This window comes from Amblyomma mixtum, chromosome 1 (assembly GCF_055824585.1).
Source record: "Amblyomma mixtum isolate Tamu chromosome 1, ASM5582458v1, whole genome shotgun sequence".
Lineage (NCBI taxonomy): Eukaryota > Metazoa > Arthropoda > Arachnida > Ixodida > Ixodidae > Amblyomma > Amblyomma mixtum.
In genome coordinates this window covers 249,712,841-249,970,757 of record NC_143012.1, presented here as the reverse complement: position 1 = coordinate 249,970,757, position 257,917 = coordinate 249,712,841, and the positions used below count along the sequence as shown (strand labels likewise).

The window sequence follows — 257,917 nt, the reverse complement described above, 5'->3', positions numbered from 1 at the left end:
CTCGTGTATACAGTGGGCACATCTATACAATGGGCACCGGGAGCAGACTGCCCGTTCTTTAATGTACAGTCTTTGTCAAAAGTCTTCGGTCCCTACGGTCTGCTTTTGAGTCGCATAGTGGGTCACTCGCGGCACCCTTAAAGAAAGATCAAAGGGCCTTGAAAGGCTAAGGCAAGGGTTCTTCTCTTCTCGCATAAATTTAAGGCTTGACAGGTGTCGTGAATACTTCATTAACGGCCTGAACAGCAAACCTTGTGGTCTGACGACTTTTGATGGGGGTGTATATATCTGATTAGAAGCAGCTCTTATGAAAATGATCTATAGACTTTTTATAGACTTCTCGTAGACTCTACTCCCTTCCGACAAATATTTACCTTTGTATATTCATTGTCTACAGACAAAAGTCTACTAAAAGTGCTTGCCCATAGATGTATAGATTGTGTGTAGGATTTGTATTGTATATAGACCAGTCTGTAGGATTTCTGTGCAGTAAATCTACAGACTTCATTCACAAAAGTTTATGAAGAGTCTAATGACTGTTTAAAGAAATTGTTGTAAGGTAACTGAAAGCCGACGAAGAGTGTAAAACGGCGCCGGCTGACATTCTCGAGGTACCAGAGAAGGGCGGTGTGAGCGACGCATTTATTTGCACGATCTACTCCCGGCTTGTGAAAAATAGAGACGTGAGAGCCCTTCTAGACTGTTAATAAAACCGGCACTGAAGAAAAGAAATTCTCAGTATCTTGGATAGTTCAGCGCAACAAAGGGACGAGTACAAAGGAGGAAGCCACAGCGCTCGTCTATGACTCCTTCCTTTGTACTCGTCCCTTTGTTCCGCTGAACTTCCCAAGCTGTGTCCTCTTCAACTCGCCCAGCCCAGCGTAAGCATGAAATTCTCAGTAACTGCCTGACCCCTCAGCTTCGCCATGGAGGAAGGGTTGAAGGAGTGAGTAAAAGAAGGAAGGGAGAAAGAGGCGGAGGGCTCCAGATTAATTTCGACCACCTGACATTTAACGCGCGCTCGCATCTCGCAGCGCGCGCGCTAGTTTCGCACGTGGGAGATGTGCCGTACGAAATGATAACCGATGGCGGAGATGAGGGCATAAAACCTGATATTCTTTTGACAGCGGCTGAAAAGACACAGCGACAGTAAGATGAATAGAGATGAAGGCGTTAATTCGATGACGCGAAAAATCGTATGAATACAATGGACATTCTATGCATGTCTCCGCCAAGCGCATCACTTTAAAAACCACTAAAACACGTGCAAAACCGAGTTGGGGTATAATTTTAAAGCTTGTTTGGAAATGCAAATTTGTTTGTGCTCGTGTGCGCGCGTGAGTGAATAGTAAACGTATATGCGGCCTAAGGCCAAAAATTATGGGCAAACGCTTTTTTTAGCACTGAGTTGTTTATGCACGCAGGTTTTTTCACATATCGTAAAATTTCATCATAACATTCAATATATCCGCAGATATCTCCTCGGTACGGTTGTAATTTTCTGCTATTTATTGTCAAAACCGCCCCCATTGATTTACTATGGCAGTCTTAACTACTCAGTGCGAGCGCAGTACAAACTTCGAAAGCGAGATTTTGCAACGCATCGGAAGATTAGACCATTCCCATCATATGTTCAAAACAGTACTTTACAATATTCCACAGTTGCCACGCAGTTAAAAGTGGTGTTCAGGAAAGGTGGACTTGATTTTACCGCTGCCGAGCGGGCGAGGTTTGAACTCGATCTTTGAAAAAGAAACGCAAAGCGAGCTACATGAATACGTGTTCGGCGTTTGCGAAGACACATATGGCAACCATTGCACTGTTATCGCGGAAATGCACTGCCGTAAAAACTACTGTGCTAAATGGTGAAACATTTCATGTAGAGAGCACGTTGAAGATCGTTCCAGTGGTAAAGAACACTAGGACAGGGGCAATATCGTTACCTGCCGATGACGATGATGAAAACTTTATTGGCTAGTAAAGCAAAATTTGGAGTCCCTAGTTCGGGATTTTATAGTCTGAGGCTGTTGTGCCGGCCTCGGAGACTAGCCATAGTTGGCAGTCCGAGTCGGGCTTGAGTAGGGCGGCCAGTGCGTGGGTTGTGGGTTTGGGATTGGATTGAGGGTGGGAGTGTGTTGGCATGTCCATATCTTGTGGCAGAGTGTAGCCCACTTGCCACAATGAGGGAAGTCTGGGGAGTAAAGTGAGAAGTACCATACATGAACTCTGTGAGGGGAAGGAAAAGTAAAGGTTTGTAGTCGTCTGTACACATGTTCTGCTCTGCTAAGGTGGTCTGAGGGAGGTGGTTAAGTACATCTGGTCAGCGTGTAGTCATCCGGGATGTCCGAGTAAGAAAGGAGTGTAGCAGCGCAGGTGTGATCTGAGGAAGGGGGTGATCGGAAGAGAAGGTCGCGAGCGTGTCGGTGCGTGGCTCCCGTGCCGACTGGTGCCCCGTGGCCCAGATCACAACATCCTTATCCATGGGAGTTGTGCACGGGATGGGGAGGCCGACTGGGCCTATTTTACCGCGCATGAGGTTCCGACATGCTGCTTGAGAGCCTGTCAAGGTGATGGCTGTTGTGCGGTGGCCCCTGCCAAAGCTATCGCGGCTTCTTCGGCCAGGGAGATCTCTGAGGTGCGTATGGAGGTAACGCCGACTAAGGAGCCATTCGACTTCGAGACTGTGGTGGCCATTTTGGGGTATATGTGTCCTGTTGCGTCCAACAAAGTGCGGCAGGGTTGGTTTTCTGTGTGCACGAGAGATGCTGTGTTGGGGCCTGTCGTCTGGAGTCGGCGAACTGAGGGTGCATACGGCCAAGGAGTGTGTTGTGTTGTCTTGTGCTGGATTTTATGGCGAAGGAGTGGTCGAATGATTGGCCCTTTGTGAAGATTCATCGGGAGGTCTGCTCTGTGGTTCATGGGGTGGGGTACAGGGGAGAGAGCTTAAGTGTTCGTAAGACATCGCGTCAGGTTGGTGCCAGGGTAAGGGGAGTAAGCTGAACAAGGCGATGGGCTTCCAGCAGCTCATCCAGAGTATTTTTAATGCTCAGACTGAGAAAGCATTTTGTAGAAGTGCTCATAGGTAGGCAAAGTGTCGTATTATATGCCTTACGCACCAGCGTATTCATTCTGTTTCGCTCCTGTTCCCAGAGGGAAAGGCAGCGCTTATGTGATATGAGGTAGCACAAAGGCCGGGAAAATTTCGAGCGCATCATCGTTCTTTGATGCCATGGTGTTTAATTTTGACTCGTTGAACCATGCGGAGTATTTGGTTCAATAGTTGAGGTGTCAGCGCGGCCATTGGATATGATGAGACCCAGGATCTTGATTTCTGGTCTGACAGGAATGTCTTGGGCATTCAAATTTCTTAAGGTGATGGCATTCGGGGGTGGTCGGGACGTGATTGACTACGGTCAATAAACAGGAGTTCAGATTTCTTTTGGACGCTGGCAAGGCCACAGGATGCAGCATGTGCTTGTACGGTGTCCGCCGTGGCCTGGAGGCGGCCCTGTATTTCGTCCTCGCCGCTAGAGTTCGACTTGACCGAAATGTCATCTGCATAGAGCGAACGACAAACGCCCTCGATGCGGTCCAGCTGTGCGGGGAGGTCTTTCATCGTGAGGTTAAACAGTAGTAGGGAGAGGACTGCCTGTGTGTCCGAGAAGAATAGGCAAGAATTTGATGCTATTGGCATTCAAAACAGATTTCCTGATTATCAGAAAACATGAATGTAGTTGTATGTGTGGTTTCCAGAGTTGGTAGTAGCTCACCGCCGGCGTCACATGCTCTTGACGCTTTTTGATTCTGTACGGATCCTGTGTTCGATATTTTCAAACTTCCAGGCGCTGCTTAATCTAATTGCACTTCCCTCACGCAGTTGAAAAAGGTTCTATTGCTTTACTTATAATGGGCAGAAATAGTTCCAAAAGGTAGCGACGAAACGGGACAAGCTTATATAGGGCTGGGAGGGGAGGGGAGGGGGGGGGGGGGGGGGAGGGGTGGCAGCGTTCTCTTGGGCACAGTGCTTCCTACTTTGGTTTTTAGCAACTCCCGCTACGTGTGCTACAGCAAGCTACTTTCTTTGCTTGAGTCGATAGGCCACGTGGCATGGCTCTGCTGTCAATATGCAAAGCTTTGGCGAGAGATAAATCCCGGGAGATAAATCCCGGGAGATAAATCCCGGGATCCTGGGAGATAGATCTCAAAGCGGAGAGAGACAGTTGTCAGCATCAACAAATGCGTTCCTCGCGACAGCACGAGTCGCAATATGCGTCGTGCTACCGCGCCTCCTGCTGCTTTCCACAAAGAACACACCAGCAGAACTTCAGCCATTTGGTAGAATGACCGAATCAGCTGCCAGCATATTGGAGTACCGGGACGTACTATGAACGCCACCACACAACTTCTCGGGGCTGTCAGGCTGTGGGCCCATAGCGAGGACATGAGGACAGCAGCGAAACGAAGGCGGTGTGTGGCGGCTAGCGCTGCGGGAGTCCGGATCGCACCACAATGGTCGCTCGCGGTGGGAGAACCTCTCTCGAGTGCCGGGCATAAAAGCCTATTGTTGCGCGCTTGGGCGACTCCGGACTGTTTTTCATCGGACGGACAAACAATGAACACCGCCTGGCCAGCGGTCCTGGCCTTGCGTCCACCTGCTCTGATGAGGAGGAAGCGCAGGACTCGGGGAGGAAAGGAGTGAGGGCTGCGACCTTCCTTTGAGGCGACGTCGGGTGTTCGGTTTGCTTGGTGCCAGACAGCGCTGGATGCATACTCGATCGCCGAACGAGCGAGCAAAACAAACGCAGGGGAGTAGATCGAAGGGTTGGGCTGGAAGCTAGCGCGCTGGGTGGGCCGATAAGCGTCTATGCGGAGAGGCGAAGAGACGAAGCATTTGGCTGTGACGGCTCTCGACATGCGCGGACTCCGAGCTGCGATGAGAAGGAAAAGGAAATTGCGCTCATTCGCGTCCATCGTGCCCGTCTAGGACGACGGACAATCTTTTTGTCAACACGCGCGAGGGCGTCGGCAAAATGTCACTCGGGATAACTGAGGTGAATTGACCCGAACCGCACGTCGAGACGCTGTTTTATCCGAGTAATGGTTATTCTGCTTAGCGTGTTCCGGTGAATAGCAGGTATTTTATATTCCAATACTAAAACTTTGCGAAAGAAAAAGTTTGGTCTTGAGTGTCCATTTGGGCTGTCTGGTACAGCATTCTTTTGAGTAAGCGAACAGAGGACGAACGCGACAAAATGACTATATGCACCTTGGTACTTGCTCCAATGTGCTATCGAAATGCGCTAACTCAAGAACTTGGAAACTAGTTGTATTGTTTATGTTAGAAGGATAGTTGAACTTTTTTGTTTTTTTTTCCAATCAGAAAGTCGTAAGAGAAAATACTTACTAAACATGTGTTTATTACCTCCGTCGCTCTCTTTAATGCACTTTTAGACTGTCGAATAACAGATGACCATGCAAGCTTTGCTGAATGGCAGCACGTTAAAAACTACCTTTTGTTGATAGAGAAGAATAAAGCCAAAAAGCCAGCAGTCTTGGCAGATGCTCACTCGTCAAGGAGGAACGAAGTCCAGAAAAAGAAAAGCCAAGCGCCTCCTTTTATTGGCGTCACCACTGAGCCAATTGCACCACTTACTGTTTTCTATACCAGCCAAATGTTGATCACTGCGTGTGCATTTTGTTTTGTTTGTACAACTTTCCTTGTTCCTATGCTTGTTACCGAAAGAAGGGTTTATCAGAACCAGGGACGAGGCTCAAGTACCTGAGACACCGCACCTACGCGGGAGTTTCTGAGGCCCTGAAGGCCTACGCCTAAAGCTCTTTGCATGCACAGTGGCGCCCAAATCGTAACCTATGAAAGTAGTCCTGATCAGCCTTCTGCGACTGGCTGTAGGGAACACGTCTCGGAGGCCATCTTTTTGTTCTATCCCTCGTATGCGCCTACGCAGCCTCCGAAGCCAGCCCGACTGGTGCACACGCGGCGGCGAGCGGCCAGCCGGCGGCCATTGCTGAGCCAGATGCCATGCCCCGGACAGCCGGCTGCGCCGAACGACGGGGCCGCCACGTGAAGGCCCCTCCGCGACCCGAGCGCCGCCCCGTGGTCGGGCCTAGCTGTGGACGCCGTCGCCCTCCGGGACACGGCCCCGGGCCGCAAGGCCGGCGGCTGCGCGAGCCACTGCACAAGCGCGGCAACAGGCTGGGCGTCAACTCTTCCGTAGACAATAAGGTGGGCCACGGGCAGAGTGCGGGAAGGCCCCAGAGCTCAGAACGACAGCTTTGTCGCCTGAGAATTCGCTTTGGCTCTCAACGTTTCTAGTTTGGAAGTCAGATGGAACTGAAGAAAAAAAGCATGAAGGGTAGCCGAAAGGCCCTCTCTACGCGGAACAATGACTAGTCATCATGATATGATCACGCTATTTTTTTACCAATTCAGAGACATATCTTCTGTACGACGAAGAGTGTTATGTATATGTATATGTATGTTAGGTTAATCACCCTTGCGAATGGTATTCTGGCACCATAGCCATTAAGCTCGATATTATGGCAGCATTTCTACTATCTTGGTAGAAGGGACAGCTTGCGGTATGTACTATCGCGCTCAATATGAGTTGCAACGCGCGGTCATCGACCGGGGCTCGTTCCGTGGTCTGCCTCCTCCAAACAGTCGCTCGGAATTCTGGGAGAAACTTTTTCCTGAGCGGGGGTGCTGTTGTTTCCTCGAACAGCAGTTTCTCCCAGAATTCCGAGCGACTGTTTCGAGGAGGCACACCACGGAACGAGCCCCGGTCGATGACCGCGCGTTGCAACTCATATTGAGCGCGATAGTACATAATGGAGCAAAAGCATATGATAGTTTAGGATGACTGAGGCCTTCCACTGACCCGACCGTTCTTATTTAAGAACAGCGCCCACTGCTTGCAGTAAGCTGAGTCCAATGGTACTTTGGTGGGAAGACAGCGCAAAAAACGACAACCACAGGGGAGGATAAGTCTTCCCACCAAGTATGAATTACCAACTCGCCCAGCACCATGTTTTACTGAAGTCCAATGGTGTCATTGTTTGGCCTACGCTGACCAATACTTTTCGGCGTTTGTGCCATACCCAGAAATTCTGTACAGAAGCATTTTTCAATCGGAAATAGTTTGTGAACTGAATTTTATCGTATATGGAAATATATAACTATAACAATCAATATATCCGCAGATCTTCCGACGGAAGGCTTGCATTTTTTGCTATTAACCTTTTTGCTTTCCTCAAAAGCGTACCCCGTTGGTTCTCTATGGCAGCTTTAAATACTCAATGCGAGTGATGGAAAAAAATTAAAAGAAAGATTTTGCTACGCATGGGAAGAATGGGCCCTTACTTTCAATATTTTCATAACAGTGCCTTACAATACTCCAATATTCAAGATATTTGTCCACGAAAGCTGGACACGTGTCACCTATACAGTACTGAGCATAATTCACAAGCCCGCGACCAGACGTCGCTGCCTTAAGATGGCGTACATAAGCATTAAATTCACCAGCGCTAAGATACCCAAGCTGGCAAAAGATTCAATGGCAAAGTAATGGCAAAGTAAGTAATGGCAATGGCAAAGTAAATCGCGAATGAAGCCGCTTTGAATGACATGAAATTCGGCTCAAACGACGTCGTGTACTTATTCTTTGCGGTCACAGCCGTGTAATGGCGACCCGAAATTTTTTTGCCAGCCTTTGTCTTTGCAGGTTTGGTACAAAGCGTACGCGACTGGGCTGACTGGTCTTTCCCATCCGCGTGAGGAAAACTTGTCCCCTAGTCCCAACGTCCGGTCTTGTCCGGAAGAATCATACTTGGACTACCTGATTTGTCCAGTTTACGTTCCCGTTCTATCACAAAATGAAAAAAAAAAGCGCTTAGTGTTTATACTCAGAACGGCGTTCCTTCTTCCGGACGCACCCTGGCCACTACACTCTAAACAGAAAAAGGAGTAAAAAGGAAGTAAACTGTCCTCTAGCGCACACCCTTTAAAGAAGAAAGTGCGCTTGAGGTTTACATACTCCCTTTTTACACCCATACAGGTGCATTAGTGTTTACAGTATACACTCTCCCTCCACTGCTCCTCGATCCCTTTGCCGAACCGATTAGCCGAGCATGGTAACGTCTGTTTACAGCCTTCCCACGCATTATAGTGGGCGAATGGGGCACTACGGCGCGCACCGATGCTATTTACGAGCGCCCCGGGGCCACTGCAGTACTCGATTGTGAACCTTTTAAGGCGAAAGCCTTTAATAGCTCATAATGTCGTCCGTTACCAGAGAGTGTCACACCTTTGGCAGCGTTTAACTCCTGTTAACTCGGGAACTAAAAAAGATAGGAGAAAACGAATGATTGATTCAGATAGAGGAGGAAAAAATGAACATAGAAGCTACGTTTGATGACTGTAGAATAATTGATTAATTAATTACAGTCAAAAATGTCAAAATTGCGTCGAAATAGCGCAGACGTCGATGTAGCCACGGGAACGGTGTGACGTCACATCCACCGGATGTCGTCCCGTCGTAGTGAAAATTGTCACAGAATGGTCGGAAAAACTCCAGATTTGTGTCAAATTTGATGGAAAAATGTATAATTAAGCGTAATTAAAGATGTATAATTTGGGTATCAATATAGCCACTGGGACGGTGCGACGTCACATCCACCGGAAGTCGTCACGGCATAGTGTCCTCGGCTTTCGCCTCTCAACACTTCAGTTGCCAAAGTGTCTACGCAATTTTTGAATGAATTCTTGCTTAGTGAATAGGCAGGACCAAGTTAATATTGTTTTACTTTGGTGTTGGAAGAAGTGAATTCCTCTACATGGTTGCCAGTACCCTGATGTTCTCATTCATGCGTGCTGGATTTGCTGCAATGAAAAAATCGTATTGATGTATGTCCTCAAGTGGTTCCCCGCAAAATCGGCGGTTTTGCACATCAGACCGCGCCCCTTGACGTCCCGTTGTTTACAACAGAGGGTGATCTACTCACGGCGCTGGCAGCAGCAAAGAATGCGGAGTGGAGCTGGTGGTTGTTTTGTACCATTTCGTCAGTGTGCAGTAGAATGCGTTTCGAGAAACGCGAAGGCGCTAGCCATATCAAGTGTGTACTTCACTGCCCATCTTGTAATTATTTTTCTAAAATATCGCTTCACTGCATTCACGTCGCAATAGATTCACATAATTAGTATGCACAGTTCCCGTAAGCTTCGTCGCAGGACACAATGCCAGTGGGCCATCAGCCTCATCAGGCGTGACAAAACTTTTTGAAACGTGGTAGGAAATCCGGCCTGCAGATATATTTACTTGCGAGAGCTTGATATTCATTCGATGCAAAGCAAGATCGCCGAGATAACCGATGTTAATGCGTTACTCTCGACATTGATCCCAAAATATGTAAGCGATTATGTATAGGTGGTGGTGAAAACTTTTTAATAAACAACAGGAGAGTTTGCAGGCCAAAAATGGCCCTTTACATAGGTGGAGTCCTTAGTCCGGGACCCCGCTGGACGAGGCCGCTACTCGCGCCCGTTGGACTAGAGCCCTTTGAGACTCCAGCCCCGAGCAGTTGAGCAGGGCTGCCTCCCATGCCTCTCGGGAAGGGGAAGGATTGGGGGGAAGGGAAGGATTCTTTTGACAGGCCCAAACCATGTGGAAGGTATCGGAAACTTCCCCACAGTGAGGGCAGCGCCCATCAATTTTGGGGTCGAAATGTTTCACTATTGCAGGACACAACAGAGTGTTGGTCTGCAAGCGCCTCAGAGTTCGCTCATCAGCTTTACTCAGGCCCTTAGCAGGGACCGGGAAAAGACGATGGCGTTCGCAATAGTCGTCCAGAATTTCTCTGAACCGCAGAAGCGGTTGCACAATCTCCGAGCCGGAAGAGCCTGGGTGAGGTGCCCGGTAGGTAAGCGCTCGGGCAGCCGCGTCCGCAGCCTCATTACCTCTAACGCCCTGATGGCCTGGAGTCCAAACTATGCGTTTGGGCGAAGGGTCCGATTCCCTCACTGCGCGCTTTAATATACTCCAGGCTAAAGGTGAAATCTCGCCAGCCAGGTAGTGTTGACAGGCTCGACGCGAATCTGTCACGATTACCTTCGAATTCAAGTCCGAGGCGGCAAGCGCAATGGCTACTTCCTCAGCCTGTGCTGAATTTCGAGCTCGAAAGGAGAGCCCGTTAACGCATTGATCCTGGTGAACTACTGCGGCCGTGTAGAATCCATTGGGCGACGGCCCTGCCACGTCAACGTAGTATACACCCTGTTTGGATCCGTGTTGGTGTTCGAGGGCCCGAGCGCGCGCCTCTCGTCTGCCTTCGTGTGTATGTATGTCCATGTTGCGCGGGAGTGGAGGGACCCAGAGCTTGTGACGCCATAGCTCCGGAATCCGACACGTCTCCTCTGGAGTGCACTCGTGTTGGATGTGCAAGCGGTCTAGCAGGCGGCGCCCGGATGCCGTCTGCGAGAGTCGCGTATATTGGTTCACGAGGTGGGCCTCTCGTAACTCCTGGTAGGAGTTGATCACCCCCAACGCCGACAACTTAGCATTGGAGGTGGCCACTGGGAGGCCCAGTGCTCGCTTTGTAGCCTTTCTAACGATGGTGTCGATGCTTATTTCTTGTTGTTTCGTAGTGCGAAGGTAGGGAGCGGAGTAGAGGATCCTGCTGGTCACGAAGGCATGGGCGAGCCGAAGCGCGTCCCTGCCTCGCAACCCGCCGCGCTTGTTAGAAACGCGATGGATCATGCGTCCGACCTGTTCGCCTACGCGCTTGAGTTTGGCAATAGTGGAATCCGGGCTGAGCCTGTTATGGATGAACAGACCTAGTATGCGGAGCTCCCCGACCTCTTTGATGGGGCCTCCCGTCAGAGAGATTTGCAAACTCGTGTTGTCCTTAGGATCGGATCTGATGTGCAGAAGTTCCAATTTTGCGGGAGCACATTGGAGACCACAGCCGATAGCGTAGCTATCGGTTATGGTGGCGGCCCGCTGAAGGCGGTCCTCCATTTCCCCAAGGCTCCCTTCGGTAGTCCAAATTGTTATGTCGTCCGCGTATAGTGCGTGATGAATGCCTTCCACCCGGGCCAATTGGTGGGGAAGCTGCATCATGGCAATGTTGAAAAGAAGTGGCGACAAGACCGCCCCTTGGGGTGTACCCCGTGTACCCATCGTGTATGGTCCGTATTCGTCATCCTCAATCTTGAGGAAGGCCTGACGCTTGGAGAGAAAGTCTCTTACATATATGAATGCCTTGCGCCCACAATCAGTGGTACTCAAGTTAGCCAAGATGCTGCTATGACGAACGTTGTCAAAGGCCCCCTTAAGATCAAGGGCAAGGATGGCCTTGTCGTTGTGGCGCATGGCAGTGGGTCGTATTATGTAGCGGTGTAACTGGAGGAGGACGTCCTGCGCAGACATATGCGGTCGGAACCCGAACATAGTGTCTGCAAAGAGGCCCTTGGTCTCTATGTGTGGAGAGAGGCGATCCCTAACCATCGTCTCCATAAGCTTGCCCACACAAGAGGTTAGTGAGATGGGCCTCAGGTTGTCGGTATTCACTGGCTTGCCTGGCTTAGGGATGAAAGTGACCAAGGAGGTCTTCCATTCGGGAGGGAGTGGACGCCCGTCCCAAATCTGGTTAATGTACCCTAGCAGGTGGAGGTAGGCCGAATCTGGGAGGTTGGCCAACAGATTGACTGTTATGCGATCCCGACCCGGAGCCGTACCTCGCCGCATTTTAGCTAAAGCCGCCTTAAGGTCGTGTAACTCAAAAGGGGCATCAATGTCGGGATTCGGCTTTCCCGCGTACTCGTACTCGGGCCCAACTGGGTCCTCTATGCGGCAGAGATATCTGTCGCACAGGGTGTCCGCGAGTTGAGCCGCCGTACCTTGGTACCCGTGCAAAGCCCGCCGGAGCTGTCTTTGCGTCTCCCCTCTCGTTTGAGTGGGGTCGATGAGACTGCGAAAGAAGCGCCATGTTCCTCTCGAGCTCATCTGACGCGCTGCCGAATTACACTTCTCTATCCAGTTTGAATCGGTGAGCTGGGCAGCATACGCCGCAGCCTGCTCCGTGAGGTCGACAATGCGAGCTTTAAGTTTGCGATTCAGCTTTTGCTTCTTCCACCGTTTGGTAAGACTCCGGCGAGCCTCCCACAAGTGCAGGAGGTGATTGTCCACTGCAGGGATCTCTTCAGTGGTCTGAAGTGTCGTGACGTGTTGTCTTTGTATTGTGTCTAATTGCTTTGCCCACTCCGCATATCCGCCGGATAAGAGCACGGGAGGTATCTCTTTTGTTCGAAACTTATGCCAATCGGTCAATTTAGTGTGGCCCCACTTTTTGCGAGCCGCCTTCGCCAGAAGAGTGACCCGGAGAAGGCAGTGATCGCTACCAAGAGTCTCTCCCAGGTTCTCCCAGGTAGCGTCTCTGGTGTTCGTAACGAGAGTCAGGTCAGGGCATGTGTCTCGCGTAACCGAGTTGCCCACACGTGTGGGACAACACGGATCCGTGAGGAGTGTAAGACGAAGTGTGGAGATGAGCTCCGCCAGCTTGCGTCCTCTGGCCTTCTCAAAGTGGTAGCCCCAATGTAGGCTTGGAGCATTGAAGTCCCCAACGATCACTAGAGGTTCCTTGTCAGCCGATTTGAGCGCGCGGTAGAAGATTTCGTTGAAGGTCACGCGCGGCTTATGCGGGGGGCAGTAAATGTTAAGGACATGTATTGATGGGTCGCGGCGCTTGAGCGGCAGGACCTTGACCATACTGTATTCCTGTTCAGTCTCCAGTTCGAGGTCTACTGGGACTGCGGTGTACGCTTTGTTCACCAGGATGCACGTTGTAGGACCGCCTTGAAACGAGCTATACCCTGTGAATTTAGCATCTGCGCCGGGTTCCTGAAGAGCTAGGAGCGCCGGTGCGGTACCGAGAGACTGCAGGTAGAGCTGGAGGTGTGACCGTTTTTTCCAGCTCCGTAGACCCCTGCAGTTCCACTGTATGATCTCGAATTGCTCCGAATTGTTGTTGGCTTTCCGCTGGGGTCGGCTAGCCATCGTGAACGTGATTATTTAATTTTGGGGGCCAGGTCCCACCCCCGAAGGTGATGGGGCCTCAGGCAGAGGCACCAGCACGTCCGGAGAGAGAGCGGCCGGAATGTCCCACCGGCTTCAGTTACTTAGGGCGTAAGGGCGCTGCCGTTAACCGGCACACGTGCCCTCGTTACGGCAGCCTTTTCTTGAGTTGTGAGCATGAGCGAGCTCTCCAGCGGAACGCTCCCGAAGGCTGAGTTTAGAGATATTTGGTAGCAGGCAGTCTGGCATTACCGTCGGGCCTGGTCGAAACGAGGTGCATTACCCTACGGGGTGACATTCCCACACGATTCTTTCTTCAGCTGATCCCAAGCCTTAGACTATGGTCTTGTTGACCGGGTAGGCTTTTCCTTACAGTAAAAAAAAAAAAAAACTTTCTGCTAAATAGGTTTCTGCAGAAGAAATTCCTCGCTCCAAAAAGGTGGTTGCCCCGCTCCGGCTTCCATTAAATGTGCCACTTATATACATATGCTCCGACTCCGAGTTAATAACTAACCTCTCACAATTATTTCAAAACAGTTATGCAAGTTGAAAAAGCAGGAAAACATACTTCACTTTCCAGACTTAATGATTCTGGTGATCCACACGGCAGGTTATAAAGCGGGAAAGTGCTAGAAAGCATGCAAAAGTGCTTGCAAGCAAAAACTATAAAAAGTATACATTTTTTATTGCCCAGAAAAATTGAAATAAAATTTCGTGTTCTTGGAGCTGCGCATGCGAGGAGTGATCTAAATAGATGAAAATCTGCGCATAATCTGAGTGCTTAACACAGTGGTGAAGTGTGATCTACCAATCATCATTTTTTACTGGGATGCCATTACGTTAGATTATTCAAAGAAGCAGGGTTAGGTTAAAGAAGAAATATCACTGAGTCTGTTTTCCGTTATTGACATTCTGCAGTCGGAACACTTCAGTCACAAGTCCGACATTTCGAGGGTTCGAGTCGAGGCTTGGGCGGGGGGGGGGGGGGGGGGGGGGGATCTAACCAAACCTCCTTGTTTTGGAGTTTCTGCAAAGTCACAAATTGCTGTGAGACATTGTGCGTATTTACACGCGTTGTGCTTTGCTTCTGTTTATAACAGCAGCAGCTAATAGAGCGGGTTGGTTTACGGTATCCGTTATGGCAAACTGCGCAAAAAAAGGCACAAAAAACAACTAACACATAAGGTAAGCACAGACCATCATTTAAAATTTCATTACGCACAGAGAGCAATATACAAGGCAATTTTTCTAATGTTTACAGATTTTTATTAAAAAAAAAAATGTGAGATAAATATGTCGGTGTGGTCTGTGCGGGTGGATTGTAAAGCAAGGCGGACAATACACCCGCGGTAGCGCTCAATATTATAGAACAGGTATAGTAAAAGATAAAGCATCTGCGCAGAATAGGCCAAGGTGGCTGTGGCCACCAACCTGTTTCTGTGTCTTTAGGCTGTTTTAGACCACACATGTGCCAACTAGCTCAATTCCGTCACATTATAATGTACACAGATCAGTGTACTAAGAGGTCATGAGCATGAGCACACTGCGCCACATTGTTTTAACAAGGGTGCCAGTAAGATCACCTCACCACCTTCCGCTTGCCTTTTTGTTGCACTTGTACATTGAAAAGAGTTAACAGATATCATTTCACATAGGCGAAAAGTATTTCTTTGACAAGCTTACGTAACGTTGGGCACCGTTAAAGAATTTTAATGCGCGCAGTAAGCAAGTAAACGCTTGATGCTTTCTTCGACTGATCACCGGTGTCGCTCGGATATTCTCTTTGCAGGTTTGTAGGCTGCCAGTTTCCGCTAATTCATTAGGACAGCCCGTGCCATGGACTCTCGAGCGCTCTATTCGAGCGAGGCTAACGCGAAGAGGACACTATGGACATTAAGGTACTGCTATTTCTTATTTTTTTAAAGAATTCCACGACACATAAAAATTATAGCATCGTCCTTAGTAATGGGACCGCATATAAATAATTCACCTATCTACTTTATTTTTGGACACTTTAGTCCTTGTGCAGGATTTTATCTGTGCATCCGTTTTAGTAAGGTTTAGGAAACGAATACAGTAAACTCAATATTACAAAATGCACGAAAGAAGACATGAAAATGTACAAAAAAATAAAGGTGCCGAGAAAAAATCTGCACATTCTGAAAACATTTCACTCGTGTTTGCATCAAATTACACTAGATAACGGTGCACCATTACAGTGCCAGTTAGCACGTTCCGCTGGCCTGCTCTTAAAAAAAGAAAACCTAATGCAGTTATTTCGCTTGATAAGTTTTTTTTTTGTGTGAGGTGGAGAATAAAATATCATTTAGCCTACGGTTTCCAATTAAAGGCCTGCTGTTTACTCGAGTGTTTTAATTTGTTACTTCATAACTCATTCATTGGCGTTTAAAGTGAACGTCACAGATTTTTTCTCGTGACTTGGGGATACATGCTGATTGTGGAGGGCATCTGTTGATATTTGGAGACTCCATGCGAAGTGAAATCGTATGGCGACGGAACACAGCGTGGAGCTCAAAACGACTCACGGTTCAAGGCTTAAATATTGACAACAAAAAAAAAAGAATTATCTTTTTGTCAGTGAGAAGCTAGATTTGCATAGATTTGCATAGGGTTGCTGTTGCGTGCAGTAGATGCAAATACTCGAGAGACATTGTTTTTTCTCATCATGGATGTTACACTAATTCCTAGGTCGCTGATATATTTGAAAACAAACTTGAAAGACCGTAGGCTCCTTCAAGTTTGTTTTCAAGTACGCGAGCTGTCATGCGAGAATAACCATTGATAATCGATGAGAAGAAGCGGTCTGCTTACCCACTTGGAATATGGGCTCTTAAAGAAAGGTAATTTTTGCGCGAAAACATTAGCAAGCATGATGTCACGTATTTTTTCCGTGACATGATGTCATTGTAAGTTTAAACTTGTTTCCACCGGAAGTGTGGTTCGAGGGCAGCGTTTGCCGCGCTTGCACAGAATCTGCTGTCTCTCGCGAGTGCACTCTGTTTCCCTAAGCGAACACTGCCATGCACGTGAAGCTATAACCTGGCCTTCACTCTTTCCACTTTAGCGAAATGGGGGACGGCGAGGAGGAGGATGCAGGCGCCGCCAGGTCGGAGGCCGAAGATGCCAAGAAGTAAGCCTCGGCTCCTTTCATTTACACCCGTGCTCGCCTATAGATTGTCCCGTTTTGTAAGCGTGGCGTTGCTGATTACAAGGTAGTTTACAAACGATGCCGATACCGACAAAGTCACTAAAATAAGTGGCTTTTCACTGAACGCGAAGGCTCTGCTTTCGTGGTGTCCTCATTTCTGTTGATAACTTTTGAATAGTTATAGTGTAGGGCTGTTACGTCGTTTAGAGCAGGAAGATATGAGCAGGGTGAGGCTACGACCATTTGTTAAGGGCTGCACAAACGGCAACTCGGCTATGATTGCTCATTATCGGCTCCTTACTTATACTCCATCTCGCAAGCAATGCGCAACACTGTGGATGCTGCGGGTATCTGAGCCAACAAGAACGGTGCGAGCTGCGTAAATGTGTTCCTCCAATCCGTCATTCCGAGGCCTGTGGGTCCATCATTGGGAAGGAAAGAACACCTGCGTCCAGCTACTGCACACAGGAGGCTCAGAGGGCTCGGTCGACGCCATGTTTGCAAATGATAGCGCACCGCTTCGCAGCAGTCCTCCGTAGTGCTGTGTTTGTGCGGACTTTCTTTGATAATTTAACCAGTGCATGAAACACTCGCTCTGCTTTAAAAAAGCATTTCTAAAATACCTCTTCAGATTAATTGTTTGAAATAGTGATCTACACTGTTGAAGCAGCTGAGGGACTATTTGTTGTTTTCGTTTCTCCTGACCAGATGAAAGAGCTCTTTTCAACAATGCTGTTAACTATTTGTGAGATAGAATATTGCTAGTCCAGAAGCATGTATTGTTGTCTAGTTCATTCTGTAGGTTATGTGCTCTGAATGAGCAGTTTTCCCTGCCTTGAACTGCTTCTGACAGCGAGACTAAATTTGCCCTAAGTACTTCTCTTTGCACACTGGCCGGCACGATCTAGACGGTCCGGATGACAGTGACCTGGGGGAGTTAGCGGATGGCAGGGAGAACGAAACTGTCATCTTAGTAGCTTATAAGTGGGAGTTTGTAGAATGTAACATGCAACGTGAGCGTGCAGTTAGGTAATTGATAATAAAGTTGGTTGCTGCTATTGTGCTACTCGTATTTCTACAAGCCAAAGAGGCTACTGGCTCTTAAGGATTTATTTAATGATGGCAGAGTATCCGACCATTGAGGCTCTGTCTCACCGACCGTGCCTGGACTTGCAGGCAAAATCACAGCGAGATCGAGAAGCGGCGCCGGGACAAGATGAACATGTACATCACCGAGATGTCGTCACTGGTGCCCATGTGCAAAGCCATGTCCCGGAAGCTGGACAAGCTGACCGTGCTGCGAATGGCGGTGCAGCACATCAAGACCATACGGGGTGCGTGGAAGCTTAATCCACTGTGTTGCTGTGCCCCTGGATCTTTGTCTGCAGCTTATGCTCACGCTGAGCGTGTTGTCTCAATGGCGCAGGCTCTATCAATTCCTACACGGAAGGACATTACAAGCCGCCCTGGATATCGGACGAGGACGTCAAGAACGTTGTTCTGCAAGTAAGTCTGAACCAATAATGTAAGAAAACAAAGTTGAAGCGGCCTGTTTTCAGGGTTTTGTCTAATGTCGTTGCCACTTTACGCGGAGAGGACATTTCATGCAGGCTTATAATACCACTAGAAACACGTGGTTGGCTGGAAGACGCAAGAACTAACGTTTCCAGACGCAGGCTGTGGTCTTTTGCTGCACACTGCCTTTTGTTACAGTGATAAGTCATATATTGTGGAATGAAAACTCTAACTTGCTTCTTTCGTTGTATGTTGCTAGAGGAAAACAATGTGGCCTGTCAAGTCGGTGTTATGACAACTTGAATGAGTGTTTTCAAATGCAGAAGTGTGCATAGATTAGGAAGCCAAAAACACGCAGATGTATAGAGGTCTGCTGTCAGTAACTAAATGAATACCTTTACGATTTTGACAAAACGAAATGGTTATACTAGCAGCTCTTACAGGAAGTATATGCACTCGAATTAAGAAAGAACAAAAAATAGCAAAACATGTTAAAAAGATATTGTCGGTGCCTTAAGGTTATCTTTTATGCATGCTTATTTTTTTTGAAAGTTTGAAAGTTTTGTTTATTTAACATAAAACATGACATACGAACACACAACTTTAGGGACCTGACAAAAATTGTTTGACGGTCATCGACAGTTCAGGGAAAATGAGACATATATTTCAGTTAAAAGTGAAAATGGTAGTAATTATCCCGCAGCATGATTCAGAACTCAACGTTTCGCCTGATATCGGGAACTTTTGTCTGACTTCTGTTTCATTGTCTTCTTGCAGGGTGCTGATGGTTTTCTGTTTGTAGTAAGCTGCGATCGTGGCCGAATCCTTTTTATGTCGGAGTCTGTGCAGCAAACGCTGAATTATACTCAGGTAAGCGCACCGCTTCTGTGTTCAGCTACGTTGGTCGTTCAGATTACCTTCATCAGACTGCAAGGGTAGCCATTGGTGATCGAAATTCTTAATATGCTAGGACGATCCAAAACCTACTTTTAAAAAGCACCCAGTGTCAGACTTGTGCGCCAGGAGAAAGAGATGGGCGTTTAGCAACAGTAAACCAAACGTTGAAGGCAGGCTTGCTCGAAGCGCTACCTGAACATACCTTTCTGCGCTCGTTTGGCTCACGAATAGCTTTCTTACGTGCGTGAATCGCCTGTCCTTATCATGAACTTCTATTGAAGCCTAACATTGGTTCTCTATTGTGCCGTGTAAATTTCAAGTACCACAAGGTGCCACCACTTCATCTAGGCTCACCTTCCTATGTGTAGCGCAGTTACGAATGAGTATACTTATTTTGAAAATTCGCTCGCGGTAGTGTACATGCTGTAAGAAAACTTTTTGCTATAAAGGTGATGATGTTTGTGCTTGGTCAATATATCTACACCTTCCAACGTGCTTCATAAAGCGATAATATGGCCTGTTCTCTTCGGGCATTTTTCGTTAATCCTTCTGGCGCAAAATAAATTGAGCAGTAATGGATCTTTTGCAACTTACAGAAAGTTGATATGTGGAAACTATATCCATGCGTGAAAACTGGTTGCGCGCGCTTCTTTTAAAGCAGAATTCGTAAGGAGTGCCAGTGCTCATGGTCCTCCATTTAATTTTCTATTGTTTTCAGGGTGACCTCCTGGGACAAAGCTGGTTTGACATTCTTCATCCGAAGGACATCGCCAAGGTCAAAGAGCAGCTCTCGTCTCCAGACTTGTCCCCCAAAGAAAGGCTAATCGATGCAAAAAGTGCGTCATCATGTCAATTCTTCTTATACATTGTGTGATAGAGCCGAGCGTAATCGAGCATTGTGTACTCTATAAAAACAAAACAGTACAATGTGGAGCCAAAACGAAGTGATGCGCTGAGAGGACGTCCAAGGCATGGTAGGGGCACGCTATAGCTACCAGATCTGCGGCTGTCGCTTTGCAAGTCAGCCATGATATAACAGAACGACGCAAACGGGATATTGACTAGCCGTAAGATCACTAAGTATTTTTGCAATATTGGCTGTCCGGCTTAATTTTGACCACCAGAACAAGCTTTGATTTGGACGAAAAATCTGATTTAGGGATATGTGCACAGGATCGTGCCATATGATTCAATCAGACATCTATCTGATTACCCGTTTTGAGCATTGTGCTCAAACCGTGCAGATTTCGAGCACTTCGACCAGGCTTAATGTTAAGCACCGAACATCGTCACAGGTAAACTCTATCTTCACGTAAAAGAAAGACATGGAAGATTTAAATCTTCTATATTGGAATAGAGAATGACTGTTTTGATCTTTTTCCTTGAACAGCTTCTATATTCACGAGCTCTCGTGTTGTGTATCGTTCTTTTCCACTCGTTCGCGCTGATATTGTTTCTATTAACGAACCAATTGAATCAGCGTCTCGCTCTGTTAGCAACACTTCTCTTGCTCCCACTCCATGACGAAGCCTGGTGCGCACGGGTGCACAATGCACCATGCTGTAGATAACGTGGAACAAACGTCGTCGTCTATTAACCACTGCCAAATGAGGGGAGCTCGTTAACTTCCCGGAAGTGACCGCATCACAATGCCAGCCCTCGCCTCCGTGTTTATTTCTCTGAGACGATTTTGAAATGCGTGCCTTCTTCGCCTACCGACTCTCACTGCCTCCGGTTTCAGCGATGCTGCCACTGAAGGGCGACTTTCCTCAGCGGCAGAGCCGGCTGTGTCCCGGCGCGCGGCGCTCCTTCTTTTGCCGCATGAAGTGCAAGACGCAGGCCACCGTCAAGGAGGAGGCGGATACCACGACGGGTGGACAGCGGCGCCGCAAATCGCACAGCTTCGACCGGCGCTACTCGGTCATCCACTGCACCGGCTACCTCAAGTCATGGGCGCCCACAAAGCTCAGCCTGCCCGACGACGCCGCTGCACCGGACGACAGCGAAGGGTGAGCGCCTTGGGCATCTAGGGCTGAAGTCAAGCCTTACATTATTATGATTCTGCTCAACGGCAAAAAGTCAAAGGAAAGAATGAGAACTCGAGTGCTTTGATTGCTTATTGAGATGTAACCAATAAAAAGAACCATGGCGAACGGCTGATGAAGTTACCAGGTAAGAACGGTATAGATTCGAAATGCACGTGGCTAAATAGCATCTGATGATTTAAAAAAAATAGAAACCCAGAGATAATGTTTTGTTTAGAGAGAGTTGCTTCCACGCTGCCTAAGAAATAGATGTTGACATATAACGATTGACATGTGCACGTGACAAATTTGACGGCTTCGATTCCAACTTATTCTAGCTTGCCAAACATCCGCTTTTCTGGCGCACATTGAAGCAGCCAGGTTCAGTTTTGAGAACCTGCGTTAGTACACCACGTAGCCGACGTACTTTAAACAGGTTGTTAGTAGGCAGCATACATACATTTTTTTTTTTCAACTTTGTGTGAGTAACAAACAACGGAAATGCGGCATCCTGTCAGCTTTGCAGTTGGACATTCAGCACAACGCGCGTGTTAAACGGAATCCCTTTTGGCCGTTGCTCGCAGCTGCAACCTGAGCTGCCTGGTGGCGGTGGGCAGGGTGCATGGGGACCTCGCCAGCAGCCCCACGACGAGGAACGCCCTGGACGCGGAGCCCATCCAGTTCGTCTCCAGGCACGCGGTCGACGGGAAGTTCCTCTTCGTCGACAAAAAGTAAGCACTTGCGGGATCGTCCAGGACCAAAGCGTCGCATCTGCGACAACAGCAGGAGCAAGCGTGCCTTTGCGTTCCTGAGGGTTTTTGAGACTCTGACATTGGCGGAGTAGTCAATAACGTCTGTGGCCTGTAAACCTGCCGTGGAGAAGAATACACAGACATGTTAAGATCTAGCGCAGCGCTGGGTTGCTGGGCTTTCTTGCGACTCTGATTTGTTTCTTTTTCCTTTTTCGTGCAGTATGTTGTGCCACCTTGACATATTTAAGCATTCATCGTTCCGGCTCGCAAGGTCGCCCAGCATTAAATGATTACCAGGAAGAAAAACGCTATTTCGCTCAGAAAATTTAAGATATCTAAACAAGACACTGAAGTATTCTTGTCTCTGAAGGCACTTCATAGGCGAATAATTGTACTACTTATGTGCATGAAGAAATACTGAGGCTTAATGATACCTAAGAGAACACTGAGCTGATTCGGCAGTCGGCAAAAAAATCGATAACACGCATTTCTTGACTGTTTCATGATAAATTAGAGCTGTGGATTTTTTTTACACACTGTTATTACATGTCCGCTAGAAATAAGAACATAAAGTTTATCGGCAAAACACGTTTTGAAAACGGCTGAGAAAGGTGCTTTGTGTTCGACCGCAAGCGTTGTAACGCATGCTAAATTTTTTTAAAAAGGTTGGTTGTTGATTGGGGTGATAGCAGAGACGGTTGTTGAGAGAAGTGTACTTACGACATGAGCGAAGTTACCGCTCTACTTCAAGCCTATTATTCAGGAGCGAGGAATTGACGCTTCACAGAACATTCAAAGAAGGGTGTCCCTGCTGAAGGAATTCCCATTCCTCCTTCGAGTGATATACGTACTTTGCATAAGAGAACATGTTCTTGGGCAGACTGGCGCATTCTTGTAGTTCGCTGCAGATACACGTAAGGCACAGACATCGTAAAAGAAAAGACACCATAAAGACCACTGTGGGGCGATTTCCTAAGTCCGCGTCCTGTCTGCACTGCAGGCTATATTAGCGCGATAGCACATTCGGCGGCAACCCCTGTGGTGTGGAAACAAAATTTCCATTGGCTAATGACGATGTGACGTCACAACTACATGACGCAGCGTGGGTAATTAAAACGCCTCACAACGATCACGAAATGCATCAGTGATGACGTCAGTATACAATTGCTCATGGGTCTATGGGGTCGTTACTTCATTCCACCACTATTACGTAGTGTCTCTGAAGAAAGAAAAGCAACTGTGCTGAAAAGAAAAACGACTGAGCCGGAACTCAAGCTGAGCGCCTCGCACCGCAGATTACGCTACAGAGTGGGCAACAACATCTAAGTAAGATGACCAATTATCATCGGCAATTCTTGTCGCCAATTAACAAGGCTTATGCGTACGAGCAACCGAAATCCACTTGACGTGTCGTAGTGGTGCTCCATGCGGAAGCCATCTCAACTACGAGCTCGACGGGGTACTTCGCAGAGCCAAGAGATGGAGCGCGAGATCCCCGCATATAAATAGTCTGGGATGCCTACGTCGTGTCCGCTTGATAGTAAAGAAACAGCGATATGCATCATCATAATAATCTTCATGACCATCAACTAGAGAGACTTTACAGCATGCTATCGCATTCAGTTCTAGCTGGGGTTACCAATGCGTTTTCAAAATTTTCATCGCTCTAAGTCGTTGTCACCATTACAGCCTAAGCTGTAGATTTATAGCACAGCTTTCTCAGAGTCGCAACTCCTTGTATATATAGCCTGGTGTATCAGGTAAAAAACGCGTTATTTCCTTTCTCGAAGTGCTGGGCCTTTACAGCTTGCTGCCAGAAGTAAACTGAGCGCGTTTTTTCCTCTTTTCTCTTGCCGTCAATTCCCTAGGGCAACGCTGATCCTTGGCTACCTACCGCAAGAGCTGCTCGGCACGGCGTGTTACGAGTACTACTGCCAGGACGACGTCTTGCGGCTGTCCGAATGCCACAAGAAAGGTAACTGAGCTCATAACCGCCACAAAATAACGCAAGATGTACTATAAACATTGGGAAATGCTCCGGCGAATAAGCAATGATGCCAAGCGAATCACTGACTTCAAAGCAGGACAGACGCGTAAAAACGAACTTTTGCTATTCATTTGTAAAGAAATTTCATTTGAAGAAAAAAAAAAAAATAACGGGTGTCAAGGTTACTAAGAACTTGAGAAACGCTTAAGCTTCGTCTTTAAGAGTAGAACGCGATAGCGTCATCGGGTCCCGTTCACATTGCTTACTCAGTTACCTAATTCGTAATTAGCATACTCTTATTACTCATGCTCGCATCAATAAATGCCAAAAACCGCAACGCATTCACTAGGTCAGCCTTTATTCAGCTTGAACCAACGAGCCTTCTTGGCTACTCCGACGCCGGCTTTTCTGCCACCCGGGGCCCATAACGCTATCTCTTTGTATGAAACAGATTTTATGGTATGTTTTATTTTCGAGTTCACCTGAGCTGAGATTATTTATTTATAAACGATAGTGGTACACGTCACTTCTCCTGATTTAAATATGGTTTAGAAAATTTAAAGCCTCACATCATACCCAACAATTGGAGAAAAAAGCATTTTTGAGCGGGAAACCCTTTGTGAACGTAATTATTTATATAATGGAGGATTTCATTCTAACAATCAATATACCTGCGGGTCACCCGATGGCAGTCGCACTTTTTTTCTATTAACGTTTTTTCTATCGTCAGAATCATTCCCCATTGGTTTTCTATCGATGTCTTAACTGTTCGATGCGATCGATGGAAACACCTTAAAAGAAACATGTTGCAACATTTCAGAAGAATGGTCCATTACGTTCAATGTTTCCATAACAGTATCTTACAATTTTCTAATTTTCAAAATTTTGGTCCGAGAATGTTAGCCATGAAGGGCATGACAATTTAACAAAGAGAGTAACACGCTCTGATTATGTGAGAAACCAAGAAGGATGACTTCTTTGAGACAAGTGCGCACGTATAAATGAAGATTCAGTCTTTGTCAGGCTAACAGGTCCCATTGTTGAGGTGGATCGCGTGGGCTTCAGCACCAAAACTCTGAAGAATCTCCGCTTACTTTTTTTTATACATCTAGTTCTTCAGACCTCCATGTTTCGTCGCTCTCTTCTTTGGTTAGTACGATACTGACAATAATACCTGATTTCAGCGTCACATATCTAGTGTTTACAGCGTACCAGATGAAAACAATAGTTGCAGCTAAGAGATTACTAACAAACACTCCTGCCTCCTTTGCCTGCGCAGTTCTGCAGACGAACGAGGCAGTGTGCACCCAGCCGTACAAGTTCCGCGTCAAGGAGGGTTCTTTCGTCTGCCTCCAGACCACGTGGAAGGCATTCAGGAATCCCTGGACCAAGGAGGTCGAGTGCCTAGTTGCCATCAACACGCTCATCAGGTAAACGCCTGTGCTTTGAAACATACGTGGCCTAGAGTAACGAGCTGTATCACAACAAAGCATTCCTTTTTAGTTACATGTCCGAAGAAACGGCCTGAGCTGCAGCGGACGCCGTGACATAATGCGCTTTTTGCTCTGAGCTCTTTTGGGGCAAAGGTTGTTAGACGAACCACAAAAATCTCAAATTCTCAATATGCAGGCGAGTGTCAACTGTGCACCCGTCGAAACATGGTCAGAAATGTACGCTTGGCATCCTGCGCTCACTTGCGTAACGTCTCTGCCGCCGGGCCGCGGCCAGAACTATTAAAAAAAAAACGAATTGTGACACTGGAGAATATACAGTGCCCTAGTGCCTGTGTCACATGTATCAGGCGGGCGCTAATGAGCGCAAGTGGTTAATGGCTGAGGATGCGAGGAGAACCAGAAAACAATGAACAAGAGAGAATCACGCGGGATATTATTTCCTACAGGCAACAACAGCGAACGATCTTAATAGACCTCTCCTCGGGTACGTCACGCGAGGCGAGTGACGTCACGGCGATGACGTTTCCGGCTCACGCCGGGAACCCGATGGGCAAAACAGTCCTCCGTTTGCGTGCGATCCCGTATAGTTTTGCTGGGCGAGCAAGGAAGCTATCGCAGTGCGGGCGCCGGAACCCGTGCCTCGACCCTGTCTCGTGATGCCTGCGAGCTGCTGTGCCGTGGGATGCACTGACCGTGCCAAGAAAGGCACCGGCATCCGCTTTTTTCGTTTTCCGCGGGACGAGAATCTCCTGAAGGTGTGGGTGCACGCAATGCATCGAGATAAATGGAAGCCAAGACCGGCAGATAGGATATGCGGAGCGCACTTCATCTCTGGTGGGAAGCATTCGTTTCTTTCACTTGCTGATTTTGAAGAGCTAGCGAGGTGAATGGCACGGTGAACTTTTTTTCTCGTCTTATCCGCCAACGCAGGCGCCCCGTCCTCGTTACCGGACCGGGTGCCCAGTGTTTTCTCATTCAAGAAGAGAAATCGCAGCGCAGATATGAAGAAGTGTGGTCGTTTTGAGCGGACAATGAAGCGAAAACGCCGTTCAAGTACAAACGTCCTTCATTATGAAGGCTCTCCGTCGTTGCTTGTGCACGCGTGTTTATAATACAGGCGCTAGTTAGATGCGTTTACGCGTGCGCTTGTGGCCCGTGCAGAGCGCCGTGTTGTATTTATGGTAATTTTGTTCACATAAAGTAAGCAAATGACATTTGATGGACCAGTATGCGCTGCGTCCTTAATAACAGAAGTGGATTTATTTGTCACTCACGGAGGATGCGTTGCGGTGTGGCTGGCGGTCATGCTCGCACCACGGATGCAATAAGCTTTGTGCCAAAAAATGAAGGGCCAGTATTATTTTCCCTATAAATTTCCCTATAAAGTCGGCTGCCAAAACTTGGCGCACGTGCCTTTCCGCTGCAAGAACGTACGCCTTCAGCGAACGGTAGCACTTCATGCTCTCATAGTGTAAGGGCCGGGCGTCTGAACGAGATAAACGTATATGTCGCCAAAACGCACGTTTGGCCACAATTTCGGGTTGTTTCTCCAGTCCTTCAAAACGAAGGGGTCAGGGTACTGTTTCCCGTCGACTTTCAACTTTTCAACATATCACTGCCGGGCGATTTCAGGCAGTGATTTCGCGTACTCTGACAGCTCCATCGCTTCCGAGGCACATACGAGAGCGTTGGATGCCAGCCGAAGAGGGAGCGTTTTGCCCATCGCCGCTAGGAAGGAGAGCGCTGCAGTCGCTGCACGTGCGTTCCGTGACGTCACGTTGTTTACTCGAGGGAGAGGTCTATTGAGGAAGAGGAACAAACTTTTATTTGCCACATGACAAAGAGGGCAGAAGTAAGGGTTACGGATAAGGTTTAGACAGGCTCGTGGGCCCTCTCGACGGCGCTAGGTAGCTTGAAATTCATGCTGAATGGCGACCTCCGGGGCCCAGTCCACGGTTAGCGAATCCTCGGGCACATTTATGGCTTCCACGCTCCCTCGGTACGAGGTATCTACTGTCGTCCATATGAGCTAGAACTGTTCAATGGATGATTGAGCTCTTGTTGAAGATGTGCACACCGATGAAAGATGAAGTGGTACAAGAAAAAAATACAGTAAAATTACTGGTAGCGTGCGCTTTATCAGGTAGTTATTTGTATTCTTGTTTTATAAGCAGCTTCCACCACATTTTTAATCCGGTTTTCCTTTCCCATAATCCATGGTAAACAACTGGAACGCTCATCTGCTTAACTTCCCTGCAATTCCTTTTCATTTTTCTTTGTCCCTATGAGCCTTTGATTAGTTGTTCGATGACGTAGGGTTGAACAAAATCAATCCAGGCTCACAAATCTTTAAAAGAAAGTGGTACTTGCAAGCAAAATTAAAAGCGAAACTTTACAGTTAAAATGACTACGGAGACAGTTTCAGGCTAAACAGAAGTTCCTCGCATGTTGCTTTTAATCGCAAAGCAACAGGACAGTGGCTAAATGACAGGGCAATAGAGGAAGTATTACACGGTTTTCCGTAGTGACCGAACTGTCTATGGCGGCGACTACAGGAATCTTGTATTCACGACTACCCTAACCCAGTGATGACCTGACATCTTGAAACTGAGCACTACTACAGGAAGTACCATCTCTATACCACAAAACTGTCGTTGAAACCGATTTATGTTTCTAACTGCTACTTCTCTGCTGCTACCAAACCACGATTATTACTTTCCTAATCCTACTTCTACTGTCACCGCCATCAACTACTTCGGTTAGAACTTCTATGCTGCTGCCAACTATTTCGTTGTAAATACAACAGAATTGCTGTAGTGACGTTAGCATTTTAAGGCTTACTTTGTGCCCCTACTGACCATGGCAACAGTAAGAGGAGAGGCGAGAGCACTTGCAAAACATTTTATAGGGAGAACAGAATAAAACAGAAGGTATTCGCAGATAATGAAACAGACGGAGCCAACATGCTAGATGTTTCTAATGTACAGTCTTTGTCAAAAGTAACCAGGCTGCACGTTTTTCTTATTAGACGTATATTCAAGCTATTATGCCAGCTCTCAAGCTATAAATCTCTGTATGGTAAGAAGAACCCCTCTTCTCACCTTGAAAGAACTTTCTGATCTTTAGGGAAGCCGTGAGGGCTCTGTTATACGAATGAGATGCAAACCATGGAGCCTGGTTACTTTTGACAAAGACTGTACATATGTGCATACGTATCATCACGGTACATGTAAAAAGTCATTCATGTAACAACCTCTTCCGCTATAGCTGTACGCCGACTATAAAACATCAAAACGTCCTCAAGGTGGACGTCTTTTCCGGTCGGTCTGGCATGCCAACGACGTGGTGTCAGGAATCCTTGAGAAACTACGGGCCACGTCCGCCCAGTAGCCTCTGTGCCTCCCGCGCCAACTCCTCTTCGGAAGGTGGAGGCTTATAAAAGCGCGGCCTCTCGTGTTCCTGATCTCGGCCTTCCCTTGTCGCAGCTCGACTCGTTCCCCGGCCATTACTGCGCCACGTCTTCACTGCTGAATCTCAATACATCTTGTTCCTCCTCCTTCTGCCGACCCAGCACGTCATGGGCAGCTCTCCTTAACTGCCGCTATTTCACTTTGTGCCATCTTCAGGGACATCAATCACACCCTCATTTATCTTGGAGTGGGTTTACTGTTCAAAATCACCTGAAGCATGTAACACTAGAGTCTCTTAAAAGACTAAGCAGTGATCTTCGGGTATACCTTTCTGCGCAGGTCACAGGAAGTGGTGATCGTCGATAGCTCGAACGGCCATCTGGACGAAATGCTGTGCGCGGGCTCCGCCGTCGGTGGCCAAAGCATGGACGTGGTGATGCACGGCACCATGTCTGCGGAACACGGGAGGCCGCTGGCTCCCGCCAGGGCGACACTGGTCGCGCATCACACAGGCGCCCGCGTCGGGGCCGGAAAGATAGGCCGCAACATCGCCATGCACGCCCTCGGCAACCAGGCCAAGTGAGCGCACCAACCCTTTTCCGGGACTACGGGTGGCGCGCAGGAGGCCTATTCTCATGAATTCTTGCCTATGTTTTGAATTTTAATCATCGCTATCGTTATATTGTGATGGGACATATATGTTAAGGATAATCCCCAAATATTGAGTACACTTCAAGGCAGGAAAAAAATCGATAATAGCGAATAGGGTGGAGGACGATGTGGAGTGCACAAAGGACAGCATTACTTCTTAACTACCAGCAATTTTATTCGATCAGGCAAAGCACACATACACGCAGCAATAACATTATTACGCGACAGCATTTCAGTAAGTTCGAAAACCCAAAAACTCATCTTGATTCAAGATAAAATTCCAACACTCATAGTAATTTCTGTAATTCATCATCATCATCATCATCATCATCATCATCATCATCATTATCAGCCTGACTACGCCCACTGCAGGGCAAAGGCATCTCCCATGTCTCTCCAATTAACCCTGTCCTTCGCCGGCCGCGGCCACCATATTCCCGCAAATTTCGGAATCTCATCCGCCTACCTAAAAAAAGAAATGAGAAGCACATGGACAGTATTCCTGAGATCTGCACTTCATTATTAGTTTCTGAGTTGGTTTTTGCGAAGGGCGAACATTTCACTTCATCTAGGACAGGATTGCTCGAGCACCCATATTCGTTCACAAAAGAAAGCTCCGAACGCCATTTCACTACCCCAAAGTATTGGTGTGAAAGGCTCCTGCAGGTCTACCAATGGTGCCTTCTGTCCCGCAGAAAATATGCACTTATCGTACAGCACCAGCTTTGAGCAGCGGCCGGAAGTGGCTATCTGCACTAATTAGCACAGTGCCAAAACCACATGGTCGTAATGCACGTCAAACGTTCTATGCAGTTACATGCCTACACTGTGTTGCAGCGCACTACCTATGCAGCCTTCGTTAATGTAGTCAGTAAATGTCCTTGCTGCTGGTCTTGGCTTAGGCCCAATTGAGTGCTGCATTGGCACAAACGTGACCACCATGCGTCACGGCCGCATGCTTAGCACTGCATGCAAATGGTGGTTGCGGACCGGGAGGAGCAGAGGGCTCCTGAGAATGAATCAGTGGATGGAACAACGGATGACGCTCGTAACATACACGCACCATTATTGCGTGAAGACGCCTTGCAGACATGTGTTCTGCCTTGCAGATAAACTCCGTTTTCAATGCGGCGACCACGTTGTGTTAACGGGGCCGAAGATGCCTCTCTAATGCACATCTGTAAGCGGCCTGTTGCAGGCTTGGATAGCCAGCATAAATAGCAAGCATGATGATGCGCACTGAAGCGACCGCTAGGATCCTTGCCGCCTTGGTTTATTTAGGAAGATGCCCGCGAAATGAACTGCGCAATCTGACGAATACAGCGCTTTGTTTGTCTCATGTTAGCCCTATTGTGTGCGTCTCAAATTGCTCTGTTCACTTCATGATGCTTCATAACCAACTATCGCGCCAAAACATCTTGCCGCATTGTCGTGTGTCGTGCTAGTGCCTCATCTAGGCTTAAAGGAGACGATGGTCGGGCCCACCAACGCTCGCTGAAACGTTTTGTTTGACACTGAGATGCGCACAGAAAGCGCAGAAATCTGTTCGTGCACTCGAGCAAATGGCGTCTCCAAATATGGTCTCAACAAGCAGCTTAAGCCGCAAGCGCAGCTAGGTGGCAGTACAGCCTTTGTGAGAGCTTTAGACTCCGTGGGGTTTGCTTCTAAGCCGTGTAGGGCTCATGTAGCATTATTGGATGTCCCACCCGCTGGAAAGGGTAGGATCAAAAATCTTTTGACCTTCAGGAGACTTTCATCGCTAAGCATACATTGCAAGCCACACAGTGTGCCTCAGAAGCAAACCCCCGTGCTCTGAACTCTTGGCAAAGGGGTACATTATGGAGATATAAGACGCGCTGTACTGTTGCACAAAAGCGAACGCTGGGAGTGACATAAAAAGACGTGTAAAAGATAATGTTACTGCACTGCGCGCACAACACTGCCTGTCTTTCCCGTGTCGTTCCCAGTATTAGCTTTATTTTGCACAGCTGTACAGTGCGCCTGACACCTCCATACAGCTATTTCCCAAAGCGCAGGGAAACAGCGTAGGCTCTCGACCTTGTTCCAGAGGTCTCAAGTTCACTGAATAGATTGTTAATCATCATAACGATCATCATCATCGTCACCGTCATCACTTCTTATTTTTCGTGACACATGATGTGTCCAATGTAGGAGAGGGCGTTGCCCGTTATAAGCTCTGTCATGCGCCAGCCACCCAGCCACTCTGTCAGAAGTTTCCTACACTTATCTCCTGAACTGACTCTCTATACTTCCCCCTCTGGCGCTTCAAATCTTTTAGAATCCAGTCTGTTACCATAACAGACAGGCGGTTACCAGGTCTACGCATTTAAATTGGAATTGCACCCATGAGAGCTGTATGGTGTTCAAGTAGCCGACATAACGTGTAAATAACGCCTATAATTTTGCGAAACGTTGTTTTTGAGCTGTCTCACGGCGCCCAGACGTATATCCATACTGTTATTTCTGCTGGCAGTCTTTGCGACCGCTCGTGGGGATAGCTTATGAAAGTGGTTATGTAAATTTGAAGCGTGACAGTTTTGTGCTTGTTTGCAGGTCAAAAGAAGCCTGCCAGAGTTCCAGCCCAACAATTTTGGATGCAAGCTGCCTTAGTGGGGCACCAAACCAACCATCCACATCGGAGGTAAGCGGCGACAAGAGATGATCTAATCAGAGGCTAGATTCCGCTGAGTAGGCCTGAATTGTGGTGCAGTTATTTTAGTGTCAAGATCAATCGTGCAGAAAGAAGAGCAGCTATGAAAATCGCACGGTTAATGTACCCGAGAATACTTCTCTCAGAAGCAGTCCTCTTAGTGGTTATCAACTGCGGAAGTGCTCTGAGAGCATAGATGTAAAACTCTTTCGTTCTCTTCTCGGCCCGAGGTAGACTTTTCACGCCTGGTGTTTTAAACCCTCACACCCTTATATCTGATGGCCAAAATTTCACGGAAACCTTTATAATTCCTGTATCCGCGGCTTGCTGTTTGTGGGCTATTTTTAAAATGTTTCTCTTTACTTGAGCTGTCAAAAAACCTAAAAACCAAAACTGAGGTCACGGAAGGTACAGCGGCTTGTCGCGTCTATGGCTAATGTTGCTGTGACTGCTTGTGAAAATTGCGCTTAAACAATACACCACGCACTATGTAAGGGATCATATCAAAGTTTTATAGCGTCTGCTCTACATCTTAACCTGCATATAAGCCCTGTGCAGCGGATGGATAACTGGGACTGTCTCGCACAAAGAGCGGTAACCTAGGGTCACCAGTCATCTTGGGCATCTGCTCAACTTCAGGACTAGAAAGATAAAGCCTTTATCAGTGATGCTTACGTCACTGTCTCTTTTCATGTTATTTTGTTTTCATCCGCAGTCTCGTCGCAGCTTCGAAACAGGTGTGACCATCTCTCACATCAGTTCATGTTGTAAAGGTTTTAAAACAACCCGTTGTCGAGCTCTTCCCTTCCCAGTGCCTTTGAGGAGCTGGCTTCAGTCTTTGTCACTACGCCCATGGACCTATTAGTTCAGTGTCGGGGCACATATTAAGACAGAGAGCGCAAATTTTATCACGATAGATGGCGACGAAATGGTGGTGTTATTTGCACGAGCCTTTAGAAACGCCAGCGTGTGATTCCTGGATGCAGGAAGCGAGGAAAGCCTTCGGTAGCCCATCGCCCAGCTCGGGTTTGGCGGCAGCGGCTGACGTGAATGGTGAAATGCAGACCGACTCGCCTGAACAGCCCCAGATGAGTCACGGCGCCGCGTTCAGGTCCGCGTCGCCAGCGAATCCGACCATGGCGGAGTCCGGTGAGTGTGTACGCGTCAGACAAGCGAGGGCACCGTAGTCGGTGTTGCGCTTGTGTGATTTCTGGGAAGAAAGTATTGCTCGTTTAAGCCAAACTTCATTCTAACGAATTAATTGTATACCTTATGGAGCGTAACAGACACTTGTTCGCAGGATGAAAATTGTGTGCGTAACAAAGAAAACTTGCATTTCTATTACAGGAGTCTGTGCAGCGTTTTATCTGCTAAGTGGTAGTGCTGGAACTGAAAGATAACAATAAAACATTGAGCCACCCCGGTGGCTCCCTGGTTATGGCACTCGGCTGCTGACCTGAAAGACGCGGGTTCGATCCCGGCCACAGCAGTCGAATTGCAATAGAGGCGAGATTCTAGAGGCCCATGTACTGTGCGATGTCAGCGCACGTTAAAGAATCCCAGGTAGTCAAAATTTGCGGAGCCCTTCACTGCGGCGCCCCTCATAGCCTGAGTCGCTTTGGGACGTTAAACACCCATAAACCATTAACTAACAAGAAAACCCCAGCTTCATGCACGCCACTTGGGAAAGCATACTGACCATATTCGCCGCTAATAAACATGCGAGCAGTGTGCTTTTTGCGCTGCCAAAATGCACCTCTGCGCCCACTGATGCCGGCTTAGTAACACTCTGTTCTACAGCTGCACAGCCATCGAGTTCGAAAATAGTACTTGTGATGATTCTCGCATAAACATTCGGTAAGTGTCCTGAATTTACGAAAAGGGATGACACCGAACCGAATGCGTGTAGAAATAGGAATGAATGCTTGCTTCGCTGGAGGTCTCTTCTGCTAGGCAGCTTGGGTGATGTTAAGCAACTGAATACTCCTCGCTCTCATTCCATCTTGCGAGACTAAGACTGCTGCTTATCATAGATTTTAGACTCATCATGCAATGCGTTTTGTGCTTTCTTTAACTGTACCGTGACCTTGAATAAATAATATGGCAAGCTATTAGTGTAGGTTCCTTAGAGGCAGATCACCCATGCACGAGTTCATGGTATGGAGCGTATTTTATGCCATATTTTTTTTTACGGATTTTCTATGTTAAGTAGTTGTGAATCAATTAGCTTTTGCTTGTATTGCGAATATATCTTGTTTGTTGTCTGGAAGTTGTGAATACTCGCACACCCTGGATATTGACTTGTACGGCTGTCGCTACACACCGAATTAAATTTTGTGAACGCATATGGGAATTAGAAGTCCAATTTTATTGTAGCAGGAATGAACTTCCAGTCATGCATATTTTCTGTCGTCAGCTGTGCAATCAGAGCCCTTCATGTTTCACGTATCTGGAGTAGAGAGTGATGCTCGTGGGCGGCAAGTTAATTTCCCGAAAATACCTTGAGCAGATAGAATTAAAAACCTACGTCTGTGCACAAGTTACAAATGCACGCCCTTGTCTCCAGCGCCCCGCTTTCATTACGTAATAGGTATTCTGGAAAAGTTATTGACGCATTTGTTTTCAGCCACTGACGTCTACGCGATATTGCAAAGAACGGGAGAACTTCTGTTGTGAGGCACTCGCGTACATGAGCTGACAGAAGAAAGCGCTCGTGGTTCTACCGTTCTAGCCTCATTTATGCCTCTGCAAGCAAAACCTGAGTCGTTGTGTGCTCATATGAACACTATATACTGTCGCGCATGTGCACGCAGTGCTTCTTAATTTCCGTTGTGCAACTCGTTGCTAATGTTGGAGAGTGGAAGCGTGCTGCGTCTGCTTCTGCTGGCGCCTGTACACACAGAGCGCATAGGATAAGAAACAGATGTCGCTATTTACTGATACTGTTTTAAATAATGAACTCTCGAGAAAGCCTAACAGGGTCGCCGTTGGGCATTACGAGTTGCAGGACGTTCCCTTAGAAGCCTAGACCATCCCGCAGCTCAGGATGACTTGCAATATTTAATACAGTAGTACACAGGAGAGAGGGATTTCTTTTATGACAGTCTTGGTCATGAGTGCATAAACTTTAAAAGGCGATATTTCTGCCCGCTCATAGCACGCGAGTCCCTGCTGACCCTAAAGACGCAGGTTCAATCCCGGCCGCGGCTGTCGAATTTCGATGGATTCTAGAGGCCCGTGTAGTGTGCGATGTCAGTGCACGTTGAAGAACCCCAAGTGGTCGAAATTTCCGGAGCCCTTCACTACGGCGTCCCTCATAGCCTGAGTAGCTTTGGGGCGTTAACCCCCCTAAACCAAACCATAGCACGTGAGCCCAGCTTTCACCTCGACAGGTGTAGTCTTCAGCCAGCGGCTAATCACAGATCTATCAGCTTCGGTTCCCGATGACGCGTCCTGGAGACTTTTGTCCCCGACAGTACATATAAAGGAAACCAACTGCAAATGATGCATAGGAGAATGTTTTCTTCTTTTTTTTTTAGTTTGTGGTGTTCATGAATTGGAAATTAATAGTGTAATTATTTCATTGATTAGAAAGTAGAAGAAAAGAACACATGTCGCTGGTGGGATCCGAATACACGACCTAATTAATGTCTGTGTGTGCATTTCTATTTTGCAGAGCTGGATCTGGTGAACAGCTTCGTGAGTCGGGACATTCTCAGCGCTGGGAGCCAGGGCAACAGCGAAGGAAACGACGAGGCGGCCATGGCAGTCATCATGAGCCTCTTGGAAGCCGACGCCGGCCTCGGTGGACCGGTGGACTTCAGCGGCATGCCTTGGCCCCTGCCGTGAACCCTGTTCGCGGGACCGTGCGAGTGGCTAATTGCGCTGGACCGGAGGACAAGCCACGCGTTGAGTGCACCAGAAGAGGCCAGTCAGTATTCACGTCCAAGTGTGCCATCCACGCCCAGGCACACAAGGAGGACCTTTCGAACTCGTGTCGGCAGAACCGTGTGGACAGCGGTGGGACAGCTTCGCTGAACTGAAGCCAGCTTTGCCGCTGAGTGTCTGAGGCAGGACGCAAGCCTTGTCGCTTTGAGTGATCCGCTGTTTCAGGCCGGGTGTGCTCATCAGCAAGTTTCGCATCGCCACCAGTGCCGGTTGTGCCCCCTCGTGGTGTCTTAAGGCTACGTTATAGTCGACGTCAACGTATCCGCAGCCATTTTCCCTACTGCATTCGCCCATTGCACGGATGGTCGAAAAAAAAAAAGAGGGCAGCAAAAAATAGTGAACTCTGCAACGGTGTGCTTTATTAACCCTAACACAACACTCTATACAGAAAGGAGTAATAAGGGAGTGAAGTTGTCCTCTAGCGTGCTCTTTTATAAAAGAGAGTGCTAGAGGACAACTTATTCCCTTTTTACTCCAACACAGGCGCATTCCTGCTTATAGCGAAGGCTTCCTGCGTTTTCAAGCGACCATGTCGGCTGTTTATGGTGTACAGTGCAAATCATACAGCTGTGCATGTACTGTTTAGCTGATGTCGTTATTGTTAGTTTTTCTATTTGCAGAACATTAGCGAACGGCACCGGTCGGGCAACCGACTATGTTACTGGGTTGTCTCACGAGCTCTGGTGGATGCCGCCGTGTCAAGCAGAGATTCGAGTTCATGTTCTTTAGGTTGTATGTCTCATATGCACAGCAAAGGTTATTGCTAGCTGGTCACTGTCACGTTCTCAGTTGCGAAGTAAATTTTGTGACATATGCGAGATAAGAGCTCTGCTTCGTTGTTGCGATAAGACCAGCCCTTAATGAGTTGTATTCAGGATTGCGAGCCACGATAAGCTTGCTTGTGGCTTTAAAGTGTCAAGAAAATTAAAAAAAAAAACATAAGGCTACACAAGATTTGATGGCGCAATGAAATGCTCCTTTGATCTGAAATCCTCGCAGCGAACTTAAATATAGTTATTTGGATCCATATTCTGCTAACAGTTAAAAGCATATTAACTATATTGTTAACGACCATGGCGTAGCTTATCTTTATTCAATTAGGTAGCTTTAAATTAGACGACGAAGAAAGTTGTTTATACGATTACATTTGAAAAAGCAAACCAAACGAATGTAACAAAAATGCCTAGTTACGTCAACAAAAAGACGGCTCTCGCAATCGAATGTAGAGCTGCAGAGTGAGGTGAAAAGTTGTTTGTGAGCTATATTAAAACCTATTTGCTGTTCAAACGGCGCACCTCCGTGTGCTTTTCATGTCGCATCGGCAGTGTTAAACAATGCAGGCGCGTCTGTTGGATTGTCCATGTTGTCAGCACTGTTCGTCGTGCACTCGTGCCCATTCCTCGCGCACTGACTTTTCTTGAGTACCACAACGAAGTCTGGCTTGAGTTGCCTCAGTGATACAATGCGCCACCGCAGCTTTCAAAGATAATATACAAAAATGTTTTAGTGTCGCGTTGTTCCTTCGATATGTTGTGAGGAGCATCTTATACTAGTACGATGGCATGAGGTAATCTAATCGTGTTATCATTTGTTTTGCATTACCGATGTCTTGCTTTTAATGAAACGCTGGACTGTCGGCCCAGCACTCGGGCTTAATTTGACATGGCAAAAGCCCTGGCACTGTCCTTATGTCTTGCTGCTCTGTGCACACCGAGTTCCCAACACTTCTGATATTCGCGCTAGCTCAGACATAAGCTACGCTAACGCATTCGCCAGGAATCCCAGGGATGTCGTTCTGTTGTGACTGTTCAAGAAGCATCAAAGTCGTCACGCACTGCGGCGTTGGATTCCCGTTAGTACAGTCGTCCATAGACCTGTCTAGAGCACCCGAACTCCGTGCCGTCTGCGCTCCGCAGCGCGCAGAGCGACGTCTAACGGCAGCGCCTGGTTCGAGATTGTGCATCTTTGAGTATCGTCTGAGCATCAGACATGCGCTGTCTCGAACCAGGCGCTGCCGCTGGACGTCGCTCTGCGCGCTGCGGAGCGCAGACGGCACGGAGTTTGGGCGCTCTAGACAGGTCTCTGGACGACTGTACACAGTCCCTCCCAGCTGCGAACTGCCTCTACTTTGGCGCGGCAAGCTTTTCGTACTGTCTGAGGTAGTGCTTGCAGCATAGGGTGGACGTTTCTTCCAGCAGGAAGAAGTGAGGAAACACGGCTGCAGGAAATAAAGCAACCACTGTTTTGAAACGTGGTGTTCTGTGTCAGCTATCTTCACGTCTTTTCCTTGTCTTTCCAAGCTATTAAAGCACGTGCGTTTTTGACAATGTTGCACTACGTACGTTCCAGGCGTGCCGATTATACCCTTGAATCTACAGCACTGAACCACATACTGCTGCAACATGTTCTGCAAACATGTTCTGCTAGCCATTTTGCGCAATGTTCAGACGTTGGGGATTGTGTCTTTTGCTCATCATCCTTCTTCTTAGAATCCCGCAGCAAAAAACGTTGACAAGGAACTAAGAGGGCGCTAGTGTCGAAACATCTCGTACAACTTTCACAGGTAGGCTATCAACACGGTGTTTTTATGGCACAAAACTTAATTTTACTTCGCGCGTCTGTAGGCTTTAAATTTCCAGCAAACAATGAATGGAAGAGAAACGCAGAAAATAAAAGCCTACTAAATGAGTGTTTGCAACATGTCCTTAAACAAACAGGTTTTATGCGTGAGCACATTAGGAGTAAAGGCGCCAGCAATGCTTGAAAGACGTCATACTTAATCCCGGTATTAGATGGAAATAGGTCGATGATCAGTGCACGGTTATGCCTTGGTAGCTTAAACACGACGCCACTAAGGGAAAGTGTACCAAGGAATGTAAATAATTCGATCATTAGGGATAATTAAAATTTCTGTAATAAGAGCGACAGTGCTGTAACTGCAGCATGTTTAACTGGTATACGCAAAGAGCAAACCTTCCAGTAGTTACGAAACTAAGACGCTATATTACTGGGGCGCACGTTAAAGATCCCCAGGTGGTCGAAATTATTCCGGAGCCCTCCACTACAGCACCTCTTTCTATTTCTTATTTCACTCCCACCTTCCTTCCTTCCTTCCTTCCTTCCTTCCTTCCTTCCTTCCTTCCTTCCTTCCTTCCTTCCTTCCTTCCTTCCTTCCTTCCTTCCTTCCTTCCTTCCTTCCTTCCCTTACGGCGCGGTTGGGTTGTCTGTCGATATGTAAGGCAATTACTGTGCCACTTCCTTTCATCAAAAACCAGTTCTTCTTCTATATATGCCCAGTCATTCCCGACCATGACTTAATAGCGACCGTACCCTACTTTTTTTTCTTTATTAAGAGCTTGGCAACAACAAACGCCAAAAGCGATGAGTCACATGGTGTTAATATGGCCACCGGACATTTTACCGTTCTTGCTCCTCCTTATCTTACCGCTGCCGATTAAGTCAGCTGCTTTGCGCATAGCAGTTCGTGGCTGATTTGCACGAAAGTTACCTTCGCAACAGCGGACGCACGCTGAGGTTGGTTCGGAATTTGTTCTTCCCGAATTCATGTTAACTGTTTCCAGAATAGCTTCATGGATCTTGATTAAGGTCACATCTTTGACTTTCTTGTTTTTGGCGACGTCAATTTTTTTAGTGCAGCGTGATTGGCGCAGCTATTTTCTGCTGTCCGGAGCGGGAGAAGACGGAATCGCATTGCGTAATGCTGCAGCCACAGCTGCACCCTCCTCTCGTATCCATCGCTGTCTACTCGAAGAGCTCGACCAAAATTCTACCTTTAGACAAAACTCGGCGGCAGTCCGGAGATAGGTAAGCGGACACGAAACGGAACACCCTCCCCGGATGCGTTGATCAAGTCGCGCGCGGGTTCCTCGAAAACCCATCGAATCGAGCGGGCTCCGCACAGCCGACGAGGACGCCGCCTAGCGCCAGTAACCCGTAGCAACCGGACGTATCGATTTCCAAGATGTCAGCCGCCCGGCCCGAAGCGGCGTGAACAGGATGGCGCCGATACGTGAGTATCTCTTTGTAACCGGCGGCTAATGTTGCGATGGGCGGCGACAGCACTGACGCGAGAAAACGCGGCAGTTGTTTCGCGGACACTTAAAGATAACAGGGGCTTTCCCGAGAGAGGGCGCTGCGACGACTGGCGTCGCTGCTCTAAGGATTGTTGCGGTATGCAGGTTCGAGAGAGCTCTGCGCGAAGCACGTCATCCGCAGTCCGCGGTCGTGCCGATGGGCACGAAGCAAGGAGAGATGTTACGTAAAGGCTGTGTCAACACTCATGAACAGAAAGGTGCTTCCGATGCTCTTATGCAAGCGACCGGCGCAGCCTAAGAGAAAGACAGCAATGCGCAAATTTTCACTCCGGCAGCATTGCGTCGCCGCACTTTCAGACAAAGCGCTGCTAGGGGCGTGCACTGCAGGGTTATTGACAAATGCTTTGTGTTGGGCTGCTGCTTACGAGCTAAAACACTCTCTTCCCCCTTTCCGTGTTTAGTGGGTTGAGAAACACACCCACGGAGGTTTTTATTTTTCTGTATGTGACGGACGGAATTAGCAGCCGCTTAATTCTACTTAGAATAACTGCGAGGCACGAGTTACTGTAACTAGCGTGTTAATCGTACTGCGACCGGTTGACAATGCGACCGGAGAGGGATTGAGGTTTTTATTAACAAATAAAATTAAAAAAATGTCAGACCAAGAATGGAAGTGATGACTAGGGCGTCAGTGACTGTCTTTAGCTTAGCGATGAAGTGCTTGCGTGCGGTGTCAGCGTTGCGTGCCACGTGGAACTTAACGACGGCTGCAGTGCGTAGCCTCACAAAAAGCCATGTGCTTCAACGACCGACATGGCATAATATTTAGCTTCTTCCTGGTACAAGTGCAGCCAACAATAGCGTGGGTGTGCTTGTAATATATGTGTCGTGCCGAAAGGCATAGGTAAGGGAAAGGGAGTTTTACTGAGCGATTAACTGTCAAGACAGGTGCAGTACCGTGCAAGAATCGATGTTCGTGTGAACAGGACACTAGTGGATATGGAAAGTCACGCATAATGCACTGTGCTTGGTGTCTTTAACACGCATGCTCCCCCTGTGTCATTACTTATTTTCTCACTCGAGCTATGAAGGCGCGTTTCAGGAGAGCTGCCGCGGGGTTGGCGTGCATGGCAGTTATTTCTCCTGCTACCCTGACTAGCCTGCACTTTACCGTTGTTGACGCCTTAATCACACAGGTGCATTGCAGAAGACGATAAATAAAATCATCATCATAACTTATTTACTTTTAAAGTCCCACGTGAGACATTGCAAAATGGGAACAGTCATGCAGTTGTTCAGCAGTCATGAACATAACACAAGAATGCAAATGATTCACATAAGATAGGGTAGAATAAACAAGACTATGAAACGGTGTCATAAATGGAGACAATTAAGTAGAAACAGAATATGGCGATGGTAAGTGGCAATACAGACTAAATAGGAATTAGTGTAATTATACAGGATAATCGGATTGCACTGCAAGGTAATCGAGGAAGGCGTGCGATTAAAAATTGCTGTTGATAGTTTAAGGGATCAGTTAGTAACTCTGCATGTGGAAGGATTAGTTTCGCACACAAAGTGTGCGGCAAAATTGTTCCATATTCTGTATCTAGAAAAGAAGCGTCTACTGAAATAAAACTAACCGCTGTACCATTACGCCTTAGGGCTGCAGTGGACTGGTGTACAAGGACGCATTTCGAAGACAGACACGCCGGATATAGACATTTCTGCAACTGAAACGCAGTCATTTGTTGTTCCGAGCACGCGGTACACGGTACAGTCGTCTCCAAAAGTGGCGATGCGTTATGCACATGATCGCAACCGTTACTAGGATGTGTGTTCTTTTTTTTATAGTATTTGTAGTGCTCAGTCCCTTTAATGAGTTTGACATCCTGTCCTTCTGAATCTGTACTGCTTCGGATGGCCGAAGGGACACAGCCATGCCTGCCCAACCAGCGGCATCACACTGGTCACGCGAAACGTGGGCTATGCACTTTTGACAAAGACTTCATGTGGGACGTAAGCAAAAAGACTGCTGCCATGTGTCTGAAGGTCTCTGTCTCTTGAAACCCTGTTAGTCCGGATAAGCATTGTCTTTCCGTGCTCGTCAAGCCTAGCAGGGACTTTGAAATGTTCAGTTACAATAGAAAAAGATGGACATTCTCTAGAACCTGCGGTGTGATGTGCCACCGTAAGGATTCGCAGTATGCATATTGCTGCTGACACAGGTCACAACAAAATACGCAAAAAAAAGAACATATATAGCGTTCGGCTACGGTTCTCTTTCGTAGCATAGCAAGTCAAAGGCAGGCATGCGAGTGTGTACCACTATAAGGCGTGTCCGGAAAGTAGAGATTAAGAGGCCAGTCATCGCTGTCACTATAACCACATTATCTCTAGTCGTTAACAAAGGTTTCTACGACACGTCTCCACCTGACTGTCTTGTGCCACCCGCTGTCAGCATATCCAAGCCGACTTCTCTGTCCCATCTGCCCACTTGGCTTATATGCCTCAAACGAAGCTTTCCTTCACTGGGATTTCACCCTTTTATCCTGACAGGCCATCGGTTGTTATTTTTCATGTTATATATCCACCGAACTCCCTATTCTTCCTCTGATTTCTTCAAGATTAGGATTCGCATTCGTTCCCTCATCCATGCTCCTCTGTTTCTTTCTTTATATTGTCCATATTACTTATCTTTCCTTATCTCTTTTCGCCGCCCTTAATCGAATTTCGAGCTTTTCAGTTACCCGCCGCTTTTCGAGACCGCAGTCAGAGTTTGGAGTATAGAAGCCAGCATGCCCTGTAATTTTTTGTTATTGGCCATATTTGAACGCGATATCTTTAGGGCTCCCGTTGTGGAGAAAATCCGTCGTCGTCGTCGTCCTCGTTGTGGGCAAAAAATAGGGTGACCCAGGTGGCCACTCCTCGGAGAAGCAAGCAACGTAGGTGGGCCACCTTGGTCACGTGACCTTGTGGCGTCATCACAACCTTCCCACCGGACTGTGAGCACACTGACCATCGCAGGGCAGATGCGCATCGCTTAACCGCTGCAGCATTGCACAATGAGTGGTATGAGGACTCCCAGGGACCTATATGAATGTAAAGTTGAGAATGACCAATTCCACACATATGGGCATCAACTCGTTAACACTATCGCGTTAACGAGTTGTCGCGTTAACGACACTTAAGCTTTGCCTTAAGGCAAAGCTTAAGTGTCTCCTCCAATTTTTAAAACTGATATGACGCGTTGAAGATGAGAGTCCTATGACATAATTAAGAGCCAGTCTTAACTATGCAAATAATAGTCAAGACTGGCTCCCGAGTTAATGGTGCCTCTGTCATGAAAGTCTACCGCCTGCCGTTTGAACCATTCCAAGGCTTCTGCCATTTCCTCGTCGCAGATGAACTGTTGCCAAGCTAGATGTTTATTTCGGATAAGAAATAAGCCTAAGCCATTGGGCACCAGATACGGGCTTACGGGGGAGGCCCAGAACCTCCCGCTTGAGCCTTGAAGAAGCGAGATGCGAGGTCGTCGCATGGTGGTATGAACTCAGGAGCTGTCGTGAAGCCGGCATGGGCCATCTGTCAACATTACTCTTTTTATTTTTTTGAACACACCGTCAAAGCCATTCGTAAGTTTTGCAGTATGCAGCATAATTAAATTTTGTGTCAGGTGTCAGAGCACAATGGCATTTCGGTTCCAAAAAGATCGTAGCACGGAGTCACTTTTTATTTGAAACGGAGGTCTAGAATTGGTGTTATTTCGTGAAATGCTTATTCAGTGATTGCACCGATGAATTCAGACATGTAGTGGAAAACCCTCGTTTCAGCCTAGCCACAACTAAGTCCACAAATGCATTTCTTTACTGTGCGCGATACACAAAAAAACTTCAGCGCGCAATCCTCAAAATAAATTTTTATTTTGTGCTCGTCGCTCAGCATATTGGACACCCATCATGCCAGCAATTTCGTGCACCCCAACTCTTCACTCATGGCTCCGCTAATTACAATTTTCGACACTTCGCGGATAAGTTTAATGACCGTACCGTGTATCACGGGATTCTGCTTCGCCGCAGCGATTCCTAACACACGTTGCTCGACCATACATCAGCGTAGCAAAGAGACCCAAAGGAATAGTGAGGCATTAGGTACAAGATCTATGACAGTATAATACAATATCAAATACCAGTATTCCTTAGTAGCTGGCATGCGATATGTGTTCTTACTCTCTGTGCACGCCTCGTAGGAACGAAGGCGAAACCATTAAGTCCGGACGCCTTGAGACTCTGGTGGTCCTGAAAGGAAAGCGAGGCACTCAGGTTCAAATCCATTCAATATCCTTTAACGAATCCTCTACGATCACCTCAGCGTCTCTTCTTGGCATGACGCCAGTAACCCACCGACTAAGTGTCATCGCTTGTATGAGCTGAACTTGCGCGGCAAAAGGTCGTCAATCAAAACACGATATCGAAAGATGCACCACAGTCTGCTCTTGCTTCTACCATTAGGTTATTAGGCAGTCGATATCATTTAGTGACGAGTGGCAGTGTAAGCGTGCATGATAACGAACCCGACAGCGGCCAAGCGAAATGAAGTGTTTAAACGGCAACCGCTTGAACCGCGTAATTAATTTATGCGGATGCACTACTACACGAAAAGCAAAGCAGAGGCAGAAAGGGAGTCGAAATGTAGCAGAGAACGCCCGTCTGTGGAATAAAGCATTAAAGAAATAAAATTGCCTTAAAAGCATGTGCATAGCGCGTGAGAAGAAACGGGGAATCAGTTGGGCGGTCTCAAGACGTTGAAACCGTTTCGAGTCTTCCGCAAACGCACTTCGGTGGCCCGAAAGCACGCAGGCGCTGAAGTTAACAGCCAAAACAGATTGACAGGAGGGCTCGGCTCCATATATAGACACCCCTAGCTACGTCCTCACCTTTGTGAGGTTTTTTTTTTCTTACCTCCCGTTGAAAGGAAGGACGGATCGAATTAGGACACGGTTGGCAAACTCTTCACACGAAGTGCGCCGTCGGCGAAGAAACGCGCAAAGCGAGGTGGGACGCTTGCTTACCTTGCGTCGAACGGCAGTCCAATTGTGACCCCGGCAATGGGCTATATTTGTCTTTTCATTCCGGCGCCCCTAAATGAAACGGGTTCGCCTGAAGAATAAATGCAGCCTCCTTTGGAATCGCAGTGATTTCGCGCTCTGTGGGGGACGCTCGGCGAGCCCTTCCTGTGGTCGATGTTTCGCTTTCTATCGCTCTGTATTTAAGGATGGCAGTTATGTGAACAGTGGTCCAGCTTGTTTCTTTTCACAAGCGTATTCTCCGGCAAAAGAAAAAAATATCGTGCCCACTGACTATATGCAGTGCGCACAAAACGTTTTTTTTTTTTTTAAAACAAGGTAAGATGTTCGCAATTGCTTTCTGTGTTTTTGTAAAATAAATCATGCGCAGTCACGAAGACTGTTTTTGCAAGCAGGTTATGAGATCAGGTGGACATAAAGTAGGAGGATAATTAGCGTCGTCAACGTCTTATTTAGCTACACATTAATAAAACTTTTTGGCACTGGGGCTACCCTAAGAAAGAAGTCGATCCCTATTTCGAGAGCAGACGCAGCTTGTAGGCTTCGGTCACTTGCAAAGGAAGTAACGTTTCAAATCCTTGGACCCTGACCTCAATCTCCGGCTTCTACCCGCCCTACCACGACGTGAAGCAACGCTGCTCTGTTGCCTGTGGCTTGATGTAGTTTTCATCAACCATTACTCATTTTGAAATCGGTATGACCGATAACCCTGCATGTGCCATCTGCGGGTGCGACGAAACTATAGCCCACATTATTTTTGAATGCCCTGCATAGAGTGCCAAAAGCCAGTCTCTCTTCCGTGCGCTGGAACGTCGCGATCCACGCCCGCTGATGAAAATAAAGATTCTCGGCCGCTGACAGAGGCGATCGTCGGCGGTTAAGGCCTCCGAGACACTGCTCCGCAGTCGACTTTCGATGGAGGCGAAATTCTAGAATTCCGTGCACTGTGCGATGTCAGTGCACGTTGAAGAACCCCAGGTGGTTGAAATTTTCGGAGCCCTTCACTGTGGCGTCTCTCATAGCCTGAGTCGCTTCGGTACGTTAAACCCCTATAAACTAAACTAAACTAAGCTTCTTGAGAACTCCTGGACTGCATGATAGGCTGTGACTTTGCATACTGATCTCATTTTCCTGTTACTCCCTTTTCTCCTTCATCTTTACATCCCCTCATCCCTTCCCCAATGCAGGGTAGCACACCCCTTTATTCTTCTGGTTAGCCTCCCTGCCTTTCCTCCTCCTCATCCTCCTCTTTTTCCTCCTTCTCGGGGTGGTCGCATTCCTACGACTACTTCGTTAGGTAGAATTCTCTTCCGAGGAATTCGCATCCAAAACTTCAGCTCAGCCTTTGTAATTACCCATTCAAGGCGGTGCAAATCGACGTGGAACTAAGGTTTTGTGATGAAGCCGAAAGTTAAAGGGAAAGTTATCAGCTTCGTCCTCCGCTTTACACGCCGTTTGCTGACGAAGTGCGATACGAACAGCTGCGTCATGGCGGGTGGAGTTTTGCGCCGACGGTCAACGCGTTGCATGCGCAAATATGCGTATTGAACTCATTATTTGGAAGCGAATATCTAGAAACACACTCCTGCTAGGAAAATCTTACCCAATGGAGTAACCTAGGAATGTGACCGCCTCAAATTTTCTGACGTAAACACGCACTGCAGTGGCAAAAACGATACTGAATTCATTTTAGTTCTGTATGACGTTGACGATAAACATTATCCTTTCACTTGGTCGCTTGGTCGCCTACCGTGCGTACGACAACAGTTTTCGCTTCCTTCTATTTTTTTTAACATCTGGGAAGTTAAATTTTAACGCCCCGTATAATTTAAGCATGAGCGGTGGGAGAAAGGGAGGTGCATGAGAAGACGAGGATAATCACAAATTCAGAATTGGCTTTTATTTAAGAAGTCGTTTATTGGGCAGAAAAAATTTGGTTCCCTTAATTTATCCGATTTACTTAAAATCAAAATTAGGTTTGCTGGCAGGGGGTCACGAAGTAATAAATACACGCTCTCGACTTAACAAAATTTTTATATGAAGCTTTGAACCTGGCCATTAGGCTATAACCCTTTTAGTGGATGCGAGATTGCTTAGTGGAGGTCCCAGTGTGGCCTGTGGGACCTCCACTAAGCAGGTCCCAGTGTAGCCTATGGGACCTCCATCCATGTAATTTTTGTCATCAATGAAGCAAATAAATTAGCGATTGCTTGCCCTATGCGGCGAAACAATTTATGAAATTGAATGCACATCATTTTATTCTAAATGGCATTCTCAACGAGTAAACTTCCATAAACGAAAAGTAGAAAAGAAGGAGAAAAAAAATCTTTTTTCGCCGAAACTTCTTGGCCGAAACAAATAAAAAATAAAGCAAGGTGGGATGCCTGCCCTTCAGACGCCCTTAACGCCTCTCCATACGGTGCCGAAAACGCGCCCCACAGACGCCGCTATGTCACTCTCTAAAACACGCCCAGCGGGCATCAGAAATGCGCGCGGTGGCCGAGAGGTCTAAATATGGCAACCGCGGGAACTGGGCCCCGGGACCCGCGGAATATGGAAACAGCTGCGCGCTCTTTGGCGCGAATCGAACCTTGACACGCGGTAGTGCACGCGCGGTCGCCCGACGGTGGCGCCCCCTTCAGCGGCAGCTCTGAGCTGTCAATGTGAGCTAAACGAGCTGGATGCGAGAGTAAGAGACGAAGCGCGCACAAACAAAACTTTGACGAAAGGGAAGCCACTTACCTTAATTATAATAAGACGAAGACAAGTCCCCTTGTCGAAACGTTGGCTCAAGCAACCTGAGGTTTTCCCCTCCCTTGTTCATTTTGTGATCGCCAAGGACCATCTACCACACCCTCTCTCTTATAATAAGGGAGTAATTACTCATTGACTTTTCTTCCGTCCACCAAGACTGACCAACGCTGCGGTTTTGAGGTCATCTCTCACAGAAACCGCGGGGATCTGTGGGCGGAACAGATGGCTTCAGATAATCAGGGGCAGAATTCGCAATGCTGCTTTAACGTATACACTTTAAGATTGGTCTGCATATTTTATATTGGGTTCTTTGGCAGGTCGGCGTATGGTAGCCAGCCAGTCAAAGAAGGAGTAAATTTCAACGTCATCGTGGTCATTATCGTGGCAGTTGAGTTCACTGCAAGACAAACCTGAGTGATGGTAATGACGATGACAATAGTGAGAAGGTGCTCTGCGATGCCTGTCCTCAGGTGTAGTATCTCCCGCAGTCGGGAAGGCTGAACGAGCGAAAAAAGCGCTCTTCAGTAGCTATCTAAAAAGCAGTTTGACGAGCACCAATATGTGATGTATGAAAAATAAAAATGATTTTAAATACTTTGTTTAGGGTGTTTTTGGCACAGAAAGTTACCAGGCTACCACAATAAGTTTTTCTCGTATTCACGAACGCAAGATGCTCTTTTCCAATGCGGAAGAATAACGGCTACTCGCATGTCGTGCATGAAGTTAGCCGGTATTCATGCCAAGATTTTTATGAAAGGGTACGCGCTAATTGCCACAATTGTTTCACCCCTTTATTTCACGTTTTTACGCTTCTTAAACTGCTAACTCTATTCATTTTCATTTTTCCAAGAGAGCAAGCATCCATGTACAGGTGCCGTCAAAAGTAAATGGAAGGCAATATTCACGAAAAATTTAATCATTGGCCCCCCAATTCATGCATCCTTGAATACATATGTGCAGCCTAATTGTGATTTTGCGAAGTGCACTGTGCACCAACAAGAATGGACCAGTATGCTGTAGATTTAAAGAAATTAAATTTTTTTGACAAATTCGCCTTCCATTTACTTTTGACGGCGAGTGTACATTTCAGTTTCATCCCTATCTAAACCGTGGTATCTGCACCTTCTAGACGGCTGTCACGGATCCGACTAGGCACAACTTCACCCTGGAGCAGGAAACCTATAATGTCAATTCCTAATCGAATGCCGTTTCTGTAATTAATCTACGTGGTGAATTTTCACTTAATGTTCTGCCAGCAGTGGAGATTATTTCAAATCAGCAGCTGATAGTACCGCGTGAGAGTTCACTTGTCATGACCGTTAGACGCAGCAACGAAGTGGAACGCCATTTCAGCCTTATTTCCTCAATCAGAATAAATGAACAGGGGCGGTAAAAACAGTAAACCGAGACGAAAATACACTTTCAAATCAAACGACAAGTAGAAAAAATGACATGGTACACCTTGAGTGGAAACACAAAGCAAGGGCCGGGAGGCGCGCACAAGATGTTGACTGATGCGAGAAAAATGAAAGCCTGTGGTATAGGTGCCATTCAAAGAAGAAAAAAAAAGTTAAGGTAAAGCGCTATCACATACAAAGAAAATGAGAGGACAGGTTATTTTGTAAAAACACAATGTCACCTCAAACCACGCGAAAGAAGAAATAACCAAGAAAAGGAAGGAGTAGGAAGACAAGCGTTGAGGAAAGGTCAAAGGGGAACAGAGTCGAAAGAGATAGGCAGTGAGGCATTGTGCTTCACGGAGAAGCGGGCGTCACGTCCTCCGCCTTGGGTCTGTGGGCCCTCCAGCATAGGAAATATAGGCGCGTAGAAAGGTGGAGAAGGAAACAAATCGGTATAGAAAAAAGAGAAAGAGAAAATATGTGCCCTTTGGATGAGGCGACTGTGCGGCCACGGTCAGGCAATGCGCTACTCCCAATAGCGACGAGTTGTTTAATCAGAGAGCACGCCCGTGAATTACTGAGAAGGAGCTGCAGTTCGTTTGCGCCAGAATACGCGCACAGGATGCAATGCAATATATGCAGTATATGTGAAGTTGAAGCACAGTGACCAAGATAATGAGAAACAGAATCACAAGCACGTCCACGAGGACACTTATTCTCTGGTCAGAGCCCAAAACGATGAAAATAAAAAGGAAAACGAACGCGGTCTGTTATGAAATGAAATATTGGTTTCGAAGGAGGGACGGAAGATGGAACGTGATTGACGTCAGGAACCCAACGGTAAAGTTCAGCGCCACTGTGAGATGAATGCCACTGTGTAGATCATTGCCAATAGACAGCGGCTGCGAAGGCAGTCCGTACACAGCGGCAAGAAAACAAAAAAAAAAGCGGGAAAGTTCGAGATGTGCAGCCGAGACCGCCGCAATGTCCGCAAGATCATTACCAACAACACCCCGTGACCCGGGACGCGAAAGAGGCGAACCGTACACAGCGCTGTAATTTGGAGTAAAAGATATTTGCTTTCGGTAATGATGGTTACCGATGTCTGGATACGGGAAATAGAAACGAGCAAGGACAAACAGTCGGAGTGTAGAAAAACGGGAAAAGATGGACGAAGATGCAGGATGTGCTGGAGTGCTTGTGCGTGGGCCAAACACTCAGCCCCGTAAGCGCTTTTTACAGGACTGAGAGAAAACTTGCCAACTTCGGTGATACGGCCTTATAAAACGACGACCACAAATACCACTTCCATTGTGAACGTGCTGCCTGGACCATGTGTAAAAATGTGGAAGAAACTCTGACTGGCGGGATAAGCGTCCGCTGCAGGAGTAAGGCACTTATGTGAAAATCTTGAAACAGTACAGGGATGAAGAAAATACTTGTAGTATGGCATTTCGACAACATCAGGATGAAAAGATTGGAAAGGGCACTTGAGCTCCGCCTTTAGGGTACGACGCGATAGCGATAACGGCTTAAATCCCATATATGCGGAATTGGTCATTCTCGACCTGACATTCATAGATCCCTGGGAGTCCTCATACCACTCCTGGCGCTGTGGTGGAGCATGCGGGTGCTGCCACCGGTGGGGCTTGTGCGACACAGGTTACTCTACCTGAGCAACCTCTCGCAACCAATAATTAATTTAACTGCAGCTCTCACGGTGGGCAGTTTGTCACTGTCCTGTGGCAGATGGCCCACCTGCAACCTGAGTTGATTCTCTGGAGATTTTTTCGGGAACTTCTCGCTCACGACCAATGACACCGACGCTGACGCCAACCCTGTCTGTGACACCAGCTTTTCTGCGACACACGCTCCTTAATGCTACCGCGTGAAAAAAAAAAAAACAAAACAAAAAGCGACAGGTTGCTAAAACCTGTCACTTCTGAGCTTTGAGACTGGCAAATTCTATTTCAAGGGAAGAAGCTGCAGCCAGAACTTGTAACGTGGCCGGCAGTGTGATGAAATAAGCGCTGGTAAGAGCCAGCCCAACTGAGGCCATGCGTACGATTCCTTACACACAGCGCTGCTCAAGGCGTGCGTTTCTGGAGTTCCCGTGTCCGCCATGTTTGGGAACCTAGCAGACATGAACAAGGACAATATAACGTCTCGTTCACACAGCCACCACAGCAGGGCATGCATGTGGAGAAAAGTTTCACTAGTTTAAGGGCTGGCACAAAACTGCCTAAGGTAAGCAAGCCTAGAGCACACGGGCTCAAGATTGCCCGAAAGACCGGGCCCGGGCCTGCTAGCGGGCCGTGCCGGGCGAGAAGATGCACTGTTTTGCCAAGCCTGGGTCGAGCCCGGGCTGGAATTTGCCGGCTTGGGCCGGATACGGGCCCGTACGTGTGTCGGGTCTATGCCATGCTTTTGATTCATTATTGCAGAGTGAAGTACACTTGGGCCACTCTAACAAAGACACGGAGGAAACAGGCCATGGTGCGGGCTGAGAAAAGAAAGAATTACTCAACGCATATTTCCTTATTTTATGCGAAGCATATTACTAGAGCTACACTACAGCCCGTCCAGCGCGGCGGTGGAGCTACCATGACCACTTGACACCACGTGACATGACGTCACAGCAGAGGAGAGATGGGATGCCGGCTCGCGCGGTCGGCCGCGGCGGTGGAGGCTCCACATCAGAGGCGCGGCGGCTGACCACGTGACAACATGACGACCGCGTGACACAACGTGACAACATGACGTCACAGCAGAGGAGAGATGGGCTGCCGGCTCGCGCGGTCGGCCGCGGCGGTGGAGGCTCCACATCAGAGGCGCTGCAGCTGACCACGTGACGCTACAGCAGCGGTATAAAGCTGAGCTTGCCTCGCTCTCCGGGCACTTACGAGGCGGCCAGGTGTTGGGATGCCGCCTAGAAGCACGGCTGATTTGAGCGACGACCAAGCCTAGCCATCAAAATGCTTCGCATCTGACTAGGCTTAACCTTAGCTAAGCCTCAGCCATTTTTTTAGAGTTGCTATAGTTATAGCTGCATTATTCTCAACATAGGAGAATTACAAAGTATAATTTTTCTTTCTCTTTTTGCCTGCTACCCCGGCCGTCACAGAACTGGAAGAATCCGGCGTAAAAATCTTATCACGAAGTTCTTAGTTGATCTGGAATGAGCGAAAGTTGTTATCTAATACTGATTTTAAGCAAGGAGTCTGCATTTTTCTGTCTTGTAATACGTGTCTGAGAACGACTGATTTTACTGTTATCGCCACTATCTGCCTCAGGAACGCCACCCTATCCATATAGAATGCGTAGTCGGCTTATTTCTCTCGTTTTCTTGAACGCCAGTTGCTCCTTTTTCCGTCCTTCTCACGCCCCTTGTGTTCCATCTAAGTACTGCGATAGAGCACACTGGCACAGGCCTACCACTCAGGCCAAAGCCAAACTCATTTGGGCTAATATGTATACGCGAATAAACTGACTTTGCAGCGCAAGGACAGGCATGGAAAACTGAAGTAATGTAGCTGCATGGGACTAGCACTGAACTTCCAGCCAACTTGCGCTATGCGCCGCGTGTCAGCCTCCTTCTGTAGATATTCACACGTCCGTTTTAACGAGAAGTGTATAAAAACAAATGCATAAGAACAACACAAAGGAAACAAAAAGCTAGTTTCACGTCCGGACTCGCAGAGATGACGACACTAGTGCTGGAAACAAGATAAACATTTCTTGGTAAATAAAAAAAGAAAGAAAGGCGAGATCGCATTTTTTTCTTACGCTGGAAATGGCATGCACGATGCCTGAATTTAAAATTCCTGCGCTCGAAGTGACCGTAAAACAGACAGATTACTGTACCTCTCTGTTACTTTGTCTGCACGCGTCTGTTCATGCACTAACAGATTCTCCATTACCCTTCCTGTTAATGAGTTCCCTCTAACCGCCAGCGTAGCTGCAAGATGTCATTCAAGTTCTTTGTTCCTCATTAGTGCTTAGCTTCCTGGTTTACAAGAAACAAAATGGTCACGGACAAAAGGTGCCCTGAGCACCTTACGAGATCCAGGATCCTGTTGAAGGAAAAAAAGGAAAAGATCAACAGGGATGGCACTGCAAGAACTATCTGGCTTCGGGCACGGAATCCTGCCGAAAAATTAACGCTCATTGCCAAGGTTTCCGCAAAAGTGGTGCACAAAACCTGAGTTTCGACTACATTACATCGCAGCGCCAAGTTTGTGGCGTTTTCGATAAGCAGGGCCACGAAGGGTCGAAACTAGAAAATTAGGGTGCTTGCGTATGACAGCGGTCTGCGGTTCGTATGTCTCGACACCAGGCGTGGCCGTGACGGGAACGGTAGGGCGCGGTCTAGCCGAAGGTCGGACGACGTACACTCCTTTTGCTGCCGACATTATCCTCTCTTTTAATCAGACGATGAAAAGCGCATAAAGCCCTCTTAAAAATTTAGTACATTTACTGGTAATCCGGACAATACTCAGACCAGAAATAGCGTCTCCGTGTCTTACTGAGACTACTGTTCCGCGAGCTGACCGCGTATATCTTCGCTTCCCGTATAAAGTGAGCTGGTCTCGAACCGGTGCAGACAGGGAGTGAAAGGCACGCACGCGTCAATCAACGGGACCCGGAGGCACGCGGAGACAGGAGTGCGTTTCGCCGTCAGCCAGCCGTGCCCTCTTCTTCGCCGCTTCTCGAAGCGGTACACGGTTCCTCTACGACGAGTGCGTGCACGCACACACGCACGCACTGACTGACTGCACCGCTCGCTGGGGCGGTGCGCGTCACGGCCGAGTTGTCCCGTTGCCAGGCTGGATTCCTGAAGAGCGGTATAGGCACACGCTCCGTGGCGGCGGTCGCAGTTCCTGCAAGTAATAAGGAATAAACGAGGAATACGTCCGCGGAGCAGTTCTGTTCAGCGCAGGAAAACGCGGCCCGAATTGGCTCTCGCTCACGGTCGGCCCCGAGAAAGGGTTGCGTCGCCTTGTGGCCTGGCTTCAGTTGAAGGAGATGCTTGGGAGAGGGTCATGACCTCCTCACCAATTCTCGCGGAGGTGTCCGGTCTACCATACACGGGCTCAATCTCAACTCCTGACTTTGTTAATAAGATAGTCTTTTTCCTAATACGTTTCATAGCTGAAGCCATTTAAAGTAAACACAAGTAGTAGTAGTGGTTATTTTATGAGAACTATGAGGTAAAGAAACAACCACCGGCACCGTAACTGCCGCGCGGCTAAAACAGTAGATGAACAAATATCTTTAAAGTGGTATGATAGCATATATTAAGTGAATGATAGATCACGTAAAGGACTAATGAAGCTAATAGTAGATTAGGAGGAACAAAGAGGTAGTAGGGGCAGAAAAAGAGCTCCAGGCCGTCATACAGAGCGCATGCTAGCGAAAGGTATCGCTGCTCCAAAGATAAGAAGGGTGCACAGCGCGGAATTTTAGCCAAGGCTAACAAAAAGCACTCGTACTGAGCTGTATACCACTCACAACTTTATGCATGAAATATTCCCCCTGTCGTGACCAGTTGCGCAAGGGAGACTTTAAGCCCACATCTTGTCTATTACGGTTCTTCAGCGGTTGTGGGCAGCATACATGTTTAGCATCTGAGCTTTAACTGAGCTTAAGTGAGAAACCCGTATTTCATTGTAGCAACACGCTGGAGTACGTCAAGTAATTTCGGGTGACTGCATTAATCTTTTCTCGTTTTATACTTCGGCGTCCATCACAACCTGCTTTCGTCCGCATTACTGCAACGCATTGAAGCCTTCGCACCATGCTTCTTATGCGGTACAAGCTTGTGTGTCAATTGTGCTTGTCGGCTATTCATTTCGACACAAGTATCACGGTACAAATAGAACTGCAAGGAGACCATACACCCAGCGCTATACTAAGAGTGCGTGAATTGTTGCTCTCCTGTTGTGCCGTTTGTATGTGCTTCCTAGCTGAAGTAGGTGCCAGAAACTACGCATATATTTGAATAGGCATCTGTCAGGTCTCAACGGCGAGGCAGACGTTACCGGAACAGTGTCTTTCGAAACTTCTCGCGGCAGTTCGCATCTCCCCGGAAGAACCGCTCCTGGCTCTTGAAAAGTCAGAGGGACATGTCTGCGACAGTTCTGCGACAGTTCCTCGCCTGTGGCTGTTCCGGTCGCGACTGAGGTGGTCCAGGAACTTCCTAATACACCTGTCTGTTCCCCCTAAGGCCGAGGAGTGACCAACCGAGATGGTATCGCGGCCGATGAAAGCATCGTTGCGAAGGCGCATCCTCTCGCTTACGTTCGGGCCTTCGTGCATTCCATGGCCAGTGCACGCTACTGATAAGGTCGATGCGGCGCACTGCCTGCGTCCGCAGGGTGCCCGTTTTCGGCAGTGGGAGAGTGGAGAGAGAGGAGTCCCCCGTCTCAATGCAGCTGCCCTCTCCGTGCCGCCCAAGAGCTGATGCATCGGCCCTCCCCCTCTCCCGCAGGACCATCTGGGTCACCAGGAAGCCGGCCTGGAGCGTACGGCGACGCCGGGAGAGGAAGGCTGCGGCGGCGGCCGGAGGTGGTTCCGCACTCCTCCTCTCCCGACAAGAGTGAAAGTCTGCCCGAGCGGTGCTAGTCGGACGCGCGGCCGCTCTTCCTACCGACTCCGGCCGAAGACGGCGGCCGCCGCGCAGCACCGCATCCTCCGGCGACGTCGCACAGGTGGGAGACACGCGCCTTCTCTTTCTTGGTCGCGCACGTGGGCTGCGCGCTGGTCTTCGCCAGTTCGTGGCGGATTGATCCTTAAAGGTCGACTGTCTATGATCAACCGGAACTCGAAACTATGCTCTGGAGATCGGTAAATGCCGAAAGGCACATTGAAGCTAAGCTACTTGCGGACTTTTTAAGAGGACATTAGCCTTTTGGACCAGTGGCAGGAGCCGCGATTATTCTCTGACCTACGCGGTACAGGCATATCGGTTTCCGACATGGTTATAGCGGGGCAAGTGTCATCTGCATGTTGGCATTATCAACGCCATTATTACAAGATGCTACATTTATACTAAAGCGTCTTATCCAGAGATTCCGAGTCCGATTTTGTGCACTTTAATTTACGTCGGGAGGGCGAAGTGAATGGACTTAATATTATACAGTCGAACCTCCTTATAATGAAACGGTTTATAACGAAATAATGGATATAACGAAGGAATTACCATTTCCCTTGGAAGCTCCATCGACACGGGCTATAACGAAGCTATGGCTATAGAGAAGTAATTGCCGGGCTCCTTCAACATCGTTATAACGTGGTTCTACTCTAGTTCTAACCCCAACGGAGTGAACTCTTGGTTTGTTCGCGCAAGTCCAGGCCGTCGTGCCACTTTGCAGTTTTTTGCGGCCTTCCGCACGCATGACAGCTTATTCAAATCGGGCCAGGCTACTGTGGTTAAGACAAACTCTCGCGATCGCGCCGTGTACCTATTCGCGGGAAACTTACAACACCGCGAGGAGGTCGGAGCGTGCGAAACATGGGGCCCCGGCTTTACTTGAAGCAGATATGTTATGCAGGTCTTTAATGGCAAATATTCTTCAAGGACGCGGGCGTCACATCCAGTAGTGTAACAACCGCCGAACGAGCAGTACGATGGAGAAAAATAAAGAGCTGACAAAGACTTACGTTAACAGAAAAGTTTCGAGACCGTTGTCGTTATGCTTACGCGCGACGCAGTCTGTACCCTGCCAGACTGTATGGTCACACTTCCCATGCGAGACAACCCTACCTGGCGTTGTGTTAGCTGCAGAACCACATGCTCAAGTGTTCACACTGTGGCTGATCGATACTTACTGCTGTCGATAAACACACTTTCCGTGTGTACATCTAAAGGCAAAACAACACTTCAGAGAGAGGGAGAAAAGAATTTTAATGAGAGGAAAAGGAAACTTCAGGTTATGACACATGCCGTAGTGGAAAGGTTTCAGATTAGTTTATGCTGCCGAGGATTCGGGTAACATGGACCGGAATCTTAGCACACAGATGTGGCTGTACTTAGCCTCCATGGATATGCCGTCGCTGCGTCCGGGATCGTACCTCAGTACCAGGACTAAGCAGTTACCGCAACTACTGAGTCGTCGCGGCCGGCGAGACCCTTGTGTTATGAAGGACGCTGATTTCGGTGTACCGGACCGGCTTCAACACTTCCGACTTGCTACCGTAACCAAGAATACCTGCAGAGCAGTGATTCGCACTTTGACTCACAGGTTTGCGCACCCGGAGACCAAAGGCTGCACGTGCGACCCCACCTTAACTGCAGTGTCTGCTACGCTTTATATCGTTTTCTTTCGCGTTTCTTTTAAATCTGTTGATGCACTTTAGCTGTAGGGCCACTGCGGACGCTAATAACCTGTTTAACGAGGCTCACATACACAGCCATTCTGGACAAGAGGATTTTTCAACGGGAAAGTGTGTATGAACGCAATTTTTTCATATAATGTACGGTTTCAATATAACAATCAATATATCCGCAAATCTCCCGTCGGAAGGCATGCATTTTTATTGCTATTAATGTTTTTGCTCGACAAAAACGTTCCGCATTGATTTTTTATGGCTGTCTTAACTGCTCGATACAAGCGAAGGAAGAACTTTAAAAGAAAAATTTTGCTACGCATAGGAAGAATGGACCATTATCTTTGTTATTTCCATAACAGTACCCTACAATATTTAAATGTTCGAAATTTTTGTCCAAGACTGCTGCATTTGGATATCTTCCCATGTCGGTGGAAAGTCGTCACAACTCGAAGAAAGGTCACTAGATAGCAGGGACAATAATTACTGCGTTATTCTGATGTGTCAAACCCGAGGGAGCGGCCAAGAGTAACGCTGTAGATCCGGATTGTTGAGCAACACTTCAATAAAAAATAGGACCAAAACCGAAGCCGTGACTTCGTAATAAGTAGCAGGAAGTCATAACCACCAAGCCGTGGCAGTAGGAAAATTGGATGGTCCGATATGAAAGGCAGCGAGATGATATAGTTTGGGCCATGATAACTTTTACATGATTGTCTTGCGCAGAACTTAGGACAGACTTGCACTGTTCGCATCTTTTTAAGATGTGATGAATCACAAAGTGTCATTTACGATACAGATAGCGCTGTAGTCATATTCAGCCCAGAATCGAAGCAGCAAATGCTCCTCAGAGGGAGCCCTCCAGCTCATGGCGTCGATCATGTGTTGAGCCGTTGCAGTTAATTTCCTTGCACTTGCCAGCCACCTGGGATATCACGCTAGCTGGAGTAAAGGGATTAACCACGACCTCATGACAGTCGGTCGACGCCTTTGGCTGGAGGATTTTCTTTAAAAGGCATTTACCGCTTCGGTCTAGAGTTGTGTCCGATTATAGTAATTTATTCTTTTTGCTTGCTTTTATGTTATTAAAAACAAAACAAAACAAACATGTTCAACAACCTCCTACGACGGGTTAAAATATAATACAATTTTCATTTGTGACCATAACTCTCAAAGTTTAGTCGCCATTGCCACCTGCCCCGGTTACAGAAGGTATAATAAAAGATGGCTCATCGGAAAAGATAAGCATTGAGACGTAGCAGCCTAAAATTTCATCAGGGATATAAGCAATCAACAGATGCCTTAATGATTAAAGTATTTTACAATATTGGTGTGTCACTTTTACTACAGTATGCATGCGCAGTTTTTCTGATTATAGACAATCAAATTTTCTTTCAACTTGTTTACTCACTTACAATTACCCCGTTATGCAATTTCTACGTCTTTGTTATGAAGAAGCCACACACAGCCAAAAGCTAGAAGTTCTGATTGCTCATACAGTGCGCATGATGTTGACATTAAGAGGCTAGGGGATGTGTAGCAGGCACCTTGCTCTTTTCCTCATTTCCGGGCTGTGTTTCTCATTTTTCGGGCCAGGAAAACGTACCACGAACTAACGGCAAAATCGCAGCTGTTGAGCAGCAGCTCTACACAATTGCAAATTGGTGGCAGGATCACATTTGCTTTTTTACTTTCCGACGAGCGATGTACTGAGTTTGTACTGTTTTAGTATGTCATGCACGTTTCAACTTAGCTGCAGCAGATCTTTCTGACTGGGTATTCACGTGGTATTACAAAAAATAAAATAAGAAACCATAGGCTTGTCTTGGTTGGCCACCAGAAACAGCCCCCAGGCGCAGGAGGTTAAGAAGAAAATACTTCTCAGTGATGTCAAATATATATCCTTTTGCAGTAAAAAAAAAAAAAAAAAATGTTTGAAAGATAAAATAGTGCAAACTCTAAAGGCTTGCCGCGGCCCATATACACATTCCCGTGCAGAGGTTGGCAAAAACTTTGCAACGAGTAGCCTGGTTAGCTGCGTCTCGTGAATGTAAAAAAACAAAAACAAACCTATAGCACTAATATTAATAACAAGCGATATACTTCGTGAATTGGAACAGTTCCGCTATAATGATAGATGAACAGTTCAGCGGAAGCACTAAAAGCATGAATAACTACGAAAAAAAAAAAAAACGTCAGTGGAGGTCACTGGCAGCTGAACCAATGATGGCAGTCACTTCAGTCGCTTCTCACTTCACCTCAGTTTCTCGACAAAAAAAAAAAAAAAACTGCATTCCATGTTGAATACAAGAGAAAGAGTTGCGAGGGTCCCGGTTATTAAAATGCAGTGATCGTGAACAAAATGTTCAGCTGTTGAGTGCAAAATCCTTTTAGGAAGCTGGCTTTCTCAAAAGCTGTTCATTCCCTCTTCAGCCTGCATGTTAGCCACATACCCAGCAATCTTGAACATCTCTCCACTTCCACCATCAGCTTAGTGGCGTAACTCAGTAAGACTCCGTCTATGACGATGCGTTACACAGTAGCATAGCATATGTATTTTTAAATCATTCCGTTAATTTGTAGTCTCCGCTCTCTCTGTACAACACGTGTGAGAGTCCATCACTCGTCCCAACAGGTTCCACAAGTGTTGTTTTGTAGCTGCATTCCTTTCAAGTTCATTTCTTTTGTTTCCCAGTTACATTTCAGTATTTTTAAAAAGTGACGATTTTTTTTTCTTGCCGGAGCTACATATGGATTACTACGCAAGGCTTAGTGGTGGGCTCGGATTAACTTCCGCCGGCTGGGGTTCTTCAGCATGTTCCAGGATCTCAGTATACACGAATGTTTTAGCGTGCAGCCGCTGTCGGGTTCGGCCGCCGTGACATGGACCGACGCTTCTAACTTCTAAAAAGCAGGATGCCGTAGGCGCTCAGCCACCGACGACGTACAGTGATATTTAAAAAATAATAATAAAAGTTTAGCTTTGTATTAACAGGCGCAATTACTTGCATAGCTGCTGTTTTCAGGCAGTTAAACTCCCGTCATATGCGTTGCGTTCCAAGCTATAAGCTTGCAGCGTATTATTCAGGGATGTAGGGTGAAGGAAGACAGACTACTCATACATGCACGCAAATTATGAAGATTAGAAACATGCCTTCACGCTCATCCAAACCAAATAGTTTCGAATATTAAATCTGCAACGCATGTTGGGTAATTTATATCGCTATCTGTTGATCGCCGACAAGATGCGAGCTTCGGATGAAGCTCGGAGCATGTGTACAGTCAACTTCCGTTACGTCGGCATGGCTTAATTCGACATTTCCGATAACCCTCTGTATTTCTTGAATTTGATCGGCGCAAGAAATACAGAGGACAGAAACAATTCCGGACGAATATCGCAACACACTAAAAGTAACGCCAATACCCCGGAACATGGATCCCAACCTACACAAAGCACGCAGAGAGGCAAGGGCTGAATACCTACAAAAGACATTAGCACCCCAAGAAACGACGGTATACGTGGACGCAGCCACAAACACCAGAACAGCGGGGCAGCACAACAGCAATGCGGTAACAACGGTGATTGACTCAACCCTACGCGAGATCACCAGCGCATCACTACAAGACTGTACGATAGTCGAGGCTGAGGAAGCGGCCGTCGCTCTAGCGGCAGCGGAGGGCTATCGGTCTAAACGGTCTCTAAAAATCCTTACAGAGTCACAAACAGCATGCCGCAACTACCTACGCGGCAGAATAGGGCACAGAGCGCTCCGCATACTCCGCTCTGGGGGCCACATAACACAACGACAAACAAACGAAGAACCAATCAGGCATACGATAGTATGGACGCCGGGACATACGGGAGTAACAGGGAACCAAGAGGCGGACAGGATAGCTCGAGGGTACCGAGCATCCAACGTAGGCGACCTCGAGGGGAACGAACCTGTACCCCAAGATTATTCGGCGATTCTAAATTATTACAAGGGCTGCAGAAAGCGGTATCCACCACCGGACAACTCCCTTAGCAGAGAGGACTCTGTCGCGTGGAGACAGCTACAGACGGGCTCCTACCCGAACCTACACGTACTCAACAAAATATATCTAACACAATACAATGACAAATGCCCTTGGTGCCAAGAACCCCCCACGCTGTACCACATAACGTGGGCATGCCAGAGGATAAGCGTGGTACCAGTGATAACAAACCCGAGTGCGGAGCAATGGGAGGGAGTGCTCTCCAGCGATCGTCGGGTCGACCAAGAAGGTCTGATTCGGCGAGCAAAACTGGCAGCAGCATCCAGCGGAGCCCTGGACTAAGGGCAACCGACCTTTGAGCAAGATGGACGAAGCCATCTCAAAACCGCCGAACACAATCCGAATCTAGAGCTAATAAAGTTTTCACTCACTCACTCACTCCGATAACCCTACTATGTTCAAAAGTTGTAGCAGGTTCTCTTGCTTTTCTGTCCAAAAGAAAAACCTGGCACATTGAAAGTATTGATATTTTGAAGTTATGATCATTATAGTTGGAGGTAATCGATGACGGTAGCTTTTTGCGCACTTCCGCTCACGTTGAAGGCATTAGCAAAAAAAAAGGAAAGAAACCGGAACAGTTTCTTTCGAACCGAGCACAGCACTTGTGAACTATTGCGAACTAGGAAGCAACGTGCCATTGGGAGGAAAGAAAGGGCGCATTGCCGGGAAGGAAAAAAACTGCTCACGCACTTCCAACTCGATACCGCGTACAGCTTTGCGGGAGCCACTACACGTCGTGTCAACTTATCGGCGTGTGCATTAGCAAAGCTGTTTGCGCATGAGGACAGTTGCGATTGACCGCTTTTTTTGAGCCTTCTTTAGCCCGTCGAGACTAGCACACATGTATCCAACACAATACAACGCTACTTGCAAACAATGCGGCGAGATAGCCGGATATGACCACATTTTATGGAGCTGCAAAAAGGCGCCGCCACCGGCGGACCTACTACCAGTCCCTTCTCTAGAGCGGTGGGAGGCTATACTGGCCAGCTCAGACCCGTTGACGCAAGTCCGGGCCACTGAGTGGGCTCACAAGGTCGCCAAGAGCCATGGGCTCGAAGCCACCTAGTATAATGCCCACTAGGGCTCAGTGCTGACAATAAACGTTTTCCAATCCAAATCCGATTGACCGCTGCCTTGGCTAATATCGCGTCGATGATTACCAGGAGCATTGACCAATCACGAGCCGTCCGTATGCGCTTGCAACTTTGAAGTACCCGACGCATGGCTGGCGAACACAAGCTCTAAGCATTGTCATCTATCCTGCTGGCAATGAAGGAGAAGCTGCGACCTTGTGACGTCAGTAAATCAGGGGTCAGATGCTGATGCTCTTCGCACGTTAGAATAACGCATGCTTAGCAGGCGCTGTTGCTTTTGTAAGTCGGTGCCGTCACTACTGTTGAAGTGATGAGCGTGAGCTAGTGAACAACCGGTATCGCATGAAAGACGCTTTGTTCTTTCGGGCTGTGATCATTAGACTTTAATGACCTAGAGAAAAAATGAAAAGTGCAGTACACATAATTCATTATTGTAAATGGGCTATGCGGCCAGGCGGACACAGGCAGTGAGAAAAATTGTCACCTTAACGTAAGAAATTAACTAAAATTCATTATTTTACTTTCTATTTACTGCAGTTAGCGTGCATGCTTATATTAAGAACTCAGGGGCAGTGGCAAAGAATATCCATCTTAGGTGCGCATATCCTGAGTTATGCGCGCCAAAAATGTCGACTAAAACCGTGTAATTACGCATGCGAGACCGCGGCACTCGGCATTAGGCTCTTCCCTGGTGAGAAGCAGCTGTTGATTATGGCGCTCCACCTCACAAGAATGTGGAGTTGCAGGTGGCGGCAATAACTTTTAGTCCCTGGCCAGCGAAACCGAAGAATCACTGTGCCGGTGGCCTGGGCCGAGCGATGTTTCTTTAAGCGATTGCTTCTTGAGTTAGGGATAAGACGCGATGCCGCTCTGGACTTCGCATGCGGTCAAGCGCAGCGATACCGCACTGTTGGCCAAGAGAGCATTTATAACTGTCGCCCCGTAACTGCACATCTTGTCAGGCGAAGCGCCATACGCAACAGCTAGCTACGTCACATCAGGGAAGAGCTTAATGCCGAGTGCCGCTATCTCGCATGAGTAATTAGACGGATAGAGCTTAAAATTTAGACGTGCCTCAGGATACAGGGGCATTACTAAAATTGTAGATAATAGAATAGACTTTTAATGCCATTGAGTTTAAGTTTGCGTTATAAACATGCACGCTAACTGCAGTAAATAAAAAGTTAATGAATTTCAATTAATTACTCAGGTTACGTTGACAATTGCTCTCACATGTGTCCGCGAAACGAATTTACAACTTTTGCGTTCTGTTCTTGGTATGTGTACAGAAAATCATTAGAGCCTAATTTTGAACACCATGTATATATTCCAATTTACCGCAAGCCAATAGGCGACAGATGCGCATAACATAGGCGCAGAGCGATACTCAAATATGGACGTTTTAAATGTGTCAGCGTATACGGGTGAACCTTGCCCATTTTTGGTGTCCGTTTGGGTTGACAGCCACAGTTTATGGAGAGAGAAACACTCAGTGGTAGGGGGGGGGGGGGGGGGGGAGGTCGCATGGAGACACTTAATTCCATTACGTGTGTGAGTGCGATAGCATGAGGCTTCGTTGTCGTGCACATCCAAGCATTTCAGCGTTCAGAGTTTGTCCTGCGTGTGTCTGTTCCTGCATCCTATCGAATTATGCGCTGAAAATATGCATTCGAATCACCAGGACCAACTAGCCCGTCCGCGGGCCTGCACCGGCGACGTGTCCGTGACGTCACACTCAGTGCCAATCAATCAGCGACGCCCAGACGCAGATGACAGCCGCCGCCACACTCGCCTGCACACCGGCTGCATGTGACGTGGCCTCGTGACGTCACACTTCGCGCTGACCAATCAGCGACGCTACAGCGGACGCCGGGCATTGAATTTTCGCTCTGATGAGGCTGCTATGCTACCGCATAATGAAGATTGTACCAGCGACAGAGTGGACGTCGGGGTGGAGGTGGCAGAGAAGGAGGGGGGGGGGGGGGGGAGGGATTACTCAGAGGAGTGCATATCCCTGGCAGTGCGCTTGAAGGTGATACGTGCAGGTGTGCTTTAGTGTCCAGAGGTTGTCAGACAGCTCCCACATTGCTGTGGTGTTCAAGCCAAACGCAGCGTTGACTGTGAAGACGACGATAACCAGGACCATGTTGCGTGTTCTATTGCCTTTACAGCTATGACAGGCTTTTGGTGACTTTTCTTAATGATTTTTAACTACATCATGGCTCTTTCAAAGAAAAACCACGTTACCACTGAACCTTCTTCGAAAATTATGTAAACTTTTTCGTCAGATTCTTATTTGCAATTTCTTCTATCACAGTCTCAAATTGCATTCAGAAAGCATTCCGTGACTTTCTTTGGAACTCGGCACCATACCCTGGCCAATTTGCCATTGTGGATGCGTGAAATTTAAACAGAACACAGTAACAAAAATACAAAAAACTACCTCAGCTCAGGACCCTAGTGCAGGCGTCACAAAAGACGGTGCACAGCCAATACCGGTACTGGTAGAGTACATGTACAGTGGGGGACTAAAATCTCTGGACCGCGTGCTCCGTAAACGAAGCCGATACGTATATTTATGGCCGCCAGCTGGAGGCGATTCTTGCGAAGGTGGAAGACCACGATTCTGACTTTCGCCTCCACAAGTGGGGTCTCCAGCCGGTGGATCATAACAGAGCTATCGGCGTTGTTTACGGCGCAAGAGGTCCAAAAACATTCCGACTGTGCAATGAATCCCTTCTTAACGAAGATCCTTATTTCGATTATATCTTCGCAGATGATTTTGCATAGTCCCAACCGTAAAACGACGATTTTTAACGAGAGAGCTTGAAAAGCGTCGGCGTTTCGTTTGGTATGTTAGAATGAGGCAAGAAGAATACACGAAAGCCCGTGAGCCGTGCATAGAGACGCACGAATGACTCGGCACTGAATTTCCCTCTTTCCATCAAGGGATACAAGTGACCTATGGAGCACGAAAGGGCGAAAACCTTACCGAGAATGAAGGAAACGTAAGTTTGAATTCATAAATTGCTAATTGAAAGGCTGTATATCTTTGCTCGTAATGTCGCGTTCTTCGAATGCAGTTAATTCGCATAACTTTGGAGGCTTCTCCGCCGTAGACTAAGCTTTGGTACACCTGGATCGATGGCCGAGCCATCTCCAAGTGGCCCGATGCGCACGTGTGTGTGTCTTGCCCGCTGATTGTCGCTGATGGCAACGCAACGTCCGCGAGTTCAGGCAGGACTTCACTCTGGTACTAAACGTGCAGGAAACGTACCCAATTAGGACCAATATACTTTCCTAATGCCCAACAAAACTACTTGCATGCATACGGGCTTGTTCCCCGCCTTGTAAATAAGATCGTCGACATATATTGCAGGGAGACAAAAGTGAGAAGAAGACTTCGTGAAGTGCGGAACACCAGGGAGAGCTGGCGACGGTGAAGACACAAAGCATATCCCGAATTACTCGACATCTAAGTGTAGCGAACCGGAGATGGGCATTAAATTAAGCGATTTACGAAGCGATCGTCGGCAAAGCCCTCAAAGGTGCATCCTAAAGAGCTGTCAGTGAACTAACATCTAATACAGAGCTTGTTTTTTTTTTATTCCACACGTCAGTAACATGGCTGTGAGGCTCCTCAACACGAGTTCATACTGGTTTGAACACTCTTTTCGGAGCTTCTAAAATTAGCTACCTGTAGCGTCCAACGGTACTCCCGAGTTTATCGTATTATCATGACATTTTTTTTTCAGTTGCTTGATTTAACTGAATCATGTTGTATTGAAACGCATAATATACCAACAAAGAAGTTCTACTAGTCCCTGCTAGATGGAAAGAAAAACCTACATGCTGAATCGGATGAGCGCAGCAGGTTCACTTGGAACGATGTAACACGTTTTATGCTCTTAACGGGCTGTCGCAGTAATATTATGTCGGCTGGAAGCCTAAAAAAAAAGTGTGTATCCGGCGGTAAGCGATTCATAATATACAGCACAACTTCCCGGAACGCAACTCACGAGATCCACCTGAGAGGGGGGCGTGTGTGTTCCTAATTTTAGCTCAAGTACTAGAGAAATCTGAACAGCTCTGGAGGCACCCCTGGGTTGACAGGGCTGCTTTCTATACACGGGAGAAAAGAACGCCGTACAATGCGCGCGCTAAGCAGGGTCGATGCCGACATATATCTTCCGCCATCGCGTTCCGAATCCACTGAAAAAAAGTTGTGGGAGAAAGCAGCGCGCTTCCTCGTTGGCAGTAAGACGGAGCGGTGTCCGTATAGCGAAGAAACAAGGCTGTCTTCAGGAAGCTGGTGACATCTGCGTAGGAACACTATGTAGGAGGTGACGTGCATGTTTGTTACGTATCCCTGGTGCGTAGGTAGTGGCACGTTACGTGGGTATTTGTGAGAGTACACCTTCACACACATTGCAACTTGTACGGACAGTTTCGTAATTATGACAAGACGGTCCTTATGCCGAAAGCTTATTACGAATAGCCGAAAGGTTATTTGTACAGTGAGCTTGTGATAGCGAACACAGTAGAAAAGGGTGCTTGCTAGGTGATGAAACAATTAATAGGATGAAATTACCCGTCATGATGTGGTAAAAACAAAACAAAAAATTCTCGTCGTAAACATGTAATAGGGAGAGCTAATTAAATTTTATTCATTGGCCTATTTAGTTCTATTCATTTCAATAGTGATATGCGATTCCACATTTCTAACTGCCTCCCCACACTTCCTTTTGTTGTCTATGTCAGTGAACGTTAAAGAGCCGCAGGTGGTCGAAATTTCCGGAGCCCTCCACTACGGCGTCCCTCATAGCCTGAGTTGCTTTGGGACGTTAAAGCCTAATAAACCAAACCATACAATGCTGTCCTCCAACGAACAACCGGCTACTCTCCATCTTTATTAGTGCACAGTCGCCCCCTGCATTTATTTTGGAGGTGTGCATTCTTTCTGCACTCGCAGTCTTAGCACCATCCTCCCTGAGCGAACAATTTGCATCCCGTTTTGCCTTCTTCCCTGAGTTCACGCGACGGAGATAGTGCACGTGTTCGGCTTCAAGCCCTTTCTTTGCTCGTCGACCTTTGGCACTCTAAATTGGGACCCGGGTGTTCGCTTTCATCCGCGGTTGAAATTAGCATAACCGCTGCGCGAGAAGTTCATCCTCGTGAGTGACTATATTTGTAGCCATCATAATCTATCGGCCTCATCTTCGTCGAGAAAAAGCCATTAGTCCGAGTGACATTGAAACCAGCTCCGGAGGATCACCGTTTTACAATGTTAGCAGTTATACCAAGTTTTTTTTCATCACAAGTTCGGGTACTAAGCATCATGCGAGAGCTCACAAAAACGGTCACATGAAATTGCAAACACAATACCGAGCAAGCTTTTTCAGTCGTGGTGAAGTTTGAAAAAGTTAATCGCGATAAGTGTGCTATGTATCGCCTAAAATATAAATTATGTTTCATCATCATTTTCATCACCTTTGTTATTAGGCAGGTTAAGCCCACTACGATACATCACAAAGCTAGCCATTTTACCAAGGTGTTAAAATGGGCTCGTTGGAACATACAAGAGGCGAGTCGCCAAAGGAACATACAAGAAGGAAGAAAACACGTAAGATGATACTAACGCCTTTGTCACAGATGACACAGGCGCGTGTCATCTTACGTGTTTCCTTCCTTCTTTTCTGTTGTTTTGGCGTCTAGCCTCTTAAAGAGAGCTAGGCAAGTTAACCGCGACAAACTATAAAGCTTAAGTATGCAAACGCGTTATCTTGCTTTGTCACTGTCGGCGTAGAATGGGATATTGCAATCATTAAAAAATCTGAATGGTAGCGAGCACGGCACGAACTGATTTAGTGTATTAAGAAAGAAATGACCACTTTAAAAAAAGAAGACTGAAGCTTCCAAATGCTTCCACCATATGGAAGAAACGAGAAAAATTGCACAGCAGTTTGTTTTAGAAAGGCAAAAGGGAATGAAAGCGACGTTGGCACCTTCGTTACTATGAACACTAAAACATCTCTAGGACTACTTCATTACACTAAATATTCGAGAAACCACTACTCACTACAAAAAACGGGAATAACAAGCAATAGGCAGTCCATTGCATTAAAGCAAGATGGAACAGCTTACAGATTTACTTTGTAGCCGTATACGGCTGAGCTCAGGTTGATGTTGATGAGTAATTATTCCCTAATTGAAATCTAGTGTACCTTCAGGGATTTTCCTAAAAACGTCGGACTAACAACGGCTTAGTGCTGAAAAAGCACCCGTGAAACACACAAAGACAAGAGTTCTCCAAAATGGCAAGCAATGCAAGCCCGGTAGCAAAGTAAGCCTAATGTGAAACAGATCAAATTTGGATAACAACGAATAAGCTTCTCTGTACTAAATATTGACTGCCAAGAGAGAGCAAAGTAGGTACCTTGCAAGAACAATGACGTTGCGTAATATTCGTGAAAACTTTAGATTTCTCACTCTCAAAGTGTGTGATGGTGTCCTTGCTGATTGTAACAAAAGCAGGCGAAAAAATTCCAGTGATCCCTTTTACGAAATAATTGATAAAACCACAGTGTGTGAATATAGACAGACGAAGCAGACTGCCGAAAAAGCAGCCGTGAAAATATCACAAACTCACCATGACCATTAAACATTTGATGCCAGTTTTCTACTACGCTGCAAAGCCTGCGGTAAATGCAGACGGCAATACTGAAGCTGTCGTTTTCCCTAGAACACATTTCAGTAAAATGGGTCTTCAGCTGAAGGACATCTGCCTAAGATAACTTCCCACTGGACCGGTTGCCGTTTTTGATGTTTAAATTGTATCTCTTTGCTTCTCTTTTACTTGTGTTAGTTGTGCATAGTTGTGTTTTCTGTTATGATAGTACAGCTCACGCCATTGGCTGGCTCCATTCTATACAGCCTGTGTATACAGGGTGTTTCACCTAAGACTTTCTGCAATTTTTAAAAATAAGCTATTTGAATTAGATGCGCGCTTTTTCTGGCATAGCATTGTCAGTGGTGTAGTACATCATAATGCAGCTAAGACGTGCTAACTATCAGGCTTGTTAAGCAATATTTAATAGTTAAGTTTTAAACTATTACCGTTGGGCTCCTTAATTATTGAGAGGCATGTAGCCCACCGTAAGTGATGTCCATATCCGTTTTTAGAATTTCGAAAACGCGATTATCCTCGGCCCTGTGGCCCAACAAATTTCGCCTACATCGCGCCAAAATACATGCGGTTTGAGAAGCTTGCAGGCAAAGCAACCTCTCCAGTGCACGTAACTCGTCGAAATAGCCAAAATTTGTTGGGCCACAGCGCCGAGGATAATCGCGTTCTCGAAATTCTAAAAACGGATATGGACATCACTTACGGTGGGCTACATGCCTCTCAATAATTAAGGAGCCCAACGGTAATAGATTAAAAGTTAACTATTAAATATTGGTTAACAAGCCTGCTAGTTAGCACGTCTTAGCTGCATTATGATGTACTACACCTCTGACAATGCTATGCCAGAAAAAGCGCACATCTAATTCAAATAGCTTATTTTTAAAAATTACAGAAAGTCTTAGGTGAAACACCCTATATAGCCGACCTTGTTTTTACGCGTATGCTGTAGCGCATTTAATAGATAAAATGTGAGAAATAAAAACAATCACTGCTCAGTTAGCAGGGCTCTGGTTTTGGAATCGGCAGATCGGAAGACAGATGCCTGGCCAGCCTATAGTCCCGAGCTTTCTTTAGTGTACATGCTAGATATCGATGACAGAAAGTTTCTTGGCACGAAACATCATCCAGGAGGTTGGGGGCTCAGCAAGATTCTGCTTGCAACATTGCCGATAGTGCCTATACGCGTTTCACGCTTTAAAAAAATGGTCCGCAGAAAGTGTAAAACTGCCAGCGGTAATTTAATTCACCGAATACATGAGAGACGAGTGGAGATACGTTGGCATCGTCTGGAAGTGTTTAAGTTACCTTGTACAACCAAATGGTGCAACCAACTGTATATGTTTGTCAATATACACCGTAATAAAAGCATTGTGGGGAGCAGTCAGCGGAGCTCCGATGGTTCAGCGCCACGAAAGTGACATGAAAAGGTTTCACCTCCATTTCTCCCGAGAGGCAGGACTGAAATACCTTTACACTTCCATTCTGCAATTCGGTGACATATCTGCCGAAATGATCAGCACATAACCATGGACATGTCGACAACTCGTCGACTGTGGGGGAAAATCTCATGCCGCCAGTGACTAGTGAGCGGAAAGGCAAGAAAAGAGAAAAATAATAAAAACATGCGTTGGCAAGTATTCATGTCTGAATCATAAGATCTCTAGTGCTTTTAAAAATTCCTTGTAATTCGCCTTGATGGGAGATGCGACCATGACTAAATGGATAAAGGAAGTTACAGATCGCACAGTATGTGTCATCACTTGCTGTTTGGCGTGCACAAAAATAACCGTCTTCACGAACAGCATCAGTCAGTGTGATTTGTGCCCAGAACGGGCACTTATGAAAGGGGGACCCGAGGTGGCCGGTTCCCCCGCTCATGTATCACGCTTACTTCCTCCCACCACAACCTTCTTGGAAGTGCTCATGTTGGGCATTAACCAGCTACCCCCCCCCCCCCCCCCCCCCCGCTCCCCCTCGGGACAAATAAGTGGTAGGGACAGCTGCACCACTGTTACCCACCCTTCTCGTCTTTTTCATTGGTTCCATTTCTAAGCGCAAGCGGCTCGGACATTCCTGGAACACATGGCCACAGACGGCACATTGTCACTGGTCAGTTGGTGAGCGAGGCAATTCTCTCTGGTCAAAAGCTTATCACGTGATCTCGGAGTAGCGACATAACGGAGTTTCCCGTTACAACACTATCACTGCTAATATGACGACGCGGGGCATCCCCCAATCCATCGATATACTTGATTAAGATATTACCAGCAAAGCTATGCAGGACCTAAATCTAGTAAGTCAACGGCGCAAGTGTACTCAGACATGTCGCGCAGGCTTTCAAGACTACTGTGCCGGGCTCTGTATGCATATCAAAACACGAGAAAGGCAAGTGAAGTAGTACCACATTCAGTAGCTTCCACAGCCTTGCTCGACGCCTCGCGTTTCTTGTCCAGACTGCCCCTGGGTGTTACGGTTTACTTTCAGCGCTGAGGCGACTAGGCGACTATAAAAAAATACGCCAGAGGATTTCTGTACCCTGCAGGCAAGGTCATAACAAGCCGAGCGAAATTTGCTCACGTCGTAAGCTCTTGCACACAGAAAAATGTGGACAGCTCTGCACTTCTCAAGGAAGGACGCTATTTGCAGTGCTTTCATCCCGCCATTTCCGCGGTGTCCTGTCTTCTCTAAGCAAGGACTGCCTACAACTGTACTCTGCGAAAGCGCACAGAGTGTGTCCAGCTGTTCACCCGCATCCGTGAAGTGCTCTAAGACGACACAGTTGTCAGCTAGCAAAGAAGTGAGCGAAGAAAGCGTGGCGCCCTTATGAAGAAACCGCCTTCAAGTTCCTATAAGCCCCAGGTGTACGTACGCACCTAAATCTGCATAAAACATCAGGAAGAATAAGAGAAGAAAGAAAACTCAAAGCAAACACACGTCTAGTTTCCATCGCCAGGCGTCTACTTCACCTTGATAAGGAAACTCCAAGCCCTGCAACGTCGACTCAAATACGCCCGCGTGGGCAGCGTTACAGCCGCTTTAAAGAGATGCCGGACATACGTCCGCCGCCGACATCGTCAACAAACACCAAGCCCACCCTTCGGTTCTCCTTCGGTGCTCGCAACGACCGGTGTGTGTGACCAGAGCGGGCGCCGTCATCAGTGTCACGCGTCATCCCTGGCTGAAGCCCAGCAGGGCTTGCGGAACTCTTGTCGAGGGGGCGCGGAAGCGCGCGCCCTTGACCATGCGGTTGCTTTCAAGAGCGTCGGCCGCCATCGCCGGCGGAGGAGGCGCTTGGAGAGGGGAAGGAAGAGTGGCGGGGAAAGGGAAAGGATCAGTTGCTCGAATGTGGGTCACCACTTTCGCCGCCGTCTCGGCTCGTCCCTATTTTTGGGGCCTCGCCGGCAGGAATCGAGGTCACGCCGACAGGAGGTGGTCGACCCGCCGCGGGCCGTGACGACCAGGAACCGCAAACGGCCGTGCGGATATGCCGTGCCGAGGAGAAGGTTCTCTCGATCGCCGCTGCCGCCGGTCCTTGCTTATGTCTGCCAGGAAGACGCCTCCTCTTTGAAAACGGGGGAAAGCCCGCGTTGAGAGAGAGAGATAGAGAGAGAGGGCGTGCGTATGTGCATGTGTGTGTGAACGGGCATCGAGTAGCCAGTTCCTTCCTGCACTCAGCAGTGCGGAATTTCCACGGCCTTATCTGGGCGTGTGCGCTTGCAGCAAACGGCGAAGCCTCGCTCCGTATCTTCCGTTGCTGGTCGCTGTGAGCGAAGACTTGTTTCGGAAGGAAACGCCGGGAAAATGTAGCTGCTCGAGACGCTGCCGGAGCTAGGAAGGAAATGGAAGGAGGGTGAGGAAAACGACGATCGCAAAATGAAAGCAGCTAGAGCCGTACTTTACTGCGGAATATTCGCTTAAGCGACTGCCTGATTGCTCCTTGCAGTAGCATGTGTCCGAAGAATAGGCATGCAGCCGTCACGAGTCTAGATTCCAGGACGTTTTCGCTTTTTTTTTTGTGAGAGATAGGGAAAAAAAAAGAGCGCGGCAATTACGTGAATAAGGAGGAAACCGCAGTTTACCTGTTTCGTGACGAGAGAAGAATGTGCCTCAACAGAGAAATAAAAAAAAAAAACGAGTGGCATCCCAAGCGGGAACTTCGTGACACAACAACAACGGTTGTTGACAAAAACAAAAACAGCAATACTTGTCACTGCGGCTTAGACCGAGGAGCTTCATAGCTCAGTTCCCGTTCTAACGCGGCGCTGAGCGGGCAAGTCGTGAGGCAAATCCGGTGATCCTCAGGTACAATCAGCGAATCACGCGGAACGCATGTTCGCATATCCACAGATAAACTTGCTGCGCGCTCTCACATGTCCTGAAGCAAATGTGTCGCGTGCGTCGCCAATAAGATGGTAACAACCGGGACATGCGTTCGATAGCGGTTAGCATCAACCCATTCACTCATTTCCCTGCAGGTGCAGGCAAGCGCAGTAGGTTCAAAAAAACATCAGTCCTCGTCAGCGCGAACCTCCCAATTGCAAGAACAAAGGGAAAGTTTCGGCCAGAAATGCACTTGAACTCGTTATAACGAAGTTGGATGGGCCCGCGGCGATTACTTCGTTATAGCAGTAGCTTCGTTATAGCCCGTCTTGAGCGAGCTTCCAAGGGGAATCATCATTCCTTCGTTATAGCCGTAGCTTCGCTATAGCCCGTGTTGACCAAGCTTCCAAGGGGAGTCGTCATTCCTTCGTTATATTCATTATTTCGTCATAAACGGTTTCGTTATAACGAGTTTCGACTATTCCAACGCACGTAATACTCAGTCATGCAAAAGGCTTTTTTGCGTTGTTCTGTCCGTGAGAAAAAGAGGCCGCCACGTATTAGTGCGGCTTGTCAATTTCGAAACTGGACATATGCTGTAGAGTGATCCGTATAAAACACTGTTCCAGATCGGCGGTACCCGTGATCCAGAGTTTTCGTGAGCATTATAATCCTATCAACCATGTCACGCTCATCGATATACTTAAGTCTGTTCCAAAGATCTTTAATTAGCCCCGTACCCCATCACCTGAGTTGGCCACCATATATCCCAGCCGATTTCCTCATCTCATCTGTTCCCTCGACTCCGTGCTTTCGCTGGCTGCGTTGTACTTGCCCTAACCTATATAATGCATAAACAGTTAACTCCGGCTGCTGCGTCGTCGTCTGGGTAGCCTCTGACGTATAAGAACATGATTTATGTCGTTCCGATGATGTTGGCTTGAATACGCTGGCTTAACCAGCGGCCCATGGAGTTATGAAAGCAAACGTGACCTAGCCGACCCGTGCCGACGCCTGTTAATACAACGACTATAGCTCCCGAAAGTCTCCCGCTACAGTTCCTGGCGATATATAATAACGTCGCTGATGACATCGCAAGCTGAGTAGAGCGCAGAAAATTGAAATGACGTCAGTTAAGGAGTTTTTGTGTTCTCAAACAGAAAGACTCTGTGAATCGAGGCGGGGAAGTGCGTCTCCAGCTGTTCCAGTGCAGAGGTTTGCGGAACGACCGCGTAAAGAAATGAATATAGCTTTCGATCTAATATGGTCCTGAAACAAACATTAACTGCCTGCCCGTCCAATGGCAATACTGCTGGTGTTGCAGACATTCGAGAGTTATATTATGCGAACGGAAGCTCAATGAGCAAGACGAATAGCGAAGGCAGCAGAGATATGCGCTGAACTAACCGTTTTTGTTGTGAGGGTGCAAGGACGTATACATAAGTTGTTCGTAAATAAAGTTGTTGTAAGTTGTTCATAAATAACAAAAAAGTGCAAGGAAGGGGCGTTTCCACGCAGAAAACTGGACATTCGCGAAGAAAGACAAGTGATTTCCTTCGCAAAAGGGCAGAGTGAAGGCGCTGCGATGCATCCAGCGCCTCGTATTAATATTTTTATGCCATATGTCTATTCATTTATGCTTTGTAAATTTCACGCCCTGTTTTGTCGGAGTACCTCCTGATAATATGGCACTTCTCAAGCTTGTAAGCGCACCCACATATGAAGCAATGAATTCCCTGTCTGCTGTCTGGCTTCAATTTTAACGAATGAACACCTCAAGCAGACTATTTTTGATACATTAACTTGTTTGTGCTGTACTCAAAATCAGTCGCACAACAGGCATTCTAAGTACTGAATTTTTTTGCCGCTTTGAATTTCTGACTTATTCCGGACAACGAGCGATTATGTCTTGTCCACCGGGTGGAAGCCATGTTATGTGTCATGGGGGCTTCGTGCAATTCCTGAAATGCAAGACAACTATGACTCGAGCGTACAGGAAATGCATTTTGCAAATTGTTCCGCCTCCATTAACCGCTTTACACACCTGTGGCTGCTCAGCATAGAGCAGAATGGTCGACCACCGCCATTACTGGTGCACTAGCGGAACGCAGCTGCGTGCGCCCAACGCTATTTACTCCACGCGGAACAAACTCATCGCGATCTATAGCGCTAGGCGTGCCCTCTTACGACTTGCAGCTGAGTGCGGAACTTTTCAGCAGTGCCGAGCTCTCATATTGCGTCGTAAAATGAGCTCGTCTCACATCATGCATGTTGCAAGTAATACTGAACGCAAATGTAAATAAAAAAAATTCCGTCAAAAGCGAGTTGCAGGGCGCTTTTTCCGTTCAAAGAATGACCGTTAACTGGTTGCTTGAGACCACTTTGGCAGAGGTGAAAGTAGGATTCGCATGTTGTTTTGTGCGGAGTGAAATGGCAAGATCGTTGGCGATCATGTAAATTATGCGCATAGATACCTTTTTGCGTGTCCTGGTGACTTTTGTCGGCGACAGTACGGAAGTGTTTGCCTGCTCTCTGTCGTCCGATTACACATATCTCTATATTCGCGAAGCCCGTTCTGTTTTCATGCCCTACATGTAAAGGACCAGCCGCAATGCGAGCGTCGATGACAGCATTCAGGCGCAGCGTTCAAACATACCTAAACAGCTCGGGTAAAGCACGGGAACCAAATGCAAACATAATGTAAAATAATGTAGACAGCGTATAAACTTAAAAAAAAAAATATGCTTGTATAATACCTCATGTATTGTACGTGAACAAAACGTGTTCATTCTTTGTCACTCGTTCGCTATTTGGAACCCTGGAATGTCGCCAAATGCCGGACTAACTACGGGAAACAGATGTTGAAATACTCATTGCCGACTCGAAACACAGCACACTTTCGCGGACACTATGTTCGGTTTTCGCCCTCACAAGTCAGCACAGGATATACTTCTGCAACTTCACCACGACATCTTAGATCCTGTCGAATGTCCCCACAACGACAAGGTGGTCCTGGCCTTGGATCTTAAAGGCGCATTCGACAACGTCAAACACGAAGTAATCCTGGACCACCTCAGTAACACCAACTGTGGCCACAAAACATTCAACTACATAAAACAATTTCTTACAGACCGTCAAGCCTACATACGCATACAAGATGCGGAACACGGGCCATACACCATCGGCTCGAGGGGAACACCTCAAGGCGCGGTACTGTCTCCCCTCCTCTTCAATTTGGCAATGCTTCATCTTCCCTCCAAATTGTCTTCTCTGCCCGGGATACATCACGCTCTTTATGCGGATGACATTACAATCTGGGCCACGCAAGGTAACCTGGGCCACATGGAGTCCTGTCTGCAAGCAGCGGCGACCCTATACTCCGTTTCATACATAGCAGTCAACGCAGCGAAGGCTGCGGCGCCTGTTCGCGCTCCTCGTCCGCATCGTAATGTAGTGCGTCGAAAGTGAAAAGAGTAATGAACGTGAAATATAAGTAAATGTTGGTCGATATTGTAGTATAATAATAAAAGTGTTTTATTTTGTAAAAAGGTTGCTTTTTCTTTTATGTTCTTCAAAACAGAGTGCCTTAGTTTCCTCGTTATTTTCCGGCTCCTCCTGTATCAGGTTTTCGCAGCTAGGCCGGCCGTTGATGTCGTCTGCTTTCGTCTTTCGGTTTCTGAGTCTGCGAAAATGGCACCGCTATCTTCTACTCGCTTGTTTTCTTCGCCCACTGCGGCTTCAAAAACATCTCCTGCTCGCCTATTCTCCAAGCTGAAGTCTCAGAAAATTTCGAAAGACTGCAAGCAGGTGATTGTCAACGTTTACTCTAGCGTAAGGAAGCGCTTCCGGGAGAAAACTGTGCGTGAAGTTCTCGAAACTGTGGGCGAGATGACCGGGCTGAGCCGTCGGACATTTGCGAGGTTCAAGAAATAAGGTCTCTCTAGTGGAATAAGATCACCGCAAAACGACATAGCAAGGTGACAATATCCAGCTCTCGCAGTGTTAAATATGACAGCTTTGCACTCAACGCCATCCGACTCAAGTTACATCGTATGTATGCCTGCCTTTTCCCTTCGAAACAAGTAAACAGCGCTGTGTTTTTCAAAGTAGGTATTAGAGTTTGACAGTTTCGGGTTTCTAGCTAATGAATCTTTTAAGAAAAATAAATAAAAAATAAATAAAAAAAAAACCAGCCAAGCCGGGAGTCAAACCTTGGCCCCTTATTAAATGAACGGACAGGCGCGCGCTTCGTACCACTCAGCCACGACGCGAGGCGGACGGATACATTTCACTTGTTTTTGCAGCGGATTACTTTCGTACCTTTGGCAGCGTTGACTGCTATGTATGAAACGGAGTATAGTCGACGACTACGCGGCCTACTGCGGACTCCAGTGCGCCCCAGCTGAATCAGAATTTGTGCACTTACGTCCCTCCCCTCGGGACACAACACCGCTTCGCATCAGTCTCCCCTCGGGACCGATCCGGGAGGCCAAGGAGATCCGCGTCCTTGGCCTCTTCATACACCACCAACGCAGAGTCGACACCACCCTAGCCAAACTTCGCACGGTGGGAGACCAGGTGGGCCGAATGGTCCGCCGGGTCTCCAACAAGCGGGGCGGATTACGAAGCAAGGATGCACTGCGGCTTGCCCATGCTTTCGTAACGAGTAGAATCCTCTACTCAACTCCCTACTTGCACCTGCGCAAACACGATGATGACCAACTGGAGGTCATCCTGCGGAAAGTCATCAAGCGGGCTCTCGATCTCCCGGTCACCACGTCCAACCAGAGACTTCTGGCCTTGGGCGTTGTGAACACATTCCGGGAGCTTCGAGAAGCCCACTTAGTCAACCAATACACGCGTCTTGCACAGACCACGTCCGGTCGCCGCCTCTTGGACCGGCTACACATCAAACACGACTACCACATTGAGGAAAGGGAGAGAGTGCCAGAACCCTGAAGACGCGCCCTCCGGGTCCGACCCCTTCCCCGCAACATGTCCAGAGAAGACCATAGCGGTCGTCGCCAGGCGCGCGCGGAAGCGTTGGCGCGATACTATGGTGACCAAGAACATGTGTATTACGTAGACGTTGCCGGCCCACACCACGGGGGGTGGTACACGGCCGCAGTCGTACACAACACAAACACAGTAAACGGGCTCTCTTTCAAAGCCTACAGCGCAACATACGCGGAGGAGATTGCCATTGCTCTGGCTCTCACGAATCCCAAGTCAAAACACATCATCACCGACTCGCGAGGGGCCTGTCGGAACTACGAGTTGGGCTGGGCTCCCCCGCTTGCCTGGCGCATACTGGAATATAGCTGTCGATCTGAAGATCCAACTCCACGCAACCTGATTTGGGCCCCCGGTCACCAGGGACTCCAGGGAAACGAACAGGCCGATCAGGCCGCCCGCGCACTCTCTCCCCGGGCTATCTCCCTGTCCTTGGAAGGGCACTCCCAATCAGACAATCTGGCCATTACATTCAAAGAAATCACCGATTACTACAAGGAGGAGCACCGGCGCTACCCGGCCCCTTGTAAGGGTCTGGATCGCGCTGACGAGCGCCTCCTTATCAAAATGCTCACTAACACTGTACTGTGCCCGGCGGTGCTTAAACATTTCAATACATCCTTTGATGGCACGTGCCAGTTCTGTGGGGAGGTGTCTGACACCTTCCACATGGTTTGGGCGTGTCAATCTAACCCATCTATCCCCCCCAACCCCAACCCCACCAGAGAGGACTGGGAGGCGGCCCTGCTCGGCTGTCAAGACCTAAAGAGCCAAAAGGCCTTGGTTCAACGGACACGGGCGGCGTTGCTTGCCAATGGGGCCCCGGAATAGGGGCTCCACCTAGTACTGTGAGGGGAAAGGGCCAATAGGGTCCTACCCCAATCACCTTTCTGTAAAAAATTTAATTGCCCATAAATGTTTTTCACCACCACTCATTGCCGACGGTTTTAAATAATCTTTTTATTTAAACAAATAATGACATTTCCGCGATTTCCTCACAGAAATTGCGTACCTTGTTTGTATAACCTGTTAATTTTTTTTTCTTTCCTCTCTTTGATGTTGACGTGCACGCCTTCGCCGCACGCTGCTGCGCTACTGTGTATGCTGGGAGGTCAGGACTCCTCAAGCTGTTTTTTCAGCTTTTTACCTGCCCTCCTCGCAACATTACTTTTCTGTTGCGGAATAAAATTTCAATTTCAATTTCAATTTCAAAACAATTAATGTCTTTATCTGGACAGCGAGGATGCTTCAGTCAGCTTTTTTTGCGGTGTACTGTCCATGCGGTATATCTCAACGTGGCCGCGCATACGTGAGGCGCATGTCCACCAGGTGTAGGCATCGCCTTTATTGAGAAACTGCACTACAATAAAGCTAACTACTCGTAGTTACATTTAGGAATGATGGGCGACCTGCTGGAGACGTCATCAACAGAACTATTCCAAACCTTCAGCTGTCACTTTGGCGCAGGGGCCGCTGCCAGCTGACCGGACTCACCATGGATCTATCACAACAGGCAGCGAATCTGATGCTGTGGCCCTTCACCAGCTTCTACCAGACGTACATCTGGTGCACATCTTTCGCAGGTGAGCCTCAGAGAGACCACTGTTGCGGAGCCGACGTTGGAGGCCCTATACGATGATACATTCTGGCCTTGGTTTCACAGTCGTGTCATGCAGGAGCTAACAGGCGCACGCATTAGTTGGTAACGGTAGCCCCTTTGCCGAAATTTCTTTACACTGCCCATAGACTTTTGTATATAAAGTCTACCGACTATTCATATAGACAAATCCTTTAAACTAGTCTACAGGAAATACAAATATTTTTGGCAGTCTACAGACAATCTATATATTTGTGGCCATAGACCTTTAGTAGACTTTTTCTATCTACACTCTATAGACTATGAATAGACAAAAGGAAATACCTGTAGAAATGCAATAGAGTCTATAAGAAGTTTATAGAAAGTCTATTGACCATTTTTATCAGGGACATGAGAAAGTCTTCAACATCGGTGAGATATCTGTCAATCAAAATCACCTTCTAAAGCACAGCTGTTAGGACACCATTCCAGGCTTGGGTAGCGCCCTGCGTTCCCTGTAAGAGGGTGAGGAGGAAACAGCAAGAAGGAGAGTAATTGAGAGGAACGTAGGAGGAAGGGAAAGTGGTTGTAATCGGGGGCACCCAATTGGGGGGTGGGGGGGGGGGGGGGTGAAGGGGGTCGCTTGCTCCCCTCCTGCCCCCTTCAACCCGGTCAGGGTCGCCAGCACGGATGCTTTTTGATTAGTGTTTGGCCTGAACTATAATCTACAGGTGTGTTCAGATAAGGACGGTAAACGAGGTCCCATGATCATTTTTGTTTTCACTGAAATTTTTTATATACAAAGGTGTCGACAAAAAGAAATGGACCTTAGTTCTTGTAAGAAACGCTGCAGTTTTTATGGAAAAAAAAATCACATAGCAAAAAAGGTGGAAAACATCACTTTCGCAAGTTTTAATCACCGTAGAATAGGAAATAAAATTTTCAGGAACCTCAATCTTTTTTCGCTAGTGTACGAAAATGTTTCTGTTGGAAGCAGCGCTAAAAGCTTTTTTGGCTTTTCGAATTTCGCAGCAAAAAAAATTGCGAAAATTGTCCAAAAGGTTCACGGAAAAGTTCACGGGAACACGGGAAGCTGTTCCCGTGTTCCCATGTCCAATATTATATTGGGACTGGAAAAAGAAACCAGAAAAATGTGTCCCAGTGATTTTTGCACTGTCATTGGCGAAAGTTGCCTTGGCATATAGATGGTCACGTTGTGATGGCGACGTGGCTCAATTTCGACGGGGCCAGGCGCACACGCGAGACTCGTGTGAGATGTGCCGTCCGAAATCTCCGGGGTCGAGTTGTCGGACGTGGCAACGTGCGTGAAAAACGACAATTTATTTGTTTTCTTTTGCAGCTGTACATTTTTACTGCATTTGGAATCCCACCTGTTGAACACTCGACAAAGCGAAAATGTAAAACAATGTTTCCTTCTCATAGCTCTACGTTTATATCTGCATAGATCCTGCTGACGTAGATCTTATGCGATTGTGGGGAGCAATTCCGTGGCCTCCCTTCGAAGTTATTTTAATAAATGATAAATATCTAAGCTCTGTTTAACCGTCTTGATCGACACCTAAGCTGCCGCTAGGTTTTCGTGCTCATACCTAATTGCATTTTTTTTTTTTGCTGCGAAAATTACATCCCTTCGGCAACGCTTGCACTTACCGACGATCCGGGAGGCTGTATAGCTTGCCAACATATGCAGAGAATATTCGTATTTAGGGCATTCGGTGACATTCTTGGCGAATTTTGGAATTACAGAAGCACCAAACACGACTATACAGTTTCGCATACTCTTGATCCAACTTTCATTACAGGGACTATGCTTGATCTAAAGGCTGCGAAAATTTGTTTAAATGTTTTATAAACCTGACCATAAGCCAAATTTTCTTGAAATACCCTAGAAGTACGACAAAATTGTGATAGGTATTAGCAAGATCGAAGGAAGCCAAGAGAAAAAGCAAACTGATTTATATTTTTCCTTGTTAACAAAGCTAACAAGCGAGATATTTTGTGCAATTCAGCCCCTGCGCTGCCTAAAATGAGACAACATGAATTCCGTTCGCAGTCCGATTCGTGACCGTTACACTTTTTTAACGTACACTATCCAGTAATGGAAGCTGAACGAAATATAGTCTACGTTAAGCATTTAATTTTATAGTGGAAAATAATATAATGGGACAATTTATTGTTGCTCAAGGATTACCAGACACTGAAAGTCATTCAAATAAACTTTACAGAAAATAAGCCATTACAGTTGTTCTTTAATCCGGTTCAAAGTTGACCCCGTTTTTAAGAAGGATCAATGAATCCTGAGGAAACATTTCAGCCCCAAGTCTTTACTCGTTCATGTTCCGTTATCGTCCTGAAAACTTCTCTTTTCGGAATGCACTACTTCTTGAACAACGGTTGCGATTTTATTAAATGTAAATTCCAAAACAAAATAAGCTTTTTGCGCTGCTTTCAACTGAAAACCATGCATACAGCTACCGAAAAAAAAAGAAACAATCACAATTATGAAATTTTTCTTTTTCGTCCTGCGGGGACCGAAACTTACGATTTTGGAAATCACGAACGCGGAATTATCCAACTCTTGCAACATACGATTTTTCCCTCACGAAAACTACAGAGTTATGACACAACTAAGGTCTCCTCTTTTGTGCTGAAAAATTTGCTCATCACATAAAAAAAATTAATGACAAAAAATAATCATAGGACTTCATTTACCGTCCGCACCTGAACACAGCAATATAGTGTGTGTGTGTGTGTGTGTAACAAGCTTGTTAGCGATAGCCTAATGGAACTAAATTTGCGCTGAATGTCGCACAACCGAGTATCGTAATTATCGTGTGGGTTTTTTGCTGTATACGATATACCACGCACTTGAACACTAAAGAAAAAGCGCACTGAACGAGGACAGCCAGAGTGTAAGGTACACAACCGCCTCGTTTTGTCCACATTCGATGTATGAGTCGTTTCTTCGATCGTAACGACTCGTTTGCACGAACTACACCCAACATGAGCACGTAATTGACTACGGGTACACGCTTATAACTAAAATTAGCGACTCCACACACTTACACAAAACTACCTAAAATATGCACAGGGCTTAATTATTCGACCACTGAGTGCGTGGCCACCACCATTAGTCCCCAAAGAAGGAATAATTACCTTTAGCTTCTTTTCAGAAGCCATTTGGCGAACATGAAGAAAAACGTGACACAAATTTACACATCATCGCCATTATTTTTCTTCATAGATATAAAAAAAACCAAATACTGCCGAATTATTTCCTACACTGCGCGCATCACGATCGCCAAATATGAAAAGTGCAGCTGAACAGAAAGGCGGTAAAATTTAAAATTTACAATGTCGCATTTTGCCCTACACATAGGGAAAAATGAGCCGCCCATGGAGCAAGATAAGTTCAGCAGAGGCGTCTGCTATCCTAGGTGCACACCGAAAAATGTGCCGCGAATCCACGTGTTTTCGCAACGACTACAGGGAGTCTTTGGCCGGCGGCAGCAGATAGTAACGTTAGATCCAGCGGCGTCGTCTGCTGCACTGTCTGCTGCGCATTCGCAAGCACGCCGAGACGGCGGCTGTGCAGTTGTAGGGCAGACCATGGTAAGAATATGCCGAACAAATAGCTGTTCATGTCCGCCGGACAGAGTGCAACGCTGTTGTTGTTGCGACTGAAGGAAGGATGAAAAGGAAAGTGCACGGGCCTGCCCACTGACTCGAGCTAAGCCACAATCGCTGCCACGTGCAAGGGAAAGTTGGAATATGTGCGAGGAAAGTTTGAAAGCCGCGCGTCACAACAACCGCGTTCGCCGAGGCGACGACGCTGGCGGTAACTGGTACCCCTCCTGACCCTTCCGGTGCAACGCTGAGGCTCGCGTGACCTTTTATAGATTCTGCTTCTCACTGTAAAACTGAAAATTGGTTTTTGAGGAAAGGAAATGGCGCAGTGTCTGTCCAGCTGGCATTGGTCTGTCTCACATATCTCGGTGGACACCTGAACCACGCCGTAAGGGAAGGGAGGAAGGTGGGAGTGAAAGAAGAAAGAGAGAAAGAGGTGCCGTAGTGGAGGTCTCCGGAATAATTTCGACCACCTGGGGATCTTTAACGTGCACGGACATCGCACAGCACACGGGCGCCTTTTGCCTACCGCCTCCATCGAAACGCGACCGCCGCGGTAGGGTTTGCAATTCACTCAATTTCTTTACTGTTCGGCGGTAGGCGCCTTTGGGAACAACAGAAATTTTTATGGTGCACCGGCGTTGCTTGCGTCTCTCCAAAGCTTTCTTCATGTCTACTGCGCGCTAGTTGGCATTCGTTGTTTTCCTTTTGTACGTTCGGAACCTTCTATAGAGAGAGGGAAAGCACGGGTAGAGCTTTAGAGGAAGGGATGAAGCCACTACATTTAGTTCAGTCCCACCGGAACATTACAACGTCATGTTTTTCCCGAAGTGTATCCTGCTGCTAAAATATTTCTATCTCAGTTACCCGAGGCGCAAAAATTCTAAACTTGTTAAGACCACTAATCAATACGTCAGAACTAAACACTTGCTTTAATCTAGGGCGCCACATTCACTTAGCTGCATAGTTCTGAAAAATCTGTCGTGCTGAAATTCGCGCCTTTTCGAGCGCTTTCTCGTTCACCAAGGCTCGCTTCACGATTTCTTTTTCCTCTGCTTAGAAAGGACCAATCTCGTCAAACTTGAAACTAAAATGTTCAAACATGTGGCGCGTTATAGAACATGAATATCAAGTCAGCATGTTAGCTCATTTGTAAGTTAGGAGGCGCTAATCAACAAAATGTCGCGTTTTGCCCCATGCTGCATTTTGCGCCAGAGGCTAAATCAAAAGCTACCACTCACTTTCCCCAAGCACTAAATTTTCGACGTGAAGTATGGGCGCTGCAGTTAGGCCAATTTTATCCAAACTTGGCTTAGACTGCCGCAGTGGCATTAGACTTGTCGTTGTAACTCCATGTAGCCAGACAATGCCACTCGACCACATTCGCATGAACTCTCTGTAAGGACAAGGAAAGACACTTGCTCTTCGTGACATGTTTCCGGAATCTGATTTCTCTCCCTATGCTCCGATCTCTTGCACCGCGGCCCTGTCTGTCATGACATTCGAAGCTGTGAAAGTGATCAGCATACTTGAAACACATTTTGTGCACAGCTTATATGCGCAAGGGCACATGCAGAGACAGGCTTCTCATTCAAAATGCATTGCAGCGATGAGAGATTTCGCCGTTTACGTAAGCAACTTGCGCTATTAAGAAGCAGAATTTGGGAACGGAGAGGAAGGATAACTTCGCACTGTTTCTTTCGCGCTTGTAGTCATTGATATCTCATTAAACATTTCTGGAAGTACATTCTGCGTTTTGCGCATTGTGACATTTTGACCGTGTGCTTTAAGATATTATTCTCCTCTCTATAACTTTCTGGCGCACTTGGTAGGGGTGCCTAGCGCACATTACTGTCGTGGAACAAGGACACGAAACTTGGGAGAGAAGAACGCTGAACAACTTGACAGCTCTCTTCAGGACCGTATCAAAGTTCGAAGTTGTCGCACACATACTTAACCTGTGCATTAAAAAGAAAGCCTAATCGATTAGTACACGTTGCACCGCAGCGGTGGTCAAGTGGTTAAGCCTCCGCCTCGCATGCGGGAGGTGCGGGGTTCGATCCCCAGTGCCGCCGGGCACCCACCGGTGATACAGTGGGTACAAGCTTTCCCCTGGCCTGGTGCTCGTGTTAATCAGGGTGAAATGCTTGGGAAATGGGTCCTTGACCCCACCGTGAGTATTCGAAAACCACCTTGTGTCATGGCGCTGTTTGGCCACAGATGTCCTTGCGCCATAGAAATTCATAATCACCAGATGTTGCATCTAATGACTTTTAAACTGTCGAGTCGAGCGCTTATGGTGGTGGTATCACTGAGGTGGTATCGACTGAGGTTGTATAGACTGACGGGGAGATTTTGAAATCAAATTTTCTCCGCAATACATGCGTGTTTTGCTGCCGGAAAAGCATCAGCACAAAGACAGAAAGAGTGATATAATCAATTTTTCTTCAGAACAACAATTGGATGCAGTTGTCTCCAGAGCGTATTCAAGCTGTGTGGCACACCCGTGTGCAGCATTACTCTCGAACCCAGAATCTGTCTCGCGATTCCGCCTGTTTAGTCAGCTTAGCGAATAATCCGCCGTTTCAATCGATATTCAGTAAAACGAAAAAGATCGCACAGAGGTACGCCACAAAATCGGATAATTTCTTAGCGGGGCACCGTTTCGTGGTTGTCTTAGACCTTTGGGCGATGCGCTGTCAATGCGTACATCAGCACCCCGTCCGTGCATTGTCGTACTACAGGTGTGAGGCCCAGTGAAGCTTAAAGGGACTCGGAAGATAACTTCAGCCAACTGCTGTTCTCGATAAAAATGTATTCTCTGGCTTTTTCTTCGTATGTTAACGTTTGTCCGGCAACAAAAACGTAATTATGGCTGAGATAACTTAATTTGACCATATTATCCACCACTCAATTCAAAATCGTGACGTCTATAGGTCTCTAACGAGAAGATTTGGTTACCGACGTTTCAAAGTGAATGGCATCTAGCATAGCCTCAGGGATCCGCACACTAAAATTTAGATGTCGACGCACGCATTTTAGTTTCAGAATCGGCCGGTGATGGCGACACCTGTATATTTCGTTTTCTAGTCTTTTCCAGCTTAGAAAAACAGTTTTTGTGAGAGTGGTGCCTCTGTGATTCCAACGCGGTGCACTGTCGATACACGGCAAACTTCGATTTGTAATGAGGCCAAAGCTGTTAGCCGTTAATTCGGAGCCCTTTGGCGCCGCGCAAATGCCTGCTGTGTACAAATGTTGCGCACCGACGCAGACCGGCGCACGGAAGAATGGTGGCTGGTGAAATCGCCCATCCCGATGCTGCTGATCATCGGGGCCTACCTGTGCGTGGTGCGGTACGGGCCCCGCATCATGGCCACCCGGCCGCCCTTCCAGCTGAAGCCCCTTCTGGTCATCTACAACTTCTCGGTCGCTGCACTCAACCTGTACATCGCCATCGAGGTATACGCAGGGGGCCTCCTCCGATGACTGCTGCGCGGTGCGACGTCGGAGACGGCACTTTGAGGATGGGCGTCGTTTACTGGCTTGAATACCGTTTGTTTTTCTCATCGCGTTTCTTCTACGATTCCTTTACCCGACACTAGTAAAGCACAGGCCACAAATTTATTTAGTTTCGGTCGATGGGTGCAAACGCCTAACCACGTCCAGAAAACGTGTATCTGGCTCGATCGGCTGCTACGTTCTCATAGGGAACCAGAACCGTGGTGCAGAAGTTTATGATTCAAGTGTTCTCCTTTAGTATATAGCCGTGCCTCGTTAATATGGACGACTCGAATTATGGACAATCTTTATGGGGACCAATCGTTTCCAATGCATTTATGCCTGGTTAATATGGAAACTCACTGTCCGGACAATGGACAGAGGGAATATGCACAGAGCCCATTGGGGCCCATGTATTTTTGCCCCGTTAATACGGACAGCGACGAGAAAAAAAGCTCTACTACCTCAAATGGATGTCTCAGTTTCTACATTCTGAGTGCAGAACACCAGAGCAATGCAGTAGAAATTTTCTAATTCACTGTTTGAGGTCCTTTCCTTTCCAGGTTTTATGCTTTACAGTGCAATGTTGCCGAGTGCCGTACTATATGAATGGGTACGAAAAAAACTCCAAGCAGTTTGTGCTAGAAAGCCTGTTCATCAGCTTCTAGCCGATTAAGTCTTGGGGCCGTGGGAAGTGAACAGTTGCATTAGGCTTTAGGTCATCTGGCCATGGTATGCCATAAAGCGTGTCACACAAAGATCACTAGGTGCATTAAACTGCACCACATTATTTGACGCATAATGGCCTTGGGGCTCCCAAAACTGTCTAATTTCAACTTCACTGACCACCACTGTGCTCAGAAGCAGACCCTAATCGTAGCTTTTTTTTTTCTAAATATTTTTTCATCGTGATTCGTTATTACGGACGCCTTATGTGCACTTTTTCTTGGGAACCAAAGTGTCCATATTAACGAGGCACGACCGTATAGCCATGTATAGCGAAAAGCTCTTGGAAGCTAAATGAACAGAATAACAAAGCACACGCCACAATGGCGGCTTATGACTTGATATCAGTGCCACCGGGTGACGCAACAGTCCAGAAGTCTTCCAGCTAGCAGCAATTATTGTGTTCGCTTCTTCTTTTTATTATCTGTTGGAAAACTGGGACCAGTCGTCGGGGGCGTTTTGTGGCTGTTAAGATCGATAATTGCTTTGCATGACAAGCTTATTCTGTTATAAACGACCGGTCGAAGGCTCCTAGGCCTTAAAAGCAATAATAGACGCGAAGGGAGCAGATGGCTGAAGAATTACTGACGGATGACGTCAGCCGGCCTGTCGGGTGCATGCGTAATTTGCTCGAATAACCAGAAATTGATGTTGAACAAGTGTAGCCCTGTTTGATTTTAACGCTTGATACGGTCCTAAACTTAATAATAAGCCCGCCACTGCTACCATTATCAATGCTGCAGCATTTAAGTGCCACATCTGTCAAGCACTTGAAAACGTGCACAATTAATAGCCACTGTTTGATTTTCCACCGCTAAGCTTAAATAATCTAGAAAAAAAAAGACGTCGTACGTTTTTAAGCTTACTCGCGATACGGCCTCCGAATAAGACGAAAAGCTCTTGTTTGAATGCGGCTGGAACGCGCTGTTTTTGTACATAATGTCGCTCGACTGGTACAATAAATGGTCAGGACAGGGCAGTGCACTAATCACTATTTTCCTTCTCACGTTCTACTGAAACAAGAACATATCAGCAAAATAAAACAAACAGAGAAAAAAAAAACGTTTCAAACAATCCTCATTTTGTGCTTAAAGTTGGCGTGCAAGCCACGCCAAAAACAAATGATTATCCACAGAAATAGTTCTTTGATTGCTCGCTCGACATTTACGTTTGGCTAACAGGAATAATTCTCGTAAAGCACATGTCAAGTCCCGAAAATGCAGTCACGTGAAGGCAGGTGCAACCACTTACGCAATTTGAACTGCACGCAGTGTAAACTCTGGTAATTTATCGAAATTAATTCGTTGCTAATGACATGCCCTCTGCTTCCCAGATATTGTATTGCATAACCAAGCGGAGATACAGCTGGTTGTGCCAACTGGTTGACTACAGCGACAATCCGTACGAGGTTAGGGTAAGTACTGGAGCATCCATTTCGAGATATTAGCGCGAATATGCACAAATGCCCCCCCCCCCCAATAAAATTTCCCATTTTTTACGAGTCCTTTTTAATTACAGACCTTTTAATTACAGACATTTAATTACGGAAAGAAAATTTTTCTATCCGCAAGAACGAAATAAATCTACCACAGACTTCGTACTGCGAAATGGCTTCATCGAGCGTTACGCTAGAGGCACAGAAAAATGAAATTTATGTTCTGAGGCATGCTTAACGCATTACAACGCGAATGCTTGCGACCTATGATATGAAAAAAAAAATAAGTAGACTGGAATGTGTTTGGACACACTGCAATCAACAAGGCCAAGTACTTACGCTTCAAGTGAAATATACTACTCCTCATCGAAACAATCCTACGGTCGCAAAAGTCTATTGCTGCAAAAGCTACGTTAAACATAGCCGAGAAAAAAAAACTATTGACAGTGCATTCAACCGTCGCCGCTTACGCCCTAAGTGAAAGAAAGAGGGCTTCTCCACATATACAGTCATTATGAGGTGAAGCTAACATTACAACAGCCAAACTTTTGAACGGTGCACGAGTTCTTGTTTGGCGCAAGTTCAGGAAAAAGAGAAAAAAATGTCTGCAAGTTTAAAGACGGTGCTATAGATTACGTGAATACTGCTATTAAATCCACGGGTGAAGAAATGGGGTGGTTCGCACCAGGCGGCCGGCTCTCTCTTTAATGGGCTCTGCGTTGCCCGTTATGGGAACTACTTGCCTGAAACTACGGAAGCTTGTATATGTATACACCTTCGGCGTCCAGCCTCACGCACATTACCACAACTTGAAGATCCATTATTTTCCTATTTACATCTGCGTTTTCTGCTCGCTGGAGCCAGGTCGCGCAAATTTTCTCAACACTGAGCGCCCCATAATGTACTCAAGTGTACAACTATGCAGGCAATATCTACAAATAAAAGGTACAGAAAGCCAAAACTCGCATGGCGAACAGCTTTGGAGCGGAGCGGGTTGTCTCGTACTCTACTTCGGCAGAAAAAAAAAGAATTACAATTCATGTTACGGCGTCAACTTCACGTCCTGCGCAGATTTTTGACATGGCCTGCATTACTGACATTTACTGTGGAGTCTTCGTGCACTCTTGGGTAACTGCCCTGCACTGTAGTATTTTATAGTTATAATAAGCAGTGGCAAATACTTAATAGAAAGTATTCGCTGCAGTCTGCAGAGCGCAGAGCCCAATGCTCGCAGAACGCTCTAGTTCTGCAACGATAGAGGCATTTCTGTGCACATTTTGGACAAAAAAACCAGCACTGTATCTTGCATCTGCGTCTCTATTACAATGCCGTTCTCGTAGATTCGGCTACGATGTTCCTGGAAAATAGTGAATCCCGCAGTCTGTTCGCGTGAAGTTGTGCGTGAAGCTGTGTTCGAGTGAAGTTGCGCGCGCAAAGTAAGCGATTATTCGCGCCGAAATATCGGATACATCCCCGGACTCGTAACCCCAGAGCCAACATAAAAGACTGCAGTCGGAGATGGGCCGCAGGCAAGGGGTTGCACATCATCGCGTATACTTGCGTGCAGATCGCGCGGGCCCTCTGGTGGTACTACATGAGCAAGCTGATCGAGCTCATGGACACGGTGTTCTTCGTGCTGCGCAAGAAGGACAACCAGCTCACCTACCTGCACGTCTACCACCACTCGACCATGTTCTTCTTCTGGTGGATCGGCATCCGATGGGTCGCCGGCGGATCAGGTTTGTCGCAATCGTTTCTTTGGTGTGCGAACGCTTACTGGTTGTAATCTCAGCCGGAACGATAAAAATCAAGAAGGCAGACTGGGAACGTGTAACTGAACTTAGTCTTTCATGCAGCTTTGGTTTCGGTTTCAGCAGTCGAAAGGCAGTTGCTACATCACAAGCACAGTGGTGAGCACATAATCCAGTTTGGCTCAAGAGTTGGCGTGAATTAATTAAAAATTTGGACAAAGCAGCAATTACTTTGCAGTTTTTGTACATCTCGTGTCACCTCATATACTGGCTTGTGGCGTCGCAACCATCGCCTGGCAACCGAAAATGAAAGTGTCAAGAACAAGGGCGTCCGCAGAATTTTTTGCAGGGGGGGGCCCCATTGGTTGTTGGCGCCGGAGGGGGGGGGGGCATGTTCGTAGCAAAAAGGCACTATTTGCGGTATGAATTTATTTATTTATATATAAATAAAAAATAAGTGAAATACACACATGAAATAAAAATTACAAACAGCAAATTAAAGTGTGGCTAGGAGAGATACATTGCAGTTTATCAACGAAGAAACAATTAAAATTAATAAAAAATCCAAAAATATACTGTCACTTCGTGGAGAAGAGTGCTCAGTATTGCTGCATACGGGTTCTCGACTCACCCGGATTGATGACCAGCACACAGCACAATATGGTCACAAACACGCAACTACAGTCACTCAGTCAGCCTTCCTTGAACAGCAACTGTAGACTCCACGGATTTTTCTGGGCGAATTGCGTGATTACACGGGTGATAAATTCATTTCTGTGCTTCATTACACGCTCTCGGTGCACACTCGTCACACACATTGATTGGAAAAACGATTGAACGCGTACGTTGAAAACAAAAGATGTCTACACATACAACGAAAACTTATTTACAAGATAAATGCACGCTCGCAGCTTCATACACCTCGCTCCATCTTGCTCGCGCATCCGCACAGTCGAGCAACCGCACGCACACTGCTCGCCGCTCGTAGTTTTCTCGTCCACTGTCTTGGTTGTTCTCAGCTTCGTTGACAAACGGCCACTAAAAACACCGAAGCACAAATACAGAGGCGCGCACACGTGCAAGGGCTTACTTCCGTGCGACTTCCAAGGGGAAGGGACACTCGCCACTCCGGTAGGAATATTTGTTTTGTGTGTTTTTATGGGGTTCAGAGCCCCAAAACGACTCAGGTTATGAGGAACGGAGTAGTACAGAGCTCCGGATAATGTCGAACACCTGGGTCTCTTTACCGGGCACTGACCTCGCACAGTACACGGGCGCTGTTGTCATTTGAGGCCCAGCCAGAGGTGACAGGCGAGCCAGGCAGGCGCCATCGGGCTGCGTTGACCAAAGGCGCTGGTTTTCGGAGAAGACGCAAGGGACGCTGGTGTGGGGGCGCCTCTGGAGACTGCGTCGCCGTGAACAAAAGATGCTAATCTCCTTTGCCGAAGATTCTGATAGCGGCGCTTCTACCGCACTGCGCTCTCCCGTGGATCGGAGGCACAGCGAGCGGCGGCGGCGCCAACTGATCGCCCGCTTGCCCATGAGCAGCCCGACAAAGCGGGGGTGGACACGGCTGATTTGTCTTTCCCTCCTGAAGAATTCATCGGTGGCCGGCATAACGAAGGCGAAAACAAGATGCACTGTGCACTGTCTGCCTCCGTGTCGCTATCTGTCTAGAGATCAAAGAAACAGGCACCCATTTCAAGACGGCTTGAAACACATGCTCGCCGGTGCCGCTGTATGTCTGCAACAGGTCGGCCTTCAACAGAGCTAACGATGGCGTGGTTTGAAAACGGCATAAAGACGCGTGCCCGGACGCGGCATTTCGCAAATGTGACCCAAAGCGTGGAAGCGGGGCTGCTTTTACCCTTTTGGCTGAGCCCACCACGGCCCCTGGCGTGCGGCCATCACTCACGGTTCGAGGGAGTGATTTTCCAGGGGGGTGCAGCCGCCCCCCCTTGCCCCCCCCTCCGGACGCCCATGGTCAAGAAAAAAATTCAATCACTAAGTAATTATTGAGCGCTGACTAATTGCACGTGGTGATCGATATTTACTAATGTACAGGTGCCGTCAAAAGTAAATGGAAGGCAATATTAACGAAAAAATTTAATCATTGCCCGCTCAATTCATGCATCCTTGAATACATATATGTGCAGGCTAATTGTGATTGTGTGAATTGCACTGTGCACCAACAAACATGGACCATTATGCTCTAGATTTGAAGAAATTAAATATTTTTGAGAAAGTCGCCTTCCATTTACCTTTGACGGCGACTGTACACATCATTCCAGAGCAAACACACACACTGAAAAATTTGGCGTTGATATCAATGGTAAACGTTGTCGGCCAGATGCGTTACTAGCCGTTCCGTCCGACATGCAAAAAAGCGCAGGGAATTTTTCACTCTATTACTTCGTGCTGGCTCCCCCCCCCCCCCCCCCCCCCCTATTTTCTTTTGCTAAACGCATGATATCAGAAAAAAAAAGGATGAAAACATGCGTTTGTTCCTAACCCGGTGTTCACTTCTAGGGGACTCCATCTACAGTAAAAGTTGCGGACACTTCCAATGTAGAGCGCATGAGAGAGAGATAGAGAGCCATTACATAAGCAAGGTCCAGCCGTCAGGTGAAGTTGGCCTTGTACGAAATCACACGCAACACGTTTTTCAAGTGCTAAATTATTGTCCGTAGAATAATAGGAGTTGCAGCAGGAGGTAGAACCAGTGAGTGATTCCACGTGTTGGCTCCACTAAGCAGAAGAGCAAACAGAAACATGTCGCTCAGTGGGGTGCAACTCTAAGCGACAACAGCGAACAGTGCCAGAGGGCTGAGACATAAAATTATGAAAACTCAGGACGGGAATTAAAATGCCTCGGCCCTATTGCGCCACCCTCTGCAGTGGTTTAGTAGCTGTGAAATTAAGGTGCCGTGCATGAAACCGTAAAACTGACATGCTCTGTGCTGAGAGATGTCAGTGCATGTCTAAGAACCCCAGGTGGTCGAAAGTAATTGTGAGCCCTCTACTATGGCACCTCTCTCCCTCCTTTCACTCTCTCCTTCATTCCTTTTCTCACGGTATGGTTAAGGTGTTCACGAAGTGTGCGACAGTAAGTGCACCCCTTTATTTTGCTCATAATCCGATCCTACCACCATTACATAATTAACGTGCCAGCAGTAGACGCGACAGTCGCACTGTGGCAGTCATACTATATTCCTTCCGTGGATTATTCCGCATGTTGGCGCAGAAAGTACTCGTTTCTGGCACCTTTAGGAGAGACGTTCAAAAGCTGCTCAAAAATGTTTGAGCACACACTGAGCTTTGGGTAAAATCGCATTTAATTAAACACCATGCCTGCAAGTTGTACTTTGGATTTCGTTTATTTTTACAGCACTAGCTGTCAAAGGCGAGAGTTCCGGGGCAAAGCGTGCTTGTCGTCATCATCGCCAAAAAGCAATCGTGCAGACAAGCGTGATGTGGGAAACAAACAGAGCAAAGGTTCACAGGAAAGGCATGCTCGTGTTGGTGTCGTCAGATAAAACTCAAGAACGAAGCAGAAATGCCTCTCATAGGAGGCACTCCAGCCAATGCCGTCAACCGAGTTTTAATGACGTCGCGGTTAATCCCATATCTCTCATGCTAGCCTGACAACGGATTAACTGCACAGCCCATGTGGAATCACATGCACAAGCTGCGCCTTTCTGTGGCAATATAAATATTTATCATGTGCCAGCTAGCTAGCGTGACTTTCTGCGCTACCAGCTTTGTAATTGCCGTTCAATTTTTTTTGCAACAAAGCTATACTGAGGTAATTCCGACTCACATTCCCGGTCAGTTTAGGCACAAACTAAACTATAACTGCATGCGATCTTAAGCATGTGGCCGAGATAGCCCAGCTCTGGAATGGATGGGAAAGGTTCTCATTTTAATTGTTTTCGGAGAATTACAGGCCCGTTTTAAGATAAGCGACACAAATGAAGCGAAACAACAATGTGCTCAATTCTTGAATTTTTCATTTGAAAAGCCCACAGAATTTGCAGGCAGAGCAGTGATAAATGTTCACCACTACTTTGCGACATCCACATAAAAAGCATCTTTCAGGTCCTGCATGGCAGTGCGTGGTTATGTAGAGATTCCCTGTGGATGTAACCAGAATACCAGACTGTTCAGCTTTTAACTGAAGATTACTCATGTCGAACTCACCTTAGGTAACCTTAACTTATCTTAGGCAAAAACGAGCTCAAGAAAAGGAGAACGTAAGGTGAGAATTTTGCTTACAAAAACCTCCACGGTAAACCTCAGTTGTCAGTAGTGCTACTTAAACTGAATGAATGTGTGCTCTCAGCCTAGGTGCATCTTTGGGACATAACTGTTCATTAAGACTGAAGACAGACACCAACCACCACATTTGTTTCCTGTGGCCAGTGTAGTACATACAATCTCTCTATTTATGGTTCAACTTCTTTGGGCTAAGGTTGTGCCCCAGAAAATAACTCATTCAGATAATTCAAGCGTGGACAACTGAGACACAGGGTTACAAAGTGTCACGCACACTTGTAACACTCAATTCACCATGTGACATCTGCGCATGCAGCTGCTCCTGGCCCCAGCATCAACTGCCTGGTGCATGTGCTGATGTACTCGTACTACGGTCTGACCGCCCTGGGACCTGCCGTACAGAAATACCTGTGGTGGAAAAAGCACCTCACGCTCATACAGCTTGTAAGTGCCACATGTGTTGTCCATTGCAGCTGCGCTAAGAAGCATAACCTCAAAGGAACCATTAATCAGTGATAGGAATGGCTTTAATGAAGTCTTATAGATGTGTACACGCTTTTGTCCATGTGTTTGTGAGTCCCATGCATGTTTGTCTCTTTGTTGCACTCCTGGGCTCAGCATATTTTGGTTTACTGGCATGCTTGCACAATCACTTAAGTCAATGTCCATGTTTTGCCTGGACACCACAAAAGTGGAAAAACTGCTTTATATAATGATACCTAGCAGAAAATTACAAATTTAAATGTAAATATGTGTGTAAACTACATTATTCACCTAACCTGGTCCCTTCGGACCTGAATAATGCCCCGAGCTACCCTATCCTAGGGCAATGGAATGGATTCCAAGGAAAGCAAGCATAGCAGGGCATGAAAGGGAGTCAGATGGGTTAGGAAGTCTGTGCGGACAGGGTGGCTGCAAATGGTGAAGGGTAGGGTTCGTCCTGCAGTTGATGCAATTGAGCTGATGATAGATGATGAATTCCCTATATGCAGAGTTCAGTGATTGCTGTGGTTATTGCATTCAGCACATGTGTACCTCCGATGCCAGCACATGTGTATTCGTTATAATGAATACACATGTGCTGGCATCTGAGGAACACATGTGCTAAAAGTGCTTGCATTCTCTGCCTTGCAGGTGCAGTTTAGCGTTGGCCTTGGATTTGGCCTCAATGCCATCTTCAGTGGCTGCAAGTTCACACGGTGGATGCAGTACGCCTTCATTGTGTACGCCTTCTCGTTCCTCATACTCTTCGGCAACTTCTACGTTCACGCTTACAGGAGCAGGGTAAGAGAAACCGCATCCTCTGAGCCGACCGACTGCAAATATCCATGCATGGACGCAGTTCACGGACATATCACAACACGACTTTACGTACTCAACCTGTTACCCTAACGAGAAACCTCGAGCACAGGGGTCTAAAGACTCAATGAGTGCTCAGTATTGTCAATTTATTATTTAATTCTACTGTGGAGCAGCGTGAAAGAAAGTAGAGTACAAGCATAACTAAATGTGACCAAGTCGTCCTTAGAGCAGAATCTGTAAACTACACGGCGCGATACACTGTCTTTCTTTAATTATTTTGAAGAATTTGCTCCTGCTCACTTTAGTCAGAAAGAATTGAGCCACAAAGACTAAGGATGTCTCAGTGCTGTCATTACTTTTTTTGGCAAAAAGAGAAAGGCTCCTTTTCAAAGTAATAGTAACAGAAAGCAGTAGCCTTTGACATTGCAAGCAAGCTACCTTTACCACTGGGTGACAATAGTAACAATGAGGATGACAATAATGGTGGCAACAGAAATCAATGCAGTGGTAATGTCAGCTCAACCATCGTTAATACTGAGTTGCTTAGAACATGAAACTATGCAGGAGGCATGAATGAAAAGCAGGAAGTTGCTAAGCAGATCCACGTGAGATGCGGTTAGCTACACAGTAGGCTCAACTGGGTCATGAACATAAATATAATAGTGATATGCTACAGTGATATGATAGAGCTCCAATATGATGTATGTGGCAAGTGCTACGGCTTGTGCAAATCGTTTTTTTTTTTGCACTGGCATTGCTATTGTGAGAATTGAAACCATGACTATTGTCCTGTGTACTGAAAAACAGTGTATGCCCAGCCATTACAGCTTAATAAGAGGGGATGGAGGTGTAAATCTACCAAAAAATCGAATTTTGATTTCATTACTAAAAAACAATACACAGTGTGAGGAGCAAACATGTGTAGCAACGCGGAAGAGCGCTGCTAGCCATTTAAAAATGGCGCCAAGTGCCGCACTTCCTGGTGTTAAATAATTGCAGACATAAGAATTTGTTGGCGTGTTTTTTTCTTCTTTTTTTCATATAAGCCAATGTGTGTAAAATATATTTAGTTCATGAGATTTTTATCTATTGTACCTGCGGATTTTCTTAGTAGGGACCTTTCTGTGAAGCACTGAAGCATGGTTTCATTTTAGCAGTGCATCGTCACTTTTGAAAGTTATTCCTCTGAGTTATTGCGCTTCATCTTGGGCACGAATGGTTGCCAAGTAGACAATGAAGAAGAAATTCCCCTGGCAAACTATTTGTGAAGGCAGAAAACAAACGAGGAGCGAAACCATGGACTGTACCTATAGAAGTGTCATCATGGTGTGGATACAGCTGTAACCTAATGAGGGCAATCCATCATCATTGGCCTGATTATGCCCACTGCAGGGCAAAGGCCTCTCCTAAGGCATACCCCACAAAAACAGCAATCCAACTCCTGCTCTAAAAGCAATTAAGCAAGCGCTTCAGGGTTTGACTTCATGCCTTTTGAAGAAGTGCCTCCATGGCAGGACACAGAACATCAATCAATCATGGAGCCAGTTGATCTGGTGTCACTTCCCTACAGCATTTGTTGGGACCAACACTGATAATTACCACTTGTTGGGCCGCGGCTTGCTACAGCGATTGGAAAGAAGCATGAAATGCTGTCCTGAAACATATGTCCTGAAATTGTTCTCAGCTGGCTAGATAAGAAGCATGCTGAGAAGGCAGAGAGAGGTCCTCAGACCTTCTGATAGTAAGGGAAGACGCAGAAAGAAGAGAAACCTTAAGAATGGGAATGAGGAGGATGCCACGAGAGCAAGAAAATGTATTTATTCTTCTGGTGCCTCTTGAAAAATCGCAGTAAATGTGAAAACATAAAGCTCCAATTTTCTCAAGAACGCGGTTTCGATCCTGGCCACGGCGGCCGAATTTCAATGAAGGCGAAATTCTAGAGGCCCGTGTACTGTGCGATGTCAGTGCATGTTAAAGAACCCCAGTTGGTCTAAATTTCCGGAGCCCTTCACTACGGCGTCCCTCATAGTCTAAGCTGCTTTGAGACGTTAAACCTCAACAAACCAAACCAAACATTTTTGAAATTTTTGCGAACTTTCATGTACCCTTTCTTAGAAACTACCAATCTGACCACTCTGAAATTTGCTCAGATTATATTGAAATCTGTTGTTGATAGTCTGAACCTAAAATTTTAGAAAAATGTTTGTTAAAAATGTGAAATAAATTAGTAAGTCTCAAGTTCTCTCTTACAATTCGTGGCATGTGAGAGAATTTTTTTTTTCTGGCACGATGCAAGCACAAAACAGTTTCTTTTTTAGGTTTAGTTTAAGGCCAGTAACATTAAGAACCCGTGTGCAAATTTATATGGGCATGCTATTTTTGTTATTGAGAGAAAGTACATTTAATTTTATAATCGCCTAAATTTTTTCATTTGGGTACCAAAAAAGATTGGTTGTATGGGATTTAATGTCCGAAAGTGATTCCGAAGGTTATTTGGAATGCCATAGTGAAGGGCTCCAGATAATTTCGACCACCCAAGGTTCCTTAATATGCACTGACACCGCACAGTACATGGGCCTCTAGCACTTTGCTTCTATCAAAACATGACCGCCACAATTAAACCTGTGTCTTTTGGGTCAGTAGCCAAACACCATAACTACTGATCTACCACGGCGGCACATGGAATACCAAAAGGGAGAAAAACAGAGCAGCAAACAAACTGTATGGCTTTGAGGCCCAAATCACTACTAACAAACACATAAAATTTCATGCAATTTGCAGTACTTTTTCAGATACAAAGCTCAAAAACAACATTACCCATTCACCCTACCCTCCCCCTTTAGCAACTGTCCACTATGCTAGCTTTAATGTACTACAGAAGATTCATTGTGGCTAGGTTGAAATCATAACTGTATTTTAAAAAGGCATGCATTTAGTACATCTTTCTCCAAGGTTTGCAACATAGCATGAATGTTGAAGTGAAACTGCTGTGAACTTATTTTATCTAGCACTCTGAGTGAAGCTAAGATGATGCAATGCAGTAAGTAAGAGAAGCAAATGTACAATAAATGCCATTTCTTAAGGTAGTAATTACAGTCACTGGGCACTTGAGATTAGAAGTCTGAAATGTGATTTGGTGAAATTTGTTGAAGTTAACAGAAAGCAGAAAAAACTTCTGATCTGTTTTGCATGACGCTACCCAACGATCAGATGCTGATGAGTTCACAACAATTAATTCTTGACAAAGGAGTGCAATGCAACTGAAGAAAGTAAAATTGTGGATCTCAATGCTTTCTTTTGCTCAAATTTAAACAGCGCTAACTTTTCAGATGAATACATAGATAGCCATGACAGGACGGGCGCTGTTTAAATTTGAAGAAAAGAAAATGCATCACCAACTAGCCCTGCAACGTGTTTTACTAATCAATGCTTTCTGATTACTTTTTTCTTTTCTTGTTCTTAACAGTATCAAGCGAAAGCAAGCAAAGCAAAGCAGCTCGGTGAACTGTCACAAGAGGACAGTGATTCCATCGACAAGCAATACCTGTTGCCCTCACTCAGCACAATGTGCTTCCCAGAGGGTGTTATGGACAGTGACTCCAAGAAGAGGGATTAGGACACCAATGCCTCACCTTCTGAGTGAATTCTGCCCCGACATTCAGCGGCAGAAGCCCACATCGGCCATTCAGTCAAATGCGCATCGCATAATCATAGGATTTAGAATTATGAAAGGCGTTCTTCAAGTGAATCGCGAAAGAACAGCAGCTGTTACTTCGCGCATGCTTTGCATGACACGCTTGCCACGATCATTCAGCCAGTCAGCAGAAAACGAGGGGGTGTGATAGCCATGCTGCAAAGGAGGTAGTTCGAAATGCTGTTATTGGGATTAATTCTTTTCGTGATGAAGATGCAGTGTTAGATTAATGCTGCTTGTCAGAGCAAAAGAAAATGACATCTACATTAATACATAGCGAGTGTGGACACTGTATAGTTCTGTTGTCAACCACTTTCACACTGCTCGTTTCACTAGAGCATACATGTTGAAGCATAGCAACAAGCTCCTCCTGAGCTACTACCATGAACATTCCAGCAATACTAAGTGCTTTCTATTGTGACTTTCCACATGTTCTGGTCACAGACAACTCATAAAAGGCAGATAAGCAAACTGAAGCCAACGATAACCAATTCATGTCTAACATCGCAGCTGTACTACTACATTATACACACTGCATGACAAAGAAATAAGTGCCATGAAGGAATCATATGTCAACCAAATGTCTGTAAAGGCACTGTTTTCAGAGTTACCATCACTCAGACACTGACAGAGAGAAGATGTTTGCACTTGCGAGAAATACCCGCTCCTGAATTCGAGAACTGTACAAGGAAAACATTTTAAGACCATTCGCAATGTCAGTGCCGCTATGCCACAGCTCCTCACATCACGGAAAATTTGCGCAGCCACCGCTGGAAAAAAAAAAAAAAAATTGCGCTTTTCTTGTGCTAGGCAATAGATTCCAATAGCTTTGATGCCTTGCTAATAATAATAGGAACATCCAGAATTAAATACTATGATGATCAGTAAATAAAGCACATAAACATGCATATCGCGTTTTACACAAAACTTTCTCCATGTTTGAACCCCTGACTGCGGGGTTATATAGAAGGTGATGCTTTTACAACTTTTCTGCATGTGAATTAGCAAAGTGTTCTCAAGTACTTAAAGACTGTAATAAAAATCACGTTATTACGACGAGTGTCCAATATCTTTTGCAGTTACATAGAGAAATTTTTTTTAATATATATCTACACGCAACGACCTTGACGGCAGGCTTGTGAGATCGTTTGAACAATGGCATTAACTTTCAAGAGCAATAGAAAAGCCAGCACTCATACATATACCTTGGCATACATATACCTTGGCTTTTTGTCAACTCATTATTGATGTATATCGCGGTACTATACTGCAGGCCAATGGAGTGCCGAAATGCAAAGCCGAAAGTTGGGCAAGTTGGATAACGTTCATGATGTAAAAATAGCGCACAAGGAACACAATAGCGCACAAGGAACACGCGTCGTTTCCTATCCGTCCCTTGTGTTCCTTGTGCGCTATTTTTACATCACGAGTGCAGAAATGAACTTGATAGTTTATTACAGTAAGAGAAATAAGAGACTTCCACAGACGGAAATTTTTCTGAGGCTAGTATACTATATTTACTTGCGTAATTTGTGCACCCGTAATTTATCACGTTCATTTTTTCAAAAGAAAAAAAAACTTTTACTCGCAAATTTTACGCTCCCTGCTGTGCCAGACCACCAGCGTGCACGCGGGTGTGCACAAGGCAGGCTTGGGAAGATCGGCGCGGCCACGTTGCCGTGTGTCGCTACGAAAGACGAGTGGTAAGGGGAAGAATTGCATGCCTTTCAACCGGCTCGCTTGTGATGGCGGTCTCTTTCTCGGATGAACAATTGCAAGAACAAACTTCCGGTAACTCCATCGTGCACTGGAATCCAAAACTACCAGTGTTGCTGCTCGGTATGTTGTTAGTCAGCCTGGCCGCACATGAGGGTGTTGGTTTATTGCCCATTATCTCCATATGCCTCCCACTGCTGGCTTTGTGATTGTATCATTGTGAGTTTATTGCTTTGAGCTACACATGCACCCTCATGTCATCCCACAGGGAACTACATAACGTGAGGCAGGGCGGGAGGGAACATTGGGGGGGTGAGGGGGGGTTAACGTACAGGAGGCAACACATGGTATCTACTGCATGTTACGGCGTTATAGAGTTTTTTGGGATGTGTTATCGAAATCTACCTAATTTGAGCACCCCTTTTTGAAGCCCTGATTTAAAGAAGAAATGCTAAATTACACGAGTAGATACAGTAATTAGCAAAATATGAATATATTGTTTTGCAAAGTTCAGACCAGTAGTAAGGTAACCAGGTGTAGCAGCAGCAGCGGCCTTACGCAGCAGGAGCAGCACCAGCCGCCAAAGACGATGACGCCGAAGTTCTTACAAATGGAGCTCGACTCTCGTGCTGGCGAGATGCACCGTTCGGCTTCACGCCATCTTACATCCTAGCACTCCGGCCAGTAAATCAATCGCGCCGGCCTCATACTTTTCCGGTGCAACAAACTGGTGTCCCGGACGTCCGCTGTAACACCCACTCCCACCATGGCCGACGCCTACGACAACGCCTCCGCCATGCCTGGTGACGGTCCCTCCAGCGCAGTACTTGCGCTGTCCCTTCGCCTTCACCAGTTCTCGGCCGCCAATCCTCAGCTCTGGCTTGCTCAGGTCAACAGCCAGTTCACTACTGGCTGCATCACTAGCCAGGCGCAGAAGTTTCATCACGTCGCTGCGTTGCTACCACCTGAGATTGCCGCCGAAGTCTTCGACCTCCTCATAACTCCGCCCGCCTGGGCCCCGTTCGACACGTTGGCTGCTGAGCTCATCAATCGAACAGCCGCCTCGGAACATCGCCGTCTGCAGCAGCTGATCTCCTCCGAAGAAATGGGGGACCGCAAGCCAACACAGTTGCTGCGGCGGCTCCAGCAGCGCCTGGGCAACAAGGCTGCTACCTTCGACCAAGACTTCCTGGTTGAGTTTTTCCTTCAGCACTTAGCGTCGTCGGTCCGCATGGTGCTTGTGCCCGCCAAGGGGTTGTCTTTGGAGAAGCTTGCTCAGCTGGCAGACTCCGTCATTGGTGTATGATGCTGATTCTGAGTGGCAATAAGTAAAGCTCGAGCTACAGTACACATTGTGCCTTGCTCCCTGAAACCACTTGTTTTTTTAGGTGCGAGAAAAAGGCCTCTCCTGAGGTGTGCCAGAGCTTCCCTTTACAATCGATGTAGTTTGAGGAAACTCGGCAGAAAAGACAATTAAAAGACGCCATATGCCATGGAAGTATTGTTCCTTACAGCTTGCTCAGGTTTATTTCACACGACAGCAAAACAGGACATTGACAAATCCTGTCATCAAACAACTTCAGTATGAAGTTGCAACAGGGCACCATAAAGTTCTGAGAAACATCATTCAGCAGAGATGATGACCCTCCACTGAATCTGCTTTTAAGTATAGACTGGCAGAGGGGTACAGCATAAACGGAAAGTTGCTGCAGCTTTCGGGAAATGCTAGAAGCACACAAAGTTCCTATAAAGCTTCATTCTTTGGGAAAGTACACACATCTGTCACAGAGGCGTGTCCACACATTGCATATACAATCTCACCTCCAAGTACTAGACTTACATTCCAGACATTTGAGGAAAATAACGAGTGACAGACAGTCTCCCATATATACATACACATATGTAGTAGAACAATTCAGAGAAAGGCTACAATTACATAACTGTAGACACTAATTTACATCATTGTCGGAAAGGCCAAGGAAGGATATATAGTCGTCCAGCCAAACACCTAGTCCTTTCATCGGAAATCTTAATGGTTCATGCACAAACTGTTCTAGAATAGTGCAGTGTTCACTTTGTGATGATGAAACTCTGCACTTATGAATTTGCTGCAAGACTGTGGAAAGCCACCAAAAGGACATCAAAACATATGCTGTCAGTTACCGAGTCACAGACTGTGTTGTTCAGTCCCTGTTACAGCTGTAAATTGCATACAATCAGTTTCTTTTATTGCCGGAAACAATGTAGCATTAAGAATGGCAGCAGATTACGTTAAACCCTTCATCGTTACATCAAGACTGTAGAAGCTATGCTGAGGACTTTAACGAGGAAGGCTTCAATGGCTGAACTAGCTAGAGACAACTGTGGACCGCATCCTTATGGTCAAAGGAAATGGCAGAAGATATCACATAGCTTTTACCATATTTCGGATGTAAAGTAAACCACGACCTAAATAATTCTCCATATACTCTAGGCGGTCGGGCTTCCTTAAATAAAATATGAAGCATTTTAAATGGCAGGATTAAATTTAAGAAATTAAAGTACAACTTTGAAAGCGGACAAAAAAATGGCAGGATCGACTACTAAACAGCAACCGAGTCACTTCATGTGTCGCATGCTATCGCGTGACAAACCATGCGGCGGCTTCTTGTCGAATCTCACTCGCTAAAACCCTGGAACCAGCAGTGTTTCGCTCTTGTAAGGCACTTTACTCTCCCAAAACTAAGCTGCTCCAGCTTCTTGTGGAAAGCGAGAGAAAGGGGGGAAAAAAGAAAACAAAAACAAAAGGAACAAAAGTTTCAATCTTTGAAACGAGGGAAAAAAATGCACAAAGTGGTTTGAATGTTGTTGCATCACCACATGACAAAGAAAGCATGAACACCAGGAAAGAATGTGAATATAACATACTAAACAAGGAATAACGCGCAAAGCATAGTGTTGCTATAAATATCTAACCTCTCCTCCACATTCTGCCCTCATGTGAACATCGACACAATGCAAAAAGGGCTGGAGTGAAAAATCCAAGGGAGGGGAGAGTGCCCTTCCTCTTCCCACGACGAGGTTCCTGTGAGAGAATGCCATCAGTGGAGCAGATCCCGTATCTCCTGTTTCTCGGCAGCTTCCAGGTAGGTCTGGCCATCAGGTGTTCTGCCTTCCTTGGACGCACCCTGCGTGTGGGGAGTAACAGCACATGTTAGATAGCAGCAACCACATCATCATCATCATCGTCAGCCTGACTACGCCCACTGCAGGACAAAGGCCTTTCCCATGTCTCTCCAATGTCCTTCGCCAGTTGCGGCCACCGTATTCCTGCAAATTTCTTAATCTCATCCACCCACATAACTTTCTGCCGCCCCCTGCTGCGTTTCTCCTGGAATCCACTCCGTTACCCTTAAGGACCAGCGCTTATCTTGCCTTCGCATTACATGCACCGGCCAAGCCCACTTCTTCCTCTTGATTTCAACTAGGATGCCATTAACCCGTGTTTGTTCTCTCACCCCGCTTCGGATCTCTTAAGTAGTAGGGGAATATGTCTACTTTGGGCAGGTAGTGACAGCTGATCCGGATCATGAGAGGGAAATAACTAGAAGAATAAGAATGGGGTGGAGTGCACATGGCAGGTTCTCTCAGATCGTGAATGGTAGTTTACCAATATCCCCCAAGGGAAAAGTATATAACAGCTGTATCCTACCGGTACTCACCTATGGGGCAGAAACGTGGAGGCTAACAAAGAGGGTTCAGCTTAAGTTAAAGACAACGCAGCGAGCAGCAACCACATTACACTCTTATGTTAACTCACGAGAAACACAAAGTGCCAAGTTCCACTGACCTGAGCGCGCCTTTGGATATCAGATACAACAACTGCACTAAGCTGAAAATGGTGTTGGCAGCAAAGGCTACAAGACCCAAGCCTTTAGCGTACTTACAGGATAGCACTTAAGACAATCTCCCAACCATTAAAGCAGCCGGACTTCAAGATGTCAAATGCAAGGACAGGCACTCGAGGCCAGAGTTGCATTAGTACCACGGCTAGCAATGGAGCAAATTCTGAAGTTTCTTTGACTCAATAGGGCTTCTTTTTAAAGCTACGCTCAACTAAACTTCGTGCAAGCCTATGTAATTGAGTGGAGGGTGGGGCTAAAGCTATGGAATGTAAGCCTGTACAAGCATCAGCCAATAGCACCACACAGCCTCCTCGGAAACTGACGACACCCTCTGAACTTTTGGATCTTCGCATGATAACATAAGATAAAATGAAAAAATATGTGCTGCAAAAGGGCTTTGTGCATCATTATGGTAGAGAAAGGTAAAGAGCAGCCTCAAGCAGAGCACACTAGACCAACTTGTATCGTTCACTTAGCAGATACATGGAGCAGATTTAAATGGTTGTTGGCACGGTCCTTGGTAAATTTCTGGCACAGCATCTTTTTTTTTTTCGGATGAACAGTCCAAGGAGTTCCTTGTGTGAAGCACAAATCATTCGTGCTTCCATTGCGACTAGGGAAACTGTGTTCTACACCGCATTCAAACTATTGTTCCAAGACATATGGGTACGGGGTTTGACTTTCAATGTCTGTTTCGGCTCTCAGCCAGTGAACGAGCCACTCACTAATAGCAGTGCCATCGGCTCTGGAATGCAGCTCAGGCACCGTGCAGGCTTTTGTCCCTGATACAAAGGAGTCCTTTCATGAAGGAAGTAAACGAGTACACTGCCATGACAATCATGCGAACATAGCAGTCATGACTATGAATGCAGGTTGCTGGAAGCCAGGAGATGCTTAAAGCATGCAATCAAAGTGCACAGAGTTGGCAGTGTGGAGTGTTGTATCTTCAGAGACATCTAGCATGGCATCCTGCAACATAGCAGTTAGCTAACAAGCAGCTCCTGCATGCAGGTGCCAACTGCACAAAAGATGAAAATGGTCAGGTATTCCTGGCCATTTCCCAGCAGCGTCAGATGCTCTGAATCATAAGACCTGTAAGCGTTTCGCTGCAAGCATTCGTGAACATGTGTCTCCCTTGTCCACAAGCAAATGTCACTAGAGCCATCAAATGAAGTTCAGTTCAGTACAAGTAGCCGAGAAACAGATGCTGTGCAGAATCTCTCCACAATTAGTTGGCACATGCTGCCCTTCCAGTTTAGCCCTAACATTGAACGGAACTGCATAATCTTGTCCTGGCACCTTTAAAAGATTACAGAGGGTGTGGAGGGCAAAGTGAGGCAGCTTGGAGCAGTGTGAGGAGAAGGGGAAGGTGAAGGAAGCGGCACGTGCCAATCCCGTGATAGTCATACGAGCAGCAGCAAACAGGAAGACAATGAAGGCGTAAACAGATCAGTGCGGTAACATGAGGCCGGAGGAGCAGAAACTTCGGGCGCTGAACTTCCACGCCAGTAGTGATCCTTCCTTTCAGCACTGCTGTCACGTCAAGCGCGCATGTGTGTGTGCTTGCTGCACTGAGTATGAGAGCCAAGAATGGAGTGTGTTGTGCACACTGAACGAAAGGACATGTGCACGTGCCAAGCCAAGGGCATGAACGTCGGGGAAAAGGAAATGGGTAAAGGGAACGTAAAAATTGATTCTATGGTTCTTTCTGAATATGTCGATGTTTGTCCAGCAGCAAAAGAAGCATGCACTGCTGTGATAACTGCACTTAAGCATTTCCTGGCCACTCGATTCAAACTGAAACTGACTTCATGATCATCGTTTTGAAGTGAATGACAGCGCAGCCTGGGCTCACGCAAACTGCACATGGTGGGGTTTAAAGTCCCAAAGAAACACGTAGGCTATGAGGGATGCTGCAGTGGAAGGCGCTCGATTAATTTCCACCACCTGGAATTCTTTAATGTGTGCTGACACTGCACCGCGCAGGGTGATGTTTTTGCACTTCGTCCCGTTTGAAATACAGCCACCCTGACTGGGGATCAAACCAGCTGCCTTGGGGCTGAACACCATAAGCCACTGAGCCACAACAGTGAATCCCTAGCCTCGGGGACCTGCATCCGAAAAACTGGGTCACCGAGCTGCAGTTTATCAACGAAATTGTCTGCCGACGGAGGAATCTGCATTTCATTTTTATTTTTACTTTTCTATCTAATAAAAGCTTCATTACCAGTGAAAGTAGTGTCTTTGTTGTTATGATGTGGTGATCTAGTTATACAACCCAAATTTGATTTGTCTTCAGAATCCCTTTCAGGTACAGCGTATGCGCTGTGAAGCATGCAAGACCGTGAATGAAGCCAAATGAGCTGCTCATCGTTTGCAGCAAGCTGCACAAAACGAGGAGCGATATATTGGCTGAGTGAGCATACAACACCTATGTAAAAGTTGTATGTCTGTCTACTAGCACGGAAGAGCTTCAAGTCAGTTGTGAAGTACAGCACTTGTGAAAGACATACAGTAAAGGTACGTTAATTCGCACTTCAAGGGACCGTGGCAAAATGTACGAATTATCTGAAAGTTTTCGTTATCGAATGACCCCCAAAAAAACTTACAAGAACCGCTTTCATCACAATAAATTTATTTGGTAAAACTGGGCGATGGTTGCTTGCGTCTGAGATGAAAACGATGCGATAACGACTATTTTTTAGCGGTGGAGCTCCATTGCTACTGCATCGCGCACCTCACAAGTGCTAGCAACACGTGTCACAAGGCTCCACCACAGGAACTCTACCGGCATGTGACAAGCGCGCAGTTTCGATGCACTGGAAGAACGGAAGAACTAAGCGGATGGAAACGCTCGGCAGCGCCGAAGTGGCAAGAAAAAGATGGGGACAGAAAAAAAAGAGCAATGAGACGCGCCAGTCAATGCCTGAAACGGCATGTGGCTGGGCTTGTTTGACTAGCTGATGCGAGCTAGCACGAAGCTCATAAAAGCGAAACCGAAACTGTGTGACTGCTCTCGGAGACTGGGCCTTCCTTTCGTCACCATGCCTGCTGTTGCGTGCAGCACGGAATTCAGGTTTGAGTTGGGCTATTTGGGTGATCTCTTACCACGCCGGTCATACTTGGAAACGGCCTCCCTTCGGGAGTCTGTTCAAATTATCCGGTTCAAGACCTGTAGCGTCTCAATTAGCGAGTGTGCACGCAAGAGGCTTACACAGGTGTTGGCCAGGACCGCGTGGGTAGGTTGAATTATCTGGATTTTTGAATTAACGGGGGTTAGAATTAACCAGTCCTTAAAGTCTGGCTGTAGGTCTAGCAATTCGAGAAGTGGAGAGGTAAACTTTCCTCTCGGTGTAGCACATTCTTTTTCAGTTGTTTTTTGGCAGAATATATACCTAATGTTAACAGCGGAATACATCACACTGATGAAAATTTCCTTGCCAGCTTTCAGATTTTCCAAGATGGGCCTCAAGCTTCGTCTGAAGTGCAAGGCTTAGCATCTATGTGGCTCAGGTCATACTTGACTGCTTTCAATATCATTTAAAGTTTCGACTATTTGCAGGCCGCATACCCTTCATTGAAAAAAAGCAGTGCACTAATTTCAGAGTCTCTGAAACTTCAGTCTTCCCGCATCATCACAGTCATGTTCCAAAGAAGCAGCTAGAAAGGAATTGTTTTCCTGCAATATATCTTCGAAAACTAATGAGCAGCTAGTGCCGTGTAGCGTGAAAACCATATCCAAAAATAAACAGCCAAGCATATGGTACACTGTGTTGATGGTTTAGTTTGTGGTGGTTTAACGTCCCAAAGTGACACAGACTATGAGGGATGCCGTAGTGAAGGGTTCCAGAAAGTTCGACCACCCAGGGTTCTTTAGCGCGCACTGACATGGCACAATACATGGGCCTCTAGAATTTCGCCTGCATCGAAATTCGACTGTCGCGGCCGGGATCGATATGTTTAAAGTAAATATTAAAAAGTAAATGAATGGGTTAAATCCCGAATTAGTTTCCCAAGCTGAGCACCAGAATTTATGCCAGACAGCATCAACCGTTTAGCAGTAATGCAACGGGTTCATGGAAGCAGCCTAACTACAAGCTCCCACTGTTTTAATCAAGGGCAATGCATAGCCCATGTGGTTAATGCTAGTTTCGAACTACGATTTCAGACTGATTTTATTCTCCATGTCAGATTATTAGTAGCATCTCAACCTTTACAGTGCACAGAACCTGTTTAAAACATTAATTTCTTCACCAAGACAGTGCTTTTCATGCATCAGTTGATTTGCACCTTCTCGTTACTGCTTTTTGATAGCTTCTAAAAAAGTGCAGTAATGCTACTTTCAAGAAGACATGAATGTCCGCAATTTTTTTCGAGATCTGCAGGTTGAAGGAACCACCCGCTCTATCCACAACATCAAACATAATCTGCTGCAATATGAATTATCTTTGAAGTTTTCCACGGAAAACTCCGTGCCAAATAACTTCTTCACATTGCGCTTTTATCAGTTCTTTTAGAAGAGTTCACCAAATATGCCAAGTTTTCTGCGCGATGAACAAATCACCAGGAGTTCATAATCATCCACTAAGCGGAAGCAAATTTTGCCGCAACATCAAGGACGCAGCGATGTCACTCCTGGATTGGCCAGACCAAGTCTGTTGTTTTTAGCGCAGTTTGAGACTTCTCTGGATAACCACTGGCATTTTGTTCACATTACAGCTGACAGATAGCATAGCTATGCATTTCGCTCTGGTCAATTTGGATAGAGGCTGAACTGCCTCAGAGATCACCAGCAGCAGTGATTGTGAAATGTATCTGCCCTACAAGACGATTACAAAAAGAATGCTTCCTCAACTTTTTCACTCACAAAAGACTGAAAATCACTGGCCGCAGAAAGCAAATATTCAAATAAAGAGGTGTAAAAAACAATGATGTGCATGGATTCTCTCCCAGTGTTGAGTCACTCGGTTGGGATTCAGTCACTGTGGCATGAATCCAATACCCTGCTCCAAACTATGTAAGAAATATTCATAGCATGAGCATTTTTAAGCAAAAAGGAACACAATTTAGAGAGTGCACACATTCTTTTGTGGGTGTTTCCTTTACTACACCAGAAATTCCAGGCTTTTAGAGGACCCAAAAGAAATTTTATGAATCTAAAGGCCTTTTTTTTTTTTATGGTGGTGTAGCGTCCCAAAGCGACTCAGGTTATGAGGGACATAGTAGTGAAGGGCTCCGGAAATTTAGACCACCTGGGGTTCTTTAACGTGCACTGACATCGCACAGCACACGGGCCTCTAGAATTTCAGCTGCCACGGCCGAGATTGAACCCGCGTCTTTTAGGTCAGCAGCAGAGCGCCACAACCACTAGGCCACTGCAGCGGCTCTAGAGGCCTTTGAAAACATCTTTATTATATTCAAGGATTTTCAGGGACCCACACTGACTCTGAGCCTACAGTGCAAAGCAGTTCCCAGTCACCACATAAGGAAATATGCTGCAGGTTCATGATTTATGGAGTTGAACAACAACCCCAAAGGGACTCATGGGCCACGAGGAACACTGCAGTGAAAGACTCCTGATCAATTTCGAGCACCTGGGGTTCTTTAACATGCGCTGACATAAAATAGAACATGGGCATACATACAATGTTATCTTATTGTGCAAAAATCATTTGTTCGGAGAGGAAATCACCTTTCCTCCAGTACTTCCACACCATGACCATGGCACCGAGGAAAACATGTGGCTGATATTTTAGCGGCATAGTATATGAACCTTGCAAATTGCACAGAATTCAAAATTCTGAAACTGTAACTGTTTACTTCTAAAAGAGAAAGCTGCAGGGTAGTTAAAATGCTGTTTTTTTTTTTTTTCGTGCCAATCAAGAGCTGTAGCTTTACTTTGCTTTCTGACACAGACAACCGTTTTATATGCTCTATTTCGCAGTAGACACCTGAGAAAACGGGCTGTGGATATAAATATGTTCATGTACTCTTGACAAGTTGTCACAACAAGGCAGTATTTATGCCGACTGCCTGAAAATTGCTCGTCTTTCAAGAAAGAACAGTCACAGGCCAACTGAATGAATGCCAACTTCACTGGGATGCTCCCAGGGCCAAGAATGGCATTCAGTACGGCTGGACTCACCTTCTCAACCATGAGCTTGACACAGGCAGTGTGGCCTTCCCAAATAGCCGCTAGTAGGGCCGATATTCCATACTTGTCCTTAGCCTGGAAGTGCACCACACAATAACAACATAAGACTTCTCACAGCTTTCACACACTTGATAAGAAACCCGGTTGTGAGAACAGAGCGTTCACAGCTGTGAGATCAGAGTGCATTGATGCATCTAAGACTACTTGAGGTACACATTTGAATGCCTACATACAACACGCTCCCATACCTTGAGTGCTTCGGGTGCCAGCACTATTAGATCAAGAAACAGTTTGTTTGCCTATGACATCCCTTGCACACAGCGACAGCACCAGGAGGAAGCAAACGGCAGCAGACACCAAGCAGAAAAAATTCAGGGGGCACTTTGGCTCTCTAAAGTGGTGCAAGGCGAAAGCCTTTCCTGGCGCACTGTTTGGCAGCGACTGCGAGACTGTCTGTGCTGTACTAGCGCTTTATTTGACTACACAATACAACTACACACTTTGACTGCCGACTTTGACTGCTTCTTTAGCACGACTCTTTCTCTGCTTTGATGAGTTTGGTTGTATCTATGGCTCTGTTTGCAGTAATGAGGTATGTAATGTGGTCACCCACGGACGCCTTACGCCCCCTGTCGGAGCGGACAACAACTATTCTATTAGTAGTCGGCTGCTCCAAAAGGGGGCGTCAGGCGTCTGTGGGTGGCCTCATTACTGTGAATCCGCACACTCTGAAGTCATAACTATTTCGACCAACCGAAAAGCGTGACACCGGTGCTTACAACCTTCTGTCGGCAACGATGAGGCATTTAAGGCTCTCGCTTTAAAATTTGCCAAGCGCTTCCTTCAGATCCTGATCAGGAGGAAATTTTCAGGAGCCACGTAAATTTTTCAGGATCAGGAGGATCAGGAGCCCATGTAAGGCCCCCTCAAAGGTAAGCAAGCCTGCGAAGCTCTCACAGTTGCATTTTGTTTTTATTTATTAGCTTTATGAGGGGCAGCGCCACAGAAGCATCATGCTTACACAAAATTAGGCCGCTGCTTGCTTTGCATTTCTGCTTGCAAATACATTCAAACACTGATATTATGAATTACTGGCTACATCGAACTGTAACAAAATACTTTTGTCAAACAAATCCAAATCTAACTTTATATACCAAACTTGGTTGACCATAAATAGGATATATCGAAATGCCAATGCAGGTGTTGCCTCATTACGCAAGTGACTGGTGGTGATGTCGTAAGTACTTGCGCCAAGGCTCGTGCTTTATATCGCTTGCGCTAACAGCACCACAGAAGATATAGCTGGGTGAACAATAGGTAGCCAGGTGGTCGGCGCCCGGTTGCACCTTTCCTACCTATCAATAGTGCCCCTGAACTAGCAGCACGATCAGATGTAGCATCATTCCAGTGGCCACCCTGTACTCGCACCGACAGTTGCGGAGGTGGTGAAAATGGTGATGGCTTTCGTTCCGGCGTCCCATTTTTCGAGCGACACTGCTGTGATGCGGGGAAGCCACCCTAGCTCACATTTGAACTACCGCTTCCGTGTGCTGCCAGTGCTGTGCAGGGAAGCCAGGCCTTTGGCAGACTAATTTGCCACCTCTGGAATTGCCGCGAGCAGCACAGAAATGGTGCTAAAGCTTCTGAAAATGTCACTCTCAGCCGCCATCTTTTTGTTTACAAAATTTTGCTTCTCCTGCATGAGTTATTGGTGAAATTTTGTATTACAAATTTTACGTTTTTTTTTATCTATTCCCTATAACTAGGCTGGACTGCAGTAGTGGTGAACCCAATGCTCATCTAAAGCAACCAGATCACCAGAAGAAGTCAGTAAGATAAAGACGACTGATGCCGTACATTTGATGAATCCAATTTCTTAAGGAAAGATGTATGTTGGTCAGAGTGGGAGGTGTGTGAATGAACGCCTCTACGATGTGAAGGACAGGCATGGGGGGTTCCTCGATGTGCACCGCAGGAAATGTGAATTAAGTGCAGATCCTTGTGCAGTACTTAGTTCTGGCCCAGGCAAGGCCCCAGTGTGACATTGAATTGTTCACCAATGTATCAGGATTGCACCATCATCACAAAAAAACAACCGCCAACTGGCGCGCGAAATCACTGCGGCAGAGATGGTTGGCTGTTTAGGAGATATCTGTGTACAAGCCACCTATCACACTGTCTTCAAAGGGGTCACAATACTTGCTTTGTCACAGATTATTTTTGCTTGCTACGCATACCGTATTTACTCGCATAATTTGCGCCCTCGCGTAATTTGCGCACCCGTAACTTATTACCCGGATTTATAAAAAAAAACTTTTAACCGCATATTTTGCGCACTTCTGTGCGCGATTGCGCGAAAACGCCAGCATGCACGCGGGAACGCACAAGCAGACCGCATCGATGCGGCGCACTGCCAAGGTCAAGCCAAAGCAAGCCAAGCCAAAGCAATCCCAGCCAAAGCGAAGCCGCGACGCAGTAGTGCTCGTTGTCCATGTCGTTGTGCGTCTGGCGCGTCTATCTCTTTGTGGTTGGTGGCTCGGCTTTGTGCGTAGTGGTTCGACATACGGTTCTTCGGTTGCAATGGGCTACCACAACTATCCGGCGAAATTTAAACTCCAGGTGATTGAATTTGCCGAAGAAAATGGAAATCGTGCCGCTGCCAGGCAGTACAAGCTTAATGAAAGCCACGTGCGGTACTGGCGGAAGCAAAAGGCAGAGCTAATAAATGCAAGCCCGGGAAGGAGAGCATTTCGGGGACCTAAGAAAGGTAAATTCCCCACCGTTGAAGAAGAGCTCGTGCGTTACGTTCGCGAGCATCGGGCTTCCGGGATCGCAGTGTTGTGCGAGATGCTGCAGTTCCAGGCAAGGAAAATCGCACGTGAGGAAGGGATCCCAGCTTCGACGTTCAAAGCAAGCAGGGGGTGGGTGACCCGTTTTATGAGACGCCACCACCTGTCTCTGAGACGGAGGACAACTCTCTGCCAGCGTTTGCCCGCTGACTACGAAGAAAAAGTGGTGGCATTTCACCGTTTCGTGATAGCGCTTCGCAGGACGGAATGTTTCATAATGTCCCAGATCGGGAACGCTGACGAGACGCCACTGACATTCGACATGCCACCCAACATCACGGTGAGCAAAAAGGGAGTTTTGTCTGTTGCCATAAAAACAACCGGCAGCGAAAAGCAACGGTGCACCGTAATGTTGGCAGTGACCGCTGACGGTCGCAAACTACCACCCTTCGTGATATTCTCCGAAAGACGATGCCAAAATTAAAAGTGAAAGGACGCATCCATGTTCGTGTCCACGAAAAAGGGTGGATGAATGAGGCATTAATGCTCGACTGGCTGGACACTGTGTGGGGGAAGCGACCAGGCGCTCTTTTGCGGCTGCCATCGATGTTGGTCCTTGATAGCTTCAAGGGCCATCTAGTCGACAGTGTGAAAGAAAAGTTAAAGGAGATGAAGACCAACCTGGCTGTCATCCCAGGCGGCCTAACATCAGTCCTGCAGCCGTTGGATGTTTCTATTAATAAGCCGTTCAAAGACAACGTGCGGAAGTTGTACGTCGAGTGGATGGCCAGCGGAGAACACGGTCTCACTCCGACTGGGAGAATGAAGAGGCCTCCTTTGGAGACGGTCTGCGAATGGATTCTGGCAGCATGGGACAGGGTCTCTCTCAACATTGTGGAGCACAGCTTCAAAAAAACTGGCCTGTCGAATGCCCTTGACGGAACAGAAGATGACGCGATTTGGGACGCCAGCGACGATGGTGACGACGGCCGCGACGATGTCAGCCATGGCTCGGAATCCAATTTATCTAGCAACGACTCCGACTAGACAAAGTATGTGAATAAAGGAAAGTGTTTTGCTTGTATATGATGCCTCACTTTTTTAGATTATATTGCGTGTTATGTCCTTTTTGCGGGTGAGTTTTTAAGGCATGTTTACGAAATTTTCGCATAATTTGCGCACCCCCTTTTTGAAGCCTTAATTTATGGAAAAAAAGTGCGCAAATTATGCGAGTAAATACGGTATATGATGTCAGGTCACGATTTGGCTATATATTCCACTGTGTGATTCATAATAAATTGTTACAAGTTAGCACTCGCGTGTTATGTTTTTATTTACCATCCTCATCTCGGTGTGTGCTTAAACTTTCATGTCATGTCATACCAACACACCCAAACTGCAACGTTACCGAGCCTCATGGACAGTTTTGTGTGGGAAGAATCAAAGTGCCCATATTAACGAGGCATGACTGTACATGGTGCCATGTTGGTTTATGGCACACCTGATGCAATATGCAATACTAGTTTGGCACCTTCACTGAATTTCAGGTCAGGAACGTACTTCTCTTGCAACATGCAGTAGAGTGGCATTCCTACTTATGTGTGGCAATAATGCAATCTGTATGATTTCCCCCTATATATGGTTTGCCGCAAAAGTACGAAGAAAGCCATCCCGGTATGTCACAGAAGTTGCCGCTTTCATATACACTACACTGCCTCCAAAAGCCACTTCTCATTATCGGTTCTTGCCTTACAATCAAAATTCGAGGTTTTAATTGAGGTACAGTCCCGACCATAACAATAAGGAACATTCTTTGGCGATCACTCTTCTCGCGCCTTGCCGAACAAAAACTATGAAGCACTTTATATAAGTTAGCTCATGCCAGAAACCATCATATCCTCTCTAGGTCACACGCGAAATATTTTCAAATGCTCCTCTATAATACTTCAGCTACACCTGTACATGCTATCCTGTAAGTCAAATATAATGCAGCTGACTAACAGTGTGTAACCAGCACGTGGGAGAGCCGCTAGCTCCAATACTCACGTTGACATCAGCACCCTTGTCTATCAGGTACCTGAGGACATCAGCTTGGCCGTAATCAGCTGCATGATGGAGTGGGGGCCGTCCATCGATAGAGGCATTCACATCCAAGCCCTGGGAAGAAATTAAAACAAACAATCACTGACAATCATGGCTCCGATGTTTTAGTTTGGTTCTTTTGCATATTATAGTGTGAGCAGGTCTATAGGTGCAAAGTGCAATGTGCGGGAAGAAATTTCGATATGCTCTAATGGAGGTGGCAAAGGTGCTTATGTGAGAAACCCAGTTACCTGATTCAGCCCTAAGAAGATTCACAATGAAAGCCTCAATGGGAGGCCATGTCAAAATATTATGACAGTCGGTCAAAAAATTATGCCCGCTTAATGTTTTATGTGAGGTCTCTGAATAAATTCGGAAATTTTCTTATAATGATCAGGTGAAATGCCCTTTGCCCATCGGAATGTTCACAGCCTGAAAATCGCACGAAGTTGTCCCTGTTTACACAGCTATTAGCACACGAAAAAATGTATTGCTGTATCTACAACAGAAAAAAAAAAGGTACAAAAAAGCGACTGAAGTACACATTGGCATGCTTACGTGCTCAGGAGTGGCTAAACATGTAGTACACACCGAAGCTCACCGGCGTTCTCAATGACAAATATGGCGAGCACTTTTTACAAGCTTTTAAGTTTTATGATATTCAAAGAGTTAGCAACGCGCTGCGATCGTATGCCACGACAGAGTTAACTGGACCAACCCAGATGTTTTAAAGAAAAAGCACCGCATTCCGGAACTATCGCAACTAAACGCCGGAACGAAAGCAAGTCAGTTGCCGCCTTCTATCGTAACGGAACGCTTCCTTTCGCTGCAATTCCCTTGCGGCGACCGACCCGCTACAGTTCGCTCATGCAAACAAACAATCTGAAAGTGTTAATTCACAAAATGAAGAATAAGCAAAGAAACATGAATATAACACCCTCAACGCGATAAACCAAAAAAGGAACACATCCGGAAAGAACACAAAAATAAGTGCTATCGCAACTGACTAATTTCTCTTGATGAAGTATGCAGCCGTGTTCGCAAGAGATAAGAACTGCATATACGCGGTAGCAAAACTGTTTTTAACAGCGATATTGGGGGCAGACGATTGATAAATGTGTCAACAGCGTCAGGGCGACAGTTACGCCGAGTAAACCGAGACCGAGGGGTGATACAACATCGGCATTTCCGCTGGAAATACACGCCTTCTGCTCCACGCAATCCTTGACTTGCTCCAGGTCACCGTTCTTGAGGCTCCACAAGAAATCACTCATCTTTAAGGCTTGTACTGACAGCAAAAGGTATTATCACAAGCAGGCTCGGCACGGTTCTTTCAAGTTAAATGCCCACTCATTGAAAAAATTTCTGCTCCCTGTTGCCAACGCCGAAAACCTCTCCACCGCTGTTTTCGAAGCCTCAATGTTTGCAACGAAACTGCGCCTCGCGCTAAAGAGTAATTATCTACACCATATCAATAGTTACCTCACATGCAGTAGAAAGTGAGACACTAAAAGCTATTAAAGAAAAACTGACATGCAAAAAATTAGTGGTTGCCTTCCTCTATATGGTCTTATCTTCTGTATTTTTGTCAGCAATTTAATTTTTTTTTCATGCCGCAAAAGCCTCATAGACTTCCAACCAAACAGATTTCAGAACTTTTTGTTATTGTCGTAAAAATGTTCATGCGTTATTTTAAAGAACCAAGTATAAACTGCATGTATACTTCTTTATTTTCTTGCGATTAAGGAAAAACCGCGAAATTTAAAAACTATTTCGACCCGCACTGCAGTTGAACAAATGGAACGAATGTTCTAGCGCTGCAACCATGCCAGCTACTTAGAAGCTACTGTTTACATCAGTTGGTTATATTAACTCTATGGTTTACATAGGTTCGCAGTAACACCTAGTCTGGGAGACCACAAGGTGTGTCAGCAGTTCACGAGCCCTGGCGAAGGCTATAATATTGGCACCAGAATGGGACAGAGGTTCTGATTTATCTTGATGGCTCCATTTTGATTATCTAACTCACCCTTCCGTGGGGCCGTCCTGCCACAGTATGACTAAAAGATTTCTATTCTATTCGAGTCGGTGCACATCGTGCCAAAATACATGCGCTTTCGAAAAGCATGCAAGCAAAGCAGCCTTTCCAGTGCACGTAACTAGTAAAAAAAGCCAAATTTTGGCGAGCCAGAGCGCCAAGGGTAATCGAGTTTTCTAAATTCTAAAACTGATATGGCTATTACTGACGACCGGCTACAAACCTTTTATTGCAACTGGGTGCCTGACTCTAATAGTTAAAAAGTTAATTATTAAAAAATAAGTTAACCAACTTACTACTTACATCTATCCATTCATCGGTCTTCTTGTGTCTGCCAACACTGGTAATACTATGCGGAAAAAGCCGTTTTTTTTATCTAACAAAAAATATTTTTAATAATTACCTAGTCTTCTCTGAAACATCAGATATATAAGGGCTGGTTATATTCTGAGAATTACTCTGTGACCTGGTTGATGGTGTGAATATGGTCTATTGTCCAGTAGCGTAATGGGAAGCTGGCCTGGTTCCTTCATTGACTGAAGTCTAAAGATACTCATATTCCACTAGCTATTACCTTACTGAATATTATGTCCACAAAGGAGAGTAAGCTGCTCAAGCTGTAGTTTTATAGTCCTTGGCATCACTTTTTGACGAATTAAAATAACGTTAGAGCTCTTCCAAGACTCCGGTGCGCTCGGAGTAGCGAGGCATTGTGTAGGGTGGCAAGTTTTCCTGCCCAATCTTCTCACCGTTCTTCTACAGGTCTGCAGTTACCTGATTCTGGCCAGGCGTATTCCAAATTTTCGTATCTGGTAAGGCTTTCTTTGCTTCCCGAAGACATGTCTGGGCTCAAAAGGGAGTGTAATTTATCGGCTGGAAAAATTCCGTGAGTAATCACAGCAGCGAAATCACGGGAAGTTAGCGTAGGGCCCGGCTCCCATGCAATCCTCGTGAAATGAAACCTGAGCAGAACAGGCACATCAAAACGGGAAGATTTTAGTTTAAGCTAGGTGGCTGAATACCAGCGTACTTAATTTTTACCTCGATGGCGCGGATACGCCTAGCTTTGCGAAAGTGTTTACTGCTAAAATAAATTTGTAAATTGGTTTTTGAGGAAAGGAAATGGCGCAGTATCTGTCTCACATATCTTGGTGGACACATGAACCACGCCGTAATGGAAGGGAGGAAGGTGGGAGTGAAATAAGAAAGAGGTGCCGTAGTTGGGGCCTCCGGAATAATTTCGATCACCTGGTGATCTTTAACGTGCACTGACATCGCGCAGTACACGGGCTCCTTTTGCGTTCCGCCTTCATCGAAATGCGGCCGCCGCAGTCGGGTTCGAACCCGGGTACTCCGGCTCGGTAGACGAGCGGCTTAACCACTGAGCCACCGCGGCGGGTTTGTGGATACTACCTGTATTCATTTAAAGCAGCTATTATTTACAACGCTAGGTGTTAAAGGGCCGCTGACTAGGTTTGCACACTTGGAATAAACAAGACCAGTGCATTTATCACACCTTTGTGACCGTCTGTGCAAAATATTCAAATCCTGCGCGCCATCGAAGGTGGTGAAAATTTCTAATCGAAACTCGTCCAAGCTCTCTGGCGGCAAAGCCAACCTTCTCATTATCTCGGATGGTACCCAAGGCCTTGGTCTATCCAATCATTCACGGGTGGACGACGGGTGAAGTGTAATCATCGGATAATTGCTCTCATTCTTTATGAACCATTCACTTTGGTGCAAGAAACAACATACATAGTTTATTGCCCTGGTCCATTTTTGTCTCTGCGTGGTATGAGCACACTGCTCTTCGTTTATATTTTATTTCATTCATCTCAACCGTCACGGTAGCAGAGTGGTTGGAGCGCTCGGTTATTTAGGCGGAGGACCCGGGTTCAAACCTAGCCGCGGTGAAGGCGAAATGCAAAATTCTCCCTTGTGCTGTGCCATATCGTTGAAGGTCTCCAGATGGTCTGAGTTAATCCGGAGTTCTCCATTACGGCGCCCCTCATATCCTGAGTCACTCCAAGGCGTTACATACCATACCGTATCGTACCGTATCATACGTGCCATACCTGGCTGAAACATGGTTACTAGCGTTAAAAAACCCAAGGGAAAGTGAAAAAATAGCGACTGACACGCATACTTTGTGTTTTTAGAGCTAGTAACTACGTTTCAGCCAGCGAATCAGAAGCACTAACTAGCACGTCTTTCTCTTTAACCATACCATACCATACCATACCATACCATACCATACCATACCATACCATACCATACCATACCATACCATACCATACCATACCATACCATACCATACCATACCATACCATACCATACCTAGTTCATTTCTTCCTATTTACCGCACGAGCTGGAGGACCGGGTCGGCAGAAAGCGGGTCGCGTTTCCGCGCCCACTACGTACCATGAGGCACTGCTCTCTCGAGACTACACGTTCACATCGAAAAGCGCTTGGAAGCACCGCCGTAAATACATCGGGATGTAAGAAATAAAGCAAAAGAAAAAAACTCCACGCCTACGATTTGGCGTACTCCGTGCCTCGCCCTAAAAGTGGAGCAGAAAGATAAATCTATCTTTCGAACGCTTGTCGCTCTGGCGGGTGAGATAAACTGACTCGTAGGGAGCAAGGCAGAGAGAAGCGAGGCCAAATCGCCTGATTGTTATGTCTGTAACACTGCTGCTAATGAGACTTTTTGGAAAATGTTTGCGGCCGTGCGTTCCATGACGATGCCTGACAACCGTATGGCAAATTTTCTGCCTCATGTTGCTGAGGGACCCATTCCTCGCATTATATTTACGCGACAGCGTTAAGCGACCCGTTCAGTGGGGAACCTGGGATAGTTGGTGTTGTAGGCGGTGGGCGTGGAAAAGCCGGATTGGTCGAGAGGGCGGTGACGTCATACATGGAGCTATGGGATTAAAAGTGATTAAAACATGAGAAAACCGGTGATTGGAAGATCGCCACATGATTTAAATGTCGTTAGGACAGGGTAGTATATAACGTAAATTAACTGCGATGAAAAGAAGGTTGGGGTATAATTAGTCGTGAATCAAACCCCCTTGCCTTTGGGTTGCGAGTCAGACACTGAACTCCAAGGCCGCGCAGGCTTTTTTCCACTTATTGCCTTTAGTTTATAAAAAAATACAGACTGAACGAATTGGAAAGGCGTACAGGTTTACAGTCAACTGGTCTCACTGGAAATGGTTCAAGTTTGTCACTTTCTCCACTGCACTTATACAACCTCCAAGGTTTGACGAACATAATTACGAAAATACTGACCAGTGTATCTTGCATGAACATCAGCATGCTGAACATCTTTTCGGGTTTTCCACATGCTGTGTAAACCCTATATATCATTAGCATGCAATACGGCACACCGTCGTCATTCTCGATCGCCAAAAACCGAATTCCATGGGAATCTAAAGAGAAATCTTTCATCCAAGTTCCTTGTAAAACATTTCAAAAGAAAACCTCATCCCAAAAATCTATAAATACATGTTCAGCAGTTTGCGGCTTTCTGCACAAAAGACAATCGACATCCTATATGACAGAGAAATTCCCTTTCCGCCATCCACGTCTTTACGGGGAGAACCTTCGACATGCCGGCTAAAAAAGAAAGTGCCCACAGCAGGCTGTATAGAAAATAGATTTTCTCTCGGGCGAAAAGAGCGCAATGACCTCAGGAGCAAGCAAGGCTACTCGAACGGTCAAAATTGTTTTGGATATTCTATTGAGAATCGAGTACATAAGAAACTTGCTTGGACAATTTCAGGAAAATAACCGTACGTTTTACTAGAGACATGACAAACAGTCGATACAACAAACATTGGAAAAACTCTTGCCTGGCGTATCTGACAAACGGTGCGTAGAAAGGGATCCTACACATCTTGCATGAAGATCAACCGGTTAACAACTTGACTCAAGAATAGATGTGACCAAGGCCGCCAGGGCCTACGCGGTGGAGTAGGTTCGTTCGACTTGTTTTCGCGCAAGATTAATCCCAGATAAACACCGCAAAGATCCTCTGCAGTTTTTGTATATTCATCCTTGAACAGTGCAAAACCTGCAGCACATACCACACATTGCTGAAAATAAAAAAAAAATACATGTGGCTGCGCGAGAAAACAGTGAAATTTGTTCTGCGCCCCATATTTCCGCTTTGTTCCTCAACTCTGTCTGCTATCTCCAATATGGGCCACCGCCCCTGTAGTTTTCTAGTTGGACTTCAAGATACTTCGTAGTCGAATATTAACAAGTCACATTCTCAAATACCCGAGACTTAGTGTCCCAGTCCCATGCCAAAATCCCAAACATTTTCGCTAATTGACAGCACTTGCAGTCTATAACATTAAAAACATCTTGACCTATTTAATACCAAATTAAAGGTTTCCTTGCAAGCACAGAAAATGATAATGTCATGACATATCCTTACAGTCGTACTTCGCATGACTGCTACGCCAAAAACTGAATTATTTGCGAGAACACTTTAACAAAAGGATTCGAAGAGCAATGGCGACAATCAACACTCTTGCCGCACTGAGTGTTGGTCAGGAATCCTCTCCTTAAATACTTTGTTCGAGATTGGCCTGGTGTTGCACATCTTACACGCCATGCGCACGCCCTCCATAAGACGCGAACCAACATTTACGTGCTGTAGTATCGAGGTGACACGTTGTCAGATGCTTTCGCAATTTCTGCTGCCACCCCCGTGCATGCTAGGCGCGTTCCGCTGACTTTTCTCTCCCCATCTGAAAAGCCGCCACACATTCCGTATCTGATGCCCCACGCTGTCAGCAGCCGAATGCTTTGCCTATTCGCAGATAGCTTTGATCGGGATCACAATCGGGATCGGGAGCACAACGGGAGCTGCTAAGATAAAACTTTTTTTTTTTAACTGCGAGAGCATTTATGGGTAGCATTTATGGTCACTTTAGGTGTTCATTGAAGGTTGAACAATGCAGGCGGAGGAGACAGAAAGTGGTAGAGTTTTAATAGTTAAACCGAGTAGACGTACGAAAGCGAGAGAAGTTGAGAGTGAGACGGTCACCTTCAACATCACCCTCCTAATGGCTGCAGCTTGCGGGACACTCCTCCGAATTAATCCGAGCTTACCCGAATTACTCCGAGGCTTCACACAAGATGTTTAGTTGGAACCGTGTTAAGTAGTGCTTTCGCAATGAAATGGTACGGGCGGGAAAGCAGACGTTAGAGGCGCAGGTGAGAGTACAGCTTGAAGATACAAATAAAAGACGTCGCCGAAAAATAAAAAGGCCATGATCAGCCACTCAGAGGCCCGCTTAAAAGTCACGCATGGGGAAGTCGCACATAGAGCTCTCGCATAGAGGAATAGACACGTGCCAGTCATTAATGGGCCTCGGAAGCAACCGACGAACGCGACTACCCGAAACAGCAACTATTCTGCCTAAGCGAAATCTTTTGTCTCGCAGGAAGATGTTCTCGCGTATCAGGCGGAGCGACGTGCACATGAAGCCCCGGATGCAGCTAAGCGGCACATGTGTGAAGTTCTTCAGGTGAAAAGCAATAAGCCGTCACAACATGGTGAAACGGAGAGCGCCAACTCTGGCGACAGCAAGAGCGACGTCACTTGTCTGTCTCGGTATAGTAGCGACACAGAGAGAGAAAAGTTCTTTAACCCCGATTATTAAAGCGGGTTCTTGAAGGGCTGTAGTACGGTCACTCGTATAGTGAGCTCACAGATGCTGTCGCATTTCAAGAAAAACGGCGCAGCGACATCGGCCGCATTTTTCTTTTATCAGCGCGAAGTTGCCTCGGAGCTACATCCAACACCCGCTGTCACCGAGCCAGAAATCTGTAATCTAGACGTCTGCGGCTTTTTGACCGCTAGTTCCGTCTAGCTCAGAGCCACGTATTCTTGCCAGTAAGCGCGCAAGCACTGAAGCAACTACCAGAAAACAGATTCCAGGTTTCACGATACAGTGACACTTAGAATCGGCACTCATGCGTTCGCAAGAAAGCCTGTTTACTTTGTAGTAGTAACGTGCAGTGTAACGCTGTGGCAGAGGAACTTCTCGCGAGTTGTATTCAGGTGTGTGAAGGTTTTCACCCAGTGCTGGCCACATGTTAGAGAACACACATGTTTCACATGTTTTCGTCGAACGTTAGATTTCATGTTAGAGAACGGCTGTACATATACATAATGTACTATAGGCAGGGATGCGAAATAGACAATGGTTTGTAAGACCAAGGTTGCTCTTCCCTGGCAACCTATCGCGACCAATACTTAATTTAGCTGCCACCTGCCACGGTGGGCAGTTTGCTCACAAATAGGTGGGGAGGTTGCCAGCTGCAACCTAGATTGCTTCTCTGGGGATTTATCGTGGATTTTTCGCTCACAATCAATCATGGGCGTCCGTAAGGGGGCGGGGGCAAGGGGGTGGAATTACGGATATTATTTATGCACTAGTTCCTTTTTGGTGCTAACCTACCGCGCCGCCCCCATCCCCGGACGTCGGGGTGCCCTGGAAAAAGTTCTGCGGAAGCCCTTGCAATCAACGATGACGACCGATGAAATCCCACTTGGAGTGAGCTGAGGACGTGTGGTTTCTTATCCCGAAAGCGTCAACCTCATGCCTCATGCGTGATACGTCAACCTCATGCGTGATAACGTAAGCTAGTAGCTCCTACATTTTTCAGCGACAGCTGTATATGGCACACTTTCCAAGTTCGAAGTAACATCGTCGGCCCTGTTACGTCCAACGCTGTACAAAGGGCTCTCACACTGATCTACTGTTAGCCTTGTCCGGCGCCAGATGCCGCCCCTATTCTCGCAAAATGAATCTGATTTCTTCTTCCCGTTTTGGAGTCCACTTCGCTACTCTGAAGAACCACTGCTTTTACATGTTCTCCGCTTTACATGCCCCCCCCCCCCCCCCCCCCCATGTCGTTAGCATATTCGCACCTGCCATGTTCTCCTGTGGACCACGTGAGGTATCTCCAGATTTTGACATCGTCGGTCGCGTGACTAAAGCAGTTGAGTTAGACGGCAAACATAGGTCGCTTGGAAACAGATGAAGATACTGCTATAGCTGCCACTTCCTCGCTTCGGGAGAGGGAGAAAAGTGCGGGAATGCGTCTTCTTTTTTTTTTGTCACCGCAGAACCCCGTTCTCACGCATGGCCTCAGTGTCAATCCGCCGCGAGCAGTGCGATCTCGTCCCCACAGGGCTTCGTCACCGGGAGCAGCAACCAATGGCAGAGGGCCAAATGAAATGATAATGAAGAAAAAACTTAAAAAAATACGGCCCATCACATTACTTTTCAAGAAGATCATACATTCCACCGCACACAACGCAGCTGAGTGGCAGCCCGAGTTCCGTGAAAAGCGGAACACGGGTAGAAAATGAGTTGATGCCCGATTCTATGTCCACTCACATTCCGTGACGAATGGCGGGTGGTGGTGGTGGAAAATATCTTTATTGGTGTGGTTGAAGGAAACTACGGTCTGGGCCCTGGACTAAGGGCTCCAACTTCCGTCGTGGTCGCCGCAGTCCAGGCGACTAGCTGGCTCTGATCAACCAGGTCGGGCTGCGTTGCTTGCGTTGGATTGACCTTCTTAGAAATTAATGTCATGGGCTCTACTTTTGTACAGTTTCCTTTAATTTTTGTTTCTTTTGGCCCTCTGCCATTGGCTGGTGGTCTCTGTGACGTAGCCCTGCGGGGATTACATCACAGTGGTCGAGACAGAAAGATGCCCATGGCGTTGAAGATTGCTGCCTGGCGCTGGAAGCGAACAACAAAGAAGACAGCGTCAATCTCGCGTGGCTCTTTAGGGGAAGTTAACGCCATATTGAAAAACGGGATTAATGGTTGTGGACGCGGCTCGTGTGCATTCCTGTTTACATGGTACCGCTCACATAAACGCACCACATGCCCATGCCGCATTGGTGGGCTTAAAGACTGGCACTGGCGTCGACGAGTGACGGAACACGACAACGCGTTTGACACAGCTGACGAGCTTTATCGGCGCTACTTACGTCCCGGAAAAGAAACTGTGCTGTAGTTGCGCCAAGAAACGGCGGAGCATGGTACTTGTGACACAGCCAGACTGGATGCGGCGGCAGTGCTGCAGCGCCGCGTCCACATCGGCCGTTCCTTCTCTTGGCTGTTTGCTTCCCATCTCCTGTTGCTTTCGTTACGATTGTCTTCACGGCCAAACGAAATGAGAACGAAATTAAATGCTAAAAATAGGGTTCCTGGTCGCTGGATCTATCATGAGACAGCCACAAAACATTGATGGAGTTCTGAAGAATTAACAGAGTGTCTGGGCACTGGACATGGCGGTCAACTCAGCGCCTTCGCTAAAGTAGAGAACTTCGCCAAGCAGCACGGTATGTGGATGTCAACAATGTGGAAGTTGCAGTTTAGGCGCTCGGCTAAGCTCAGAAGAAACGCCTGGCAACCGCAGGTTCAACATGCATGTCATCTACACAGAGTATTACGCTGTTGATAAAAGAGCTAAACTGAAATGAAAACCTGGACTCCCAGCCTTGTGATGCGTCGACAGTGCGTAGTCAGCGTGCATGGGTCCTTAAAGAAAATGCCAGTTTTAGGGTCTCCCATCTATAACCTATATGGCATCATTTGCGTGGTACACTGCAGAGACTCCCTTTCTCGGAACCATGTCTCAGGGAAAGCAAGGTGCTCCCCTTCGGCAGCTGTCGCAGAGCGAATCACGTACTTTTTTTTTGTGTTCACGACTAGTGTCACTTTGCTTGGTAACCTATTCTTAGAAGTTACGTGCCCGAACTGCATTCCACTTAAGAGAAAGAGAAACGAATAAATGTGCTCTATACGAGGAGTCTTCCAGATAGTGAACGAAAGAACACCGGATGAACGAACCAAAATCAATCAATCAATCAATCAATCAATCAATCAATCAATCAATCAATCAATCAATCAATCAATCAATCAATCAATCAATCAATCAATCAATCAATCAATCAATCAATCAATCAATCAATCAATCAATCAATCAATCAATCGATCGATCGATCGATTAATCAATCAATCAATCAATCAATCAATCAATCAATCAATCAATCAATCAATCAACCAATCAATCCTTTTTCTTGGTAGAGAGATTTTTTGACGGGAATGAAAAATGCGTTGTGTTCGCTTCAGTACTTGTAAGGGCTGGCCCCCTCTAGGTAAGCTGATGCATAACCTCCTGAAGTGCATCTGTACATAAATGTTTTGCACCATCACCATCAGGCGTCGCAGGGAGCACTGATGTGGCCACGCAGAGCAAATAAGCTATGCAGTGCCCCTTTGGCATACAAGGATGCAGTCGGCATCTGTGGAATGTGCCACGGCTGAGCACAATACAGCTTTTTCTGCCTTTTTGCACCCAGCCGATTAATTTCAGTTTGTGGAAAACGCGCATATTATGCTGACATTTTGGACATACCTGAAAAAAAAAAAAAACTCAGACTTTCCGTCCTACCTCAGCTCCAATGAGTGACACTAGAGGTGTAACGAACTCCGCGCCCACCCCCGATTAGTGCACCAGTTTCCAGGACACACATATCACCACTCATGGCACACCACTGAGAGGGCGCCCTCCCCCGCTCGTATATTTCTTGCGGCTCAGGTCCACCTAGGCAGCGGTCACTTCGGGCAGACTCTGAAGTATTCGGTTGCGGCGTAACACGACGCCGTTTATTTCAAGTCAGCTCTGTAGTAGCCACCGCCACGAAACTCCGGGTAGATGAAACGATAATGCGATGCTACGTCCCATAGATTTTATTCGCTAAGTCACTGAGGGATAAATGCACACAGCCAATAAAAGTTTGGTCTTTTTGGCCTCACTCGGGCTGCTTTGTCATTCTGTCAGAGGCAGCCAAGCAGGGACACGGTGCGGGCGAGCGTCGTTTCAGCCGCGGACGCAACAAGTTCCGCCTTCGTTTAATCTCGAAGCGAGCTTGGAAAGGGGGGATGTTGCAAAAGCTCCGCGCAACTTGCAGCTCAGTTTGCTTCGTGTAAAACAACACCGTTCTGATCAGCGCCATGGAACGCGCAACTGCGAGGGCACGACCCACATCTCAGATCCGTCTCGAGTGAACGTGGCGTGAATGGGACAGGGAACTTCCTTTACTCACCGCCCAAGAGTGCGACACGAGAGCACAATCTCAGCTTACTGATTAGTGCATGCGTAGTAATGCAGCCAGCCTCCAGGCTCCGTGCTTTTGCCGTTATAAGTGGGTGTGCTGTTTCCTGTGCTCACAAGCACTGTATTCAGCGACATGAGGGACGTGTAGTGAGTTGACGCCAACGCTTTGGAGGGAAGCGCTGCCCGGGCCAAAGGAAGTCTCGGAAATCTCACGCGTTTTATGAACAGTGTGGTTCAGCGCGATGCTGCGTTGTAATCGTCATCTCCGTCCGTCGCCACCATTACTTGGTGCGCTGTGTCTTCTGCTGTCGCTTGTTCCGTGGATGACAAATGGCCTGGAGCTCGAGCCGGACTTGCAGAGGTTTGTGAGCACGCTGGAACGGTACGCGACTACGATGAACGACGTCGTCTTCGTGTTGGACGAGTCCGGTAGCATCGGAAGCGAGAACTTTCCCGCAGAACTAGCTTTCACCAGGCTGACGGCGAGCCTGCTGACGGTTTCGCCGCAGTTTTCGAGGCTCGCAGTGATGACCTACTCAAGCGACTACAAAGAGCACATTAACCAACTCCGTGACGGAGGAAACATGTGCAGTTTCGTGGCAGAACTGGACCGGATTGGATACCGCGGGGGCAGCACCCGGACCGGCGGTGCCCTCGAACATGCTCGACGGCTGCTGCAGCAGTACGCACGCAAAAATTCCAACAGGTAATGAACAAACCTCTCGCGTGAACGGTTTTACCAAACGCGTTTAAGCGCAGTCTTGAATATTGTATGTGAGGTCTTCAGAGTAATGAAGAACATTCGGCGTTCTTTGAATGGGACACTGAGGAGCACTGCACACAATTACTGTTACCAGTAAAAAAAAAAGTTATCTTCTGGTTCTTTCTTGTTGTAATGATGTTTGTCCGGCAGCAAAAAAAAAAAGCCATTTTTTTTTGGCCGAGAAATTTCAAGTTAAAAATCTTCTTTACATCTACTGAGACCCGCGGTGTTCAAACCTAGAAGGACTGGTTAAAAATTCAAAAAAATCGATAATTGGTTTTTGAAGAAAGGAAATTACGCAGTATCTGCCACCGTTTTGAACTGAATGGCGGTCTAGCATGACCTATGCGATCCGCGCTGGAGATTCGTTCTCGAGCCAAGCAGTTTTGCGGCGAATTCTGCTGGTGACGGTGACATCGGTATCTTTTTTTTTGTGTTTTCTAGAAAGCTTATTAAAACTCCGGTTTCTGTGAGAGTGGTCTCTTTGGCGTTAGAACGTCATAGTCTGTCGATGCAAGCTAACTTCAATATTGTTCGCAGTGTTCCCTTAACGTGCACTAATATCGCGCAGCACGAGGTCACACATACCCGCACAAACCGACGCGCACACAAACGCGCCGGTCTGCTCTCTGTTGTTCTTCACAAAGGCAAACACATCGCGTTGAACTTTTTCATCCTTTTTTTTTCTCGGTAGATCTCTCACGTCACATTCATGAGCAATCAATCAAGTACCGCTGGCTTAAAAATACGTGTAATTTCTTGCTCTTTCAGAATAATCGTGCTCATAACGGACGGCAAAGCAAACAGCGACTCCAAGCCCAACGCCATTGCCCGCCAGCTGAAGACGGACAACGTGATTATTTTTGCTGTTGGTGTCGCTAACATCAACTTGGACGAGCTGCAAGTCGTAGCGTCGTCGCCAGAGCACATATATATGCTCATAAACTTTCCATACATCCAGCAAGTCAACGCAAACCTACGCACAGGTACAGCCCTTCGTTATTCAATCAAAGCGGAAAGCTGGGGTAGTTGGTGTGTCATAGTTAATTAAAAGACTAGCGCATAAATCTGGGACAAAGACAGAGAAAGAGACAGGACGAGCGCTAAACATCAACTGAAGGTTTACTACAAAAAAAACAGGTACTTAAAAACACTTCAGTGGCACATGCGCACACTGGGTTACTGCCCGGAAAAAATACTCGGCTTTCACAGACGCGTAAATTAGACCAAAAAGCCAAAAGAATAAGGCCAAATATAAAATAAAAGAGAACAGTTCGTACATACATGGTTGGCCCTCTCATCGTTTTATGCTGCTGATATAGGAACAGGGCACATTTATGTACTGTGCACATAATTTTGCAATGCCAGTTTTGCCAAAGTGTTCGTCAGGTGGGGTTCAGCTTCAAGAAGAAAAAAATTGCAAAGGTGACATTACTGACTATTGCTCGAGATCACATTCGTTGTAATGAATTGCGACTTAAATATATTTCTGTTATTAACGGAGTGAATTTGACATGAAGTTACCCCACTGTAATTGTGTGAGTGGATGTTCTATTACTTCGCCAAAACCTTTCCCCATAACGAAATACAGCATCAATATAACAGGCTCTAGCAGAAAAGTTAAGTGTGTTTTCAGTTCGAAAGTGCTACGAAGAGTGCGATTGGAGCAAATTAAGAAAAAAGAACAGAACAAGAGAAATTCTAACATTTTAAGGCAGTACGAAATGTTAAGTGAGGTCTCGTGTGAGAAGAACCTCATAATAAGAATTGGACAAACAAATGTTCCCCAAGTTTGTTTTCTCTGATCAAATGGCAGTCAGTCGATATAGTTTTAATTGCTCGCTTCAAAATATGCTTCTTAAAGGAGGACCTAGAGGGCAACGATGCCATATCAAATTACCCAATATATTCCAAATTGCCATATTTATGTTATTTAGATTCCTTTTTTTGATAAAGCGAATTAATTTTTGGTTTACTAAATAAATATCTGGAAGTGTAATTTATCTCCTGCTTTTTTTTCTTTTTCACTTCGGAAATTAACCTGGAGCTTTCCTCAATCAGAACATACATGTGTGCATCGCCGATTGAGTCTTTCAAGGTGCATCAATATGATGCCAAATAATACTGATAAATAAGAACAAGTTCGAAAGCCGCACTGACTTTCGCCTTACCTTCATTGCCAGATTAAATTATGTTTATATGCATCGGTTAGGCGGTTTTAAGCCAACGTTCCTACTTGCTCACATTTACCACGACAGTAAAACGAAAACTGCAAGTTAGCAACACAATCGCGTGCTTTTTCTTCAGAGCCAACATTTTTTTTTAGCGAAACTTTTGAGCAACTCATCGCCGCTTTATTGGCACTTCGTCTCTAACAAGTTCCCTCTGTTTGCGCATGCGCCGCAGATGTCCGCGATAAAGTGTGGGTCGAAGAGCCTCGGTCCGCTTGTCTGCTGAATACCGGGGAATGCGACGCCAACGCCATCTGCGGATGCGCGGCCAGAGGAGGAACTCATAGGTGCATCTGCAAGGCCGGCTACTACGGCCACGGAACGGTCAACAAATGCCGCCGTGAGTGAGACTACTACTGAGTTTCTCATCACGTGACGTTAACCTGGCCTGAGGCTGCATTTCGTAACGGTTCTTTTACTGGAGCAACCTTGTTCCCTGGTCAGCATCGGTATTTGTACTGGAGCCGGTGATTAACGTTACTGTCATATATGCCGTTAGCTACAATTATTATTATTATTTTTTGAACAACGACGCCAACAAACCGTCGTTGTTGGCGTGTCGAGAAAATCCCGATTGGTCGAGACGGTCGTGACATCAAACGTTGAGCTGTGGAATGAAAATTAATAAAACTTCAGTTAAATTGTGATTATGAGGTTGTAGCATGAATACGTAATAAATGAAAAGTTAGAAACACTTCAGTTGGACGTTTTGAAGTTGATTATCTAATCTCGAATAATTATGAAATTAAGCACCATACAGAAGTCCATGTGATTTGCTTCATATAAAAGCCAGCAACATGCATTTGGTCGCGTCGTCTTGTGTCGCGACATATTTTAAAATCCTGGCTAAAGTTAGTTGGGACACCCCGTATAACTACATGACGCTAGCAAGTAGCCTTTTGCCCTACGTCTTTGGCGCGAAGGCGACCAAGATGGAGGTCTTCCGTGTGCAGTCAGCCGGCATGATTAGAGGAGATGAAGAAATCCCCGAGTGATTAAACGAAAGGGACCAAAAGACATTGCATTTTTCTTATTCAACGTTACAGAAAGAAGCAGTATCGGCATATTTTTTGTTCCCACAACAGCCACTGGATCTCGTTGGCTACAGAATGCGCTTCAACCTTTCAAGGTGCAAAGAAAAATCAACGCGCAGTCATCAAACTCTGAGGAATATGCGCAGGATGCGATCGTGGGAAGTACAAGGAAGGTCCAGGATACGACCAGTGCGTGGACTGTCCGGGCAACTCCACGACGCTCGAGGAAGGCGCAACCAAAAAAAGCCAGTGCGTCTGTGAACCGGGATACGAAGGAGACCCGGGACTTGGGATACCCTGCAGCCGTAAGTGAGCTTCCGGGGCTGTCATCGTTATTCTAGAGTGAAGCAACGAGCCCTTGCCTGGGAAACCGAAATACGGCCGTCGAGATAAGTGGACAGAGCTCGTCATAACTTGACAGCACAGGGGTAGAAACAGGTTACAAATTTTTTTTTCGGTATTTTATAGTAGGAAAACGTGAGTCCGGAGGGACAAGGAAGAGGCAAATGACTTTTGCGAGGTCAGGCCCCGCCAAGGGTACATCGCTCAGTAGGGAGACAGAAAGATGGACGTTAACATACTACACATGCAGTGGTACACTGCCTGTGTTGAATTTCGAGTGAACTCGAAATATTGCTGAATAATTTAATTATTTTAATGAAGGTTTATTATTGGGGGTACATAACCACCAGTACTTAAAAGAAACAACACGAAGCAGGACATTACGCAGGCGTGTGCTGAGGACGTAAATGAACATCGAATTTGAGCAGCTGGGCTCGTCTCTGCGTCCGGTAAGGTAAAAAAGAATTTAAGGGTGCACACTGTTGGGCGAGTCGGTCTTGCATGCTTAATAAAAAGAAAATGCGCAAAAAAAGAGACACGGAGGAGAAGAGCACAAGGACGGGCGCATACACGCGACTGACTTTATTCAGAAATAACAGATATTTATACCTGTATGCGTGCCAAATCTTTGCCTAAAGCGCACATGCTACCCCCCTCTTTTCCCTTTTATACAATTTGATTGATAAAAAGAAAAGAGGTTGCTGGAATGTGCGCTTTAGGCTACGATTTGGCATGCATAAAATTATAAATATGTGTTCTTTCTGAATGACGTCAGTTGCGAGTATGTCCCCGTCCTTGTGCTCTTCTCCTCCGTGTCTCTTTTTTTTTGTGAATTTACCTTGCTTAACTATGCAAGAACGTTCTACCTCATTCTGATTTGTATCTGCTCTTGCTCGTTGCTGCGCACAGCATTAAGACATTGAAGGCAACACTCCCTTGCTTTCTGGCCCATGAGATGCAGGTGAAGTTGCCAGTAGGCTTCGGCAAAACTCCACATGTTCGCAGAGAAAGCTTGGATGTAAACATGAGTCCGAAATTCGCGTGCGCAAAACAGAATTTGGCTACTGTACTGTATAGGAAATAAAGTTCCTTATGGCGCCAGTATGCGTTCAGCGTCTGCATTGCGTGCAGTTCGTGACGAATGCCTCAAACAGCAACACTTCTGAGGGGGTTGGGGGGGGGGGGGGGGGGGGGCGGGGAGTCTACTGCCATGTCTCTCCAATTAACCCTGTCCTTTGCCAGCTGCGGCCATCCTATCCCTGCAAACATCTTAATCTCATCCGCCCCCCCCCCCCCCCCCCCCCCCCCCTAACTTTCTGCCGCCCCCTGCTACGCTTGCCTTGGAGTCCACTCCATTACCCTCAAGGGCTAGCTGTTATCTTGCATTCGCAATACATGCCATGCCCAAGCCCAGGGGGGGGGGGGGGGGGGGGTGTAGGGGGGGGAGTAAAGTATAGAATGACTCACTCCGCATACATGGGCATGTAGGCGACAGAGACTGAGTACTGGCGCGGGAAGGATCTCGAACGCTACCGCATGGTAGTGTTAAGGGTAGGCTAAGCGGCATTCAAGTTTTTGTAAACATTTGTTTAGCGTTTATACTTGGCGAATTCTAACGACGTTTTGCAATTGTTATCCCAATGTTCAAAGCACAGGAATTACAAAACGTTGCACGTATATTTCAAATGTTACGTCCTGAAAATTTTGCACTGGTTTTGCATTAATGGTGTGCGGCAACAAGCTGAATTTCTCAGTTAAAAATCTTGCATAGTGTCTGCTCTAGAATGCATGCACAGAATAGAAACTTCGTTCGAAAAAAAATGCTGAATACCTATTGATCACTATCATATATAGAACACCCTTAACTGCTGGCTATGTAAGCTTGACTCCATGGGATCCGTTAAGAGATGAGTGCATGATTTCTGTGTATTAGCTGCACTGCACCGTAGTGTTCAAGCGCGACCTTCTTTGCCCCTTCCCTCCTTGTAATATGTTTTATTTTAAGCTGTGCGCTCTCAAAAATGTCGGGTGTGCTCGTGCAGGGTTACATAATTTGCGAAAGCTTCATATAAGTTGTTTAAAAGTTTAATTAAGAATAGGAAAGCTTTAATAAAGCGTTCATTTGTAACGTTTCATAAATGTTAGAGGTAGATCAAGAACAGTATTATAACGTTTGACCAAAACGTATATTAACGTTCTTGTAACGTTTTGGTGCCACCTGGGTATTTATTGCTAATACTTGCGTAATAGTGGTACATGATTATTATTTTCTTACACAAAACTACTTGATGGCTGCTCGAATTTAGTCTAGTGAGAATTAGCGATGACACAGCTTTCATGCTTTTGTGAAACGCTTTTGAGATTACATGAGCCGAGCGAACAACCTAACTGTAGAAGGCCTTATGACGTAGAGGTATATGGCCATGCATGCGAGTGCTTGGGTAATAATGACTATCGCCAGACTTCGTTACCTCCTACTTAAGTTCCCCCCTCCCCCCACGCCTTTTCTTTCTTTTAAAAAATCACTCTCTAGTGAAGCCTTGCTCAGCGCTCGACCATTTCGGAGGTGATGAAGTTATTAAATAAACACCAAAAATTAATGCATGCTTGTGATCTAATGCATGTTCATAGACATAGACGCCCCTGAGCCGGTCCGAATTAGGTTTACGCTTATGTGCATCGAATGCAGCCGTAAAGTGTGACAAACTCTCGGATCCTACCGGCGGAAGCACCATACCACACCCGTGCGGAAACACCTTCAAAAGCACGTGCAGCTTCATCTGCAAAGAAGGCTACTGCCCCTACCGATGTAACACGACTGAGATCCATGCCGGAATGCTGCCATGGAACAAACCGACAGGAACGCCACGAAAGTGCCAAGAAGACAGGACTTGGTCTGGGGTGGACTTTTTCTGCGAAAGTAAGTTGGTGATCGATGTTCTAGTTGAGTAACAGTAAGCCAATGGCGGCTCTCAGTGCTAATCACAACTCAAATGTGACAGAAGGCGAAGAAATTCCTTCAGGATGACCGCGATTCCATCGAGGCCATGCCTTTAGAATGGTCGTTGTATACAAATGTCATACAACAATTTTGTAGCAAAAATGTCTCGCACGTAATAAGTTTGCAGGAACACAAGAATGAGCGTTTAGTGGTACGTGGTGCCATCTGGTGCACGATCGTTATATGTCATTTGGCGCTAAAAAGTTGCATCATCAATCCGTCAGTGCACGGATGAATAAGAGAGTAATTACTCCTTGGCATCCACCCAAGCGCAGCAATACGGCTAGAAAGCAAAGCTATGCAGCTTTCTCAGAATAAAGAAAAATTCGTCCTGGTCCGATGTTCGATTTCGGGGTCCCCACTTCACCGGAGCAGTCGCTTTGCGCTTGGGTGGACACCAGTGAGTAATAACTCCCTTATTACAAATCTGGATTCCTCTAAATATTAGACCTGTACGGAATGAAACGTCATGAACGTCCAAGACATCTCGTTTCGGCAACGTGCTGTCAAAGCATTTCCCGTCGAAGAAATAATTCCATCCGCGGAAATATGCTAGAATCTTCAGCGTGCATGTATGCGAGCATTATCATAGAGAGAGAGAGAGAGAGAGATAGAGGGAGGGAGATAGAGGGATAGAAAGAGCACTGCACGGGCCTGCTCGCAAGCCCTGGCCTTGGCATCTAGACGGACGAAGATCGGCACACCGCGGAAAATGCTGTGTATTACCGGACCTGCATCGGGCTCGGTGTTTGAGTTCTAGGGCTTGAACTGGCCCCGGGTTTGAAGGCGAAGGCTCATGTTGAGGTCGGCCCCAACGCACGTGTAGACAGGCAGTGTCCAGCTTATGATGGTTAATTTTTCGGCCAGCCAAGAGCGGAATCCTACAGAGTGCTGTCTGCATACCTGTCGCATGCCTTTCGCAGGGATGGAAGCCGACCTTTAGCGAGAGAGGTTGCGTGACGAAGCTGTGATCAAAACGCTGGCGTAGGGCCGGTTGTTGCGTGTCTTACAAGATGTCTTACAAACTTTTTCCGATTCGTCGGGAGCACAGCCAATCGCTAATAGGGAAAAACACTTTGCAGAGAATCACATCGTTTTCAACATGCTTGTGCTCATAGGCCAATCCTAAATATGTTAACACAAGCCTTGATAATCAGTCTCCAGGGGAAAAAAAATTCAGCACTTGTGACTCTCCTCCCCCGTACGCAAGGAGTAAGGCGCAATTCTCAGTTGAAGATGCTGATTACTTTGGTTTGTATTGGTTAATTACAGAGGTATCTTGTCCGGAGCTCAAACCTCCAGGCAACGGCACACTCAAATGCTCGAGCAACACCTTCGAGTTCGGTACGATTTGCACAGCCAGCTGCTCGAAAGGTTACAACATGGTTGGCAACCCGGAACTGACATGTGCCATCAACGGCACATGGAGCGGCCAGCTGCCAACATGCGAAGGTGAATCGTTTGCTATGCTTGCTTGCTTCTCACTCACTCACTCACTCACTCACTCACTCACTCACTCACTCACTCACTCACTCACTCACTCACTCACTCACTCACTCACTCACTCACTCACTCACTCACTCACTCACTCACTCACTCACTCACTCACTCACTCACTCACTCACTCACTCACTCACTCACTCACTCACTCACTCACTCACTCACTCACTCACTCACTCACTCACTCACTCACTCACTCACTCACTCACTCACTCACTCACTCACTCACTCACTCACTCACTCACTCACTCACTCACTCACTCACTCACTCACTCACTCACTCACCACTAGCCGCCGCGGTGGCTCAGTGGCTATGGTGCTCGGCTACTGACCCGAAAGACGTGGGTTCGATCCCGGCCGCGGCGGCTGGAATTTCTTTGGAGGAGAAATTCTAGAGGCCCGTGTACTGTGCGATGTCAGTGCACGTTAAAGAACCCCAGGTGGTCGAAATTTCCGGAGCCCTTCACTACGGCGTCTCTCATAGCCTTAGTCGCTTTGGGACGTTAAACCCCATAAACCAAACCAAACCATCACTCACCACTCACTCACTCACTCACTCACTCACTCACTCACTCACTCACTCACTCACTCACTCACTCACTCACTCACTCACTCACTCACTCACTCACTCACTCACTCACTCACTCACTCACTCACTCACTCACTCACTCACTCACTCACTCACTCACTCACTCACTCACTCACTCACTCACTCACTCACTCACTATTCTCTAATTCCTTCACTTGCTCATTTTCCCCATCATTCACTCGCCCGCGTACTAACTCACCTTAGCTCTTATTCTCTCACTCACTCATTCGCAATAAATATATAAACTACCAGTCGTTATGAGAAAGCACCTATTCTTGCTGTTGCCTTTTTTTGGCCTGAACATGTTTTGCAGTGAATGCTATCATATTTCTATCATGTTCTCTTCTTTTCTTAACAATGAACTTACATGATACCATTTTTTTTTTCACATTCAGTATGAAACTGCACTTCATTACGCTCGCTGTATTGCTACATCTTTAAAAAAATAGTCAGGTGCTTAATAAGAACAGTGGGCCATGAGATGATCGGCGAGACACGCAGAGTGCTTGCTTAACTTTGCTAGACGGAAAAGTCCACCGAAAGATACGAATTAAAGAGCATGTTAACACAAGTAGAACTGCAGACCTAGCAAATTGATAAAAATCGATTTTAACAAACAGCGGGCCCAGGAACAGTCAGAAAGGGGAGGTGACAAAAAAGCACTAGTCATGGCAGCTGTCTATTGAAGACATGTACCCCCCCCCCCCCCCCCCCCCCCCCCCCCGCCCCAATCAAAAGTATACGGTCCAAGAGGTTTACTTGTGAGGCCTGCTGCATGCCTCGTCTGCATCCTCAGCGACCTCTCGAAAGAGGAATGGCTTCGCATCCTCAATCTTCCCATGCTTCGGAGTGCTAGATATGCCAGGGAGCCCCTCTAAATAGTTTAGAAGCAAACCCCTTGGGCTGTATAATATTGACGGGGAATGTATCTTTCAGCAGGGCTTAAAACGCGCGTGAGTAGGTGCTGAAGATAGCACAAAATTGTCTCGTTGTATAAGCCGCCCAAATGAATAGAATAAAACTTGTTGAAATGCCTCATCGGGCACAAAAATAATGTTTGGAGTGGTTATGCGCGCTAAACTTCAAATTTCTATATCAAGTTATGTACGTTCTTAATTTGTGCACCATGTTGACCCATCATTGTTTTGCACAGCGCAGTAAGACACCACTGCACAACACTACAGCCTATAGGCTAAGTTAGGAGGACGTTCTTGCGGGCTAGTTGGTTCATGATGCGGGCTAGATGGTTCATGAGTTTGTTCGTGATGGTTCATGACGATGATAGTGTGGAATGCTTTGGGTTGGAACAACGCTTGCTTAGTGCTGACCAACGCACAGAGCTTAGTATTGGTGTAAATATGCCGCCTACATCTGTGTTCGCGCTTTCTCGAGATTGCAAAGCTCGAAGTAGGGCACAAATCGGGTATCCTTTAACTCGCGTGAAAAACGGTAATGTTCGGTAATGTGGAATACTTCTTTCAAGGTCTTTATCGGCGGATATTTTTTTTCACAGTTGTCATGTGTCCTCCTCTCAAAGTGAACAAAAAGCTCAAAGTCAGCCCTTCTAAATGCCGAAACTCAAGCCGTGTTTACGACTCTCATTGCATGTAAGTCGTGTGCAACATTTTGTCTCTTTGGAATGCCTCTGCATGATGCTCCGAGGTTCTTTTGTCACAAGCTTTTCCCCCATGTTTCTGAATACTTATATTGTGCAACGTGTTCCAGGCACTAAAGAAAATTAGTTCCTATTATGAATTAGAGCTGATAGCGCTGTACACCTGTCTTTTGTAATGAAGCGTGCCACTCCTTTCTCTCCACAGATATAAGTGCAAAACCGGCTGGCTTCTGGTCGACCCACTTACAGGTGCAGAGGTTGAAGGCAGACGCAAGTGCCTAGCGGACGGAACATGGGAATATGCGGACCAGAAGATAAGCTGTCGAGGTGAGCCGTTTTACTGGAAGCTTCGCTGTTTCCGCTCCTCCATATTTACGATACAGTAGCATTTGGACGAAACTCTGTGTGACATGGCCCTCGCTTCAAGTCGAAGCGCGGACGCTTTTTTCCAGAAGAAAACCTTGAACAGGGACAGCTGCTAAAAGTTTACTCTGAGGAGATCATGCCGTATGCAGGAGGTTACGTTTTCATTCCGCGATCACGACATGCCATAAGGTTACGGGATTCAATAGAAGACCAGATGATGTTATGACAATATCACTCAAGTAAACAGTTCACATCGCCTATTTATATGCGTAGTATGCCCCATAAAACACCTTACACATGATTACGAGCCACTTCAAGACTCTTGAACAGCTGACTCTGAAATTCATGTCGCGTAACATAAAGGCTCATTCAGTTTTTCGCTTTCGCTCTTAACCCTGCGAAAGCCACTGATGACAATTTTTGGTGACTCTTTGATAACCCATTGTAGGAATGTTATTACAACCCAGTTTACATAATTTTCACTACTGCGTACATTAGTTGTACTTGTAAACATGATAGCGTACGTGAGCCCAAGATGTCTGCCTCCCTATGGCAGCGTCGCGGCCTCAACAGCGTGTATTCTGTGCACTGCGGCTCGGTCAAGGGTTTCTCGTAATTCTTTCCGAATTTATAGGTATGGAAAAAATTGCTATAATAGTGTTTCAAAAAGAGCTATTATTGCTTTGAGAAATTGCGCAATTTAATTGTTTTACGCGATATGAAATTACGACTGTAAAGTTTACTACGTAAAGACATACCCTCCTTCGATGGTGTGACCAAACCTTTTTAACGAGTATATTTGCTTGGCTTTTAGTAGTCAGAGGAATCTGATTATAATTGGAGTTGAGTTATTGTTTATGGAAAGACTGGCGTTTCGTCCGAGCTGCGGGTCATTTAATGTACTCAGATGTTTTATGAATATTATAAAAGTAGCAATTAATTAGTCTAAGATCTGTTGGCATGTTTATTAAGTGTTTTTCTCGGTGTTTAACAATTCATGCGACGCGATAACCACTTTCAGATACGGAGGCGCCGACTATAACGAACTGCCCCAAAGACATAAAAGTAAACAACAAGCCCCATGAAGGACACTGCGAGCCTCTAGGTTGGCAAGAACCTGAAGCGAAGGACAATTCTGGGCCTCCAAAGTTGGAACTTATCTCTCTTCCGCCTATCAAGAAGCTGCCGCATGAATTTCCAATAGGTGTCACGGTGATTAAATACGTCGCAAGAGACGAAGTGGGTCTTGAATCGCAACCATGCTCCTTCAAAGTAACTGTAGACGGCAAGTACATTTATTTTGTTCCCTCGATCTCCCGCTTATTTAGTTTTGCAGCGTGCAGTCGCCAACGAACGAAACAGGACAATACGAGTGCGTTGTCGTCAGCCAATTCTATGGCCTAATGAGGTGTATATACATTCTTTCTAAATTTACGTAAGAGAAGCGCGGCATTAGACAGGATGGTAGAACAAAATTGCTAGCGGTTTAGCTTTGCTATCTGCGAAATATAGTGCGGAAGCAGGTTTTTGCAGGTGGACACCAACGCCACGTACCTGAAAGCGTGACTGAAAGCGCCTTTCTTTTCCTTTCGTGAGTTGCGCACAGATAGAAATTGATGAAGACAATGTCGTGCAGTGCACAGCCTGAGAGTGTCTTGCAGTTTGGCAATATACATATTGTAACGACGAAGAAGTTCTTGTTCCGGCGAAGACGACGACGAACTTCTGACCGTTGTGTTGAGCGGCATTGCCATCGCTTTGTGTGTGAGCTCTCGGTGCTCGACCTGTGCGTCTACGAGGCCAGTGTCTCTGCGTCTACCACCGGCGCCCTGCTCCTCTAACCGTCCCAGTACCCATCTTACATTTGGTGGAGGTCGCCGGGTAGAAATCTCCATCGTGGAGCTGCGTAGCCGCACTCTTCCCACGCTTGAAATGCCAGAAGACGCCCAAAATCAATCTGTGCAAACGGGACCAGCTCTCATCTGCGCCGGCTCCCTTCGCCAGCGAGATCCGGCAATCTTCAGCGGAGCCGATGAGAATGACGTGGAAGACTGGCTCGCGTCATACGAACGGGTGAGCCTGTACAATAGATGGGACGACGATGCGAAGCTGAACAACGCAATTTTTTATCTAACGGGGGTCGCTAACCTCTGGTATCGGAACCATGAGGGAGACATCCGAACATGGACAGCCTTCAAAACGAAGCTTGCCGAAGTCTTTGGTCGCCCCACTGTCCGGAAACTTCGGGCTGAGCAGCGTTTGCGTGAACGCTCGCAGCACGTCGGCGAAAGCTTCACCAGCTATATAGAAGAAGTCATTGACTTATGCAAACGTGTCAATGCAAACATGTCCGAAGCCGACAAGATAAAACACATCTTGAAAGGTATCGACGATGATGCCTATCAGATGCTATTAGCCCGTGACTTGCGCACCGTTAAGGAAGTGTTCACGCTCTGCCAAAGCTTCGAGGAGCTGCGCAAACAGCGGTTATTGACTCGGAAACACCAACAAGCCCAGGTTGAATCGCTTTCTGGACTGGCGCCTGCAGCTGACAACACCTCTATGCTGCAACAAATCAAAGATTTCGTCCGTGAAGAGGTAGCTCGGCAACTTTCTCTTCTGCCTAGCCCTCAACAGGCGCCGCCTTATTTGGCCCCGGCTCTTCGACATGCTATACAAGACCAGGTTACTGAGGCGCTTCCATCCTTCCATCCTCCGCCACCTGTCGCCGCACCCTTGATTTACGCCGATGCTGCTCCTAGGTCTGTCACCAGTCCCATGCCTTGCGCCGACGTCGCCCCAAGACCTGTAGCCGGTCCTCGGACTTACGCCGACGTTCTAGTACAGCCCCCGCCGTCGTCCTATCCTACAATGTACGTGCCTGTGCAAGCGTCGGCACCTGCCCTGCGACCAGCAGCTCGAAGAGCAAGCAATCCGTGGCGCACCAGAGACAACCGTCCTGTATGCTACACTTGCGGAGTGCCTGGCCACGTCGCGCGCTACTGCCGTCGCCATCTCCAAGCGCCAGCCCCACGTGCGCAATCTTCGGGGTACTGGCCTTCAACCCGTCAGTATTCTGAGCCTGTCGACCAAACGCCAAGTCGTCCTTACTCCCCTGATCGTTCAGCCCTCTCCAGCCGCCGCTCCCCTTCGCCTCGACGCCGCTCTATCTCCCCCATGCGACGTCGCCCTGATTCTCCTCAGCAGGAAAACTAGGCGCCGCAGTTCCGGAGGCAAGAACTGCGCCCCCGTCGAAATTTCGAAGACCTCATCGATCACCTGCAAACCTTATTGATGTTTTTGTTGAGGGCGTGTCTGTGATGGCTCTGATAGACACCGGTGCAGCGATTTCGGTAATGGACGAAAAGTTATGTACTTCTTTAAAGAAAGTTAAGACGCCAGTTTCGGGACTCACGCTGCGCACGGCCAGCGCACAGCCGATTACGCCGTTAGCAGCATGCACAGCTCGAGTTCGAATCCAGGACACACTATACTCCATCGAGTTCGTCGTGCTGCCTTCTTGCTCACATGCTTTAATTTTAGGGTGGGACTTCCTGTCGCGTCACGAAGCTGTCATCGACTGCGCTCGCGCAGAAGTTGGGTTCTCCGCTTTGCCTAATGTCTCGCCAGACGCTGCTCCTTCTGTTCCGTGCGCTAAAGCCGTCGTCACTGAAGACATCATCCTTCCTCCCAGCTCCACTGCGCTTGTAAGCATCTCTTGTGACTCTGTTTGTGATGACGTTGTTCTCTTCACGCCAGCCTGCACTTTCCTGCGCCGCAAGTCCCTCCCGCTGCCCTACGCTGTGCTCACTATTTCTGCAGGCCTTTCCGTGCTATGGGTCTCTAACCCGTTTTCCTTCCCTACTGCTTTGCGCCATGGCGAATGTCTCGGCAGTTTACAATCTATTGCGTCCATTCTCACCTGTGAGGACCCCGCCGATTCACCTCATCTAGCCATGACTGCGCTCAGCCCTCCATCTTCTGCGCCTGATTCCTCCGCTACAGACCTCTTCCTTCGCTCTATCGCCACCGATCTTCCTTCCCCGCAACGGACGCAGCTTCTTAACCTCCTTCACCAGTTCCGCTCCTCCTTCGACTGTCATCGGAGTTCCTTGGGCCACACTTCCACGGTCACCCATCGTGTCGACACCGGCAACCACGCACCAGTGCGGCAGCGCCCCTATCGTGTATCTGCCACCGAGCGCCATGTTATCGAAGAGCAAGTTGATAAAATGCTCCAAGACGGCGTGATCCAGCCCTCCAGTAGCCCTTGGGCTTCGCCTGTTGTGCTGGTCAAGAAGAAAGACGGCTCCATCCGATTTTGTGTCGACTACCGCCGCCTTAATAAGGTTACGCGGAAGGATGTCTACCCTCTTCCGCGCATCGATGACGCTTTGGACTGTTTGCAAGGGGCCGAACTATTTTCTTCCCTCGATCTTCGTTCCGGATATTGGCAGGTCCCCATGGAAGCGGCCGATCGCCCCAAAACCGCTTTTGTAACCCCCGACGGCTTATACGAATTTACAGTTATGCCATTCGGCCTTTGTAATGCGCCTGCAACATTTGAGAGGATGATGGACACCATTTTGCGGGGATTAAAATGGAAGGTATGCCTCTGCTATCTCGACGACATCGTCGTCTTTTCTGCGGATTTTGACACCCACCTTCATCGCCTGAGGCACGTCTTGAACTGCCTTTCTGACGCCGGTTTGCAGCTAAACTTGAAGAAATGCCGTTTTGCCGCTCGTAAACTCACTATCTTAGGGCACGTTGTCTCGAAGGAAGGCGTTTCTCCCGACCCAGCCAAACTTCGAGCGGTCGCTGCTTTTCCCAAGCCTACATCTGTCAAAGAACTGCGCAGCTTCCTTGGCCTGTGTTCCTACTTTCGTAGATTTATCCGAAACTTTGCATCGATTGCTGCCCCTTTAACACAACTCCTATCCAGCAGCTCCGACTTTTCACAGTGGTCACCCGCATGCGACAACGCCTTTTATACCTTACGCCGCATCCTCACCGCACCACCTATCCTGCGCCATTTCGACCCGACGGCCCCTACCGAGGTCCACACCGACGCCAGTGGTGTTGGTCTCGGAGCTGTACTCGCGCAGCGCAAACCTGGCTTTCAAGAGTACGTTGTCGCCTATGCAAGCCGCACCCTGACGAAGGCAGAGTCCAATTACTCAGTGACGGAAAAAGAGTGTTTGGCTATCGTTTGGGCTCTTACCAAATTCCGCCCTTATCTCTATGGTCGTCCCTTTGATGTCGTGACGGACCACCATGGGCTTTGCTGGTTATCCTCCCTGAAAGACCCCTCCGGCCGCCTCGCAAGATGGGCTCTTCGTATGCAGGAATACGATGCCCGTGTAGTTTATCGCACCGGACGCAAGCACCAAGATGCCGACGCCCTTTCTCGCTGCCCACTTCCGGTTGAGCTCGCCGGCCTCTCAACACTCGACGACTCCCCTCCGTTGCTTCACTTCAACGACATGCCTTCAGCGCAGCGCATGGACCCTTGGATTGCGTCTCTGCTTGATTTCCTCTCTAACACTACGGCGGCTTCTCCATCACGCGCTCTCCGTCGCCAAGCTCCTCACTTCGCCATTCGTGACAATCTCCTTTACCGCCGCAACTACAGCGCAGATGGTCGCAAGTGGTTATTGGTTGTTCCTCGCCACCTCCGCTCGCAAGTCTGTGATTATTTCCACGCTGACCCACAATGCGGACACGCAGGAGTATTCAAAACATACAATCGGATCCGGCTGCGTTACTACTGGCGCGGAATGTATAACTTCATCCTTAAGCACATCCGCTCATGCCTGCCCTGCCAACGTCGCAAGCGCCCTGCCCACCCTTCTGCAGGCGAGTTGCAGCCACTACCTTGCCCACCGCGCCCATTCGACCGCGTAGGCATTGATTTGTATGGACCTCTTCCCTACACTGCAGCCGGTAACCGTTGGGCTATCGTCGCAGTTGACCACTTGACGAGGTATGCAGAAACCGCCGCCCTTCCATCCGCCTCAGCGTCTGACGTCGCCTCCTTCATTTTGCGACGGTTCATTCTTCGCCACGGCGCACCGCGCGAACTGCTGAGTGACAGAGGCCGCGTTTTCTTATCGGAAGTTGTGCAAGCCTTGCTCCGTAAGTGCAACATCATTCACCGAACAAGCTCTGCCTATCACCCGCAAACTAACGGCCTTACAGAAAGATTTAACCGTACCCTCGGCGATATGCTCTCTATATACGTCTCATCAGACCATTCCAACTGGGATCTCGTCCTTCCGTATGTGACGTACGCCTACAACACCGCAACGCAGTCGACTACTGGCTTCTCTCCGTTCTATCTTCTTTACGGCCGTCATCCTTCTGCTCCACTCGATACCATTCTCCCATACCAGCCTGACGCATCTGAGTGTACTCCTATTTCGCAAGCTGCACGACACGCAGAAGAGTGTCGCCAAATCGCCCGTTCTCTCACAACTGAGGCCCAATACCGTCGGAAATCCCGCCACGACAGCCAACACACGTCCCCGCACTTTTCTTCTGGTAGCCTCGTGTGGCTCTGGGTTCCATCCAGTACTCCAGGCCTCTCCTCGAAACTTCTGGCGAAGTTTCATGGCCCCTACCGAGTTGTGGAGCGCACCTCGCCTGTTAATTACGTGGTGGAACCGCTGATGCCGTCTTCTGATCTTCGCCGACGCGGACGCGAGACTGTTCACGTGCAGCGCCTAAAGCCGTATTATGACCCTGCCATCTCACCCACCCCGTAAGTCGCCAGGATGGCTCCTCTCCTTCCCGGGGGGGCAGTTGTAACGACGAAGAAGTTCTTGTTCCGGCGAAGACGACGACGAACTTCTGACCGTTGTGTTGAGCGGCATTGCCATCGCTTTGTGTGTGAGCTCTCGGTGCTCGACCTGTGTGTCTACGAGGCCAGTGTCTCTGCGTCTACCACCGGCGCCCTGCTCCTCTAACCGTCCCAGTACCCATCTTACAATATATATAATGAAAAGGGGTTCGTGTACTAGTGAACTCGGCGATACAGTTCACGAAAGAACTGAGCTGACGGCGGCAGAATCAGTCAGTCTAGACAGCCAGAGAGCTGGAGCCGCGCGCCGGCTCATAGTTCAGGCGCGTTCATTGTAATTCACTATAATATATATATATATATATATATATATATATATATATATATATATATATAAATATATATATATATATATATATATATATATATATATATATATATATATATATATATATATATATATATATATATAAGGGGAATGAGGGGCTCGTTATACGTATTAGAGAAGCCAACAGCCACAGAAACCAAGGAACATAGGGGATTTTTTTACATTTTATTTGTTTCGTGGTATTCATCAATGGACAATATTACTGAATATGGAATCGCTTACAGACAATTGACTAAAAAAGCAGAAGAAAAACAACCACATGCCGCCGGTGGGAATCGAACCCACGACCTCCGAATTACGCGCCCGGTGCTCTGCCAAGCGGTCGACATAGCGCAGTTGGTAGAGTACCGGACGCGTGATTCGGAGGTCGTGGGTTCATTTCCCACCGGCGGCATTTGGTTGTTTTTTCTTCTGCTTTTCTAATCAATTATCTTTAAGCGATCCCATATTCAGTAATATTCCCCATTGATCAACGCCGCAAAATAAATAAAATGTAATAAAAAAAATCCCCAGCGTTCCTTGGTTTCTGTGGCTTTTGGCGTCTCTCATATACAGGGTGTTTCACCTAAGACTTTCTGCAATTTTAAAAAATAAGCTATTTGAATTAGATGCGCGCTTTTTCTCGCATAGCATTGTCAGTGGTGTAGTACATCACAATGCAGCTAAGGCGGGCTAACCAGCAGGCTTGTTAACCAATATTTAATAGTTAACTTTTAAACTATTACCGTTGGGCTCCTTAATTATTGAGAGGCATGTAGCCCACCGTAAGTAATGTCCATATCCGTTGTTAGAATTTCGAAAACGCGATTATCCTCGGCGCTGTGGCCCAACAAATTTCGCCTACATCGCGCCAAAATACATGCGGTTTGAGAAACTTGTAGGCAAAGCAACCTCTCCAGTGAACCTAACTCGTCGAGATAGCCAAAATTTGTTGGGCCACAGCGCCGACGATAATCGCGTTCTCGAAATTCTAAAAACGGATATGGACATTACTTACGGTGGGCTACATGCCTCTCAACAATTAAGGAGCCCTACGGTAATAGTTTAAAAGTTAACTATTAGATATTGGTTAACAAGCCTGCTAGTTAGTACGTCTTAGCTGCATTATGATGTACTACACCACTGACAATGCTATGCCAGAAAAAGCGCGCATCTAATTCAAATAGCTTAATTTTAAAAATTGCAGAAAGTCTTAGGTGAAACACCCTGTATATATATATATATGGTTGGTTTTGGTTTATGGGGTTTAACGTCCCAAAGCGACTAAGGCTATGAGAGACGCCGTAGTGAAGAGCTCCGGATATTTCGACCACCTGGGGTTCTTTAACGTGCACTGACATCGCACAGTACACGGCCTCTAGAATTTCTCCTCCAAAGAAATTCAACCGCCGCGGTCGGGATCGAACCCGCGTTTTTCGGGTCAGCAGCCGAGCACCATAACCACTGAGCCACCGCGGCGGCATATAAATATATATATATATATATACGCACATCCTGTCTGTACATAACCGTCTAGAATAAATACCATGAAAGAAAAAAAAGGGGGAAACCGTAGTAACGCAGTGCTCTCGCACAGTGGCCAGAGAAGGTGATCTGTTCAAGCCGCCGCGGGTTCGAAACCCAATAACGACAATATTTGTTTCATTTCTTCGGGTTGGCCAAGCTCACACTCATTCAGAGTCTCGTTTTATCCCGCATAACATGATTAACTTCAATGACTTCGCCACACAACGGCATTTTGAATGTTATGAGGCCGACGGTGCTTTCGCACTAAAAAGGGCAGTATAGACAAGCGTTGGCTAGCAAACCGTAAAGTTTAATGGAAATAACACGCCACAGCTAAAAGGTGCACGCCTGCGCAAACAGATACAATTACGGGAAAAAAAAAGAACGCTAGAGAAAGGTACGCGTCACACCATTAGAAAATAATATGAGAATTATTTGAAAGAAACCAACCAAAATAAAAAAAAACAACAGTTAACATTCTTTCCTTAAAGACAGAGCCTCTTTATTTAAAAGGGCCACCAATGACTCGCGAACTGAAGAGTCCTGTCCAATTTTTTTGAATGGATGTAGCTTCCAAGATCTCTCTCACGAATATTGTCTTCTCCTTGCCACAGTGCGGTGGAACATTCGCGCCATAATTGGATTTTCGAAAATCTGAAGCGCTGTCGCAGCATGTCGCTAAAGACACTGTCCTATCTGCCCAAAAGGCAAGACAACTGATAGATCACTTCAGGGGCACAGGGAAGGCACTTACACCTGTGCTTCATAGTGAAAACCTCCCTGCGACCACCGTCCGCCCCGTGCTTGCACTGTTGTGGAAGGTTACAAAGGGTCGGAAACACGATTCCGATGCCTTCCTTGACCCCGACTTTCTTGAAGTTATGGGTCAGCTTGTGTATGTAGGAGACAAGTTTTGGAGGGTCCTTGTTTTGTGGTGCTGTCGGCTTCTGCTTAGGCGTCCCGTTGCTCAGCTTATGCAATAGTGATTTGGCCACTAGTTTTTAAACTTTCGAACTTATGCCTTAAAGCCGTGACCTTGCACGGGCAGTACTTCGAATGTGCCGGCCTCACACAAGACAGCAATACCCTTTTTAGTTAATTTGAAGTCGGTGGAAGCAAACGGCCTTCTTCGATCGTGGTATATATGTCCAGCAGACGTGGTCAATCATGTCAAAACTAAGTCTTAAGTCTAAAAAGTGGAGGTACTCTTCTTACTGCCGCTCAGTAGTAAAATTTAGGGACTGCGAACTATTTCTGAACCCCACGGGTACATCTCCGAAGACTGTGTCATGCCCGACGCGCTTCGCGGTCTATATTTCAAAGCCATAAAAGGTTGTCGAAGGTTATTCAGATACCTAAAAGTTATCTGAATACCTTTAGTGCACCAAGACTGGGTGCCTCAACCTAAGGCTGGAGTTCGATGCAGCTTGACTTCAAAATATGGGAAAAAATGGCCCAAAATGCCGTCCTCGTGCATGCACTCTCTAGGAAACGCCAGAAATCTCAGCACAATCACTCTAGTAGCTTTTAGTTGAAAGCTGAGTTACTTCGGGACGTTAAACCCCAAGAAACCAAACCAAACCAAACCTTATTTTCAGTAAAAAACCTTCTGGTAGGCGTGCAACGGAGCCAAATTCACTTAAGGCCGCGCGACCACAGTACCGCGTTTCATTTCTTGACGACTTTTCCTGTGCTGATATTGCTTTCGTTGGGTGAAATAATCAGGTAGCACTAAAGAACACTGGTTCTATGGAGTGACGCGGAAATAATTATGCAGGTGAATTACAGTTCGCTCCATACTTTAAAGGCATAGAGTCATTATTACAAATGCGTTTCGTAGTGCGTGCTTCTGTGCAGGATTTTCGCACGGATGTCTCGCTCCCCAGCCTTCAACTGCATTTGTTCAGTGTGGTGCCATTTGGGGCATCAGATTTACTTGTTTATTAATACTGTAGGCCTTCTGCAGACTGTTACAGGAGTAGGTCTAATCACTTGTGCAAATAAAAATGTTGACCTTTGCCATCAAAGACGTCAGCGTTTGGAGGATTCACAACTGCACTCAGTAAGGCATTCCACATTTTAACTGCGCTCGTGAAAAAAAAAAGAGTATTTAAATGTATCGCAACGCATGCTGTTTGAATCGCAACGTTACCACAGCCTGCTGCTATCTGACTACAAAGGTTCTTATCAAATGCCTACTTAGTTTCGGGAATTGTGACGCTTTACTCAGATTCAGTACCTACGACGATAATTTATAGTTGTGTCACAAGGCATGGCAGTTATTAATATAAAAGACTTCGTGTACTTTTTCTGAAGCTAATCATAAATGCCGGTTGACTGAATGCAATACGAAGGTGCGCAAAAGCTGGAAAGTCTCTTTGAAGGAACGGCCTACATAGTTTTCATAGCGTTGGCTCAAATATAGTGCGGCCTTGCAATGACGTAAGGTTTCGCTGCATACAAAATCCTGTAGCGGTAGAGATATTTTTACGAGAGAAGGTTGGCGACTGGTCGCAGAATGCTAAAACTGTGTTCGCTTTTATACCGACGTGACTAAATCTTGTCCTCTTCAATCATTTCCACAGATGTCGACCCACCAGCAGTCTCGTTCTGCCCCGACGACATTGTCATCGTTTCTGGCAAAAGGGATGTGAGCGTCCCCTGGCCTGAACCAGTATTTACGGCAAGTGCTAATGCAGGCGTATTGCCCGTGAATACATGCTTCACAGTTCCTTCGGCTGAGTTTGCCCTCTTTAAACAACACCTAGCGGACAGTGTAAATGTGGGTACGAGGAGGGAAAAAAATGAGAGAGAATTCTCGCCTAAATTCTACAAAAGTGAGGAAGCAGAAATGCATGAACGATTACGACGACGGTGAAGAAAGAAAATCCTCTGTCTGTGTCATCGCGCCGCAGATAGGAGTTGAGGATGACGATGTCCGATGCATAGTGCGAGACAGTGGTGCGGTTTAACACGGGGCGTGCTCGGCTGCTCATTTATGCCTAATGATTGTTCATTTTAGGGAAGTGTACGAAGAGACCAACTTTAAACCGGCGTAGAACTCCCTCTTGATGGTGTGCTCAGCCTTACCTTTTGTATAGGGCTTTGTTGCTCTCTCTTTTTGGGATGTCTTTAGCGCCGTTTCCAGAAAACTTCGTAAATGGTTCATGTAAACAGAACGTAATTTCAGTCTAATAAACCTTTCATGCGAATAGTGAAGAAAGATACGATAGGTAGCCCCAGCCACAGCCTCAGCCATGGTAAAACCCTCGGTGTTCAAAACAAACAATCAAGCTCGTACTGCGCGTACCATAAAAAAAGAGAAAGAAACTGGCATGCTTAAACGCAATTTCAGGCGCACCGTACGTGAAACTTAATTCTGCTTTCTTCATAGGAAGCTCCTAATTTCATAGCCATTGATTTCAGCAACCGGTCTCTGCAAAATTTCACGAAACGTTGTAAGGATCATTATTAGGTTAAAATTTAAGCCCAGCAAACGGTGAAGGTAACAAGCAAGTACCCCTACAATTAGCATTAAAGAAATTTATCTTTCATTTAGTTCGCCTGCCAATACGTAGCTGCTCAATCAACGAATGAGGCTGCCACTGCCGAGTGTTTTTTTCTTTGTGGGTACAGGTTTGCCGAGTGAAGAATTTGCAATCAAAATCCTTGCTTGTATTACTTGCTTGGCTGATTGTCGTCAACGTCACGTGAGATTCAAGACGATCCATCGGAGGGCGGTGTTCGTAGTGTTTAAGGTGGAACTGCCTTTCAAAAAAATTATATATTCAAAAACAATGCAATGTTAAGAATTTATTAGTTGTGTTTCTCTTGTTTTGTTCAGGAAAATGGCCCTGGAAAATTGGATATCACCGAAAGTAGACCACGAGGCAGCAGTTTCAGCTGGGGTCCTTCCAGTACAGTCACGTACACAGCGACGGATGCTTATCACAACAACGCAACCTGTTCATTTAAGGTCACCGTGAAGCGTAAGTCAATGAGTGCCATTGAGATCGTAATCACCTTCATCACCATCACGATTATACCTACGTCCACTGCAGAAAAAGTCTCTCTTGTTGATACTATCTTAGCATAACCGTCTTACGTCAGCTGCAGCCACCCTATCTCCGCCGTATGACCTGATCTCATATCTCCATTCCACTGTCTGCAAGCTCGAGCTTGGTCTATCTTCCCTTACGTTGCCCTAACCGATCGCCATTCATTGTTTTTCTCGTTACGTGTCACCCAAGCATATTTCTTCCTCTGACATCCGCTAGAACACCGTCATCCACTCTAGCTCATTCTCTTATTCCAGGTGCCCAATGTTTTGTTTTGTAACGTCAGTTACTTACGCTTCTCTTTATTGCTCACTGCGTGCGCTATCCTAACTTTAATTCAGCTCATGTCGTTAACATTCAAGTCCCGATCGGTTGGTAAGTATTGGCTGGGCCACTTTTATCCTTTTCGTTTTGAGATACAGATCAGCCAATGCCTTAGCCTGGGAGTTCCAGCTGAGTGCCCCGCTACCCGTTCTTACTCTCCTGGTAATATCTTCCGAATGATCCTGATCTGCGGTCCGTACTTAGTTGCGTGCGGTGAGCGGGGTTTGACTCCCCGAAGCGACACATGGGACACAAGCGACAGTGGAGGGCTCCGGATTACACAGTATGGCGAAGGAGCAATCCCCTTAAAAGGCCACGGACCACCCTCTGGTCGAAAATACTCTCTATCTCTCTGGTAGCGAGCCTCATCTCCTTCCGTTCCCTCCGAGATTTTTCTCTCTCGCGCCTCGTCGAGTAGGCTCCGCAAGAGAAAATCACCCTTCCCCTCCGATGTTAGCCGGAGGCGTGGTGTCTAGTGGAGTGCGTCACATGACTACGTCATGGTCCCGCCTTGAAAATAATTCTTTTTTTTTGTTTTTGCTACCCGGTCTAATTAGTGGAAGGGGGGAGGGAAGGGAGCTGCGGGTCTCCTAACACCCTCTCTATTTTGCTCTTAGGGTCTCCTCGCGGTGTTTCATCGCGTTTTTTTATTTGTCCTGCCTCTCCCCAGTTGCTGTTTTTTTTCTGTTTGAAGCTTTTTTTTTCACCTTCTACACTCCCTTTCCTGCCCTTCCTGGTTGGGTGTGCAACAAAACAGCTCGACCCCTGTTACCGGCCTGTATTCGACCCTCGCTTTTACATCGTCATTGAGCAATGCTTGGCGCGCGTGCATTTGCTGCCTTGCTCCGCTCTGCTCACAGATGTTTTTCCGCACTCCTTGCCTTCCGTGTTGTCTGAGGCCGCTTGTCCTCAGCGACTTTTTTTTTCTCGCGGCAGACCTTTTAGAAGACAACACGTGCGTGGTTTCTCCCGCCGCCTTTGATGTTTTTGTTTTTTTTAGCTATATTTAGCTGCTTCTAGCACCCTGTGCAGTTTTGCCTTTTGTCAGGCTTTCTGTTTCCGCTCTTCGATCTACGAAATAAATGTGGACGTAGTTGTCCGAAGCGAAGTGTCTTCCGCAAACCATCACATTCATTACCATTGTGTTCGGAAGGCCAATGCGTTGGAGCCAGACACGACTCAACTCATAATCTCCTGGCAATCTGTGCCGGATCGTGGTTCGACTCCAGTCGCTGCCTGCGCATCCAACGACGAAACAGCATCGTCGCATTTTCTCCGCACACTGAACATTCGAGAGGCGCGATCGGCTCGACCACCTAAACTTGTTAGCGAGCGCATCCTTTCATACATCTGTTTGTCAACCCCAGTTAGCGAGCCACCTTTTCATTACTTTTATTCAGGCCTCCCCATCGTTTCAGGACCGGAGGTGCGGGAGTCGGTTTTGTTCGAAACACACGGCGAAGCGCAGACCCGCCCGTTTGCTTTTATTCGTGTGTGTTTATGTGTTCTGTGTGTTTGGGTCTTTTCGCTGCTCCTAAGCTCCTGTCATTCAACGGAGCCAAGGTGTAGACAACATGCACGAACGATAAGCAGTGTGTGTGCGGAGCGGTCAAGTGGGCGAGCGAGGGAAATACTCTACTGCACAGGTTACTGAGACCTTGTTTTGGGGGGCTTGCATGGAAGAAAAAAAAACTGAGGAGGGAGCGCGCACGCAGAGGGCTATCTCGTGACGTAATCACGGCGGGGCGAACCGACTCTTTGAGTTTTACTATTTTTTACTTTTTATGACTAGGATTCAAGGCTGTCGCCGGACGCTCCCTCTTCAGCTTTTTTTTTCCTTCATGCGGGTTTGTAGGCATGTGCCAAAACAGAAGGCGCTGCGGAAAGCGTTGCGCAGACACACGTGACGCCCCGGCTACGCCCAACCTTCTCTCATCATCCAGAACGACGCACCAGTGGAATGCCTTTAGTGAAAGTGTCCCGTATGACGTCAAACGAGCGAGAGTAGAGGGGAGGGCTTGGACTTTTGCTTGTATAAGGAAAGAACGAGCGGGCTTTGATTTGAATTTTTACAGCTTTTCGGGGCGCGCATGGCTCTAGTATTTTGCAGAGGTTATCTTCGATGCCTCATCTATGCAGTGGGCTTGTTTTCCAAATATGTCCGGATCCTAGGCAGGTGCCCTTTAAGCTACAAACTTTTGACAAAGTAGTGTACATGCCTCCAATGGCTGTTTCGTCGACGTGTTACGAACATTTTGGGGACGCGGATAGTGAGAAAAGTGGACACATACAGCGCTGTTGACACTGCCAGTGTCCTTAGCGCTGTTTTAAGACATGCAGAACGAATTAGCCCGCACCTCTATCCTTAAATACTTGAGGCGGTCTAGAACGCAGTGAAATATTGGTTCTCGAGGGCATATTTGTATCTCGCCTTCATCAAAATGCGACTGCCGCGATCAGCATCAAATTCACCAACTCGTGTTCAGGGGCCGAATGCCATTGTGAGTGAGCCTGCGGCGGGTTAAAGATGCTTTCCGGTTCGCGACACATTGTCAACTATTTTTTTCCGAAACATGAAAATGTTTTGAGCAAGGCAACATTCTAATGAATCCAAATCCTATCAGAAACTCAAGTTAGTGCTCTGAAGTAGAGCGAAATGTAAGCATATTTCGAATTACGGACGGATTTCCGGGCAATTCCTGTAGGTAGTGGTTGGGAGGTAAGGTAGATGGTCCGGTTTTTATAGTGCATTTCCTTAACTTCCTTTGAAGAAATGGGGGACGAGAGCTGTTATCACAAAGAAAAAATTCTCGCTTAAATAACTGTTGTCTTCCAGTCTCTACTATTGCCCAAAGGCCGCCATGATTGGGATGAAATGAAAACCAGATATTCTGTTGTAGTAGCTTGGCTCGACAAGAATTTTGCTGTAAAAACTGAACCATAAATACATAGGTCTCTTTGTTATCGGGTTTTATTTTTTTTTGTAATTCGGAGAGGGATAAACTATGGCTCAGAAGGATCGACTGTTGGGTGAGTTGGTGAATGACTCGATGATACGAGGTGCAAGAGTGGAGAGGACGAACGAAGAGCGAACACCAACAAGGCGCTTACTGCAAGTGTGGTTTATTGCTCGAGTTAGCCGTTTATAGCAAGGTGCAAGGAAAAGCACTTTGCTATAAAAGGTGAGCTCGTGCAATAAACCACAGCTGAAGTAAGCGCCTTGTTGGTGTTAGTTCTTCGTTCGTCTTGTCCACTCTTGCGCCTTGTATCACCATTTAAACTATGGCACAAATCGCGTTATCACGCAAAAAACTGTATAATTCAGATTTTTAATTTTTTTTCAAAATTTTTCTTTAATTGCGGCTGTCCGGGACCAGGATCAAGTATATATTATAGATGAGTTGAAAGTATTGCAAAACCGAGCGGTTAATTTCATTTTGACCAATTATTCTCGTTATGCTACCTTCACAACACTAAAGGCACGAGCCGAATTAAATAGGCCGCCGCGGTGGCTCAGTGGCTATGGTGCTCGGCTGCTGGCCCGAAAGACGCGGGTTCGATCCCGGCCGCGGCGGTTGAATTTCTTTGGAGGAGAAATTCGAGGCCCGTGTACTGTGCGGTGTCAGTGCACGTTAAAGAACCCCAGGTGGTCGAAATTTCCGGAGCCCTCCACTACGGCGTCTCTCATAGCCTCAGTCGCTTTGGGACGTTAAACCCCATAAACCAAACCAAACCGAATTAAATAACTTGTCATGAAGTCGCTAACTAGCATGCTTGGCACTCTTCAAAGTTATCATCATCATTTGCTGCATGACGATTTCTTTTCCTCACCCGAAACATTTTTTCCATGCCATGGTCATCTGTTCAAACTTAAACGCATCTCATATGCCACGCTTCTGTTTCTGCGAAGTCGTTCATGCCTCGTACTACAGTCGACTGGAATCTAATCTGGCATTTAAACAAGTTTCAAGACCTTTTAACGCAATTATCTGTCTACAATTTCTCGTTTCCTGCACAACTTTTTTCATTCAGTTGTACTATTATTTTTCTTGCATCAGCAGTAGTCATACTGCCCGTATGCACTTTTTTTGCTCTAGTCTGGTGACGATGTGTTTCAGTTAATTTATGGGTGCCGTTTAGACTGACTTTTATTGCTTTCAGAATTATTTGTTTTTTTTCCTGTCCTCGTGTCCTGGCTTCACCTTACCTGTGTCTTGTTTTTCGCGCTACGTTTTTCGAAGTTGCTTCCTTTTTTTTGCTTCATTCTGCTAACCTAACCTATCTATATCTGCATTCTTGTGGGTAGATGTCCCCTTTACGTAATAGCCTCGACTGAGGGCCTTCAGGAGTATATTAAATAAATGTATGAGTAAATTTTAAATAATAAATGAATAAATAAATGAATAAAGATTTGCCTGATTAGGAAGGGCTCTATTCATAAATCATGCATGGAGTCCGAAAAATAGAAATACGTGTGGCAGGACGTTTTTGATGCAATTAATCGCGCTTCCGAAATTGCCGTTCAACTGGTCACGATCTCTTGCAGCTCACAAATGCCCTTATATTCCTCCACCTGCAAACGGTGGCCTTGTCTGCGACTCTGAGGAGAATAGCCAGCACTGCAGCGTCTACTGCGACGAAGGCTACACATTCCAATTCAAGCCGGAAGCTATTTATCGTTGCAAGCAGAAAGAAGACAGAGGAGTTTGGAGCATATATTCGAGACGGGAGCCCATATTACCATGGCCGAACTGTGCGGGTATGCTGGACTCAATTTTGTTTTAGTCAGACTAATTATCCTTTATGTATTTTCCCAAAAACATTTTTATCAGCTTTGCTCAAAGATGGACAGATTACAGCTGCAGCAATTTTTCTGCGTTCGTTTGAGCTCAGAGCCATAGCACCTACCTCAACAGTCTCATTGGGGCGATGGTTTCGGCTTCAAACATTCGCCACTTGTATGTATACATCCGGTAGTGGTGCGGGTTGATCGTTTAGTAGTCTGTTTTGCGTGGGGCGGGTTCTGGCCTTTAGATACAGCAGTTATGCGTGTGTGGATAGAGATAAATTTAATGTCGCAATTTTCAGTTGCCAGTCCCTAATAAACAATGTACACCGCGCGGAAATCAGGCCATCCACAGTGTTCAGGCTGTTGCATGGGGCCAAGGCTTCATTTCCAAAATTTCCGCAGAGTTTGCATTAAGCAAGGAGACGGCAGTGTTACAATTTAATTATATTTAATTTTGCAGCATCGTCTAAAAGTGAAAGTGCGAACTTCACCATCGACTTCAAATTCAAGACAAACTCTTGTCAGATGAGTGAAGAACGGAAAGAAGCGCTCTTGAAGAAGTTCCGAGACGAGTTGACCAAGAAAATTGGTCACATAAAAGGCATGTGCGATCCCAGCCGCGGCTGCCAGCTGGACAACCTGGCCATTAAGTGCAAATCAAAGAATGCGTCGAAGAACAGCGCACCCGCAGCACATCAGGGAACAGCAGGACACCGCTCGAAGAGGCAAGCTGAGGACGAGAGCGAAGATGAGTTCGAATTCGTCGTTTCTTTTTCGCTTCCACTGAACACTGACTACAACGCGACGGATCTCATCGAGAGTTGCGAGGTATGAATGAGGTCTCAGGTTATTTTACGCACTTATTTCTAGTCCACGGTAGCCCTTGTTATTAATGTTAGGAGTTGGAATGTGAAAAGTATTAATGTTGGATTTATTAATGTTCTATATATTAAAAAAATACAAGCGTGTTGCCGTGCTATAACAGGCTGAAAGCTTTGTGCCTGAAGGAAGAGACAGGCCCATTTTTATGTTCAGAGAGCTTGTACATTCTAATGCTGGCTCTTAACCCTTGATGTCACGGGATGTATCCGATGATGGAATGTGCTCCTGCGTGCGCTAAGGGGGGTGGCGTATGCAGAGAAAAGAAGGAAAACCGAAATCCTGACTGACTTCCTCAATATCTACTTGGATCGTAAGGTTAGGAATGGCTAAGTGCTAATGAGCACCACAATTGTAATCTCATCGATTACAGTCAATTTGCAGTCTGCGACATGGTGGTACAGATAAGGCACTCAGATAAGCGAATGTTGCGCCCGCGGTGATTGAGTTGAACACGGAGTGGCGGTGACGCGACTGTGTCCTTCCTTCATTTCCAAAGCGGTGAGCAGTGTGAAGTTGTAGGAACAATGTCTCCCCCAAGGGGGCAGTTTGGATGCAATGGTAGTCGTTCCTGATGAGCAACGGAAAAGTAAGGGGTAGTGTATATGGAATTGGATAACTTAGAATATTTAGAATGTGTCACCGCTTGTGGAAGAAACACAACTGCTGCACTTTGAATTGGTTATGCATGCATAATATGCTCTTTGAGATAGTCAAGGAACTCTTCGTTGCGGATGAGGTGGCTGACACAAAGCACTGGAGGCGGAGGGTTAGGCAGGAGGAACGGCGAAGGAGGACGCACAGTATTTATAGATGAAGATCTGCCAGTACAAAATATGGAACAGCGCATAGGACGCGGATAAAATTAGACTGTGTATGTTTTTGCGGATGTATTATACATTAAGATGCGATTGCGGAGGGTGATGCGCAAGATCACTCCGGGAATAGGACAGGCTTGAGTGGAGCCACAGGCAAACACGCTTGTCGGTTTATCCATTGTCTTGGATAACAAAGCATAGGACGTGGATGAAGTGAAGGATTGGCTGATCAGAAGGCTGAGGATGAGTTAAAGGAGGCAGGGGAGATGGTCTAGTTTGGAAAACAGGGGCTACTTACGGTGAGCAATAACTTAATTAATTAAGAAATTAATTTCCAAAAACCGGAGTTTAAGAAATATGTCAAATCGTATTTGTTAAAAAAACCCATTTCTTTTCTTCAATAAGACATTGTTTGTATTAATTAATTTTTGGTGTAATAAAGGTGTATATATATTATCACAGTACGGTGTGCTAAAGTGTCTGTAATCTATGTGTGCGTGTGTTTGCAATTACATGAGTTTTGCAGAGTGCCGAGATGTGCATCTGGCGTTTCTTTTTTCCCTTAAATTCTACTAAGTGTTGTCTAATTCCGTATTTATATGTTCACTCTTATATGTTGAAATATTTATATGTTCAAATGTGTTTTTGTAATTGAGAACTGTTTCCCTGTCTATCTTTTCTTTGTGCACTGAAATGCCGAATTGTGTTACCTGGGGCAGGAGCCTCTGTCAGGCTATGAGCCTTTAGCTCCTGCTCCTTTTTTCTCTGTTGTGAGAAAATGAAATAAAGAAAGAAAAGATAGATAATAATATAAAGTCCTCACAGCATGGTTTTGTCGACTGTGGCAGTGGAACTCACGTGGCCCCCAGGGTGTGATATTGTGGTCACGGATACCACATCTGAGGCTCAATGGGTGATGTTGGAAGCAAACAGGGAAAATTTTAAAGAGTGGAGTGCCTTTCAAACGTAATTGATAAGCTATAAAACGGCCTCGAGGTAGCAGTCAACTAGTAAAGATTATCTTAAAGTTGTGCGGATTAGTGTAGAAGCAATAACGGGCATGTAAGTTGTTAGTCTGTAATCATCGAGAAGAACTATGCATGCTCTTGCCGGTGATTCTTAACTTAGATTGACAGTATACCATTCTGGCTTGATTCTGAGTTGGAGGGTCGATCAACAGTAATGAATCGTGTAGCTTGCCTTTTGTTCCGGCGAACCATCCGTCTCATGTACCTTTGCTTTCAGCGATGTATCAAGAATTTGATAAACTTATCCTGTGGATAACGAAGTCCTGGACTTCTCACCTTTCGCATGGGCGAAGAAATGACGATGATAGTGGCACTGTGAAAATATACTGCGTAGGAACCATGAAAGGGAAGTGTACAGATGGCTCACTGTGAAATAAATGTAGAAGAAAGATGTACCGTGGAGGTGTACCGGTAACTGTACTGTGAAGTCTATGTTATGTGAAGGAACGGAGCCGAAGCGTAATGCTGCTGGAGAGCCCATTGCAGCTTTCGGAAGCTTGAAACATATTTTTTGTCTCCTCTCTTTGCGGCTGTAGGTTGCCTTGTTATTGTTTACACTTATGGTGGCTTGGCACTTCCGGCAGAGTTCAGCCTTTTCCAGTGGTGAAACACGTAAATTTTGAATCCTGAATGACTGAGCACGTATTCAGCGAAGACAGAGTACAGCCAATCAGAACAATTCGTTCTCATATACAGACCTGGGTACCCAGTATTCGCCTTATCGCTTCTTTTGAGTCAGAGAGAAACTGCGAAAAACTAATATGCATATTTATATACTTTTAATCACCGATGCCTTTATCCCTTTATTTGCATAAAATTGAACTAAGTGAACTGCTCTAATAAGCACGCAGTTTTTCAACTCACGCATGAAAGCGCTCTGTTTTAAACTTAGGACTGCAAGAACACTACCGAGGTTCATCCGAGCTCAGCGGCCACAACAGCCATGAGCCGAGCCCTGGAAGCAGCCTTCAGCGAAGTGGTGAACAGCACCGTTGTAGAAGCACTGCCCGGGGCTTCCTTGATGGAAACGAACCACGTGATACAGGCTGCTTGTGAAAGAGGATAGGTGTCCAACGAACTGCACTGCGGTGAGTGCTGAGCTTAAAGCAGCGGCTGGGCTCATCGCATCATCAAGCCCGTAACTGCATCTACAACTCTGCTCTCACTGTTATCTTAAAGGAGGTCACCAGATAAGCACAATTCGGCTCATGCGCTTTGTTTACCGGGACCCGAACACATGCTTAGCATACCCTGAATCCGGAACTTTCATACTCAATCGTGGGACTTAAGAGAAAAATCGAACAAGATGAAATCATCAACTGCTAATTTCGAGCGATACTCTGGCGCCCTCTCCAAATTTTAGGTCATGATCATGATCGGCCTGATTGCACCCACTACTCTCTAATGGCCTCTTCCATATTTCTACAATATAACGCTATCCTGCGCCAGTTGCGGGTCATCTTATCCACGCAAACTTCCTTATCTACCACAACCGTATAAACACAGACAGAAATGAACGCCTGAAACCACCCTTCAAGCATTTCATCAGATTAAATCATTTACTGTTATTAGGCCCATTGCTTCAAAATGTAATGCATTCGTTCCACTGCCCACTGAACTTCGCAATTCGCTGCCGCATGCCATTTAGAATACCATATCCACCGATGTATTCACAGACGAAATTGAACTACTTAAGACATCAGATCTTCTTGTCGTTTTTTTTCCTTTGCATTGTACTGAGATAGTTATGGCTATTTTTGTTGAATTTCTGTGCTTGCATACCGGTTTACTTTTATCAGCCAACTCCTGTATGGACCTGTGCTAGCCAATAGTATAACTAACTAACTAACTAACTAACTAACTAACTAACTAACTAACTAACTAACTAACTAACTAACTAACTAACTAACTAACTAACTAACTAACTAACTAACTAACTAACTAACTAACTAACTAACTAACTAACTAACTAACTAACTAACTAACTAACTAACTAACTAACTAACTAACTAACTAACCAACTAACAAACAAACAAACAAACAAACAAACAAACTACCTAACTAACTAACTATTTAACTAACTGACTGACTGACTAAGTAATCAATTAACAAACAAACAATCAAACAAACAAATTAATTAATTAATTAATTAAGTAAGTAATTAACCAACTATCTAATTAACTAACTATACTAAACTGACTGACAGACTGACTGAGTGACTAACTAACTAAACTAAACTAAACTGACTGACAGACTGACTGAGTGACTAAGTGACTGACTGACTGACTGACAAACTAAGTAAATAAATATTCTGCCGCCGCTGCGACGCTTGCGTTCTCTTAAATCCAGTCCGCTGCCCATAATGACCAGCGGTATACCAAAACTCAAATAGCCGGCAATTAGGGGTGTCGGCCCTATACCGTCGTTTGGTGCTGGTTTTGTGCTGCAACAAAGCGACTTAGCGATTCACTTTTCAGCTGCCATCATTTTTCTTTCAGACATAAGGTACGTATTTTTCTGCGGTAAAAAGTTTCCGCGCCAATTCACCAGATCGATGTCATGCCTGAGAACTTCGGGCGAGGCCGACGGCGATATGTGCGGTTCATGAAAAGTGGGGCCTGCAAGAGGAGTCAAAACACTAGACTTAGGTGCCCATACACTATGAGCCAGAAACTGCTGAAATGGGTTTAAGTGCACCACCTTGTGCACACTACGATTGGTTATTCCAAGGGGAGGCTAACTTTACACGAGATCCCCTGGCAGTTAGTCTTTAACAGAGTAATCGTTGCTCTTTAAGGAGATTATGGCTGTGGCAACGCACTTTTAAACAATTAACTACTATAGAACTTTTTGTCCTGTATTGCTTAGGATATAGGAGAAGAATGTTTCGTCAGCGAGGGTTGCCTACAATGATTCTTTTTTTTTTTTGCAGCAGAGATCTAAAACACCAAGTTCCGAATAACGGCATTAGGCCTCAGAATTCAACTGTTAGTCTCCGCGAGCCTGTGGATGTAGGAGAGCCTGAAATGAATGCTTTTCTTCGCTGCAGTGAACTGCCCGGTCGGAACCTTTTACCATAACGAAACTAGCTGCCTGCCTTGCCCCTTGGGAATGTACTCCGACCAGGAAGCTGCGGAATCGTGCATCCCCTGCCCGGACAACAAGACTACCCTGGAGGAGCGGGCCAGCTCCGTGTTTGAGTGCAGAGGTAAAGGCTCGCTTTCGCGGCTTGGTGGGGACGGCGAAGGGGCATATTACTGCTGCATAGACTTCATCTGTGAAAAAAAGTAATTAACGCAACCAGCACCGTTCACTACCTGGGATTACATCACGCGTTTACCGCTTACAGTTCACGACAGCTTACACCGCTTAACTTGAACACACAGGAAGACTCGACGGAGCGGACAGAAAATCTAAGCACCTCCTGGCTCTGTGGCTGGAGTGTATTGTCCATTTTTGCAAAATCTATGCGAACACAATTCGAATGCTCTTTTTTAGATTTTTCTTGTGACAGTGCTGCGTTCATAGTATCCACAGGTTTGCCTTCTGCAGAAAACGTGAAGTGTTCAGGATGTGTTCATAGCACACGGCCGCTAGGAGCTTTTCACGTGTGTTCAAGTTCAGTTTGTGGACAACTACACACTTGCGCATCAGGCATACGCCGTTGATATTCCCCTGTGCTGCAGCTGCACATACTGCGCACAAAGTTTACCTTTCTGGACATCCTTTCGCACTTGGCGATAAAAATAAAGTACGTTACGTAAGTTTCTAGTGAATAAGGTAACCTTGGAATTATACGTGGCACTGTTTTGGTCCAACGAACAGCACTGTGCCAGCCTGGGACATGGTCGAGGACAGGCAAGGAGCCGTGCATGGCTTGCGACCCATACTCTTACCAGGACGAAATCGGTCAGACTTCCTGCAAGAACTGCTCTTCCGGTCTGTCAACCGGGCACTGGGGCGCTGAGTCCTCGACATCCTGCAAAGGTAAGCGATGTAATAAGGACACTTTAACTTGTTGATCACGTGCTCTGTGTCTGAGTGCTCATATGCAGTGATTGAAGCTAAATCTTTCCCCCTAAAGTTTACCCCTCCTTTTCCGTAGTGGATGCGTGGAGAATGTCTGAACAGATTCTGTTTTTTCACAAGCGATTTTTCTGATACGAAGAGCCTATAAACGATTAGCTAATAAAAAAAAGAACAACGAGAAAAGCACAAGCGACTACGGTACAGTGAACATATGAGAGGGTAACACAGTAGCTCCCTTTGAAATGCGTTACACATTGAGGAGGTTTTGTGGAAACATCATGCGAAGAAAGCACCACAGATGTGGAAAGTACAGGGAATATCTTATCCTTATAATTGAAACCTGACAGAAAAGAATAAAAACGTAACTGGGGCAGCGCGATGGTCGATTAAATAATAGTGGCAGCATTGCTGTGCCGGTAAAATACAAAGATTCTGTAACCGATTATATGTTATTTTTGCATTACCCGCACCGCCACTGGCTGAAGTGACGCCACGCGCCATGTTCGATCTTCGTTATTGGCTGAAACCTAGGACGCGGCGTCGCTTCAGCCAATGGCAAAAGGCGGGAAATTCGAAAATAGTTTCGATTAATGCGTGAAGGAATCGCTATGTTTTGCCTACCTGAAATGACACCACTGATGCATGACACTGCACATGCTTCAAAGAGTCTATCCGTGCTCTCCCGTTTTAGCTGCATGAACGGACAGAACGATTGTTAAGAATCCTGCACCCGTTTTGCTCTCAGCAGATGCATTCGAAGATCGCCAAATGAATCAGGCCACACTAACATGAACAATGTGTTCGTCGGGATGATGCGGGCATCTTGTAGTTATGAAAGTAGGCGCTTTTTCAGCCTGAGGGTGATGTGGTGGATTAGTTGTTGGAAGGATGGAAACAACTTTATTACACACACAAAAAAAAAAAAACCTTCCAGGGTGGTCCGTTGGTTTCTATAATGTGTTCTGGGTCGACCGGGATGAGAAGCAAGGAATTTTAGTCGAGATTTTTAGTTTACAGTATTTCCTTCATTCCTGTACTTCTAGAGTTTAGATGTCTGCTTCCATTGTGGAAATAAAAAAGCCCATAAAGGATGAGAAGCCTTTGCGACAACCGCTAAGGTTAAGGTCGCTGTTAAAGTAATGAAGGTTAGCGAGAGAATAAAAGTTGTTCTAGAATTGCTCGTCCTGTGTTGTCGTTTCTTCAGTTTGTGTTTTTTAGAGCTCTTTGTTCCAGTGGATCTTTACCAACTCGCTCTACTTCTACTTCGAAAATACCACCTTTCAGGAACCTGTAGCCGAGGCACTTACTCGCCGAACGGTCTCATCCCGTGTAAGCCGTGTCCCATCGGGCAGTACCAGCCCAACGAGAAGCAAACAACCTGCCTTCAATGTGACCCCGGACTGGGAACATACAGCGTCGGCACCGTCACTGAATCTGGCTGCGTAGGCAAGTGCTGTTCTTTTTCGCCTCATGTTCATAACGATGACAGTTCCATTCTCAGTGGCTTTAGCCTGTTATATAAGAATCCGTGGCCTAGTGGGTTGAGCATCCGCCTTTCTTGCTGGAAGCGCGGGGCTCGATCCCCGGTCATGCCGGGTACCCACCGGTGATACACTGGTACAAGCTTTCTCTGGGCTTGGTGCTGGGCTGCATTGGAGGTGAAGTGAAATACTTGGGAAATGGGTATTTGAGCCAACCTTGACTAGATGAAAACACCCTGAGCCGTGGCGCTCTTTGGCCACAGTTGCCCTCGCTCCACAAAAATCATCATCATCATTATCATAGCCACAGTAAAAGTGCTTAAATGTTCACGCCCAAAAACCCGTTTTTGAATGATATGCAGCAGCTGAAATAATCAACGACTAGGTAGCATTTAAAGTGTCCTCGGTATACCTCGGGAAACATGCTCACTCCTGGCAGACGTATTCAAAAGGTAGTTTTAATGTTGAGAATAAGCTTACCCGCTGTAACAGTTAGGCCGTCCCCAGTTAGCTGAGCTATAATGTGTTCCATTTGTACTATGAAGTTTGCTTTTCTTCTCAGGCGCCAGATAACTGTTCTAAACTCCACCCGCTGCTTCTCCCCCCCCCCCCTCCCCCCTTTTTTCTTTAATGAAAACAAGAACCTTCAGAGCCCCGAAAGGAGACACAGGCAGTTATGCGCCGAATATTACCTAAAAGCGGCTGAAAAAACTTTAGGTTCTGTTCACTCGACCGTACCTATTTTGTAAGAGGTTTTTCTGCAATAAATTTCTTCTTGAGCTCCGTGGTGTGAAGTGTGAGAAGGACTGTGGCTTGAGTATAGGAGGACAGAGCAGTTGTCGGTAAAATGGTTGGTGTATGAATGACTACTTGCTGTCAGGTTGCTTTTCTGTGACCGTATATTGCTTTTAAAGTGCCTAACTACCTAACACTGCGAACTCGACGCAATTCATCTTGCGCTAACGTGACCCATCCACTTCCAGCTCTGAGCTATTGCAGCAAGATGCAGCCCTGCGCCAACGGTTCGACCTGTGTGGACGAGCCGCTGGGCTACCGGTGCGAGTGTCCCGTAGGACTTCGCGGGACTCACTGCGAGGAGAACGTGCACGACTGCGAGCCGGGCCTGTGCCTCAACGGCGGCACATGCGTGGACGGGCTCAACTCGTTCTCCTGCCTCTGTCCTCCCGGCTACGGAGGCTCTGCCTGCGAGACCAACATTGACGACTGCGCATCCGGTGAGCGCAACTGTAAACACCTCCAGAGCATTCATGGGCACTCTGAAGTCGAGCTCCTGACTTCTTCAGCTCGGGCGACCTGTTTCACTGGGAGGGATGCTTGGGAATGAGGTTCTTGTTAGTAAACGGCGTTGGTCGGCTGAGGCACACCGTCATTTCTTTGCGCTGGCAGAGGACGAAAAGTCTAGCAGCCTTTTTGCAGTCAGAACGTTGATAGAGGGCAGGCAGAGATCAGCGCACAGAGGGATCTGCGACATTGCTTAGATCGACGAAACTAACAGGTCGTCCTAGAAGTTCTACCCGACAAACAGTTGTTGAAAAGCTTCAGAGAGTTTTTGAGGAGCCGTGCATGGTGTGGCATTGGGCGTAATACGAGTATTCGAGTCACAATCGTGTCATGTTTCTGAACTTAGGTTACCAAAGTTACGAGATACTGGCAACCGTAATGAGATCAAGAAGCTCTGCCTGAGCCTAACAACGTCAACAATACAGTGGCGACATCAGCCCGAGCACGTGTCGTTGGTTCCAGCCTTTTGTCTTGCACATGGTGTCGCTGCACGACAACATGCCCAACTACATCATGAGCATACGTCATCATTGATTAATAGTCATGAACGAAGCCGGTGGCATGCGGTGGCATGAACGGACAACGCATAACAACAGCATCCGTCAGAAAAACGTGCAAAAAAAAACAAACAAACGGTAAAGCGAGAAGCAATGCATGGAAGAAACAGCACGGGTAAAAACAGCACAGTGACAAAACAGCTCTCGGGAACAATAGCACGAGGACCGAAGAGCCCAGGGAGAAAAAAAACACGAAGATAAAAATAGCGCAGCGCAGTATGATGCAGCGTTCGAGTGATGAAGGCAAGCGTTCTCTTTTTGTTAGCTATAGTACGGAAGCGTACTCATGCTTCTACTATAACGCACAGCGTTTCGTGCTGAAAAATAAAAATAGCGCAAACAAAAATGAATTATTACATCTTCAGTGATTTGCAAGCAGGAACAACTAAAAAAATTAGGAGCCGGACTAGCGTTGCTGAGCGCAAGATATCGTGCAGTAGCACTAGTTACGGTGGGCACTTAAAGTCCTTACGTGGTAAAGACATTTGACTTGAAAGACTTTATCATAAAACGCCTTTCTCGTAAAGGCCTTGTACCTCAAGACCTTTCATCGGAGAGCATCTACCATGAAGGCTTTCGTTCTAAAGGTCTTTACCATAAGGCCTTTTACCCTAGAGGCCTTTGACCTGAAGGTTTTTACCTTGAAGGCATTTACCTAGAGGGCGTTCACCCAGGTGAAGGCTTGCGAGGTGCACGCACCTGGCAGGTTGCCCAGAGCCCGATGTGCAGGTGGGCCGCTGGCTCCAAAGCAAGCTTTAGGTACAGTACATACAGGGTTGGTCAAAAGTTCCCATGCACAGGGTTGGCTTTTGAGCCATGCAGGGGCGCAGTTTCGACACCCCCGAAGTTCAATACACTCGCATCTGTACGGTGTAGGAGAAGCATCTTTCTCACTTCTGATAACCTTTGTAGATTTACAGAGTTCTTAAGTGCCCGACCATACTTCTTAAAAGCAGACTCCATGGCGTGGGAACTATTGACCAACCCTACGTACGTACGTGCGGCCGCAATCGGAAAATGATCCAAGCAGTGCTACCTCTCTAAAAAGACAACAAACGATCACGAAGAGGGAATGGCGTATGTTATTTTTTTTTTGCAAGTTCTGCCTTTTCTGCTTTGTTTTAATTATTTTCGCATTCAATATATCCGTTTCCGATACTACATAAAGACGTCCGCACACTGAAAAACTGGTACTTTATATCGTTATGCTGTAATGTAACCGCTTAGCACGCTAGGTCGAGCACCGTCCGGGACCGTCATTATATACAGAGGCCCGAACCTGGCCCAGTTACGGCAATAAACTGGTACTGCTGGACCGACCTGGCCTGCGGATGGGGCTGGCTATAGCAGTTGCGGTTACAACCCTGAACTTTCGAGTTAGGCCATGCCAGCGCAGTGCTTACTCTCGCTGAAAAAATATTAAGCCTTGCAGGTGGCTTCCATCGAAGCACAGCAGCAGCATTAAAGTAACGCTTCATTGCAATTTGTAGTGGTTTACACCATGACGTAAGTAAGATCTCAGGCCAGTATTAGAGTTCGGACGGCTCTCTTCTGACCGAGAGTTTTTGAAATTATCCTGAAGAAAAGCCGGTCCGTGGATTACAAGCGTTGACAAATGTTACAATCGCGAACTGTGATCACCGCTACCACATGGGAAGTGCTTTACCTTTTGCATTTATGGAGATGAAAGCTCTGTTAAATTCGAGTCACTTAATTCATGCTTATACGTTAGAAAACACAGTGGAGCTGGTTGACAAACAGAAAGACAAGGGGCGGTTTCTAAGACAGTAGGTTCAGTGCCGCGAGTTGTAGCGGACATCTGGCGTCACGCACCGTCTAGAAGTGAAACGAACGAAGCATTTCGTAAGCGTGTTGTATGCTGCTAACAATCGCTTGTGGGTGTGTTCTAGTCACAAAAACCTGACCTCCTCTGTTGCTCGTCTGCTTTTTCAGTGTGCTATTTTGTTGCTTCGCTGTTTTTCCAGGTGTGCTGTTCTGACGCATCCTATTTTTTCACTGTGCCATTTTTTTGTGTTTCTCGTGTCCACATCTTTGCCTACGAGCTAGAAGCAGCAGCAGCTTAACTACTGCCACGCGCTGGTTACTGCGGAAATTGCAGGTCCTTGTCACAACGGCGCTACGTGTATCGACGGCGTGGACTCGTTTGCCTGCAAGTGTGCCGAGGGTTTCACGGGAAAGCTGTGCGAGACCACGTTCCACAACTGCACCACCAAGCCCTGCCTGAACGGAGGCTCTTGCTTCGAAAGCATCACGGTGGGCACAGCCCTTTTCAAAGCCCCTCATTTCTGCAGCCGTTACGTTTAGAGGAAAGCGAAACGCGCGTTTCCTGCCAGTCACAAGTCTGAGAGATTCGGATGAATCTTAGCAGAGATTGTGGAGCACGTTCGGGTGGACGCAAATGAAATGAATTACTTATACTTGAAACTGCAGACAAATGAGGAGGGTGGAATGAGTAGGACCTGCAACTTGTGGTGCCTCAAACCACTCTGCTCCGCTATGAAATAAAAATATGTATTCAGGTGGCTCCAGTATTTTAAAATCTTAATAATGTGCAAAATATCAAAGCCTATCCCTTCAAAGAACTGGCTTCTTTTCAAAGCCACGAATATCTTTTATTTAAATTAGAATAACTTTGTGCCAGTGACCCAAAATATTTAAGAGTAATGCCGAATCAATCAATCAATCAATCAATCAATCAATCAATCAATCAATCAATCAATCAATCAATCAATCAATCAATCAATCAATCAATCAATCAATCAATCAATCAATCAATCAATCAATCAATCAATCAATCAATCAATCAATCAATCAATCAATCAATCAATCAATCAATCAATCAATCAATCAATCAATCAATCAATCAATCAATCAATCAATCGATCGATCAATCAATCAATCAATCAATCAATCAATCAATCAATCAATCAATCAATCAATCAATCAATCAATCAACTCTTTTCCCCTAGCAGACTGCTGGTGGTGCGCAAAACAACTGCAAATTTATAGCTCAACAAATTTGAATCTCATTGCAATGTCATATTACAGATGCACTTTACACCTTTCAGACAAGCCAAATCTATATTTGCCTTGTTTTTGTAGCTCACTCGCGATCCTTCGTAAATTCTAACAGCGACGGGCTCGCTTCAAATTTATGTGCAACGACGTACAGTTTGCTAGTAAACCAAATATTTCGGAGTGCCTTTCATCTTTTCTTCGCAATTTTTAGGTAGATTTTTTGTGCCGGTGTTTTCGTTTTATTGATTGGCATAGCTCTGATCTTTCGTTCTGCATATAATCCATGCACTCTTGAAGCCGCAAATAAAACCTAGTTACAAGCTTGTATGGCCGCTTCCTACCTAAACTACCGCGACAAAATGATTGCGCTGTGCTTATAAAATTACTTTTTTCTCTCGATTTGCTCTTTTGCATCTTTACACTGGTCACTGTGTCTTGTGATGTCAATGCTGATAACAAATAAAAAATGCCAGATGCCGGTTCTGATACGAAAGACGAGTGACCTATATCAATTGAGCAGGAGAATGAATACGAAGAAGACAGTACCTGCAATATGCGGTCTCTCATTCTCCATTCTACAGCGTAGCCCGTGTAAATGTACCTCTAAAGAAAAAAAACTGGAGGGGACGACACTAAGCTGCACGCAGTGGTGCAGCGGTTAAGCAAAGCGCCATTGCCCTGCGATGGCAGGTACTACGACCAGTGGGACTTCTGAAACCGATGTTGCCCTTCTCTAGCGACATCTCCCGACCAATCATTAAGTGAACTGCCACCTTTCACGGTTGCTCAAAATTCAGTGGACAGGTTGGGATGACGTCACAAGGTCACGTGACCTAGGTTGGCCCGCCTAGGTTGCTTCTGTGGGGATTTTTCGCCCACGCCGCCACCGCCGACTACAGCGACGACTTTTCATCTGAACAAGACCCTTAAAGATGCCGCATTAATATACCTTCGTCACCTTGCTCGTAAAGGCTCCGAAGCCTACTTACTTCCCAAACCTTGCCGTTTCAACAAAAGGGCGCAGAATGAATACCAGGTTCACGTTACTCACCGCCATTTACTTGTCGCAGGGTTTCCGATGCTGCTGTCCCAAGGGGTTCCGGGGCAAAACCTGCGAAGTGGTCGAGCACGCGTGCTTGCCCAACCCATGCCAGAACAACGGCACCTGCAGGAAGGTGGGCGACTCGTTCCAGTGCACCTGCGCGCCGGGTTTCGAAGGCGACCGATGCGAGAGGGACGTGGACGACTGCGCCTCAGCGCCGTGCCTGAACGGCGGCACGTGCGTCGATGGCGTCAACTCGTACACGTGTCTCTGCCACGGGCTCTACACGGGAACAACCTGCGACAAAGGTGATGACCTGTAGGCTTTTTAGCAGGCCACGTGACACGCTATGGCTGTCATCATTCGGGGCATAGTTCTGTGTCGCGAACGTTTTGGTTGTGACATAATTAAGATGCTGGCGGGATTAGTCTTCAATAAGAGATGGCGGCCTTCCCTCTGGCTCTGTGTCATAAAATGAAGCGTATTACCTGTAGATGTCTAGATGCCCCGGAAGGGCTTCGCCATCTAAAAAAACTTCAAAATATACCCCTGCTACTGCGCTTATATCATTTCCTGGACGTGCAGGAAGCACAACGCGAACTACGCTGCCCAGATCCACATTGTACCTCCTTGGTTCGCGCTGCAGTGCCTCACGGCCATCACGGAAGCGCGGTCACACTACCAAACAAAAAAGTGCTTGACAATACTCACCATGGCAAAACTGAAGTTCGGAAGGGGTGTTACCCGGTGGATTCTTGGTATAGACATGTCGGCATGGCGTCACAGTTGGTGCGGAGTCGATAACAGGGTGTGACCCTTTCTCGTGAAAGCGTATTACATGGAAGGCGCAGAGGCGGCTACAGCATCGTGAAGGTGCCAATGTCCTTGGCAGATATGCGAGCAGGGCGCGCCTGTGCGTATCATGTTCTGTGTAGAAAATGATGGGCTGCCGTAGATCGCTTTAGACAAGACATGAAAAACACTGTCATGATTTTAACGTTTATCTAAGGCGTTACTACTGCGGAACATTTGCTGGCAATATGACGCAAGCACAGACCTGCCAGTAGCTAGCATAAGCCTCGATCTGAACCTAAAACGCGCTGGTCTGTAAGTGAACGAACTCTAGGCGTGTTCAAAAAACATGGAAGAACTTTTAATAGCCACGAAGGACCATGCACATTTCATGTACATAAACGGTCACCGAGCTTGACTAAAGAGTACCACATGCAATGGAAAGAGCGGTGCGATAAAAGTGTTCTTTAGTAGCTTTTTGAAAAGTATGAAATCGTTGACGATAATCTAGTGGACTCTTGAACGTACTTGCGAATGGGTGCACTGGCAGCGTCTGGGATAACGTGTTGTGACGTTATGTTGATAACAATGCGCTTGCAGCGTATGTATATGTTGAATATAACACTTAGTGAAACTGCCTTTTGCGCTGCTGGACGAGGCTACTGCAAAAATGCAAGCGGTTTTTCTTTCCTGATGGCCTCCTCCTCATAGTGACGCTCAGCGTGATCGAGCTGGATTGCCCTAACGCTAGCACGTTTCTTACCCAGTAAAGTCCCATTCAATCTATTCATTAATTAATAAAGTAGCGTTAAAGCCGTTGGTTATGAGTAGTAGGCTTGTTGGCTGGTTTGAACTGTTGACACCTAGAATGATTGTAGTTCCTAAAAATAAAGCTCGTTCGAAATTCTGATCTGCAGTACGAGCACTACAACGGCGGCGCCGACGATTATTGGTATATGGCTTGGGTAGGCAAAGGTCTGGACTGTAGATTGTTCTTTAGGCGCGGGCTTTCTTATTCGTTTATTGATTTTACGCTCACGGCTTTAGCGTTACAGAAAGAGAGAACGTGGCGCATGATCAAAGGCAACAAAGAAAAGAAAGCAAGATTCAAACTGAAGCTCAGTACAAAAAGAAAAATGATAGATGTAACGTTGAAACCGGAAGCGGGCAGAGCGGGTGAGGGGAAAAACTCGAGTAAAGACGTAAAGACATCCTAGTCAAAATCAGGAGGAAGAAATGGGTTTGGGCAGGGCATGTAATGCGAAGGGAAGATAACCGCTGGTACTTAAGGGTAACGGAGTGGATTAAAAGAGAAGGCAAGCGTAGCAGGGGCGCCAGAAAGTTTGGTGGGCGGATGAGATAAAGAAGTTTGCGGGGATACGGTGGCCGCAGCTGGAAAATGATTGGGTTGATTGGAGAGACATGGGAGAGGCCTTTGCCCTGCAGTGGGCGCAGTCAGGCTGATGATTATTACTTAAGGACACTTTTGGAAAGAAGTTAACGAAGACGAAGTCATCGCGGCTGCCTGTCAAGGTGTGAGAAAGCAATGTAGGAGAGCAGTCAGTCCAAACAGCGTCATTAAATTTGTTTTTAAACGTCCAGGACCACTGATACATGCGGCTAACTATGAAAGATGATTCCAGTCGTGTTGGGCCGGGATGAAAGTGAGCTAGTGAGTGTCCTATGATGAGCCACAGAAACGTTTTGGAAGCTGTCGAATCGAGGCGAGTTGAAAAACGGTGCTTTTTACGTGTATAGCATTCTAAAAGCATGCCAGTGCTTCGTGCAGTCAGCAGGCTGGCGTCGACTCACTCGCGTTCGATCCCGGTCCTCTCAGTTCTGTCTTCGCAGTTCACGCTCGACTTCCGCAGCGCCTCGGTGTCGAACTTCGCCATGGTCGGAGTGAAGCGCCACTTGCGTGCTATCACGCTCTCCTTCCACATGAAGACAAAGCAGACCGAAGGACAAGGCACGGTGTTCTCTTACGCGTTCGTGGACCCGCGAACGAAACGCGTTCAGGACAACGCGTTCACCGTGTCTGACCCTAACCGGTTGCTCCTCTACGTGTTCAACGAAAGCTACGACACTCAGACAGTTGCCAAGTGAGTTAGGTTGTGCACTGCAATTAGCACATTGTTCACTGCGATTCTTTTTATCTGCTGTGGATAGAACGCAGCAGGAAACTTGTTGAAAATGTTTACTGTAATGATAAACCATTTGTTTGCTAGCTTATTTATTATACCCCTGAGACGCAGTCAATAGAGAAGAGGAGTTGGATAAAATACTAAATGTGAAAAAAAAGAAAAGAGTAGAAGTAGGTACAAACACATGGAAATAGAGTGGTGACTACTGCTTCATGGAAGTGCTTCTATTTGCTATTACTGGAATTTCCTGGAGAACGGTGCTTTCAAGCGCTCCAGCTTCGACGCAAAAGTGATTGGAAGAAGTAGTTGTACTTAGATCAGTCAATCCCAACTTTGTGAAAATGTTCATGGTGGTGGGCACATGTGCGTAAATTAAAAGCAAGAGTGTCATTAACTTAGAAACATGGTCGTTTTCTTGAGGATATAATAGTACCCTGCGAAGATGGTACTCTTTGGCCCATATCTTCAGTGAATCAATTCAACGCAGTGATTGCATGAAGATAAATCTCTTGATTTATAATGTCATAAGGAAACCTTGGTCAAAGAGCGCAATGGGTATACTTTGTTCGGTTTGCACAAGATATGGCCAAAGACGTTATTTCCTGAAGAATCCTCCCCAGAGGAAGCCAAGCTCCTAGTCTGGGGAAAGCTTGCCCCCATTCGAATTGCGTTGGGTACGCGACGGCACAGTGCACCAACACAGTGACTGCAGACGCAGTAACGAGGGCGGTGAAACACTGCATTTCTCAGCACGTTGTGAGCATTAACTGTGCAATGTAAGGCAAGGGAACCTGGGGTTTCGCATCATTTGAAACCCCTTCGACAGCCTCTTCCTTACCTTTTCCATTCTCGGGTGGTGCAAAGCTAGCACCAAAAACTTGCGGTAGTAAACGCGATACCAGGGTATTCATGGCGACCGCGATCAGCATGCAGGTTACGCACAGACATTCCGTTGCGGTCTACTCGTCCTGGCTATAAGGCTGAGGCATGACTGCATGGGACTGCCTGACGCACCCTGTGGTAGCAATACGCTGTTTACTTTGTCGAATGAAATCATGGTTCCTTTTTCTTCAGAATTGCGCTGCTTTGTTCTCGGTGGAAGGTGTGTGGCTGTGTAAGGAATAATAAGGGATCTGGGGTGAGAGATTCAATGCAATGTCTGTCACAGCGACGGCTGGTGGCATCACTGCGCTGTCACGTGGGAAAGCTCAGATGGACAGTGGATCTTCTACTGGGACCGGCAGGAGAAGGCGAGGGGCTTCAGGGCATCCGGCGAGATCATGTTCCCGGGAATGCTGGTGGTCGGTCAAGACCAGGACGACGTCGGAACCGGCTTCAACGGCAGAGAGGCCTACTCCGGACACGTGGCAGAGGTGGGAACACTAGTTGAAAATAATCGCGAAGGGTACAAGCTGCAAGCGAATAAGCATAAAAAAATTGGCTGGATTTATACCTGCCAACGAAATGCTTTGAGACAGGGGAAGATTCAGCATTGACCGGAGCAGCTAAACCGGATAAGGTTTTCTAGAATCAATTTGGTCTCCCTATCTGTGCGAATAAATTTTAAGACATGCATGGCGCAAGTTGGAGCTCTCCCCACTTGCCCTTGCAATAGTTGTTTATATATAAACCCTTGTCATGGGATATGTTTCACGAAAAAATGAACCAAGACATTAGTGGCTCTCTTTGGCAGCATAAAATTCATGTCGAATAGGCCAGCATCGAACTGTAACGTAAGCAAGATGCAGTGATGCTTTGTTGACCGAATTACGGTAAGAGCTGGGGGTTCGGCCTATTGGAATGCATGTAAACAAATGTCTTCGATGTAGTTTCCTGATTTCGAACTCTACCTATGAGCTCGCCTTCAGTTAACAAGCATCGAGGACATCCCAAAACAGAATTTGTAGGTAGAGAACGTCAATTCAAAGCGAATGCATTTTTGAGCACCAGCATACCTGTATATGCGTGCCGGAGTAACCCTTTGGGTGGGGGTACAGGGCTTGAGCGCTGCTCATAGAAACCGATGCAAGCAAAAGTTCCCAAAATAATTTGCTCATTTCACAATGCACATATGAAGGCGGCCATTCGATAACAGTTGGCGATTACTTTTAACTAAAGCATGAAAAAGCATGCACTGTCATTTCGCAGCTGATGCTTTTTTAAAACATTACAATAAATGCTTGTTTTGATTCCGGACGTACCTGGAACCGAGTGTTTCTCAGCGGTCTGTTTCTCGTAAGCACAGAAGCTTCTCTTATAGTCCAACGTGCTCTTGCATGTGCTACATGTGCTCCAAAATGCAGTCGCTCAAACTAGACAGCCTAGACTGCTCTACATGGAAGGCAGTTATCCAACGACAAGAGAAGCGAACCGTGAACCACAGGAGACGACGACGTAGACGATACTTCCAACCGACCTCGGTGTCAACGGGCGCTAGCTATGTTTGCAAACGCAGTGTCGGTGTGCAGTTGCTGGCTGAACAGCCGGCTTAGGGCTGTTGTGCAATTCATTTTCTATCAGCTAACTTTTTAAGGGGCGGAAAGTATCAACTATAAAGCTATAGAGTGTTAAAAAAAAAGTCTTCATAGCACCATTTACTAAAAACGCAACTTTATTCTAAACATTTTTTTTCTGCAGTGCTCATTATGCGCTTAGGTAAAATTCACGCTCTAGCTACTTCACCACTTGGTCGTTGCCGTGGCGCACGCCTACGTATGCTGGCTCAGCCGCACTTCCTCTTTTTTTTCGTTATTGCACAGCCACGCTTCCTCACCATGATAGGGTGGGGAAGATCTTCCAACTACTAGTAACCTCAGTACCCTTTGTTTTACAAATTAACGCAAGCCGCGCGGGTCACACGCAAAGAACGGCTGGTGATTTTCAGGACCGATGCACCAGCCCAATCACAGTCGCCAGCATGGCTGTGTTCGAAGTGCACACCCACTTCACGCGGGAAAGACTATACCTTCTTCTCCCAACAGTGCTTCACCCTCATACATGACCGGGCCAAAGCAAACAGCTTAGAAGCGTATTAGATGGAGCATATGTATCAGGGTGGATACATGCGTACATAGATGGGCAAGTGCGTACCATCATCTAGTTGATTATAAAAGTAGTTCAAAATTAAGGCAGTTCTTTGATAGTTAACACAGATCGATAGTTAGGGAGAACATATAGGTTTCTACTACAAATCAACCCATGCGCCGTTCCGAACATGAGGCCCCAAGTCGTCTGTTTGCAAGAACTCTCTAGGGTCATTAGGCGCCCATGTAAGCCCGGACCAGAATATAACGGAGCACGCTTCGGTGATGACACTATTCTCACACCTTACCCAGAGGTAATTAGAGAGTGCTTTTTACACATGTTAGCAAATGCAACCGGTGCGCTCGCGGATGAACTAAAAAAAAAAAAATATCTTCTCTACGGAACGCATGAGAAAATTTCAAACGCTGAAGCGGGCTACGTAAGTTTTTTGGCTGCAACAGTACAACATGTGCCTCTAAGGGGCACACGAGTTGCACGTGGACGTGACTAATAGAACGTTTGCCACGTGCAATTTACCGTCTGAAATTAGTCCCAGCACTTACACGCCGCTCGGCGTGAAAAACAGCGAAGCGTGCTGCCTTAGCAATGCAAGCTCATTTCCGAGAAAAGTAGAGTGGAATTTAAGGTGCATACCTGGTGCTACTTTGGTGCTGTTATTATACCGGAGTTTGTTATCCAACGCAGCTCAACGTGTGGGATTATGCCATGTCTTTGGAAGAGATCGAGCAAGTATCAAGGGGTTGCGGGCTTGTGGGAAACGTCGTATCCTGGCCCGAGCTGCGTCGTAATGCCACCGGCCGCATCGTCTCCGAGGGCGATTGGAACGGGTGCGCAGGTAAGTGTTTCGAATCCGAGCCGCATTTCCGGTCACTGCAGAGGTCGTCCAGAATTGGGCACCTCTGAGCATTAGAAGCCCGCTGCGTTTGAACAGTAGGCTATTTCAGTAAAAAATCTACAAAAGAAGGTGTCGTCAACAAATCGGAAGGTAAAAAGAAATTTTTGTTCACTGCCTTTAATCTTAGAAATGGCGGGAAGAGGACCGTCTTCTTAAAGAGAAGTAAACATCTGGACTGCTTGGAACTCGATTTCTTAGTAATTTTCCGGATAATTCTTTCACGTGTTTTCCGCTGGTTAAAACAGACCCTGACGCTTGAACAGACACGCGTAACTGGTTGACTGAGAGCCGTAGCGTTACCTGAAGTAGCGGTTAGAGATAGGACGCTAAGGAATAGATCGAGGAAAGAATCGTCATGAAATTCGGTCGCGAAAGAAGCTGTGCAAATGAAGGCAACATTTAAGGTTTAATGAGCGGTATGTTAACTAGAACAGCACGCAGAAAGAGAGCCTGAAGGTCGATACACATGGCAGGAAATATCTCCAATTCCAAGGTTCGTTCGTGGACAGCGCAACGCGTCATGATAAGCAGTACTCTGCACATCGCGCGTCAACAACGAAAAGCACAGATGAAAAATGGCGACTCTTTTTTTGTTTTGGCGGTGGTCGGTGGCGCTGTTATAAGGAATAAAGCTCGCGGTAAAGGCTGTAACAATGATGATGGCAATGACAACTATGCGCTAATGGAAACAACGTGAGGGTGCTCGTGTGACAACTTTGTGTGAAGCATGCACATTGGCTCGTGCTGTTATGTTCATTACGCAGTACCCGTGTAGTGAGCTGTGTTTTTTCGGCTGGCGGGGGTTTCTGGCGAAGCATTCTATTGCCTTACTTGAATTGGCCGCGGCAGATGTACCCGCAGTGTGGGACAACATTCACGTCGACTACGTGCACAGCCTGCTTTGTACTATCAGCAACGAATGAAACGCGAACAAGAAAACGTCGGTGGCAGCACAATAACACCAAAGTATTAGCTCCTGGATGAGAAATACTAGCGAGGTTGAATAACACTTCTAAAGAAAAGTGTTCGCGCCTTCGAAAATAAAATAGCAGAAGCCAGTATTCAGCTTCCCCTGGCTAAGAGCTGCGTATCTTGCTGTCCGTGGTTCAGTTGCCTTGTTCGCGTTTCATTTCTTGCTGATAGTACAACACCATGGTTACTGTTAGCAGTGTTGGCACACTTCTAACATTGTCGCCCTAGTCGTGAGGCAATGATTGGTTGAAACACTTCGTTTATTAAAAGTCCTTCCTGTGCACATTGCTCGAGGCATCTGTGTTGGCGTGCGACCCCACCTTTGTCAGGGAGGCAGGGGCGAATGCTGATTTGGTGGCCGCCGTCTGCCGTAAAGCTCGTTTCTCGTACAAATTTCCTAGCTTAGCTCAGAGCAGAGCGACGGTCATGCTGATAGAATTCAGTCTCTGTACGTTGTAGAGTGGATTGGAATAAGTAGTTCTGTCAGGTTCCTTCTGCGTAGCTTCGAATATTCTTGGACATTCCCAGACGATATGGGTAGCGGTTGCCGGGCTTCGGCAGTGACGTTACGTCCCTTAGTCGGAGTAATTGTTGAAAAAATTATGCCCTAAGGCCTAGTTATCGTAGTACAGTCGCCTCATTATAACGAAACGATTTATAACAAAATTGTGGATATAACGACGGAATGATGATTCCCCTTGGAAGTTCGGCCAACACGAGCTATAATGAAGCTGCGGCTATAAAGAAGAAATTGCTGGACACCTTCAACTTCGTTATAATGAGGTTCAACTGTATTGGTTTCGAGGCGGCAGACTAGAGCCTCCGCGCACCTCGGTAGTTGCTCCGTAGTTCCTGGAGTTCTACGTGGAGGTGCTTGAGGGCACTGCAGCGTCGCTTCTTCGAGATTTCTTTGAAAGCTGATGGTCCATCGGGCAGATGTATGTACCCACTAATGTAGTATGTGAATTCGATGCGCTTGCCATTGTGTTTGCTGCTGCTCGCGCTTCGCTGTTGGTAACTCACTCCCTTAGATGCCTGCGTGTGCAGGCGCCGAGGAAATCGTAATGTTTAGTTTTAGGTGGAAATCTTAAAACGTACCCGGAGCCCTTACGGTGAAACGTCTGTAGCACCCATGAGCTGTTTTTAGCAGAGCTCTAAACTCAGCCCCCGCTGTGTCAACACCATCGACGATGAGGAGTGTAGCCGTGCTCTTCAGGCGATGGATGATGTTGACTCATGCCACTCTCCGAGCATGTTTGGGAACTCCATAGACGCTGTTACTTTTGTCACCGGTTGTAGGGAGGACAATCTCTTCCACACCGGCGTACATTATAGTGATGGTAGCCGGTGACTTGTGCGCAACGCTAGGCTGTGCGCCCGAGCGAAGTGCTTGCGTCACTCCGAGTTGTCACATCGTGGAGCGATACTTTGTGGTAATGGTCTACCCTATGCGTTAGGAACTGGGGGTGTCCATGGAGGATGAACGTAATAATTTGAGGGGTGTACTCAGTTTGATATCCAGTATGAAGTTCATCCAATATATAAGGTCAAGCTGCCGTGCAGCTCAGCCGGGCCATCTGGACAAGATTCGCCGGTCCAGCACTCTGCGAAGGCAGAGACCGTATTCTATAAGCGGTCAATTTTCCGTTGTGCATTTCGTCTTCATTGGGTCCTCTGTCAGTGATATCCGCGGCTTTCAAGCGTCTGGGGCAAGCGACCAGGCCATAGGGTAGTTGGCGACAGTACCTCGCCATTGGCTGCATCTCGCAGCCAATGGCGACATGAAGCCAATGGCGAGATGGCGAGATGGCGAGAATCAGCCACGATGTGGCTGCATCTCGCAGCCAATGGGAGCCGGTGGTCAGGTCCGGTCGCCTGCTGTTGGCAGAGCGCTGCGTACACCTCACCATTGGCTGCATGTTGCATCCAATTTCAACTAATGATTCGGTCCGGTCACCAACCACCCAATGGCTGGGTCACTTTCGACAGACGGTCGAAAGCGCGGGCATATCTGAGTGACCGAATGGGCGTGAAATGGACAACAGTAAATGTAGAGCTTATAACAATGGATTCCAGGTTCATACCGCCTTGCGCGTAAAGCTGTTTGAGTGGCGTGGGCTTCGGAAGACCCGTGACATTGCGGATAGCTTCATGGTTAGCCCTCTCAAGGTTGTCAGGCAGCTTTCGTGTGGTGACGTGGAAACTGTAGCCGTTCATTGCCCAGAAGTGCTGTAACTAGGTGGCGAGACTAATTTTTCCTTGTACACCACTGAAGACGTGTCACTATGGTAATAAGGCTCAACAGAGTCTTGCACAGGGACCTTACATTGTGGACCTATTTTGTGCCTCTGCCGTCTAAATATATGCCTCCATGATTCGTATGAAACATTGGCATCGAATGAGTTGGCTGGCCATTTATAGGTCGAGTGGACTTCAGACTGCTTTGGAATGTCTGTGTGGGCCATTAAGAATCACGATGCATTAAGTTTTCTTCGTCGAGGTGGACATTTTCACCGTGCTTAAGAGATCCTTGATGGCATCCAGGCCCAGTTGGTGAGAATGTTCTTGTTCACCCACTGAACCTGTTTTTCCTATATGGTGGAATAGGCACTAGCCGAAGGGGGGCACCCTGGTTTGACCCGGGGGCCACTCGATCTGCTTTCGAATTCTTATGCCCCAAGGCCTAATAAAGGCTAAACAAAAGGTCCAGAGCAGTGAGCCATCGTCAGCGTGACCTCGCAGTCCCGATCCTCGCGAGAGGGTTAGAGGAGAGCGGTTGCGATAGCCGCCTTACCCGTCGTGTGCTTTTGCCATCCGTCATGCGTATGCGAGTTGCTGCCAAATGACCGGATCAGTAATCGTCACATGAGGTTTTAAGCTGCGCTTTACGTCTAGTGGATCAACCTTAACGCTCATGTTGCTTGCTCACTGGCACTTACTAACGTGGGGTAAGCCAAGCGTGCTGTTTAGTCATGGTGGTTTTACTCGTTAAAAGACGTGCAAGAGAAAAGGCATGTTGTCGGATGTTACACTCGTCAGTCAAAAAAGTGCCCTTATAGGAAGTGAAAATTAGCGCATTTATAGGCTTCGCAAACATCCCGCTTGACAGCACAAAGCATTTCGGGTGATGCGTCAGTCCATGAGAGCGCTTAAACATTAAACATGCTGAGGTTAAACGGCTGGGAAGACGCCTGACTCTTGGAGAAGATATTAATATTTATTGTTTGTTAAAACTTGTTACTGATGCCTCTTTCTGCCGCTACATTTCAGGCAAATACGGGGATCAAACCAATTCATGCCACAGCGCGTCCAACTCCTTCGAAATCCGTAAGTAAATCGATTTGTTGCTCATATAAGGGGAACAACGCGAACAGCACATAGTGAATGACTGTGTCAAATCGTGTACCTTGCACACGCTGAGAATACATTCTCGTTAAATGTAATTTTCAGCCTTACAAGAACTTGACAACTGCTTTGTGTCACAGTGACATCGACAACTTTTCATTTATTGAAATAAACACAACTCTGTAAAGCCCCTGTCCAGCTTTATATGAGGGGATAATAAAAGATACCTATTCACTTGCCCTTTTACATGCGGAATGTACTACTCCGACAAGAAAGCAGGCAGGAAAATGCCACCAAATTTTAGCATGCGCTAAGATCATAGTTCACATGCTAGTTCCTAAAATTCCTTCTCTTGCTGTTCGCTACAGTTGAAAGCAGACCAGCTCTCAAACTTAGTTTAGTATTTTGAAAACTGTAACCTAGGAAAGTTGCGTTGGCATAAAGCCAGAGTTGTCCCTGCTTACAGGATCAAGATGTTCCAGACGAGTGACGTCCTGCAAGTCCTCCACGTGCAAGAATGGGCAACCATGCATTGAAAACGGCGACGGATCTTCGGAGTGTGCGTGCAGCGCATCGTACGAAGGCAAATTCTGCCAGTATGGTGAGAAAGGCTCTGCTTCATTAGTTTTATACTCTCTGCTTGAAGGGCTTGTTATGTGAGGTGCATTGTTTCAGTGTAGCTCCTTACTGTGTTTTTTTTTCATGTTTTCGGAACTCCGGGGATGTACCTCTCGTAAGCAAAAGCAAAAAAAAAGTAGTTGTTTTGAGCTGCTCACATTGCTGATTTGGCTAATCGGTTGGGATGTGAATTTCCACTGAGTGAACATTTCGAGTGAATTTGCGACTGTGTCTGCCATATTGCTGGGGCTGCCTCGCTATGTTCGGTGAAACCCCTTCCTCAATCGGTGGAGGGACTGTTGCAGCATATGCAGGGGGCGCTGTGAATGGAGAGAACACTTCTGTTTTATGCGATGTGCAGAAAACCTTGCGTTTTTATTTTCTACTGCACCTTATTAGATCTCAGGCACTACGTGAGAACTGAAGTGGGTACTATTCAGGCAATTTGTTGACCAAGCCTACGGAGGTCTTTCCAAGACAAAACGATTCGCCATGACACTGAGCACTGTTATCAGCATGTCATTAAAACTAACAATTCCAGGAAGACTTGTTTCTTAGCGAGTATTCACATAAAAAAAAACAAGTGCTCAGGAAAAATTATTGCGTTGCCGTTGTGTTCGTTCCTCGGAAATTTGTTGTTTTGCAAGTCTCGTGATTTCCTGAGTTGGCAGTTAAAGGAAAGATGGCGCTGTAGAGGAAAATATTGCTGTCGAATGATCTTCTAACTCTTCAACGATGAGCAGAGCTGAGAAGCCTTTTTGTAGGCCCACCCTCTCCTGCTATTCCCGCCATCTACCTTCTTCAACTCTAGCTACCACCTTTAACAGAAGTAGCGCTGGCGAACTTTACTTTCGATTCTTTTTTGCGTACGCAACTTTTTCCAGCTGCAGCCTACTAAAGCATAAAAGTGGCATTATTATCACGGGGAACAAGATCGACAATAACGGTGCCGAAGTAGATGCCAGAAGCTCGTTTCCTTCAAATAACTGATTTAGTTGCTTTGCTTTGTTTTGTCATAGCGATCCGTGTATGTGCACTTTTCTTTGATCATTATTTACTGTTTACAGCCAGCCATTTGTCGTCTGTTCTTTCCTTCAGACGTGGACGAATGTTTAACCGGAAGGCACAACTGCTCTCATACGTGCATCAACACGCCGGGGTCTTACCGGTGTGCTTGTCCTGATAGGATGTTTCTCAGCGATGACGGCTTCACTTGCCTCGGTAAGCTGGCAGTTCTCGCATGCAAGACATTTTGCCTTTGAAGAAAAAAATGAGCAGACATCAGTTTACAAAAAGTTTTGGTCGATGTCCATCGGTCTTGCTCGGTAGTAGACGTACAAGCCATGCTTTTCAGTAACGCATGTCTACAGCATACGTGGAGCAGAATTGCTGGGTAAATGCAGCACAGAGATGCATGGTAACTCATCATTGTAAATGCAGAGCGTCCAAACACAGGAAACAGGGGTTAAAAACATGGGTTGCTTGAGCAAACTGAGCTACTCGAAGTCCGGACACAACAGATGACTTTCACCAGAGGCATGAGCCGTGAGCAGATTCGCAAACGCGGGCACTGGGCAAAAGTAATTTCGATGGACACGTCACACTGCAACATGTCGCTTAGAATCGTTTGGGAAGGAGCGTGTGAAAAGAACAGTACCGCACCTACACTGAACATCTAGGACGTTAACAGGTACGCACAGAAAGACTGTAAAGGACAAATAAATACACCCGGAACTTCGCGAACACGGGAGGGAAAAAGCTGTTTCTCCCAGATGTGCTCTCTCGTTATTTTGATGAAACCTTGTGACTTAGTGAGTCTATAATTTGATATCGTTACAGATACAAGTTACTGCATCGACACCTCCTCGGCGTATATTGTAAGTATTGGCGAAAGTTCCCAGGTATTTGCAACAAATATTGGTTCAAACAAACAAACAAACAAACAAACAAACAAACAAACAAACAAACAAACAAACAAACAAACAAACAAACAAACAAACAAACAAACAGACAGACAAACAAACAAACAAACAAACAAACAAACAGACAATAGATTAAAACTTTATAAAGGGAAAAATGTGGTTGGTGTGATATTTAATAGTGCGTATACAATATGGTAATATATTTACAGATAACGGTAATATTTATGGCCATAATTTTAGTAATAGCTGTGCGGACAGTTTTTGATTTATGTGAATATTTCGTGAGCATATAGGTTGTCAGAAACGAAATGCACGCAGCGTTTTAGCGAAAACATGTGAACTCCTGAACGGCGACTATCGATCTTTGAGAAATGAGAGATTTATGTGTGCGAGTATTTGATTATATTTAGTCTAAAGCGTCATGGCAAAGTTGGAACTGAACTGTTGGACAAGAACTAGAATAGAAACTACTCTGATCGAGCGGGAACAGTAATCGCCGTGTTAAAACTGTTGTCTCGCGTGTTCCGCTGGGGACTGCGAGTGGAGCGAAACGTAAACGATCTCAGCTAGAGAAGCAGATCATGACCTGCTTGATGAGTTCCCGCCAGTACCTTTCGTCAGTTCAGGCTGCCAGGCCTCTTCCGATAGAAAGTTATTTTCATGACAACTTAGATTATATACACATCTGTTGATTTGTATATAATCTAAGATTGATACACAACTGTTTCTTTGCGCAGCGTAGGTGACTTAAAAATTTCTATTGCGTATATAAACGATAGAAAGGAAATAAATTTTTCACTCTTATCTGCTGTGTTTATTTTTTACCTGTAATCCCAAAACAACGCTTTTTGACGCTATCAGCAAAGAGAACATAAATAGGCCTGGACGAGCATCCCATGATGTGCTGTGATGATTTATAAGGTGGCCAATGACCCTGCTGTGGCTTCTGAACTTTCAGCGTAGAGGTGACGAAACAGCAGTGGTGAAGCAGGGGGGAAGTTATGCCTTCGCTGCGAGAGAGGGCGCCACTGTTAAAGTCATTACGAATGTTTCGTTCAAAGGGCGGATGACGCCCGCCACACAACATGCCTTATAAACCTGGCTTGAAATTCATAGAAGGTGCGCGTTCTTATAGAAGAAATACTCTTGACTGCTGAGGGCGCGCCTAGATAGGTAAACAGATCCACCACCACTCAGAGCGTTATGCTTTTCAAGAGAAGAAACAAGCGAATACTTGTGAGCACTTGCCACATTTCCACGCAGGATGGAGATTCTTGGAAGCGAGGCTGTCAAGACTGTAGGTGCAGCAAAGGAGCAGTCTTGTGCTCTCCCATGGTTTGCCCTCAGGTGACCTGTCCTACGGTGAGTACTCTGCGCTGTGGCCCCCCGCAGTGCTGGTGACAGTGATGTAACAAAATTATTCTATTTCCCCTCTGCCAGGGAGAGGTTCCGTTCAAGAAACCATCGCAATGCTGCCCGTCTTGCGTCAAAGGTAACCATATTCTGGTCTTATTCTTCTCGCCATTCAGGATTCAAAGTCGAAGTTCAAAAGAATTCATTATTTGTACACGTACGCACTTACTTCCATACGTAAGTTATGGGAGTAGCTGAACTTACCTTATACCAATGCTTACTGCAGCATAACCTTCAACTTTACAAAGGAAACATAATGGGGAAATATACAATTCAGCGTGGCGTCGATTTTGTTGCAAATTGTGAAGTCATGGTCTTATCATCGGTGGTTAACGCTGTGTGCGTGCCCCTCGTTTCTTGTTGCTGACGTTTCATTGCTGGTGTTTTAAACGACGTTTTCCCCTGCCATAGCATTGATGTCTTCCGCCGTATCGTCGCCAGAGTACTCGACTCAGACTTATCAACACTAGCGTCGCTCTCTGTGTTGTGTTACCCGTAAAGAGACAGCCCCGTATCGTGTGTCTAGCCACTCCGTGACGATTTAGTACTTTTCCAGTGACGTGGTTGGAATGATGGACGAGCTTTCTAGATAAGATTGGTTTGGTTGGTTTTATGGGGTTTAACGTCCCAAAGCGACTAAGGCTATGAGAGACGCCGTAGTGAAGGGCTACGGAAATTTCGACCACCTGGGGTTCTTTAACGTGCACTGACATCGCACAGTACACGGGCCTCTAGAATTTCTCCTCCAAAGAAATTCTAGCCGCCGCGGCCGGGATCGAACCCGCGTCTTTTGGGTCAGCAGCCGAGCACCATAGCCGCTGAGCCACCGCGGCGGCTCTTTCTAGATAAGAGTCGAAGTGAATGTAATTACCGTGTTGGCGAGAGTGGAAATACCTCCTCAGCTTTCAGCGGCACCATCGTGGGCCAAAGTAAGAGATTCCCTCGTAGCAGCCCCCTCTCGACACCAGGAGTGTTTTGTCAGGTGGTATCCCAACGCAGAGTGGCACGGGTCGGAACTTGGAGGAGGGAATATCTTACTTTTGCCCACGATAGTAGATTGAAAACCTGCCCCTATGCTCTGTGTTGGTTTCGGGCCTACAGTAGGCGACAGATTTGTTTGAATGTGATGCACGGTGAAATGATTCCGTGATGCAGTACATTAGAGGCAGTTGTGTAGGCTTCCTGGTGTCGGTGTTGTATATTGTTTATGAAGTCATCGGTAAGCATTCAAAGCACCGTATTTATTTTCTACGCTCCATAGGCACTGAAAGGAATTGGCAGTTGCCGCTGCGTCATGTGGCAGCAGCGCTGGCCTCTTTCCATAGGTCACATATGGCGGACTTGAGGCCAGCGCGCAACCGCGTATCTAACTCGGCCTCCTTGATGGCGAGGTCATGAAAGGAGGTCGGTGGCGGTTGTGTGGCGGGTATTATTTCGCCGGGGCAACTGCTGCAAGTGTACACTGTCTCATGCTGAGGGTCTCATGCTGGGATCGAGGCACCTTAGTCAAGACGGACAGTGGGTGTACCTGACGGTACCAGAGCTGGCGCAGAAACGTACTGTAGAGCTGGAAACTGCGAGAGGGGCGCTCCCCGTGGCGCTCTCTGCAACACCCATAATTTGCACCTGTAGTACGTGTATGGCTCGCAACAAAGAAGACTCCACATGCACGGCTAAACTTACGGAACTTGCGCTGGACCACACTCCTCAAATTTTGCGCGTGGAGCAAGGACACTCACACTACTGGAAAGTTTTTCGATGATACTTTTCGAGCAGCATAAGGTGATTTCTCACGCGATGGCGATTTGATGCGATTAATGTGAGCACAATTTTCTGCGGATTTTCTCTGGGACCTTGAGGCCAAGTGCATATGTCACTGAAAGTGCACGCGATGCGTAAATTGAATACGTAGGGCCGTAATTCGTAACGCTCGCTTCTTTTTTTTCTTTTGGTCTTCTATGGTTGGTGGCAAGTGCTACGACCTACGTCATCACGACGCTGCTGTCAATCCTAGAGTATCGGAAAAACAAGTGAAACGGAATGATACATAATGCGGGCCTTTAGTTAAAATTACCTCTAAAGCTTTGCACTGTTTGTTCAGTAGATAAAAAGGTTTCAAGGAAAGCTGTCACGCTTCTTTTGTTATAAATAAAAACCACAACAACAGCGCGTCGCACGAGACGCTCTGCCGAGTAAGTTGTCGCGGTTGCAGTACCACATGTATTGCGGAAATGTAATTAATGGACAAAGATAAAAGCAAGAGGTAAGAAATTGTATCACATGAAGTCAGTGCCGTTTTACTAAAGAAGTAAAGCCTAGAGCTCTTGGAGAACGTAGCAGTCGTGCAAGACCATATATTTGAATGTTGCTCACTAATCGTTCCTACCATTTTCCAGAGCCACCGAAATGCACTCTTCTGGCTAACAACACCCTCGTCACATTTGACGGACTGTCGTTCCCTGTGAAAAACAGACGCGAGTACATCATGTTCCAAGACTGCTACAGGGGTAACTTTTACGGTTACGTCAACTTGACGGGACCCGAGGTTAGTATTAAATTAGTGTATGTACTTCACTAACACCATGAATTATCAGTGAGTTAACCAAACTGCCCGTGAGTGAAAATGTTTATGCTGGTTATATATTTTACGCCTATAGCACTCAGTAGGAGAAAGAGTACCCCTAGAGCGGTCGGTCGCTGTTATGGTTATGGTGGTAGACATGAAGAACAGTGCTGCAAAGGAATTTTGCCACTCAGGCGATATATTGGGTAGTAGGGAATTGCATGAAGTTGAAAGATTAGTTTACTGTAAATGTCTTAGAAGCTAAGCCTTCCAAAGTAATCATATCTGCTTTACAGAGTATAATGTTTAAAACGTGTGGTTGAGATTAAAAACTCCACATTTTTGAGAGCTCGATGATTTCTGCAGGTTTCTAAGAAAACCCTAGGCGACGATGAGCGAAAGGATTAGTGCGATCATTTCCTAATATTGGCACTCTTTCCAAAAGTGAGTTTGCATAGACTTTTGTAGAGTCGCTTTGTTTTTACATAACGCCGCCCCTGCTGACTGATAATAAACCATTTCACTTAACTCTCTCCAAATAAGGTTACCTTCAAATATTTACATGCAACCAGATACAATCAGAGCTCAGGCTGAAAGCGGGCTAATTTCTGCTTAATTTTTCTAAGTTCACAGATATAGAAATAAATAAATTTCGTTGTTCAGCTGTAACAATAACATATCTACAATCTGCGAGCTTTGAAGTGTTTCTCGAGGAAGAAATCTCTTTGCAGGTTGTGGTCAAGGTGTATATCCACTGCCTGACCGCCTCGCTGTTCGCCAGCGGCCGCACGATGGTCGACGGCCGACAAGTCCAGCTTCCCCACCGGGAGGACTCCATCATGGTCCTGGACGTCAGCAAGAGTGACGACGCGGTGGAACTGCTCACCCACCACGGTTTGGTTGTCGCAGTGCACAGGGACGGCTCCGTTGTGACTTCCCTGCCTGACGGCTATGCGGGCCAAGTCTGCGGCCTCTGCGGAAACGCCAACAGGGACGTCCGCGATGACTTCACCACTAAGCACCACGTCCCAGCAAAGGGGAAAGAGGTGGACGTCTTTGAATACCCGATGAAGTAACCTGTGTGTTGCCCAAATAAGGCCAAGTAGATTTCTAGAAGTCAGTACGACGATTTTCATTTGTCAGTTTCTACAGCGCAGTAATTCTAATAACTTAACTAAATATGAGCGTATGCCGGAGAGGGTTACAAAATCAGCTGAAGTTACTTCCTATGCTTGTACCGTTGCTACCTATCCTATCCAACTATAGGATAGGTCGGAGGTTTGCTGCATGTGTGCAGGTGTACTCAAATTCAGATTGAAATATCTCGGCTTCACTGCGACAACTTATACGGGGCACTTTCTTCGTGGTGAATGGCGTCCGCATCATATTTTACTCCAGATAACACTCTCGTGTCCTCGCCTGTCACTAAGAACCCGTCCAATCGGGCCTAGGTCGTAACGGCAGTATGGATTGGGAAGTGTGGCGCTCGAATTGTGTTGTCTATGGTGTTGTTTCAAGTAATGATGAAATCTAGGACGTATTGTAGGAGGGGTGATATGGTTATCGCTGCCATTACATTGTAGACGAGAATGACTAAAAATTAGTTATCCTCTTTGTTGTACTTGGCTGGATATTACGTGCGGAGTGTTGCACATCAACTGTACACCACATGGTAATGATTGCACCCGGGGAAACTGTAAAAATATGAAAGTTAAGCTAGAAATTCGGCCCTATAATGAGCGAACTTATCCTATCAAGTTCTCACTGCACAAGAGCTTGAAATAGAAGAATAAGGTAACACGTTCTTAAAGTCGAATTCTACATCACCTGCAGGAGTTCCTTGCCAGCTGGCGTGTTCCTCTCACGACACGGAGGCGTGGTAGTCGCAAGCATCCCGCCTGCACAAACCGGCCTCCCCATGTGGCGAGAAAGGCGGCCGAAATATGCAATGCAATGAAGTAAGCAGAATCACCGGAGCCAGTATATTTACTTCTCAGCGGAAACTCCAAAGCTGTCTACTGCAGTGGCTGCGTGACACTATGGTGAATAACATATGGGAGTTCACTGTCAACATATTGTCCTTTTTACCTTACGAACAGGTCCTTGACCTCGCTGAGTAACATGAATTTAATCTCGGACAGCAACAATTTCTCTACTTCCTCAGTGCATGTGTACATATTTCATTGGATGACGTTACTTTAGGTGTTTTAATGCTCCTGTCATTGTTGTTTGTTATTTGGTCGAATTAGGCTACAAAATGCTACTTACATTCTCTTCCTGCTTGCCATTCTGCGTGCTTCGAGAAACTTTTGATGCAAAGTCCGCAGTGTTTTCTTTTTTTTTTTTTCACTTCTAAAATTGAAGCTAAAATTCAATTCAACGCAAAAAAATGTTACTAAAAGTAACCAGTGACCGTTTGTTATCTCATTACCTTTGCTTTTGCTAATCCTTTCTTGGGCGTGATCGCATTCTTAGGAATGACTCTTACAGCAGCATTTCATGCGCACTCTATTAGCCCTTGCACGGGAAGATAACACTTGCTTCCATCGTTTTTTTTTCTGTAGGAGAAAGGACAAGAATGTGCAAGCCTGCTTGAAGCGTGTGAAGAATTCATGGGCTTTCGTAGACCTCTGCATTCAACAAATGTGCTCCTGCTACGGATCCGCGCACTGCTACTGTGACGCGTTCGCCGCCATACAGTTAGCTTGCGAACAGCACAATGTCACGCTTAGCCACTTGGCCGGAAGAGCCTGCGGTGAGCCCTGCTACTTTATGTCGAACCCTATTTCTTCGCTTGGTCTGTTATTTCTATTTTACGCTGTATCTGCTGTTAGATGCCATTGCTTTACTTGCCTGCCTGTTTCTTTTCTTTTTCTGCCTAGTGCTGCTCTTCGCGCCGTTTTTAAGGCCACCAGATGCTCCCCTCCTTTCCTTAAAGACGTACTGGGGGGGGGGGGGGGGGGCAAACGTTAGGTTTCTGCAGTCGGACTCTCCCTATGTCACTTTGGTTTTAGCGGTTGACCAAAGAAGAAAGCGGGAACATGAACAATAATAAGAAATAGAGGGTAGTAAGAGTGGCGCCACCAACGTCGGGTGATATGGTGCCTCCCTCACCCAAGGAGCACAGTTAATTGCCCCAATATTGGAAATGTATTGGCGAATGGCGGTCCTACAAAAGACAACAGTGCAACTATTCATTTCCAATATTGGTCAGATTGCTTGTGCTGCTAGGGCACTTGCGTTATTGAGACGTCGGCAGCGAATTCCAGCTGTCGTGAGCCTTGAGAATTGCAAGGTAGTGTTCCGAATCCTTAAGGCGTCGTACTACCACGAAATTGCGACGGTGTCTCAGTTTTTCGCATCCGTCGTGACGTGTGTCAACTCCTCTTTCCTTTCTCTCTTGCCCAAGTGCTGGGTAACCGCTTGAAATTCGTTCTTTGGTGAAAGTACCTGCCTTTTCTTGTTCCCTACCTGCCATATTGCCACCGATGGCGTCGGTATTATTTGAAGATGGCACTCCAAGCATAGGCGGTTGTGAATTAACGCACTTCACTGAAGATTACAAGATATGTAGATATTTTATCCTCTCCATTATAAAATTCAGCTATATATAGAAGGTTGGTTGGTTGGTTTATGGGGTTTACCGTCCCAAAGCGACTAAGACTATGAGGGACGTCGTAGTGAAGGGCTCCGGAAATTTCGACCACCTGGGTTCTTTAACGTGCACTGACATCGCACAGTACACGGGCTGCTAGAATTTCGCCTTCATCGAAATTCGGCCGCCGCGGCCGGGATCGAACCCGCGTCTTTCGGGTCAGCAACCGAACGCCGCAACCACTGAGCCACCGCGGCGGGATTTAGTTAAAGTGACCTCTATGTCATTAGAAGGTGGTAATCTGCCTATAAAGGCACTTAGTGCATCTATATAGCTTGAGTGTTTGGTTTGGGAGTCGTCTGTAAAAGTAATAGTTTTCTAGCACTAGCACCGCTTTTCACTGCGCGTGATGAGTTTTATATTTAATTAATTTCAGTACTCCCAAAGTAAAAACAGAATATAAAGGGAACATTTATAGTCACCGATATTTTTTATCTCACTACTGATTACTGATGCTGCTATTTCGCTCCGCACGTAGAGGGAGCGTGCCCACCGGGGATGGTGTTCCAGACATGTGGTCCCCCTGCAATGCCGCGATGCTCCATCCAGAAGAAGCAACCCGAAGACACCTGTTCGCCAGGCTGCTTTTGCCCTGGCGATAAAGTGTGGCACGATGGCCGCTGCATAGAAAAACAGCAGTGCCCACTGCACTCACTGACTTTGTTCGAAAAAGCGTGACTGAAGAAATAAAGTTTAGGTCTTATTTGTTATGAGTAGTGATTTTGCCTTCTGTAATTTTACAGGACGACCTTCATTATTTCAGACATACGTATCAAAGTCATCGCACTGCCACCTTGGCAAGCAAAAAATAATCAGCCTTCGAGTGATTAATGGAATAATGGAATTGAGTGGGCGAGTTGGTTTTCCATCTTGACAGTGAAAGCGCTCAAAAGGACAAGGACGACAGGAAAGGAAAGACATACAAAGCGTTTTTTTCTTTGTTTTTTTTTTGTTCTTTGTTTGTTTTTTTTGTTTTTTTTTGGTTCTTTGTCTTGATGTTTTTTCTTTTGTTTCTTAGCGCACACGGAAGACGACTTCGCCAGATGGCACGCTTGTATGTACAGCGGCAGCCGCTGAATTCCCGCACTAGGGACCCCACCCACACATCTCCCTCCTAAATAGCCCCAATGAAGCATTCATTCATTCATTCATTCATTCATTCATTCATTCATTCATTCATTCATTCATTCATTCATTCATTCATTCATTCATTCATTCATTCATTCATTCATTCATTCATTCATTCATTCATTCATTCATTCATTCATTCACTAAAAACAAAAAGGCAGTTGATTGACAGTGCAGGAAAAGGACTACTAAACTAACCAGAAACAGGAAACCACAGTGTGAAGAAAAAGAGCTCTAAGCGCGGGGTTTAAAAGACAAATTGTGCGAACTTGATTACTTGGTTGGAAAAGAAGTCGGCTCTGGACCTATACAGAAACGGAAAAGCGAGATCAGGAAAAAAATGTTTTATGATAATTCAAGAGTCAGCGCTATCTAGTCTTTCAATCCAGGTGAAGATGCCTTAGAATGCGTAGTTCCAAAAATAGATAAGCGCAAGAGGATGGCTCATATTCTATGTGGGATAATTCAAAAGAAATGTGCCAGCATATACTGCTTAAATGTGGTCGGAGCTATCCAGACATCGACGCAGGCTCAATATTCCCGAGGATCTAGCGTTCAAGCAAAACGAAGGGAAGTTAAATGCAACGTTGGTTGAGGTCCGTGAGAAATGGATGCATGATTCGTGTCTTGAAAGCGGGGGCAGCGGCCTAAAGCAGCAAATTTCAGAATGCATAGCCGGCATGGCGTAAAAGTCAAAGCAGTTTGTACATGAACAAGATGAATTTCAGGGCAGCACTTTTGAAGTTTAAAAGATTGGTTAATGAAATACGAAGAGAAGAAATACTATTCCTCGCTTGTCCCCGTTTCAAAACGGGAAGCTCTTAACATTCATCCGTCCACATCATCGACAACAACGCGAGAAGGTGACCAAGCAGCGTCTTTCCACCTAAAAGAAAGAAACAGTGGGACGAAACACGGACACACGAAGAAACGACACACACACACGAGCGCTCTTGTGTGGGTCGTTTTTTTGTGTGCCCGCGTTTCCTCGCGCTGTTTCTTCCTTTTAAATGCATTACCAACTAGCCCGGAACCGTGCTCTTCTGAACTTCATCCTTTCCACCAACAGAGGCTAATGCATACACTGAAGAATGCCAGCCCTTTCTACATAGTAAGTCGCGCCTTCCTACTGCCCAACCATTTAAAAAGTTGCAGACTTTGATCCACTTCATCGCGCACGGATAATCCTAGAAGAAACGTTGCTATAATGCTTGTTCCAGCAAAAGGTAGAGGCCCGTGTACTGTGCGATGTCAGTGCACGTTATAGAACCCCACGTAATTGAATTTCCGGAGCCGTTTACTGCGGCGCCGCTCATAGCCTGAGTAGCTTTGGGACGTTGAACCTCTATAAACCAAACCAAACCAGCAAAAAGAGTGCGTCAATTTCTAAGTCTACTATTTCTCGTGGTCCAGTTTTCTCGGGGAAAGGGGGAGAGTAAAAAAAGGTGTTTTTGAGGGTCACGGCGCGGACAAAGTAGAGGGGTTTATAGCGTCATAGGCGGCAAAGGTGGCGTGAAGAACGACGCATTGTTTAGAACCGAGAACCCGGAATACTGGGAGCGCCTAGTACAAGGGGGTAGAAATATGCATTTAAGACGTGGAAACTAGGAGAAGTAAGTTTTAGAGCATACATGTGTATGCACAGTAAATATTTAGCAGCCGCTCGGCAATTGCAAATGATGGAGAGCGATAGTTCACTCCTCCTTCCGACTTGAATCAGTCATTCTTTAGAGAGAAAAATCAATAGATAAACTTATAGCCTGCTTGTGCAGGTGATGGAATGCGTCACAGGGAAGCGTCTCTCACGTGACGTTCTCTGAAGACCCGCGAAGAAGCCTGCGGTAATATGGCTACTTGGAAATTTTTAGGTGATGCAGGTAGCTTTTGCCCAGTTTATGCAATTGAGGTGGAGCATTTGGCGACACTTTTGATGTAATGCTATGTCGTTGTGCTTCTCAACGCTGCGAACTTCATAGGGCTTGCCAAATCGTTGTGTAGATTTTATCTAGTACAAGTGCGCCCACTTCGATTCGCGCCTGTAGGACATTGCGATTGGTGGGATTGTTATGAATTGACGGGTCATTGGTTTGGTTTGGTTTATGGGGTTTAACGTCCCAAAGCGACTCAGACTATGAGAGACGCCGTAGTGAAGGGTTCCGGAAATTTCGGCCACCTGGGGTTCTTTAACTTGCACTGAAACCGCACAGTACATGGGGTGCTAGATTTTCGTCTTCATCGAAATTCGACCACCGCGGTCGGGATCGAACCCGTGTCTTTCGGGTCAGCAGCCGAGCACCATAACCGCTCAGCCACCGCGGCGGCTAATTGAGGGGTGAGTTGGTGCGGTGTCATCCTAGACAAATATAGCGTACATGCGGAACATGATGCAGGCTGAACACGCACGCACGCACGCACGCACGCACGCACGCACGCACACACGCGCGCGCGCGCACACACACGCACACACACACACACACACACACACACACACACACACACACACACACACACACACACACACACACACACACACACACACACACACACGCACACACGCACACACGCACACACACACACACACGCACGCACGCACGCACGCACGCACGCACACACGCGCACACACACACACACACACACACACACACACACACACACACACACACACACACACACACACTCGAGACAAGAAGAAAGATATTGTTCATCCCCCTCCCCGTGAACCCACCAGGCTCCACCACGGGTACCCTGGTTCACCTCGGGCTACATATGGCAATAATGTTGAGTTGAGTTTAGTGAACAGGATCAAAACGAGAAAGTACATTCACTGACTGCCAAACATGCACGATGTTTTGAAACGCACATGCGAAGAGCTAAGTTTGTTCAGCGACAACGCCGAAGGCGACCACTTTTTTTCAGTTTTGTGGCCGTTACTAACAACCAGCTGCACATATGTAATTGCTACTAGGCGCCTAGCTGTAATAGTCCAAAAATCTAAATATTAGAAAAATTAATCCCGCTAGGCAGTTAACATGATTCACCTGTTTTTTGCTGTCCATCAACACTGGTATTAAAATGCAGCAGAAGTCACATCTATAGCCACAGTGCTTCAGTGTTTTTTTCTGGTCCCAAAGCTACCGCCAAATTTTCATATAGGGACAGCGCACACCGCTAGTGGCGTAGCTGTCGGAGAGGGGGCACAAATGGCTGCGCGAGCCCTGCTCGCAGAGGCTGTTTTCCGGTCAGCGGGCTCGCATTCGCTTGGTATTTGGGCTTTCCGCGGATCAGTACTTAGTCGTATACATGGGCACTACGTTACTGGTTATCACCTGAATGCTTGACTGCCAAATCGAACACTAAACCCTGTGTGATCGACAGCGGCCGCTGTTAAACCGGCTGTTTTCTGAGCAATAATTAGACAGTTTTAGTATAGCGTTTGTGTTTTTTGCGTACGCAACACGCAAGATGTTTGCGTACGCTAAATTCAAAGCGCGAACAACACCTTTAGGTGAGCGTTCCGCAATAGGCGCTAAGTAGACATACAACATCTAGGTTCAGCCCCGTTTGGGTAAGTACCTAGCGCCACCACACATCGAAAAAAAAGAATTGAGGTCGTTTTGAGAAGTGCTAAAAATGGCCGTTGCCATGACGACAGTGTACACAACCTGTCGTTATAAGCTTACGGGCTTGAAAACAGACTGCTATCTCAAGAGTACCGGCAAGTTATCGCACATAACATTGCGTCCCAGTGAAACGACAGAAAGCGGAAGCGAATACCACCATTTATTGCCAGTTGAGCGCCGAATAACTCAATGACGAGGTATTCTAGAACCGAAGCGGGCAAACAGGGCGCCGCCATGTTGTCTCCGCAAGCCCCGCAAAGATGCTACGCTATTTCCAGAAAATTGCGTTCCCTCGGAATCAGAATACCGGCCAACGACCCAACCCTCCTCGCCATCCCACGACCCCTTCACCAGGAGCTCCTCATCAGGCCGCTCCCGAGGAATATGCACCCGTTCCACCATGAGCAGCGCCGCAGAGCCCGTGCGAAGGCACTCCATCGAGCGTACGGCCCCCAGCCGGACGCCGTATGGGTGGACGCTGCCTGCACGGGTGATGAAGCGACAGCAGCTGCGGTGGACTCCTCTTCATCCACTCTCCTCACACTACCTCTCCCTCCAGACACGTCCCCAGAGGCTGCAGAGGAAGCCGCCATTGCACTTGCTATAACCCGCACGGAAGCCCGGTATATTTTAACTGACTCTAAAACTGCGATTCTAAATTTTGCTCGAGGCCGAGTTCATGTCCCTGCTTTTGGCATACTGGACTCGCCCGATGCACCCCCGCCCCGCCAAGTGGAGCTGATATGGGTGCCTGCGCACTCCGGGAATCCGCAAACGAGGCCGCCAACCTTTTAGCCCGAGGTTCTTTAAACCGGGCTCAGGTGGCCTCGGATCGGGGATTCACGAAGGATCGCATGCACTCATTCAGTGAGCTGACCCAGGCATACAGAGCCTCTCGCCAGCTCTACCCCCCGCCCCACCCCTCCCTAGATAACAGACAGGCAACACTCTGGCGCAGATTACAAACACATACTCTCCCCTCGCCCCTTACCCTAACCCACTATCATCCCTCCTTCCCCACTCCTGCTTGAGCCCTATGCCCAGAACCCTTCGCTTCTTCCCTCCACATCCTTTCCCTCTGCCCGGCGGACCCTCCCCCGCGGGACCTAGAGAACCTCAAGACCTGGGAGGACTGGGAGACCCTGCTGCGCTCGGAGGACCCGGCCGTGCAGACCATCGCCACCGGCCGTGCTGCCAGTGTTATGGACCTCAGGAACATAAACACTTGAGTGCAGTGGGGTCGTGCGGGGACCCTGGGGCGTGCCCCGAATTCCTTTGTAAATAAAGTTTTCTCTCTCTCTCTCTGCGTGCGTACGCTAAACGCTAAGCTTCTTTTAGCGTTCTGCGCATGCGCATTCTACATGCGCTATTTTATTGCCTACGCAAAGAGTAAAGTTCATAGGTTCTTTATCTTCCTTGCACCAGAGGTGCCCCGCCAGAGACGATTTATCTAACTTGAAGACTGAAGCTTGATCTCTGCACCAGGGGTGCCCCGTCAGAGACGGTCTTGTGAGGAGTTGAGATGCAGGGGTAAGGCGAATACTTGAAGTTTTATATGCAGATATTTAGAGCGTATAGAAGTTTAGACACTCGAGACAAATTAAACGGCAAAAGGACAAACAACAACAAGGTGGATCTGGCTAACACTAGGGGATGCCCCTACTTGGCAAAGCCGAAGATGCGTAGCATCTCACCTAAGCGCAGAACCCCGCTTCCAGCTCCGGGGCCCGGTTTTAAAGCCCTAAAGGCCCGGCCCACATTTGGTAGCTTCCAATCATGTTACACGCTTAACATGATTGGCTCTTCAAGGGCATGGCCAGCCCTCGGGCTTCTACAAGGTAGACCACCCTCTCTACCACAAAATAAAATAAACACAAACACAAATATACATTCGTGCCAGCACGTGCACGCATCGGTACCGCGGGGCGGGGGACACCTGTATTTCCCGGCGCATTCGTGAGCGGCCGCGTTCCGAGAAAGGAGACGCTTCGCTTTGAGGTCCCCCAGCCGCGTTCTGATGACCCCGCGTACACTACCGATCCCTTACACGCCCTTCCCAAGATTCTACAAAGGGCTCAAATGCCACTTTTAGAATTGCTACAAAGAAGGGATCGGTACGGGTCACAAAACCACCCTGTGGGTGACATACCACAGCTACACCAGCACTGGCACCAACAAAACCAAAACCAAAATGTACACTCAAATACACATGGTGGCATGCTTGCTGTGCGCCGTACAACGGAGTCCAAGTTTATAGGCTGTACCCAGTCCACTTGCATGCACACCCGCGTCCTGCTCGCGAACAAGCACACACACACACCGACCCTTGCAACTGGAGCGTTCACTACCACTGACATAGGGTCCGAAAGCGGCCACGTGAGCCTCCTTGGTCGCACCGAGCGTCCCTGTGTGCGTTCAAGCCACCACGCGTCTCAATCGACACGATGAACGCCTAATGGCCACTATTCTCATTAGGCTGGTGCCACAGCGAGGTGAGAGCTCGAAAGCCGGTGCCCTCCAGGATCAAACACGTCGTGGCACTCGATGGGTCCAAATCCCTGACCAGGCGACGCCCTTGAGGGCACGCTCTCGCCGGCGTGCCAGTACGGGCCGCGTCCTGCGTAAGGGGCATATCCCCTTCCCAGTCTAACCGTACCAGTGAGGCCGGTTTTGGTACACTTGATCTGGCGTACTGCAGCACGGAACGTGCTGTTACACGCGCGGACTTTCAGTGTGAAAGCTACGCACCTGCCTCCTGCTACTCTACTTCGCTTGGGGCCATTTGTACCTTTACTGCAAGGGAAAACCTTGAAATTGCCGCTCCATGCTTGATCGGCGCTTGCCGGCTTTGTGACATAGCCTGAGGCTGCATGAGCTCCCTCGCAGTCGCTTGACCCTACTTTGCCTTGTAGCAAGTCGCCACGCATCTCCTTGTCCTCGAAGGACCTGGTGGGACACATGTCGGGTGCGTTCAACAACTGCGCGGCACTCGGTCCCGTCGGCCCATCAGGCCAACCTTTGTTCTTTGCCTCGGATGGAAGGTTCCTGGCATCAATAGCGCTACGGGACACTTTATGCACTATGTCCGACACGGTGTGCCGCTGCGGCAACGCTAGACTTCCTTCTTTCACTCGCTCGCCGATCTGGCGTCTGTCTTCACTGACCGTTTCCTGCTGAGCGAAATGCTCTTTTTCGCAGCTTGCTTGAAACTGCGTTTTTGGAATTTTCAGACTCAATTCCAGCGTTCCTGAACTCGCGTCCGTGTCCTTGGTGTCATTTGGGGTAGAGCTAACCTGTGCAGCTGGATCGTCGCAGTGCGCGTTCACCGCCTCTAATACCACGACGCTGCGTTCCGTCACGATACTTTCTTCAACTGCCATTCCAGCTTCGCAGAAATCTGGCTCACTTTTTACTTCTGCCTGGCTGTTTTCTTAACCTGTGCTTGACAGGCCTTTGCCTTCCAGCATTGGTGGCCTCTCCACTCGGGACTCGGAGCAGTTCTCCCTGGCTATGTTGACTAGCTCTCCTAGACTCCTTGAGCTTAGCCAGCTCGAGCTCTAGCTGCTGGCGCCTTGCTTCTAACGCCTGCAAATCCGGAGGTTTTTCCTCGCATAGCGGCGCCTTTCCTCCATTCACTTTTGCAAGCTCAGCCTGATAATAAGCTAAGCGCGCCTTCGCCAATTCCACTCGACACCATCGAGTGAGGGCCGGCATGGATAACCCTCCATACCGCCTATGTACCCCTAAACTGTCCTACCGGCTCGAACACACGCACAGGGACGTGAGCAATGCGACCAAGTAAACTCACGGTTTCGATGCGTCGATCCGCATTGTCAGCTTCCTGGTGTCGGAGTCCACCGCCACTTTCACCGCACGCTGCGATGGGCTGCCGCACGCCGCTGGTCCTGTGCCAGCTGTCGTCACTTGCTGCGACCCGCCGGTGACCGTCGAGTTCTCGACGCGCTGCTTCCTTGACCGGACGCAGTCCCGCGTCGCTGGACTACTGCCGTGGTCCTTACGTCCTTGCCGCCGTCTCTCCGCAGGTCCTTTCTCGAACGCTGCTGTTGCCTGATCGTCGCCTTTCTCCCTGCGTTCAATCTTCTTCCTGCTCCGTCTTCCGATAGCCGCAGGATCCTGTCGACTGCGCCAGTAAATTTCACAGGTTCCCTATCTTCCTTGCACCAGAGGTGCCCCGCCAGAGACGGTTTATCTAACTTGAAGACTGAAGCTTGATCTCTGCACCAGGGGTGCCCCGTCAGAGACGGTCTTGTGAGGAGTTGAGATGCAGGGGTAAGGCGAATACTTGAAGTTTTATATACAGATATTTACAGCGTATAGAAGTTTAGATACTCGAGACAAATTAAACGGCAAAAGGACAAACAACAAAAAGGTGGATCTGGCTAACACTAGGGGAGGCCCCCACTCGGCAAAGCCGAAGATGCGTAGCATCTCACCTTAGCGCAGAACCTCGCTTCCAGCTCCGGGGCCCGGTTTTAAAGCCCTAAAGGCCCGGCCCACATTTGGTAGCTTCCAATCATGTTACACGCTTACCATGATTGGCTCTTCAAGGGCATGGCCAGCCCTCGGGCTTCTACAAGGTAGACCACCCTCTCTACCACAAAATAAAATAAAACAAACACAAATATACATTCGTGCCAGCACGTGCACGCATCGGTACCGCGGGGCGGGGGACACCCGTATTTCCCGGCGCATTCGCGAGCGGCCGCGTTCCGAGAAAGGAGACGCTTCGCTTTGAGCGCCCCCAGCCGCGTTCCGATGACCCCGCGTACACTACCGATCCCTCACACAAAGGTTTTGCGTACGCTATACTAAAACTGTCTATTAACGCGCTTACTTTCTCTTGTTACTTTTTATAAAAAAGCGATTTTTTTTACATGGGTCCAGCCTGCGCATTCATTTTCACCGCACATAGCCTGCAATGTCACTCTGGAAGGTAGCGTAAGGGTCAGTAACATATTGTCACGAATATTACACAGCACACAGAGACACAAGAACTGCTCCAGTCTGCCGAGCGGTCACCAGCAATAAGACGAACCACTTCTTCTTCCTCGTCACCAGCGAGATGGCGAAACACTTCTTCTTCGTCCACTTCTGAGCTGTATCATTGCAGCGAGATGGCGAAGCACTTCTTCTTCGTCCACTTTTGAGCTGTACCATTGCTCCCTCCCCTGCAGCATCGCCTCGATGCGGGCCACTTTCACAGAGGGGAAAATGGGTTAAACACAGAAAGTGAGACACAGTTATCACGACACACAACCGGCGGCACTCAGCGTCAAGTACAATCAGCAGGACGGTCGTGGTACGGCTTCATACGAACGACGTGCACAACATCCGGATGCGGTGGTCTGCGCGAAGGGCGGTCTGGGGTTGCCGGTGAAACTTCGTACGTCACGTCGCTAATGCGGCGGAGAACTCGGTAAGGTCCGAAGTATCGGCGCAGTAATTTTTCGGACAACCCACGGCGACGAACTGGTGTCCAAACCCACACATGATCGCCTGGTTCATACGTAACAAATCGCCGTCCGAGATTGTAGCGGTCAGCGTCGGCGTGCTGTTGACGGTGTATTCGCTGCCTGGCCAGTTGACGTGCTTCTTCAGCCCGCTGAACGAAAGTGGCGACGTCAAGATCTGGCTCTATGTCACACTGAGGGTCGACGGGCAACATGGCATCCAAAGAAGTAACAACTGGACGACCGAAGACAAGCTGGAAGGGCGTGAGCCGCGTTGTCTCTTGCAGGGCCGTGTTGTAAGCGAACGTTACGTATGGGAGAATTTGGTCCCATGTTTTATGCTCCACATCCACATACATGGAGAGCATGTCGGCCAGGGTTCTGTTAAGGCGCTCTACCAAACCATTTGTCTGTGGGTGGTACGCTGTTGTACGCCTATGGCTGGTGTGGGTCAGATCTAGGACTGCCTGAGTCAAGCGGGCTGTGAAAGCAGCTCCACGGTCAGTAATGATAACCGCAGGAGCGCCATGACGCAGCACGATGTTGTGTACAAAAAACGTAGCTACTTCGACAGCAGTTCCGTTTGCAAGCGCCGTTGTCTCAGCGTACCGCGTCAAATAATCCGTCGCGACAGCAATCCAACGTTTTCCAGTGGATGACTTCGGGAAAGGGCCGAGTAGGTCCATTCCCACTTGTTGGAAAGGCGTCTTCGGAGGCGCTATGGGATGAAGAAATCCTGCGGGTTTGAAGGGAGGAGACTTACGGCGCTGGCAGTCGCGACAGGTTTTGACTTATGTCCGCACTGATGGAAGTAATCTTGGCCAGTAGTACCTCTGCCGAATCCTCGCTAAGGTACGACTGACCCCCAGGTGGCCGGCAGATGGTTCGTCGTGGCAAGCGCTCAAGATATCAGGTCGCAAATCGGACGGGACTACGAGCAGAAATGTTGCAGTGTTGCTCTCAAAGTTGCGCTTGTAGAGGACGCCGTTCTGCAGAGTGAAGGATTTGAGTCCACGAAGAAAAACACGAGGAATGCGGGGACCGTCGCAGCCTTCCAGGTACGCGATGAGCGGCGCTAACTCTGGGTCTTCCCTTTGAAGCTGTGCCATATCGGTTGCGCTAACAGCACCAAGGAAAGAGAAGTCTTCAGTGATTTCCGGGGAAGCAAGGTCCACTGGCGCGCGTGATAAACAATCCGCATCTTGGTGCTTCCGCCCCGACTTGTACACGACCGTTACGTCGTACTCCTGCAAACGGAGGCTCCATCTCGCCAACCGCCCAGATGGATCTTTGAGGCTGGCCAGCCAGCATAACGAGTGGTGATCACTGACAACGCGAAATGGTTTTCCGTATAGGTATGGGCGGAACTTACTGATGGCCCAGACTACCGCAAGACATTCTTTCTCAGTCGTTGAATAGTTGCATTCCGAGCGCGAAAGTGTACGGCTTGCGTATGCGATGACTCGTTCGGCGCCATCCTGCCACTGTACCAGGACCGCCCCAAGGCCTACGTTGCTAGCATCAGTGTGTATGTCAGTTGCTGCGGCGTCATCGAAATGGGCGAGTATCGGTGGACGTTGCAGGCGATGGCGGAGCTCCACGAAAGCATCCTCTTGGTCGCTTCCCCACAAGAAGGGTGTGTCGTCTCTGGTCAGCGCTGTTAAGGGTTCAGCTATTTTGGAAAAATCTTGGACGAATCGTCGATAGTAAGAGCACAGTCCCAAAAAACGTCGAAGGGTCTTTTTGTCAGTGGGACGCGGGAAACTGGAGACAGCAGCGGTCTTGTCGGGATCTGGGAGAACACCGCGCGCGCTGACAACATGGCCGAGGAAACGAAGCTCCTCAAAACCGAAATAGCATTTCTCGGGCTTGATCGTAAGTTGCGCACATTGGAGCGCCCGGAGCACTGTGCGCAGCCGCTCCAAGTGTTGCTCGAAGGTGGGCGAGAAAATGACGACATCGTCCAGGTATACGAGGCACGTCTGCCACTTGAGCCCAGACAAGACAGTGTCCATCATGCGTTGGAAAGTTGCCGGCGCTGAGCATAGTCCAAACGGGAGCACCTTAAATTCGTATAGACCATCAGGCGTCACAAAAGCAGTTTTCTCGCGGTCTCGCTCGTCCACCTCTATCTGCCAGTAGCCGCTTTTGAGATCCAAGGAGGAAAAGAACCTGGCATCACGTAGTCTGTCGAGTGCATCATCAATCCTGGGGAGCGGGTAAACGTCCTTTTTCGTCACGTTGTTCAGTTTGCGGTAATCGACACAAAATCTCAGGGTGTTGTCTTTCTTTTTCACGAGGACTACCGGTGACGCCCATAGACTTGTCGACGGTTGAATGACATCGTCGGCGAGCATTTCGTCCACTTGCCTTTTAATGGCTTCGCGTTCCGTCGAAGAAACGCGGTATGGGCGCTGGCATACGGGTGGTGTAGTCTCGTCGGTGATGATGCGATGTTCTGCGACAGGCGTACGACCGACCCTGGAGCTTGTGGCAAAACAACCCGCGAAGTCGGTTAGAAGCGCCGAGAGAAGAGCCTTCTGCTCAGGCACCAAATCGGGATTGATTCTGACGGACGGAAGGACAGGGCATGGTGGGGCCTGGTCTTCAGGGCTTGTCTCCAGGGCGCACACTTGAGGCACCACAGCGAAGTCATGCAGGAAGGCGACAGCCGTGCCCTTGGCGAGGTGCTGCAACTCGTTGGCAAAATTTGTAAGGAGCACACTAGCACAACCGTCTTGTAGTTGGACGAGCCCGCGAGCGATGGCTACTCCCTTCTCGAGCAGCAGGGGTACGTGGCTATCAGCGACACCTTCGTAGTCGTGGAATAAATCATTCCTCACGAGAACTAGCACACTGGACCGGGGTGGCACCATTACGTCGTCGTCAACAAGTCGCAGAGCAGTGAAGCGTGAATCGTCTGTGTCAGTGCGTGCCACAGCCCGTTTCGTCGAGAACGTGACCCGTGATTCGTGGAGGTCAGTGACAGCACCGTTCGTGTGGAGAAAGTCAAGACCGAGGATCAAATCCCTCGAACACTCACGGAGGACTACAAACTCGCCGACGTACACAAAACCACGGATATCGACACGAGCTGTGCACCTGCCGGCAGGGATAATCAGGTGACCCCCAGCAGTGCGAATGCTAGGCCCCGACCACCCCGTAAATACTTTCTTCAGTTGTACGGCAAGGGCCAGGCACATGACAGAATAGTCGGCACCAGTATCCAGCAAAGCGGTCACGTCGATTCCGTCAATTTTGACGCACAAATCGGAGGTAGCGCGTCGGATGCTGTCGCTACTCGCTCCCGGAGAAACATCGTCGCGTGGTAGTGGCGCAGGAGGATCTTCACAAGTCCCGGCATCAGCGGCCTTGCCTCCAGAGGCCGCTGGAATCAGTTTTCCCGGCGTGGACTGGGAGAACGGCGTCCGGAGTAGCCTGCGGCTTGACGGGGGCTTGGAGAACGGTAGCGTCGCGGCGACGGTGATCTAGCCTCCTGGTGGCCTGACGTGATGTGGTTCTGGCGCGACGACAGATGGAATGCTATCTCCTGCGGTCGTTCCCCGTTCTGAGGGCACGGGTCGTCCGGCGCGAAACCACGCAGGCCCACGCGGCGGTATGGGCACGCCCTGTAGAGGTGACCCGCCTCGCCACAGTGATAGCAGAGGGGCCGACGATCTGGGGCACGCCACACTTCACTCTTTCGCAGTCGCTGATAGGCTGGCGGAGCGTCACCACGAGGGGAGCTCGACGAGAGCACTGCTGGAGTCGCGGCAGTGACGTCGTACCCAGGGGCCTGGCGCAGGACGGACGCATACGTGGGCCTTGCATCAGGCTGGCGAGGAACCTCGGAAATCTGGTGCTGTTGTGCTGCCAGGCGCACCTCGTCCCGGATGACTTCGCTCAGTGGCGTGAAAGATGGCGTCTCGGACGGCGTACGGAAGGCCTGCAGTTCCTCTCTGACGACAGATCGGACCAGCTCGCGTAGAAAGGCCGCGTCGATACCGGGAGACGTGGACATGGGATCAGGCCCGAAGGTGTTGACGTCGCGATTGTACTGGCGGGCTCGCTGTTCCAGCGTCTTCTCCATAGTTGCCGCCTCGGTGAGGAACTCTGCCACAGTTCTTGGTGGGCTGCGCACGAGCCCTGCGAAGAGCTCTTGCTTGACACCCCGCATGAGGTGGCGAAGCTTCTTGTCTTCTGTCATGTTGGGATCCGCGCGCTTAAAAAGGCGAGTCATGTCCTCGTAGTACATGCGTACACTCTCGTTGTGGCGCTGGTTGCGCGAGTGTAACGCAGCTTCTGCTCGCTCTTGACGGTCTGCATTCGGAAAAGTGGCTTTAAGATTGCGGCAGAAAGCTTCCCAGGACGTAAACGAAGCTTCATGGTTTTCGAACCATGTCCGAGCCGACTCTTCAAGTGCAAAATAGACATTGTGGAGCTTATGGTTGTCACTCCAGCCGTTGTAACGGGCAACCCGTTCGAATATCTTGAGCCAATCCTCGGCGTCCTCGAACACGTCGCCATGAAACGACGGGGGTGTTCGTGGCTGATGACAGAGGATGTGCGCCGGGAGCGTGGTCTCAGTTGCCATGGCAGCTGGTGCCTCCGAAGGCCGGGGTTGCGTCGCCCTGGTTGCAGCCGGAAGGAGTCCAAATTCAGGGGACGCTCCACGGAGGCGGCGGCCGCGGCGCTGGTGAACTGGGGTGAGATCCGTATTGGTAGGTAGCCTACGCGGGTCTGGAAGCGTACCCCGCACCTCCACCAGATTTGTCACGAATATTACACAGCACACAGAGACACAAGAACTGCTCCAGTCTGCCGAGCGGTCACCAGCAAGAAGACGAACCACTTCTTCTTCCTCGTCACCAGCGAGATGGCGAAACACTTCTTCTTCGTCCACTTCTGAGCTGTATCATTGCAGCGAGATGGCGAAGCACTTCTTCTTCGTCCACTTCTGAGCTGTACCAATATATTTAGGTGCCTCGGTTGCTGCGGTCTCGGCCGAATCCTCGCTTTCTTCTAAACGCGCAAGGCTGCTTAAGGCTTGCGAGGAATACTGCAATCTCACTAATGCTGAAAACAAGATGTTAAGGCTGGATTTGAAGAACCGGAGTGCGCGCTACAAAAGCGATCGCATGACGAATGCACCGGCAGTGAGATGGTGCTATCTCAGATGTTTTTTTTTCTTTTGCTGACGCTTTCGGAGGCGGCAAAGCCAGCTGCTGAAGACTCTTGATACAAAAGCCATTTATTTGCACTTTGTTCTGCTGTGACGACGGAGGCGCTGGCGAGTGCAGGGAAATTTTGAAATTTTTTGTTCAGTGCTCATGTGCTGGCTTTGCGTCGTGAACTCGTGCTTTCGCACTAAAAGCCATAAGCACATTGAAGAGTACAGCTGTCTAAAATGCAACGTCGTCACAGATTCTTGCTGAAGTACGCTGGTAAGCCTTAGCATATCCGTGGGACGGCGCCTGGCCAGAGTTTCAGCTTCTCACATTGCACCGACACTGCTTCTCTGAGCACAAACTCGTCAGGCCGAATTAAATGCGTGGGGCCAAATGCCTCTCGCAGACATGGACATGCTTGGAGTCGCTCGCAAAACTCTCCTCCCTAGGCATTCCTGGTAACCTAATAACCTGGATCGATCATTTCTTAAATGGGCGCATGCAATTCACTTCATGCAATGGTTACCGCTCACCCCTTACCGATGTATCATCAGGTGTCCCCCAGGGCGCTGGATTATCACCACTGCTATTCCTCATTTACATCAACGATCTTTCAGTAAACACAAACGCCAAATTAAGACTGTTCGCGGACGACTGCGTAATTTACAGCCCCATTCGTGATCACACCGATAGTCACCTACTACAAAAAGATATTGACATAATAGCCACATGGTGCGACCGATGGCTCATGCCTTTAAACCTAGATAAATGCCAACTGTTGTCATTCTCTCGCAAACGCGCAGTTATTCATCATTCATACAATATTAACTCAGTCCCGATTGCCTCAACAACGTCATATAAGTATCTTGGATTACATCTGACATCTTCACTATCTTGGGTGAACCATGTCCAAAGAATATGTTCTGATGCCTCCCGTGTCTTGGGTTATCTCCGACGTAACCTCAAGTCAGCATCTCCCGAAGTAAAAAAGCTTGCTTACCTAACATTTGTTCGTCCCAAACTTGAATTTGCATCATCCATCTGGCATCCCTCTCAAGCGTACCTTAGCACCGAACTTGAGGCCATCCAAAACCGCGCGACCCGTTTTATCACCTCTGAATACTCAAAAGAAAGTAGCATCACTGCACTCAAACATTCTATCTCCCTCCCCACACTTGAATCACGCCGCATCAACTCACGCCTTTGCCTACTACACAGCTTTTTCTACCATCCGATATCAAAACATCCCCTGCTGAAACCACCGATCCGAACTTCCAGTCGCCTCAGCCACAGCCACCCCATAGCCAGCATCAAGAGTCGTACTTTAGCAATGAGCAGTTCCTTTTTTCCTGACGCAATAAACCATTGGAATGCCCTGCCCAACGACATAGTATCATGCAACGATCGCAAATCATTTCGCGCGAAACTCACCAGTCATTTTCAGAACACGTGAATCATTTGCTGGCCTTTACTTTTTCTGTATTTTCCCTGAGTTTTTCTTGTATTTTTCTGTGCTTTCTTGGCTTCTCTTGTTTTTTTTTTATATAACCACTTGATACTTTTTACCTTTATTTTTAGTGTTTGCAGTTGCAGTGTTTCTTTTATTGTCTATGTTTTCATCATGAGTGCGTTCACACAAAACAATTTGTAACCCCCTCCTTATGTAATGCCCTCGGGCCTTTAAGGACGAAATAAATGAAATAAATGAAATGAAACGAAGCTAAATCCACCGCTTTCCTGTCCGGGTACCGTCCGCTTCTATATTTTGCACTGCTCGGTGTCGCTCCGCAGACAGAACAGCGAGGCCTTTTCCTACGTACCCCCGTAGCCGGAGCGGCAACCCATCACGCAGAAAGTTTTCGGCATCCACAGGCTTGCGCTTCACGTGCTCTGTACTCGTTTGCGAACGGAGGCAAAATCAGAAGAGAAAATAGCAGGTGCCACACCGCCGGAGTCCCATTCCGCCTGTAGTACCGCGGCCATGCACGCGCTCACTTGCTCGCGTTGTTGTCCCCACAGGACTCTTAGCGCCGCCCCCATGGAAGGTGCGGTCAACATATCTAACTCTCCCATAGCGGTACGGAGAAGTTTCATAACCATAAAAACATTTGAGGTCTCTGCTATAGCTCAAAGAGCTTATTTTAAGGAATTATGGTTCACCTTCGATGAAGCAACCTGGATAAATTTACTTCAAAATTTTAAACTATTTGCCCGCTAACAGATCGACGGAAAGAACGGTTTTTAACCATAGCAAACGCTTTATTACACGATAGATCTATCCTAATGGATTATAAAAAGCTTCGATGGTGACTGGGAAATCACCTGTCTGTGAAGTGTTATTGCGCGAACCAGCTGACTGAGCTGGATGTTTCGCCGATTTGTCCGAGGCATTCGCAATGTATGTCGGTTTCGCCGATGTCTGGAACTCAAACGCGTCTTCCAGTCTGAGGTTGATGGTAACGCCCTCGTCGTCCAGCGTCCAGTTTCCACTCCCTGTAGAAAAAGTGAGGCTGCTCGCCAAACTTGTACCAGGCTTCATGTGAGCCGTGCTTGTAACTATGTCGCTCTCGATTGTGTCATTTCTCCTTCCGGTAGCACTGGTGCTAATGCTCGCCAAGCTGGTGCCACTCGTCTCGTAAGTCGTACTTGTAACGTTGTCGCCCTCTATTGTGCCATTCTCACTTCCGGTAGCACCGGCGGAGCTGCTCGCCAAGCTTGTGCCACTCGTCACGTAAGCAGAGCTCGTAACGTTGACGCTGTCGTTTGTGTCATTGCCGCTTACGGTAGCATCGGCTGGGTTGCCCGCCAAGCTTGAATTGCTCGTCGCGTATGCCGTACTCGCGTCATTATCAGTATTATTTGTCGGTTCAGCGAGCGTAGTGTTTGCGGTGTTAGTCGATTGATGAGATGTCAGAGGATGGCGCGTTGCACGGTGCCGGTCCTTTCGGGGCTTGGATGTAGGGTGTGTCATAATGTGCGAAGCTTTCTTCGTTCTCGATGGCGTCTTGGCACGAGGAGGAGGATTTGGAGGAAGAACTGCTTCATCTGGAACCAAGAGACAAAATAAAGAGGGTGAATACCCTCAGCAATGCAGGACAGGCATGTTTTTCACAGATGTTACACACCGCGCCGTTACAGAGATGCTTACAGACTAAAGAAACGGAATTGAAGGGAAGTCAACTGTAGAAATTAAGAAGGTGCCGTCCTCAAAAGTGTTCGGCCAACAAGGTTTTGCTATAGCCATTTATTGGGATAGAAACAGCTTCCCTGTAGCCAAACGTATTTGGAGGCTGATGAGGGTATTTATCCTCACACCCACTGAAATCTGGAGCGTCAGAAGTGGCGTACTTAACTGAATACAATACACGCTCCAATAACAAACCCTATAGCAATAAGATGGAAAGTTGGGTGAGTTAAATGAAAGTCATGATGAAAGTAAAGCGAAATACCTCTTCCTGTGGTCTTAGTCTATCGCATTTATTTTGTCATGAGGCCTATAGGGCGGTTACATTTTGACAAAGACTCAGCAAGGAAATTCGGGCGGCTTATGTCTTAGAAAACTTCAGGGCGTTTAGCGCCTTGGTGCGGTTTACATTATCCAGGCTGGCCTAGATCATGCGGCCTCCAATGGCATAGCGCAGAAAAGTTTTAGTCTCCGGTGCACCTCAATAATTCTGTAATTATCCACGAGGTGCGTGCTGGGGGTATTTGCCCTCGAAATCACCTACCATGGCTGAAGAAAAAGCTTCTCTTGCCAATTGCGAGAGAAAAATTTGAAGATGTCCCAAGTCCGCTCATTTCAAGAGTCAGATATTAGGGCCACACTTTGCCGAATTGTCTCATTGCATTCTCACCTGAGTATTCATCCTGTTTTCTAAGCGCTGCAGCGGTGGTCATCTCTGGGGTCTGGGACATTAGCGTGAACAGCACTGGAAAGGAACAATATTATGAAGAGTTGCGAGTTAGGCGAATTTGTTAGTGGTGTACACGCTGGCAAAAAAACGAGAAAAGACGTGCTTGACATGACTGCTTTCTGTTTTTCCTATCTTTCTGTGCTACTCTGCCATGACGTAAAAGAAAAAAATAGTGGCGATTACGCCCCTGCTAACGTGAATGATCAGTGCTAGCATGCCTACATTGTGCTTCTGCAATTGCTGCATTTGCTTTCACTGCTATACTGCCAGGCATGAGCTTGCACATCTGATGATTGTGATTTGACTGCAGCGAGTTCTTCATGGTGTGTGATATGTGTTGGCGCGGACATAAGCATCTTGCAGCGAAGTTCGTTTACAGTCAGCATACGGAGAGCATCCGTCCTATGCTCGAATCGTCACACATTTGTCGCTCTTCGGAGGACGAGCATGACGTCGCATTAAGAGCATGGCCCTTCGCCTCGGTTGCTCTCCAGCAACGCGACTGATGTTCCGCGTTGCCGCTGGTGTCATAACTGCTGGGGCTGCTACTGGGCAAGCAGACATGATGCCGTGCCATGCAGTCGTTTCACGAAGTCAGCTGTGCGGTGGCTAGGTCAGCGAATTTGGCTGCTTAGTACAAGGAGGTGAGTTCAATCCCAGCCGCAGCGGCCGTGCTTTGATAGGGGATAAACGCAAAAGATTCCCGCGTGTTGTAGAATGTCACCTCACGTTAGAGCCTCAGGTGATCGAATTAATCCAGAGCCCTTCACATTCCCTCTTTCTTTCCTATAGTAGTATAAAACCAAATCTATGCTATTTATTACTCCAATTAGTTTCTCCGCTTCTCTGTGACTTTGGAACAACAGGCTCACCCAGACCGACAAGAACAACTCCCATCACCAGCAAGGTGAGCACTATAGGCACCGGGTTGCTTTTGCTGCTTTCCCTGCGTAGAAGAAGTAAGCATGAAATTAACGTATACTCCGTATACTCCGCATTTGCCAAATTTTAACACAAATTCCTGTTTCAATGCATTAATATACGACGTTGGCCTAAGTCCCGTGAAAAGTAGTGCGCACAAAATATCAACATGCAGAGATTTCTTCCGCAAGAAGGCCGCCTTCTTCTGTGCTAGATATGCAAGAGAAAAGCAGTAAAACTCTATTCATAAGTAAAAATACATGCGGTGTCATCAGCGATCAGATCAGATCAGCTGAATGTCACATATTTGGCGCCAAATATAGCTACCTTTCCCAAGTTATAGGACATTTAAGAAGACCGTTAAGTTGCGTATACAGCCTCCGGGAACTCGGTCAAACCAAAAAACAAAAATTCTGTGCTCCAATATACTATACTCAGGGGGCCGAATATTCTATTCTGTCGCAACGAATTATCGACGCAACTATTCTTTTAACTCGGCAATCAAACCTGCAATAAAATGTGACAGTGGCCGTAACTATTCTCCGAACTTGGCAGTCAAATACAATCAAATGTGACAGCATGGAGTCTGCAATGCACTGCCCAGGGGCCAACACAGAAATTTGAGGGCGCTGGAGTGCTTGGGTTACGCCTTCGACGCCATGAATTCGCAATACATCATAACTTTTCTTTTCGGTGACGTACTGGGGAGTGCAAGAAAGTAGCAGGTCTTTATTATCACAGCGTCAGCTTATGCTAAAATAGCGTCGTTTGACTGAAACGACGTCATTCTTACATGACCAGCACGTAGCGGCAGGCGTGGTGAAACTAATCCCTTTGAATCTAATCGTCACTGCCGACAAGAAATGACGTCACTCATAGCAAGGGCACATGACCAAAATGTCATCGGTCGCATATCGTCGGCGGATCATATGACCTCTAATTTCCATGTTTTGATGTGATGCACACGCGATAAACGAATGTACGCCCTGAATTTTAAGTATTTAAATTAAACTTTTTAACCATTAACATTAGTCTCCTTATTTATTGAGAGGTGTACAGTCCTTGACAATTAATCTCCATATGAGTTTATAGAATTTCGAAAACGCGTTGAACCTCTGTTCTGCGGCTCAACAAATTCGGCTATTCTGACGAGTTACATAGAATGGAGAAGTTGCTTTGCCTATAGGCTTCTCGACAACGCATGTATTTTGGCGCGATGTAGCCAAAGTTTAATGGGCCATAGAGGCGAGGCCTTTTAAAAATTCTAAAATTTGATATTGATATTGAAGTACTCTGCTTGAAGCACACCGAGACGAGTGGAAGAGGCGGAAACGCCACCTTTAGTTTGATCGCTTACTGAGGGTTGTTAGGCAAGTAACCATCTGAAGGCATTCAATCACTGTCATTCGATGGAGCGGACAGCGTACTTCGTAAGGAATGCAGACGTATATAGTTGTTTGACGTCCGCGATACCATAGATGCAATCAAGCGACTCCTAACATACTTAAGGTCGTCCATCAGGTCCATCATGTCGTTGAACAGAGCTGATCTTTGCTGAAGCTGTCTTAAGGCTTCAGGTGATATCACTGTTTTGTCAGCGCTTCTTGAACTTCAGGGGCTGTACCTAGGCTAAGACGGCCACTTCACCATCATGCGTCGACGAAGAGTTCGTAGTGTCCAGGAGTCCACTCTCGGTTCCAAAACTAGGAGCCTGAACTGCATCTAGCCGTCTTTATACATGCACGGTTGCGTGATAACTCTTCTTAAGACGGGACTTGCACTCTTAATTTCATGCTGGCGAAGCAGATATAGCGTGGCTTTCTCTTCCGAACCAAAAGCAAGAATTGTTCATGCGTCCTTTGACATACAATGTTATTGATCAAACATTTTTATTACTAGATTTGGAGAAAGACTTGAGCGAGCCTTGTGACCTTTCTCGATGAGAGAAGCCTACCTTACTGACGCCTGCTCGGCCGGGATTATGCTGCGTCTGTTTAAGTTTCACAGTTTCGAGATGCCGCGTCCAGTCAACGTCTTTCTGAAGGGTTACAAACCGGTGAAGTTGCGGTTTCCCTGACGCATTCCAACAGCTAAACTATAGAAGTTCTTGGAGAGAGCGTGAAGAGCTGTTGCGAATTCTTTAACAAACCCTGCCTCAAGCAGTACGCGAGTGCTATACCTGCGTGCTGTAACCGAGATCAAGTTGCCTCAGGGAATGAAGTGTTTATAAAAGAGTTCCATTAAAACGCTGCACGTATTGGAGCCCTCACGGGTTAGCTTCCATGTGCTAAAGATCACTTCTGCCTGGTTATCCATGATGCATCGCAAGTGGTCGACTTAGTGCTCTTGGATTGGCGTTTTTCAGTCTTCGCACTCAGTCCAGAAGATGTACAGGGTCAATCACACTTAGAGGGAACACGGCTCCGCGTGGCCACGCACCTGCGGAGTGCCATTGCATCTAACCCGTTCATGAATCATTACAGAGTGGCGCACGAGGAGAGGGACTTCGACGTGGTGCTTCGTGTCATCTGCCCCTTTGCACGGGTTTGCCATCGGCTTGGTCGCAATGGTGCTCCGCGTGTGCGCATCTACGCGGAGCCATGTTCCCTCTAAGTGTGATTGACCCTGTACTATGAAAACATTCGAAACGCTTCTTTCATTTCACCCATTCGTTGGGAGATGATAAGCTGAAGGCTTCCGGAGGCTGCATCGGAGCGAAGTCGTCGCTGTTGCCGAGGCGGCAGGGATGCTCGACGCCCCGTCGGTGGTGTCGGTTTTGGAGAGCTCGCTGTGGCTGCGGTCGGCTGGCGCTGATATGGCGGTTGTGGCCGAGCCTAGCCGAATGCGTTTCCCAAGCAGCCAACGTAAACAGCTGCTTACGCAGCAGAGTCACTTCAGACTATGTGTCGTGGACTAGTGGTTGGCTGCTCGATCTCCACCAGAAATACAGACTGAGAGCCGACTGCACAAGAACTTAGTTTATGCCGTACCAACGGACTTCTCTGTTTTGTGTAGTACGTGTCATGGCCGTAACCGCAACTACAAACTTGCCTTCGCAACAACTCAAACAAGGAATCGGACCTTAGCCGCGGCCAGTTCCCAGGGGCCCGACACCACATCCGAAGAACGCCGCTCGCACGGCTCATGTGAACTCTCGCCAAGCTGCCCTTTAACACTGGGTGGGCCTTTTGATTCATGCGCGGTTACTTTATGTTGCAATCGAACTTGCACTGCAAGCAAAAATTATAACAGACTGACAAGGGAGCCAACAATTCTCTAGCGCACTCCTTAGTTGTGCAGGGTATGCTGCCCAAACGCAGGGGTATGTTTACATTACTAAATATACGGAGTGCTTACGGTTGCTAACGAAAGCACATTCAGTCCAGAAAACATGCAAAGTTCATGCAGTTGCCATGACTGTAGCCGTTTCAGTCTCGCCTATTTGACAACTTTAAGACCTCCAGTTCCGCTTTTAGAAGCCTCCGTTGATTGCGAATTGTTCCATGGTACTATGCTTGGACGTGGAAACATGCTAACATTGCCAATGGTAGGCATTACATATATTTAGTTGTCAAAATCTACCGCGGGACTTGGGTAGCATAGGATAGCATACAAAATTGGTAATAAGGATCGTGCCTGGAGTGTTAGTTCATACTTACTCAACTACAGGCTCTGGAAAAAAAAGAAGGCAAAGGTTACAACCGAAAAAACGCTGACAATCTGGTTTTTATGTGCGTGAAATGAAGCATCAGCAAAAGATGGAAAATGAATTCCGCGGTTCCGGCTGACGTAGCACGCTGGATGTACTTGGTTCTGCAATCAGTCATAACGACAGAAAAGTTCCTGATCGCTTACCGCTTCTCGAAGCCAACGCCATGGTTGAGGCTGCTCTCTTGGCTGAAAGCAGTAATGCGTTATGTCAGAGTTCTATTCTCGTAGAAAGAAACTTGAAGTTTTTAAAACAATGAAGACGATGCTTTCTTTAAAAGCACACAGTTAATAAAGTACGCTTAGTTTTCGCGACCAGCGAACAAGTCTCCGGTTATACTAACGACGCTTCGTGAAAGTCGTACTTTGCAGTAGTCTGACTCAACGGCAGATTGTGCTGCGTTCATTGTGCAAAAGACAACGCATACAGAGGTTTTCATAACAAAGTTTCTTTACATTGTTTAATAAGGGGGAGCTGTTGAGCGCATACTTAACTCAGCCTGTAGAAAGCACATGGCGGGGCCTTTTACACACCGACATGTACGAATGTTTGGATAAGCCTATGCGCCCTTCACGGCTACCTCCTGAATGTGTGCATGCGCCTGGCAGAAAGTGCTTGTACTTTTACTCCATTGTTTGCGTTTCTAGCGTCCATGAGGGCTGATGTGTCGAGGCTGCCTCACAGACAGTCTCGTAGTAAAGGAGTTTTGTGCCAAACCTGCATCTCGGCGTCTGATACAATTCAGGGCGTATAAATGCATCAGTCTCGCCATGCGGGTGTCGCAGAACATCTAAGGCCCAGAATCATCCACTGCTGACGCATTTGACGTGAAATCAACACCAGAGGCCACTATAATGAGTATTTTAGCAATCGGACATCGCGCAACGTGGACTGGCGCCATTTATCTTTCCTCCGCTGTTCTTCGCATTATCGGTATTTCCGTTCTATCGTTGGCTGCATGTTTCACACAAGCGACCGTTTTTCACGAGTGTTGCGTGCCCGCAGAAATTCGTGCAAAGCTAGCCGCAGGAGAAACGCTTTTTAGTGGAAAACGTTAACGCTGTAAGGAAATTATGGCTAAGATGAGTCACGCTTCCATAAATGCGGACTTACCAGCCATCTTCGTTGGAAGAGATGGACGATAATCAGCAAGGGTAGACGAGCGCTCGTATTAGAACACACCTTCTTCTTCCTCGTGCCCGCCAAGAAAAGGGCAGCTGGAAACGTACCGAAAACTAAAGCTACCGCCTGCTTGGAGAGTAGAAAAAATTAAAAAAAGGTGAGATGGGCAAATGAGCGAATTTGCAAGAAAGAAGCAGTCTAATCTAGAAATTACGGCACATACAAATTGTTAACCAGGTAAAATATTCTCTTAACTTGTTTACTAAAGCCTGAAAAAAATTCGTAACCATTATTGAAGTACATAGTCACAGTAATACGAAAAGTCTACAACTACTGCTGTCATTTTTAGCTGGGTCTGCAGTGAAGTTATAACACCGTCGACACACTGGAAATGCGATATATATTATTTCTTTTTCGATACAGAGTTTAAGTATAGCGTTAGTGTGAAAGCGAAAGTAGGATACTACGTTGTCATGTCGTAAGCGACTATGTCTTTCAGAGTGGCATATAATTGCGTACTGAAAACGTTAAACGGAATTCCCTTACGTGGATGTACAATGCCCTTTTGAAATGACCGCCAAGACCGCTAAGTCATTAATTTTTAAATTGTTTCCGAAGTTTTACAGGCGATTCATACTGGTTTTGTTTACCTGGGGCAGCCAAAATACCCACGCATTACCTCGATGACTAAGAACATGTGTAATAAACGCTAACACTGTGGGACGAACAATTTATTAGGATGCCGAGTAGAAAGCATTTCAGCAGGAATACTTTTAATCTTATGGCAAGCAATGCTCCAAATACTTTTTGAATTGTCTATACATTGCCGTACTAAATTATTTAAATATATAAAACACCACAACAAATGTGGAAACCTGTTTCTGTTACGCTTTAAGCAGTATCATTGGCATTGGAAGCCCAGATTGGCCTAGAAACGACAGAATCAAGAACGTATCTCAAAAAGACGCCAAATTATTGCTTAAGCTTTGTCGTCGAAGAACAGTCAACCATACTGCAAGGCAACGTGACGATTAAGGGAGAAAGGAAAAATTACACAGCTGCTCTCCCTACGTAGTCCGACAAAGCAATTTCCCGCTGGTGGTGAAGTTTTTGGTCGACGAAACGTGGTGGAGTGATGCTATGGACTTGCTAACCACCCCTGTATTTGTAATCAGGTACATGAGCTTGAGTTGCCGCTCCAGACCACAACTTACTGACAATGGTGACACTGCCACCGTCTTTACGGTGCAAAAATAACCTGATGCAACCGAGCCAAATGAGACATGAAATAGGGACAGTTGGTGTTCGTGTTGTATCTTCTGTGACGCACGAAACAGCCCACCGTACGGACTGTTTCTTGCGTGGAATTATTTAGCGCAACAGTACGACAGGCTGTCCGACCCAAAGAACACAAATACCTTGTAGCCTTTCTGTGTTTTATCCGGTGCGGCTTTCTGGATTCAAAGTTAAACTTGTCGAACATTTGGTTACGTGCTGTCACTGCTTTCTGTAACGCACGTGCCTTTTTTGCTGAGTCGTCTAAATGATTATTACCTGTGTGGAACCGGTGAGACACCGGTGAAAAAAATAGTTTTTTATTAATGTCAGCAATAGGACGCATGAATTGTCCGGTTACACATAATAAGGCACATTTTATTAGCGGGCTTTATTTAACGTGTGGTCCAGAGGTCCAAGGTGCAGGGGTCTAGGGGTGTAGGAGTCTAGTGGGCCTACGGCTCAGCACAGTAAGGCAGGTGTGTCCCCCTTGAGCGATCACAGGCCACTTTTCAAGAGCTTATAATAAGGGAGTAATTACTCATTGGCATCCACCTGAGCGCAGCCATACGGCTACAAAGGAAAGCTGTACAGCTTTCTCAGAAACTTCGTAGTTAAAGAAAAATTCGTCCTGGTCCGGGGTTCGAACCCAGGACCACCGCTACACCGGAGCAGTCGCTCTACCAATTGAGCTAACCAGGACGGCAAGCTTATGGTAGGACGAGAGCGAATTGATCAATAACTCGAAGTGGGAACTGTGTTGGTCAAATGTTTTAGGGGAATCCCCCAAGGTGGAGTAGATTTGTAATAAGGGAGTAATTACTCATTGGCATCCACCTGAGCGCAGCCATACGGCTACAAAGGAAAGCTGTACAGCTTTCTCAGAAACTTCGTAGTTAAAGAAAAATTCGTCCTGGTCCGGGGTTCGAACCCAGGACCACCGCTACACCGGAGCAGTCGCTCTACCAATTGAGCTAACCAGGACGGCAAGCTTATGGTAGGACGAGAGCGAATTGATCAATAACTCGAAGTGGGAACTGTGTTGGTCAAATGTTTTAGGGGAATCCCCCAAGGTGGAGTAGATTTGTAATAAGGGAGTAATTACTCATTGGCATCCACCTGAGCGCAGCCATACGGCTACAAAGGAAAGCTGTACAGCTTTCTCAGAAACTTCGTAGTTAAAGAAAAATTCGTCCTGGTCCGGGGTTCGAACCCAGGACCACCGCTACACCGGAGCAGTCGCTCTACCAATTGAGCTAACCAGGACGGCAAGCTTATGGTAGGACGAGAGCGAATTGATCAATAACTCGAAGTGGGAACTGTGTTGGTCAAATGTTTTAGGGGAATCCCCCAAGGTGGAGTAGATTTGTAATAAGGGAGTAATTACTCATTGGCATCCACCTGAGCGCAGCCATACGGCTACAAAGGAAAGCTGTACAGCTTTCTCAGAAACTTCGTAGTTAAAGAAAAATTCGTCCTGGTCCGGGGTTCGAACCCAGGACCACCGCTACACCGGAGCAGTCGCTCTACCAATTGAGCTAACCAGGACGGCAAGCTTATGGTAGGACAAGAGCTTGCGCGATCACTGTGGCCCTCCCGCTGATGACAGAAAAAACAAGTTTTAGCTCATTAGAAAGAGTAATGCATTCAGTGTTGAACGTTAAGCATTGTTAACAGCTAATAATTAATGTTGGTACGAGTGGAGTGGGCAAAAAACTGAGTGTTTAAGACTATATATTTTTAAAGCGATAACTCTACTCGATGCAAAAGTCGATCTACGTGTCGGTGCGATCCTTCACCTTGACTGACCTTGATAAGCCACTTAGCAACAGATTTAAGTTAATCGTGAGATCTCTAACCATAATTGACCGTGCCCGACATGATGGTGACTGAAATTTGGCCCGGGCTGCCCCCGAAATTTCACCCCAGCGACCTTGGCCGATTTGGACTCAAATCGATGTCTAACGATAATTGAGCGTGCCAGACACTATGGCCACCCTCTAAATTTGGCCCGGCTTTCGGTTGGGCTTAAGGTCCTCGATCATTCGTGCAAGGGAACCGTTGCGGCTGCATCATGCGGCGCAGAGTTTTCAGTTCGTTAATGAGTGGCAACAGATAGCGACCGCAGCTGATTGCGAATGACAGCAGAGTTACCATTGCCTGGAAAAGAGGTAATGACCGCATGTTAAGCTCGAACGTCACATTAGATGATTAATACGATATCTGCTTTCCGTCTTCCTCTTCTCCGATTAGGGTGGTCAACACGCTCTTGGCAATTATGGTGTGGCATGGAACGAGACAAGCACGATTAAAGTGTAGTTTCACTGGAATTACTTCGACCGTAGAGGATGTACATGGCATGAAAAGTGCAAACACGAAAAATAAAACAAATGCAAGACGCCCTTCTTGATGTCAGCATTAAAATGCCTCAATGGCAGACAGAGCAAGGCGAAATAAATAAAGGTCCATTTCATGCACAAAAGTGAATCAGAATAATAGTCGAGAGGACGGGAGACTTTGGTTGCTGTTCTGTCTCTTTCGTGGATATCACAACGAGCCCAAGCAGGCCTAAAAGTAGCGGCCAAATCTGATTGGAACCGAAGCATCAGCAACCAAATTTCGCACGGGGCTGTCAGCACGAGCTGCTCGCGATGCTGCGTGCGTGAAAGAAGACAACGAACGTCGAAGAAGATTCGTTGCGCCTTTTCGTCTGGGCTTCTGCTTCGTCGCATGCATTAGTCGCGGAGAGAACTCGCATCGCTGCGGATCAGAAGTTGGTTTCTGGGGGGGCTTGGAACGGACGACGAGTAAGCTGACACTGTTTCGAGGGCTTGCGAGCTCTTGGACGCTGCTACTCACCCCACTTGTGCTGTGGCTGATAGAAGACGTCATGGCGCAACGGAAGCTGGCTTGCGATGCCGAGTCGGAACCTGAGGTATGTACGCAAATCATGCGCGGCTTAGTGACCCTATATCTATGAGTTCCACGAAGGAAGTGCGTACGAACGTGCTGAGGGCAGCAATGTCCGCAAGGGAATTTTTACTGCTTCTATATGAAGAGTTTTCCGGTTTTCTTATAAGCGAGTGGGTGATCTGGCAGTCGTTTTTAGCAGTGTGCTGAAGGAAGGGCAATCGTATTAAGGCCCAGAAAAAACAACTGCTAACCAAGTGCAATGTGGAAGGGATTTTAATGAAGATTTGGATGTAGGCTTACAAGCTCCTAACCGGAGTGGACATCAGCAGCCCGCGCTTCAAATGGAGGCCGGGAGAAGCTTTTGGTTTTATTAACTTTGGGTGAGCGAAAAGCGCTGTGGACCTTTTCAACACGAACAATAGTGCCGATAGCTAGCTCAGCTGCGTTCATACTGCCCTAGCATCTGCACTACGTGGAATACGTGAAGTAGCTATTCTTTGGTCGACTCTACGTCTGCCGAGGAGCCTGCCGTGATAGCAGGGCGCAAGCCGAGCTGTCCGCTTCCAGATAGGCGTGGGCATATCACTCGAGCGCGGTCTAGAATGGAGTTATGCCAGGCCGGGTTTCCCTTCTGGAATTGCGCTTTGGTCAGCGATTTGGAGCCACAGGGAACATTCTTCATAACTGTATAGTTAAATATTACATTCAAGCTCATGCAAAAGTCAAGTGCCATATAGAGGACCGCAGTCATGGAATGCGATGCACAACGGAAAATGAAACGGTCTAAAGCGCGCTGCTTATTTTGTTACCAGTTCGATTTTCGCATGCCGCTAGCGATACAACCTAGGCAACATGATTTTTTGATGCTCCGCATTCATGCCTCTGAAAAGTTTGGCTTATCTGTAAACTGCCTGCATGATTCTAATCTTGCAGACAAATTCATTTAGCTTCAGTCATGGTTTGTCTGCAGCTGGATAGGCAGGAAATGTCCCAGTTGCCTTCTCAATAAGTGTTTGCGTTTCGTTGATAACTGATAACCTTGATAACCCTTGATAACTTGATAGCTTGACAACCCTTGGTAACTTTATAACCCTTGATAACCCAGTCTAGCACACATACACATATACGCGCGCACACACAAGCACACACGCATATTTCTCTTTTTGCTGCGGAATGAGGCATGGGGACGGGATGATGATGACTACGACGGCACCGACAAAAAGAAGCGGAAAGAACTAGTCTAATACGTTTAGCGGTATGTAAAGTAAATGTGTGCAGCTATCACACTGGCGAACACCTGACGACCCGCGCTGTGAGGGAAGAGCTGACGTAGGGATAACGGAACTCAAATGGGCACGATCTAGGACGCGCGTTGTTTGGCCCAACACACCTGTGCTGACCACCTTTGCGTTCCAGCACACCACTGTGAATTGACAATTTCTCCAGGCAGAACAGAGCGGTAACATCGTGGAGCTCTACTCTATAGCGGTCTTAGCCGCAGTGTAGTGATATATTGTCGAATAGAGACCTTAAAGAGCACATGCTCGATTTCGTTCTCTCACTTCCCTTCTCGCAGGCTGCGGAGGAAGCGACCACTGCGATCCCGGACCGCGTACTCGCCGACGCGCTATCGATGGGCCCCGAGCGAATCGACTGGCAGCTTGGCATGTCCAAGGTGAGTGGGAGCTTCGGTTGAAATAACTTCGAGCCAGATATTTATTGAAGCAGACTCACTCGGCCGAGACAGCTCTATAGTATAAGGGGAAAGACCGCGCCTGAGTTCATCATTGTACCTAATCTTAGAGCACCGCTGAATAGACTCGCGGCGACACTTCAGTGGTTCTCAACATGTGAAAAGTGCAATGCATGGCTATAGCAGTTCCACTAGGCGAAGAACAAAATTGCCACACGGAGCCGAACATTTGTCGGAACACCCTGCTCGTAGTAGCCGTCCGCCATTATTATTAAAGCTGTGCTGCAATAAACCTGGTTGGCATGAATCGAACCGATTGCTGACAGCAAAGTAATCTCAAGAACAAAGCTGCAGTTTCGGTAGATTTGCTTATGAGGACATTGGTTCGATGAGGACATTGGTTCGAGAAGACGTTGGTTCGATCCTGGCCGTGGCAGTCGCATTTCGATGGATGCGAAATTCTACAGGGCCGTGTGCTGTGCAATGTCAAAGCACGTTAAAGAACTCCAGGTGGTCGAAATTCCCAGAACCCTTCACTACGGCGTCCCTCATAGCCTGAGACGCTTTAGGATGCTAAACGTCCATAAACCAAACAAGGTACAGACCAAGTCAGTTTAAAGTTGGCGATGTCAATACGGAATCGCTTTAATACGCTTTAATGTCAATACGGAAAATCTGCGTTCTCAAGTGTCTAAACGGGGTAGCGGCGCATTCTTTACTGTAGTGCAGATAAGTTCGGTTATTGACCTGAACTGGCTCACGCCCAAAATGTAGCTTCAGAAAGCACGATTATCTGGCACTTTCGACCCGAGGGCAAGCCTCATGTAATTTGGTTTCTGACAAGGAGAGGTGAAAATGCAGAAGTTAATTGCATTCCCGCACTAATACTGATAAAAGTTACAGATATCAGAGGTCGATATTCGTTCGCTGACAAGCCGGTTGTAGGCAAGCTCCGCTGAAAAGTGACCAAGCTTGATGGATTATTATTGCGAAAGCAATGTTACTCCCAAGAACGGCCTTTCTCGTAGCGGCGGCCACTTGGCACGTTTGACCTTTAGAATGACCCCTGACGTCATACCATGCCTAGTGACGTCACAGCGTGACGTCATACCAGGAGCTAGAGACGGGCTACCCAACTCGGCTCGCCGGGTAACGGCGGCCGCTTGGCACGGCGCGCCGCGCTCCTGCCGCTAGAGGCGCTAGTGACGTTATGGCGTGACGTCATACCAGGAGGGAGAGACGGGCTACTAACTATGCTCGTCGGGTAACGGCGGCCGCTTGGCACGGCGCGCCGCGCTCTTCCCACTAGAGGCGCTGCATATGCAGTATAAAACACCTGCTTTTGGCAACCTACCAGGCTTAACCAAAACTATGCCCCAGTCAATTTTTTTAATTATTTATCGGTCTTACCTTCCCCGTCAAGAAAAAGAGGAGGTCCTTGACTTTACTGAGCCTGCGTTATAGGTATGTCTGACTAATCGCTGCGTGCGCTGTCTCAGTGTTGATCGACGGTGTATCCTTGCATGAACGCATTAGAGGGTTAGCTCTCAGTAGCTCCTTCCTGAGTTTTGCGCCGTCATTGTCGTAGGCGTCAGCGTCACAACCTGCAGCTTGCCAGCTGCCTCGGTTGGCAGGAGGAAAAGTGGAGGCAGGGATATTCTCCTCTACTGTTATGGAGAGAAGAGGGGAAAGGGCGGTATGCAACGGGTGGAAAAGTTGAAAGAACTCTCCCTCTCCACTTTCGGGAAAAAGGAGGGAGAGCGAACAACGTTTACAAAAGCGAGCACTAAAGATAACTTTTTCTGCACTAAACCATCCGAGCAACATCCTGTTTGAAGAACTTCGCGCAGTAAAATTTTCAGCTCGGCGTGGCTATAAAATCTCCGTTCTAGTAAATACTATAAGAACAACTAACTCTCCACTTCCGTTGAGCTTTTTCACTTTTGCAGTACGTAACACAAGACATGCGGCTAACGGTAACATAACTTACCAATGGACAAGAATACATACTGTCAGAGATTATTCGAATCTGTTGGAACGAGGATCTAGAATACATTGCCAATAGAATTAAAGCTTGCCAGGAGTTTTAAACTTTCTTCGAAGTTGTTTTTTTTGCACACTCAAGTAATGATGTGATTTCGCTACTTTAATTGATTGTTTGTATTTTGTTGAATGCATGCATATCTTGTGTTACGTACTGGAAAAGTGAACAAGCTCAACGGAAGTGATGAGTTTGTTGTTATTATAATATTTACTAGAACGGAGATTTTATAGTCACGCAGAGCTGAAAATTTTAGTATGCGAAGTTCTTCAAACAGGATGTTGCTCGGATGGTTTAGTGCAGAAAAAGTTATCAGTTTGCATTTTCCTCATCCGTTTGTCCAAATGCTTTGTTTTTTATTTGAAATAAGACCGGACAATTTCCTTATTTTTGTTCACTGTTTTGTGTTTAAAAATTACTCACATATTTCCTATGAGGTTGCCCAAATATGCTGTTTTATATTGGACCGGATACTAGCCATGTAGGCTATCGGTCCAAATAGTTTGTCCAAAGTTTCCTTAGATGAGCAACTAGGTTCTTTAATTGATTGATTGATTGATTGATTGATTGTTTGATTGATTGATTGATTGATTGATTGATTGATTGATTGAAGGGTTGAAGGCGACGGGTGGCCTAGAGATTTGGACGTCCGCCTTGGCCTGCGGGAAGAATCAGTTTGAAACCCATCACCGAAATCCACTGCAGGTTATCACAGCATTCTTAGGCAAGCGTGCAATCACCTGCAGCTGTCTGGATTTGTGAAACACAAGACATGCCTGTAAAAGTTCTTTGCGGAAACTCCAGCGCTAACGCTCAGTCAATCGCGTCACACACATGAAAATGTGCTGCCATTTCTTTCATCTTTTTTTTTCTTTCAGTCGGCAGTGTCCATTTCGCCGGATACCAAGCGGTCCAGCTCCGGAAGGCTGGTGCGTACAGATGCCGGTCTAGTCCTACCTGCACAATGCGTGATGAACAGTTTTTAGCCTTCATTAGTGTGGAGCGCAGCGCTTGCGAGCTTGCCTCGTTTTTTTTTCAACGCTGTGTTCCGGTCAGTAAAACAAGTAACGCGTTTCGAAGCCCGTGTGATTGGTCTAAAAAATCTTAATATTTACCCGGCCCAGGGTTGTATTTCTTTATTGCTCTAGAATTCGCTATCAAAGAGAGAGGTGAACCAAAGGCTAAAGTAAATTTGTAACTTGAAGATGATGCTTTAGTTTAAGCTGTGAGAAGTGAACTGCGGAATGGGACAGTTGTCGTTTAAGACAAAGAAGGGTGAACCTTATTGCCTCAACGCTAAGTATGATGCTAACAGGAGATAGCTTAGCACCTACAGTTTGTCCGACGCTCTTGTCACGAAAATTTCTCCACCCGGTCATTTTAGTAATTCTTTTAGAAACACGGCACGCAGCAAAATTGGTACGCTAGGCTGTTCTGTCAAAGTAGATCACGTAACAAGGACAGAAGCAGCAAGCTGTCTAATCTGAAAGATGCCATTAAAACATCATGATAAGATGTAATAGGTAGGTCAACACTTAGAAGAGGCCAAGAAAGAAGAGGTTTTGTCCGGGTTCGCAGTCATCATGGAAGATGTCTTAGGGCTTCTTCCATACAACTCAGACAGTTTTCTCTTCAAAGTGAAATTGGGAGAAAGCTAGCACAATAAATGGATGTTTGGGCCATCAATAAGATGCAGAAATGCTGCGGAACATAATGAGAGAAATACATTTTGTAGCATTTCCCATTATACCGGGCAAGGCAAATGTTTACGGCAACACCTCAAGGTGGAGTAAATTTGTAATAAGGAAGAAGATTACGCACTGGAATCCACCCAAGCGCAGCCATACGGCTAGAAAGGAAAGCTAACAGCTTCCACAGGAATTTTGTAGTTAAAGAAAAACTGGTCCTGTTCGGTGGGTAGCTTTCCTTTGTATCCATATTGCTGCGCTTGGGTGGATGCCAATGAGTAATTTGTTCCCTTATACCGGACTGCTGTTTCATGTCGATTGCATATGTATGAGCTATTTTTGCAGTTTGCTGATACAGCCACTGAGAATATTCAAAAATGAAGCGATTTACTCGATGAACATTCATATTTGCATAGTTAGGCTTACGATTGTAGCCCTTCCCCTTTCCATATACACCTCTCCTTTATTCATTAAAGTCTCTTTTCATATGATGAAGCGGCATTTAGCGATGCCCTTCCTTTGATGCCGCAAGCTGTGGGCGACAGTGAGACTCCGCAGTCTGTTCGCAGTTTTGACTTTGAGCCATACACATATTTTGCAATATATTTCCCCCAATATTTATTTCTTATGGCTTAAAGATAAAGAGAAAACAGCGTGAGTTACCATTTGATTCCGAAAGTTCAAGCCATGAGCGTTGTTTTTCCAGGGACGACGTGGTGAAGAGGAGGACCACGGTGCCAGCAGCTCTGGCGCAAATATATGTGTAAGGAGAGACATTTGCTGCTCTTCTTCTCACGTCTATGGAGTACATTTGAAATGATCATTAAGGCGGTTCCGGTCTTATCGCTTGCGGAATGTCGTGGAAGCTAGGAGATCGCAGCTGCTTCAAGGGACGCGTTTGATAACATGGCAAAATAGAGCTGTTTCATACACTTTTCCCGTTAGGTCATTTCGTGGTTAACAGTGGTGATCCATCCGCTGCACTATGGTTACCCTCTTTTAGGGTTGAATTATCGAGGGCTTAATTTACTACGACTGAAAAATTTTTGTATTCAGCTTACTTTGTGCAGCGTATGGGAGAAATACATTCATCTACTAAGCTTCGAAAATATTTTCATCGATATATTTCATCTAATGGGTGCTTATTTCCATCTAGTATTAGTATCAGTTTGTTCCTAGAATCACCGTTCAAACCTGAAACCTTAGTATCTAAGGCAGGGGTCATTGCAGCTGTCGCGCCGCAGTCTTCAAACTTGTTTGCAACAAAATAGGATAAAAAGATGATTGGCCTATTTGTTATAGCTGTTCGGGGCTGCTCGACGGAGTGCCTTATTTGGGCCTTTTATTCTTATTCGGGAAATATTTGGTACTATCAAATTTTCGTTGGTCTCCAGTGTCAATATTTAGTATAATTTTCACGCAAGCAGGCTATGAAAACAGAAACCAAAAGCCAAAGACAAGCTCACAAGCTCTGAACTGCGCAAAACGAAACGCGGATAAGAGAAGGAAGAAATATGACACAGATGGGTGAAGGCTTCCAGATCCACTTCATGAAAGTTGGACAACAAATTTTTATATTAGCCAAAATATATCTCACAGAGAAGCGGTTTATCCACACCAGAAATCTTCGCACCCAAACTGTACCTTGAAGCTGAATAGAGCTAAAAATAACTTGTAATATATAGTATTTTCATTGAACGACGTCCGCGATAGGTATGCCTCTAGTAGAGTGATGTGCAGTCACGGACAAAAGTTTGCAGGACGTGGGTTTGCGGAAGCAGAATTGCTACGTGGTCAGAGAAAGGAGTTCAGTGACAAGTGTATAAGCATGAATGGACGCTTAAGGCAGAAAGCTGGGCTAGTCGATGTTTAGATTGAAAGGACATAGTAGTAGCGCTAAAAGACAGAGACGGCAGGGTAGAAGACAACACAAGCCCTAGTGTTGTCTTTAGCGCTTTTGTTGCCTTCTTCTACCCTGTCGTCGCTATTTTTAGCGCTACTACTAAGTCCTCTCAATGAATGGACATTCGCGCTCCATTTGCTGGAATAAATACCTAATGACTGGCTAGCTCATCAACGCAGTGCGCTGGAATGCCCTTACTTGGATTCCCAATTAGATTACACGACCAAAAGTTACACACACTAGCGAGTGCTTCGATGAACATTCGCGGTACTTGCATAGTAAGAGCGAGTGAAATGGCGGAGGTTTTCCAAGCAGCCCTTGGGGTCTGTTGAAAACAGTAAGGCAATGGCAATTTCTTAAAGCTGGCAGAGGGATGTTGTCACTTCACACCTCGTGGTGATGTACGCGGAAACAACTTTCGAGCATGCTGATGACAGGACGATTGCGCGGCAAACCGCTATCGTTACTGGTACATTTTCATTTAATGCAACCAATTAGGACTACAACCTGAATGACCTGCTTCTGTTTCTTTCGGTTTCATTAACTGCAAATTTTATAAGTGCCTGTAAATGACAGATTTTAGATCTTGTGGCGTTGACATGACTTCACTTCTGGTAACTTTCAGTACCCGCACAGCTGCCGGAAATGCTACAACGACTGCCTGAACAAGCTTTTGTCTCTGTGCGACAGTGAGGACGTCCTGGATTTCAACCGAGCCTTGAAGCCATCGTAAGAGACTCCCTGCTTCGGCCTTTTTCAATTGAGTGGACTCCTGATTCCGCCTCCTTGATACTGCGACGTGCAGTAGTATCAGTGACCCGTGCTACGACCATTGAATGCAAGCATTAGAAGGGGGCTCTCAGTCAAGAACGCTTTGCCATTGGCTGGCTAAGGCTCAGGGGCTGATCGCGCGAAACAGAGGCGCCATAGACGTGGCAACAACCAGTCAGGAACCACCTTAATTGCCACAGTTTTGAGATTCAGGGTTTTGGTAATGAGACGTTAGCTGAAATAACAGCCACACCGTTAATTCTCGGCAGAGGAAACCAGCGCGGCTCTTGTCACATGTGTATATTCCTGCTTATTTTGAAGACAGCCGCTAGACGCTCGCAGTGAACGTATTTTTCTCAGTGTGATAAAGTCAGTATGAGAGCAAACAAACAAAAAAGCACACAGTGGACTACGTAAACAGACAAACCGCGAACGAAGGCAGATTTTCTTTTTAGAAAACATCATTAAACGCCTTACAAGTGCTATTTCGGCGTCGTCCGATAAAAGATGATTTGGTCAAATACCAGGTAACATCCGCGCTGCTGATATGCATGCTGGTCGTTTTATGACAGAAACGTAATCCATGTCTAGCTTTTAGGACTGGTAAAGCTAAATGGAAAACATAGTCACACCCCTTGCTCATTGCTGATTGGATTAATGAGATCTCAGCAATGTTCCAACACTTCATTGAGGAGCTTGTCTTTCGACGCGGATGGCTCAGTGCCCAAAGCATATCAGCACATGTATCTCTAAAGGGGCAGCGCGTTCTCTAATAACCTCAACGTTGCTGCCATATTGCATGAGGTAGTGGCTGTGAAGTTTGGACTCTGTCGTTTCTACGCTTCTGTACAGCCCTTTCTGTACGGAAGTTGTTCACTTCTAGTACACGGGGTGTGAGGTGTGTTCCTGCTGCTTCATGTTCAGGTTCAATGGAACCAAACTGAAAAAGATCGCGGAGACCATCGACTCGGAGACGTACGTCGTGGCCACGGGAAATAAGGCCCTGACAGCCGTGGACATCGTCGTTCAGCTGTACCCCATTGACACTCACACTGCCTCGAAGGCCTACTGCAACCTCTTCACCTGCAAGTACGGATACCGTTCGCGGATTTTCTAAGTGGCGGATTGCCTACTTGTAAGATAGAATTTCCTCTTGTGAGGGCGTAATTTTCGGTTTTTAGGCCGGATTATCTCTTTCGAAGGGTATTCTGATGGCTCGGATTAGGGTTAATAATGCGAAAGCATTTTAAGGCCATGTCACGTCAGCAAAAAGTGTCCGCAAAACGTGTCCACAAATTTTGTGCGCACGATTACGTGGTTCTCTGAAGATAAATGTGTGAAAGTGTGATTGTGGTAGAGTATGACAAAATGTTGCCGGGGGAAAATTTTGGTTGATGAGGCGTAATTAGTTAATAAAACGCGAAAAACGCAAAAAAATACACTTTGACGTCAAAATAGCTATGCACGTCGGTACTACACATGGACGTCAGAACAGCCACGGACGTCGGTATAGTATGTGGACGTTTTGCTTTCGCATTTCTGCAATGCTGGTTGCCGAAGCGATCTCAAAGTTGTCGCTGGTCTACCACAGGACAGATGGCCAACAGTAATTTTAATATCTGACATGGACTATCTCATTATTAAATAAGGAATTAATAAATTCACGCAATCATTCATTCATATTATTTGTGCGATGCAGGAAGCTCAGCGACCTTCACATGGGCATCAACAATAAAAGTTTTGGATTCAGGATACTGCGGAGGTAAAATTCATGGCCGTCCGGAAGTACATTTAGCTCGCTCGTTGCTATATGTTCGCTTTTTGTTCTTTTTCTCAGGATCGTCTTCGTGGACGACGTCCTCCCGGAAAACTTTGCCAAAGCATATGAGGAATTCGCCAAACCCCGCTCACGCCCTTATCATCCGCCACCTGGTAAGTGTGAATTTTTCAGGGGAGGTGTGCACAGAGCTAATACGCCTTACTCCATTAATTGGCAACAGATTCTTCGCAAAAAAGGTAAAGGGCTGTTTTGACTGCGGTATGGTCAGCCTTCACCTTCCACCTTCACCTACAACGATTTTATTTTGATCGCCTTCTTTGCTAAAGGATGCTTTGGCGAAGAATTTTTTTCATTCACAACCATCTAGCACTCTTCTTCTCATAAGAGATATCGCTCTCGCCACTAACTCGCGGTAGGTTTATTTAACATTTAAATGCGTGCAACTCTATGCGATACTAGTGGTAACTCAAACAAGCCCCTTTCTCGCTTTCTCTGCGTCGGGGAGTATGCGCATTCAGTTATCGAATTTAAGCGGCCTACTACCAGAGCAAGTGGCAGCAGTGCATTTGTTTTTAATACATTTGTTCTCACGGGTCAGTCCGTGCGTATACGTATCGAGAAAGAACAGCATCCGAGATCGCCTAACGACAAGCAGAGATGTTCAAGTGGTCTGAGCTACCACATGGCGGCGGATATTCGATAATGATCTTTCTCTATGTTTTCTGTGGCTTTACGCATAGGGCACGTAATAACATGGGCGCATTAGTATTATTGAAAAGAAAACATAGTAAAATTTATTATTTGTGTCTCTCTTTATTAACAGCTTAATACCACGGTCTCCACTCCCCCCCCCCCCCCCCTTCCCTATTGCACTCTCTTTTTTAAAGGGTGCGCTAGAGGAAAACCTCACTCCCTCTTTACTCCTTTTGTATTTAGAGTGTGGTTGTACAGGAAAGCGCAGAAGGCTTAGACGCTGGCCGTATCAGTGCCTAACGCAGCTGCTGACATGCTTCGTAATCCCTCAAAGTGTATAACTCTATGAGAAATGGCCAGAGTTTGTCAAAATTGGTCAACGTAATCAACAATTTTGCATTTGGCCAATGCAGCGTCACTCGTATCGCAACTGCAACGGTTCAAACCTCTCGGGGGTGAGGAGAACTCGTCGTCATTCCTCTGAAAACTAGCAATGCAAATGAAAAGAAAAGTGCACGAATCCCCTGCTCAGAAGCAGAAACCGTCAGTCTGCGTATATTTGACAAAAACTGGAAAATTATGCCCGCATCATTAAAATGTGCCTCTCAAATTCTGTAGTGACCGCATGTTGGACTCCGTGGTTATAGCAATACCTTTCTTCTGCCAGCATGGTTAATTTGAAGGTTACAGATGATATACTTGTGCTTTCACGAAAACGTTTTTGGTAGTGAAAGCTAATTGCACTCAACATGCATCTGAAACTGCTTTCCCTTTGCCTCCTTCTTCATTTTTGGGGGTATGTGATGTCCACCGTAAATGAGAATAGGAGTTGGTACGAATTATCTAAAGTTGAATTCAGTTAAAGAGGACAGCACGCAAACAGTAACAATTTAAAAGGGCACGCCGGGGCGCTGACAGGGTGAAAGCTTACAGTGAACTATAGCCCCGTAGTACAATTAGGTCATAAGATGTTTTCACAACCTTGTGCCTACGCACATTCGTCGATTCTACATCTTGGCTCGCTCACTGGGTAGTGACTGCATGGTAGTCCGAGCTTCTGTTTTTGTGTTGAAAAGTTAGAGCACAAACAACGGTGGCGCAGTCTTATAAGAGGAAGGCGAACTTGCAGTAGCGGAATTCCTTCGGTACTAAGGTGGAAGAATACTCTTTCAGCTTTTTCGACCGTCTTCTCTTTTTCATAAAAACAGATGACTCAACAATTATAAGTGCTGTATGCGATTTATTTTGTAATTATTCCTCAAGGGTCCTAGGGGGTGCATTACGTGAGGGGTGGAGGTAATAACAGAAAAAAGATCAGTCCCAGTATTATGTTCTGTTCCAGTCTCCACCGACGACAACATATTCCTAAATCTATTTTAAAAAAGAATGCGCAGAGCAGGAAGTCGTTTCACTCAACCTCTCCCTCCCATGGCAACACCGTCTCCCACGTACGATCATGGTTTGATACTTGTTTTCAAAAAGGAGTCTCGAAATTAATTCCCAGGGCCATAATGTGCATTCTGTTAATAATCCAATGAGATTAAAAGCCTCGTGGGGAAATAGATATGTTGTCGGTCATCACTCGCCTATTGGCTGGACAGTACTGACGTCACCGAACCGGATAACTCCAACTGGCTGGAGGGAAGTGGTGCACCAGGCTGGAAGTGACGTCACTTCCGGTAAAGGCATCAACAGCTTCTGATGCTATCGCATTTCTAACACGTAGGGTATTTGGTTGTCCCTGTGAATTTCTGTAGCACGCACTGCTTCGAGTATGCGTCATCATGTTCTCAGAATATGCACACTCAGCCTTGCTCCTCAATGCCATTACGTTAACAGGTTGCTGAATATGACACGATAATTGTGAATGCCTGTGAGATCTGTGGGCATGTCGTGTAATGCTAGTGGAATATAAACGATCCAAGGCTCAACCGCTTTGGACCCTTCGTATGACGCATGCTTTCTACCGCAGATCTGCGTCCGAGGGAGCAGCGGTACATTCTAGTGGAAAGCGACTATAGCGGCACCAGCATCCTGCAATCCAAGGCAAGTTGCGAGAACGCCATGCTAGTTGTGAGAATCTTCAACTCAAAATAATGAAACTTGCGACACACTGTATAGAAAATTCCTTTCTTTATGGCGTTTATTCTCCTTGCCGTGGCACGGACAATGGCAGCTCGTCTTCTTTTCTGTAGAACTCCGACTGTTTTGGTGGCTTTTACGCATGGCAGCCTAAACGCAAGAAAATATCGTCAGGTATCCAACGCACTGTCTGCCGCTCTAGTAAAGCGCATGCATGTGGGGATCACTGGAAATGGGAGGAGTGAATGCTTAGCACAATGAAGTCTAGAGCTGGCGCAATAGTATTCTGAAGAGTTAAAGGCTCTCGCTGCTGAAACGGGTGTCATGAGAATGGTCAAACATCCTCAAACAGGCAAACTGCAAACGCCATATAAACTCCGTACCCCTCCATTATTTTCTTCAATGCCTTGTCTATTGGACTAGCAGGTTGTGGAAGAGAAAAAGATGCAAGTGCATTTAGAGCAATGGTGCAGTGCAATGGTTCTGGAGCAATATTCGCCGAGTTCTAAGAACAGCAGCGTATTTATTTTCAAGTTACTAGATCGCACATGTGAGACAAGTAAATGGATAAGAAGATTGCAACTGAAGAAAGGCAAAAGTATTGCAATGCACAGTACGGCGATCAAGTATAATAGTGTGCTTCATTGACATTCTGCTGGTGGTTTTCAGGTTCCGACAATATTGTAGTTACATTTTTTCACATGTTCTTTGCATTGAAAATTACGCGAATGTCTGAATCACATTGTTATTGTTATAGGTCACCTGGTCTACTGATGCTAGAAAATTACTAAAACGCTTGAGGTTAGAAGCAAAGATGCAACTCACCTTAGCGGGGCGCATCTTCTTCTCTGTGGCGCAGCTGAAGCCGTCGCAGGCGATCAGCATCATCGGCCAGGTGGCGTGCACGCTGGCCGTCGCCGAGCGGGAGCTGCAGTTCGAGCACCGGAACCTGCACGAGGACAACATCAAGGTGCTCCCCTCCACCAGCAAGAACCAGCACTTCCTTATCGACGGCCGCACCTGCTGCGTCAAAGGGTCCGGGATCAAGGTCACCCTCTTTGACGACAACTTCAGCCGGATAACATACAGTACGTCGGTTTTCAAAGGATTTACGCCTGGCTACGCAGTACTAGGCTCTCTCTTCTCGTGCTAAGTTGGTATTGCTGAGTCATATAAAAAGATCCAGAGAGCTCCCTGTGTGAACCACGTTAGTTCGATCCTGCCGTACATAATCACCCCGCCATCTACTTGACTTATACTTCCAGTGCCACTCATGGCCTTTGTCGTCGCAATACTAGCCACCAGCATTATTTACAAATGGCTATGCTCTATTATACATAGCTCATAACACAAAGAATAGGTTGGCGCAACCGAAAAGGAAATAAAAATAATAAGCCCTGCTCATAACACAGAATATTCTAAGCAGGAATGGACCACGACCTTCTGCTCTGTTATATTCGTGGACGGGCCGCAAGAATTATTGTCGTGAAACTTCAGCCTTCAGATTGTACACAAAAATGAGAACCCCGAGATGATTCTTTTTTGGGTTTCATGAAAAAAAATTGGTTTCTGAGGAAAGAAAATGGCGCAGCAATTGTCTCACATCTCGGTGGACACCCGAACCACGCCGTAAGCGTAGGGCCGAAGGCAGGAGCATAAAAAGAAAGAGAGAAAGAGGTGCCGTAGTGGAGGTCTCCGGAATATTTTCGACCACCTGAAGATATGTAACGTGCACTGACATCGCACAGCACACGGGTGGATGTGTTTTGCTTCCATCGAAACGCGGCCGCCATGACCGGTTAAACCGCTGGACGTATGAGCTGGATTACTGAAGAGCGCACAGCTAAATTCACTTTTCTGCTTCCTATATTAAAAAAAAATAACTATCTTCTTGATGAAGCGTGCACGTTCTATTTTCGTTTTTGTTTTATATCTTATCGAATTGTGTTTGGCGACAATCACGTAGATGGTGTGACTGAAAAATATTTTAATGTTTAAATTATGTGCCAGATGTTTGCAACTTGCTGTTCATTTCTTTCTTAGTGCATTAACTCGTCCATCAATTTTCTGTAAAATACTGGTGGCTGCCGCTAAGTTCTGTGCAAGTTGCTATGTGCGAGGTTTTCTGAAGCCACCAATATTCGTCGCCAATGTACTCAATGCAGCTATCATGAACCCTGCTGCCTGAGATGCTTGTTTCGTTGTTCGGTGCACTGAGATTACTTGATAAACACCTGCTCTCTCTTGATGCAGATAACGAAATTATTATGCGGATGCGCAACTACAACCGCGTATACAAGGAGAAGACTGCCATTTATCTCACAATGGAAAGGATTATCAAGTAAGGAAATATATGACATAAAAGGTCTTTTACAATGAGCCTGCTGTTTCCGGCGATTAGCAGAAAACTCTAACTGCAAAATTAAAATTTCCTCTTTAGAAAAAAGACCTGGTCTTATGTTCTCGCATGTAACGCACAACTATTCCTTTCTTCGTTTCCGCTAATGTTCAACATTTTAAAACAGCTGTATACAGGATACAGAGTTAAATCGTGGCCTGATGGAATCTGTCCTCGTGACAGGGACCGTTGGGACGTATTCCACCCGGAAACCAATGCGCTGTGGCTCGCTTACCTGTGCGGCCACCTGAGCGACTACCTGACGGTGCCGAACCCCACCGGCGACTGGCAGCGGAAGCTCGAGCTGCTCGCCTTCATGCAGCGGGACCTGCACCGCTTCCGGTCGGCAGACGAATTTGTCTGGAACTACATCAATAAGCTCGGACACAGTGAGTTCAGCTTTTGTTCGTTTCTCGCGATACCCATGGTTTGCGACGGAATGGACAAACACGACGGAAAGGTTTGGTTTTAGGAAGTTTAATGTCCCAAAGCGACTAAGGCTATCGGGACGCCGTAGCGAAGAGCTTCGGAAATTTCGACTACCTGGGGTTCTTTAACATGGGATTGAAATGGAGTAGCCATGGCCGGAATCGCTACTACGTACACTGCGATTCAGTCGTGCTTGTGAGAAGACAGAGCAACCTAACTATGCCAAGTAATACCAAGTATCTCACATATTCGACAATTTTATGTCCATGAGAAAAATAAAATTGGGAAATATTGGCAATGATTCCATTGGAGGTCTAAGAAGCAGGAGCTCTCCCGAATAGATTGATGATCAGCCGAAAACGAAAACGAGGCATTCGATTGGCAAAAACCTTTCATTTTTTCCTATGGCTTGCGGCTTCACACATTTATGAGCGCCGCCGGAAACTCGAAAGAATTACGCAGCCGGACGTTCTAGAAGCGTCATGGCTTTCGCGCGTTTTATTGTAACTGTTTTCTACTGAAAACTATTCCACAATGCTAGGTACCATAAACTCATGGGTCTATCATAGCTCTCCCGAAAATTAAATTAGCGCTCCTACGAGGAATATTTGTTAACCTAACTCAATCTGACGATTCGTCAACATTCAGTCCTGCGCTTCACCAAATCACATTTATAGGCGAAGTTTTCTCTTCGGGTGCGGGGAGGTGGTGTTTGTAAAGCCGTTCTTCCCTTGTAGTTACATTGCGGCGCAAACATGACTGGTAGTTTTCACTAATACTAGGACGGAAGCGTGCTCCCCTTCAAAAACTATCTTTGGTATATGAAGTAGAGTCCTATATCACTGTCTACAGTAGAATGCGCCAATGCTAGCGTCGGGAAGAAACGATATTTTATGCGTCTTTAAGCTGCTTGGATTTAGAGTGTGGCATATTTATTCTGCAGCGTTGCCGTAGCGGCATGCCGACCATCATAAATTCTTACTGCCGCCCACTTCAAGAAAGAACGTTTCTCTAGAAGGAGAAAATTGAATCGCTTCCCACACTGTGAAAGGTAACAGAGGCTCCTAAGCACACCCTTTCATGCGGTGTTTTGAAAGAATGAGTGTATATTGGTAAGATTCTTCCCCGAGCGTCAATGGCCACGACTACCGAGTGGTGGTCGAGTTTGCCAGCTATGCTTTCTTAACAGAGCAGCGTCAAAAAGGTTGATAATATCCTCATTGCCTAGCAATATTTCAAGAACCAATGCAGACAGCTACAACAGACAGCGTAGAACGAGTAAGCACCATTTTTTATCACCTCTCTGGATATTGTCACGTGCATTATCGCTTATAGGCTCTGGCCTTTTCTCAGCTCACGCACCTTGCATGTTGGGGGTCAGTTTCCCATACCCAGACCAATCTCGCTCCGTCCGCAGTACACACTGGCCAAGACTACCAGCCGCACACGTGGGGCAGACGCCAATCTACCACCCCCAAGTCCTCATCGGGGTTCTTCGGCTTCCTGCGATGGAATGATCGAAAGAAAAAGGACCCCGGCTCCGGAGGAGGTCCCAGCGGAGGCACGTCCGTGGGGGGCAAATCCACAGAACAGCATCGGGGCCGGCGTCAGCAATAGCGCCAGATCTACTGCTCCCTCATTGAGTCCAGCAAAGACTCGTCTGTATTGCCCGTTCAGGGCCTCTAATATGCCCGGTCTTCTCGTGCGAGAAAGGGCGCCGTGATGTGAGAGGACGGTGACCACTCGAGAACTTGTCACCCTCTTGAACTCCTGTTTGCACAAGCATGCGTATATCCGCTGAAGGAAAAACGCCGTGACTATGTCCTCTCTACTCGCGTTTTACTTTTGCGTTTGCTCCATGTACAGCTCATGGCGCAGTTTGGCTGACTTTAAAAAGGACAGTGAAATATGTTGCCTAAGCAGTGGATCACCGCCTAATATGTACATAGAACAAATTGTGCGTCTATATGCTGTACGAAAGTGTGGGCCTTAGCCCGGCATGAAGGCAAGTAGCTTCTTGCCTTTGGGGTCTGAGCTCGCAATTATAGGAAGAATAAATTTAAGAAACAGATAATTATGTTTACCAATCTAAAGCCCATTTTTGGCTTTAAGATAAAAACAAGAACGGTGCAATGCGCACTAAGCCTACAGCAGGACAGATAAGCGCTCGTTTCTTGTTTGTTCAGTATTTGTAATGCACGCTTTCTACGCACTGATCTGTTGCTCCATGGTGCTGAAGAATATGCTTAATACGCTTCGCACTAGCAACATTCAATGCCACAAGAAAACTACCCATATTCTTGTGTCGAAGGTTTTGCTGGCGAGTGCAGAGCGGGACTAATTTTTGAACACCTTGATTACTCGCGGAGTTTTTTATTGTTGCTATATATCGGTTGCAAAACATTCGGCTGTCCCACAAAGGAATTAGAAATCGTTCAAGAATGTGTGATGTTTGATAAATATCGCAATAAATATAGTTTGCAGTTCTACCCTCATGCTATAACGATCTTGATCCTGGCTGCCTCGCTGCATACTCCTGCTCTGGTCGACTCGTTTTCTACAAATCTTTTGTGATTAGTAACGTGGAGGCCGTGGACAGGTGCACAAAACAGTTTGTAATGAGCGTCTGAAGTGTATGCACCGTATATGCCTGGAACACGGGAATCAAAACTACCGATCTCTATATTCTGCGCAAATCCGAATTCATAGCTGCATTTTTCTGTCGCGGTAAACAAACAATATCGACAATTTGTTCACCCTTGCACTGCGGCGTATCTTTGAGCCGCATTTCTGTGGGTGAGCAAAACGACCATTATTTCATCTTGCTTACTGTTATACTGTATTGCTCGCTGGAATGCCCGCTCGAATGCAGTCTTATTAACGTAATCCTTTTCTACTAAATGACGATAGGAAGCACAGTGTGTTTACCTTAATCGTGCCGACTAGCTCTCTATCATTTGTGCATTTCATCATCGTGTGCCGCATTATGAAAATGTAGATGAAAATGAAGTGAATTACATAAGGTGCACCGGTCGACGCAAATGTGCCTGCACACACAAGCTTTCAATTGTTTCTTGCGCGAAATCGCCAGGATCCAGGTGGGAAGCCGTATATGACATGTAAAATACGCATTGCTCCTGAAAGAAGAAAATCAAACCTCAAAAAGTTTAGGGATTTATAAAATGAATAACCCGAAATTTTGCCCGTGTGGTCTGGTTGAACTGAAGGAATAGTAACGGATCGTATGGTTTGTGGTGTCTGGTTGTAGTGCATATGTACGACTTCATTTCATGGGAATAAAGCTTTTTGAAGTATAACACAGGTGAGATTGCATTTTTTTATTTTCTCTTGAGCGATAGCTGATTTTTGCTTTATTCAAGTTTATCTTTTCTTGGGTTTACGCGGTATCTCACAAGCAGTGCACATTCAGTGCTTGCGATTTCTAGTAAAAAGCTAGTATTGCCCAAATTAAAAAACAAAACAAAAAACTTGATGCTTAGATGGAGCAGGTGTCTCAGCATAAAATTTAAATAGTTCTACTGTGCTGGTAACCCGTGAGCGATGGGACATTTCCATTAGAAGTGCAGCTTGCTTCACTGGTATAGAAAACAGAGTTGGTCGGGTTTGCTGAGTACGGCTACCGACAACTTTTTCGAAAGCTACCTAGGAGAGGCTGCACACTGAATAATTCAACTGCACGCTGCAGGCTTGCCTGTGTATGCGTCACAAGTGTGTAGGGATAACACACACACACACACACACACACACACACACACACACACACACACACACACACACACACACACACACACACACACACACACACACACACACACACACACACACACACACACACACACACACACACACACACACACACACACACACACACACACACACACACACACACACACACACACACACACACACACACACACACACACACACACACACACACACACACACACACACACACACACACACACACACACACACACACACACACACACACACACACACACACACACACACACACACACACACACACACACACACACACACACACACACACACACACACACACACACACACACACACACACACACACACACACACACACACACACACACACACACACACACACACACACACACACACACACACACACACACACACACACACACACACACACACACACACACACACACACACACACACACACACACACACACACACACACACACACACACACACACACACACACACACACACACACACACACACACACACACACACACACACACACACACACACACACACACGCACGCACGCACACACACACACACACACACACACACACACACACACACACTACCTGGCTCACTGCGCAAGAATGCTTTGCAGCCTCCCTGCGATCTGTGAATGTAAAGTAGAGAATGACGAATTCGGTATAAATGGCAATCTGTTGGAGATTTATATTGTCTGGCTACAAAGAAACAGGAACTAGGTTTATGCTTTTAGCGATCTGCAGGTGTCAGCAAACTTCACGCACTTTTGCGTGGCGTTCCCAGACACCCTTAGAGCGTGGGGGGGGGGGGGGGGGGGGGGGGTAGCGGTCTCGGGCTCAAAGGGGATGCCCTCGATTCAGAGTGGGAAGCACAGCGGAGACCAGCTACCAAGTGACAATAGGTTTCTGGTCGTTTGGCGCCCAGCTTTCGCCGGTCGCAAGCTAGAGAATGCGTCGGAGCCAAAAGTTCACAAACAAAACAATACAGCAATTGAAACGATAAAGAGGATTTCACAATCACTAGTACAAACACATACAAAGTGATTAACAAACCAATGCAACTCGTGCAAACTTAAACTCGAAAGCGATTAGAATACAAAAGGCATATTGCACGTAAAGTGCACTAACAAACACAAGAGAGAGGCAAACAAACAAAAGAATTTGTTCACCAGGCACTGACCCAGTCCGACGACCAGATGTCCACAAAGATGCCGTCGGCGCACGTTGCCTCGTTGGTCCGTCGCTGGGCGAATGGTGTTCTCCCGGGAGTCAATCGGGCGCGCTTCTCCGAAGCTTAAGCGGCGGCTCAGACCAAACTGACAGTGGTCAACGCCCTTCTAATATTGGCTTGGTCCGCGTCTGTTCCACGCGCCAAAGTAGGCGCGAGCATACACACAGTGTCGGCTGTACAGTCTCCTTTTCCTTCTCGCGCCCGCCGCGGGACCTCATTGGTCAAAAGCCGGGAGCCGCTTCTCGAAATTTCTGGCGTGGGGCCTGCGCCGACGTGCGAGTAAAGAGGAGGGGGACATGTCTTAGCGCACGCAAGGCTATGCTCGTTCCGTCGACAGTGCGTAAAAACGACTGCGACGTTCTAGAAAAGTCGACGTCGTGGCTGACTCATTGCCTCTGGCGAGCGGTGGTGGAGGGGGCAGCCACACACACACAAGGCTAGTAGCTCTCCAGGGGTTTCTTTCTCCCCCGTCTTACGACCCTCGCTGGCGAGATGCGTCCGCGCGGCGCTGTTTTGTTTCTTTGTTTCAAAAATGCTCCGAATTTTATGACAGCAGGTGCGCTTCTTGGTTCTGCGCAGTATTTCTCGCTGTTAAGATTCAGTTGTCATTTGGATGTCTGTCATAAATACGCAGCGGCCACGGTTGTGGAAAGTTTCTGTTGAACAGCTGGTGTTTATTACATCACAGGCTGCATTCAACGCTAGTGTAACTGACACATGTAAAATGTTTTTGGATTTGCTATTTAACCGTTCAAGTCCTGAACTACGCTTAAAATCACCATATTTGCTGGTGACTTGAGCTACTGCCCTCTAAAAAAATTTTCAGATTAGGCAAGTGGTGTGTTCTGTTTACGTTACAAAGACTTAAGAAGAGGCAGCGAAATGGTATTGCTTGACGATGCGCAAATGTTTTAATATCAAGCGCATTTGACCTTTGCAATGCCTAAACAGAAATAAATCTTCTATGTGCAGCACAAATGACGAAGCTCAAGCTTTAGGGCTTAACATGCAGCAGTTCTAAGCGAAAATTATTTTTATGCAAAAAATAGGGAGACGAAAAGACCACGGGACAAGAAAAGAGATATTGTTCATCCCCTTCCCCCTGAACCCACCAGGCTTCTCCACGTGTACCCCACTTCACCTCGGGGTACCGGGTGTTCACCCGGTATCCGAAAAGGGAGCGTTTGCCTTGCCTTCTACTGTATGAGGCGCAGCTGGTGTCGTGATCCAGGCCCGTGACTTCAACACCGTCGCCTGCTGTGTTGCAAAGTTGCTCTCTATCCTTGGAAAAAGAGCCGAGAAGTCAGTCGCGGTTAATGGAATGTATCATTGGCAATGCTGATTATTAGTTACGTCATTTTAGTTTTTTTTAAATATTACGTACTTGTGAGCCATGTTTGCCATCGGGCCGGCACCTCTTTGGTTCTTCTCTTTGTGTCTCGTGTCGTTATCCTGTAGTACTCAGTAAAAAGCGGTATTCTCCGCTGGCCTGAAATACAGGCAGTGGCACCCCTCCCGCATAACATGCGCAACGATAAGCAGCTTATTCGAAGAGATAGAATAAATAAGCCGCCTTTCTTGTGTTCCGTGAAGAGGCGTGGCAACCGTCTGGCCGGAGTGCTATTCACGCAGAAGGAGAAGCAAAACGAGAAGCAAGTCGGCGTCATAGTTTCTCGAATACCACGAAACGCTGAGCAGAATCTCGATTTGAATAAATGCACCGAGAGACCAAGCAGATCTCTGCAAGACGGATTTTACGCATCGGAGATCTAATACAGCAAGAAAAAAAAAACACTTGCTTCTCGCCATGAAATCACGGCAAACAAAACTAGGCGGCCGTCGTTATGCGGCTCACTGAACCGTTACGGATAAGCGCCCTTGAAAAACGCAGCATGTAACCAGGAACATCAGGGAAAGAAGAGCTTCTGCATGGGGTGAACCTGGATAGAACTTAAGAGTTTGGAACTTCAAAAGAATTTCATGCTTGAGTTGCCTTTAGAAGTTGTACAGGTACCTTTTGGATATCGTCTCTAGGAAATATACAAGAGGCACTGCAGGAGACTGATCCATTCGAAAGAAGAGTTTCTTGGAGAAGTCACAAAGGCGCGAACGAGCCGTATTCGAAAGAATATGGCCCAAACTCTTAATTTAGCACAATGGGTTCACGAATAATGAATCTTTCGTCAGAGGTTATTAAGAACGTGAATAGAAAGAGATTTGTAAAAAAAAAATGGCAACAGCGCGAGGAAAACATTCAGGGTGCTCTCACAAATTTAAAAACATATAAAACTCCAACCAAAGCACTCGGCCATTATAAAGAGAGAAGCAGAGAGAGGAAGAGTGGCGAGCCTAACATGCATTTTGTTAGGTTCGTTGCCGTTCATACGAACTGTATTGCAATGATTTGTATTATATGAATATAAATCACCTTTCTATAATATAATCCACCTTTCTGGCTTTCCCATTCCTGTCGTCACGCAGTGCAAAGTTCTTGGCTTCCCTTTGCATGCGGCCAAGAATGTGCAAGCCATCCACCACGCTGTCCCCACCTGCCACTCGGTAACTCCCCTCCTGCGGCGCGTGGTCACTCGACGCTCAGGCCTCCACGATGCTCATGCGTGCCGAGCTGCCCATGCGCTGGCTCTCAACAAAATCTTGTACTTTGCACCCTACGCTTCTTTCACGCAGACTCAACGCTCTAGAGACTGCCCTTGTGAGCCTCTACAAGGCAGATCTCAACCTCCCTATCACTACCTGTACCGCTAAGCTCTTTGCCACAGGCCTCTTCCATCCTATCCATTCTCTTCTCACTCTACATCTTGATTCACAGCTTGCCCGGCTTTCTCGTACCCGTCAGGTTCAGTGGTTATTGACTCAAGCGGGTATCTCGCCCCAAGCCAATCTCCCCGTTTACCTCTCCTATTCCCACCCCGGCTCCCAATCTTCATATCCTCCCCGTCCCGACCAACATGTCCCCCGTCCGGTACGCCGGTTGTTGTCATGCGGCCGCGCAGCACCGTTCCCCTCTCTTTGATACCCAGGGTGTAGCCTATATGGATGCCTCCTTCGTGGCTCCTCGAGGTCCCTGCTGGTGCGCCCTGCACCATCCTCACCTCTCCGCTCCTGAAACCCACACCAGCGGGCCATATCTACACCCTCCAGACGCATTGTCCCTCGAGGTCCTCACCATTGCGCATGCCCTCCAATCATTTGCCCTCCTTCCTTCTCTCCAAGAGTACAGAGTCTATTCAGACTCACAAGCCGCTATACACTACATACAGAAACGTACCCTAACCCCTTCTCTCCAACAGGAGTTCGAACAATCGGTCTCCGCATTGCAGCCTTCCATCGTTTTCTTCCGCTGGGTCCCTGGGCACTCAGGGATTGACGGCAATGAGCTAGTTCATCAGCTCACCCGCGACACACTTTTCCGGGCACCGTTGATCCCCTGGCCCAAGCCTTCGGAGGACGGTGGGAGACTCACCCTTCGCCGCACAATAAAAGAGGTCACCTTGAGCTCCGCTTCGACAAACGTCTTTACCCTCCCCCTCATCCATCACTCACGGTGCCGGAGGCTCGCCTTCTTTGGCACATCCAAATGAATGCAGTCATCACCCCGTCCCGCCTCTTTCTCTATCGCTATCGATCGGATCCTTCCTGTCCCAACGGCCCCTGTATCTATGCCGACCTGGTCCATTGCCTCTTCTATTGCCCGGCTGCTCAGCTGGGTTCCTACCCCCCACCTTCTTTATCCATCACCACCTGGCTCGACTTGCTTGGCGCTGAAGGGGAGGAAGAACAGCGACTTCTGGTCGCCCAGGTAGTCGACATGCTCGGCCTCTAAAATTTTGGCCGAATAAAGGTCTACTACTGCTACTATAAATCACTGTAATGTTTTGAATACCTGAACATGGCAGAAGAGAAGTGGGTATCTGCGGCTATGTACAACCGGTCAATTCTTTACCATATCACGCGTGCGTCGGACAAACAGCCATACAGCGGGGTATAAAGAAGCGAGGCGTTGAACGGCAGATAATGCACTCATGTGCACTAACTTCTTGCCGTCTGCAGCCTGTTTCGCCGCTCCGCTACCTGACAGAGCGCTGTAAGGCCATTTGCTCGCCGCTCACAAGATACTCTAGGAATTCTCCGAGTGTACCTGTCCTTTTATAAAGGGTGTTTCACACAAGGCTTAAAAAAAGGCTTTTTCAGTTAGAAGAGCGCTTTTTTTGGCATAGCATTACCGGCGGTGTAGTACATCAGAATATAGCTAAGAAGTGCTTACCAACTTTTAACTATTACTGTTAGGCTCGTGAAATATTGATGGTTGTGTAGCTCACCGTAATTAATATACATATGAATTTTTAGAGTTTCGAAAACGGGGTTACTCTCGGAGTTGTGGCCCAACGAAATACGGTTATTTCCACGAGCTGCGTGCACTGAAGAGGTTGCCTTCCCTACAAGCTTCTCGAAAGCATATGTATTTTAGCGCGATATCGCCAGAATTTGTTGGCCACAGCTCCGAGGGTAACCGCGTTTTCGAAATTCTAAAAACTAACATGGATATTAATTACGCTGGGCTACATGCCTCTCAATAGTTAAGGAGCATAACCTATTGTTAAAAAGTTAACTATTCAATACTAGTTAACCAGCCTGCTGGTTAGCACATCTTAGCGGCATTCTGATGTACTACAGCGCTGACAATGCTGTGCAGTAAAAAGCCTCTTCTAAATCGGAGTCTACTTTTTCAATTTGTGTAAAGTCTTAGCAGAAATGCCCTGGATATGCGCAAAGCTTTGTACCGATTGTTTGGTAATTCTCGAAACCGCCGGCATGCCGTCATAGCTTTGTGTGTGACGCGAGAAAGAACCAGTTATATATAAAGATCTTAGCCTCGCGCAACTGTTTTTTATGACGTTCCAATGGTAAAATTTATTTCTTCGCGGTCCTAACGAAAGCAACGATTCTACCCAACCGTTTAAATGTATAGCGCAGGGGTCGAGCAGAAACCTGAATGTTTCTCAGCTGCATAAACTTGTGGAGATTATAAAAGTTATTGCCGCTGTCCGGTGGTTTTCCCAACGTAACGTTTTCAGAAAGTTCGAAACAGGTCTCGTTTACACAGGACGCACTGGTTTCCATGCAGATGTGTCTTTGCTTATTGTAGAGAAACTGAATGCTGTCCAAATTAGCGGAACGCAAAGTCGCGCAATCGAACGAATTTATCTTGGTACGATTGCAAACGACAGTACATAAATACGACAAGGACACACGGCACGGCTCTGCCTAACAAAAACGTTATCCAACAGAATAAATCAGGAAATGATAACATATGTCGCCATGACAAGAAATTATCTGGACTTTGTCACAAAGTCATGATGACGTGATCACTAGCATTATGAGTACGAAATGGAAGAACACAGTTTTTGGGCATAATTTTAAACTTTAAAATTTTCTTCAAATTTCTTTAAAAGCCGTTCTTTAGCAACGAAATCTTGGAGTAAGAACGCTCCACGCTTTAGCAATTAGGGAATAGATGTAGGCTAAGCACGCTCTGACAAATATTGAGAAATACTGATATGGTACGGGAATAGGGGCGTTTGAGATCTAAACGGCAAAAGGCGCAAGTAGCTATAGAAGCAAAATTATCTCCAAAGAAAAAAAAACTGGCTGGCAGCTTTCAAGCCTCTGTAACGCGACATTATACGAAAGCACCTTTCGGGATCTTCTCAACTGCGCCTGGGCTATCCAGTCACGAAAGCCGGGTGTACTCGGTTTCTCCGTTTTGCCGCGGCGTTCTGCGCGCCTCTGCACACGGAGTTCTGCGCGCCCCTGCACACGAAGCACGCGAAGAATCGAAGATAATACAGCGCAGTGCGAACTATAGTTTGCGCTGCTGCGCACAGTGGGCGCCACGGGTCCGGACTTCGTGCTCGGCCTGCTTTGCATCTCAGCGCCGCTCAGCATTCCTCCTAATTTGCCCTCGAACGTCGTCTTAGAGCGCTAGCTCTTCTTAGCGCGCTCCTCAGTTGCGCGGCATCGTCGTTGGCGTCCGCGCCGCCGTCCGCAGCGCACATTAAAAGGAAGACGATGAAGACGAAGCGCCAGCTGCGCCTCTTCGTGATCGCTGATCGCCCGCACACTAATCTCCTGCTTCAGCTATCTGCAGCCGTTGATGGTGCATGTCAATTCTATGTTAGCGGCTCAGTGTGCTTGTGGTCTGTTCACGATCAGTAAATCACCTCTTCAACCGAAATGTTTTAGTGCTCAGCTCCTAGCTTGTTCATCAGTTGCACCACTGTCGGCGTTGGCGCTGTCTGCAGCACAGAGCCTGACATCGCGCAAAGACTCGGCACGCTAGTAACAGCGCGGCCTGTTTATGTATACCTTTATGCTTACCGTGCCGTTTCAAATCGTTCAATCTGAAAATGGCGAAAAATCCAAATCTGAGCTATTCGGGCCACTTGTGGACAAGAAACGCGATCCAGTAGGTTGCTAAAGTAATCTACCTTTTCGGGACTAGGTATTTTCGTCAGCTGCATAAGAAAGTAGTGTCTTATGTTTCGCACTAAACCTGTTAACCCGGAGCGATGGATGGATGGATGGATGGATAGGAGCGCCCCCTTTGAAACGGGGTGGTGGCAATTGCCACCATGCTCAGCTTTTCTTTCTTTATTATTTTTTGTTTACGGTGTTGGCAATTCTCATTAAGATTCGCCATCATCTTTACCTACGGTTTCCTACAATTCTAACTATATGCCACATCTGTTTTTCAGCCACCAATCCTCCAATCGCTTTTTGCTAACTTCCACTGCAGATTTATTTACATGACCATTGTTATCTTTAAACCCTAGGGCCTCAGAAAGAGTGACTGTGCCTGCATCGACATCCGGATGGATACCATCACATTTGATTATGAGGTGTTCAATTGTTTCCACAGATCTACCACACACTGCACATGTGTCATCTTCTTCGTTAAATTTCTTTTTGTAGCTGCGCGTTGTAAGACACCCTGACCTAGCTTCAATAAGTAGGGCACTGCCTCTTGAGTTATCATAGAAAAATTCTTTCCTGATCTGCCTTTTCTAGTATCGATATAGTTCTACACTATGTTTCTTTTCCATTGAATTCATCCTATTTTTAGCGATCTAGCAAGCATGGCGCCCCAGGTGGCGGCTTCTCGCACTGATCCTGCTCAGCAGCGACAGTCCTCTCGCGATTTTCCAGCATTGACATTTGCATCTGTGGCTGCAAGCGACCGCGTTGTGTGAAAAGATGACGTCCATTCTTCTTATTTTAGTTCGGACAGAGGTGATTGCTCGTCCCAGTCTGGACGTTGGTCGGTGCCCCTCTGTAGCTTACGTTTCCGCCGTTGCTGTAGAGCTTCACTGCTTTCAGTGCCTCTCTGAAGGTGCCGGACATGTTCTGAATGATTCCGTGCCATCAGCAGTGTGGCGGAGGCACAGATATATATAAGACAGCCCGAGGTCCACCATGACACTGCACTGTTGCGTAGCCCAAAGCGCTGCGCGCTTGCAATTAATTTTTTGTTGCTACCCAGAAAATTTAGCATAATGAGTTCTGCAAATTTGAATACTCATTTCTGGCATGAGAATGCACAAGGTTATGTTACAGACTTTTCATTCTCCGATTTCTCTACAGGAAGTGTTTAACGCTTTTGTGATACTTTGGGCGAATATCTCAGAAAGTTTTAATGAAATATTTTTCTCACTTGTTTGATATTGTTTGATTTTATTGAAAAGAGAGTTATATTAGGTACACTATGATGTGCAGAAATAAAGTAATTTTTTTAAATTAATGGCTGAATAAACAGATTCCTGCTTCAGTGAGTTGGAGACACCGAAACGCTTCCGGTGGTATGGAAGTACGCTTGGAGGCGGAGGGCCGCACATCTTGCTAATTGCGAGTTCTCACCCTCTACAGAGGCCTGGATAGGAGCTCGGCTAATCCCACCCTGATAGCCCCCCCCCCCCCCCCCCCTTTCCCTCCTGTTCTTACATCCCATCCCATCCGTGTTTTCCCAGGGCAGACAGGGGAGTCTGTCCGGGTCCGCACCCCGGCATGTGTTATTGCTTCTCCACGTAGCATTTCCCCACATTCTTTTGTTTTTTGCCTGCAGGTGTAAAAGGATCAGTTGTCCTCTCTTGTACGAATTATTTTATGTTTGGATTGGATTAAGCCTTTTGTGTGCATGCGGAGCATGCCGGACTCCTTTGTTTTAAAATCTTTCAGGGCAGCCCGAAACTACCGAATGTGCGTTGACTGCGTCTACGAGACCGGGAGGCTTCCTGAGGCACCGTTATGTACTCTCATGGCGCGCCTACCCTATACACACTGCTGAAGCGGGAAGATTATTGTCGCAAAGTTGACCTTCCCTTCCCTGAGCTATTGCCCTTTGCCCAATTTGGTTCTACTCACATCTCATATGAGCCTTTGGGAGATAAAGGTGTCATCGAACTGTGGCGAGGACTTTCTCGTGACAAAGTCTGTCATCAGCGGTGGAGAAGTTGCCATAGACCACCTGAAGGGCCGGCAACAAATCATGTGTTCTGTACTCAATGATGACGCGTCCCTGGCGTGCATGAGTTGAGTGTGTCGCATGATCCAAGGTCAGAGCAGCAGTAACATCCCATCTAGGCTGCCAGTTTCTTTAACCACTCCTTTGAAGCTGTAAGCACGTGTACAGCAGGCTTTTTTAAGCAAGCATTAGCTGGGACCGCCGTGGACGAACATTTGACATATCCTGAGAGGGCCATGCAAGCATACACTTTAAGCGACTCTGATATGTATCGCTTATATGAAACAAGTGTAGTGTAGGAGCCGCGCTTGCTCACTGTGTGAACTGTGGGGTTGAAAGACGACGACGATCATTAGGTGTGAAGCTCGCTCGCAGCCCGAACGCTTGGCCCAAACCTTTGCTGAACGTTGCAAAGCGACCTAGGTTCTGCTGAGCTACAACCCTCTCCTACATTTGGTGGAGGTGCTATAAGTTACCCCTTTCGTCCTCATCATGGAGCTCCGTAGCCGCACCTTACCTTTGCCGCCCGTTATGCCCGAAGTCACCAGCCAGACAGCCCCCATCCCGTCGCCTACCGTCCTCTGTTCTGGCGGGCTCCGGCAGCGAGATCCCAGCGTCTTCAGCGGTGCCGACAACCACGATGTCGACGACTAGTTGTCGTCTTACGAGCGCGTCAGCGCCCACAACAAGTGGGACGATGCCACCTTAGCCGCACCTTACCGACATCCTAAGATGTCGCAATATTAGAAGTCAATCACGGCCGCACTAAATTCCACGTATCTTCAGCGCTTCCTAAGTCGAATACAACGCACAGCGTTCTCTATCCCTAGTTTTCCGTTATTTCCTCGTGCTCTATCTGAACGAGATGACGAGATCACAGTATTTGTTTTCCAAAGTGTGGCTCCTTCGCTTCGACTGGATCTAATTTTTGAAGAATTTATATTTTCTCGACCGATTCCCGTTCTCAAGCAGCGAGCCAATCTCGGTTTTCTAAAAGCTCTAGTACAGTGCTTCAGGTTCCAACGCAAACAGCGCAGGCATAGATAATATACGAGCAGAGGCTCAAATGTCCTCCAGTACCTTCGGAATGCCTTCGATAGGCTGGTGTCTGCTCGCCTAGCCAAGCGTTGCTACTTTTGCCTTGAAAACCGCTGCAATTTGCCTGCTCTGTGCAATGGCGAAGCTGCTAAAGCTCATCTGATAAAGCCAATGGACGCAGTGCAAATATTTGAAGCGCTGGTTCTTCCATTTTAACCGCATACGTGTCGGATGGAACTGTTCACTGGATTTCACAAGATGGAAGCAATTGGAAAGCGAGCTTAATTTTTGTGGTTTAGGTAGTTTACGCTTGCTCTCATGCGTTCAATATTATGCTGGCATTTTATTCCGGAGGCCGAACCTTTTAGAACCAGCATAATTTCGTTCTTACTCGCGCGAAGACATAATGTTCCCGTTGGATGCCCGTAGGACTGCTAATTATGTGTTAATGCACTCAGTAATGAGCGTCCTCGAGCAAAACTGAACACAGGGATCTTGTATAAGCGAAAGAGTACTAGTTCTGTGAATGCCAAATGAGGAATGGATGAAACATGGCCAAATATTATCGAATGGATTATAGAAATTTAATGTTTTCTTCATTTGCAAAGAAAATATGCAGATCTTCGGTCTAGATTCACAAGGCTGACCGTAGATCTGGCAGTATGTGATCGGACTTTGATTGAGCGGCTGCTGCGAATAGCCAGTCCTACTACCTGAGAAGAATACAACCATAATGCCTGGCAGTCAGGGTCTAGCCTCGCCTCTTAAAGTAAACAAACCGTATTGTTAGCCTTATCCCTTGATACATAACAATATGAGCGGCAGCAATAAAACCGTTTTCCGTTGGAGGGAAAATGGCATGTAGTTTCTTTTCGCCGGCTTGAGAAAAGCAGTATTAGGCAAGATATCTCAACTCACGCTAACGACTGCCTCTACGATGCAGTTTGACATGCCGTTCTAAGGCCGAGCTCTATGCAGTTTGCTTTAATCCCAGCCGTGGCCAGCGCATTTAGCAAGAGAAAATGCACAAACGCGAGCACAGAGTAACCTCAGTGCAGGTGAATGCATCCCAGGTGCCCGGCAATAATCGGTAGCCACTCTTACGGCATCCTTTGTATATTCTAATCTCCTCTTCTCTGTTTCTACTGCCGGTATGATTGGTATTGTGAGGGAAATGTTTGCCCAGGCATAAGACCGGAGTGGCAATTCCTCTTGGCGATGCACTCAGCCTTGACTCTATTCCAGCGCTTTGCTGCCTGGAGGTGCCTAGTTTTGAACTGCATTTGATAGGTTTTTTCTAAAGACTTTGTGAATAATTCATTTACAGCCTTTGTCGAAAGTGTGGAGCACAGAGGGTTTGCTTCTAAGCCATGTAGTGTGGCTCCACCAGCATTCTTGGAATTTAGTGAACAATAATAAAGGGCGGCACTGTTCGCGCATTCTAGCATCTGTCGGTGTGAAGAACAACTTGACAGGGCAAACATTCCGGACAGAACGACGAAAGGCTGGGCATCTTTTTAGATGCCTTAAGCCCATGCATAAGCGATGCCATTCCTTCAGAGGCAGCAAAAACTACAAAAAAACGCTTCCTCGGTAAACTTGTGCGCGACTCTCTTTGACCTCTTTGAATCACCCCCCCTCCCCCCCCCCCCCCCCCCCCCCTCAGAGAGGAGAAATGAAGAATTTCCGGCTACGCCTGATTAAGATGCGGGCCGTTATAGCCAGAAAAACAATTCTATAGTGCTATGCTCTCGCTGTTTTCTCAGTAGTAAAGATATTTCCAACAGCAAAGAACCCCATATACATCTGTAAATTCGCAGGGCCAAACGCGGCATCTATGCAGATTACGTCGTAGCAACCAGCGTTCTTCATTGGGAGCCTGGTCGAAGCAAAAGTCTATTTGCCAGGCTGCTACCATCGTCACTGAGAACAGACCGCTGTTGGCGCGTCTGTGTCAAGTAGAGGAGAGCGTAGCCGCAGATGTGAAATCCATAGCATCCTAGACTTCGTAGCTGAAGTAACATTTGGCTTAGTGGGAGCGAAAAAATGTGAAACAAATTTATGATGCCGATGATTCGATTAGAATGACCCAAGAGCAACATAGCAAAAGAGTGGCATTGCTAAAGTATTTCTTCATGGCGGAGTCAAATAACACATTCTAAGAAGAATCGTACCAGAGCGAAGCCGATCAAAACCATGGGGCCACTGATGATGGAACCCAGCAGCTTGTGACCGTTAGGCGGATGCTCTAGGACACCGCTGTCGCAAACTGTGGCCTTCGCACACTTTATCAGAAATGCTCTTCATAGCACCCTCTTAAGACTCTCCTTACGTCTCGCTTTTGCTGATTTATTGACCACTGCGAGGTAGTATTCCCCGCATTTGTGCTTGCTGTGCCTTTCTGCATTTAGCTCTGGGCACCGTTACGCAAAATGTCTCATCCTGCCTAGTTCTAAGCTCGAAAGGCTGATGCATATTGTTCCGCGTCTAAGCCTGCGGTGTTCTAAGGGTGTTTCGGGTAGCTGCCAGACGCACGCCGTGTCAAACTCATCTGCTGCTCGACCGAGGTTGGATGCGTTCCGCGTGCATTACATCGGTAGTACCACCTTGGGGCTATTTCTCGATTATATGCGTATGGAGGAACTTTTTTTACTTACTACTTGCTTTGTTTCTTGCTTACAACTCCTGCGCCACGTGTCTTGGACAACTCGTCTGTGCCGAACACATGGCTCAACAAAAGGACGACCGCGAAGGCAGCACCTGACGGGGAGTGAAAAGCATGGGACGAACGAAGAACTACGGCGAACACCCGCAGATGTCGGAAGAGTCACTGAAACCTCAATTAGTGTCGCAGGGCGAGGCTGACCTTTCTTCTTGAGTAGTCGCGCAGTCGACCACACGCCGTCGAGCCCAGCCGCAAGCGACGTGCCGGGTCCCCGGGGAAAGACTGCGCTCGGTCGAGTTGCATGGCATGAGTGCGATCGCAGGCCGACGTCTGACGTCAACGGCCCACCGATGGGCCGTCGACCAAGATAACTTAAGGGTAACAAGCGCAGTGAAAAGCCATAGAGCGAATTCTCGTGCGCCCCCTACGAAGGTCGGATTCGCGTGCTTATCAAGTGCCTGTGAGGGGATAGCTCTGAACACCGCATCTCTGACTGATAATTATCATTTTCAAAATGATAATTACCAACAAGCCTTGCCAATAACAATTTCACGTCGTCAACTTACTAACAAGCAGTTTTCGAGTAGAGATCTGGGCATCAAGTGCTTTAAGATTGTGGAAATTACCGAGTGATAAACAATTTATAAGTGATGATGCATCATTGCACACGTGAGAGAGAGTTTTAATGCGAAATAATACGACAAAGACGTTCGCGTTACAAAAGTGCCACATACAGATATTTATGTAAAATATATTGTGAGAAATGTAAATTGCGAGGACTGTTTGCTTCGAGAAATCATCTTTCGGAACAATCCTACCAGCTGTGCGCACCAGCGATTAGCTTTCACAGTGTCCAGCGACCAACCAGGGAAGTAAAAGCAGAGGAAGCTTACTAAAAGAATAACTGAAAGTTGGCAGCACTAACTACTTCCTTGACCCTACGACACTAAGCAGCGTCCCAGCTGCAGCATAGCTAGCTAACCATCCTACTGCCGTATAAAAAACCCAATTTCATAATAGAAAAGTCGCCCGACTGCCGGCAAGATAATTACGCTCAGCCTCTTGAGGTTTGCATAAGGGACTGGGGATCACTTTTTACAGTGGACGGAGTGGAGGCATGGAGGAGGGGACGTAATTGGCATCATGGAGCAGAGAAGCACCTCCGTGCCATTCGGGGTTTTCGACGAGTGCGCTGGCTACACGTTGCTCGCCCGCAGTTTTCCGTCGCCTTCTAACCCAAAATATAACGAACGCGTGCCGTTTCCGTAATGTAGGCCCATCGCGTTGTTCCTCAGAAAAGCAGCTCATGCACGTTCACTCTCAAGTTCAAGCAAGCAATCGTTGAGGTCAGTCAATGATCACTTAAGCAAATTCGGCCTGGCTCCCCTTCGTGGTAAGCGCAATAATGTAGAGCCTACCAGCCAAATTAGATAACTGAAGCAAGTGAACTGGCGCACATAAGTTACGCAGAGCTCGCAAGTCAATATAGTGAAGTAACACTTCAAGAAACATTAAGGAACTCAGAGGAATTGCTCAATTTAGTAAAAGCTGCGTCAATTGAAATAAGTCCCCTGGTCCTTAGAATTGCATATATTGTCATAAAGACTGAGCATTCGAATAGCTTTTAAATGCTTTTTTTCAAAATGTCGAACAGCACATCTATTCCGCACTTTGAAGCGGTTGTAAAACGCAGTAATATTCTACTCGATTTACTATTACAATTTCTCCGCCTTTGTAAACGGTGTTGGTTTGTCTGCGATTATGTGCAGCTTTTGTAGTACACTTGCCTGCTGGGCGAGAAAGGCTTTTTACTTCTCATGACACTTGAGTGTACCTTGTGCTAAAATTCTTTCTACTGTATCCTCAGATGGCTTCTTTCTCCGCTTCGTTCTGAGAAATAAAAATAATATTACCTAAACAGTAAGGGAAATATCGCACGCGTAAAAAAGTTAGTTATAGCATTGGGATTATCCGAAGGGCATAATGGCACTCGCTGTTGCTACCCCCCTTTTTTCCT

General features: G+C 46.9%; 6 protein-coding genes across 6 annotated transcripts; 5 read left to right on the top strand and 1 right to left on the bottom strand.

The window, feature by feature from the left end:
• Positions 1-14,883: 14,883 nt before the first annotated feature.
• Positions 14,884-35,864, top strand: cyc (basic helix-loop-helix ARNT-like protein cyc). The gene is made up of 14 exons (XM_089585179.1): positions 14,884-14,986; positions 16,174-16,239; positions 17,434-17,591; positions 17,684-17,763; positions 18,550-18,642; positions 19,388-19,505; positions 20,411-20,678; positions 21,278-21,424; positions 23,314-23,420; positions 24,712-24,862; positions 28,636-28,875; positions 31,522-31,609; positions 32,605-32,767; positions 35,295-35,864. Exons 1-14 carry the CDS (start codon positions 14,925-14,927, stop codon positions 35,465-35,467), a joined length of 1,914 nt encoding a protein of 637 aa, XP_089441305.1. The 5' UTR covers positions 14,884-14,924; the 3' UTR covers positions 35,468-35,864.
• A 3,654-nt stretch (positions 35,865-39,518) lies between these two features.
• LOC149371458 (very long chain fatty acid elongase 4-like) lies at positions 39,519-101,292 on the top strand. The gene is made up of 9 exons (XM_089565682.1): positions 39,519-39,596; positions 55,352-55,571; positions 79,807-79,922; positions 86,835-87,022; positions 89,121-89,201; positions 90,790-90,961; positions 95,565-95,692; positions 96,383-96,532; positions 100,017-101,292. Exons 3-9 carry the CDS (start codon positions 79,835-79,837, stop codon positions 100,164-100,166), a joined length of 957 nt encoding a protein of 318 aa, XP_089421808.1. The 5' UTR covers positions 39,519-39,596; positions 55,352-55,571; positions 79,807-79,834; the 3' UTR covers positions 100,167-101,292.
• Positions 101,293-102,726: 1,434 nt separating this feature from the next.
• LOC149371457 (uncharacterized) lies at positions 102,727-103,266 on the top strand. The gene has a single exon (XM_089580187.1). The coding sequence runs from the start codon at positions 102,727-102,729 to the stop codon at positions 103,264-103,266; it is 540 nt and encodes a 179-aa protein (XP_089436313.1).
• A 182-nt stretch (positions 103,267-103,448) lies between these two features.
• On the bottom strand, positions 103,449-118,253 carry LOC149371456 (myotrophin-like). Its single transcript, XM_089565680.1, has 4 exons — positions 118,075-118,253; positions 116,834-116,944; positions 111,990-112,073; positions 103,449-105,127 (listed from the first exon to the last, which is right to left on the bottom strand). The coding sequence occupies exons 1-4, from the start codon at positions 118,141-118,143 to the stop codon at positions 105,041-105,043; spliced, it is 351 nt and encodes a 116-aa protein (XP_089421806.1). The 5' UTR covers positions 118,144-118,253; the 3' UTR covers positions 103,449-105,040.
• Positions 118,254-129,024: 10,771 nt separating this feature from the next.
• Positions 129,025-194,599, top strand: LOC149371455 (uncharacterized). The gene is made up of 27 exons (XM_089580175.1): positions 129,025-129,780; positions 130,609-130,823; positions 132,244-132,408; positions 133,249-133,407; positions 136,134-136,364; positions 137,718-137,897; positions 158,843-159,210; positions 162,000-162,159; positions 164,157-164,315; positions 164,933-165,094; positions 167,601-167,852; positions 170,596-170,750; positions 172,586-172,865; positions 175,187-175,451; positions 176,662-176,866; positions 179,223-179,373; positions 183,676-183,732; positions 184,217-184,351; positions 185,467-185,589; positions 186,208-186,245; positions 187,554-187,652; positions 187,731-187,782; positions 190,100-190,248; positions 190,998-191,312; positions 192,100-192,224; positions 192,831-193,021; positions 194,400-194,599. The coding sequence occupies exons 1-27, from the start codon at positions 129,317-129,319 to the stop codon at positions 194,597-194,599; spliced, it is 5,055 nt and encodes a 1,684-aa protein (XP_089436301.1). The 5' UTR covers positions 129,025-129,316.
• A 28,483-nt stretch (positions 194,600-223,082) lies between these two features.
• On the top strand, positions 223,083-240,257 carry LOC149371454 (serine/threonine-protein kinase haspin-like). The gene is made up of 13 exons (XM_089585178.1): positions 223,083-223,184; positions 224,739-224,837; positions 227,775-227,825; positions 229,291-229,347; positions 231,113-231,216; positions 232,183-232,347; positions 232,958-233,020; positions 233,096-233,190; positions 235,704-235,777; positions 236,673-236,901; positions 238,067-238,154; positions 238,395-238,600; positions 240,058-240,257. The coding sequence occupies exons 1-13, from the start codon at positions 223,140-223,142 to the stop codon at positions 240,255-240,257; spliced, it is 1,476 nt and encodes a 491-aa protein (XP_089441304.1). The 5' UTR covers positions 223,083-223,139.
• Positions 240,258-257,917: the final 17,660 nt, after the last annotated feature.

Bases quoted from the DNA above. Each gene is read 5' to 3' on its own strand.
- LOC149371455 (XM_089580175.1), top strand. From the start codon at position 129,317: ATGCTGCGTTGTAATCGTCATCTCCGTCCGTCGCCACCATTACTTGGT. The intron at 167,853-170,595 runs GTGAGCGCAACT...CGGAAATTGCAG, and splicing joins CATTGACGACTGCGCATCCG to GTCCTTGTCACAACGGCGCT. The intron at 184,352-185,466 runs GTGAGAAAGGCT...TCTTTCCTTCAG, and splicing joins AGGCAAATTCTGCCAGTATG to ACGTGGACGAATGTTTAACC.
- LOC149371457 (XM_089580187.1), top strand. From the start codon at position 102,727: ATGGCCGACGCCTACGACAACGCCTCCGCCATGCCTGGTGACGGTCCC.
- LOC149371456 (XM_089565680.1), bottom strand. From the start codon at position 118,143: ATGAGTGATTTCTTGTGGAGCCTCAAGAACGGTGACCTGGAGCAAGTC. The intron at 116,945-118,074 runs GCGTGTATTTCC...ATTTCTTCCCAG, and splicing joins AGGATTGCGTGGAGCAGAAG to GGCTTGGATGTGAATGCCTC. The intron at 105,128-111,989 runs GTGAGTCCAGCC...CCCCACACGCAG, and splicing joins TCAAGCTCATGGTTGAGAAG to GGTGCGTCCAAGGAAGGCAG.
- cyc (XM_089585179.1), top strand. From the start codon at position 14,925: ATGGACTCTCGAGCGCTCTATTCGAGCGAGGCTAACGCGAAGAGGACA. The intron at 17,764-18,549 runs GTAAGTCTGAAC...GTCTTCTTGCAG, and splicing joins TCAAGAACGTTGTTCTGCAA to GGTGCTGATGGTTTTCTGTT. The intron at 31,610-32,604 runs GTAAGCGGCGAC...TCCTGGATGCAG, and splicing joins ACCAACCATCCACATCGGAG to GAAGCGAGGAAAGCCTTCGG.
- LOC149371458 (XM_089565682.1), top strand. From the start codon at position 79,835: ATGGATCTATCACAACAGGCAGCGAATCTGATGCTGTGGCCCTTCACC. The intron at 87,023-89,120 runs GTATACGCAGGG...TCTGCTTCCCAG, and splicing joins ACCTGTACATCGCCATCGAG to ATATTGTATTGCATAACCAA. The intron at 95,693-96,382 runs GTAAGTGCCACA...TCTGCCTTGCAG, and splicing joins ACCTCACGCTCATACAGCTT to GTGCAGTTTAGCGTTGGCCT.
- LOC149371454 (XM_089585178.1), top strand. From the start codon at position 223,140: ATGGCGCAACGGAAGCTGGCTTGCGATGCCGAGTCGGAACCTGAG. The intron at 223,185-224,738 runs GTATGTACGCAA...CCCTTCTCGCAG, and splicing joins ATGCCGAGTCGGAACCTGAG to GCTGCGGAGGAAGCGACCAC. The intron at 229,348-231,112 runs GTAAGGAGAGAC...GGTAACTTTCAG, and splicing joins GCTCTGGCGCAAATATATGT to TACCCGCACAGCTGCCGGAA.